The 288,358-nt window shown below is 43.9% G+C and overlaps 2 protein-coding genes across 3 annotated transcripts; one reads left to right on the top strand and one right to left on the bottom strand.

Moving 5' to 3' along the window:
* Nucleotides 1-50,135: 50,135 nt before the first annotated feature.
* Nucleotides 50,136-144,817, top strand: LOC141105617 (C-type lectin domain family 2 member A-like). Of its 2 annotated transcripts, none has more exons than XM_073595570.1 (6): nucleotides 50,136-50,217; nucleotides 104,097-104,156; nucleotides 116,375-116,479; nucleotides 124,753-124,916; nucleotides 139,617-139,723; nucleotides 141,772-144,817. In XM_073595570.1, exons 1-6 carry the CDS (start codon nucleotides 50,166-50,168, stop codon nucleotides 141,944-141,946), a joined length of 663 nt encoding a protein of 220 aa, XP_073451671.1. In that variant the 5' UTR covers nucleotides 50,136-50,165; the 3' UTR covers nucleotides 141,947-144,817. The 2 variants fall into 2 exon arrangements, with proteins under 2 accessions (XP_073451671.1, XP_073451672.1); XM_073595571.1 differs by lacking the exon at nucleotides 50,136-50,217 and adding an exon at nucleotides 96,765-96,835.
* Nucleotides 144,818-162,665: 17,848 nt separating this feature from the next.
* On the bottom strand, nucleotides 162,666-286,373 carry LOC141105218 (C-type lectin domain family 2 member D-like). Its single transcript, XM_073595105.1, has 7 exons — nucleotides 286,239-286,373; nucleotides 216,255-216,356; nucleotides 210,230-210,307; nucleotides 195,598-195,675; nucleotides 191,664-191,815; nucleotides 166,461-166,573; nucleotides 162,666-163,875 (listed from the first exon to the last, which is right to left on the bottom strand). The coding sequence occupies exons 1-7, from the start codon at nucleotides 286,321-286,323 to the stop codon at nucleotides 163,755-163,757; spliced, it is 729 nt and encodes a 242-aa protein (XP_073451206.1). The 5' UTR covers nucleotides 286,324-286,373; the 3' UTR covers nucleotides 162,666-163,754.
* Between the last annotated feature and the right edge of the window lie 1,985 nt (nucleotides 286,374-288,358).

The following is a 288,358-nucleotide window of genomic DNA, read 5'->3' as shown; positions in this document are numbered from 1 at the left end:
CAGCGGTGGCCCGAGTAAGATGTAGCGCATCCGCTACGAATGTAAACAAAAAGACATTGCTTTTTTGTAAAAAAAATATATATATTTTTTTTAATTGGGGGGCACATGGTGGGGCACAGCATAATGTTGGGGGGTCAGGGCCCCCTCTGGCCCCCCTAGGGATGCCATTGGCACTGATTGGTGGCACTTGTGGACAGTGGTGGGCACTGATTGCAGGCACTGGTGGGCAATGGTGGGCACTGATTTGTGATACTGTTGGAGCATATTGTAATCAGGACATTGATGATCAGTGCTCTGATTACATGTGTAGATGTCCCCCTGCAAGGAGATGTGAGGCGAGGAGTGCCGATTACCGACATCCCCGTGTTTACATGTGACCGGCTGTGATTGGACCCAGCCGATCACATTTGGTAAAGAGCCATGGACGCGGCTCTTTACAGAGATCGGGGTCGCGCCGTGTCCTAGCAACACAGCACGGCTGCGATCGGCTGCGGGCGCGTGACAGCAACTGTTCTGGGATGCCATCATATGACGGCGTCCCAGAACAAGAGCCTCACTGCTCCGCCGTCATTTGACGGTGGGCAGGCGGCAACTGGTTAAAAATAAAAAATGAAAAAATCCCATGTACATAAGTATCACAGACTTTGCTCAATACTTTGGTGAAGCACCTTTTGCGCCAATTACAGCCTCAAGTCTTTTTGAGTATGATGCTACAAGCTTGGCACACCGATTTTTGGGCAGTTTCTCCCATTCTTCTTTGCAGGACCTCTCAAGCCCCATCAGGTTGAATGGGGAGCATCGGTGCACAGCCATTTTCAGATCTCTCCAGAGATGTTCAATCGGGTTCAAGTTTGCCCATTGCCTGGGCCACTCAAGGACATTCACAGAGCTGTCCCGTAGCCACTCCGTTGTTATCTTGACTGTGTGCTTAGGGTCGTTGTCTTGTTGGAAGATGAACTTTCGCTCCAGTCTGAGGTCCAGAGCAGATATGTTTTATAGCAGAAAGTACTTTTTTTTTTTCAAAATGTTTGATCTTTTTTGTTTATATAAAAAAAATAAAAAAATAAAAACCACCAAAAGAAAGCTCTATTTGTGTAAAAAAATTACATACATTTCATTTTAGTAGTGTTAAAGTAATGCAGTGCTGAATAGCAAAAAATGGCCTGGTCATGAAGGGGGTAAAACCCTCTGGAGCTGAGGTGGTTAATCATTCTAATGTATTTAATTTTGTGGCATGTAATGCTAGGAATCAGCCCAACATGACTAACTAAAATTCATTGACTATTTATGTAGATACAATATATTAGATGAAAGCAGTTTTTATACTCCTTTGCAATCCTTCAAACAGGTCTTTATTGTTTGTTATGTATGTTGTGATATTCTGGGGAATTTGACTAGTAACATTTTTTATGAGTACATGACAATCAGAACTGTGTTTTTAGGGCTTGACCACCCACTTTTATAAAATGAAATTCCAATATAAAGTAGTTGCCCACGCAGGGGTTTTTCACCACCAAAACAGGAACAAAGCCACCTGGCTTCCCCTATTTAGCAGCGTCGTTGTTTAGCCCTTAAACCTTGGCCTTTGTCTTTTGGCTGGTCTCTTGCACAGTACCTCTATGTTCCTTCGCCTTTGCTGCAGCTTACCCAGCTATCCTGGCTCTCTCAGTCTTTTTATTTTTAGCTCCCTGGTGCCCAGGCCCAAACGCTAGACTCTCAATAGGGAATCTTCTGACACCCTGGGTTCTCTCAGTTGTCTGAGACTTCTAAGTTCCCCTCAGTCCTCTGGACTCACTTAAAGTGGTTCTAAAGGCAGAAGTTTTTTTTTACCTCCATGCCTTCTATGCATGAAGGTAAAAAACCTTCCATGTGCAACCCCCCTCCTATACTTACCTGAGCCCCATCTCAATCCATGATGTGCATGTGAGCAGCAGCTGTCCTGGGTCTCTCTCTCTTCATTGGCTCACACAGTAGCAGGAGCCATTGAGGAGAGAGCAGGGGCGATTCCGAGTCCCGCTCTGTGTGTGAATGGACAAGTCTCAGGAGTGAGCCTGCTCAGGTGCCTCTATAACTAGAGGTTTGCTATTGGGGGCACTCGGCAGGGGTGAGGAAACAAGAGCGTCAACGGGGGACCCAAAAAGAAGAGGATAAGGGCTGCTCTGTGCAATGGTAAGTATAACATTTTTTTTGATTTTTTAAATTACAACCTTTAGAATCACTTTAATTACCTCAATTCTCTCAGTCCTCCAGTCTCGATTAGCCTTCTCAACTTTATCAGCTCTTTGGACAAGGAGCCTCCTGATTCCAGCATGGAGTACTGTCTCCTGAGCAGAGCACACCTGTCTCCTAATGGTAGCCCTGAATTATGCCCAGGTCTGTCATTATAAAGGCTGTGCACATGTCGCACTTACCCCTATCACAGGTGGTCAGACACTATAGCTGGCTTCTGTGTTCTTCACCTATAGCAGCCCCCTTTCCCATAAGGCAAGCAGGCCTAGCGCCACTTGGTTGCCCCCAGCACTTATACACAATGCTATAATGCCAGGCCACCACACCGGGGCAGGTGCAAACTGAGAAAAGCAGGCAGGTACTTGTGGTTGGCAGACAGGCAGGGTGGTTCAATGACAGTCCAGGTACGAGGCAGGCAGAGTTCAGCATAGTCAGGGTCAATCCATAGCCAAAAGGCAGGCAGAGTTCAGAGAATAGTCGATATCTGATCCGAGGTCATCAACGGGGGAATCCAAACAGCAGAGTAGGACAGGCAACCAGAGAGCTTAGAGCATGTGTTACAAACGCAATGTCACAAACATGAGACTGCAGGCTTGGCTGGTCTAAATCAGGTTTGTTCTCCACCCAGAAACTGGCCACATCAATCTCCTTGCAGGTGGACAGACAGAGAGAATGTCACACAACCAAAACCAGTATGCTGGAATGAGGCCAGCAGCTGTCAAAGAACAGGAGAGTTTACAGTAGACGCTCCTGACAGAACACCTGCACACACAGCCTGCTGGTCTCTAGCACGGCCTGGACACTTCTACTCACCCAAAGAACTTTGAAGCCGCCAAACTCTAGAACCCAATCTGGGAATATCAAAAATTGGACTGAGTTAAAAAAAAAGTTTCTCTGCTCAAAATCAATATTTCAGAACCCCACACTCGACATTCATATAAACTCTCTACTTCCCTTTTCACAGTGGCAGGGCCTTGCACTCTCATAATGTTAAAGTGGTGTTCCACCCACAATTTCTTTTTTTTTTTTAAGTCAGCAGCTACAAACACTGTAGCTGCTGACTTTTAATAAGGACACTTACCTGTCCAGGGAGCCCGCGATGTGGCCCCCCCCCGAGGTCGATCTGTCCATTGGATCGGTTGCAGGTGCCGCCATTCTAATTAAGGGAGATGGACAATGCCCGTTTCCTACTGCGCATGTGCAAGTCGTGCAGCATTTTGTGAATGGCCGGCTGTCTTCTGGGACACACACACATGTCCCAGAAGACATGGGGGGGGGGGGGCTCGCTGAAGAAGAGGATATGACTTCCTGCACCGTGGACCAGATGGATCGGAAGAACAGGCTGTACTTCATAAAAAAGGTAAGTTAGGAGAAGACATTTTTTTTTTTAACTAGCCAAAAACGAGAGGTGGAGAGGTGGTCTTTCATTTAAGACCACCTCTTAAAAGTGGGTGGAACTCCACTTTAATGCACATTATGTGTTAATGCATTGTCTCTTAGGCCCCTTTCACACTGAGGCGTTGCAAAACCGCGGTTAAAACGATGAGCGTTATTAGCCTGGTTTGACAGCATTTTTGCCGCGTTAGCGTTAAAAATAGCACTAACGCCCATGTGTTTTAATCTCGTTTTTATAGTGTTTTTTAAGCATTAGCGGCAGCAAACCTGACCATGTGACCATGCGGTCATGTGACCTTCCCCACAGCTTCTGGGCGGTTTTAAAGCGGTATTACCGCGGTTTTGCAGCGGTTTTACAGCGTTTCCCATTCATTTCAATTGGGATAGATGTTTTTACAGCGCTATTTTATGCGCCCAGAAGATGCTCCAAAAAAGCTGTTTGCAGGATTTTTTCCAACGCACAGCCAGCGCAACGCCTAAGTGTGAAAGGTTACACTGAGATACATGGGGGGCCTTTTTCATGCGGTATTTAGGCAGTAATTTTAGCGCTAAAATGCCTGAAAAACGCCTCAGTGTGAAAGGGGCCTTAGAGTTTTATGAAATTTGTTAGCTTCATGAGGGCCTGATTGGAAGGAAGAGTTCTCCAGCAACTAACAAAACTAGGAAGAAGAGGTCCTACTTGGTCTTAGCCACATTTTCCAACCTATGGCCATTCATAGGTACAGGGGGTGAACTGACGGTAATAACTGTGATGTTCTGAGGCCTCAGTGGGAGTTTATGGTCAGCTTACATATTTGATGTTAACACACAGGAAGCTGGCTGGCCTGAAAAATTAGGGCAATGTATATAGAGGTTGTTTCAGTAGGTGGGGATCTCACACATCATTCGTAAGTAAGCAAGACATGAACACTCAGGGTAAGTGGCTAATCTGTATTATTTATGACATTGTATTATTTATTGTGTATTTATTTAATATGTATTTGCAATATACAATGTGTATATATGTATATATATATATATATATATATATATATATATATATATATATATATATATATATATATATATATATATATATGTATGTATGTATGTATGTATATGTGTGTGTGTATATATATATATATATAAATTACAATGAATTAATTAATCATTTTAATAATTAACTAAGTGTTAATTATTTTAATTATGATGATATTTTATGATGTCTTGCAGTCTGAAAATGTTAAAAGCAGATTTTGCCATTTGGCTAGTTTTCTATAGAGTGGGAAAAGGTCCAAGCTGAAGTTTAGTTAATTTTTTGGTATACAACACCAGGGAAATAACTTACTTGAAATGAACTGCTCCCCCTACCCCTGTCCAGTTTGTTTATGCATAGTTTAGAAATTTTCTCCCAACTTAGTGCTGATCTTCAGGCTTTTTTGGTGGTTAACATCGGCATGTGACAACATTGACAACCCTGGACACAGCCGGAAGCACCTTCCTCCTTCTGTTCCAGGCCAACCACAGAAATGTTGCTAAGATGGATTATCCTGTGGCTGCTCGGGCCAGGGACACAATTACTAAAGCTGTAAAGACACATTATTTTAACTGAGGGCAAGATCAGGAGCTTTTGTAACTCAGAGACCGGCCCCTACAAATGAGGACTGTCCCTGGTAACCGAGGACATCTGGACACCTTATCACGCAGGATCAGCATTTCTGCAGAGTTCTGGACACATTTAATCACCCAGGTGGCATGCGGCCATCCCACAGAATGCAACAGACTACACATCCTTGGCCACCCGACTAAATGCGGCCTTGGAGAACTGTTATAGGGACAAGTGTCCCCAATGGAAGATTTTACCTCGCTTTGCCTCTGTAACATTAGTCAACAGGATAAATAAAGACGATGAAACTCCTAAACGAGGGTCACAGACCACAATAATAAAGAAAATACTTGACAAATGTAGTGCTACCCCTGTGGAAGCTGCTGATATGCTCCCCTGCTCTTTCCCACTTTTGTCACACAGCCAGGCACAAGGTAGATTCACACAGCCCGGTGCGCACACTTCCTCTCGCTGTCTTTAATGATCAGTCTAGTGGTTTTGTTTTAGTTGTTTTATTTTTGGAGAACTTGGATAGGGAAAAGGATTCTACCTTTCTTGTAAAACTGTAGTGAAGTCCTTGCAGAAGGCAGATAAAGACTTCTCTTTGGCAGCAGCAAACTATTCACAGAGCTAAGCAGTGTTCCTTAAGTAGTGGGCAATCTTGGACAAAGCTCTTCTGAACACTAGCCAGTGATTTGTTGTTCAGACCCTCAGCTGACTATGCACACCGGAAGGAGTTAAAAGCACAAGTCTATGGATCCTTTAGGTTGTCTGTACTCACAAAATGTCCAGGGACAGCTGGTAGCTTTCCTACAATTTCCAAGTGACACTCTATAGCAGTGATACCAGACCAGATCTGCAATAGACAGCCCCTTCAGCCAGCTCTCTGAAGAACCAGGGTCACTCTTACTAACTTCAGCCCCTTGGGACTCCCACCTAAGGCCACATGCCAGCAATTCAGGCCCTCAGGTCGCCCACCTGAGGTCATATGGCAGCAAGTACCAGGGGAGGCGGCAGCCTCTCCCCTAGCTGGTACAATCCACTCCTGGGAAAAGACCCAGAGCCTGTGTGCTAGAGTATAAATGCAAGCACCCAGCATTCCTAGGGGCACCTACCCTTGTAATTGGCCAGGACTGTATGAATATTCATGCTCCCATCTGCATGGATTCGACCTATTATTCAGGACTTTCCCTGGTTGCTTGGATACAGGGAAACCTATGAGCAGCACTAGAGCACACTGAGCAGGCTACACTAGCCGCTCTCAGCTCTCTGTTAATCAGACAGTCACTAAATGTACCTAGCTTTTCCTCTGTTACGCAGAGAAACCAAAACTATTCTGTACTAATCCTAGCACCTAGAGTTCCCCTGAAGATGAAACATGTAGGGATGCAGCTTACACCACATACGTCAGCATGCTAATCAGCGCTGTCTTTAAGGCAGGACAAAAGAGGCATTGTTGTGGAGCTCAAAGCAGCTGCCTTATACTTGCCAACTATCCCGGTTTAAATTCTCTTGTCCCTAAAAGTTTTAGTCCTGTGTTGTGTTCCGATATCTCAGTGTGAAGTGCTGCTACTAATGCTCCCTGTCTCTGTCCTATTGCCTTGTACAGATGACTCACCTGCAGCCCTGTGTTTACATGTAAATAACTGGCATTGATATGTAAATAAAGGTTGCATCCATATGTGTATCATGCCCCTCTAATGTCATATTCACCATCACCTCTGCTGAATTCTGCCCACAGAGAAGGTGCACGTTTTAAAGTCCTGCCTGCAACTGTGCTCATTAAGCCTACCATCAGCCCATTCTGCAGGGTAAGAAATTTAGAGTGGGGTGTGCAGACGTAGGCAGAGAATGTACACTGTATGTACAATCCTTCCTTAAATTGGTGGTTACTGTGAATGCTCCCATTACATTATTGGTCAGTGTAAATCCCCATTACATTTAGTGGTCAGTGTAAACTCCATTTACATTGGTGGCCATTGTAGAAACTCCTCTTTATTTAGTAGTCAGTGAAAAAATCCTAACTTGCATTCATGCTCATTTTTAAATCCTCCCTTACATTGGTGGTCCATGTAGAAGCCCCCTTTAAATTGGTGGTCAGTGTACATTTTCCAATTCCAATGGAGTGTAAATCCCCCTTACATTGGCGGCCATTGTATAAATCCCCCTTTATTGATTGTTGGTGTAAAGTCCCCCAATACATTGGTTGTCATACATTCTTCATTGCATTGGTGATCAGTGTACATATCCCTTTACATTGGTGGTCAGTGTAAATCCCCCCTAACATTAGTTGTCGGTGTAGAAGCGTCACCTTATATTGGTGGTCACTAAAAATCTCCCTGACAATGGTTGCCAGTTTAAATTCCCCATTACATGGAAGTCATTGTATATTCGGATGGTTGGTGTAAATACTCCTATTACATTGGTGTCAGTGTTAAAAATCCTTCTTTATATTGATGGGTTACGTAAAATCCCCTGTTACATGGTGGTCAATGCAAACCCCCCCTCATATTGGTGGTCAATGTAAATCCCTCCCTCACATTGGTGGTTGTAAAGTCCCCATTACATTGGTGGTCAGTAGAGAATCCCCCACTATTTACTTGCCAAAGATTTCCAGCTTTGCTCTACATGATTCAAAATTTGCAACAGTGTACTGCCTCCTAACTAATCCCCTTCCTTATCCACTGCCACTGATCCCATCAAACCCCCAGTATTGCCACTGATCACATCCTCCCTTCCCCCAGCACTGCTGCTGATCCCAGGAATTCTAGGACCCCTAGGAGATTTCTGTCAATTGATGGGTCCCTCACCTCCGCAGTCCATGGTGTGCAGGCAGTGAGGAGATGATGTGTTGTAACCTCTAGAAACCAATCAGTGAGCAGTAATAATGTGCACTAACCTCTTGCAACCAATCAGTGAGCAGTAATAATGTTCAGTAACCTCTAGCAACCAATTAGTGAGTGGTAAGTAAGGATGTCCAGTAACCTCTAGCAACCAGTGAGTAGTATTGATGTACAGTAATCTCTAGCAACCATCAACAAGCAGAAGCCATGTGCTGTAACTTCTAGCAAATAATCAGTGAGCCGTAATGAGTGCTGTAACCTCTGGCAACCAATCACAATCACTGCCTGATCTGATTCAGCAAACTGATTTTTAGTCTAGATGCTATGTATGTCTCAGAGCAGGTGGAGAGCAAGATTTCATGGAAGGGGGGCCCAAGAAAATGTTTACCCAGGGTCCAGTCAATATTAAAGACGATCCTGACGCTAATACAGCCCTCTCTACATAGTTGCCAGCTGGAATTTGTTTGATACACGCTTTTATGAAAACTGCTTTATGTAAGTGCAAAACTGTTTGATTAAACAGCTTCTGTGACATTTTACACTATGTGCGGAACTTATCTATGTATGGAGTGAGATCCTGAGCTGCTGGTTGAGCCTGTGACTCTGCTGATCAGTGACATTGCTGTTTGAGGCATTCTCATTCATCTCATCATTCTGATCATTTATCATTTTATGGTCATAGCTTTCTAGTAAGCGGCTTCTGATCTCTTTCCTGCACACAAGGTGAAATTACTCAGAGAAGTGTTTTTGGGTTTCCAGCTTGGGAAACACGTCTTACCTCTTCCTTTTTTAGATTGTTATCACTATTACACCTTTCTGAATGTATATATATATATATATATATATATATATATATATATATATATATATATATGAATTATTATCACCTATTAGACTTCATGGACTGTTTATGAATTTCGCTTGTTTTTCATTTTTTTAGACATAGCGCTGTCTATGTCCACCAAGTGTATGAACGATATTTATCATCTGCTGTTGGGGCTTATTCACAAAGTCCCGGACAAGGGACTGGTATAGATTTTGGGGGGGACCCCCACGCCATTTTTTTTTTATTTTGGCGTGGGTTCCCCTTAAATTCCATACCAGAACTGAAGGGCCTGGTATGGATTTTGGGGGACCCCCAAGCATTTTTTAAAAAAATTTTGGTGCGGGGTTCCTCTTAATATTCATACCAGACCCAAAGGGCCTGGTGATGGACTGGGGGAACCCATGCTGTTTTTTTCAATAATTTTTATGTATATTGCCGGGATCCAGCAATACATTACAGCCTTGAGCAGTTTTAAAGTTTTGAATAAAATTTTTTCCTTTACAAATGTCATTTTGCTGCTCTCATCCATAAAACTATGTATGGCTGCCGTGTAAGCAGCCTTACATAGTGTGGGGCATGGACTCAGCCCCCTGAGCCATGATTGGCCAAAGGCACCCTGCCTTTGGCCAATCATGGCTCTCACAGCAGAGCGATCTGTGATTGGCCAAAGCATGCAGGTCAGGTGCATGCTTTGGCCAATCAGCAGCCGTCAATGCACTGCGATCTCGCAGTGCATTGATGGTCTCGCCGTTCATTATGGGGCATATACACTGCTCCTAAACTGCCCCTGCCCATTGAAATCAATGGGCAGCGTTGCCGAAGCCTGCAAAGCGCTTCGGCAGCGACGCTTTTAACCCCTTGTAAACCCCTTCTTTGGAGTTAAAAGCGCCTTGCTCCCGCCCGCACAACGCCGGTGAAGCTCCACTAAAACTGACAGTGCTTTACTGCTAATACAGCCGTGCTACCAGTGTGAAAGGGGTCTAAATAGTTCAGCTCTTTGGACATACTACATAAGACCAAAAATGGAACCCTTAAGCAGAAGCAGCCTTCAGGCTGTGCCCATTTTGTTCAGCCGGTTCCCGGCTTAAAAGTGATCCAGCAGCTGTATAGCCACTGGATCACTTTCACAGAATGGATGGCGCGGTGCCACCATCATGGCTACTGGGTTCTCCATTTTTTTACCGGGAGCCTGGGACAACAACTGCCGACTCCACGATGAAGATCGGAGGGAGACCGAGACATGGATCTGTACTGTCTGTACTGAAAGAAACCGGAAGCAACAATGATTTTGTCACTTCTGATTTCAGATCCTCCATTTCCTGGTCGGTACAACCAGGGGGAACATCTAATCAAGCAGGTCTGTTATTGGTTAGATGGTGTGAAGGGTGGGGGAGACATTGGGGTGTCTATTAGACCCCTAACGTCTCAATAAAGAGTACTTGTCACCTGCCCAGTGCTATCACATGGGGCTTTATTAACCATTTGTGATAGCAATAAAGCAAAAATAAACAAATGAAAAAAGTAAAAAAAAAAAAATTATAATAAAACGTATTAAAAACAATTTAGCCATGATCCCCGTTGCCCTTCACACATCCAGGGTGTGCACGTGTATGTAAACCACAGTTGCACAACACAGGTGATGTATCCCCGCAAACGTCAGAGTGAGAGCAATGATTCCACGACCAGAGCTCCTGGTTATCGCTAAATGGATGGGCTGTAAAGGCTTTTAAACATCACCTATGGGGATTTTTGGGTACTGTTGTTTTTTTTGCGATATCACAGGCACACACAATTTTAAGACTTGACATGTTTGGTATCTATTTACTCAACACAACCTCATCTTTTGTATCTTTCCCCCCAAAATTGGTAAATTATTGTGTGTGTTTGCACTAAAATTAATTTTATGATATTTTTTTCTGAAAATTTGTGTTTGATAAACAGTTGCGCAAACATCATGCAACATAAAAAATTGCAACTATTAGCTTTTTATTCTACAGGGTCTCTGCTTTCAGAAAAATATATATAATGTTCTGGGGGTTCAAGTAATTGTATGGCAAACAAATTAAGATTTGTACCTGTGTTCAAAAAATAATTTAAAAAATTGCTCTAGAGCAAAACTAGTTAAATAACATTCAGTTTACAAATAAGGTGCAGGGTGGTTCTGTTATCATGCAACAACAGCAGATAGTGAAACTGTTTTAAAAACATTAGTGTTTATTTTATAAAGAGCAACATAGTAATCTGGTAGCATTTATCATAGCATTATAAAGCAACAAGTGTTCAGCTCTTTCACGACACCTACTGGTCATTCACACAAACAGCAGTTCCTTCAACTTATTTTTTAAACCCTTTTGCTGTCTGTGCATTTTTTTTATTTTTTTGCGCACATGTTTAAAAAATCATTTTAGGCCTGAAGATTATGTAACCCCCCCCCCCCGACATTATATATTTTCCGAAAGCAGACAATCCAGGGAATAAAATAGCGTCAGTTTCAATTTTTTATACCATGCAATATTAGAGCAACAGTTTACGAAATGCAAAGTTTCAGTAAAAATACACTAAAGTGAATTTTAGAGCACATAAAAGCAATGAGTTATCTGATTTTTTTGGAAAAATATAAAAGATGAGGTTGTGCTGAGGAAATAGATACCCAACATGTCAATTGGCATTAATACAGCGATCAGTGTTATAAAAATGCATTGATTACTGTGTAAATGTCACTGGCAGGGAAGGGGTTAAACACTATGGGGCGATCAATGGGTTAACTGTGTTCCCCCAGCGTGTTCTAACTGTAGGGGGGATGGGCTTACTAGAACATGACAGAGATCACCTGATGACAAGGAGCAGTAGATCCCTGTCATGTTGCTAGGCAGAGGAGCGAAATGCTTTGTTTACCTAGGCATCTCCCCGTTCTGCCTCTCCGTGCCACGATTGCGGGCCACCGGCGGACATCGAGTCGCGGATGATGCAGCAACATACGGGTACATTGTTTTGCGCACCCGTGCCACTTTGTCGACGTATATCAGTGTGAGCCGGTCAGCAAGTGGTTAACGTAACAATAAAGGTAGTTTTTGTTTGTTTTTCATACTGGGGCAGTGCGCTTGCAGGACGGAAAAAAGGTCCTGCAAGAAGCGTCTTAGGTGCGGTGTATACACCGCTCCTAAACTGCCCCTGCCCTTTGAAATCAATGGGAAGCACTGCCGGAGCACCTGCAATGCGCCCGTGCTACCAGTGTGAAAGGGGTCTAACTAGTTCAGCTCTTTGGACAAAGGCCAAAAAATGAAACCCTAAGGCTCGATTCACACCTATGCATGTTGCTTTTGAGCGTTTTTGGAGGGTTTTTTTTCATGCTTGCCACGTTTTTGAGCCGCGTTTTCGCCGCGTTTTTGCCGCGATTTGCGTTTTGCGTTTTTTTTTTTTTTTCATTTTTTTTACAGTCTTAAAAAAAAATTACAAAAAAAAAAAAAAAAAAAAAAAAAACGGCAAAAACGCACCAAAAACGCACCAAAAACGCATCAAAAACGCTGCAAAAACGGTGCACTTGCGTTTTTGATGCTTGTCCATTGAAAACCATTACATGCAAAACGCTGCTTTTTGCATGAAAAAAAGTCCCCGACCCTTTCCAAAAACGCAGAGATACAAAAAAGCATTGATGTGAACATGTTCCATAGGAACCCATGTTAAAAAATTCCCGTGCATTTCTGCAAAATGCAAAATGCCTCAAAAAACGCGCTAGTGTGAATGGGGCCTTAGGCAGAAGCAGCCTTCAGGCTGTGCCCATTTTGTTCAGCCGGTTCCCGGCTTGAAAGTGATCCAACAGCTGTATAGCCACTGGATCACTTTCACAGAGTGGATGGCGTGGTGCCACCATCATGGCTACTGGGTTCTCCATTTTTTTACCGGGAGCCTGGGACAACAACTGCCAACCCCACGATGAAGATCGGAGGGAGACCGAGACATGGATCTGTTCTGTCTGTACTGAAAGAAACAGGAAGCAACAATGATTTTGTGTCTTCTGATTTCAGATCCTCCATTTCCTGGTCGGTACAACCAGGGGGAACATCTAATCAAGCAGGTCTGTGATTGGTTAGATAGTGTGAAGGGTGGGGGGAGACATTGGGGTGTTTATTAGACCCCTAATGTCTCAATAAAGAGTACTTGTCACCTGCCCAGTGCTGTCACATGGGGCTTTATTAACCATTTGTGATAGCAATAAAGCAAAAATAAACAAATGAAAAAAGTAAAAAAAAAAAATTATAATAAAAGGTATTAAAAACAATTTAGGCATGATCCCCGCTGCCCTTCACACACCCAGGGTGTGCATGTGTATGTAAACCACAGTTGCACCACACATGTGATGTATCCCCGCAAACGTCAGAGTGAGAGCAATGATTCCACGACCAGAGCTCCTGGTTACCGCTAAATGAATGGGCTGTAAAGGCTTTTAAACATCACCTATGGGGATTTTTGGGTACTATTGTTTTTTTTTGCAATATCACAGGCACACACAATTTTAAGACTTGACATGTTTGGTATCTATTTACTCAACACAACCTCATCTTTTGTATCTTTCCCCACCAAAATTGGTATAACATTGTGTGTGTTTGCACTAAAATTTATTTTATGATATTTTTTTCAGAAAATTTGTGTTTGATAAACAGTTGCGCAAACATCATGCAACATTAAAAAATTGCAACTATTAGCGTTTTATTCTACAGGGTCTCTGCTTTCAAAAAAAAAATACATATATATATATAATGTTCTGTTTAAGTAATTGCATGGCAAACAAATTAAGATTTTTACCTGTGTTCAAACAATAATTTAAAAAATTGCTCTAAAGCAAAACTAGTTAAATAACATTCAGTTTACAAATAAAGTGCAGGGTGGTTCTGTTATCATGCAACAACAGCAGACAATGAAACTTTTTTAAAAACATTAGTATTTATTTTATAAAGAGCAACATAGTAATCTGGTAACATTTATCATAGCATTATAAAGCAACAAGTGTTCAGCTCTTTCACGACACCTACTGGTCATTCACACATACAGCAGTTCCTTCAACTTATTTTTTTAACCCTTTTGCTGTCTGTGCATTTTTTATTTTTTTGCACACATGTATAAAAAAAACATTTTAGGCCTGAAGATTATGTAACCCCCCCTCCCCCCCGACATTATATATTTTCCGAAAGCAGACACTCCAGGGAATAAAATAGCGTCAGTTTCAATTTTGTATACCATGCAATATTAGAGCAACAGTTTACGAAACGCAAAGTTTCAGTAAAAATACACTATAGTGAATTTTAGAGCACATAAATGCAATGAGTTATCTGATTTTTTTGGAAAAATATAAAAGATGAGGTTGTGCTGAGGAAATAGATACCCAACATGTCAATTGGCATTAATACAGCGATCAGTGCTATAAAAATGCATTGATTACTGTGTAAATGCCACTGGCAGGGAAGGGGTTAAACACTAGGGGGTGATCAAGGGGTTAACTGTGTTCCCTCAGCGTGTTCTAACTGTAGTGGGGATGGGCTTACTAGAACATGACAGAGATCACTGCTCCTGATGACAGGGAGCAGTCCCTGTCATGTTGCTAGGCAGAAGAGGGAAATGCCTTGTTTACCTAGGCATCTCTCTGTTCTGCCTCTCCGTGCCACGATTGCGGGCCTCCGGCAGACATCGAGTCGCGGATGATGCAGCAACATACGGGCACATTGTTTTGCGCACCCGTGCCACTTTGCCGAAGTATATTAGTGTGAGCCAGTCGGCAAGTGGTTAAAGTAACAATAAAGGAAGTTTTTGTTTGTTTTTTGTCTTTTTTTTTTTAAATAAATACATTCTTTAAATAACAAACATGTCATACTTACCTGCCCTGCATAATGGTTTTGCACAGAGCAGCCCCAATCGGGAGGTGGGTCCCCCGCCAGCGCTCCAGCCCCCTCCTTCCTGCCTAGTGCCCTCGTAGCGGGCCCCCGAGCAGGTTTGCTCCCAAGGTGCTGCTCAGTGTGTCCATTCACACACGGAGCGTGGCTTGGCCCCACCCCAACTTTCTCCTCATTGGCTCCCTGGCTGTGATTGACAGTAGCAGGAGCCAATGGTTCAGCCAATGTGGGAGAGACCCGGGAGAGCTGAGGCTCTCCTGCACATTGCTGGATTGAAATGGGACTCAATATCCATACCAGACCCAAAGGGCCTTGTAATGGACTGGAGGGAACCCATGCCGTTTTTTTCAATAATTTTTATGTATATTGCCGGGATCCAGCAATACATTACAGCCGCGAGCAGTTTTAAATGACATTTTTTTCTTTACAAATGTCATTTTGCTGCTCTCATTCATAAAAATATGTATGGCTGCCGTGTAAGCAGCCTTACATAGTGTGGGGCGTGGACTCAGCCCCCTGAGCCATGATTGGCCTAAGGTACCCTGCCTTTGGCCAATCATGGCTCTCACAGCAGAGTGTGCTGTGATTGGCCAAAGCATGCAGGTCAGGTGCATGCTTTGGCCAATCAACAGCACTCAATGTACTGCGATCTCGCAGTGCATTGACGGTCTCGCCGTTCATTATGGGGTGTTCTGCAGGCACTCAAATTTCCTGTGAATGGTTCATAATGAACAGCGAGACTATCAATGCACTGCGAGATCGCAGTGCATTGACAGCTGCTGATTGGCCAAAGCATGTTTGATTCAAACATCGGACTTATCCCTATTTAAGACCCCTTTCACACTAAAGGCACTTTTCAGGCATTTTAGCGCTAAAAATTGCGCCTGTAAAGCGCCTGAAAAGTGCCTGAAAAGTGCCTCTCAAGCCTCCCCGGTGTGAAAGCCCGAGTGCTTTCATACTGGGGCGGTGCGCTTGCAGGATGGAAAAAAGGTCCTGCAAGCAGCGTCTTTGGGGCGGTGCAGGTGCGGTGTATACACCGCTCCTAAACTGCCCCTGCCCTTTGAAATCAATGGGAAGCACTGCCGGAGCACCTGCAAAGCGCTTCAGCAGCTGCTCTTTTAACCTCTTGTAAACCCCTTCTTTGGGGTTAAAAGTGCCCTGCTCCCACCCGCACAACGCTGGTAAAGCGCCGCTCAAACTAGCGGCGCTTTACTGCTAATGCGGCCGCGCTACCAGTGTGAAAGGGGTCTAACTAGTTCAGCTCTTTGGATATACTACCTAAGGCCAAAAAATGAAACCTTTAAGCAGAAGCAGCCTTCAGGCTGTGCCCATTTTGTTCAGCCGGTTCCCGGCTTGAAAGTGATCCAGCAGCTGTATAGCCACTCGATCACTTTTACAGAGTGGATGGCGCGGTGCCACCATCATGGCTACTGGGTTCTCCATTTTTTTCCAGGGAGCCTGGGACAACAACTGCCAACTCCACGATGAAGATCGGAGGGAGACCGAGACATGGATCTGTTCTGTCTGTACTGAAAGAAACCGGAAGCAACAATGATTTTGTGTCTTCTGATTTCAGATCCTCCATTTCCTGGTCGGTACAACCAGGGGGAGCATCTAATCAAGCAGGTCTGTGATTGGTTAGATAGTGTGAAGGGTGGGGGGAGACATTGGGGTGTCTATTAGACCCCTAATGTCTCAATAAAGAGTACTTGTCACCTGCCCAGTGCTGTCACATGGGGCTTTATTAACCATTTGTGATAGCAATAAAGCAAAAATAAGCAAATGAAAAAGTGAAAAAAAAAATTATAATAAAAGGTATTAAAAACAATTTAGGCATGATCCCTGTTGCCCTTCATACACCCAGGGTGTGCATGTGTATGTAAACCACAGTTGCACCACACATGTGATGTATCCCCGCAAACGTCAGAGTGAGAGCAATGATTCCATGACCAGAGTTCCTGGTTAACGCTAAACGAATGGGCTGTAAAGGCTTTTAAACATCACCTATGGGGATTTTTGGGTACTGTTGTTTTTTTTTGCAATATCACAGGCACACACAATTTTAAGACTTGACATGTTTGGTATCTATTTACTCAACACAACCTCATCTTTTGTATCTTTCCCCACCAAAATTGGTATAACATTGTGTGTGTTTGCACTAAAATTTATTTTATGATATTTTTTTCAGAAAATTTGTGTTTGATAAACAGTTGCGCAAACATCATGCAACATTAAAAAATTGCAACTATTAGCGTTTTATTCTACAGGGTCTCTGCTTTAAAAAAAAAAAAAATATATATATATATATATATATAATGTTCTGTTTAAGTAATTGCATGGCAAACAAATTAAGATTTTTACCTGTGTTCAAAAAATAATTTAAAAAATTGCTCTAGAGCAAAACTAGTTAAATAACATTCAGTTTACAAATAAAGTGCAGGGTGGTTCTGTTATCATGCAACAACAGCAGACAATGAAACTTTTTTAAAAACATTAGTATTTATTTTATAAAGAGCAACATAGTAATCTGGTAACATTTATCATAGCATTATAAAGCAACAAGTGTTCAGCTCTTTCAGGACACCTACTGGTCATTCACACAAACAGCAGTTCCTTCAACTCATTTTTTTAAACCTTTTGCTGTATGAGCCGTTTGTGCATTTTTTGTTTTTTTTTGCACACATGTTTAAGAAATAATTTTAGGCCTGAAGATTATGTAAAACCCCCCGACATTATATATTTTCCGAAAGCAACACTCCAGGGAATAAAATAGCGTCAGTTTAAATTTTTTATACCATGCAATATTAGAGCAACGGTTTAAGAAACTCAAAGTTTCAGTAAAAATACATTGAAGTGAATTTTAGATCACATAAAAGCAATGAGTTATCCGATTTTTTGGGGAAAAATATAAAAGATGAGGTTGTGCTGAGGAAAAAGATACCCAACATATCAAGCTTTAAAATTGCATGCACCTGTGAAAAGGTGACAAACTTCAGTACCTTATATTTTCCATACTGGTTACTCTGCAAGAGCAGGCTATATGGATGAACTGATTATCAAAATGACTATTCATAAAAGAATGAGACATCCTAGCCACTTCCCAGCTCATATGACGTCCTGGACTTTGAGTGGAAGTATCTGGATGATGGGTGCATTTGCAGGTATCATCCAGATATTTTTTTTTTCAGCCAGTGATTCCTTTACATGTAAAAGCCATCCTACTGGCTGTTTAGCCGTTTGATTGCTTTTACAAGCGGCCCCCCTCCTCCCTCTGGTGCTTCTCTGTTCTCTCCTGTGAGATCGGAGAGCCGGAGAATAACATAGAGCTGGCCGTGGACCAGATGGTACCCGGCTATCTCTATGACCCTCAGAGGCCAGAAGCAATGCCATAATGTCACTTCCGGCTCTGACAGATGTAAACATTTTTGTAAGTGTAAGCCATTTTTTTTTTTTTGCTAGAATGCTTGAGATTGATTTTTTTTATTTTTTATCTCAGGCTTTCCAGCATAGAGGAGAGATGTGGGGACTTATAGACCCCAGATCACTCCGTAAAGGCGGCCTGTCATGCCCTATTCCTATTACAAGGGATGTTTACATTCCTTGTAATTGGAATAAAAGTGATCAATTTTTTGAAAAAATTGAAGGGAAAGTATAAAAAATAAATAAAAATTAAATAAACAATGAAAAATAAATTAAAAAAATGTAAAGTGCCCCCATCCTCTCGTGCTCACACACAGAAGCAAGTGCATAAGTAGGTCGCATGCTCATATGTAAAGCTGTTCAAACCACACATGTGAGGTATCACCGTGAACGTTCGAGCAACAGCAATAATTCTAGCACAAGACCTCCTCTGTAACATGTACCCTGTAAAAATTTTAAAGCGTAGCCTATGGGGATTTTTAAGTAATGAAGTTTGGCGCCATTCTATGAGTGTGCGCATTTTTTAAAGCGTGACATGTTAGGTATCTATTTACTCAGCGTAATATCATCTTTCGCATTTTATTCCCCAGGGTCTTTGATAAAAACAAAAAATATATATAATGTTTGGGGGTTCTGAGGAATTTTCTAGCAAAAGAATTATGATTTTTACACGTAGGAGAGAAATGCCAGAATTGGCTTGGGCTGGAAGTGGCTAGTCATGTTTTCATAAATCTCTCTAAAAGAGTCACAAATAGCAGTACAAATCCAACACAAGTTCTAATGCTTCCCCATACTGTCAAATTAAAAAAAAAAAGTTTCTGGCTTGACATACAGAACTGGAACATTGCATTGCTACTCAAATTGTGGCATTCAGTTCTCTCATTGGTATGACCAGCTGAAGAAATACATGGGTGACCTCCTTACTCCAACAATGTTACATGAAATGTGCCATCACACCACACTGATATATAATAATTCACATCCATTCTATTATTTATCACTACAGATAATAACATAAGGAACCTCTGGTGGCCTTCCTAGAAAGTGGTCATTATAACCCTCCTTGTGGGATCCAATATCATCCTCATCCGTATCATTGAAGCAATGGGTAAGTAATGGACTTAAAATGGAGTTCCACCCACTTTTACAACTCTTCAGCATCCCTCACTAAACTGTGCACTGTAAACAAATTGGATATTTTTAATTTTTTTTTCTCAGCACCCACTGTATATCTGCTGTATTCATTTTTCACTTCCTCCTCCCTGGCCCCGGCCCATCGCATCATTTCCTGTTTGCAATGCCTTCTGGGAAGGGGCGGCAACTTCCTCTGACAGTGCCGTTGCTATGGAAACCTGACCTGAAACCTATTACACTGCTTGTGCTGCACTGAGCATGTGCGAGATCTGCAAGAATGAGATCCAGGAAGAAATGCAGTCTGGCTTCAGATGCCCACACTTAAGATGGCCACAGCCTGCTGTAAGTTTATAAAATAACAAACTACTGCTATAAACTAACAAAACAGACCTTAGTTTACAGACTAACTTTACTAGAATACATTAAGCTTGTGTATTATAGGGGTATTTTTATTTAAAAAGTATAATTTTGGCCGGAACACCACTTTAAAGCGGATCTGTGGTCAAAATCAGTGGTGGCTGGTGCTCAATATTTTTTTAGGGGGGGGGCAAACCAACAACTACTGCAGTGAGAACTATCCATCAGGAGAAAGAGGCCCCGTAGATGGTTTCCACTTTATGATATCCATAAGAAGTTCACAGTGTGTTCTACTACACTAACCAGGACCCCTCCTGTTCTCTACAAACGCTGTTACCTTACAGCTGTAAGGTGAGAGGCCACCCTGCATTGAGGTGTTTTTGCGCTGAAGAGGAAAAGTCACTTCATTTACTGATTTCATATTTTGCACAGAACTTTAGAGGGAACTCAGCACTTTTATTCACTCCCTTTCCTATTATTATATATCGATCCAGGACAATTGTTTTATTTATCAGTGTACAGTTTGGACTTTGTTATGATTCTTTTGTCACTTTAGGCACTTAGCACTTTATCAACGGTTTACAATATAATACATTTCTTTTTGTTTCTATGATATTATCATCGCCATATTGTATTTGATTATATTATTATTCTTATCACTGTTGTACCTTTCACTAACAGTACAGCACCATTCACTATGTATGTCTTTTCTTGTGGCTAAGGATTGACCATTTCGGTGTTTGCAGCAGTTAGCCATTATATTTTTTCTTCTGGTAGCGTGGGAATATATATATATATATATATATATATATATATATATATATATATCTTTTTACTACCATAGGATACAGGGTGTTTCATTTTTAGAAATGGAGGCGAAGCTGCAAAACATGCAGGGAAACCAGGACGTTGTGGAAAGAGACGGGCAGCAGACAGGCAGAGCTCACAACATGAAAGGAGATTTTTTAGGTAAGTTTATATTGGTTTGTCAAACAGTGGTGGCCCATCCATATGGATCGCACGGGCGCCGCCCACCCTATCCATGCATCCTGCACCCTAATCTATATGCGGGGCGCCGGACGCATGGATTCCAATCAGGGTTTTTTTTTTTTTTAAGCACGTGATTAGAGCCAGAGGCTCTAATTGGCTTCAAAAAAGGGTGGGCTCGGGGCGCAGAGCACTACGCCCTGAGCCCACCCAGTTGTGTGACAATAGCGAATGAGCATTCACTATTGTCACACTGATTCTTCTCCCGGGCCAATCAGGAAGTGGGTCTGAGACCCGTTTCCTGATTGTCCAAAGGGAGAAGCGTTCCAATTGGCTGAGGAGAAGTGAGGAGTAGACGCATGGCAGAAGCCGCCGCCAGTCCCTTTTTTGTGAAGTGCTGCCTGAGCAATTGATGCAGTGAGTGCTGGGCTTGCAACCGACCTCCTGGGTGGGGGTGCGGATGACTGACCAGACCAAGGGGTGTGGGGGTGTTTGTCGCTCCCCCAAAAAATTTACCACCAGCCACCACTGTTGTCAAATATAGCTCCTGGAGACAAATAGGAGGCTGCAGAAGAAGCAAGGTTCTTTTGAAACGCGTTCCTCTTCCAGCTACAGCATTTTCCTACTACATAAGGTGACTTCACATCCTGGGCCCTGTATTCCATCCATGGCTTTGACTCTCCAGTCACAGTGGTTCCCTGCTTCCATTTCATCTCCGCTCCCCTGCCGTTGGCCGGGGCAAGGCATTCTGGTTGTGTGACTGATCTCTGTCCCAGAGGCTACCTGACTGTCGTGCTGAGCTCTATTTTATCTTTGTGAGTGCTTTTTTATATTTTCTATTAAAATGACACTTTACATGCTACATTATGGTTGTCGTGCTTCCCTCCCCCTCCCCGCTTTCTGTCTTCTACAGCCACACAGCACACCCATGCTGGAATGAAGCGGCACTTCCAGAGTAAGGCTGGCCATACATTATACAATATTCTTGTGCAACGTTACTTTAGATTTACAAAAATCATATAATAGGAGGTCAAACCTAAACACTTTCAATTTGTATGCAATCAGGCAGGCCCTTCTACTACATAGATGAAGGTAAATCTAAAGAAAATTGAATAAGAAAATTGTATGGTGTATGGCCAGCTTTAGATTAGTAGTGTGTTGTATAGCACTCTGGGCTACCTGCAGCATCTAGCTTACATAATCTTCATCTGTCATTTTGTTCCATATTGTATCAAAAGGTTTTACATTGTTTTACATTGCTTCACACTGTGAACTTACATCTAGCTCATCAGGGCACTGAATTCTGACCAACGCATCTGTCTATGGGGAAGGTTTCAGTTCAAGGGGTTGATGTGCTGTGATTATTCTGGGTGTTCTCACCTTTGATTTTTTTTCACTTGATTTAAATATAACTATTGTTTGTATTGTTATTACAATGTTGGTCTTATAAATGAAAGTATCTTAGAAATTCTTTAACCACTCGCCACAAGCTTGTGGTACTTTTACTGCCAGAAGGTGGCAACAGGCTTAACGACGCAGCCAGGGTATCATGTGATTACTATGACCAATAATAGAGATCTCACAATTACAATTTAAACAAAACCATCATGAATGGCTTCCCTTTATGACTGCTTGCTTACTATTGTGATGGTGTGATTGGCCCACAGCTATCACATGGTACCTGGCACCCTGTACCATGTGATTAGATGTAGCCAATCATAGATCACAATAGTAAGCAAGCTGTCATAAATGAAAGCCCATATAACTGTGATCATCACTGTTATAAGCAATAACAGTGTTAAAAAAAAAACAAACCTTGATCCCCACCTCCCCTCCCCAGAGTAGTACAGTGTCCCTATGCACCCGGGAAGCAGCTAATCAAACACAGGAAATGACAGTTCTAAAACCAGAAGTGATGAAATCCTTGTTGTGTCCGCCTTCATTCATCACAGGGGAGATCAGGGGATGGATCTTCCTCTATCTCCTCTATAGGAAGCTATCCCATCTGCTTATTGCGGTCCCAGGCTTTCTGAAGAAACGGACAGTGGATTGCCGACTGAAAAGAGCGGTACCAGGGGCCCAAAGCACAGTTAACCACTTAAGGACCGGAAGGCTTTACCCTTTTAATGACAAGGCCATTTTTTGAGATACGGCACTGCGTGGCTTTAACTGACAATTGCGGGGTCATACGACGCTGTACCCAAACAAAATTGGTGTCCTCTTTTCCCCACAAATAGAGCTTTCTTTAGGTGGTATTTGATCACCTCTGCGGTTTTCATTTTTTGCGCTATAAACAAAAAAGTCTGACAATTTTGAATAAAAAAACAATATTTTTTACTTTCTGCTATAATACATATCCTAAAAAAATATAAAAAAACAATTTATTCATCAGTTTAGGCCAATGTGTATTCTTCTACATATTTTTGGTAAAAAAAATCGCAATAAGCGTATATTGATTGGTTTGCGCAAAAGTTATCGTGTCTACAAAATAAGGGATAGATGTATGGACTTTTATTTTTTTTTTGTATTGTTTTTACTGGTAATGGTGGTGACCTGCGATTTTTAGCAAGGTGGAAAAATCTGACCCCAAGTGACACTTTTTGGGGACCAGTGACATTATTACATTGATCAGTGCTAACAAAATGCACTGATCAATGTATAAATGACACTGGCAGGGAAGGGGTTAACACTAGGGGGCAATCAAAGGGTTAACTGTGTTCAGTGGGTGTGTTCTAACTTTCTAACTGTGTGGGGGGTGGGCTCACTGGGACAACACAGAGATCGCTGTTCCTGATCTCTAGGAACAGCAGATCTCCATGTTGTCCCCTGTCAGTACGGGGATCCGCCTTGTCTACATAGGCAGATCCCCGTTCTGGCTCCCTGTACCGCGAGTGGCTGGCGGACATCAAGTAAGGCACACGCTCCCACAGTATCTATTGCACGAAACGATGTAGAGGTATGTCGTTTCGCACAATAAAGCCTACCTGCTGCAGTATATGTGCGGTGGGCGGTCTTAAAGAGGTTAACCAAACAATTAACGAAGATGTATTTTCATATATTCCTTTGTAAAATGTAATTGTTGTATCGGACCGGTTTTATCATCTTTCTTCGGTTCTTTCAGTTTATAAAGGTCAGTCCTTAGAAATTGAGATTGGCCAGATGAAGAAGTTGATGAACAGCACCCAGTCTTCTACAAGTAAGTATATTATTATTTTTAGAAAGGCCCAAGGGGAGTATTAAATACCCCCCCCACCCTCAACTCTCGCTCTTGTTTTGTTTTGCGCCTTTTAAGGTACTTTGTGATATAAGCAAGAAAGCGATTAAACCTCTGTAGTGTATTGATGCGTTTTAACTAAACAAAATGCTGTACATACAAACGATTACAATTACTTAATTAGAAGTCCGCGCTTAGGAAAATGATCAGAAAGGCTGCAGCCTCCCCTTAATTAATTCCTAATAGGAGTTAATTGGAAGTATATAAAGAAGAGATCTGGGGAATTGGCGCTGCCCTATTAACAGTGTATGTTACTTAAAAGTCAAAATAAAAATAACTAAGTGACAAAAAGTGCGTGTAAGAGGAAAGGACTTAATGTATGTCCCTTAGGTGAATATACCCCTACGCATGTGCAGAAATAAATAAAGTGAAGAAAGTTTAAGTATTTGGTGAAAAAATATATATATATATAGTATATGACCCTTTAAAAGTGAACGTGCAATTCCTCTGTGTTGTTTATGTGAATGATACCTCTCATATGTTCCAACAAGTGGGTTGGGTTTACACTTGCCCAACTTCCATTATCAATCTTTGCATTTGCAGCAAACCACTATAAAATTTCTAAAGTAGTGTGTAGCCTCTTTTTGAAATTATTGGGGTCCGTGAAAAAGCACACTATTTGGGGGCTACCAACATCCGTGTAAAATTACCACATATCCACAATTTGTATAGTGACTGAAGTGCACTGTGTGTAAAAAAGAAAAAAGTGCTAAGACTCTATATTACAGTATATTAGACTTCCTCAAAATTCATATATAAAAAAAGGAATCCAAACATCAGTTAAATTATAAACAGCGTATATGAATGCAGCATCTATAAAAAAAAGTCCCTGTAATGGACCCAGGCAAAAGTAAAATGTCTTATTTGCAGAGACAGGAATATTAAGAACACCAGGATCGATTGACATGCAGTTAGAAATGCCCAAGGGGTAATAAGAGGTGACTTCCGTGCATGTAGAAGCTGGTGACTCCAAGTGCCCCCCCCCCCGTGCTCCCCCACTCACCAGAATCCGTCACCCCCTAGGGGGTACTAGGCAGAGGAGTGGGTGTCTTTGGGTAGTTGCCTCTGATAGATGTCCCTCTTAGGCTTCACTGCTCCGTGAGGTTCCTCCGTTGATCCGGTTATAAGGGTATAATGATCCAGGCCTGGGTACCTCCACTGTTATCCACCTCCGTACTGCTAGATCCTCCTCACACAAAGAAATAGACAGGGGGCTTGCGTAGTGAAGTATGTCCAGTTTATTTGACAAGTTAAAAGTTCATAAAAGCATTACAAACACGGCTGTAAGCTAAGGATGGGATCGGAAAGCAAAACCGAACATGCGTCCCACCTTGCGTTCCAGCCGGCTCTTCCGGGTATGACGTGTAAGCGTGACTCCGCCTTACGCGTTTCGTCATCAGACGTTGACAAAGACCGTCTTTGACAACGTCTGATGACGAAACGCGTAAGAGGGAGTCACGCTCACACGGGGGGGAGCACTTGGAGTCACCAGCTTCTACATGCACGGAAGTCACCTCTTATTACCCCTTGGGCATTTCTAACTGCATGTCAATCGATCCTGGTGTTCTTAATATTCCTGTCTCTGCAAATAAGACATTTTACTTTTGCCTGGGTCCATTACAGGGACTTTTTTATAGATGCTGCATTCATATACGCTGTTTATAATTTAACTGATGTTTGGATTCCTTTTTTTATATATGAATTTTGAGGAAGTCTAATATACTGTAATATAGAGTCTTAGCACTTTTTTCTTTTTTACACACAGTGCACTTCAGTCACCATACAAATTGTGGATATGTGGTTATTTTACACGGATGTTGGTAGCCCCCAAATAGTGTGCTTTTTCACGGACCCCAATAATTTCAAAAAGAGGCTACACACTACTTTAGAAATTTTATAGTGGTTAGCTGCAAATGCAAAGATTGATAATGGAAGTTGGGCAAGTGTAAACCCAACCCACTTGTTGGAACATATGAGAGGTATCATTCACATAAACAACACAGAGGAATTATACAAAAAATACAAAAAAAAAAAAAAAATAGTGCAGCGCTAGAATTTAAATCTATAATAAATGTCCGTAAATGAACAATATGTATCAACGGTGGTGCAGAGTGCTTCATGCAAAGCCAAAGTGCTCTTAAATCCGTGCTCCCCCTCTTGTCAGTCAAACCGCTCACCTTGTTAAAGGGACCCCTGAACTAACAAGTAATAAGTATTTTTTGAAATTATACTCTGTCCTTCAAATTTATCCATTTTAATAGTGATATTATGAGATTATGTCTGCTGAATTAGAATAGCTCAGCACAATGGTGCTGATTGCATTAGCGGTTCATGGGTATTGATTTTTCTTCTCCTTTTAGGAGACGCCACCTAGTATCACTATCCCTTCTCTGCTTACACTTCTTTTCAGCTGCAGAGTGAACGGTATCACGTGACATACCTTCACCCTATCCTAGCTCATTTGGTTTCTGTCCCAAACTAATGAAGGAGGTACCCATTGACGCATGTGATCACGTGACCAGAAACCGCATCATTATGATGACGCGATCGCGTCAGTGTGAAGATTCGACCGCGCTGTAGATGCACAGTGTGGGACGTCCCTGTCGTTGGAAGGACATTTTTTCGACGTGGCTAGTCACGTGATCGTACGCCGCGTCATGGGGATGACGCGTTCGCGTCATGTGTTATCTTAACACGCCCCCTCCATGTCCAATAGCCTATAGAAGCAGTTGGATCCCCTTCCTGTATATCCAGGAAGGGGAAGTGGGTACAGAGGGGTAGCTTTGCGGTCCGGCGTCGTGACATCATGACGCCAATCGCTATGGAAACCACTATCAACATTGCACCTTCTTACACTTCCTACTCCTGAGTTGAGCGTTCTGATTGGACGAGCGCCACTCGGGAGTAATTAACAACAGATGATTTAAACAGGGGGCTTGTATATTTAATACTGACTATACCTAAGGATCCATAGACCGCTGAGGAAGTCCTGTCGGACGATACGCGTGCGGATTGGTTTCATCCTGGTTTAGACGCCCCTGCAGCCATCTTATACTGTCATCTGTAATTACTATGCGCTCCTAAGCCTAGCACTGGCCATAGTGCTAATTATGTGAGTACCTGTCTTTTAATAAAGGAATCGTTTTTTAAAAGTTATACAGAGAGCACTATATATTTTCTTTGTTTATCCCATGCATACCGAAAAGAAAAGTATTGATCCCTACTAAGGAAGAGGTTCCTGCCTTTCAGCCAAGACATTACCCTGACCACCATTTGAGTGGTGAACGCCTATCAGACCTTCCTGTTAGTTCAGGGGTCCCTTTAACAAGGTGAGCGGTTTGACTGACAAGAGGGGGAGCACGGATTTAAGAGCACTTTGGCTTTGCATGAAGCACTCTGCACCACCGTTGATACATATTGTTCATTTACGGACATTTATTATAGATTTAAATTCTAGCGCTGCACTATTTTTTTTTTTTGTATTGTACCACGTGAAAGGATTTATATATTTGCCTTTAGTGTTCAGCAGCTTTGCTTTGTCTGAGGGTTTTTGCGCTGACTGTTTGTCTTTTTGAAAACACAGAGGAATTGCACGTTCACTTTTAAAGGGTCATATACTATATATATTTTTTTTTTACCAAATACTTAAACTTTCTTCACTGTTAATAGGGCAGCGCCAATTCCCCAGATCTCTTCTTTATAAACGATTACAATTATAGGCATACAGTACAAGACTGACAGATATTCTAAAATATATATACAATGTTCACATGCACAAGCTATCTTTTCTAGCAAATTAGCATAGGTAATGTATGCAGGAGGGATACACTGAAAGTTACTTGGGTTGTAGATTTAGTGTCATCCCCAGGTAACGCTCCTTATTTTCAGTCTTTTTTTATGATAGAGTCGTCTTCCAGGAGTCAGGAATCTTCCAGAACCTCTTCTCTGAAGTCCTGCAAATCTTTATTTTGCCTCTAGTACAAACAATCAGTACCGTCCCTTTGTTTGAGCACATGGTTTGTTCAAGTCCTTTTCCCCTCCCCCCACTTCCTGTAGCATCATTTCCTGTCCTGAGCTTCACAAACCAATCCAGCAGGTTTGTTAGCATATCAATAGGGGAACCTCAGCTTCTAAACCATACAGGCTCTTTAAGTGGAGTTCCACCCATTTAAAAGTCAGCAGCTACAAAAAGTGTAGCTGCTGACTTTTAATAATCAGACACTCACCTGTCCCACAGCGATGCGGGCGCACGAAGCCCCACTCCACCTCCTCTGCGGGGCGTCGGCATTCTAACAGTGGGCGCCCGACTGTGGCTAAACAGCTGTGCGCGCACTACGCACGCGCGAGCCGCGCTGTGAATGGCCGGCCAATCTTCTGGGACCTGTGACATGTCCCAGAAGATTGCAAGAAGGTAGGAGGAGAGGTGCCAGGGGAGAAAGTGGGAGCTGGTTGCCCGTAAAAACAGGGTACCCGCCCCCCTCCAAAAAAAAAATGACATGCCAAATGTGGCATGTCAGGGGGTCACCATCACTTAAAGCGGAAGTTCTATTTTTGGGGGAACTCTGCTTTAAAATGTTTTTTTCCATATATATATTATAAAAATTGCTACAATAGCCATAGCAACACAACACCATATTGAGGATTTCCTCTTATAGCTCATGTAGTGCTTACCGCTAAAGGAGCCGATGATGTATGGATCCCACTGACTTTAGGTGACAAGGACTGTTCCAGCCACGCCACACCCTCTGACACACTAAGGCTAAATAAAGAGGATTTATTTGGGAATAACCACAACCACAAGACAGCAAAGCAGAACAGCAATAACAATTCTAAACAAATAACAGATATTTAGATTGGCACAACACCACAAAAAACAGGAGGACCAAGCATCTCTGCAACTGAACCCTCAAAATAGGAAGGTCCTAACGAAGGGGTGGTACTGGGAACTAAAAGTCTGTTAGTCTCTCCTAACCCTTTCCACTAGCCAGTGTATTTGTAATTGTTGGGCACCAAAGTTCCATCATTGGAGGGCTCCAATTTGTGTGGCTCCCATTTTACGGCAGCCTCTCATCACCAAGCGATCTACGATTAATGCCTCCTCCCACTCTCTAACATCGAGAACTGGCGACATCTGCGGCAACTCAAGATCCAGCAATGACAATCTTTAATGGAAATGGTGATGCCAGCGGTAGCTCAGGACCTGGAAATGAACCCAGTCTCTCTGGGGAGGGACTACCTTGCCCACAATTATTTGATCCTCCCAGCAGTCTTCAGACAAGGGGGTGTGACCATTCCTCCCCTGGCTGTGAGGGTAGTGGTGACAACCTGGTCCATGGGACTGTAGGCAGGAGGCACCACAGACCTGGGACTACACTGAAGACAATACAGGCCAACCACAATGCAGTTAGTGAAGAAAGAAAGTCCCATTATTCCCTATACCCAAAAGTCCCAGCTATGACATGGGGCTCCTGCAGGCAATTGCATACTTACCAACATATAAGTCCCACTCTTCAGGAGATTATGGCAATTCCAGTAATGACCTAATCACCAAATTAGAATGCTAGCATCACCAGGTCAATTGCAGCAACTAACCAGGTATCCAGTGTCTACAGTGCCTTGAAAAAATTCATACCCTTTGGAATTTTCCACATTTTGTCATGTTACAACCAAAAAGGTAAATGTATTTTATTGGGATTTTATGTGATAGACCAACACAAAGTGGCACATAGTTGTGAAGTGGAAGGAAAATGATAAATGATTTTCAAAATGTTTTACAAATAAATATGTGAAAAGTGTGGGGTACATTTGTATTCAGCCCCCCGGAGTCAATACTTTGTAGAACCACCTTTTGCTGCAATTACAGCTGCAAGTCTTTTTGGGGATGTCTATACCAGCTTTGCACATCTAGAGAGGGACATTTTTGCCCATTCTTCTTTGCAAAATATCTCAAGCTCTGTCAGATTGGATGGAGAGCGTCTGTGAACAGCAATTTTCAAGTCTTGCCACAGATTCTCAATTGTACTGGACTTTGACGGGGCCATTCTAACACATGAATATGCTTTGATCTAAACCATTCCATTGTTGCTTTGGCTGTATGTTTAGGGTAGTTTTCCTGCTGGAAGGTGAGCCTCCGCCCCAGTCTCAAGTCTTCTAACAGGTTTTCTTCTAAGATTGTCCTGTATTTGGCTCCATCCATCTTCCCATCAACTCTGACCAGCTTCCCTGTCCCTGCTGAAGAAAAGCATCCCCACCACATGATGCTGCCACCACCATGTTTCACGGTGGGGATGGTGTGTTCAGGGTGACGTGCAGTGTTAGTTTTCCCGCCACACATAGCGTTTTGCTTTTAGGGCAAAAAGTACAAATTTGACCAGAGCACCTTCTTCCACGTTTGCTGTGTCCCCCACATGGCTTCTCGCAAACTGCAAACGGGACTTCTTATGGCTTTCTTTCAACAATGTCTTTCTTCTTGTCACTCTTCCATAAAGACCAGATTTGTGGAGAACACGACTAATAGTTGTCCTGTGGACAGATTCTTCCGCCTGAGCTGTGGATCTCTGCAGCTCCTCCAGAGTTACCATGGACCTTTTGGTGGCTTCTCTGAATATTGCTCTCCTTGCCTGGCCTGTTAGTTTAGGTGGACGGCCATGGTAGGTTTGTTGAAGAAAAGGGAAAAATTGGTCATGGTGGACACCATGAAAGGAACAGCTTCTGTAGAATGATTTCTTTATTGACAGAGTCTCAAATTACATTACAGGAATATTTGTGGATGTGTTTCACATGGATAATTCGTGCTTGTTCACAACTAAATTATAGCCCCAAACCTGAACTATTTAAATGCTCCACCCGAAAGTTATACAAAAAAAAAAAAAAGGCATTTACAAATATTCCTGTAGTGTCCTTTGACGTTCGGTCAATAAAGAAATCATTCTACATAAGCTGTTCCTTTCATGGTGTCTGACCAATTTTTCCCTTTTCTTCAATTACTATTGACAGTGGTGAGCTGGGGCCAGCACCCATGAGGAATTCTTTGTCCACAGTCTGAACAGTGTTACACTCTTTCTAGGTTTGCAGTTGTGCCATAATCTTTCCATTTTCAGATACTGGATTGAACAGTTACTATATTACAATAGGTACAAACCACCAACCCCGCAGGAGGAAACTAATGAGTTAAATGTGTTTAGGAGCAGCACGTTATAAGAAAAGTAAAAAAGAAAATAATTAACAAATTAATTACAAACTGTGCTCCTTCTGAAGTGCCAGTGCAGATAGTTAACAATCACAAAATTACAAAATTTATGTAAAGATCTCAAAAAAGTGAGAAATAATGACCATAGTGAAAAAACAAAAAACAAAAAAACCCAAAACAACAGTACGCATTTGGCATCTCAACACTGGATTGAACAGAGCTCTGTGAGATGTTCAAAGCTTGGGATATTTTTAAACCCTAACCCTGCTTTAAACTTCTCCACAACTTTATCTCTGACCTGTCTGGTGTGTTCCTTGGCCTCCATGATGCTGTTTGTTCACTCAGGTTCTCTAACAAACCTCCGAGGGCTTCACAGAACAGCTGTATTTATACTGAGATTAAATCACACACAGGTGGACTCTATTTACTAATTAGGTGAGTTCTGAAGGCAATTGGTTCCACTAGATTTTAGTTAGGGGTATCAGAGTAAAGGGGGCTGAATACAAATGCACACCACACTTTTCAGATATTTATTTGTAAAGAATTTCAAAAACCATTTATCATTTTCCTTCCACTTCACAATTATGTGCCACTTTGTGTTGGTCTATCACATAAAATCCCAATAAAATACATTTGTATTTTTGGTTGTAACATGACAAAATGTGGAAAATTTCAAGTGGTATGAATACTTTTTTAAGCCACTGTATCTATATGGCTTTTCCAAGCACAGTAATCACAGCTGGGGATCTTCTCCACATACTCCCTGTTCCTGTTTTCTCATTTCTATGTTTACATATGGACTATCTCTCCTAGTGTCTTTTGGACAATTGTCTTTATATATGTTAGTATTAGATTAGATATTAGATATTAGATTAGATATAACTAGCGCTGCACTATGGTTTAACTGCTTCAAATGAGGATATGGCAGATAAAGTATAGTATATTGGCTTTAAAAAACAGTTGTAGCTACAAAAAGAGGGGTTATACAGATACAATTGACAGGAAACCACGACTAGATCCTTTCTTCATTCCTCCCTAGGCCAACTGTCTTGTGCTACCCCATACTACTCTAGTTGAGTGGCTATCCATCTTTGTTCAGACATCATCCAAAAGAGGATGGCTCAGAAATGACACAACCATGTTCACTAATGTCTGTCACAAATCAGCCCCTGCTTCGGCTTCTCTCCTTATGAACTTATGACTTTTGTACTAGATGCCAGGTATGGATCCTGCGTGGGCAAAAAACTCTTATCTTATTTAAGAGCATAAACTTTTTAACAGCTTAGCTTGTTGCTCAATGATAATTCAAACATAAATAATCACTTTGTACGAGAGAGTGAACCAGTTATCTTGGTAAAGATGCTGTTGTCCCCTAATAACCAGGTTACTAGACCAGTTTTTTAGGGTCAATGGCCAAATATTATTGAATACAATTAAATTATTATTTGAGAGAGACTAAACTTGATGTGATATGCACTGAATGTATAGATCTCTTATGACATTTATTGTGACTAATTTACCTTTTGTACAGTATAGCATAGTCAAGTTTGATCATGAATTTCTCTTATTTTATTATACTTGTCCTTGGCGGATGTCAGCCGTGTAAAGGTTCTACCACTCTATCCAGGTCACAAACTCAAGAAACAAAAGAGTTTTTACAGGGAAACAAAGATATATATTTTCAGACCTGCCTGGTCTCACGATTGTCATTGAACATGACATTGTCTAGGTACCCAATACGAAGGTCCATGTAAAACTGTATTGCACCCTGGAACCTCATAGAAAGGTCACATCTGAAGAAGTTAGGAAAATGCTAGGGCTCCAATTTAGTTGGTAGCAAAGCCCAACAGCACCTGTCTATTCTGCAATGATATTTGAAAACTTAATGAAGTATCTAAGTTTGACTATTATCTAACAGGGACGTACATACGTACAGGGGTGGCATGTAGAGGAACCAATCCCTCCATGTAGCCACTGAATGCCTACTCCTCCTCTCCTCCTCTCTCATTCAGCATTCGCAGGAGAGAAATGGAGGACATTATTTCCTCCACATTCCGATCCCGCTGCTTCCCTATTCCTGTTCTGCTGCCCTGGGCCCCTGTGTGCTTCCCTGCCCCCCCCCCCGCGCAGTGCTTCCAGGTTTCCCCCTCCCATCTCCCGCCGGCTGCTGTGTCAGGATGGAGAGCGAGGAAGGAGACAATAAATCGGTCATTTACCGGCCCCTTTCTTGTCTTAATCAATAGAGTCAGTGATCAGTACTGACCACTAATTGTTTTTTTTTTAACCATTCATAGCTGGGGCATTCATAGGTCTATACAGAGCTATTCCTGTTCATTCATTCTGTGCAGCTGAGGCTGCAGAGAAAGGGACTGATGAATCTGTCCTCAGTCCCTTTCCCTGTTAAAAAAAGGAAGCATCTGTCAGTGGAATCACTAGGGTTGGTGTCTCACCTGGTGCGGTAAAACATGGTGTCACCCCCCCCAATAATTTTGATTTGATTTTGGACTTGACCTGCAGACACAGTGTCTTGCTTGCTGGACGGGATCTGATGGCCGCAGGAAAGATGGCAAGATGCTGTGACCTGCCAACAACAAGTAGTGTTGCTACAAGGCCCTGTAGTCAGCAAGCAGAAGACAGTAGCTGAAAAGAGAAGCACTCTGCAGGGGGCGGGCACACAAGAAGTAATTGGTTGCCAGGATGCTGGCGGTCCTAGCAACCAATGACCGCTCTCAGCAAAGATGTGGCTTGCCTGGATCAAGGAAAATCCGGCACTGCAGATTGGAAGGCTGACGGACCAATGGACTATACAAATATATATAAATCGTGGTTTAAGATAGTAGAGCGGGAGGTTCAGGTCAGTGCGGTGGGAGTATATTGAAATGGAATGGTACCTGGGACGCTTGGCATATATGCTGCCACTTGGATCAGTCCTCCTGCTCTTCCCTGTTTGCCACCCCACATCAGTCTTGGCACCTGCCTATGTCTGCTGCGCTGATGTTATTGATAGCTGTCAGCCTGCTATAAGCTTGCCACTGGTTCCCTCAGCTGGAGTCTGTCCAGTCCTCAGCACTTACTTGCTGAAGGAGGCAGGCAGCGAGAAAGCCAAGTATATCACTCAGCCAGCAGCAGGAACTGTGAGCCAGTGCTAGTGCAGCACTGGTTGTTGTTGTTAAGTCCACCTGTGCTGAACAGGAAAAAAAAAGTCCCTCTATTCTGCTGTCTCCCGGGCCCCTCTAGATGAACTGAATGCCCCCCTCCCCACCCCAGGGAATATGATCTACCACCAAGGGGAATATTATTTGTTCACAGTATGTATGCCCATGTATACTACAGTATGAAGTTTGAAGCTATTGGCCCCCTGACGGGACCGGGCCCCCTACAAGAGGCCGGTGGTACCCCCCATCAGCAGCCCTGGCTGCAGACACCCCACTGGTCTGATAAGGGGGGGTTGTTTCTTCTGCTGGACGCAGCTATTATATATATACACATACACATATATTATATATTACATATATTATATATATACACATACACATACACATACACATACACACACACATATTTTATAGCTGAAAAAACAACCCCCCCTTAGCACTACTCCTTAGCAAAGCAGCTCTGGGTGTGACACATCCCCCCCCCCATTGCAAGAGCTCACCTCAGATCTGGCGGTGGAGGACACCCCCAGCTTAGGGCCAGAGCGGGCGGCTTAGTTACAGCTGGAGAGGACACACACACAGTGTGCAGCTGCGCCGGGGGTCCTAAAAATATGTAAAAAATAATAAAAAAAGGGTTAAAGAACCCGTCGGGTCACCCATGCTACCCATCCCAACCCCTCGCGGGCAGTGTCGGTCGGTCGGTCAGTCATCCAGCCTCGCACTTACCCCATCTAGGTTGCAGAAAGGTGATGAGCGGCAGCTTTCGGCTTCCATCCATTCTTCTCCTCCTCTGGGTGGGCGGCGCCTGTGTGCCCTTAATGGACGGGGCACCCCTGATCACCATGCTGCCCCTTATCAAAGAGTACTGGCAGATAGCTTTGACTAAGAGTTCCAGAGAGAAAACTGCAATCTCCACTCTGGCAGGCCAGTTCCAGTACAAGAAAGTGCCACAGGTGAAGCTATTCTGAAAAAAAATGATAGTCTCTGTATATTGTGATATGTCAGTAATGTATTTATACAGGTTTGGAAAATTGCTGATGTGTCCATTTTAAATTGAATCTTCATGGACTCTCTCTTTTTTTAGTTTCTAAAGACCTTCACATGTTTTAATAAAGATGGAAAGGATTAAACAGCAGCTGCGTATAAAATCCAAATCAGGTAAGAACAGTACTTTGTGGACATCTGACTCAAGTCTGGTTTGTGTTCCCCTTTAACATCTCAAGTTTGATGTGGCTTTCTAGTCAGGGAAGATTTGTTAGTCTGTCTTTACCTGTCACTTATCTCTTAAAGTTTGTCTTTAAAGGCCACTTGTTTTAGGCCAGTCATGTGACTTTAGGCAGGGGCCAGCACAGAGGCGGGTGGAGACAAAGAGGTGCTGGCACTAGCAAAGAGTAGATGGGTGACAGTCAGGAGGGGTAGAGGGGGAAGTGCCAGGGAGGCGGATCCAGGACTGGAGCATCCCAATAAGTACGCTACTTTGAGTGACATTGGTGAAACCAGTCAGGGACCAGCACTGCTGGAGATGAGGGACTCTCCTAGCTGCCAGGGGAAGAACTCCTCCAGTGAGAGTGGGGGGGGCAGCAAAGGGAAAGGAAAGACAGATTCTGGTGGTAGGGGACTCAATTCTTAGAAGGACAGAGAGGGCAATCTGTAACCAAGACCTGAAGCGCCGAACAGTATGTTGTCTACCGGGCGCTTGATTCGGCACATCACGGATCTTGTGGACAGATTACTGGGAGGGGCTGGGGAAGACCCAGCTGTCATGGTGCACGTTGGCACCAATGACAAAGTCAGAGGCAGACGGAGTGTCCTAAAGAACGATTTTAGGGACTTAGGAGCTAAATTGAGGAAAAGGACCTCCAAGGTAGAATTCTCAGGAATACTACCGGTACATCGAGCCACACCAGAAAGGCAGAGGGAGATTAGGGAAGTAAACAAGTGGCTGAAGAGCTGGTGTAGTAAGGAGGGGTTTGGGTTCCTGGAGGACTGGGCCGACTTCTCAGTCGGTAACCGGTACTATAGAAGGGACGGACTGCACCTAAATGAGGAGGGTGCAGATCTGCTGGGAATGAAGATGGCCAAAAAGTTAGAGGGGTTTTTAAACTAGGCGATGGGGGGGAGGGTCTAGAGGCAGAGATAGCCAGCGCGGAAGATATTCCAGAGGGTAGTATTGGGGGCATTAGTGGTAGTTTAACCAAAGCACAAAAACACAAGGTGAGTATAGTAGCAAGTCCTAGTTGCAATCTCGAAACACCCAATACGAGGACAATATGCGACCGGTCTAAACTATGTGGCATGTTCACCAATGCCAGGAGCATGGCGGAAAACATGGGTGAACTAGAGATACTGTTGTACGAGGAGGATTTGGATTTTGTGGGAATTTCAGAGACCTGGTTCAACATCTCTCATGATTGGCTGGCAAACATTCAAGGGTATACCCTATACCGCAAGGATAGAGAGGGTAAAAAAGGGGGAGGAGTATGCCTATATATCAAGAATAATGTACAAGTGAATGTGAGAGATGACATCACTGAGGGAGCTAGAGAGGAGGTGGAATCCTTATGGGTAGAGCTCCAAAGGAATGAAGCTAAGGGGAAAATAATACTGGGAGTATGCTATAGGACCCCTAACCTGAGGGAGGAAGTGGAGACTGATCTCCTATCACAAATTGGATTAGCAGCAAGGATGGGAAGTGTTATCATAATGGGGGATTTTAATTATCCAGACTTATGCCCCGTACACACGGTCGGATTTTCCGATGGAAAATGTCCGATCGGAGCGTGTTGTCGGAAATTCCGACCGTGTGTGGGCTCCATCGGACATTTTCCATCGGATTTTCCGACACACAAAGTTGGAGAGCAGGAGATAAAATTTTCCGACAACAAAATCCGTTGTCGGAAATTCCGATCGTGTGTACACAAATCCAACGGACAAAGTGCCACGCATGCTCAGAATAAATAAAGAGATGAAAGCTATTGGCCACTGCCCCGTTTATAGTCCCGACGTACGTGTTTTACGTCACCGCGTTTAGAACGATCAGATTTTCCGACAACTTTGTGTGACTGTGTATATGCAAGACAAGTTTGAGCCAACATCCGTCGGAAAAAATCCTAGGATTTTGTTGTCGCAATGTCCGAACAAAGTCCGACCGTGTGTACGGGGCAATAGACTGGGCGGAGGGAACCGTGCATTCATTTAAAGCTCGCCAGTTCCTTAGTGTCTTGCAGGACAATTTTATGGGTCAGATGGTAGACGCACCAACTAAAAATAAAACATTACTGGATCTACTGATTACCAACAATACAGACCTGATCACGAATGTGGAAATACGGGGCAATTTAGGTAACAGCGATCACAGGTCAATTAGTTTCAGTATAAATCACACAAATAGGAAACATAAAGGGAATACAAAGACACTGAATTTCAAAGGAGCCAACTTCCCTAAACTGCAAACCTTGTTAAAAGGCATAAATTGGGATAAAATATTAGGAACAAAAAATACGGAGGAGAGATGGGTTTGCTTTAAGAGCATATTAAATAAGGGCATTAGCCAATGTATCCCATTGGGTAATAAATTTAAAAGAGCGAACAAAAGTCCTGGATGGCTTAACTCCAATGTAAAAATGCATATAAAAGCAAAGGAGAAGGCCTTCAAAAAATACAAGGTTGAGGGATCATCCTCAGCATTCAGACTTTATAAAGAATGCAACAAGAAATGTAAGGGTGCAATTAGGACAGCTAAGATAGAACATGAAAGACACATAGCGGAGGAGAGCAAAAAAAAATCCCAAGAAATTCTTTAAGTATGTAAACAGTAAAAAAGGGAGGACAGACCATATTGGCCCCATAAAGAATGAGGAAGGACATCTGGTTACAAAGGATGGGGAGATGGCAAAGGTATTGAATTTATTCTTCTCAGTCTTCACGTGTGAATCGGGGGGCTTCAGTAACCAAAACTGCAGTGTTTATCCTCATGACACAACACAGGAAGCACCTCCATGGTTAACAGAGGACGGAATTAAAATTAGACTTGAGAAACTTAACATTATTAAATCACAGGGACCAGATGGCTTGCATCCGAGGGTACTTAGGGAACTCAGTCAAGTGATTGCCAGACCGTTGTTCCTAATTTTTACAGATAGTCTACTGACTGGAATGGTACCAGCTGATTGGAGAAAAGCCAATGTAGCACCAATATTTAAAAAGGGCCCAAAATACATCCCTGGGAATTACAGACCAGTTAGCCTAACATCAATAGTATGTAAACTCTTGGAGGGGATGATAAGGGACTATATACAAGATTTTAGTAATAAGAACGGTATCATTAGCAGTAATCAGCATGGATTCATGAAGAATCGTTTGTGCCAAACCAATCTATTAACCTTCTATGAGGAGGTGAGTTGCCATCTAGATAAAGGAAGGTCCGTAGACGTGGTGTATCTGGATTTTGCAAAAGCATTTGACACAGTTCCCCATAAACGTTTACTGTACAAGATAAGGTCCGTTGGCATGGACCATAGGGTGAGTACATGGATTGAAAACTGGCTACAAGGGCGAGTTCAGAGGGTGGTGATAAATGGGGAGTACTCGGAATGGTCAGGGGTGGGTAGTGGGGTTCCCCAGGGTTCTGTGCTGGGACCAATCCTATTTAATTTGTTCATAAACGATCTGGAGGATGGGATAAACAGTTCAATCTCTGTATTTGCAGACGATACTAAGCTAAGCAGGGCAATAACTTCTCCGCAGGATGTGGAAACCTTGCAAAAAGACCCGAACAAATTAATGGGGTGGGCGACTACATGGCAAATGAGGTTCAATGTAGAAAAATGTAAAATAATGCATTTGGGTTTCAAAAATATAAATGCAATCTATACACTGGGGGGAGAACCTCTGGGGGAATATAGGATGGAAAAGGACCTGGGGGTCCTAGTAGATGATAGGCTCAGCAATGGCATGCAATGCCAAGCTGCTGCTAACAAAGCAAACAGAATATTGGCATGCATTAAAAGGGGGATCAACTCCAGAGATAAAACAATAATTCTCCCGCTCTACAAGACTCTGGTCCGGCTGCACCTAGAGTATGCGGTCCAGTTCTGGGCACCAGTCCTCAGGAAGGATGTACTGGAAATGGAGCGAGTACAAAGAAGGGCAACAAAGCTAATAAAGGGTCTGGAGGATCTTAGTTATGAGGAAAGGTTGCAAGCACTGAACTTATTCTCTCTGGAGAAGAGACGCTTGAGAGGGGATATGATTTCAATTTACAAATACCGGATTGATGACCCCACAATAGGGATAAAACTTTTTCGCAGAAGAGAGTTTAACAAGACTCGTGGCCACTCATTAAAATTAGAAGAAAAGAGGTTTAACCTTAAACTACGTAGAGGGTTCTTTACTGTAAGAGCGGCAAGGATGTGGAATTCCCTTCCACAGGCGGTGGTCTCAGCAGGGAGCATTGATAGCTTCAAGAAACTATTAGATAAGCACCAGAATGACCACAACATACAGGGATATACAATGCAATACTGACACATAATCACACACATAGGTTGCACTTGATGGACTTGTGTCTTTTTTCAACCTCACCTACTATGTAACTATGTGACTTGCAAGGTGTTCTTCCTCTGTGGAGTGACTATGTCACCCCTGCTCCTTTTTTTGCCAGAAGTACCCCTCAAAATCAATACCATAACCTAGTCTTTGGTAGCGGTCTGGTATGGATTTTAAGGTTTTTTTTTTTGTTTTTAATTGAACATGAATGAGTCCAGTTGTGTGTGTGTGTGTATATATATATATATATATATATATATATATATATATATATATATATATATATACACCACATCCCAAATTCAAGTAAAACTTGTATTTTTAAGGTATTGAGTCCTTCTGTCAGAATGATTCACCGACACTCTTGCACTCTTGCATTCTTAAAAATATATGTCTTTATTACAAAACTCACTACAAACTCATTAAAATAATCTATGGGGTATCAATCCCCTAAAAGCATAAAGAGGCAACTCCCCTAAATACATACATACACCATGATATTAAATACGAATATGATAACATGCATTCCATAAGGAAAGAAAGGGGAAGAATGCCTCGTCCCCACACGTTTCACACTGAAGGCTTCCTCAGAGGTTCAGTGAGTGCAGTTAGAGTATGGTTGCTGGAGAAAGCAAAATATATGTAGTGCACTACCCCCGTAGGAGCTGCTGAGTGCAGGAGACGCGCAGGCTACGCGCAGGCTACGCTGATCCTGGACAGCTGAAATGGGCAACAGCCCCTAGAAGCAGGGTTGGTTGGGTTGCTATGGGAGATGGCCAGTAGTTAAGTGTATGGCAAATATCTCGGTGGGACCTCCATGTAGCGCACTACCCCCGTAGGAGCTGCTGATTTATTTGTAATATCTGCCATTCACCCCTACTGTCATACACACCACAACCCATGAGATAGAAAGAGTCCATGTTAGGATTTTTTTACTTGGTCTTTATTTGTGAGATTAACTTGAAGAGATCTAGAGATGTATGAGATGCCCATGAATGTTTCAGAAGAATAGGTTATCATCCACGGCCTTGGCCTTTTCAGTGGATTTCCCCTGTCCAGTCCTTACTGCAAACTATTGATTCCAGATAACAAGACAAAATGATTTCCCCTGTATTGGTTCTCACTGCGGACTATTGCTTCTTCTGTTATCAATCTGGCTGAAGATTTACTACTCTGAATAGTTCCTCTGCCCGACTGATTATGCTTCCTTTGGGGTAACAATTCTTTAAGGTCAAATACCTGCACAGTCTTCTTCATGACCCGCATACCAACACTCTTTTTGGGGTATCAATTCTTTAAGGTCTAAGATCTGCACCGCCTTCTCCATGACCCGCATATTAACACCCTTCAGTCTCTAAAAGTGCTTGATACTGTATTCCTTGAATGCACAGTATAAGAATCCTTCCGTTAGCTCCTCTGGGTTTGCACTCCCTTTGCTCTCTCCCAATCAACAGTCCATGTTCTACTCACAGAAAGTCGATCACCCAGTTCTTCTTCCTCCGCTTTGCTCCTACTTTCTCCTTCTCCGACCAGCACATTCCCGCCTGGGAACGTCCGGTATCTTCTCAGTGACTATATGTGACTTCTTCTCCAGGGCCTAGGCACTTGGCCCCCCTGGATTCTCCTCTGGCACCAGGGCACCAGGATCACTGAACTTCCGGGCCACTGGTTCCTCCAACTCCACCCAGAGCATGTGACCCTCCCCTTTTATGAGAGACCTCCCATTGACCATGGAAATTAACCATTAGTCAATCGTCTCACATGGGTTTCCTGCCACTCAGGTATCAGTCCATCCTCTCTTTTTTCAGCAGAATCCACTGTTAAGCAGAGAAGGTCTCCCTGAGCCCAAGTGTAGGCGGCCACACCCCCTTCTACTCTGATACTTCCAACCCTGAATTAACATCCAAGCCCAATAAAGAACACAGGCCTGGCTAAATTTACCTGTCACTATATTCTACACTATCAAAATATACAATTAAGCACCTACCTAAAGGTAGAGGGCGCTACATACAATAATACAGGATCAAATACATAATACAATGAAACTGCAGAAGTCTATATAACTTACAAAAAACACTGAAAAACGATGACCAACAATAAGGGATACAGTCAAGGACGATAATGGTCTCTCAAAATGTGGTTTGGGAGCGTAAATAGTCCAGAATGAAAACAGTGTAGGAACGGTGATATAGGCAATAGCCTCCAGGGGGTTTTTACTTAGGGATGTGGGCTGGTATAATTCAAAATTGGGGGGCTGCACACTCGTGTCCCCCTTTTCTAGCCATCCTGTCTACATGCCTGGATAATGGTCTGGTATGAATTTTGAGGGAAACCCCATGACAAAAAACAACAAACAAAATGGTGTAGGGTCTTCTGAAAATTCCATACCAGACTTTTATCTGGGCATGCAGCCTGGTTGGCCAGAAAATGGGGGGCAGTTAGTGTGTACCCCCTCCCCCAAACTATACCAGGCAACATGTCCTTAAAGTGGATGTAAACCCAAATTTTTTTTTATGTCATAATATAGAGCAGGGGTCTCAAACTGGCAGCCCTCCAGCTGTTGTAAAACTACAAGTCCCATGAGGCATTGCAAGGCAACAAGTATGATTCCCGCAGGCAGAGGCATGATGGGACTTGTAGTTCCGCAACAGCTGGAGGGCCACTAGTTTGAGACCCCTGATGTAGAGTATACGATTTCCTATCATTTGAATCCAGTCTTGCCACAAAGAGTTAATCCAGCTCTTTTATTGTTCAGTGAGATAAAACTTGACAAACAGAGAAAAACTTTGTCAAATCCTCCCTCTTGCTGTGAGTGACAGGTGATTTACATCTCATGCACTAGCCTAAGACATGCATTATTTTTTAATTCCCACCCCCACTCCTTTCTTCAGCAGCTCTGCAAAGATTGGCTGTTCCACACCTCAGCATGATTTGACATGCTGAAGTCATGTGGTTACTTTCCTGTCTTTTCACTGGATGTTAGAGATCATAGCAGAAGTTCAGTGTAAGAAATACACAGGAGAAAATTATATTAATTTATAATATTGAGAAGGGGAGTGTAGAGGTGGGCGGGGAATCTACTGACATCGCGACTCCACCCACCAAGCTCCAGACAACAAACCCACCCACAGAATCAGCAGTTTTTCGGGTCTCATAACAGACAGAGGGGAGACATTTGACAGGTAAAGATACATGCAGGAGGCTCATGTATATCCTTATAGATACCCCCTATGGAAGTAGTTTAGAAAGTATGACATTGGGTTTACATTCACTTTAACACTGGAGAGTACCACTGACTAGGCTCCTTGCCCTCATGTTGATGAGAACATCAGCATTTACATAGAATGTTTTTTTCTTCGAGATACAAAAATGGAATAATAAAATATCTTTGACAGATTGCATGGTGTGTCCAGCCGGATGGTTGTGGCACAGAACTGACTGTTATCACTATTCATCTGTAAAGAAACAGAGGACATGGAGGAAGAGCCAAAATTGGTGTGCTATGATGGGAGCTCATCTGCTGGTTTTACAGGACAAGAAAGTGCCGGTATGACATAGCAACTAAAATACCAACTTGCAACCAGAACTGTTATTTTCCTTGAGATGGCATTACTTGATTGATTCACTTTGATGGCTTTGTACAGGTGATACTCGAAAAATTGGAACATTGTGCAAAAGTTCATATATTTCAATAATGCAACTTAAAAGGTGAAACTAATATCTGAGATAGACTCATTACATGCAAAGCGAGATAGTTCAAGCCGTGATTTGTCATAATTGTGATGATTACGGCTTATAGCTCATGAAAACCCCAAATCTACAATCTCAGAAAATTAGAATATTACATGCAATCAATAAAACAAGGATTGTACATAGAACAATATCGGACCTCTGAAAAGTATAAGCATGCATATGTACACAGTACTTGGTTTGGGCCCCTTCTGCAGCAATTACTGCCTCAATGCGGCGTGGCATGGACGTTATCATCCTGTGGCACTGCTGAGGTGTTAAAGAAGACCAGTATATACACATATATGCCAGCGCACAGGACCAATGATAATGCAATGTAAAATACAGTAAATGATACAGTAGGCTATGGATAAAATAACGAGTAGGACTATAATTACTGGGATTTATAAAATGTCCATAACTATTAGCCACTGTGGTTAAAAACTATGGTGGAAGAACCAAAAAATGTCTTTATGTAAGAACCAGCGCTGAGGGCAAGCTTTCCAGGTGAGCGAAGTCAGCTCTCTAGGTAAACATGAGAAGAAAACAAGAGGAAGCGCCTCTGAGTGCAGGTATTGATTTGTAGCAATAAACAAGTAATCCACACTTACCTCCCTGTAAGTGTGGATTACTTGTTTATTGCTACAAATAAATACCTGCACTCAGAGGTGCTTTCTCTTGTTTTCTTCTCATGTTAAGGAAGACCAGGATGCTTCAATAGCGGCCTTCAGCTCTTCTGCATTGTTTGGTCTCATGTCTCTCACCTTTCTCTTGGCAATGCCCCATAGATTCTCTATGGGGTTCAGGTCAGGCGAGTTTGCTGGCCAATCAAGCACAGTAATCCCACGGTCATTGAACCAGGTTTTGGTGCTTTTGGAAGTGTGGGCAGGAGCTGGAAAATGAAGTCAGCATCCCCATAGAGCTCGTCTGCAGAATGAAGCATGAAATGTTCCAAAATCTCCTGGTTAGATGGCTGCGTTGACCCTGGACTTACCGTATTTATCGGCGTATAACACGCACTTTTGTCCCCTTAAAATCAGGGGAAAGTCGCAGGTGCGTGTTATACGCCGATCCCCTGCAATCCCGAGCTGTCAAAACTTTAAAATCGCTGACCGCGATTTGAAAATGGCGCCGCCGGCGCCGAAATACACAGAGCCGGTCCTCGGCTCTTTCCGGCGGCTCTCGTTTACTTTCGGCTCCACTCGTAGTCCCGAGCGGAGCTATCCGAACCTACTCGGATAGCTCCGCTCGGGACTACGAGTGGAGCCAAAAGTGAACGAGAGCCGCCGGAAAGAGCCGAGGACCGGCTCTGTGTATTTCGGCGCCGGCGGCGCCATTTTCAAATCGCGGTCGGCGATTTTGAAGCCCAGGAAGCAGGGACAGGGGATCGAAGGCTGCACTGGGGCAAGGCTGCACTGGGGAAGGCTGCACTGACAAGGCTGCACTGGGGAAGGCTGCACTGACAAGGCTGCACTGGGGAAGGCTGCACTGGGGAAGGCTGCACTGGGGCAAGGCTGCACTGACAAGGCTGCACTGGGGAAGGCTGCACTGGGGAAGGCTGCACTGACAAGGCTGCACTGACATGGCTGCACTGGGGAAGGCTGCACTGGGGAAGGCTGCACTGACAAGGCTGCACTGACATGGCTGCACTGACATGGCTGCACTGAGAAGGCTGCACTGACATGGCTGCACTGGGGAAGGCTGCACTGGGGAAGGCTGCACTGACAAGGCTGCACTGACATGGCTGCACTGACATGGCTGCACTGAGAAGGCTGCACTGACATGGCTGCACTGGGGAAGGCTGCACTGGGGAAGGCTGCACTGACAAGGCTGCACTGACATGGCTGCACTGACATGGCTGCACTGAGAAGGCTGCACTGACATGGCTGCACTGGGGAAGGCTGCACTGGGGAAGGCTGCACTGACAAGGCTGCACTGACATGGCTGCACTGACATGGCTGCACTGAGAAGGCTGCACTGACATGGCTGCACTGGGGAAGGCTGCACTGGGGAAGGCTGCACTGACAAGGCTGCACTGACATGGCTGCACTGACATGGCTGCACTGAGAAGGCTGCACTGACATGGCTGCACTGAGAAGGCTGCACTGACATGGCTGCACTGACAAGTCTGCACTGACATGGCTGCACTGACAAGGCTGCACTGACATGGCTGCACTGACAAGGCTGCACTGGGGAAGGCTACACTGACAAGGCTGCACTGGGGAAGGCTGCACTGACAAGGCTGCACTGACATGGCTGCACTGGGGCAAGGCTGCACTGAGAAGGCTGCAATGATGGGCATTTAAATGTAAGTTTTTTTCCCTTCAACTTCCCTCCTAAAAGTTTTTTTTTCCTTAAAATTCCTTCCTAAATTGGGGTGCGTGTTATACGCCGGTGCGTGTTATACGCCGATAAATACGGTAATTAAGCCCAGTGGACCAACACCAGCAGATGACATGGCTCCCCAAATCAACACAGACTGTGGAAACTTCACACTGGACATGACATGCAAAATTTGCTCTCATCAGAAAAGAGGACTTTGGACCACTGAGCAACAGACCAGCTCTATTTTTATTTAGCCCAGGTAAGACGCTTCTGATGTTGTTTATTGTTCAGGAGTGGCTTGACAAGAGGAATATGACATTTGAAGCCCATGTCCAGGATCCGTCTGTGTGTGCAGACAGCAGCCCCCCATCCCCCCTGGACAGTGACAGCATGGCGGGAGCACACATGAGTCAGACTGGTATGTTAATTGTAACACCGTGTCATGTCCCTGAGCCTGCTTTGCCCTTTTGTTTCTGAGCCATATACCAATCAGTGGGAGGGGGAAAGAGGACCTGTCATGGGGGGAGGGGATTAAGAGACTGGTAACCCCACCCCCCTGTCACTGAACCCACTCTCTTTTATATCCCTGAGCCTAATACAAATCAGTGGGAGGGGTAAAGAGGACCTGTCATGGGGGAGGGGATTAGAGACTGGTAACCACGCCCCCCTGTCACTGAGCCTCATCCACCCTTCTGTACCTGAACCTTTCACTGGCCGGTAGGAGGGGTAAAGAGGACCCTGTCGTTGGAGAAGGGATTAGAGATTGGTAACCCCATCACTGAGCCGGCCCTGCCTTCCTGTTCTTGAGCCATACACCAGTCAGTGGGAGGGGGCAGAGGACCTGTCATGGGGGAATGGGATCAAGAGAAGGCCAAACTACAAGTCCCAGAAGAGGGGGGAGGGGCAGAGGAGCCCATGAGGGTCAACAAAGTATTAATTACACCCGACCACCTACTATGACTGACTTAGGTCCTGCTGCCCCTAGATAAAATAACACAAACAAAAATTACTGGCACTACTGGCAGAACTACCAGGGTAGGAAAGGTCACCCTTGCGACTGGGCCCTGGCGTTCTCCCACCGTGGGGCCGCCCCAAGACAGCAGGAAGGGGGCCCACTGCAGAACATGTGAAAGGGTCCTGCTATGGGACCGTAATAACCCTCCTGCAACAGGAGAAAAGGGTCACGGACCCAGAGGGAAGGGCCCCAGCCAGGGGTCAGGGGAGTCCTTCATGGTTTTATGCCCCGGGGCCCTGAAAGTTCTAGTTATGCCTCTGGGAGCAGGTATAGGGTAAGAGCAGGCTCAGACAGGAAACAGGCACAGGCTCAATTAGCATGCAGTATCTGGCTAGCAGGGAAAACATTGAAGCATGAGGTAATAGTAAAGGAGGAACTAAATACCCTCTCAGCAGCCAGCATCAGGTTGAGACTTATTGCTGGAAACTGCTGGCTGTTGGGAGACACTTGCTGGTGGACACTGCAAATACAACCTTCCGCTCTGGGAACCACAGTGGCACAAGTAGGTAGTCCAGATCCTGACAAGGGTGGAGGGGGGGGGGGGGGGGTTGAGGAGCATACTGCTATGGGACAGGAAGTGAAGAGAAATCTCCCCAATGGGACACAGATGGCAAAAATAAACCTTACAGGGGTTATAACTCTCCCTTACTCTATCCAAAATGAGAAAAAGGTTTGCCTATAGTTCTACTTTAAGTGCCGGTTCACACATATGCGATGCGGGAACCAGCTCGATTCCTGCACGGCTTCCCCCATCGCATATTATTTGCAGGCAGTTCACACACTTTGAACCGCTGTGGGTGTCAATAGAAAGTTAATGACACCCCCAGATCGGTTCGCAGATGGCAGCGCAAACTGTCAAATGGTGCAGGAATCGGATCGCATAGGTGTGGACCCAAAAAAAGGGTCCTGTACCATTTTGGTGTGAATGTGATGCTGTGCAAATCACATGCAATGTCTGTGAGCGCACAAGTGTGAACCGAGGCTAAAGTGGGTGGACAGAACCAGCAGGTAAAAACAGGGATCTATGCATGTAACCAGGTGGATCCCCAAAGATACCACTATAATAGATATATTAATATCCTCTAAATAACGGAAAAAAAACTGTTTGCCGTGAATTAAAATGAGGTCCCCTGAGTTGTAGACCCTGAATACAAGTGGGGTCACTTTACAGTAATTTGTGGTGGTATTTCATTGTGCAATGAACTTCAAATATTTTCTGAGGAAAAAAACAACAGTGGATAGCGGCACAGGTCAGAGTAAGGTAATAAACAAGTACAAGTTCATAAAAAAGTCCTTTGAGCAAATACAGCTCTTTGTGTAGTGTGACAGGAGGGCCCGTGGAACTCAGAATCTCTTGTTAAGTAGGGGGTGCCCTTGTTTCAGCTCCCCATACACCTCTTATGTCTAAGTCACCCTGTGCTATACTGGCACAGGGTGAGTGAGAAAATATATCTTGGACTACTTAAAATGGGACAGTAATATTTGTCCACAATATCTCCCAGGATGTATGTAGAGACTATTCTTGGTTTGATAGATTCTGAACTCAACATGTTAATTGAGTGAGCTGATCACATTGTCCTCTATACAATGTAGGAGACTGGCCGACACCTATTGGAGCTTCTGCTATTGTGAGAAAATGTCCTGTGGTTGTACTTATGATAATTAACTCTGTTACTGTGTGAAGCTTGGTGCCCACAAGTCTGTGTCCTACAGGTCATGTCTCTGAGTCATCTGGTCTGGGTAAATGATTTAGTAAACTAGCTCATGTTAATTAGGTTAATTAGGTTACATTTGTATTGTTAGAGTAATATGAGCAAGAGGTTGGAACCTCATCTTCTCCTGTATATAAGACTGTATTCTGGTTCTAATAAAAAGTTAGTCCATGTTAGCATCTAAGCAAGTGTTGCCTTGTTTTGTGCTCAGAGCGGTTGGAATATCTGATATCTGTATCCAGACTACAAGGAAGTAGTATACTGACGGAAGCACTCAAGCGGAGTGTGGGACGTGACATGTAGTTTTACAGTCTTTTTGGTAGGGCAGCCTTGTGTGGGGAGTTGAAGCCACTCCAGATATGGAAGACAGAAAAACAAAGCAACAGGCTCCTCTTAGTAAGACTGTATAGATTTAATGACAAATTGCATTAAAACACTCACATATAGGAAACTGTTGTCAGGTGCAGGAGAATCCAGTAGAGGCACATTCCATCTCAGCAGTACGGATAGAATGGAGCCTTGTGTCTCCCTATGCAGCCGGCGTCCTGGTCCACAGGTTACTTCTGGGATTAGGTGGTACCATGTGCTGACAGGTCGGACGGCCTTGGAGACAGAACAGTGGGCCGTGAGTGTATGATACATGCTCAAGAAATGATGTCCTGGTGGAACAAGCTGATTCTACTTTAGCTCCAATACCGGATTCAGACACAATAAAGCAGCCAGAAGAAAATGACTGGCCAGTGACTACTATACATCCTCTATCTGGCCTCGCTGTGGATCCTAATCCCGGAAGTAACCTGTGGACCAGGACGCTGCCTGCATAGGGAGACACAAGGCTCCATTCTATCCGGACTGCTGAGATGGCATGTGCCTCTACTGGATTCTCCTGCACCTGACAACAGTTTCCTATATGTGTGTGTTTTAATGCAATTTGTCATTAAATCTATACAGTCTTACTAAGAGGCAAATATTTTCTGAGGGCTGGAGAAGCTCCAGTCAACTACTTTTGACCCTTGAAGCAACCTTCATTAGTTATTTTATTTTTTTACAGGAAAAAAAAAATCTATATATATATATATATATATATATATATAGATTTTTTTTTACTGTAAATAAAAAATGTTAGCAATAGAACACAAATAATGGTCAAATAATCAAATACACACACACACATGCAAAGAACACTAAAATGAAATAAACGAAACAACCCTAATTACATACTCACCCTCAAATAAAGGAAAAAGAGATATTACATTTTTTGTTTTCATACTTTGAATTCAATTTGGAGAATCGGTAAAACCTGGGTAAAGCATTTCACCAAAGCATAAACTGTCAATATCCTTCACAGAGCTGTAAAATTTGCTTAACAATAATAAAAACTCTAATTTTTCCTACTTCTTCATTTTTTTCTTCGCTCGTTTTTCTTCCCACACCCTGCAGTGTTTGCAAGGAAATGTCTTCACCTCTATCTCTACAGGGCGGAGTTCTTGAAGCTTAGTCTAATCTCCACTGTACGGTGTTTAGTCGGTATACTTCGAGGACATACACCCAGCACAAGATGTGTACTAGAAAACACCAACAAGAGCCCAAGGAAAAGGCAGTAGAAGAGGGTAAGAGTCTCCTTTTCCTCACACTCAGACCAGTAGTAGTCACAGCTCCTCTAAGATACATCACCATTACACAAGACAAAGCTGAAACTGTTTCTACTGAGTTATGTTTCAAATGAAACCAAACAATTTAGGACTGCAAGCTTTTAACTGGATTATCAGTGTTCTTTTATGCATTTATTTTTTTATTTAGCGTTTTTTTTTTATTTGTTTTCTTATTTACTTTGTATTTGATTATTATTTGTATCTGTGGCTATCATTTTATTTTAAAAAAAAGGACATGTAAGAGTAACAGAAGAGTAAAGGAGTAAAAATAAGGTACACGCTGCATAATATACAGAGCAAGGTACTGTAAAATGAGATTTGCATAGATGGGGCACTATTCCTCCCACTGATACCAATGATGGGGCACTATTCCTCCCACTGATACCAATGATGGGGCACTATTCCCCTCCACTGATACCAATGATGGGGCAGAATTCCTCCCACTGATACCAATGATGGGGCACCACTCCACTCTTGGACACCAATGATGGGGCACCATTCCACTCTTGGACACCAATGATGGGGCACTATTCCTCCCACTGACACCAATGATGAGGCACTATTCCCCCCACTGATACCAATGATGGGGCACAATTCCTCCCTCTGACACCCATGATGGGGCACAATTCCTCCCTCTGACATCAATGATGGGGCACCATTCCACTCTTGGACACCAATGATGGGGCACTATTCCTCTCTTGGACACCAATGATGGGGAACTATTCCTCCCACTGATACCAGTGATGGGGCCATATTCATCCCATTGATATCAATGATGAGGCAATATTCCTTCCACTGGCCCCAATGATGGGGCCCCATTCCTCCCACTGATACCAATGATGGGGCCCCATTCCTCCCACTGATACCAATGATGGGGCCCCATTCCTCCCACTGATACCAATGATGTGGAACTATTCCTCCTATTGGCACTAATGATGGAGAACTATTTCTCTCATGGACAAATATGAGGGGGCACTATTTATTTCATTGACACCAACATCAGGACATTTTCTACCCAAACTGGCCACAGTGTGGCCCCTCTAAATTCTGAGGAATTGTAAACTGGCCCTTTGTTTAGAAAGTTTGGAGACCCCTGAGCCAGAGCTTAGTAAATGATGGAATACTCTTCTGACTTCCATCATTCAATCATGTGTAAGCAAAAATGTATATATTTTTTTTCCTTTCATGTGATTGGGTATTCTTTGCAAAGTGAAGCTTCACCTCATAACTAAGCTCTGGAGAAGTGCACTGTCTTTTTGCCTTTAGTAAATTCACCTCATTGCTGTCAATATCCATTTCCAGACCTGTGATGTACCCGTACCTCGCTAGACTTCGGATGGTTATACCGGGATGGTGCCTTCAGCTGCAGACATCACCCCCGGGGCTGTTTTTTTAGAGCAGGTGGTTGGCTCTCTTGTAAAAGCAATGCTAGTGGCACACTAGCCGATGGATTGCTTGTGGATTGCTTTTACAAGCAGCGGGAGGGGAAGTCTCCCGTCGCTTTCTTGGGCTACCCCGTCCCATTGGGAGACCCCAATGCCCAGCTGGTGCATCTACTGGCTGGTTGGTGAGCCGAACAAATCCCACATTAGCTTTGACTAGCTCTCGGCTATTGTAACTCAGAAGCGATGACCTGACATCACTTCTGGTTTACCCCAACCATTTAAATAAAATCAAAAGCATTTGACGAAAACTTTAGTCCTGCTTGCACACTTATGCCCTGTACACGCGGTCGGATTTTCCGACGGAAAAAGTGCGATCGGATTGTGTTGTCAGAAATTCCGATCGTGTGTGAGCTCCATCGGACTTTTTCCGTCGGAATTTCTGACACACAAAGTTTGAGAGCAGGATATAAAATTTTCTGACAACAAAATCCGATCGTTTAAATTCCGATCGTGTGTAGACCAATCTGACGCACAAAGTGCCACGCATGCTCAGAATAAATTAAGAGACGAAAGCTATTGCCCCGTTTATAGTCCCAACGTACGTGTTTTACGTCACCGCGTTCAGAATGATCGGATTTTCCGACAACTTTGTGCGACCATGTGTATGCAAGACAAGTTTGAGCCAACAGCCTTCGGAAAAAATCTGATGGATTTTGTTGTCGGAATGTCTGGTCAATGTCCGACCGTGTGTACGGGGCAAAACAGCGATCATCCCACACATGTGAGGCATCACTGCAAACATCAGATCATGGACAGTAATTCTAGCACCAGACCTCCTCTGTATATCTATAGTTGTAACTTGAAAAGGCTATTAAAGCGTCGATCTATGGATAGTAACATTTACATTTGTTTGTCGCAGTTGCACGGGCGTGCACAATTTTAAACTGTGACATGTTTGGTATCCATTTACTTGGTATAACATCATCTTTTCTATTTTACAAAACATTTGGGTTATGTTTTGCATTAAAATTTAAAAAAAAGTGTATTTTTTCCAAATAATGTGTTTGAAAACCACTGCGCAAATACAGCGTGACATAAAAAATGTCGACACCCACTAATTTATTCTCTAGGCCTCTGCGTTGAAAAAATATATAATGTTTGTGGGGGGTTCTAAGTAATTTTTTAGCAAAAAATATTAATTGTTACATATAAACAAAAAGTGCCAGAAAAGGCCTGGACTGGAAGTGTATATATATATATATACATGTACAGACTAAAATAATAAAACCACTTCCGGATCGCCTCACGCCGATATACGACGGCACTTTGAAGAGGGATATCTTTGTTATGGTAGCAGCTAGCTACCATAACCCCGGTATACTCTTCTTCAGTGAGCGGTCCGCTTTCAGATAAAAGTGGTCTCTGTGGCGGATTCGCCGCAAGATCACTTTTATTGGGGGTGGGAGGGGGGCTCCCGCCACTCCCCAGGTGCCCTCCACTGCTTACCAGAGCCGTCGGTAGCAGCGAAGGCGATCGGATCCTTCTTCCTGCTTGGTATGGAGATGAGTGAGGGGAAGATGGCCTCCACCCGTCTCCATACCATTACAGGGTGGAAGCGACATCAAAACATCACTTCTGCCCATAGCTCTTAAAGGGCCAGTTTTCAATTATTTTTAAATTTCATTTAATTAATTTTTTTTATTTTATTGCATTTTAGTGTAAATATGAGATGTGAGGTCTTTTTTGACCCCAGATCTCATATTAAAGAGGTCCTGTCATGCTTTTTTTCTATTACAAGGGATGTTTACATTTCCTTGTAATAGGAATAAAAGTGACACAATTTTTTTTAAACAGTGGTAAAAATAAAAAATAAAAAAAATCCGTCTCGACAAGCTCGTGTGCAAAAGTGAACACATACGTGAGTAGCGCCCGCATATGAAAATGGTGTTCAAACCACACATGTGAGGTATCGCCTATCGCCGCGATCGGTAGAGCGAGAGCAATAATTCCAGCCATAGACCTCCTCTTTAACTGAAAACATGCAACCTGTAGAATTTACGTCGCCTATGGAGATTTTTAAAGGTAAAAAAAAGTTTGTCGTCATTCAGGAGCGGGCGCAATTTTGAAGCGTGAACATGTTGGGTATCAATTTACTCAGCGTAACATTATATTTCACAATATAAAAAAAAAATTAGGCTAAGTTTAATGTTGTCTTATTTGTTAGTTCAAAAATGTGTATTTTTTCCAAAAAGTGTACTTGTAAGACCGTTGGAGCTAATACCGTGTGACAGAAAGTATTGCAACGACCGCCATTTTATTCTCCAGGGTGTTAGAAAAAAATATATATAATGTTTGGGGGGTCTAAGAAATTTTCTAGCAAAAAAAAATTGTTTTTAACTTATGAACACCAAATCTCAGAAAGAGGCTCCGGTCCTTAAGTGCTTAAGTGTGGAAAAAAACAAGCATACATACTAGGGGTGCAACGGATCGTCATCGACCCGTGATCCGATCCGCGGAGGTTGATCCGTACGGGACACCCGCGATCCTCAGCCATAGGAAAGGCCGCAGCTTCGGCCTAAGCTCCGGAGCGGCGGTCATCTTGGTACACCCGACGGCCGTTTAGCACGTGATCGCTAAATGACAGAGCGATCACTTGTAACAAACCGGCATCATGTCCATGACGCCGGTCCTCTCTCCCCTCTGTGTACTGATCTGTACAGTGGGAGGGGAGAGATCGGATGGCAGCAGTGCCAATACTCTGCAATGCCCTGCCAATACTCTGCAATGCCCTGCCAATACTCTGCAATGCTCTTGCTGCAATGCCCTGCCAATACTCTGCAATGCCCTGCCAATACTCTGCAATGCCCTGCCAATACTCTGCAACGCCCTGCTGCAATGCCCTGACAATACTCTGCAATGCCCTGCCAATACTCTGCAATGCTCTGCAATGCCCTGCCAATACTCTGCAATGCCCTGCTGCAATGCCCTGCCAATACTCTGCAATGCCCTGCTGCAATGCCCTGACAATACTCTGCAATGCCCTGCCAATACTCTGCAATGCCCTGCCAATACTCTGCAATGCCCTGCTGCAATGCCCTGACAATACTCTGCAATGCCCTGCCAATACTCTGCAATGCTCTGCAATGCCCTGCCAATACTCTGCAATGCCCTGCTGCAATGCCCTGCCAATACTCTGCAATGCCCCGCTGCAATGCCCTGCCAATACTCTGCAATGCCCTGCCAATACTCTGCAATGCTCTGCAATGCCCCTGCCAATACTCTGCAATGCCCTGCTGCAATGCCCTGCCAATACTCTGCAATGCCCTGCCAATACTCTGCAATGCCCTGCCATACCCTGCCAATAGTCTGCCATACCCTGCCAATACTCTGCAATACTCTGCCACACCACGCCCAATAGGGAGATTGAGGATATTACAGTGGGGAGATTTTTTTTGTTGATCCGAAAATGATCCAAACCGTGACTCCTGATCCGAGGAACGATCCGAAACCGTGAGTTTTTTGATCCGTTTGCACCCCTAATACATACTCACCTCCATGTTGCAATATCAATGCAATGCCACAGCAGTCCCACATCGGCTCTAAGCACATGAAAGCTCATCGCTCTGTTCTTGGTCTGCTTATAGCAGAGAGTGGTGACTGCCAGCATTCACTGGAACTTCAGGCTGGGTAGATCCCAACAATATTGTCGGGATCCTTCCAGAGCTTGGAGCGGTTCATCCTTGTCAGCTAAAAGCAGGCTTTAGCCCACTGTTGGCTGGTTTAGGGTCACAGGAGTGCAGAAGTAAGTGCACTCATGTGACCCACAAGAGAAGTATGAATAAAGAAGCCTTGGCCATACTTATCATTGACCAAAGGATGCTTCTCGGGTCTTATTGCCTTACATTAGGAGCCAATAAGGCTTTGTGGAATGCACATGTGGTGCAGGCAGGGAGGTGGCTCAATTCAGGAATATATTTCAACTCTGCATTTCTCTGTTTGGATTGAGATGTGAAAATGTGAGAACAGACATGAAATATGAACAAAGCATTTCCCTCTGTAGTGTGTACTTGTTTCAATCCAGAGCACTAAGTGTAATTTCTGTCTGCTGCCTCCTTCCTCTGCTACCAGCATGAGTCACTTCTGACACCAAGAGGCAAAAAGGTGACAGGGGGAGGGACCTCCAGCTGATTGACAGCCTCGGCTCTGTTCCTGTGTGCTGTGTAAAGTGGGGTGTGTCCTTTCCCTCCAATCAGCTCACAATCAATCTCTTCACTGATGTAGCTCTCCGCCCCCTGCTTTTTAGAGCTGAGAGATCCTGTGTATATTCTGCACTTTGAGTAGATAAACAGGTGCAACTTATGGAGGAGGATTTGTTTAATCTCTGCGTATCACCTCAGGCCAGTCACTTCACTGGGTATATGGAAAGGGTTACAAGCACTAGTGTTGCACATATGCTGAAAGTATGGTCAATAATTCCAATGTGCGAAGGGAGTAGAGCTGCACGATTCTGGCTAAAATGAGAATCACGATTTTTTTACTTAGAAGATAGATCACGATTCTCTCACGATTCTCGCGGCGTAACATCATCTTTCACATCAAAAAAAAAAAAAAAATTGTGCTAACTTCACTATTTCGTTTTTTTTTTTTTATTTATTGAAGTGTATTTTTCCCAAAAAATTGCATTTGAAAGACCGCTGGGCAAATACAGTGTGACATAAAATATTGCAGCAATTGACATTTTATTCCCTAGGGTAGGGTCTCTGCTAATATATATATATAATGTTTGGGGGTTCCAAGTAATTTTTTTAGCAAAAAATATTGATTTTAACTTAAGAAAGAAGTGTCAGAAAAAGATTTAGACTTTAAGTGGTTAAACTTCCTTCATTTACATGTTGTTTAAAACTTGGCAGACTGCCCAGTTATTTGTTTACACAGAAGTTCTATCCCTTTGATCTAAGAAGGAAGTTAGATACAATGTTTCAAGTTCTAAACTTGGCAGACTGCCCGGATGTTTTCTTTTGACAGCTGAGTGAGCAGATAATCTCTCCACTTGTTTATATGAAAGAATCTTCAAACTCAGCAGGACAGATCGTCAGAGGGGGTGAATCGAGATCACGATTTTTTAACGATTAATTGTGCAGCTCTAGAAGGGAGCGGGCCGGGTGAAACCAGAAGTGTTTTTATTGAAAAGTTTCTGCAATTACACAAACACATGACCTTCAGACTGATAGACAGGATAGCAACTGCTATTCCGTTCATACATAATAATACACATCTATATCTGTAATAATAACATTCTCACACACAGGAATAACATCCTTAATAGAAAATAATAAACAATTGTACATGTGTCGATATGTTATTTAATCACACCGCAGCAACCGCAGCCTTTACTGATCACAGGGATGTAAACTAACCGCTTGCCGACCGCCGCATGTACTTATACGTCAGCAGAATGGCACGGCTGCGCAAATGGGCGTACTTGTACGTCCCCTTGAATTTGCCGCCGTGCCATCATGCGCGTGCCACCAGCGGCACACGCGCGCTCCCGCCGCGAGCTCCGTGAGTAGGATCGCGGGTCCCGCGGACTCGATGTCCGCTGGGATACCCGCAATCGTCTCACGAAGAGGAAGAGCGGGGAGATGTAAACAAGCATCTCCCCGTTCTGCCTAGTGACACTGTCACTGGTCATAGATCCCTGTGATTGGGAGCGGTGATCAGTGACGTGTCACTCGTAGCCACACCCCTAACAGTTACAATCACTCTCTAGGACACAACTAACCCCTCCCTAGCACCCTAGTGTTAACCCCTTCACTGCCAGTGTCATTTACACAGTAATCAGTGCAATTTTATAGCACTGATCGCTGTAAAAATGACAAGGGTCACAAAAATGTGTCAAAATTGTCCGATCTGTCCGCCATAATGTCGCAGCCACGGTAAAAATCGCAGATCGCCGCCATTACTAGTAAAAAAAAATTAATAATAAAAATGCCATAAAACTATCCCCTATTTTGTAGACGCTATAACTTTTGTGCAAACCAATCAATAAACGCTTATTGCGATTTTTTTTTACCAAAAATATGTAGGAGAATACGTATCGGCCTAAACTGAGGGAAAAAAATGTTTTTTTTATATATTTTTGGGGAATATTTATTATAGCAAAAAGTAAAAAATATTGTGTTCTTTTCAAAATTGTCGCTCTATTTTTGTTTATAGCGCAAAAAATAAAACCCGCAGAGGCGATCAAATACCACCAAAAGAAAACTCTATTTGTGGGGAAAAAAAGGACATGAATTTTGTTTGGGAGCCACGTCGCACGACCGCGCAATTGTCAGTTAAAGCGAGGCAGTGGCGAATCGCAAAAAGTGCTCTGGTCTTTGGGCAGCAAAATGGTCCGGGGCTGAAGTGGTTAAATCAATTTCACCCTGTTTATAATCTTAAATATGCCCCCTCTTACCTGCAATGACACAAACAAATGACCTTCAGACTGACAGACTGGGTAGCAACTGCTATTCCGTTCCCACCAAAAACAAAGGTCAGACTTTTGGTTCCCCCTGCTATTAGCAGTAATGGTTCCACTCTATGCTGCCATCAACTGGTGATTTAATAGAAATGCCATGAGTTTTACTTTCTCCATTAGCAGAACTATAATCCTTTTATGTGGGGTACCTGATTTTGACATCCCTTACACTCCCCCCCACAAAATTTTATGTCGTCCCCGACATACACATGTAGCGCAGGGGTTTGCTACCAAAGTTATCATGCTAAGTAATGTATTGTTTCTTAAGCAAGGGTTTGGCTCCCTCTAGTGACCACTGAAACATGAATACACAGTCTTTATATCCATACTAATTGTTATCAACTGTCATTTATTGTTTGCAATTAATCACACTGTGTATTGTGTTTAATATCCACTTTAGTAGACGTTCTGAGTGGTTAATTATTATTCTGTGTGAGTCTCTATTACTACTACAGCTGGTGAAGTGACGGGATCCAGGGCTATGGTAAACATATTTTGTGGTTCATTATTACTGTTTCTCTCTATTGCTGGGTCCCACATTAATATTATGAAGCAGATGTGCCAGAGGGGTTGAGACCATTCTTGGGGTTGAGAGGCAGGGTGCAGAACCAAATGTTCATTAGCAGCTCCTGCGGGGGGTAGAGCTACACACAGATTTTAGTATAAGAACCAATCCTTTCCCCATCTTACAATAACCATAGGGAGCCAAGGTTAGGTAGTAATCCACTTACTTGACAAACCGTCCTCCCTGTGACATCTATAGCCAACTAATTAGTAAACCTCTACAACACAGGTTTGTCTGGATTATTGAGAAGGTTTGATGGGGAAATTAAGGGACACCTTATTACTTTTGTACTTTTATTACTTCCTATTACACCTTATTACTTCTACACCTTATTACTTTTTTATTACTTCTGGCAATACAGCCAGCCAGGGGCGTTGCTAGGTCTACAAAAAATCTGGGGCTAGAGCCCATAGCAGCGTAGTAAAGAAAGTCATACGCTTGGGCGGGCATACACATGTATATACAGTAATATACATGTGTGTATATATATCCCCAGAGAGCCCCCCACTTACATCAGGGTCCCCAGACAGCCCCCTTACATCAGGGTCCCCAGAGAGCCCCCCCTTACATCAGAGTCCTCAGAGAGCCTCCCCTTTCATCAGGGTACCCAGAGAGCCCCCCTTACATTAGGGTCCCCAAAAAGCCTCCCCCTTAAATTTGGGTCCCTAGAGAGCCTCTGCCTTAAAATCAGGGGCCCCAGAGAGCTTCTCCCTTGCATCAGGGTCCCCAGAGAGGCCCCCACTTATATAAGGGTCCCCAGAGAGCCTCCCCTCCCCTTGGGGACCCCTGCAGAGACTCAGGGCTATTGGCCCCAGATTCGGGGCTAAAGCCTCAAAAGCCACCCCCTAGCAACGCCCCTGCAGCCAGCCCTCCTGTACTGGGCTTGGGCCCCATCAATTCATAAGGGGGACCCAAGCACCTGCTGAGCAGGACTGTACTGTCTTACTGCAGACACCAATGTCTTCCTCTGCAGCTCTGCCAGCTTCTCATCTTTCTCCCTCCAGCTGCACTGCAAGGGGGATTGGTCCTAGCACATGTGCCCCTTCCACCTGCTGTCTGGGCCCCTTTTCCCCACAGCACTTCCAGGTTCCCTCCTCTCTTCTCCCACCGGAAACTCTTATGGGCACACAGGGGGGTGATTCAGGATGGAGGGCGGGAGAATGGGCCGGTAAATATGTAATTTACTGGCCCCTTCTTTTTCCAAATGAATACAGTGAGCAATCGATACCAATCACTCCTGTTTCTATTCATTACTGAAACATAGTAAACTGAGGCTGCAGAGAAATGAACTAATAAATCTATGTCCTCAGTCACTTTTAACTGGGGGGGCCTGTCCTATCAAGTAGGCTGTACGGGGCCCTATCAATTCTAACAGCTAACAGCTATCTAACACCCATCTAGGATGGTGCTACACACATTCAATACATTTTTTTTTTTTAAAAACAGCATTTTTGCTTGCACATGATTGATGATGGAGTAAAGGATAATGATGGGTAGTGTTCCTTGGTCTGTGAAGTCAGCTGGCCCACATCCCTAAAATTACAGAATGAATCACTCAAGAGTTTGTTTCCTCTACCTTGACTATTGCATTGTTGTTTGCACATCCTGTAAATTAGATGAGATTAGATTAGAAAATATTTAAATTTTTTTAAAAATAAATTTTATTTATATAATTTTTTTATCTTTACTACTCGATTTGGGGTGAAGCAGCAACTCTGGAAACAAACTCTTGAGTGATTCATGATTGATGATGGAAGTCAACTAGGGTTGTCCCGATACCGACACTAGTATCGGGACCGATACAGAGCATTCGGGTGAGTTCTTGTACTCGCACAAATGCTCCTGATGCCTTATCCGATACCTGGGAGATGCAGTGTTTCAGATTAGGCAACCCAGCACAACCGGAAGTCAGCGGGTGGAACAACGGAAGTGACGCCACCCTGACGCCCATCTTGGTACACCCTGGACTCGGCCGCAGTAAGCCATCAGCGGACATCTTGTTACACCCAACCCATATAGCCGCATAAAAGCCGGTGCTGCTTTTATGCGGCCGAGTGCAAGGAGTACCAAGTTGGGCGCTTGGCAGGCAGCCTTTCCTCTCATGGCATTTCAGTAGCTGCCCATTAGTACCAATAATTGCCACCTATCAGTGCCCAATGCCTATAAGTGCCGCCTATCAGTGCCAGCCACCTGTCAGTGCCATCTATCAGTGCCAGCAACCTGCCAGTGCCACCTATCAGTGCCCAATGCCCATAAGTGCCGCCTATCAGTGCCAGCCACCTGTCAGTGCCATCTATCAGTGCCAGCCACCTGCCAGTGCCACCTATCAGTGCCAGCCACCTGTCAGTGCCATCTGTTAGTGCCATCTAACCATCAGTGCCAGCCTTCCATGCCATCTATCTGTCAGTGCCAACCATCTGTCAGTGCCCATCAGTCAGTGCCAGCCATCAGTCAGTGCTCATCAGTGCTGCATATCAATTTCACCTAATCCTATCAGTGCTCATCAGTACTGCATATCAGTGCCACCTAATCTTTATTGTGCTTTGAAAATTGTCACGTGACATAAAAAAAAAGTATTGGTAATCAGTATCGGCGAGTACTTGAAAAAAGTATTGTTACTTGTACTCGGTCTTACAAAAGTGGTATCGGGACAACCCTAAAGTCAACAGATCTGCCCTTATTTACTAAGCTCTGAAACAAGCATACAGAGTGCACAGTCTATTTGCCTTTGGTAAATCAACCCCATTGAGAACAAGCTTATCTAAATTGTAATGTTAAACCATAACGGAAAGCACATCTGCACTCTATTACAGATAAGCAGCCACAGTTCGAGGAACTGAGAAACTGTGCATTAAGATTACTGTGAGCTTTAAGCATTGTGCAATGCTGTGCATAGTATCTGGCCCCGTTCATATCTGCACGCAGCAGAAACTCACGTTCTTGCTCATTTTTAAAATTTTTTTCTTACACGTTGCCACTTGTTACTGATCATCGCAAATCAAGTGAATGAACCGCCCTACACACAACAAAAGTGCCAAAGAAGCTCCAAGACCTTTTTTTGGAGTGGAGTGTGGTGCATTTTTCGATGGCACATTTTGGTGTATTTGTGGCACATTTACCGTGCAACAAAATGCGCAGCAAAATGCACATCTGTTACCCGCTCTTGGGGTGCGATTAACAACTAACGAAACCTACAAGCATGACACGCATTTGCAGTACGTTTCTGAAACGCGTAAAAACACGCATTTCCAGTGCGCTTTGTCACATGTTTATATTTTTTTATATTTAAGATATGTGGGCATGTGCTAGGAGTATGTATGTGTGGTTTTGTTGAGAAATGTTTTATTGCTGCTGTAAAGAGTACCCGGAAAAATGTTGTTGTATGTATACAATGACAATAAAGTATATCTATCTATCTATGACGTGCAGGTGTAAATGCAGCCTCTGAGACAATAACATAAAGACAGAAGTCAGTTATTTATACCAGCAGTAATTAAGGTGACCCTGTCCCTAAAAACCAAAAACAATAAGAAGAGTAACACTGATCTTCACTCCTTTGAAGAACTGCACCTTCTCAAAAGGTTTTGGCTTTCAAATCTCGTCAACGTTTTGGCTATCTGCTGCTCCGCACTGTGGGTCCATCTGCCTATCCCTGGCATCATTACTGTGTCCCTACAGAGCTGTAGTGAAGTATTTGCCGTTGGTTGGATCCATAGTGCACAAAGGGAGCCACAGGGGCTGACACACCAGGAAGAGTCAGATGCTGATGATTCTTCACCTGGTGTAGCTCTGCAGGAAAACGAAAATTGGAGTCACAGACGGTGTGACTGGGCGGGGGGGGGGGTTATTATTATTCTCATTCACATGCTGGAAGTCTTATTAAGGCCGAGTTCCACTCAAAAGTTGAACCTGTTAGAGATTTTGTGTTTATTACTATTTTAAGTGATAAAAGTTTCTGAAATATTTATAAAACACATGAATGTTATAATGTAATAGTAATGTTAGTTTCTGAAGGTTACTGACAGAGGGCAGTGAAGAGTCATTTGCTGTGTATGTATTTCTATTTTGAGTTGCTATGTCAGTATACGATGGGTGGAGTTTTATAACTTAACTATAGACTAAATCTATATAAGCATATATGCAAGAATGGGTGTTACTCTCGTGAAGTGCTGACAGTGCTGATCCTGACCTCCCTGGGGCCCTAAGAAAAATTCTGCTAAGGGGCCCTCTACCTGGCCCGTGATGCCGTGAGCTATGTAAGCCATTTGCCATTGCCACACAGTCACACCTGACACTTCAGTGCTCCCAATGCAATCCTCCATCCTTTAAACAAAACTGTCAAAGAATAAGTACAACAATATAGAACAGAATGAGGTTCAAACAAACAAGAGAGGCCCCCCTTCCCTTTACACCAGGGTCCGAAGAGAGCCTCCCCTCACACCATGATCCTCAGAGAGCCCCCCCTTACATTAGTGTCCCCAGAGAGCCCCCTTTTACATTAGTGTCCCCAGAGACCCCTCTCTTACATTAGTGTCCCAGAGATCCCCCCTTACACAGGATCCCCAGAGAGCCCCCCCTTACATTAGTGTCCACAGAGAGCCCCCCCTTACATTAGTGACCTCACAGAGACCCCTCTTACATTAGTGTCCCCAGAGAGCCCCCTTACATTAGTGTTCCCAGAGAGCCCCCCCTTACATTAGTGACCTCACAGAGACCCCTCTTACATTAGTGTCCCCAGAGAGCCCCCTTACATTAGTGTTCCCAGAGAGCCCCCCCCTTACACAGGATCCCCAGAGAGCCCCCCTTACATTAGTGTCCCCAGAGAGCCTTCCCTCTTACATTAGTGTCCCCAGAGAGCCTACACTCTTACATTAGTGTCCCCAGAGAGCCTTCTCTCTTACATCAGTGTCCCCAGAGAGCATCCCCTTACATTAGTGTCCCCAGAGAGCCCCTCCTTACACAGGGTCCCCAGAGAGCCCCTCCTTACATCAGTGTCCCCAGAGGGCCCCTTCTTACATCAATGTCCCCAGAGGGTCCCGTCCTTACATTAATGTCCCTAGAGAGCCCCCACCCTTACATTATAGTGTCCCCAGAGGGCCCCCTCTTATATTAGTGTCCCCAGAGAGCCCCCTCTTACATCAGTGTCCCCAGAGAGCCCCCTCTTACATTAGTGTCCCCATAGAGCCCCCTCTTACATCAGTGTCCCCAGAGAGCCCCCTCTTACATTAGTGTCCCCAGAGAGCCCCCTCTTACATTAGTGTCCCCAGAGAGCCCCCTCTTACATTAGTGTCCCCAGACAGCCCCCCCTTACACAGGATCCCCAAAGAGCCCCCCCTTACATTAGTGTCCCCAGAAAGCCCCCCCTTACATTAGTGTCCCCAGAGAGCCTTCCCTCTTACATTAGTGTCCCCAGAAAGCCCCTCCTTACATCAGTGTCCCCAGAGAGCCCCCCCTTACACCAGGATCCCCAGAGAGCCCCCCTTACATTAGTGTCCCCAGAGAGCCCTCCTTACACCAGGGTCCCAAGAGAGCCTCCCCTTACACCAGGATCCCCAGAGAGCCCCCCCCCCCTTACATTAGTGTCCCCAGAGAGCCTTCCCTCTTACATTAGTGTCCCCCAGAGAGCCCATCCTTACATCAGTGTCCCCAGAGGGTCCCGTCCTTACATTAGTGTCTCAAGAGATAATAACATAAAGACAGAAATCAGTTATTTATACCAGCAGTAATTAAGGTGACCCTGTCCCTAAAAACAATAAGAAGAGTAACACTGATCTTCACTCTTTTGAAGAACTGCACCTTCTCAAAAGGTTTTGGCTTTCAAATCTCGTCAACGTTTTGGCTATCTGCTGCTCCGCACTGTGGTTCCATCTGCCTACCCCTGGCATCATTACTGTGTCCCTACAGAGCTGTAGTGATGTATTTGCCGTTGGTTGGATCCATAGTGCACAAAGGGAGCCACAGGGGCTGACACACCAGGAAGAGTCAGATGCTGATGATTCTTCACCTGGTGTAGCTCTGCAGGAAAACGAAAGTTGGAGTCACAGACGGTGTGACTGGGGGGGGGGTTATTATTATTCTCATTCACATGCTGGGAGTCTTATTAAAGCCGAGTTCTACCCAAATGTTGAACTTGTTAGAGATTTTGTGTTTATTACTATTTTAAGTGATAAAAGTTTCTGAAATATTTATAAAACACATGAATGTTATAACGTAATAGTAATGTTAGTTTCTGAAGGTTACTGACAGAGGGCAGTGAAGAGTCATTTGCTGTGTATGTATTTCTATTTTGAGTTACTATGTCAGTATACGATGGGTGGAGTTTTATAGCTTAACTATAGACTAAATCTATATAAGCATATATGCAAGAATGGATGTTACTCTTGTGAAGTGCTGACAGTGCTGATCCTGACCTCCCTGGGGCCCTAAGAAAAATTCTGCTAAGGGGCCCTCTACCTGGCCCGTGATGCTGTGAGCTATGTAAGCCATTTGCCATTGCCACACAGTCACACTTGACACTTCAGTGCTCCCAATGCAATCCTCCCTCCTTTAAACAAAACTGTCAAAGAATAAGTACAACAATATAGAACAGAATGAGGTTCAAACAAACAAGAGAGCCCCCCCTTCCCCTTACACCAGGGTCCCAAGAGGGCCTTCCCTTTACACCATGATCCTCAGAGAGCCCCCCCCTTACATTAGTGTCCCCAGAAAGCCCCCTCTTACATTAGTGTCCCCAGAGAGCCCTCTCTTACATTAGTGTCCCCAGAAAGCCCCCTCTTACATTAGTGTCCCCAGAGATCCCCCCTTACACTGGATCCCCAGAGAGCCCCCCCTTACATTAGTGTCCCAAGAGAGCCCCCCTTACATTAGTGACCCCACAGAGACCCCTCTTACATTAGTGTCCGCAGAGAGCCCCCCCTTACATTAGTGTCCCCAGAGAGCCTTCCCTCTTACATTAGTGTCCCCAAAGAGCCCCTCCTTACATCAGTGTCCCCAGAGAGCCCCCCCCTTACACCAGGGTCCCAAGGGAGCCTACTCTTACATCAGTGTCCCCAGAGGGCCCCCCCTTACATTAGTGTTCCCAGAGAGCCTCTCCTTACATCAGTGTCCCCAGAGGGCCCCGTCCTTACATTAATGTCCCCCCTCTTACATCAGTGTCCCCAGTGTCCCCTGCCGGGTTCCCCTTACAGGCAATGGCGGTGGCAGCACCAATTGCGGTGCCTACATCGCTGGACTCCAGAACAGGTAAGTGTCCTAATATTAACCACTTTAGCCCCGGACCATTTGGCTGGCCAAAGACCAGAGCACTTTTTGCGATTCGGCACTGCGTTGCTTTAACTGACAATTGCGCAGTTGTGGCTCCCAAACAAAATCGACGTCCTTTTTTCCCCACAAATAGAGCTTTCTTTTCGTGGTATTTGATCACCTCTGCGGTTTTTATTTTTTGCGCTATAAACAAAAATAGCGACAATTTTGAAAAAAAGCAATATATTTTACATCTTGCTACAATAAATATCCCCAAAAAATATATAAAAAAACATTTTTTTTCCTCAGTATAGGCTGATACATATTCTTCTACATATTTTTGGTAAAACAAATCGCAATAAGTGTATATTGATTGGTTTGCGCAAACGTTATAGTGTCTACAAAATAGGGGATAGTTTTATGGCATTTTTATTAATATTTTTTTTTTACTAGTAATGGCTACATTATGGCGGACACGTCGGACAATTTTGAAACATTTTTGGAACAATTGGCATTAATACAACAATCAGTGCGATTAAAAATGCATTGATTACTGTAAAAATGTCACTGGCAGTGAAGGGGTTAATGTGTGTCCTAGTTTGTATGCTAACTAAAGGGGGATGTGGACTGTGCAGGGAAGCTAACAGATCGCTGTTCATACTCTGTACTCTGTATGAACAGACGATCTGTCAGTTCTCCCCTCAGAAAACCGGAAAACTGTGTGTTTACACACACAGTTGCGGGTTCTCTGTGTGCCTTGAGCATCAGCAATGCGCCTCCTAGTGGCCACAGGGTGAAGCGAAGTTACATAACGTTGTTTCGCCCAGCCGTGCCATTCTGCCGCAATACAACTGCGGCGGCTGGTCGGCATGTGGCTTTTAACCACATGCCGACCAGCCGCCGCAGTTGTATTGCGGCAGAATGGCACGGCTGGGCGAAACAACGTTATGTAACTTCGCTTTCATTTACGGAGGTAAGGGTGGAACTCTGCTTTAATATTCTTATTTTGTTTCTTGCGAAATAGACACCTAAATATTTTTATTTCTCATCAATACATAACCAGGAATTCTGCTTTAAAGTGATTGTAAAAGTTAAATTTTTTTTTTTAAATAACAAACATGTTATACTTACCTGCTCTGTGCAATGGTTTTGCACAGAGCCAACCTTGATCCTCTTCTTCTGGGGCCCTGCCGGCGCTCCAGGCCCCTCCTCTTCATTGTATGCCCCCAGGGAAAGCCGATTTCCATGGGGGGCACCCGTGCATGCTCGCTCTTGAGTCCCGCTGCTGCATCAATTGTTCTGCCCCGACCCCTGCTCGGGTGCCACAGCTTTTTGATTGACAGCAGTGGGAGCCAATGGCTCCTGCTACTATCAATCGGTCCAATGAGAGAGACAACGGCTGGAGCCGCTGGGCTCCTGCACATCGCTCGATCAGATTTGGCTCAGGTAAGAAAATGGGGGGGTAGGGGGGAGCTGCAGCACAGAAGGTTTTTCCCCTTAATGCATAGAATGCAAAGAAAAACCTTAAGGCTTTACAACCACTTTAAATATTACTCATTGGCCTGACCCCTTTTTTAGCATCACGATTCATGATTCTACCTAAATCTATAATTTGCTACTACATAATTATATCATTGGATTGGCCGGTCCTTATTCATCAAAATTAAATAGTAGTTAAAAGTGTACGTCCTGTTATTTTTCTTTTGAGTATTAATAGGGAAGGCTTAGGAACCCCTGTCAGGTTTTTACCGCTATTCTCTTTTCTGGATAGGACGCGAGGGGAACTCTTCAACAGGAACATAAAAATAAAAATGAATTTCTTTAGTAGACTGGAAAAGGACTAGAACCCCTGTTAGATTTTTTTATTATTATTATTATTTTTATGCCCCTGTTGCAGTTTTTCCCTCCTGTTGTCACCAGCACAGGAAGTGAGGAGAAATCCCTTTAATGTCCCGTACACACGAGCGGAATTTCCGTCGGAAAAATCTTGGATGGTTTTTCCGACGGAATTCCTCTCAAGCTTGCCTTGCATACGCACGGTGACACAAAAGTCCTCTGAACTTTCGACCGTCAAGAACGCGGTGACGTACAACACTACGACGAGCCCAGAAAATGAAGTTCGATGCTTCTGAGCATGCGTCGAATTGTTTCCGAGCATGCGTGATTTTTTGCGCGTCGGAATTGCCTACTGACGAACACATTTTCGAACCGAAAAATAGAGAACCTGCTCTCAATCTTTTGCTGGCTGGAATTCCGCCAGCAAAAGTCTGATGGAGCATACACACGGTCGCATTTTCCGACCAAAAGCTCTCATCATCGGAGTTTTGCTGGCGCCATTTCCGTGTGTACTGAAAGCAGGAAAAACCCAGCAAGAGTTCTTATCCTTCTCCACTCTACTCAAAACTAGGGAAAAAAAGTCATGACATACCTTTTAACCCTTTACCACACAATTTTTAATTTTTTTCCACACATTATAATATACGCCGGTTATTGGCTTGGAATTTTAAAATTAGTTTACCAAACTATAAATGTTATAAAAGAAAAGGACCTATAGAATAAAATATGGTAGTTTGGAAAATCTGGATGTTTGTGAAAATTTTTATTACATCTCATGTTTGTTTAGGTATATTTATTCCGAGGGTGTGTGGCTGTAAATAAAAGGCATGTTCTCATTACCTTTGCTCAGAACTAATAGAAGTTGGACGCAGATGTTGTTGGTATTAGCAGGTTATTGAATCATGCGCTTGGATACATGTGGTATGCATAGAATACTTTATTTTCATGGAGGATGTCTTTATCATGGAACAACGTTAGGAAAATGACACAGGAACAAGGAGGATTCAAGTACATACACTGAACATAGACAGAACACCCTGTTATTACTTTGTACCATATAATACACACTATTATTCTGCAGTGTCACCTGCTGGATAGAAAGGTATAATGCATATAATAATAGTTCACATTATAGAAAGCTACTTTACATTACATGTTGTTGTTCTTCCCACACCCCATCTCAACAGCATGTGCTTTGTCAAATTACATTCAGCTTCTTCTGGAAATACCGTATTTATCGGTGTATAACACGCGCCAGCGTATAACACGCACCCCAAGTTTAGGAGGGAATTTTAAGGAAAAAACTTTTAGGAGGGAAGTTTAAGGGAAAAAAACTTACATTTAAATGCCCATCAATGCAGCCTTGTCAGTGTCATTGAAGCCTTCTCAGTGCAGCCTTGTCAGTGCAGCCTTGCAGCCATGTCAGTGCAGCCTTGTTAGTGCAGCCTTCCCCAGTGTCCATTGCAGCCTTGTCCCAGTGCAGCCTTGCAGCCATGTCAGTGCAGCCATGTCAGTGCAGCCTTGTTAGTGCAGCCTTCCCCAGTGTCCATTGCAGCCTTGTCCCAGTGCAGCCTTGCAATCCCCGCCGATCTCCGCTGATTTTTTGCGATCGCGCCGACATACACATCCGAGTGTACAGATTCAAATATGGCACCGGAGGACTCGGCAGAGCAGAGCGAGCGCCGCAGAGATCAGAGGGACTGGGCGGAGCCGAGATACACATAGCCGAATGTACTCGGCTCTTTTCGGCTCCGCTCACAGTCCCGCCCAGTCCCGCCCTGGGCGGGACTGTGAGCGGAGCCGAAAAGAGCCGAGTACACTCGGGTATGTGTATCTCGGCTCCGCCCAGTCCCTCCGATCTCTGCGGCGCTCGCTCTGCTCTGCCGAGTCCGCCGGCGCCATATTTGAATCTGTACACTCGGATGTGTATGTCGGCGCGATCACAAAAAATCAGCGGAGATCGGCGTATAACACGCACCCACGATTTTCCCCTGATTTTAAGGGGAAAAAAGTGTGTGTTATACGCCGATAAATACGGTAATTATGATGTTCCTTCGACAAAGGCTTGGTGAGTGCATCAGCATTCATCTCCTCTAATGGGCAATATTGAATCCTGAAGGGAATCAAATGGTATTTCCATATGCCTGACAAGACCAGCTAGGTATAATCACAGCAATTACCACACTCACAAGACCCTCTCAGTACTGAGGAGATAGCTTCTTAGTGAACACAAAAAGAGATGATGCAGAGTCTAAATGTTCAAAGCTATCTGATTTAATTCTGGGCGGGTATACAACCTATATACGTTATCATTAACCAATCATTATATGGAAGTTGGGAGTGGTTAATACACATCATTACATATTACATATCATTAATTATGCCATCTGCTTTCATGACTCATAGTCATGGGTCCTGCTTCCATGTTTTCATGTCTCATTACATAGGAAAGGTGTCCCAGACATATTGAGCCACAATTCTTTATTTAGACGGTACAAAATAAAACAGCTTAACCCGTTATAAACTAGTTGACTTGACTTGAGTCTGATACAAGTTAAGATATACGAATCCATATGACTTTATGGCCGCACAAAATGGAGTCACTTCTGTTCAGTCATATTACTACAATCTCCTCTTTCAGACACGAAGGTCACGAAGGTGATCTTGCTCTTGATTGTCCCTCAGTAGGTGATACTTGACATCGATGTGTTTGGTTCTAGGATTGACCCTTTCTGATTGCACAAGCTTTATACAACCCTGGTTGTCTTCAAAAATGGGAATTGGTTTTGACATGTTTATCCGAATGTCCACAAAAAGTTGACAAATCCATATTGCTTCTTGACATGCGTGTGCTGCTGCAATGTACGCGGCTTCAGTTGAAGATAGAGCGACAGTTGCATGCTTTCAACTAGACTAACTTACCCCCCCATACTGGAAGATGAATCCGCTTGTGGATTTGCGGTCTGTGCAGTCTCCGGCCCTATCAGAATCCACATACCCGACCTGTTTTGGATTTGATGTTTATTGTAACCATAACCTCATCTGAATTGTTCCTTTGAGGTATTTGAGGTACTTGTGTGATGGAAAAATCTGGACAGCCGCACTCCGGATTGGAAAAGTGAAAAATAAAATCCTCTTTATTGAAAAAGTAATAACATGATTAAAATCCGTACATGGCTTTGTTGGGATAATGCAGCATAACCGCTAACGCGTTTCACGCTCCCATAGAGCTATGAGTAAGAGCTCTATGGGAGCGTGAAACGCGTTAGCGGTTATGCTGCATTATCCCAACAAAGCCATGTACGGATTTTAATCATGTTATTACTTTTTCAATAAAGAGGATTTTATTTTTCACTTTTCCAATCCGGAGTGCGGCTGTCCAGATTTTTCCATCACACACATACCATTGGAATAGCAATTGCTGGCACCTGGGGCTCTCACAATTATCCACACAGCGGAGGACGGGAAGCTTGAACCCGGTCACCTAGAGCGGTGGTAACTATCTTGTATTTGAGGTATTGTATCACTCTTTTATTGAGTTCCAGTCACGCTGACAGGGAGATGAAACCTTCCTACATAGTATGCCCACTGCTGCAGCTATGTCTGGTCTTGTCACAGTGGCAACATAAAGCAGCACACTGATTGCTCTGCTATACATGTCATTGTTGTGTAGCAGGCTTTCTGTTTCATTGCTCTTTTGATAGCCTGGTTCCATAGGAGTTTTCACTTCCTTTGCATCTTGCATATGGAATTGTTCCAGGATTTTGGAGATTTTCTGGGATTGGTGGAGAAGATCACTTCTTCTTCTCTCTCTCTGTTTGGATTCCCAGATATTAGCTAATGTTCTCTTCCTCTTTGATTTAAAAATTTTCTTTCAGCTTGTGAACTAATTGACTGTAATCCCTTTCTTGTTCAAAACAGGTTATAATGTCATTAACATAGATAAAGATGTATATCCATCTGTCTTCTTGATTTTTGGAGTAGAGACTGGGGCAGTGGTGTATTTAGGTTTTGTGCTGCCCTAGGCCTGACTAAATGCGTGCACCCCCAATTTAAATGTGACCAACCCCCTAGCATCCAGGGACACAGAGGGTTAATTGCCAGAAAGTACCTATTTCAGGTAACAGAGAAAGTTGGAAGTACAGATAAGCAGTATGATGTTTGCTAATGGAGACAGTGAGGAGGATCGGTATCTTACTCTCACCCCCTCCAGGATTTATACAATTTAACTAGATCCCCTGCTGAAGTTACAATCTGACCTGTCCTGATGTGGAGAAACTGACCAGCTCTCTCTCTGCTCTCCTGTCTGTGCAGATGAGAGGGGTGGGGGGGAGTGAACTGTCACACACTCTATGCTCCATGAGAGAGACGCTCTCCGAATGCTGCAGCCAGCAACCCCGACAGTAAATGGGCTGACTCGGGAGGAGGGATGGGGGGTTTTGTGCGGGGGGGGGCTTATTTGCCACCCCCCTCAAAAAGTGCCGCCCTGGGCCTGGGCCTTGTCGGCCTAGGCCAAAACACAGCACTGGACAGGGGTCTGCTTTACCTCTTGAGAATCCCTCTCTAATAAGTACTTCGTTCACCTTCTTTTTCCACATCTTTGCAGATTACTTAAGAGCGTAGATGCTCTTCTGAAGTTTACACACAAGGTTGTCTCCTTGCTCAAACCTGGTGGTTGCTCCATGTAGAGATCTTCCTTAATGTCTCCATATAGGAAAGCAGCTTTAATGTCTAGGTGTTTCACTTGCATGCCCTTCCCGGCTGCAACATTAAGAAGCGCTCTGATGGTGGAGTGTTTCACGACGGGAGCGAATGTTTCATCGTAATCTTCACCAAATTTTTGGGAGTAATCCTTGGCAACTAGTCTGGCTTTGTATTTGTGGATATTCCCTTCTGTGTCTGATTTTACTTTGAAAGTCCACTTATTTACTATATTTTTGCAGTTATGAGGAAGCTCTATGAGTGTCCAGGTTTTATTTTCTTGAAGTGACTTTATTTCTTCTTCTGCTGCCTTTCTCCATTTATGGGCTTTATGTTTTGGCAGTTTTTCAATGTCTTCCCAGGATGTTGGTTCAAGTATGCTGTGTGTTTGACTGTGTATGACAGCTTGCGGGGTGGTATCCCCTGTAGTCTGAGCAGATCTTTTGAAATCAGGCAGTTCAGCAGGATCTGGTGGGGATCTTGATTTAGGCGATGTGAGTTCCAACTCTTGTTCTGACTCCTGCACAGGTTCGCTTCGGTTGACATTTTCTCCTGGTTTGTTGGGCATTTTAACTTCACAGCTTTCAGGGATCAGTGTTTCTGATGATGGGCTCTCATCAAAATAAACACTACGGCTTTTTGTCACTTTGTCAGTCTTTGGGTGTAGGATTCTGTAACCCTTAGTTTGCTCGCTGTAGCCTACTAGAATGCCCTCTAGGGCTCTGTTCTCCAGCTTGCATCGCTTTTCACTTGAAATATAGGCATATGAATGAATGAATAACTTATATAGCGCTACATATGCAAACTAAATCGCCTCAAGGCGCTTTTGCCGCCAGTGTCCATCTGGGTCTTCAGAAGATATGGGTCTTGAGCTTCTTCCTGAAGGCCAGATGGTTTTCTTCTGAGCAGATGTCTGCTGGTAGAGCGTTCCATAGCTGTTGTCCTTGGACTGCGAACCTTTAGTCAGCCTTTTAATTTATAACGGGTCTTGGGGATGTGGAGGAGGTTCTGGTTAGTTGACCAGAGGGGGCTACCTGGGGTGTAGTGATTTATTTTGTCGCAGAGGAATTGCAGAGATTTTCCTTGTGTACATTGGTGAGTGAGGCAGAGGGTCTTAAATGTAACCCGGTCCTTCATGGCTAGCCAATGGAGGGTCCTCAGGGACAGGGTGATTAAATTCCCAAGGTTTTTTTCCAGTTACCAGTCTGGCTGCTGTGTTCTGGACGATTTGTAGACGTGAAATTTGGTATTTGGGAAGTCCTAGGTAGAGGGAATTTGTGTAGTCGAGTCGGGAATTGATGATTGTTTCAACTACTGCTGCTGTATCTCCTTCCGGGATGAAGGGGATGAGTCTACGCAATAGACGAAGAAGGTAGTGGGATCTGCTGACTACTGATCCTATTTGTGCATCCAATTTCATGTCTGAGTCAAATATGACTCCGAGGCTTTTGGCTTTAGTGCTGGGGGTGATGGGTTGTCCGAGGATGGTGAGTGCTGTGGACATCGTGCCAGAGTTTTTGTTTTGGTTTGCCTGGAGGAAGAGGAGTTCTGTTTTGGATCCGTTGAGTTTAAGGGAGCTCTCCGTCATCCAATCTTCGATCAATGAGAGACAGTTTTCCAGTGCCTGGTATTGGTCTTTTTTGTAGGTGATGTGTAAGTAGAGTTGGATGTCATCAGCGTAGGAGTGATAAAGCAGGTTCTGGTTGCTGATGTTTTGAAGAGTGGGCGGAGATAGATGTTAAAGAGGTGATCCTTGAGGGACTCCGCATGTAATTTTACATGCTTCCAAAGTGAAAGCTCCTAGTTTCACTTTCTGGGATCGGTTCTCTAGGAAGGATGCGAACCAGGGTAAGTCTGAGTCTGCAACTCCAGCTACTTCTGTGAGACGAGTGAGCAGGGTTTTGTGGTCTACTGTTTCAAAAGCTGCACTGAGGTCCAGCAGCACCAGGAGACACAATTCTCCTTCATCTGCTGCTTCGAGGGTGTCATACAAGATTTTGAGGAGAGCAGTTTGTGTCCCGTGGCCAGGGCAGAAGCCAGAATGTAGTGGGTCCAAGAGTTTATGGGTGTCCAGATGGAGTTGTAGCTGTTGTAGCTGTAGTGACCCTGCCGCGACATCATGTTGGAATACTGCCCTGCGGCCCAGTCTCCGAAGGGAGGGGATCACGCTCTGCTTCAGTATGTCACAGTACATGTTGGCATTCATGGTTCCCTCAATGAAATGTAGCTCCCCAGTGCCGGCAGCACTTATGCAGCCCCAGACCATGACACTCCCACCACCATGCTTGACTGTAGGCAAGACACACTTGTCTTTGTACTCCTCACCTGGTTTCCGCCACACACACTTGACACCACCTGAACCAAATAAGTTTATTTTGGTCTCATTAGACCACAGGACATGGTCCCAGTAATCCATGCCCTTAGTCTGCTTGTCTTCAGCAAACTGTTTGCGGGCTTTCTTGTGCACCATCTTTAAAATAGGCTTCCTTCTGGGACGACAGCCATGCAGACCAATTTGATGCAGTGTGCAGCGTATGGTCTGAGCACTGACAGGCTGACCCCCCACCCCTTCAACCTCTGCAGCAATGCTGGCAGCATTCATACATCTATTTCCCAAACACAACCTCTGGATATGATGCTAAGCATGTGCACTCAACTTCTTTGGTCGACCATGGTGAGGCCTGTTCTGAGTGGAACCTGTCCTGTTAAACTGCTGTATGGTCTTGGCCACCGTGCTGCAGCTCAGTTTCAGGGTCTTGGCAATGTTCTTATAGCCTAGGCCATCTTTATGTAGAGCAACAATTCTTTTTTTTCAGATCCTCAGAGTTCTTTGCCATGAGGTGCTGAACTACCAGTGACCAGTATGAGAGAGTGAGAGCAATAACACCAAATTTAACACACCTGCCCCCCATTCACACCTGAGACCTTGTAACACTAATGAGTCACATGACACCAGGGAGGGAAAATGGCTAATTGGGCCCGATTTGGACATTTTCACTTAGGGGGTGTACTCACTTTTGTTGCCAGCGGTTTAGACATTAATGGCTGTGTGTTGAGTTATTTTGAGGGGACAGCAAATTTACACTGTTATACAAGCTGTACACTCACTACTTTACATTGTAGCAAAGTGTCATTTCTTCAGTGTTGTCAAATGAAAAGATAGAATAAAATATTTATAAAAATGTGAGGGGTGTACTCACTTTTGTGAGATACTGTATATATCCCTCCCTCGTAGATTGTAAGCTCTAATTTGCAGGGCCCTCTGATTCCTCCTGAATGGAATTGTATTGTAACTGTACTCTCTGTCCTCATGTTTTAAAGCGCTGCGCAAACTGTTCGCGCTATATAAATCCTGTATAATAATGATAATAATAATATAGTTCACATTATAGAAAGCTACTTTACATTACATGTTGTTGTTCTTCCAACAGTGGGGATAATAAATGGTTACGCAAGTTGCACCTGAGGCAGTACAATGGATTGTTCTGAATAAAAATCATAGGGGTTGACTTACTAAAGGCAAATAGACTGTACACTTTGCAAAGTGCAGTTTATCCAGAGCTTAGTAAATGAGATAAAGCTTCACTTTGCAAAAAATACCCAATCACATGAAAGGAAAATGAAAAAAAAAATAGCATTTTTGCTTACACGATTGGATGATGGAAGTCAGCAGAGCTTCTGCTCAGTGAAAAAATATAAAAGAAAACACTGCCTGCCCTTACTATGTTCTTTATATATATTTTCTACAAGTAGTTAGCACTATATTTGAAGAATTAGTTCTCTTTTAACCACTTCAGGTCCAGACTGCTTAACTCCTTTGCCACCTAGACCAGTTTTCAGCTTTCAGCACTGTCACATTTAGAGTGACAATTACTCAGTCATGCAACACTTTACCCATATGAAATTTTTATCATTTTTTAGACAGTTTGAGCTTTCTTTTGGTGGTATTTAATCATCACTGGATTTGTTATTTTTTGCTATATACAGCAAAACATTTTTTTGAAAAAAACTAAATTTTCTTAGTTTCTGTTATAACATTTTTTGCAAATAAATAATCTTTCTTCATAAATTTAAGCCAACATGTATTCTGCTGCATTTCTTTGTTAAAAACAACACAAAAACAACAAATCATTGTATATTACTTAGTCTGTGAAAATTATAGCGTCTACAGACTATGGTATATATCTGTAAATTGATCAGACCTGATATAGTGATGATCACCTATCTCATTTATTGGGGCCAAAAAATGCCAGGACAGTACAAATCCCCCCCAAATTATCCCTTTTTGGAAAGTAGACAGTCCAAGGTATTAAGAGGCATGGTAAATTATTTGAAGTTGAATTTTTTCGTCAAAATTCTTTGGAAAATGATGAAAGTAAATATATTTTTCACAAAGTTGTATTTTTAACAAATTAAATCTCACACACAGTATAGGTATACTTAAAATTATACCCAAAAACACACCCTGCTTCTCCACCAAGCATCGTAATACCACATGTGAGCCAGTTCCACAGCCTGGCCACATAGAGGGGCCCAAAATCCAAGGAGCACCTTCAGCACCTTATAGAGACATAAATCATACATATATTAAGCATCTTATTTCCTGACTACCTATCACATTTTTAGATGTCCTGAAATACCAGGACAGTGGAAACGCCCACAAAATGACTACAATTTGAAAACAAAACACCCCAAGGTATTTTCTAACATACAAAGTGAGTCATTTGAAAATGTACATTTTTTGCCACAAGTTTTTGGAAATGCAAGAAAGAAAATGAAGTTGTATTTTTTTTAAAGAATGTTGTCCATTAAGTAGAAATTCCTAACACACATAATTGGCATACATATAATTATACCTCTAAACACATTCTACTATTCCTCCTGGTGAGATATTTCCACAGTCTAGTTACATGGATGGGACCCACATCCAAGGAACACCTTGATGCGTTCTAGCGGCATAAAATACACATATAATTTCCTGACTAGCCATCATATTTTGGAGGCCCTGGAGCACCAGAACTATGGAAACACATTTACAAGATAACATTTTAGAAAGCAAACACCCCAACATATTTTCTAAAAGGCCTCTTAGCGTGATTTTCCATTTGTTTCAAAAATTCAACTTTATGTTCTGTAGGACCCCGCCTGGGTGCCCACAAAGGGGTTGCTCTCCCTAGAGGTGACAGGTACATCAGACCATAGCCCAGCTTGCTCTCTTTCCCATGTGCCCCAGCCGGCCAGCAATACTTGGGCAGAACGCTCTTCCCCTTTTTTATCAACACAGGGTAGAGGGCACTGCCAAAAAAAGACCAGGAAAACACAGAGCCTATAAACACAAAGCCTATGTTAACCCTTTACTAACCCCATGACAGCCTTCTAGCTAAAGCACAGTATACATAACTCAAGTAATCATGACTTAGCAATAAACAGTGGTCTGTAACAATTACAAAACTTAAATTTGGTCCCACACTGTAAGCATAGCTCCCAACTGTCCCTGATTTGGAGCAATGTCCCTCTGTCCCTCTTTCCTCATTTGTCCCTCATTTTGGTCTGATCTATATACTTGTATAAAAAAAATGCACTTTTTATCTATCAAAAAGTGTTTTCCAGTGCTAAACCTTTCATCTGATTTCTAAATTGCTGCATTTCTAAATTCCAAAAGCCAATATAAAGGAATAGTAGTGGTAAAAAAGCACTTGTGGGTTTAACCAATCTTGTTTTTTTTGTACAATTCTCCTTTAAGGGGACGTTGCAAGGGTTGTGTCCTATGTCTTACTTTTGCTGATAGGTGTCCCTCATTCCCATCTCAAAAAGTTGGGAGGTGTGTGTAAGCAGCAGCCTTCAACCTGCTTGCAGGCCGTATATGTACATTGGCTGGTGGGAAAGCTGTTAAAGTGGAACTTTAGTCTGAAAATTAGATAGATGATAGATCACTTCAAGATGGCTCTTTTTGCTGGTATAGCTATTTAAAGCATTAAAAATAAGTGCCTATACTGTTTAAAATCTCATCCTGCACTGCACATGCTCAGTTGCTCTCTAGTCTCAGCACTGTGCCTAAAGGCATGTACCGTCAGGCATGTACCGCCAAACGATGGGTGTAAATCCGGTCCACATCGGTGGGAGATGCCAACTGGAAGGAGGGCCTGGAACTCTGCTCCCCAAGAGGAATGGACTGTGCCTGAATGCACAGCTGTATTCGTGCCGTCTTAACCCAGAGCATGGAGGACTTTTATCCACAATCCTCTCAGTGAAAAATGGTGCTCAAGATGGAAAAGAAAAAAGAGAGAGAGAGCCTCCACATAGTGTAAATCCGGTATACGGATAATCGGTTTATTCACCGCTGGTAAGAGTGCCTCATCTTTCTCCATCATTTGATGTGTTTAATAGGAAGGCACCAACTAAAATACTCACTTCACTTTGAAATCGTGTGGAGCACATAGCGATTTTGGATATTAATACTATCATATGTTCATCTTATGAACTCTGTATTTCAATAGGGACTTTATTTTTCTAGACATTATGTCTGTATGATTTTTAAGATCAGCCTCTGCCTCCCTAACACTTACCTGAGCCCCATCTCTGTCCAGTGAGGTCAACGAGTGTCTCAGCCATCCGAGATTCTCCTTCCTGATTGGCTGAGACACAGCAGCGGCGCCATTGGCTTCCGCTGCTGTCAATCAAAGTCAGCTAGGCAATCAGGAGAGAGAGGGGGCGGGGCTGGGTCGGGTCTCCATGTCTGAATGGACACACGGAGCTGTGACTCGGCTCAGGCGCCCTCATAGCAAGCTGCTTGCTGTGGGGGCACTGAACAGGAGGGAGGGGCCAGGAGAGATGAAGAGGGACCCGAGAAGAGGAGGATCCGGGCCGCTCTGTGCAAATCCAGTGCAACAGAGCAGGTAAGTATAACATGTTTGTTATTTTTATAGGAAAAAAACAAGACATTACAATCACTTTAAACTCAATTCACAGAAGGAAATAAAGAATTAAATGCATGAGGGAATTAAAGGGGTTGTAAAGGTAAAAATTTTTTCACCTTAATGCATTCTATGCATTAAGGTGAAAAAACTTCTGACAGAACCGCCGCCCCCAGGCCCCCCGTTTTACTTACCTGACGCCTCGAAAGTCAGCTTCGCGTTCCCGACATCTGTTCCTCCGCTCACCCTGGCCGCTGATTGGCTGCAGTGGATGGATTGAAAGCAGCGCAGCCATTGGCTCGCGCTGCTGTCAATCACATCCGATGACGCGGCGCGCCGGGAGGCGGGGCCGAGTGATACAGCGAGCGGCTATAGCCGCCGGCTGTATCACGGGAGCGCGCCCGCAAGCACTCACCACCGTGCGAGGGAGCTCGCATTAAGGTGGTGAATGCTTGCGGGGAGGAGCTGAAACAGCCGCCGAGGGACCCCAGAAGACCAGGTTCGGGGCCACTCTGTGCAGAACGAGCTGCACAGTGAAGGTAAGTATAACATGTTTGTTATTTTTAAAAAAAAAAAAAAAACACCTTTACAAACGCTTTAAGTCATGGTCCATTTAAGGAATGTAAAAATAAAATCGCCAATTTGGAGTAGTCTGCCTTTTTTGGATCAGTTCTATCAACAGTAATGCATAGAAACCTAAATATGTAAATATGAAAATCATTGGGGCTAATTTACTTAAAGTATAACTAAAGGAAAATGGATAGAGGAGAGGTAGATTAGAACACCCGGCAGGTTTTTGTTGTTGTCTGTGTCCTCCGGAAGGCCTGGTTCACATCTATGCATTTTTAATGCATTTTGCTTTTTGCAGAAACGCACTACAGTCCATTTAACATGGTTTCAATATGGGTCACATGCTCATTTATGCTTTTTTCAGCCAGTGCGTTTTTGGAAAAGGCCAGTGACTATTTTAAACACAACACGTTGCATTTTCGGTTCAATAAGCTTCAATGGACACACTGTGGAAACGCGTTGTAGTGCGTTTTTCATGCAGTTTGTATTTTTAATCTGCCTAACAACAAAACATCTCAACAAAAATCTCAAAAACATCTCAACAAAATACGATCACTGTACTGGCCTGCTGCCAGTATCATGTGATCGCTGTGACCAATCACAGCAGGTCAATTGACAATTGTAAACAATGGATGGCTTGCTTTCATGCCATTCCTTGTGTACAATTGTGTTGCTAACAGTGATTGGTCACAGTGATCCCATGGTACAGACAGGGACAATCACAGCCTATCTATTCCATGTGGTTAGCTTTGGCTAATCACAGCTAATCACAGCAAAAGACACTGAATGAATCTGTTTCATCCAAGAAAAATGGTTGCCTATACCAATAAAATTAACTGCTACAAACAATCATAATGTGTTAAAAAAATAAGAAAAGTCCGGATCACATTCCCAGAATAGTACAGTGTTACTATGGTAACACTGAATTGCTCTGGTCACAGTGTGTTAAAAAAAAATAATTGTAAAAAAAAAGAAAAATAATGTAAAAATAAATGGAAACATTTTTTAAAAAGTTATTACAAATTATTTGTTTATTTATTTTACATACTGTCACCAGTCAGTGTCCCTGATCCCTGCACTGGTGACCGTATGTAAAAAAAAAATTGTGAACCTTTTTTTTTATTATTTATTTCCTAATTTTCCTAAAAATTGTGACAAAAAAAATTAAACTTCAAAAGACTCACAATGCCTCTTACTAAATACCTAATGCCGCGTACACACTGTCGGACTTTCCGGCATACTTGGTCCGACGTTCTTCCCGCCGGACTGTCCGGCGGACTACCGCCGGACTTTCTGAACGGACGGACTTGCCTACATACGACCGGACTTTCCAGCAGGCTAGGTCCGCCCGTCTTTTACGGCGGACTTTCAGAATGAACGGACTTGCCCACACACGGACAAGTCCGTTCATTTTGAACGTCACTCGGGTACGACGGGACTAGAAAAGGAAGTCATTCTCGCCGCTTTTAACGGCGAGATTGACACCTTGCGAGCCCCATCGTGGGGCATACCAGGCCCTTAGGTCTGGCATGGATTTTAAGGGAAACCCCCTACGCTGAAAAATCGTCGTGGGGTCCCCCCCAAAATCCATGCCAGACCCCGATCCGAGCACGCAACCCGGCCGGTCAGGAAAGGGGGTGGGGACGAGCGAGCGCCCCCCCCCTCCTGAACCGTACCAGGCTGCATGCCCTCAACATGGGGGGGTGGGTGCTTTGGGGGAGGGGGGGCGCCCTGTGGGGCCCTCCCACCCCAAAGCACCTTGTCCCCATGTTGATGAGGACAAGGGCCTCTTCCCGACAACCAACGGCCAGGGTTGTCGGGAAGAGGCCCTTGTCCTCATCAACATGGGGACAAGGTGCTTTGGGGTGGGAGGGCCCCGCAGGGCGCACCCTCCCCCAAAGCACCCACCCCCCCATGTTGGAGGCATGCAGCCTGGTACGGTTCAGGAGGGGGGGGGCGCTTGCTCGTCCCCACCCCATTTCCTGACCGGCCAGGCTGCGTGCCCGGATCGGGGTCTGGTATGGATTTTAGGGGGGGTCCACGTCGTTTTTTCGGCGTAGGGGGTTCCCCTTAAAATCCATACCAGAACTAAGGGCCTGGGATGCCCCGCACTCGCCGCAATAGGAAAATTTGTTTTTCCTATTGCAGTGAGCGCGAGATGCAGTACTCTGCCCTTGCGTCGTATCTGGTCCGTCGGACCAGCATACAGACGCATACAGGCGAACGGACTTTCCGTCAGGAACTGAGTCCGGCAGACTAAGATTTGAAGCATGCTTTAAATCTAGGTATGGCGGACTTTTGGGGAAAAAAAGTCAGACGGAGCCTACACACGGTCGGATTGTGAGGCGGACCAAGTATGCCAGAAAGTCCGACCGTGTGTACGCGGCATTAGACTCTCCACTTTCCAAAAAGAGGACATTTGAGGGATATTTGTACTGTCCTGGCATTTTTGGGCCTCAAGAAATGAGATTGGCCGTCTGTACATGAGGATTGATCAATTTTCAGATACAGTATATACCATAGTTTGGGAACTCTATAACTTTCCTATAGACTTAATAAAATAAACTGATTTGGGTTATTTTCACCAAACAAATGTAGCAGAATACATTTTGAACTATATTTAAGAAAAAATATTACTTTTTTGCTAAATTTTTTAACAGAAACAATAAAAGCACATTTTTTCCCCCAAAATATTTGGTCTTTTTGGTTTTATTTAGCAAAAATAAAAAACAACCTAGTGGCGATTAAACACCACCAAAAGAAAGCTCTATTTGTTTTTAAAAAATGATAAAAATGTCATACGGGTACAACTTAGCATAACCGTGTAATTCTCATTCAAAGTGTAATAGCACTGAAAACTGGTCTGGGCAGGAAGGGGGTGAAAGTGCCCTGTATTGAAGTGGTTAATATATATGCTGCAGGGAGCGCACTGACTTAGTGAGTTGGCATGTTTCTACAGTTTAAACCTCCTGGTGGTAATCCCAAGTGTGGCTCGGGGTTAAATTTCAGTACCATTAGCGGTAACCCCCGAGCCACACTCGGGATTTCATTGCAGAATCCTGGTCCAGGTTACTTACCTTGTCCCCAGGATCCAGCGATGTCTCCCCGCTGTGTCCCCCGCCGGATCATCCACCAGATGTACTGTGTTCCAGGCTCCGTTCCCTACGAGAGTTGCGACAGATGAGGGCGGAGCCCGGTGGCAAATTCAAAAAGTACAAAATAAATAACACATACAGTGCTCTGTAATCTTACAGATTACATTACTGTATCAAATCATTTCACCTCCTCGTTGTCCCCAGTGCTTTGTCCAGTGCCCTGCAGGCAGTTTTATATGAAATATACTGTTCTTTCTGCCTGAAAACTGGAGATTGTCCATAGCAACCAAAAAGTGTCCCTTTACGTCAAAAGTGGTTTTAGACCAGCTAGAAAACAGTGATAATAAATTAGAACGCTTGCAGAATTGAGCGCTAGTGACTCGTGGGGAAATTAATTTTATTATTATTATTATTATTATATTATTATTTTTTATAATTATTTATATTTATTATTATATTATAATTTATGATTTTGTGTTTCAAACTTTATCATACCCGGGATATCTACTAGACTCTTGGTGGACAGATATAAGTGTGTTATTGTAATTGTACCGCTTTGAGACGCAAAAATCTGAAAGTGTCCCTTTACGTCAAAAGTGGTTTTAGACCAGCTAGAAAACAGCGATAATAAATTAGAACACTTGCAGAATTGAGCGATAGTGAATTGTGGGGAAATTCATTTTTTTATTATTTATTAAATTATTTTTTATAATTATTTATATTTATTTATTATATTATAATTTATGATTTTGTGTTTCAGACTTTATCATACCCGGGATATCTACTAGACTCTTGTTTGGACAGATATAAGTGTGTTATTGCTAAGAATTACAGGCCTACAATATAAAACACCAAATTTCTATGCAAAATAATTGTACCCCTTTGAGACGCAAAAATTTGACATAATCAAACCGCCAGGGAGGCTACGCCATCCAGGACTTTTGTTCGGTCTTTTAAATGTATTTCCCAATGGGATGCACTGGATAATACCTTTATTTAATATGCTCTTAAAAGCAAACCCATCTCACCTCCGTGTTCTTTGTTTCTAAGATTTTATCCCAATTTATATCTTCTAGCAAGGTTCATAGTTTAGGGAAGTTGGCTCTTTCTAAATTCAGTGTCTTTGTTTTCTCCTTATGTTTCCTATTTATGTGATTTGTTCTGAAGCCAATTGACCTGTGATCGCTGTTTCCTAAATTGCCCCGTATTACCACATCCGTGATCAGGTCTGTATTGTTGGTAATCAGTATATCTAGTAACGCCTTGTTTCTAGTTGGCACGTCTACCATCTGACCCATAAAATTGTCCTGCAAGACATTTAGGAATTGGCGAGCCTTAGACGAATGCGTGGGTCCCTCTGCCCAGTCTATGTCTGTTTTATTTTATTTATTATTACATTATTATTTTTTATAACTATTTATAGTTATTTATTATATTATAATTTATGATTTCATGTTTCAAAATTTATCATACCCGGGATTTCTACTAGACTCTTGTTTGGACAGATTTAAGTGTCTTATTACTAAGAATTACAGGCCTACAACATAAAACGCCAAATTTCTATGCAAAACAATGTACCGCTTTGAGATTCAAAAAATCTGACATAATCATACCGCCAGGGAGGCTAAACCAATTTACTTCTTTATTAGCAATAAAAACTGACAGGGGTTCTAACTCTTCTCCACTGTATCCATCCCACTAGATATCTCGTGAGATAAATACTACATGCGGTATTTTAGAAGCGTCTTTTAGTGAATGCCAAATTAGTTTTTTGAAAAATGCTATGCTGTATCTTACCACATTTAAAGTGGGGTTCCACCCAAAAAAACAAAAATACCTCAAAAATTCTAAAAAAAAACCAAAAAAACATTTGGATATTTTTTTTTTTCACTTACCTCTAAATGCCTGTTGCTAGGGGGTCCCTCATAGTCTGCCCCTTCCAGTGCCTGGGCTGGTGACATCACTTCCCCCTCGGCACAGGAAGGGCTCAGCTCTGCTCCCTCCCTCCTGTCAATCATCTGGGACCCATTACAGGTCCCAGGTGATTGAGCGGCCAATCACGGCCCGGCACCCACAGTTGAAATGCCGGCGCCGACGAGCGGAGGGGGGGGGACGAGCGGGGCATCGATCCCCCGCATCGCTGGACCCAGGGACAGGTAAGTGTCCAATTAAAAGTCAGCAGCTGCAGTATTTGTAGCTGCTGACTTTTAATTTTTTTTTTTTTTTTGATGGCCCCCCTGGGTGGAACTCCTCTTTAAGGAGGTAGATGCTGCTGTGAATGGAGCCCACTGTTGCCAATGGAGGAGTTAGCAACAGGAATGACAGAGACAAGGGAGATAGAAAAGAAAAGCAAGAGAGATGACAGGACAAACTCTGCTGCCAGGGAAACACAAGAGAGTTAAACTTATATGGATAGTGTTTTATCTGATCTTTTCTCTATCATTGACAGATAGGTCACTTGATGACCTCCAATGGCTTCCGGTTCCATCTCTATGCCGATGACACCCAAATCTATCGCTTTTCTCCTCACCTCACTCCTTCAGTCTCCTCTCTCATTACTAACATACTGACATATCAGCATGGATGTCGCACCACTTCCTTAAACTAAATCTCTCTCATACTGAGTTTGTAATATTCCCCCCCCCCCACATACCCTCCTCCATGACTTTTCCATCAAGATCAATAATACAACTATCAGTCTCTCCAAGGGTACTTAGTGTAATTCTAGACTCTGACTTGTCTTTTCAGCCTCAAATCCAATCCTTGTTAAAGGCTTGTAGACTTCACCTCTGTAACATCTCTAAAATTCGCCCCTTTTTAACAAATGAAGCCACCAAGCTCCTCATTCATTGTTGCTTTTATTAGCGAATCAAACTTGGATGAGGAAAAGAGACATGAGATGCCCAAAGGATAAATCTTGCTTAATGGAAATAAAGTTGGTTGAAATCTAAATTGACAGTCTCTTCTGCTTCACATCTCCTCCAGCACACTACTTGAGATCACTTGCTTTCCTCCACTGTCCAATTCTAGATTTACGGTCACCGTAAGCACATGGCTAGGCCTCACTCTGAATAAGTCCTAACATTTTACTAGTAGCCTTTTGCAGGCGGGGGTCTGCAGTCCCCTTAGTTGTAGTAACCATTCTAGATGAAAAGAATAATTGTACTAACTTATACTTGTTGGACTACTGCTCTCAGAAAGTCCATTGCAAATCCTGCCAAACCTCCTGGCTGCAGCAACTTGACTTCAACACACCACAGTCTCTTCTGCTTCACATCCAATCCTGGCATGTCTCTCCCAGAGCTTCTCACTGTGCTTTTCACTCGCTGACCCCGGCATGGATCCCTCCTGAATGACTTGGCCAGCAGTGCTCCCAACTGTCCTCCTCCTGCTATATAGGAGGCCTGCCCCCTGCCAATCCTATTTGGGGATTGGTCAGGGCTCCCAGATATGCTCCATGCCACTCTCATCCTCTGCTCTGCCTCCTTTTCAGAATCTTCTCACTGGAAACAAAGGAGGCACCAGAGAGCTGAAGCACATGTCAGTTACCTGCTGCTATACTAAACCACTCCCCTGCCCCCAGATCAAAAACAAACAGGCCTAGCTCACAGCTAGGTCTGCCTAAATTTACCTGCACTGGCAGTATACACAAAGCACTACTCTAGTACCTGCTTACCTAAGGTAGAGGGTGCTACACAGGATTTACAGTATATAGCACCAACAGTGTATGCAGCGCTTTACAATATAAAGGAAGACAATACAGTTACAACACAATAAAAGACAAGAGGATTGGGAGGGCCCTGCTTAATTGTTCATACAGTGAGGAAAAAAAGTATTTGATCTCCTGCTGATTTTGTGCGTTTGCCCACTGACAAAGAAATGATCAGTCTATCATTTTAATGGCAGGTTTATTTTAACAGTGAGAGACAGAAAAACAACAAAAATATCCAGAAAAACACATTTCAAAAAACGTATAAATTGATTTACATTTTAATGAGTGAAATAAGTATTTGACCCCTTCGCAAAACATGACTTAGTACTTGGTGTCAAAACCCTTGTTGGCAATCACAGAGGTCAGACGTTTCTTGTATGCCCACTCACTGTAAGAGTCTACAATCTAATAGGGTGGGGCAAGTGGTGCGAAAGGTTATAACTGTGAGGGATGAGCTGATGGAAGAGATAAAAGTTCAGTTAGTTGGAGGCGTGATAGGCTTTCCTGAAGAGAAGTGTTTTCAGGGATCGCCTAAAGGCAGCCATAGTAGGAGATAACCGGAAAGATTGGGGTAGTGAGTTCGAGAGGATTGGAGAGGCTCTGGAGAAGTCTTGAAAGGAGGTGACAAGAGAGCTAGAAAGGAGGAGGTCTTAAGAGGAGTGGCCTGCAAAAGGCTACTAGTAAAATGTTAGGACTTATTCAGAGTGAGGCCTAGCCATGTGCTTACGGTGACCGTAAATCTAGAATTGGACAGTGGAGGAAAGCAAGTGATCTCAAGTAGTGTGCTGGAGGAGATGTGAAGCAGAAGAGACTGTCAATTTAGATTTCAACCAACTTTATTTCCATTAAGCAAGATTTATCCTTTGGGCATCTCATGTCTCTTTTCCTCATCCAAGTTTGATTCGCTAATAAAAGCAACAAAAACAAGCAAGAGACTGGAGAAAGTGTCTAAAATGGATGTCAGACCAGCAGGGTGATGTGTGGATGCTGAAACATGCAACGACCCCACGGGGGCACCACTACACCTGTATAATAATAATAATGGTACAAAAAGAGAGAGAATGGCCCATTCCTACAGAGACTAGGTTGCGAGTACCTGTGTATTGTCTTGTTGAGTACCTGTGTATTGTATTGTTGAGTATTAGTGTCAGGAAGCTAGTTGTTAGGTAATTTGGACAGGGTATAATCCCCAATCCTCATTAAATTAATAGGTATGATGCCCGGTGGGTGTGGAGATGTGACTCGGTGTACATCTTGCGACATGTATGCGTTCCTTGATCATCTGATCGACGGAGAATACTGCTGTGCAAAATGTAGGCACATTGTTTCCCTGGAAGCCCAGGTTCTGAATCTAGGGAAGCAACTGTCAGCACTGAGAAGACCCTCCATACTAAAGGAAGCCGGGAACGCAGGGGCCAGCACAGAGGTGGGTGGAGACAAAGAGGTGCAGGCACTAGAAACGAGTAGATGGGTGACAGTCAGGAAGGATAGAGGGGGAGGTGCCAGGGAGGCCGATCCAGGGCTGGAGCATCCCAATAAGTACGCTCCATTGAGTAACATCGATGAAACCGGTCAGGGACCAGCACTGCTGGAGCTAAGGGACTCTCCTAGCTGCCAGGGGAAAAACTCCTCCAGTGAGAGTGGGGTGGGGGAAGCGAAGGGAAAGGATAGACAGATTATGGTGGTAGGGGACTCAATATTTAGAAGGACAGAGAGGGCAATCTGTGACAAAGACCCGAAGCGCCGAACTGTATGCTGTCTACCGGGCACATCACGGATCTGGTGGACAGCTTACTGGGAGGGGCTGGGGAAGACCCGGCTGTCATGATGCACGTTGGCACCAATGACAAAGTCAGGGGCAGATGGAGTGTCCTAAAGAACGATTTTAGGGACTTGGGAGCTAAATTGAGGAAAAGGACCTCCAAGGTAGTATTCTCAGGAATACTACCGGTACATCGAGCCACACCAGAAAGGCAGAGGGAGATTAGGGAAGTAAACAAGTGACTGAGGAGCTGGTTTAGTAAGGAGGGGTTTCTGGAGAACTGGGCGGACTTCTCAGTCAGTCACCAGTTCTGTAGAAGGGACGGACTGCACCTAAATGAGAAGGGTGCAGATGTGCTGGGAGTGAAGATGGCTGAAAAGTTAGAAGGGTTTTTAAACTAGGCGAAGGGGGGAGGGTCCAGAGGTAGAGATAGTCAGCAAAGAACATATTCCAGAGGGTAGTATTGGGGGCATTAGTGGTAGGTTGACTAAAGCACATAAACCCGAGGTAAGTATAATAACAAATCCTATTTGTGATCTCGGAACACCAAATAAGAGGACAGTATTCGACTGGTCTAGACTACGTGGCATGTTCACCAATGCCAGGAGCTTGGCGGACACGATGGGTGAACTAGATATACTGTTGAACGAGGAGGATTTAAATTTTGTGGGAATTTCAGAGACCCGGTTCAGCAGCTCTCATGATTGGCTAGCAACCATTCAAGGGTATTCCCTTCATCGCAGGGATAGAGGGTAAAAAAGGGGGAGGGATATGCCTATATATCAAGAATAATTTACAAGTGAATGTGAGAGATTACATCAATAAGGGAGCTAGGGAGGAGGTGGAATCCTGATGGGTATAGCTCCAAAGGGATGAAGCTAAGGGGAAAAATACTGGGAGTATGCTATAGGCCACCTAACCTAAGAGAGGAGGGGGAGACGGACCACCTATCACAATTTGGATTAGTAGCAAGGGTGGGAAGTGTTATCATAATGTTGGATTTTAATTATCCAGACATAGACTGGGCGGAGGGACCCACGCATTCGTCTAAGGTTCGCCAATTCCTAAATGTCTTGCAGGACAATTTTATGGGTCAGATGGTAGATGTGCCAACTAGAAACAAGGCGTTACTAGATATACTGATTACCAACAATACAGACCTGATCACGGATGTGGTAATTTAGGAAACAGCGATCACAGGTCAATTGGCTTCAGTACAAATCACACAAATAGGAAACATAAGGGGAACACAAAGACACTGAATTTCAAAAGAGCCAACTTCCCTAAGCAAAGAACCTTGCTAGAATATATAAATGGGGATAAAATCTTAGAAACAAAGAACACGGAGGTGAGATGGGTTTGCTTTTAAGAGCATATTAAATAAAGGTATTAGCCAGTGCATCCCATTGGGAAATACATTTAAAAGACTGAACAAAAGTCCTGGATGGCGTAGCCTCCCTTGCGGTATGATTATGTCAAATTTTTGCGTCTCAAAGCGGTACAATTATTTTGCATAGAAATTTGGTGTTTTATATTGTAGGCCTGTAATTCTTAGCAATAACACACTTATATCTGTTCAAACAAGAGTCTAGAAGATATGCCGGGTATGATAAAGTCTGAAACACAAAATCATAAATTATAATGTAATAAATAAATATAAATAATTATAAAAAAATAATAATATAATAAATAATAATAAAATTAATTTCCCCACGATTCACTATAGCTCAATTCTGCAAATGTTCTAATTTATTATCGCTGTTTTCTAGCTGGTCTAAAACCACTTTTGACGTAAAGGGACACTTTTTGGTTGCTATGGACAATCTCCAGTTTCCAGGCAGAAAGAACAGTATATATAATGAAAACTGCATGGACAAACCACTAGAGACAAAAGGGATGTGAAATAATTTCATACAGTACTATAATCTGTAATCTGTACTGTGTACTGTGTGTGTTATGATTTTTAATTTTTTTGAATTTGCCGCTGGACTCCACCCCCGTGCATTACGACGCTCGCAGGGAATGGAGCCCGGCACACAGAGGCTTCGGGTGGAGGACACAGCCCGCAGACACAGCGGAGGGACATCTCAGGATCCTGGGGACAAGGTAAGTATACCGCACCAGGATCCTGCAATGCAATCCCGAGTGTGGCTCAGGGTTACCGCTAATGGTACTGAAATTTAACCAATGTAAGAATGCATATAAAAGCAAAGGAGAAGACCTTTTACAAAGAATGCAACAAGATATGTAAGGGTGCAATTAGGGCAGCTAAGATAGACACATAGCGGAGGAGAGCAAAAAGAATCCGAAGAAATTCTTTAAGTAGACAGAATTAGAAATAGACTAGGGAAACATAATAATATGGACAAAGGTAGCTGTGTCATAATCCAGATACACCACGTCTACGGGCCTTCCTTTATCTAGATGGCAACTCACCTCCTCATAGAAGGTTAATAGATTGGTTTGGCAAGAACGATTCTTCATGAATCCATGCTGATTACTGCTAATGATACCGTTCTTATTACTAAAATCTTGTATATAGTCCCTTATCATCCCCTCCAAGAGTTTACATACTATTGATGTTAGGCTAACTGGTCTGTAATTCCCAGGGATGTATTTTGGGCCCTTTTTAAATATTGGTGCTACATTGGCTTTTCTCCAATCAGCTGGTACCATTCCAGTCAGTAGACTGTCTGTAAAAATTAGGAACAACGGTCTGGCAATCACTTGACTGAGTTCCCTAAGTACCCTCGGATGCAAGCCATCTGGTCCCGGTGATTTATTAATGTTAAGTTTCTCAAGTCTAATTTAAATTCTGTCCTCTGTTAACCATGGAGGTGCTTCCTGTGTTGTGTCATGAGGATAAACACTGCAGTTTTGGTTACTGAAGCCCCCCAATTCACTTGTGAAGACTGAGGAGAAGAATAAATTCAATACCTTCACCATCTCCCCATCCTTTGTAACCAGATGTCCTTCCTCATTCTTTATGGGGCCAATATGGTCTGTCCTCCCTTTTTTACTGTTTACATAAAAAATTTCTTGGGATTTTTTTGCTCTCCTCCGCTATGCGTCTTTCATGTTCTATCTTAGCTGACCTAATTGCACCCTTACATTTCTTGTTGCATTCTTTATAAAGTCTGAATGCTGAGGATGATCCCTCAACCTTTTATTTTTTGAAGGCCTTCTCCTTTGCTTTTATATGCATTTTTACATTGGAGTTAAGCCATCCAGGACTTTTGTTCGCTCTTTTAAATTTATTACCCAATGGGATACATTGGCGAATGCCCTTATTTAATATGCTCTTAAAGCAAACCCATCTCTCCTCCGTATTCTTTGTTCCTAATATTTTATCCCAATTTATGCCTTTTAGCAAGGTTTGTAGTTTAGGGAAGTTGGCTCTTTTGAAATTCAGTGTCTTTGTATTCCCTTTATGTTTCCTGTTTGTGTGATTTATACTTAAACTAATTGACCCGTGATCGCTGTTACCTAAATTGCCCCGTATTTCCACATCCGTGATCAGGTCTGTATTGTTGGTAATCAGTAGATCCAGTAATGTTTTGTTTCTTGTTGGTGCGTCTACCATCTGACCCATAAAATTGACCTGCAAGACATTAAGGAACTGGCAAGCCTTAAATGAATGCGCGGTTCCCTCCGCCTAGTTTCTGTCTGGATAATTAAAATCCCCCATTATAATAACACTTCCCATCCTTGCTGCTAATCCAAATTGTGATAGGAGATCCGTCTCCACTTCCTCCCTCAGGTTAGGGGGCCTATAGCATACTCCCAGTATTATTTTCCCCTTAGCTTCATCCCTTTGGAGCTCTACCTATAAGGATTCCACCTCCTCCCTAGCTCCCTCAGTGATGTCATCTCTCACATTCACTTGTACATTATTCTTGATATATAGGCATACCCCCCCCCCTTTTTTTTACCCTCTCTATCCTTGCGGTATAGGGTATACCCTTGAATGTTTGCCAGCCAATCATGAGAGCTGTTGAACTAGGTCTCTGAAATTCCCACAAAATCCAAATCCTCCTCGTACAACAGTATCTCTAGTTCACCCATCTTGTCCGCCATGCTCCTGGCATTGGTGAACATGCCACATAGTTTAGACTGGTCGCATATTGTCCTCGTATTGGGTGTTTCGAGATTGCAACTAGGACTTGCTACTATACTCACCTTGTGTTTTTGTGCTTTGGTTAACCTACCACTAATGCCCCCAATACTACCCTCTGGAATATCTTCCACGCTGGCTATCTCTGCCTCTGAACCCTCCCCCCCATTGCCTAGTTTAAAAAGCCCTCTAACTTTTTGGCCATCTTCATTCCCAGCAGATCTGCACCCTCCTCATTTAGGTGCAGTCCGTTCCTTCTATAGTACCGGTTACCGACTGAGAATTTGGCCCAGTCCTCCAGGAACCCAAACCTCTCCTTACTACACCAGCTCTTCAGCCACTTGTTTACTTCCCTAATCTCCCTCTGCCTTTCTGGTGTGGCTCGATGTACCGGTAGTATTCATGAGAATACTACCTTGGAGGTCCTTTTCGTCAATTTAGCTCCTAAGTCCCTAAAATCGTTCTTTATGACACTCCCATCTGCCTCTGACTTTGTCATTGGTACCAACGTGCACCAATGTATTTTTTTAACCTCAAGGAGGTTGTTTGGTGTTGGTGTCCCTTGTTAATTTGACATTGTATTTTTGAAATGTACCTGCCTACTCACAAACTGTCCTTTTTGAAGTAAAACACATAGGTGAAAAAAAAAGCCATTTATTATGGGTTATAACCAAATAAAGAGGAAGGCAACACTGGATAAACTGGTGATATTGGCGAAGCCTTTGTACCACAGGGCACACATCAACTATTTTACAGCCAAAATTGGTAGCATGAGGAGTCCATATAATAGTGAGCACAACCCGGTCCAGGACTCTGAGAGATCAGGAACAGCAGCAGATGACATATATGTCCCCAGGCTGTGGTCTTACAACAGCCTGCATCTTTGTCAGACCAGACTGAACCCAGGCCATCACTTTCCTTCCTTCCACGCTTTCCAAGGTTCCTTCCACGCTACCTTCCAGGCTTGCTTCCAGGTTGTGGCTCTGGTGTTGGAGCTGTGGCAGGAGGTGGAGGAGGAGGACGATGGTCAAACTCACAAACCTGGCTTTGGCTTGTGAGTTCGCCCCTCAACCCCTTATTTAGATAACTTCCTCACAGAAGAGGCATTGGCCCTCCTCCATTTCCTGCATTTTGCAGGCTGCCACTCAGGCATAGTCCTCTTGGAGACTGGGGGGGTTCTGAGGGCTGCAGTAGTCTGCCGAAATAGCCCAAGTGCTGCCTCCTCCAGGTTCCTCCCCTTCCTGGGCCTTTTTTTTTTAAGGCGGTGGGGAGGGACCTGGGATTCGGTCAGGCTACTGGGCCCGGCCACCTCCTGGCTGCCACTTACCCACGTCACCTCCTGGCTGCCACTTTCCACAGCCTCCTCCTGGCTGAGGCTTTCCTGTGTATGAAAATGGGACATAGTTTTAGTTTTTGGTTCATCAATCACACACAATTTTCAGCTCATGACTGTTGCAAATTGAATGTTAATAAATAGAAAAGACTATCATTCTGACCCCAGCATTTTTCATTCATGTCCCAATCATTTGTGGCCACTATTGTCTATTGATATGTAAAACACTTTGTTAAATCAGAAATTAGAGATCAATAATAACATCTAGTTAACATCATTCATTTTTTGACAAGAAATATGTTGAACAATGCTATACCTGGCTCAAGCTGGGCTCCTCCACATCTTCCTGGCTGGAAGGCCCAGGTTGGACGTTGGAAGCCTCAGCTGGAGTGGAAGGAAGCGTTGAAGGAAGACTGGAGAGTGCTGGCCTGGGTTCCCTCTGGTCTGACAGAAAATGCAGTCTGTCATAGTACCACAGCCTGGGTACATAAATGTCATCTGCTGCAGCTCCTTCTTGCGCTCCCTATTATAAGTGCTTCTCATGCTACCAATTGTGGCCTTCAAATAGTTGATGGTTGCCGTGGGGATCTGCGGCTTCACTAATTCCAACAATTGATCCAGCGCTGCCCGCCTCTTTCTTTTATTGGTATAAAAGATGTGGTTTACCTGCAACAGACAGGGCAGCTCCCTGTACATATCAATGAATATGGGGATAAAGTCCTGATCATTCAATAGATCCATTTTCTCTGCAAGACACAACACAAAACAAAAACTATAATGTCAGGCTAAACTCTCCTAATATTGTCCCAATATAGGCCTCAATCTACAAGCAGTATAGGCCCAAGTTAAAATTGTACCTTCGTTATCACGATCGATGCTTCCGCTACTGCTTCTACTGCTGCTACTGCTCACAGATCGTACGTACAATGCATGCGTGTTACGCTTTATATACACTGCGCATGCGTGAAACTCCACCCACCCCTGACCTTCTATCTAGTATTTTCCTTTTGTAAATAACACCCATAGTGCTTTATAATTTGCAACAATCAAGCCATTTTCGTCCCTCCCAAAAATTAATTCATGGTTTCAGTTTAAAATACAAATTTATTTAAAAAATGTTTCTTAAACATTTTCTGGCATATCAATGGCCCCCCTACCCGCAAATTACTCCATATATTTTAGATGGTTGCTTTGGGGGGGGCAAGCCAGGATGGCCAGCTTCAAGTGCCGTCAGGGTTTAGTCTTGATATCCGGCCTCAGGCTCAACTGAGGCCACATAGTACAAAGAATTTCTCCTTAAAAAGTTGTGGAGAATGCAGCATGCAAGGATTATATGGTTAAGTTTACATTCTGCCATGTTGATTGGCGTAAGGAATAGGCAGAAACGGCTGGCCATTATCCCGAAAGCATTCTCCATCACTCTTCTGGCTCTGGCCAGCCGGTAGTTAAAAACCCTCTAGTCTGGGGTGAAGGTCCTCATCGGGAGCAGCTGCATCAGGTGATCACCCAGCCCAAATGCTTCATCAGCGACAAAGACGAACGGCAGACCAGTCACGTTGTCTTCCGGAGGTGGCAATCCCAAGCCACCACTCTGGAGCCGTCCATATAACTCGGTCTGGGCTATGACTTCACCATCCGACATCCGGCCATTCTTCCTCACGTCCACATAGAGAAACTCATATGTTGCCGACACCACCGCCAACATCACAATACTATTGAACCCCTTGTAGTTGTAATAGTATGACCCCGAGTTGGGGGGTGGGACGATGTGGACGTGTTTCCCATCAATTGCCCCTCCGCAGTTGGGAAAGTCCCACCGCTGGGCAAATTAGGAAGCCACAGTCTGCCATTCCTGTGGTGTTGAAGGAAACTGTGGAGTGAAACAAAAAAAAAATTGTACTTTTGCACATAACATTGCAAGCAGATTAGACATAAACATTCTTGGCCAACATCAGTATAACATTTATTTGAATGAGTATTTAAAGAAAAATAGCGTAGTGTAAAATGGCGGGGGGAGATGTTTTGGACAGGTAACCGTCTCCACTTCCTTGAGAGCTGAATGTATACATAATAATGTGTGTTACTTTGGCCAGCCCCTCCTTACTCACACTATTGACAGCCCACTGGACAGATAAGAAGTGTCATAATACAAAAATATGAATACACACTGTACAAATTGAAGCACATTTTTACATTCTGCAATTACCTATCAAGATAATAGGAGAACAAAACTTTAAACAGTACCATTTGAAAGTATTCAGGCAGGCCCTTGCACTATATGCTTTGGGGGATTTGTAAGAGGTAGGTATAGTGTGTATGGGTTTGGCAAAGTCAGCAGAGGATTGGTATCGGTTGACTTAGCGGCTGGGGGGGAGGGAGGGTTACGAGAAATACAAACTCACAAGCACAAACCGAAGAGCAGTAACGATCTGAAAAACACGAGGCTGAAAAGCACGAATAGTCTCTCACCAAACTTCTACTAACACGAGATTAGCAGATGGAGCCCAAAGGGTGGCGCACTGGCTATTGAACTTCCTCTTCCGCTTATCAGGATGCTGGAGAGAGGAGGAGAGAACATGAAGAGATGACTCTTTTTCGCCAGCACCCAAATCCTGCCCTCCCCATTATCAGGATGCTGGAGAGAGGAGAAAACAAGAGATTACATTTTTACTTTCACTTTGACCAGAGCTCTCTGCTCTGCTATTGGCTGCTGCAGGATTTGCAAGGACTGTGATTGGGCAGGACAGGGACAGGGGGAGTGGCGAGCTCGTCAACAGTGCACAAGAACACAGACACCAATAACAGATCAGAGAGTGCAGCATGAAGGGTAAGTCGCAAATATTTATTGTGTGCTGCTGACTGTGCCCCCTGTGCTGCCTGTACATTTTAGTGGGACTTTATTTATCTCCTTCTTCTTGGATGGGACACCCTTAGGCTGGCTAGCTGTCTATAATTGATTTGCATTGTGAAAATGGATGACTCTGTGGGTGCAAATGGGTTACATTTTGGAGAGCCCGCTGCCCGCCTCTTCACTATGTAACTCTCATCCTCATCCATTTTCACAATGCAACTCAATCATCTTCATCCACACCCAGCATCTACTCCATCCCTCCAGTCTCCACAACACACTCATTCCCACCCACGCCGAGCACCATCCATCTCAGTCCTGCTAGCAGCATCTTTGGAGCGCTGAAGGAGCGGGGTGTATACCGCTCCTCCACTGCTCCTGCCCATTGAAATGAATGGGGCAGCGCGGCTATACCGCCGCTGGCATAGCGCTGCTGCAGCAGCGCTTTGCGATGGATTTAACCCTTTCTCGGACGCTAGCTGGGGGGGTAAAAGCTGCCCGCTAGCGGCCGAGTAGCGCCGTGAATTTGATGGTAAAGCGCCGACCATAGGCGTGCGCAGGCTATTGCATTAGCGTGTGCACCCCGAAGCTCAAACAGACAAAAGTATTGGGACGCCTGCCTTTACACACACATGAACTATAATGACATCCCAGTCTTAGTCCGTAGGGTTCAATATTGAGTTGGCTCCGCCCTTTGCAGCTATAACAGCTTCAACTCTTCTAGGAAGGCCGTCAACAAGGTTTAGGAGTGTGTCTATGGGAATGTTTGACCATTCTTCCAGAAGAGCATTTGTGAGGTCAGGTACTGATGTTGGATGAGAAGGCCTGGCTCGCAGTCTGCGCTCTAATTCACCCCAAAGGTGTTCTATCGGGTTGAGGTCAGGACTCTGTGCAGGCCAGTCAAGTTCCTCCACCCCAAACTCGCTCATCCATGTCTTTATGGACCTTGCTCTGTGCACTGGTCCAAATCATTTGGTGGAGGGGGGATTATGGTGTGGGGTTGTTTTTCAGGTGTTGGGCTTGGCCCCTTAGTTCCAATGAAGGGAACTCTTAAGGTATGAGCATACCAAGACATTTTGGACAATTTTATGCTCCCAACTTTGTGGGAACAGTTTGGAGACGGCCCCTTCCTGTTCCAACATGACTGCCCACCAGTGCACAAAGCAAGGTCCATAAAGACATGGACTTAGCAAGGGTGTTGGAAAATTACCTTCAAGTGCAAAAATTCACATTACAATAGTAACTAAAATATCTAAAATTAAGTGTAGTGATCTAAAAAATAAAAATTCAAAAGTGCTATAATGGTGGGAACCTCCCAACTAAAAAATTTTTCACTTGAGATTAATCTGTATGGTAAATATCTATAGGAGGGGTTTCCACCATCCTTGCTAAGTTTATTTTTATACAGTATGTCTTATTCTCAGTGTGATGTGTATTATATAGTATGTGAAGTTGCGTATCACAGAGATCGGTATTGTGATAATATTGAAGTTTATTGAGATTTCCATACATTAGAGGATTTCACCATTATTGTTAAGTTATTGATCAGTAAGTTAGCGCTGCACTTTTCTTTTTTTTTTTTTTGTGGTGTGGGAACACATAACAGCGCTTAGTGGCCGGCCTTTCAATTACACTTTTTTTATTTTACCTCCAGTAGTTTATTGTAAATAGTAGTGTGGTGATTACCTATTATACTAAAATCAGCATGTGGCATTAATAAACATCAACAGATTTCATTTGTGCCCCACCAGGCGGCACGCCCTTGGACAGTGTGCCTGGCTGCTGAGTTCATCACCCCCATCCCTGCACTCAGTGCACTGATGGGCACTGATTAACAGCACTGATAAGCGGCACTGATTGGCACTGACAGGTGGTACTCATTTGCACTGGTGTGTAACTGACTGGCACTGACAGGTGGCACTGATTGGCACTGACAGGTGGCATTGGCACTGATTGGCACTGACAGGCAGCACTGACACTGACAGGTAACACTGATTGGAAGTACTGATTGGCACTAACAGGTGGCACTGATTGGAAGCACTAATTGGCACTGACAGTCGGCACTGGCACTGATTGGCACTACCAGGTGGCACTGATTGACACTGACAGGCAGCACTGATACTGATTGGCACCGAAAGGTGGCACTGATTGGAAGCACTGATTGGCACTGACATTGATTGGCACTGACAGGTGGCACTGATTGGAAGCACTGATAGGTGGCACTCATTGACACTGACAGGTGGCACTGATTGAAAGCACTTGGCACTCATTGGCACTAACAGGTGGCACTGATTGGAAGCACTAATTGGCACTGACAGGCGGTACTGGCTGGCACTGACAGGTGGCACTGATTGGAAGCACTGACTGGCACTGATTGGCACTGACAGGTGGCACTGATTGGAAGTACTAATTGGCACTGACAGGCGGCGCTGGCACTGTTTGACACTGACAGGTGGCACTGACAGGCGGCGCTGGCACTGTTTGGCACTGACAGGTGGCACTGACAGGCGGCGCTGGCACTGTTTGGCACTGACAGTTGGCACTGGCACTCATTGGCACTAACAGGTGGCACTGATTGGAGCACTAATTGGCACTCACAAACTGACAGGCGGCACTGACTGGCATAGACAGGTGGCATTAGTTGGAAGCACTGACAGAGGAGAGGGGGGGTTTCCAGGGGCGTACCTAGAGCATTTGGCACCTGGGCAGATCATATATCTGGCACCCCCCACATTAAAATGTAAAAACACCCCACTGTGCTCCACTGGACCCCTTTACATTATTCAGCCCCCCTCAGCACAGACCCCCCCTTCAGCACAGACGGACCTCCCCCTTCAGCATAGACCCCTCCCATTCAGACATACCCCACTTCAGCACAGATGGACCACCCTTCAGCACATACCCCCCCATTCAGCACAGACCCCCCCTTAGCACAGACAGACCCCCCTTCAGCACAGACAGACCCCTCCCTTCAGCACAGATGGAGCCCCCCATTCAGCACAAACCCCCCCTTTAGCACAGATGGACCCCCTATTAAGCACACCCCTCCTTCAGCACAAATGGAGCCCCCCATTCAGCATAAACCCCCCTTCAGCACAGACAGACCCCCCTCCCCCCATCCCATTCAGTACCTCTGATCAGCGTGGCACAGGCACAGCAGGTCCCCTCCCCCTGTGTACACATAAACACTGGAGGGGGAGGCAGCTTCACTCTGCTCGCTGTTCCTGTGTGACATCCGAGCAGGACCGAGCAGCTTAAGAAAGGGGGCGGGGCTACATACACGTAGCGGCCCCACCAGTGTCATCCCATTGGCTGGTATTCGGTACCTGCTCGGTCCCGCCCACCCCGACATCATACATGAATTCTGACAGGTCCTCTCTCTCTCTGCATGCAGTTATTATACAGGAGGACAGTGTCACACTAAGCGATCGGCAATGTTATACTGCCTCACAGGTTGTGCGGGGTACACATTGCACATCAGCCCAGGCAGATCTCAGGGTACAGAGGGCATGCAACTAAACACTGCTCAGGGGATTAGGGTGTGCCCAGGCACACCCGGCACACCCCATGGGCACGCCTATGGCGCCGACGCACCCACCATCCCAGTGTGAAAGAGGCCTTACTGTTAAATATTGAAAGCACTGATGACTTTTAATCCACTTTTCATATATTAGACCCCTTTCACACTGGAGCGTTTTGCAGGAGCTATAGCGTTAAAAATAGCGCCTGCAAACTGCCCTAAAACAGCTGCTCCATTCACTCCAGTGTGAAAGCCCTGAGTGCTTTCCTTGTCAAAAGAAGTTTATTGAGTATACAATGTTATAAAGATACATAAAGTAAGTTTACAAGGATCTATAAAGTAAGCTCCTTGTTTTACAGTAGGGTTTATATAGGTAAATATCATGAAATTTCAAATATTAAACATTGGGTTCACGTAAACCTAAATTAAAGATATATATCATTTCCTTAGTTACTTTTGTAGGTATTTAAATGATTTATACCTACTATACATATTGTTTACAAGTAGAGTGTATATAGGTCAAATAAATTCTGATAATGAGCTTTAATCATAAGGTGGAAAAAAGGAAAGAGAAAGAAGAAAAAGGGTTGAAAGGTAGAGGTATGGTCCACAAGGTTGTCCCGCTCGTCAGTTTATTATTCTTTTTAGTTCTCTTTGAAGCCTTAGAATGGGTGTCTCTGTAAGTCATTTAATCTGTTACCATGGCAACAGGACAGAGTCATTGAAGTTTGACAGGAACTGTTGTTTTCTCCAAGGATGCCAAAGTTTTTCAAATTTTGGAATTTGATTTTGATCGATGGCTACCATCTTAGCATGGGACATTGTATTATTCATTCTGTGAATTGTTTCTGCTAGTACCAATGTAGGAGATTTCCATGCCTTGGCCACTGTTTGTTTTGCAGCCGTTATTAGTTGGATCATAAGTTTGAATTGAGAGAGTGTTAACCATTCCGGTTTTAGATTAAGTAAAGTTAAATATGGATCTGGTTGTATTATTTTTTTAAATATTTTAGATGCAATCACGAAGACTTCCTTCCAGAAGGTTTGGATTACTGGGCACGTCCACCATATGTGTAAATATGTGCCTATTTCTGGGCATCCTCGAAAACAAAGAGCTGAGGTATTAGGTGAATATTTTGCCACTCTAGCGGGTACAAGGTACCAGCGAGTTAGGACTTTATAATTTGTCTCCAGTGCTAAGATGTTGGGTGAAGATGACTTAGATGTGAGCCATATGTTAGACCAGTCCGTGTCTTCTAAAGTTCGTCCCAGGTCCTCCTCCCAACTCTGAACGTAAGAGGGTCTATTAAGATTTGCTACTCCATATAATTGATTATAAAGTGATGAAATTGTACCTCTAACAAATGGATCTTTTGTACAGATTGATTCAAAAATGGATAATTGGGATAATGGTGTATCCCCCTTTAGGAATGGTGTATAGAAATTTTTGATTTGGAGATATCTAAATATCTCAGAGTTTGGTAGATCATATTTTTCTCTAAGCGATGGGAATGAAAGGAATGATTTAGATGCTATGAAGTCATTTAGTGTCTGAATGCCTGATGTTGTCCAAGCTTTAAAAGAATTTGGGTAGATCCATGCCGGATAAAAGGCCGGATTTCTTATAAAAGAAAGGAGAGGATTGTGTGGAGATTGTAACTGATATTTGGTTTTTAGTTTATCCCAGAGAGATAAGAAGTGTTTAGTTATGGGATTATGAATTTTAAAGCGGTCTTTAGGATCAAGCCATAATAAATTTGATATTAATAGAGGGTCATTTTCTGAAGCCTCTATAAATACCCATAATGGCATTTCCTGTTTTGCATGGTATTTGGACAGACTGGCCAAATGTGCTGCTCTGTAGTAGTTAGTAAAATTAGGGTATCCCAGGCCTCCTTTATTTTTGGGAAGATGTAGTGTGTGTATAGGTATACGTGGTTTAGAAGAGCCCCATATAAACGAAGTTGCTCTTTTTTGTACTATTCTCAAAAAATAGGAAGGAATTGGAATAGGGAGGACTCTGAATAGATAAAGCAATTTGGGTAGAATAGTCATTTTGATTGCATTAATCTTCCCTATCCAGGATAAAGGAAGTTGCGACCATTGTTTTATTAGATTTGTGATCTGTCTTAATACAGGAGGATAATTGGTTGAGAATAAGTCAGAATGAGATGCTGTTAAATGAATTCCAAGATATGGGATTGATTTTTCTGCCCATGTGAATGGGAGTGCAGCCCTAGCCGGGATCAATTCCATGTTTGTGAGTGAAATATTAAGCACTAGGCATTTCTTAGGATTAATCATAAGGCCGGATAGGGCTGCAAATCCATCAAGAGCTGGTATTAAGTTAGCCCCGAGTGCTTTCACGCCGGAGCGGTGCACTGGCAGGGCGTCAGAAAAAGTCCTGCTAGCAGCTTCATTGGAGCGGTGAAGGAGCGGTGAGCTCAAAGCTCCTCCAACGCTCCTCCCCATTGAAATCAATGGGGCAGCGCTGTGATACCGGCGGCGTTTTGCAGGCGGACTCAACCCCTATTCAGCAGTTAGCGGGGGTGGTTAAAACTGCCCCCGCTAGCGCCGCTAAAACGACGGTAAAGCCGCGCTAAAAATAGCACCGCTTTACAGCTGACGCCCGGGCACCAGCAGTGTGAAAGGGGTCTTAACGTGTAATGCCCTGTACACACGATCGGACATTGATCGGACATTCCGACAACAAAATCTATCGGATTTTTTCCGTCGGATTTTGTGCCAAACTTGTCTTGCATACGCACGGTCGCACAAAGTTGTCGGAAAATCCAATCGTTCTGAGGGCGGTGACGTAAAACATGTACGTCTGGGCTGTAAACGGGGCAGTAGCCAATAGCTTTTGTCTCTTAATTTATTCTGAGCATGCGTGGCACTTTGTGCGTCGGATTTGTGTACAAATGATCGGAATTTAAACGATCGGATTTTGTTGTCGGAAAATTTTATAGCCTGCTCTCAAACTTTGTGTGTCGGAAATTCCGACGGAAAAAGTCCGATGGAGCCCACACACGGTCGGAATTTCCGACAACACAATCCGATCGCACATTTTCCGTTGGAAAGTCCGACCGCGTGTACAGGACATAAGAGTGTTAAAAAAAAGTGGGTGCACCGAAGAACTCGGTGGGATGGCCAGTGGGATGATTTGGTGGGACGACCAGTGGGCGGGCCCTGGGGAATGTTGGGGGTCGGGCCCCTGGGGGGGCAGGCCTATAGCTGTGTAAGGGGCCCAAAAGTTTCTGAAGGCTGCCCTGACGGGGAGCATCGATAGTTTAAAAAACGATTAGATAAGCACCTAAACGACTGCAACATACAGGGATATACAATGTAATACTGACATATAATCACACACATAGGTTGGACTTGTGTCTTTTTTCATTTTTCAACCTCACCTACTATGTAACTATGTAACCATGAACTTTTATTTTTTGATGAATATTATTTTTTGATGAATAATTTTCTGATGAATTTGGTTTCACATTATGTTATTATGTTCGTTTAATCACATGGTGGTTATTTTTGTATTTGTTCACAATACTTCACTTTATTGATTCACATGAGACAGTGCATATCTTTTATATTTTGAGCACCGCATAGCATAGTTGTGTGCTTTATTTGCTGCTGCTCCTATATTGTTCTATGATACGTTGTCCTAAGAGTAGATGTAAAAAAAAGCTACATTGTTTTTTTCTCTCTCTACAGGAAGTTTAAACCACCTCACAGACAAATACTATAAAAAACCTGCATATCACAATACACAAGGTATGTAAGAAGTGTATGTATGTAGAAAGATTGTGTACTGGACTGAGCTGTATTGCTTTTCCTTTGCTGGATGTTTTACAGCTTGGTTTGGCTTTGTTTGACCTTGCCCAGGTATTTCCATTGAGCAAGCTATACAGAATGGCAACCACCAGGGCTGGACTGGGACAAAAATTTGGCCCTGGACTTCCTCATGACCGGCCCACTTTAATTTTGAGTGTCCCCAACAGCGTCCCCCTTACATCAGAGAGTCCCCAACAGCGTCCCCCTTACATCAGAGAGTGCCAATCAGCAGCCCCCCCTACATCAGTGTGTCCCCATCAGAAGCCCCCTTCACATCAGAGAGTCCCCATCAGAAGCCGCTTCACATCAGAGTCCCCATCAGAGAGTCCCCATCAGAAGACCCCTTCACATCAGTATGTCCCCATCAGAAGCCGCTTCACATCAGAGTCCCCACCAGCAGCCCCCTTCACATCAGAGTCCCCACCAGCAGCCCCCTTCACATCAGAGTCCCCACCAGCAGCCCCCTTCACATCAGAGTCCCCACCAGCAGCCCCCTTCACATCAGAGTCCCCACCAGCAGCTCCCTTCACATCAGTGTGTCCCCATCAGAAGCCCCCTTCACATCAGAGAGTCCCCATCAGAAGCCCCTTCACATTAGAGTCCCCATCAACAGCCTCCTTCACATCAGAGTCCCCACCAGCAGCCCACTTCACATCAGAGTCCCCACCAGCAGCCCCCTTCACATCAGAGTCCCCACCAGCAGCCCCCTTCACATCAGAGTCCCCACCAGCAGCCCCCTTCACATCAGAGTCCCCACCAGCAGCTCCCTTCACATCAGTGTGTCCCCATCAGAAGCCCTCACATCAGAGAGTCCCCATCAGAAGCCCCTTCACATTAGAGTCCCCATCAGCAGCCTCCTTCACTGCAGAGTCGCCACCAGCAGCCCCCTTCACATCAGAGTCCCCATCAGAGAGTCCCCACCAGCAGCCCCCTTCACATCAGAGTCCCCACCAGCAGCCCCCTTCACATCAGAGTCCCCACCAGCAGCCCCCTTCACATCAGAGTCCCCACCAGCAGCCCCCTTCACATCAGAGTCCCCACCAGCAGCCCCCTTCACATCAGAGTCCCCACCAGCAGCCCCCTTCACATCAGAGTCCCCACCAGCAGCCCCCTTCACATCAGAGTCCCCACCAGCAGCCCCCTTCACATCAGAGTCCCCACCAGCAGCTCCCTTCACATCAGTGTGTCCCCATCAGAAGCCCTCACATCAGAGAGTCCCCATCAGAAGCCCCTTCACATTAGAGTCCCCATCAGCAGCCTCCTTCACTGCAGAGTCGCCACCAGCAGCCCCCTTCACATCAGAGTCCCCATCAGAGAGTCCCCACCAGCAGCCCCCTTCACATCAGAGTCCCCACCAGCAGCCCCCTTCACATCAGAGTCCCCACCAGCAGCCCCCTTCACATCAGAGTCTCCACCAGCAGCCCCCTTCACATCAGAGTCCCCACCAGCAGCCCCCTTCACATCAGAGTCCCCACCAGCAGCCCCCTTCACATCAGAGTCCCCACCAGCAGCCCCCTTCACATCAGAGTCCCCACCAGCAGCCCCCTTCACATCAGAGTCCCCACCAGCAGCCCCCTTCACATCAGAGTCCCCACCAGCAGCTCCCTTCACATCAGTGTGCCCCCATCAGAAGCCCTTCACATCAGAGAGTCCCCATCAGAAGCCGCTTCACATCAGAGTCCCCACCAGCAGCCCCCTTCACATCAGAGTCCCCATCAGAGAGTCCCCATCAGAAGACCCCTTCACATCAGTGTGTCCCCATCAGAAGCCGCTTCACATCAGAGTCCCCACCAGCAGCCCCCTTCACATCAAAGTCCCCACAAGCAGCCTATTTCACATCAGAGTCCCCACCAGCAGCCCCCTTCACATCAGAGTCCCCACCAGCAGCCCCCTTCACATCAGAGTCCCCACCAGCAGCCCACTTCACATCAGAGTCCCCACCAGCAGCCCACTTCACATCAGAGTCCCCACCAGCAGCCCCCTTCACATCAGAGTCCCCACCAGCAGCCCCCTTCACATCAGAGTCCCCACCAGCAGCTCCCTTCACATCAGTGTGTCCCCATCAGAAGCCCTTCACATCAGAGAGTCCCCATCAGAAGCCCCTTCACATTAGAGTCCCCATCAGCAGCCTCCTTCACTGCAGAGTCGCCACCAGCAGCCCCCTCCACATCAGAGTCCCCATCAGAGAGTCCCCACCAGCAGCCCCCTTCACATCAGAGTCCCCACCAGCAGCCCACTTCACATCAGAGTCCCCACCAGCAGCCCCCTTCACATCAGAGTCCCCACCAGCAGCCCCCTTCACATCAGAGTCCCCACCAGCAGCCCCCTTCACATCAGAGTCCCCACCAGCAGCCCCCTTCACATCAGAGTCCCCACCAGCAGCCCCCTTCACATCAGTGTGTCCCCATCAGAAGCCCTTCACATCAGAGAGTCCCCATCAGAAGCCCCTTCACATTAGAGTCCCCATCAGAAGCCCCTTCACATTAGAGTCCCCATCAGAAGCCCCTTCACATTAGAGTCCCCATCAGCAGCCCCCTTCACATCAGAGTCCCCACCAGCAGCCCCCTTCACATCAGAGTCCCCACCAGCAGCCCACTTCACATCAGAGTCCCCACCAGCAGCCCCCTTCACATCAGAGTCCCCATCAGCAGCCCCCTTCACATCAGAGTCCCCACCAGCAGCCCCCTTCACATCAGAGTCCCCACCAGCAGCCCCCTTCACATCAGAGTCTCCACCAGCAGCCCCCTTCACATCACAGTCCCCACCAGCAGCTCCCTTCACATCAGTGTGTCCCCATCAGAAGCCCTTCACATCAGAGAGTCCCCATCAGAAGCCCCTTCACATCAGTGTGTCCCCATTAGAAGCCTCCTTTACATCAGAGAGTCCCCATCAGAAGCCCCTTCACATTAGAGTCCCCATCAGCAGCCTCCTTCACTGCAGAGTCACCACCAGCAGCCCCCTTCACATCAGAGTCCCCACCAGCAGCCCCCTTCACATCAGAGTCCCCACCAGCAGCCCTTGTAGGGGGGGTTACAGGTTTTGGGGGGGATCAGTGGGTGACCCTGTGACAGACTCACCCGGGACAGAGGCTTTTGGAGGGGACGGAATGCTAGCCTCTTGCCCACCGATTATAGGCCCTGGCATTTGGGGGAACGGTGCTCTTTGTGAGCTGTATGCCTGGGGACCCTGGAGGTGGTTTTACTTTGGATTCAGGTCCATGTCCCCCCAAGACACACAGACTCTGAGAGCCCTTTATATGCCATATTAGAATAGTGACTTATTCATACTGTTGGGACTCATACTGTTAGATGCTAATGTCATCAACTCCAGCTATCTGTCTGTTGTCTTCTATAATGTGCTTATTGTAAATAAGTCTAGTGTGGGCTCTAAAAGTCTTTTCACCCATCGGTTGTGTTAATTAACTCTGCTACTGTGTGAAGCTTGGTGACCACAAGTCTGCCCTAAAGGTCATGTCTCTTAGTCACCTAGGCTGTCTAAAGGATTAGATAATTAGCTCATGTTAATTATGTTTCTGGATACAGTTTGTATTGTCATCCTGCTGTATATATTTGTGTGAGATCTCAAATAAAAGGCCATTTCTGATTTTCCTCCAAGACTGGTGTTGTCTGGTTCTTGGGGGTAACTATAGCCGGATCCATTTGACTCGTGTTCCAGGACTTAGGAAGCGGTATACTGATGGAAGCACTCAAGCGGAGTGTGGGACGTTCCGTCACAGCCCCCATTCTCAAGGCCCCATAGCAGCTGTGTGTGTTGATCTTCTCCAAGATACATACAAGCAGTGTCCACTGGCCTCCATTCACTCTGAGCTCTTCTACAAGAACCATATGATGTCTTCATCTGTTAATCTTCTGTCAGGGGCACGTCAGCAGTCGTCGGGTGAATCTGCGTGCACGTAGGTCCACAAGGAGTGTTTCTAGACTAATTCAGCCAAGATCCCCACCAGGGGGCGCCGGCGCGCTCCCGCGGGTGCCCGTACGCGTGTTCGCGCGTTCGCGGGTGCGCGCGCGCGCCCGTTCGCGCTAGCGCCGTTTGGCGCCAAGGGGCCTTTAAAAGAGTGACAGGTGCTCATGTTAGCTGCTGTTCGTCTGCAGCTCTGCACCTGAAAGTTCCTGTATCTGCCTGCTTGTTATTTGCTTTGACCCGGCTACGTCTGACCATTCTCCAGTCTCCTATCCGACCCGGCTTGTCTGACCTTGTTTACTCTGCTACCCGTTGCCGAACTCCTGCCTGTCTGACTACCCTTGGATCATCCCTCCTGTTTATACCCTGCCTGATCTCCTGCCAAATACGGACTGTCTGACCTTGCTTACCTGTGTCCTGTAACGCTGCTTCCAGCCTGCCTGTTTGCATCCAGCTGCTGTCTTCGCATCTGTCTGCCAGCCTACCTACCGGCCTGCACCAGTTACCTGCATCCACAGCTCAGCCATCCCTGAGGGACATCCTTCCAGTTCCGGTGTCTGCTTCTGCTGGAACCTGCATCAGGCCCTCCTACCCACTGTGCTCAGGAGACCACTGTTCCCACTTCCAGCGTCTCCTGAACCAGCGCTTAAGAGAGGTCTCCTTCTACCAGTCAGGCTCAACTACCAGGTACCTCACAGTACGAACAGCCATGACTGAGCCTGCAGGAGAGACCTCTCCCATTCAGGAGATCTGTACACACTTGGCAGCCCTCACCCAAGCAGTAAAAACTTTACAAGACAGTTATAACAGACTGGAGGGGCAAGTGTTAAACCTCAGTGGTTCCGGTGGTGTGGCTGCTGCACCCGCAGCTGCTCCAGTACAGGCTGCTGCACCACCCTCAGTGGTCATGCTTCCACCAGAACCAAGAGTCCCTGTTCCTGACAAGTTTTCCGGTGGCCGAACTAAGTTTGTGGCTTTCCGCAGCGCTTGTCAACTTTACTTCGGATTACAGCCACGGACTTTTTCTTTGGAAGCCAGCAAAGTGGGGTTTGTTATATCCCTCCTCCAAGGGGAACCCCAGACCTGGGCCCATCATTTGCTTGAATCCAACGCCATACAGATCCAGACCCTACCTACCTTTTTTGAAGCCATGGCCCAGCTTTATGAGGACCCCCAGCGGGCTGCCACCGCTGAGGCAGCTTTGATCGCGCTCCAGCAAGGCCGTAGGCCGGCCGAGGACTATGTCATGGACTTTCGACGCTGGAGCGCGGATACCCAATGGAATAACGCAGCCCTACGCCACCAGTTCCGCATGGGGTTATCTGAGGGTCTTAAGGATGAGCTTGCCCGGGTAGGAATGCCTGACACCTTAGAAGAGCTCATTGCCATCACTATCCAAATTGACCGACGCCTTCGTGAGCGCCGGTCTGAACGATCTTCCCAACAAACTCGGCCTATGTGGATGACTGCCAGAGCCCCGCTGCCTGCCTCCCAGTATCTACCTTCTGCCGGGCCAAGTCCAGTCAACCAAATAACTGATGCCTCAGAACCCATGCAACTAGGACTTATGCGTACTACTCTGACCCCTGAAGAACGGGCACGCAGGCGCCAACTGAACCTTTGTCTCTATTGTGGCGGAACGGGCCACTATGTGAACAACTGCCCAGTGAAGATCCGTAAGTGTTTTTCTTCAGCTCCAACCAGTTTGTCCGCTTTAACAGCCAATGCCACTCAACTTGTTCTCCCTCTCTCATTACAGCTCCAGGGAAGAACAATTCAAGTCAACGCCATTGTTGATTCCGGGGCATGTAGCTGTTTCGTTGACTCCGCTTTTGCTACCCAGCAAGATCTTCCTTTAAAAGACAAAACACATAGACTTTCAATTTTTCTGGCCGATGGGTCCCATATAAAATCTGGGCAGGTCTCTCAAGAAACCCTTCCTCTGTCTGCTACCTGTTCATCTCAGCATCGAGAGATCTTAATCCTGGACGTTATCTCATCACCTCTTTTTCCAATCATTTTGGGTATGCCCTGGCTTCAAGCCCACAATCCTCTTGTCAATTGGGCCACGGGCGAGATCAAGGTTGTCAAAGACATTGCCTACCTGAACCTGTTAATCCTGCTACTACCCTGCTATGTATGGACATTGACCCAGATCTGCTTCAAAATGTACCAGAAGTCTATCAGGACTTTGCAGATGTATTCAGCAAGAAGGGAGCAGATTCTCTGCCACCCCATCGCCCCTATGACTGTCCAATTGAATTGCTTCCTGGAGCTGAGATCCCTTTTGGGCGCATCTTTTCGCTTTCCGAGAAGGAACAAGAGGCGCTTAAGGTTTACATCAATGAAAATCTAGAAAAAGGCTTCATTCGACAGTCCACTTCACCAGCTGGGGCGGGAATATTTTTTGTCTCTAAGAAAGATCTTACGCTCCGCCCTTGTGTGGACTATCGGGAACTAAACAAAGTTACGGTCAAAAACCGTTATCCGTTGCCCCTAATACCGGAACTGTTTCAAAAATTACGGACCGCCATCATATTTACTAAATTAGATCTGAGAGGGGCCTACAATCTGGTCCGCATTCGGGCCGGGGATGAATGGAAGACGGCTTTCCGGACCCGTTTCGGGCACTACGAATATTTGGTCATGCCCTTCGGCCTTTGCAATGCTCCTGCCACATTTCAGCATCTGGTCAATGATGTGTTTAAAGATTTCCTGGACATCTTTTTAATTGTCTACTTGGACGATATCCTTATCTTCTCCAGTTCACTTGAACAACACAGGGAACATGTCCGTAAAGTCTTAGCTCGACTCCGCCTGCACAGATTGTATGTCAAAGCGGAGAAGTGCGAATTTGAACAAAAAGAGATTCAGTTCCTGGGGTTAGTCATCTCCCCAACCGGCATTAAAATGGATCCTCAGAAAGTGTCTGCTGTGTTAGAATGGCCAGCACCCATGGACAAGAAAGGCGTACAACGCTTCATTGGATTTGCGAACTTTTACAGGAAGTTTATCAGGGGGTTCTCTGCCATCATCTCCCCCATTACACAGCTAACCAAGCAGAATCTTCGTTTCCACTGGAACCAGGAAGCCCAGGAGGCCTTTGAAGAGTTAAAAAGGTGTTTCACGTCAGCTCCGATTCTTAGCCATCCGGACCCATCTTTGCCCTTTATTCTAGAGGTTGATGCCTCCGAAGTAGCTGTGGGTGCTATTATTTCCCAACGTCAGGGCAACAAAGACCTGATGCATCCTGTAGGGTTCTTCTCTAGGAAACTTTCGCCGGCTGAGCGGAACTACGATATGGGGGATCGGGAGTTACTTGCCATCAAGACAGCCTTGGAGGAATGGAGATACTTGCTTGAAGGTGCAGTCCATCCAGTACTGATTTATACAGATCACAAAAATCTGGAGTATCTAAGATCTGCTAAAAGACTGAAACCCAGACAGGCCCGTTGGGCTCTATTCTTTATACGGTTTTGCTTCCACATCACCTACCGGCCGGGATCCAAGAATATAAAACCAGACGCACTGTCACGCATGTTTGATAATCCTAAAGACTCTTCTGTCCCTGACACTATTTTGCCGGCAAATAGTTTTCTTCTCCTTCAGACAGATTTGCTATCCATGATCAGAGAAGCATCCCCAGAACCTTCAAGTCTTCAGGGGTCTTCCCTAACACCTCGAGATGGACTATTATGGAGGGGAAGTCAAATCTTCGTACCAGAAAACGTCAGAGTCAAGGTGCTGACACTTTTGCATGACCACCCACTTGCAGGACATTTTGGGGTCCATAAGACCCTTGAGCTGGTGCAGCGCACTTTTTGGTGGCCTAACTTAAAGGAATTTTGCAAGAAATATGTCAACTCCTGCTCTGTCTGCATCCAGAATAAAACCCCCAGGAACAGAGCGTGGGGACTACTAAGACCATTGCCTATACCGGATAGGCCCTGGAGGATGATAGCAATGGACTTTATAGTCGAACTGCCATATTCTGAGGGGTGTTCGGCGATCTTTGTGGTCGTCGACCGGCTATCCAAAATGGCCCACTTTGTGCCTCTAAAAGGAACACCTTCTGCTGTAGAGACGGCTCGTGTGTTCATTAGGGAAATTGTCAGGTTACACGGGATTCCCGCAAATATAGTGTCTGATAGGGGGGTGCAGTTTACTTCACGCTTTTGGAGAGCCCTTTGTGAAAATTTGAAGATTGAATTAGCTCTGTCCTCAGCATACCATCCCCAAACTAATGGGCAAACTGAAAGGACAAATCAGACTCTGGAGCAATACATTAGGTGTTTTACATCTTTTGTGCAAGATGATTGGGTGTCCTTGCTGCCACTAGCAGAATTCACGTACAATAATGCCAGTCACTCTGCCACGGGTCAATCTCCTTTCTTTGCTAATTATGGGTTTCATGCATCTTTTTTACCAGATTTTCTTTCAGAATCTCCAGTTCCAGCGGTCCAGGACACAGTGCAGTTTCTCAGTCAAAATAACCGGATCTTGCAGGAGGCGGTATCCAAAGCGCAAGCTGACAATAAGAGGTTCTTTGATGAGAAAAGAAGGGGAGATCTAAACCTTCAGCTTGGCGACAAGGTATGGCTGTCTACTAATAATATCAGATTGACATGTCCTTCCAAGAAGCTTGCCCCAAAATTTATTGGACCTTTCCCTGTGAAAAGGAAAATTAACGAAGTATTGTATGAATTATGCTTACCTGACTCACTTAAGATACACCCTGTATTTCACGTGTCACTCTTAAAGCCTGCTGTAGATGATCCTTTCCCTGATAGGGGCACCAGGGTCCCTGAACCAGTTCTGGTGGACGGCAATGAAGAGTACGAAGTGGAATCCATCCTTGACTGCAGAAAGAGGTCTGGGCAAGTACAGTTTTTAATTAAGTGGAAAGGGTATGGTCCGGAAGACAACTCATGGGAACCTGACTGTAATATTCATGCCAAACGTTTAATTCATGCATACTTCTCTGCCCATCCTGAAAAAAAGGCTTATCTGGGCATCCGGAGGCTGCCCGTTGGGGGGGGCAATGTCAGGGGCACGTCAGCAGTCGTCGGGTGAATCTGCGTGCACGTAGGTCCACAAGGAGTGTTTCTAGACGAATTCAGCCAAGATCCCCACCAGGGGGCGCCGGCGCGCTCCCGCGGGTGCCCGTACGCGCGTTCGCGCCCGTGCGCGCGCCCGTTCGCGCTAGCGCCGTTTAGCGCCAAGGGGCCTTTAAAAGAGTGACAGGTGCTCATGTTAGCTGCTGTTCGTCTGCAGCTCTGCACCTGAAAGTTCCTGTATCTGCCTGCTTGTTATTTGCTTTGACCCGGCTACGTCTGACCATTCTCCAGTCTCCTATCCGACCCGGCTTGTCTGACCTTGTTTACTCTGCTACCCGTTGCCGAACTCCTGCCTGTCTGACTACCCTTGGATCATCCCTCCTGTTTATACCCTGCCTGATCTCCTGCCAAATACGGACTGTCTGACCTTGCTTACCTGTGTCCTGTAACGCTGCTTCCAGCCTGCCTGTTTGCATCCAGCTGCTGTCTTCGCATCTGTCTGCCAGCCTACCTACCGGCCTGCACCAGTTACCTGCATCCACAGCTCAGCCATCCCTGAGGGACATCCTTCCAGTTCCGGTGTCTGCTTCTGCTGGAACCTACATCAGGCCCTCCTACCCACTGTGCTCAGGAGACCACTGTTCCCACTTCCAGCGGCTCCTGAACCAGCGCTTAAGAGAGGTCTCCTTCTACCAGTCAGGCTCAACTACCAGGTACCTCACATCTTCATTATGTTCTGTCTCTCTGATTTCTACACCAATAATGATAAATATCAGACTTTATGTGATAAGAAACAATAGTGAGGGGGCGCTAATGATACAATAGTGTTAGGACAATTTTAATGACAGTAACATAAATTAATAGTAAAAACTGTTATACTTCATACATTATATACATCAAAATGCAACGTGCTAAATGTTAATGTGAATATAAATTAATAATAAAAAGGTCCTTTTATAAAGTCCATAAAATCTTCTGTGATAACAAGTTAGCAATGTCACATGAAGTGTAACACCATCACCATTTGGTAGTAAATCCACAAGAACATACCCAATGTGCTTAGTTAGGATTTCCTGTTCACCAGACAGATATGACCTCTTTACTTAAAGTGGTTGTATACCCTGTACACCCTGTACAACCACTTTTACCTACAGGTAAGCCTAGATTAAGGCTTACCTGTAGGTGCAGGAAATATCCCCTAAACCTCCACGGTTTAGGAGATATTTACAAAAGAGACGAGCGCCGATATCTATGGCGCATGCGCCGTAGACAACGGCAAAGCATAGTAGCCCATTATGCTTTTCCTTTGCAGGGAAATAAAGAGGAAGTAAAACCCATCAGGGTTTACTTCCTCTTTAACTACTTCCCACCTGGCCACTGTACATAAACGGCTGGGTGGGTGCTCTCTCCTTCTGAGTGGACGCTCAGGAACGTCCCTCAGAAGGAGAGGGATCGCGCGTGCCCGCGCAGCAGCGTGATCTCGATGCGCTCGTGTCACCCAGACACGGCGCATCTCCGATCGCCAGGAGGGCTCTGTGATTGGTCCTCCTGATCACATGACGGCCGTGTCCAATCACAGCCATCATGTGATGTAAATACAGAGCCGGTTGCTAGACAATCGGCTCTCCTCTCCTCACACAGAAGTTGTCGGTGAGGAGAGGAGAGCGGATCTCTGCAGCTGGCTGGTGATCAGTGAGTATGAGCTGTTTTTTACAGCTTTTTACTCACTGATCACCAGTCTAGTGTCCCCACACAATGTAGTGTCTAGTGTCCTCAAAACACATGTCCCCAAAGCACATGTCCCCAAAACACATGTCCCCAAACACATGTCCCTACATAGTAAAAACACCTGTCCTCCACATATGTAACAGTAAAATCACATGTCCCAATGATTATCTGCACACATATGTCCGTGATCACCTGCGCACATCTGTACATGATCATTTGCGTACATCTGTCCGTGATCACAAGAACCAATTATTATACACTTAACGGGATTTTTTTTACCAAAAACACGTAGCAGAATACATTTTGGCTTACATTTATGACAAAATTCGATTTTATTGTATTTCTTTTAAAACAGAAAGAAGAAAATATTGTGTTTTTTTCCAAATTTCCGCTCTTTTTTCACTTATATCGCAAAAAATAAAAAACAGAGTCGTGAATAAATACCACCAAAAGAAAGCTCTGTTTGTGTGAACAGAAAGATAAAACTTTCATTTGGGTACAGCGTAGCATGACCGCGCAATTGTCATTGAAAGTGTGAGAGCGCTGAAAGCTGAAAATTGGTCTGGGAAGGAAGGGGGTGAAAGTGCCCGGTATTGATGTGGTTAAAAAGAAGGTCAAATAGTACTTGGTAGGTATAATCCTTAGACTTGCTTGAATGTCATTGGAGATATGACAGGAGGCTTATGTTTTTATCCTCCTCTCCACCATGGAGACCCATTGAAAATAAGAGAAGGAAGGAACCAATACCCTAATATTTTTTTTAATAAAAGGATTAAAAACAAATGACAGAGTGCCTGCTTACATTTGTGTGTGCCCGGCACTGGGGATAGCCCGTATAAGTCACTAGGATGGAACCATACACGCCCGGCTCGCACTGGTGGGTCGCTGTGCGTTCAACTGCTGTGTAGAGAAAAAAGTCAGGGACCCGGTTGTGACGTGACCGGAAATCCTATGTAAGCACATTGGGTATAATCTTGTGGATTTACTACCTAATGGTGATGGTGTTACACTTTATGTTACATTGGTAATTTATCACTGAAGAGTTTATGGACTTTATAATTATTATTAATTTATATTCACATTAACATTTAGCACGTTGCACTTTGATGTATATAATGTATGAAGTATAACAGTTTTTACTATTAATTTATGTTACTGTCGTTAAAATTGTGTTAACACTATTGTATCATTAATGCCCCCTCACTATTTTTTTTTCTCACTTAGGGTAGTATATCTACACTTATAGGGAGAGGCTATTTTAGGTACTTTATTCTCTTACACATTTACTTTTGGCGCAAGGTTCTTTTTTCACAATTCAGTTTTTTTTATATATATATATATATATATATATATATATATATATATTTTTTTTTTTTTTTTTTAATTACTTTTTTCACAATTCCAATCAGACTTTATGTACCTCTAATGTCTGACCTCTGTATTGTTTTTCAGAAATGTGGCAGAAACCTTGGTCAACCAGAAGGTGTGTCCTCCTTGTGTACTGGTTTTGGATTGTAGTATCATTTGTTTTGGTATTGGTTGTTGTGTTTCCAAAAGGTAAGTTCTAAGTTGCTATGAACTTTACAGAATTTTTACCAAAGAAAACAAGGCAGAATCTGATAAAATAAAATGTTTCAAATAAAAGCTTCAGTCCTTACAAAATTGCTACTGCTAATGAAGTCACGCAAACTCTGCAGCACGTCCGCACCCCCACAGACCCCTTGGGGCCAGCTGTGGAGCATTTTTCTTTATCTAATTTCCCTTCCCCCTCTCTTCCATATGAGAGGGATGAGGGTACGTAGGTTTACTTCTCCCCCCCCCCCCCATGCCCCACCAATCTTCTGTATATAGTGTATTTCTTTGCAGTCATTCCTTACTTATAGGGGAAAGAGGAGATAGAAGAGGGGCCACACATGTATTTTGTGGGTCTGCTTGGCTCAAGACTACAGAAATAAGATAAAAGCCACGTCTCGGTACATTAATATCACTTATGGGGATGCTCTGCATATCCCCTTTGGTTTAACAAATTTCTTTCCCTTATACTCACAGTCCCACTAAAACTTCCACCCTCCCCAAAACACGAGAAAAAAAAAAGTTGTGGATCTTAACTACTTCCCGACCGGCTCCTGTACGTATATGGCGGCAGGATGGCTCTCCTGCGCGAATCGCTGTATATGTACGGTGGCTCCTTTAAGAGCCATAGCAGGCACGCATCCGCTGCACGATGGGGGGGACCCGATGCGCGTGGCCGGTGGGCGCGACCATGTCAATGGTCCCAAAAAAGTGTCAAAAGTGTCCGATCTATCCACCGTAATGTTGCAGTCCCGATAAAAATTGCTGATCGCCACCATTACTAGTGACAAAAAAAAAAAATAATAAAAACTCCATAAATCGATCCCCTATTTTGTAGACACTATAACTTTTATAAAACCAAAAATCTGTAGAAGAATACATATTGGCCTAAACTGATGAAGATTTTTTTTTTTCTTTTATTGGGATATTTATTATAGCAAAAAAGTAAAAAAATTGTGTTTTTTTTCAAAATTGTCACTCTTATTTTGTATATAGCGCAAAAAAGAAAAACCGCAGAGGTGATCAAATACCCCCAAAATAAAGCTCTCACTCGCAGAATTAAGCGATAGTGATTTGTGGGGAGATCCGTCATCAAACACTGAAAGTAATGACAGCGACAATTCTCAAAAGTCACTCTGACCTGTTAATAGTCTCCTAATGACAAGTGCCCCTGTGTGTGTGATTTAAAAAAATAAAGCAGTATATACAAGATTTCTGAGCGCCGATCAGCGCTAATGTGACCGGCCGGCTCTCTCCTCTCCCCGTCTGACAGATGCAGCATGCAGGGCCAAGATTCCTCCGCTGACATCAGTCAGGAGGGGAGGAGGAGAGAGCCAGCCGGTCACATGAGCGCTGATTGGTGCTCAGAAATCTTGTATATACTGCTTTATTTTTATAGATCACACACAGGGGCACTTGTCAGTAGGAGACAGGGCTGATACTATTAACAGGTCAGAATTATTTCAGCAGCAGGAGAAGGGGCGGGCGGGCGGGGGGAGGAGGGGCAGGGACTGTCACTAGCTGACAGGCAGGGAGGGGGGACAGAGGACAGAGGAGGACATAGGAGAGCTGCAGATAGCGACGGATGATGGAGGCATGTAAGCTGACCACACTGTCTGGGCTCAGCAGCCATGATATACCGTGGTAAACTTACATAGGGGAGGGGAGAAACTGGCAGGTCAGCCAAGTACTTCAGGTGATACAGGGGGCCAAATGACACAGCACAAGCACTGTGCTGTATAACATGCTTTAAAGGGACAGGATCCTTTTTTTTTATTCTTAGGTTAACAAGCGCTTCAAAGCTTATTTAAACCCAAAACCAAAAAACAGTATTTGGATGTGATAGCTACATTAGTTTTTTTTTTCACTTAGTGATCCTTCAAATAACACACTTCCTGTCCCTTCATGTCTACCCTAATTTCTCTATGGCATCTACAAACAATATACTGTATTTTTCGCTCCATAAGACGCACCTGACCATAAGACGCACCTAGGTTTTAGAGGAGGAAAACAAGAAAAAAAATATTATGAACCAAATGGTGTACTAAAATATTTAACAGTGCCTATGAAATGCAGCCTTACCAGTGCCAATGCAATGCAGCCTTACCTGTGCCTATAAAATGGAGTCTGATCAGTGCCCATGAAATGCAGCCTTACCTGTGCCACCTCCACCTCGCACAAACTGACATTCCTGTATGCTCCGCCTGTCACTCGGATAGAAGGCAGAGCAGCCACCGCACTCTATTCGGCTGCTCGGGCTGCTCTGCCTTCTGTCTGTCGCTGAGTGACAGACCCAGTCGGGAGATCGCCCAGCGCTCACGGACCACAATAAGGGGTCCTGTGCATAAATTATCGCATGTGGTAAGTTAAGTGGTAAGTTAAGTACAATTCACAAAAAAAATAAAATAACGATTTTGCGGTAAACAACGAAAAAAAAAATATTTTTTTAACTAAACGTTTACAAAAGTGCAATAGTGGAGTATGTCAGCCATGACAATTACTCCAGCTAGAAATGACCTCTTGAAGTGGCCACTGTAATACTTTTGGTTATATACACCATTACAACAAACTAAAACTTAGATAGGAACATGAAAAAGAAATAAAAATGTTTACAAAAAAATGTAAAAAAAATACAGACCACTTTTCTTTAGTTTCCACAATATGAATATAGGCAGCAGCACAGAATTAGGACAAAAACATAAAAAAGGGCACTTTCAACAACTGTAGTAGGCCATACATTTACAAAAAAACACATTTTTATGAATGGATGGCATAAAGGATTTAGTAAAAGAGCTTGGAATAACAAACATCAGGAAACATAAATTTGAGAAGGTAAATATTGTAAATTGCTGGAGGTTGGATAGTCAAAGGGGTACCACATCCCTATGAATACATATATTGTCAGAAGAAAGGGAATGGGATTTTTAGGGTGCCCATGAAAAAGTACTAGTCAAATATATAAAAATATATTTCATTTATTAATACAAAATATATTAAAAAACATCACAGTATCATCATACAGTAACCATAATATGAGGAACCAGCAGTAGCTTCTTGCTCTACATGTTTCGCCATGCAATGGATTCCTCAGGAGACTTCCAGTAAGCACTGCATAACATGGTAACTATAGGTTAAAGACAATATATTAGAAAATCAATATTCACTAATCAGAACAAATTGAAACATTTTAAAACAAAATGTAATTTTCTCGCAAATGCATTAGACCCGAGCGTGCCCCCTTCTATCCCCACCTGAACTGTGGAACGTGTCCTATCTATGGAGGTCACGACCCTGATGTCTGAAGGACATTGAAAGATGCAGATAAATTTGGTGTATCACAGAGAAGGACATACAGGCGCCAAAAAGGAGAGTGCTATCTGAAAAGGGATACATTGTAAGCTCAAAAATCAGCAAAAAATGACCAAGGGAGAATAAACATATTCTAACCTCAGAATAAATTTGAGAAGGTAGTTCAAATATCAATGCTTACAAATAGAGAGTACTGTAAAAAATGTTACATTAAAAAATTGTAAAAAGTAAAATACAGGTGATACTCGAAAAATTTGAATATCGCGCAAAAGTTCATTTATTTCACTAATGCAACTTCAAAGGTGAAACTAATATATGAGATGGACTCATTACATGCAAAGCGAGATAGTTCAAGCCGTGATTTGTCATAATTGTGATGATTATGGCTTACAGCTCATGAAAACCCCAAATCCACAATCTCAGAAAATGAGAATATTACATGCAATCAATAAAACAAGGATTGTACATAGAACAATATCGGACCTCTGAATAGTATAAGCATGCATATGTACTCAGTACTTGGTTTGGGCCCCTTTTGCAGCAATTACTGCCATTACTTCAATAGCCTTCAGCTCTTCTGCATTGTTCGGTCTCATGTCTCTCACCTTTCTCTTGTCAATGCCCCATAGATTCTCTATGGGGTTTAGGTCAGGTGAGCTTGCTGGCCAATCAAGCACAGTAATCCCACAGTCATTGAACCAGGTTTTGGTGCTTTTGGCAATGTGGGCAGGTGCCAAGTGCTGCTGGAAAATGAAGTCAGCATCCTGCGGAAGGAAGCATGAAGTGCTCCAAAATCTCCTGGTAGTGATCAGCCAATGACAGCTGATCACTTGATGTAAACTGAAGATCGATAATCTGTATTTTTTTCCCCCTGCTGTCAGTGTGAGGGGATAAAAAGAGAAAACAGGAAAACACTGTGCTTTTAAAGAAACCCCTTAAAAAGCAGCAGTTCAACTGTGCAATATACACAACAATACAGGAAAACAAAGAAAAAACTGTGCTATACCATGAATGATAATAAGTGCATAAAAATCAATTAATGCAAAATAAAAATATGCAAAAACATCAAAATTCATCAAAACATAAGTGTACAAAATGATATTATATAGCAAAGTCAATACGTCAGAAATCCAGAAAATCTTCTAGGGAGATAGAGAGAATCCTCTAATAGCTCTTCATAAGGGCCAATGTGGAAAGGTAGGAAATGGAAACACCCCTCACAGTGATCATCCACCGCCTAAAATGCACGCTTACCAGATTGCAAGCACAACAGGCACGTAGATAGACCAAAATCCGGGTATGCAGTTAGCAGTGAAGCATCCCTCTATACAGCACGACGGATAGCAAGCAAACCGTGCACATAAGTGAACTCAGATCCGGATGTCCAGCCAGCAATGAGGCATCCCTCTATGCAGCGTGGCTGCGGGCATGTGGATGGATGGTACCGCAACCCAAATCACGGACATAAGGGCAAAGAGAAGGTGGCCATAATGTAAATCCAATAAAAAAATTTATAAAAATAGAGGTAGAAAACTTACAAGATACCAGTGTAAAAAAATCGATTCGCCGGCTGGCTGGCGAGCGCCCGTTCGAGACAAGATGCGATGACGTCAGAGCGTCAACCTCCCGACGTACGTTTCATCTGTAACTGACGTCGGGAGGTTGACGCACTGTGGAGCAGAAACCTATTCAATCCTCGGCTCCACGCTCCCTTCCCTCCCTCAGCACCATCCAGGCTGGACATTCATATCCAGAGCTACACTGACACTGCACTCTGGGTTAGGCGCCTACCCTCAGCTGCCCCCCAGCACTTCAGAGGCCTCCTTTTCCTTGCACCTTCCGGTTCAAGGCCATCTAAGTATACACAAGGACCCCCTATACACCGGGTCGTACCTCGGTCCAGGCTCTGGGACGTCTGGGTTCCTGCAACCCCTACAGATGGCCTAGCTGCCTCCGTTGGGCAGAATCCCTCGGCCCAGCACGGGGACACCTTCTCAGGGTTTGGAGTCTCACCCTAGGACCCACCACATACCGTTTGGTGTCTCAGCGCCCCCTGTTTTGGAACATCCCCTGTGGTCCTGCTGGGTCTGGCAAACATGGCATGCCCGGTTCGGACCAGGAGCGAGCACAGGATTAGTGGCCACTGTCCCCCACAGCCCTTCCTCCAAGTTGCTTTTAAGTGGATGCAGTAATCCATGATACCCCCCAGCAATACTATATGACATACCCTTGTTGTGCTGTTTCCAATCAGATACCCCTGAAGAAGAGTATAACTTGAAATGCGTTGGGTACTCCCCGTATGTGTGTTCCATATGTTACGGAGTCTGATGATTGTGAAATCCATACACTGTATTGCAAGTTTGTTGTATTACGCAGCCTGTATTTCCATGTATACCCACTTATGTGCAATGTAGATGTGTCATATCTACACACTTTTTCATAATAAAATTACACTCGCAATTACTCCAGAGTAGTCTTTTCCCTCCAAATTCCCATAAGAGGAACAAATTTCCATTTTTGCTTGTACTTCAGGGATGTGGGTTAACCCTACTCTATAGACCAACTTAGCACCACCCTCACTCTTCTCTGGAGTGAGGCAAGTAAACATTATAGAAATATGTGTTTTGTTCAGATTTTATGTCTGAGGTTTACAACCACTTTCATTAAATGAGTTTTGCCATTTTCCAGCAGCCAGAAAGTGCAGTTATCAACTTTAAGCTATGTCAGGAGACAGGTCAGCCCCTATGGGGGTCCTTACAGCCTGACCTTTCTTATCTGGCAGGGAGAGAATAACAGTACACAACATACACACCCATCACTGAATTCAGGCTACTATTATCACTAGGAATGGAGATTCAGGTACTTACATTATTTGCCAATTCTTCACGTTTTTTTTATTTTTAAGTGTATGTATACTGCTCAAAAAAATTAAAGTAATACTTTGAAAAAACATCAGATCTCAATGGAGAAAAATATTATGCTGGATATCTATACTGATATGGACTGTGTAATGTGTTAGGAAGGAAAGGATGCCACATCGTTTGATGGAATTGACAATTATCAACCTACAGAGGGCTGAATTTTCTGAAATTTCATTGCAGCATCTCAAAATGGGCCTCGGTAGTTTGTACCAAAACCCCCCCACCCACCCGTGCTTGTATGCATGCCCCGGGCATGCTCCTAATGAGACGACGGATGGTGTCCTGGAGTATTTCCTCCCAGATCTGGACCAGGGCATCAATGAGCTCCTGAACAGACCGAGGTGCAACCTGGCGGAGTTAGATGGACCGAAACATAATGTCCCAGAGGTGTTCTATTGGATTTAGGTTGTGTGAGTGTGGGCCCATTCAAAGGTATCAATTCCTTCATCCTCCAGGAACTGGCTGCATAGTCTCACCACATGAGGCTGGATATTGTCATGCACCAGGAGGAACCCATGACCCACTGCACCAGCGTAGGGTCTGACAATAGGTCCAAGGATTTCATCCCAATACCTAATGGCAGTCAGGGTGCCATTGTCTAGCCTGTAGAAGTCTGAGCATCCATCCAAGGATTTGCTTCCCCACCACCAAACCGGTCATGCTGAATGATGTTACAGGCAGCATAACGTTCTCCACCGCTTCTTCAGACCCTTTCACGTCTGTCAAAGTGTTAACCTGCTCTCATTTGTGAAATGCACAGGGTGCTAGTGGCGGACCTGCCAATTCTGGTGTTCAATGCCAATCGAGCTCCACGGTGCCGGGCAGTGAGCACAGGGCCCACTAGAGGACATCAGGCCCTCAGGCCACCCTCATGAAGTCTGTTTCTGATTGTTTGGTCAGAGATATTCATACCTGTGGCCTGCTGGAGGTCATTTTGAAGGGCTCTGGCAGTGTTCATACTGTTCCTTATTGCACAATGGAACAGATACCCGTCCTGTTGATGGGTTAAGGATCTTCTACGGTTCTGTCTAGCTCTCCTAGAGTAACCGACTGTCTCCTGGAATCTCCTCCATGCTCTTAAGACTGTGCTGGGAGACACAGCAAACCTTCTCACAATGACACGTATTTATGTGCCATCCTGGAGGAGTTGGACTGCTTGTGCAACCTCTATAGGGTCCACGTATAGCCTCATGCTACCAGTAGTACGGTAACACTGACCCTAGCCAAATACAAAACTAGTGAAAAACAGTCAGAAAAGATGAGTAGGGGAAAAAAATGTCAGTGGCCTCCACCTGTAAAACCATTTTTGTTTTGGAGGACATCTCAATAGCCCATCTAGTGCACCTGTTGTTAATTTCATTAACACCAAAGCAGCTGAAACAGATTAACAACCCCATCTGCTGACCAGATGAATACCCCAGGAGTTGAATTGACTTGATGCTATACTCTGTTTCAAAAGTGTTCCTTTAATTTTTTTAGCAGTGTATATCCATGTTTTTTCTTTTCAGTGTTATGGTAGGAAAGAGCTGAAACCCAAAATGAAATGAGAAGATATCTCTCTGAAGTTTGGGGAATTACAAGGTAGACAGAACAAGCATTCTCTTTGTAAGATTTCCCCACATCTACTGCTCTGGTGACAACTCAACAATTATGCATTTCCCAAAGTGTTCTCTCCCAGAAACAAGAAATGCCATCAGGACAAATAGAGAGGGTGACTTGTCCCACCAGGGACATAGACAGCAATAAAAACTTGGCAAATGTTCGAACCCCTTGCCACTCTACCCACAATTTAAAAAAAAATTCTTGTGAGATAAAAAATATACTTAACTTTTACTGGAGGTGACACTCTATACACTAAACAAGCCCAATTTTGTTAACATTTTATTATACAATGATTATTTGTTATTTGATATTTCTGTTTGTATTTTTATATAATCCTTTTTTCTTTTAAATAGCAATTTCTATACATATTTGTCTACTAGTTAATAAATATACAAATTGCTAAAATAAATTCTCATCTATTTGTAGAAAAGGCACCTGAAAGAATAAATGTTCAGTGTATGGATGACTGGGTCTTATACAGGGGAAAATGTTATTATTTCTCAGACAAGCTTGATACATGGATGAACAGCCAGAACTTCTGCAAATCACACAATTCATCCCTGGCAATTATTGATAATGAGAAAGAAATGGTGAGTAATCATAGACCCATTTCCACCCATGACCTGATGCTCAACATGATCGAAGTACAATTCTGTTGGGGGTGTGCCCTGGCTATGGAAGATAGCAGACGCAGTTTAGCTTAGCTCTGTGCAGCCTGCATTGAGTCCCTGCCTTTTGCCAGATTTTTACTGAGGTTTCTGGCCTATGTCAACACAGGGAATATACAGAGACCCCACTGGACCCCTTATTCAACTAGACCTGAGGGAATACCTATTGTTTCCTTGCCCCATGGACCCACCATGCTCTCTGCTAATATGGCACTAGCTAAGATAGTCACCAAATCACTGCAGCATAAAGAAGCTGCCTCTTCGGGTAGCAGGGGCTTCACTGTTCTTCACAGCCTCCTTCCCCGATCCCCTCTCCTGCCAGGCAGTCACAGCCATCTCCACCTCGCTCTGAGGAGACACAGTCCAGAGTGGTCTCTGCAGCGGTACAATCTTAGCTTCTCTCCCTGCTCTACTCTCTTTATACCAAAACTGATCCCATCATGTGGGTTACAGAAGTCTGATGTGAATGCCCTAAAACAAGTATCCTGTATTTCTGCCAGAGTAGAAGATTTAGATGCCTGCTCACAACAATTAAGTGCTTTTATGGATGCATAAGAGAGAGCCCATACCCAACAGCCACATGCCCTCTTCTCCCTGTGCCTGAGAATGTGGAAAACCACTCTCAGTGAAACTAGGGGGATACCCGAGGCTACCTCTAGTGCTGACTTAATAAGGATAGCTACTGACCCCATTAAGCTTGATAGTCCATAGACTTGAAGATCCCTGCAATGGCTCTCAGTCTCGCCCTCCTGACCTCCTGTGCAGGGTGCTGTTCTTCTCCTTCAAAGAAGAAATTATGCAGTGTGCATGGAGACTCAGGTCCTTCAAGTTTGAAGGGGCCCAAATCACCTTCTTGCCTGACCTTTCCAGAGCAACTCTTGCAATGCACAGGACCGGGAAGCCTCTGCTCATCATGATCTGGGATTATGGGGCACTATAAAAATGGGGCCATCCTTTCAATGTCAAGATCTGTGATCAACTTCTAGCCATCTTCAGGTTTTTGGGTGCCAAGCAAGTGGTGGTAGAGAACCTGTTTGATTTACCTGAAGGGAAAGGCGCCCATCCTTCTTCCTCAGCCCTTCATAAATTACGTTGGTGTTCTAGAGCTAACCCTCCTTGTGCACCGTTGCCTGTGGAGAATAAAGTCTAATGCTGCTGATCAAACCTGTAGATTGTCACTTCTTCTCACCTATGCCCTGGGAGGTAACAGTGAACTCCTGCATCTCGATTTCAGGGGTAGCTACCCTCTATGACTTTTCCTCCTCCACCTACTATAGATGTTGTTTGCTTTTTCATTGAATATCCCTGCTACAAGCCCGAGGAGATTACTCTTTGTCCTGGTGCTCCTATACCCGAGTGTGGGCACTTTCACAAAGGAACTGCCCCATTGCAGTTTTCATCTCGTCTTTATGGCTCTGCACTCAGTCAAATAGTCCTTGGACTGTGTTGTCTTGCTTGATGGCCTGCTGGTCCCCTTACTTGGTCTGCTCTGTTGTTTATAGGACATTATTGTTAGTATAGGATGTAGTTGGCAGTATTACCTGCCAAAACACCTGCCCACTATTGGTCTTTCTGCAGAAATTTATGTTGATCTTGTCTATGGTCTACACATTACTGGTATCTGTATACAGTATAGTTTACAGTATTACCTGTCAATATCCATGCCCTCTACTGGTCTCTCTGCAGGAGCTTACAGTTGACCTTATCTATGGCCCACATCCTAATATTTGTATAAGCTGCCAGTATTTATATAAGATATAGTTCACAGAATTACCTATAAGATGCATATGTACCCTGCCCCATATAAGTAGCTATTGGCTCTGAGAGTCTTTCCTCTTATCTTCCAGTATCCACAGCAGAGCCCTAGCTAAGGCCATGGAGACACCTTGCAATTAAGAGTTAGGGGAAAAGCTGTGATACGAGATGGGGAAGCAAAAATGTCCTAGTTTAGGGGCATTAGAGGAGGAAAAATGCATTTCCTGTAAAAATACAGCACTGGCATATATTCACCAACATTCACAGACAATTTACGTTCTTTTTTTGGGTCCTTTGACATGAGGGAGACAAGTTTTATTGAGCCCATTTATACGCAGGTGTGTTACAGGATGGGGGAAAGGGGTAGAGGAAATAAAAATACGAGGGGGAAGGAAGAAAGGCATACTGCTTTTAGGGGGTGACTTCAATGTCGCCTTAGACCCCCTACTCAACTACTTTTGAGGGCCTGCCACTTCTCTCTCCCCTATTTATGATGCTTCAAGCAATGTCTTCACGAGTCCGGTCTTCGGAGACTCCAGCACCATAATACCAGTGATTATACCTTTTTCTCGCCGTTCAATAAACCTATTCTGGAATCAATTACTTTTTTATGCCTCCTACTCTTCTTGACTCAGTCCAAGAGATTACCATTAAACCTACCTTAATCTCTGACCATGCCCTGATCATGTTGTCCATTTCTCTCTCGCCTCACCCTGCTCAGCGTACACAAAAGTGTCTCAATGAGAGCCTTCTGCAGAAGGACCATCTATTGCCCCAGCTATGAGCAGACCTAACCTCCTTTGCTATAAATGACACTCTTGAGATAAGACCTCTCTCTGCCTGGGAAGCCCATAAATCCTATCTTAGGGGCTCCCAAGTTAAATTAGGATCCACACAGAAGAAAGAGCATCTTGAGAACCTCTCCTCCCTGATTGCCGAAATTCAATCCCTGGATGCCCAGCATAAAAAAACTGTGAGCCCTCAGACTGGCGACCGAATTGCATGCCCTTTATAAAGGGGTTAACTCACTGCTTCTGTCTAAGGTTAAAGTGGAAGTTTAGGCAAAAACTAACTAATTCTAATCCTACTCTATGCCACATTCTAAGACCTCGTACACACAATCGGATTTTCCACGGACAAAGCGTAGGACTTTTGTTTGAAGGGCGTTGGCCGTGAACTTGTCTTGCATACAAACGGCACACAATTGTTGGCCAACAAACATGAAACTATGTGGTTTTTCAGCTCTTGAGCGCCACCCTTTGGGCACCTTCTGCTAATGTCGTGTTTGGTGAGCATTGATCCTGAGCATGCGTGTTTGTACTTTGGACTTTTGTCCGACGGACTAGTGTACATACGCTTGGAAAATCCGACAACAGACAATTGTTCACGGAAAATTTTAAAGCATGCCATCCAACATTTGTCCGCGGAAAATTCGACAACAATTGTCCAATGGAATTGTCGGTCGGATTTTCCGCCAACAGCCTGTCATCACACAATTCCTAAAAAATTTATATAAATGTGTCTGCGCTAAATTACAAAAAATGACAATATTGTTTTACACAAATGACTACAAAAAGTGCAACGTGCAAAAATAATTTCAGAATCGAAATCAAATGCGTCTGTGCTGAAATAATAAATCAGACATGCCAATTGATACTTTGCACACATAACCCCAAAAAAGTGCAACGTGCAAAATTAATTGATACAAAATTATTTCAAAATCTAAGTGCCAAACCAGGAATGAAAATGCAACCATTCCTTAAATAAAATAAAAAAGTCCTTATAGTTCATAAAAATATAAAGTGCTCAAAAAATGTGTCCATAATCAGTGAAGTCCATCCATCCTGTTTATCCAACAAGTGTATCACCATAAAGCATGCCTTAGTGTTCTCCAGTGAACCCCAAAAGCACATGCGCTCACCTTGAAGTGTGTGACACAGTAATTAAACTCTGTCAAAACACGCTTTGGAGCCACTCCTAGGCTCTATGGGATCAACTGTGTAGGTCTCCAATGCTCTCAAATAACGTCATAATATCATATGTAAAAGAAAAGAGACTCCATATCGCAACATTGCAACATAATAAAGGATTTATTTAAAACAAACTCTCCCCTCTTAGAGGTACTCACATGGTGTGGGTGCGTGAGTGCACCATCCTATTCAGGTACCAACATATAAAAAGCCGATCGTATGGTATAGCGTGCGGTGCGGTGTATTCATCCAGCTCTCTCTCCTTGCTGACAGCTCCGTTATGGCCCCTCCTCTACGCGTGTTCGGCACAGGGATCACGTGCCTTCATCAGGGATATTTGATTGGACGGACGCTCTATGCTCAAGTTATAGTAACGGCGGCCATTTTCCCTTAGACCGCAGACAAATCTAGCAAAAGGCTACAGCCATACCTATCCCTTATTAGCAATTTAACCCCTATGATCAACAATCCGATTCTTATTTGACCACCCAAGGATCAAAGATACACAGCTAAAAAGCTGAATGGTTAGCGTATTAATACTTTTGAAAGGACATACCATATATGCTATATTACCCCCCAGAGCGGAGCTGCCATTTGGGGGAGTAACAACAGTAAAAATAAAAAATATAAAATAATAAAAAAATAATAAAAAGACCCTTATACTGTAATTGGAAAGTGCAATAGAAGAATGCCTGGGGGCATATGAACAATATTAATGGGGCCCCTATATAATGCATATCCACCTTATCTTAGTATAAATATACCTAGCTAAATACGTATCGAAGTGGAAACAGACATTACCAAAATCAATATGAGCAAGAACGCTTGAATGGAACTCTCTGGTGAATTAAAAGATATTAAAAATTACTAAGAAAGCATTTTAAATCAAATTCTCTATTTAGTCCACCAGGCACCAAAGAGCCAAGCTGGTGTATCCACCAGGATTCTCGTTTGCTAATTTCTCTAACGAAATTAGAACCCCTCCAGTGGCGTTTAGGTGCTTCAATTCCCCAAAATTTCATACCAGCTGTACTTTGGTTATGCATTTTTTTAAAATGCACATATAGATTAAGTTTATCTGAACCCTTACGTATGTTTCTCACGTGTTCCTCTAAATGGTCCTTCAGAGCCCTAATAGTACACCCTACACAAATTGCATGGGCATTTTAACGCATAAACAACCCCAATCGTATCGCAGGATATAAAATCCCTAATGGTATAAGATGGATTCGAAAAATCTTTTACCCTTTTATTATTGTCCGGAACCCTAATACAGCTGTAGCATCTGCCGCAGCCATAGAAACCTTTAAGATCCCAAAACATTTTTGGTTTTGGGGGGGGGGTGGTTCCACTACGTTATGTACTAGCTTACCTCGTAAATTAGGTGCTCTTTTAAAAACAATTTTGGGTTTTCCTGGAAGTACATCTTTAAGATGAATATCTTGCTTGAGTACGTTCCAATATCTACATATAATCCTTCTTACTTCATTACTCTGTACGGAATAATCCAGAACGACGCTGATGCCCTCATTACCATCACTTCCCATAGTCATGATCTTTTCCTTTAACCACTTGACAACTGGGCACTTAAACCCCCTTAATAACCAGACCAATTTTCAGCTTTTGGTGCTCTCACATTTTGAATGACAATTACTCAGCCATGCAACACTGTATCTATATGAAATTTTTGTCCTTTTTTTCACACAAATGGAGCTTTCTTTTGGTGGTATTTAATCACCGCTGGGTTCTTTATTTTTTGCGCCGTAAAAGAAAAAAGACCGAAAAATCTGTAAAAAAATGCATTTTTCTTCATTTCTGTTATAATATTTTGCAAATTAGTAATTTTTCTTCATATATTTTGGCCAAAATTTATACCGCTACATATCTTTGGTAAAATTAACCCAAATCGGTGGATATTATTTGGTCTTTGTGAAAGTTATAGAGTCCAAAAGCTATGGTGCGAATATCTGAAAATTGATCACACCTGAAGTACTGACGGCCTATCTAATTTCTTGAGACCCTAACATTCCAGAAAAGTACAAATACCCCCCAAATGACCCCTTTTTGGAAAGAAGACATTCCAAGGTATTTAGAAAGATGCATGGTGAGATTTTTGAAGTTGTCATTTTTTCCCACAATTCTTTGCAAAATCAAGGTTTTTTTTTTACTTTTTTTTTTTCCCACAAAATTGTCATATTAGCAGGTTATTTCTCACATATGCATACCACAAATTACACCCCAAAACACATTCTGCTATTACTCCCGAGTATGGCGATACCACATGTGTGAGACTTTTACACAGCGTGGTCACATACAGAGGCTCAACATGCACGGAGCACCTTCAGGCGTTCTGTAGTTCCCAGGCCAATTCTGACATTTCTCTCCTACATGTAAAAATCATCATTTATTTGCTAGAAAATTACATAGAACCCCAAAACATTATATATGTTTTTTTTAGCAAAGACCCTAGAGAATACAATGGCGGTCGTTGCAACTTTTTATCTCGCACGGTATTTGCGCAGCAATTTTTTTAACGCGTTTTTTTGGGGAAAAAAACTGTTTTGTGCTTTACAAAAACCAAAACAGTAAAGTTAGCCTAATGTTTTTGCATAATGTGAAAGATGAAGTTATACTGAGTAAATAGATACCCAACATGTCACCTTTCAAAATTGCACGCGCTTGTGGAATGGCGCCAAACTTTGCTACTCAAAAATCCCCATAGGCGACGCTTTAAAATTTTTTACTGGTTACATGTTTTGAGTTACAGAGGAGGTCTAGGGCCAAAATTATTACTCTCGCTCTACCGATCGCAGCGATACCTCACATGTGTGGTTTGAACACGGTTTTCATATGTGGGCGGGACTTACGTATGCGTTCGCTTCTGCATGCGAGCACACAGGGACAGGGGCGCTTTAAAATTTTTTTTTTTTTTTTTATTGTTCATTTTACTTTATTTATTTTAGTTTGATGCTTTTTTCCAAAAAAAAACGTTTTTGACCACTTTTATTCCTATTACAAGGAATATAAACATCCTTGTAATAGGAATATGGCATGACAGGTCCTCTTTACAGTGAGATATGGGGTCAATAAGACTCCACATCTCACCTCTAGGCTGGGAAGCCTGAAATAAAAAAAAAAAAAAAAAAAACGATCCTGGCTTCGATCGTAGCGGTCAGTCGGTAGAAGCGCGGGAGGGGGGGACACCCCCTCTCGCCTCCCGTAAGAACGATCAAGCAGTGGAACAGCTGCTATGATCATTCTCATGGTGTAGGGAATCGCCGGCTGAAAAAGCCGATATCTGAATGATGCCTGTAGCTGCAACCATCATTCAGATATCTCCGCACAAAGTCAAGGACGTTGTATGACGGCCGGTGGGCGGGAAGTGGTTAAAACGCATTTTTTTTTAACACAAAGTTGTCCATTTATACAATATTTCTACCACATAACATGTACATACCAAAAATGACACCCCAAAATAGATTCTCCTACTCCTCCTGAGTACGGCGATACCACATGTGTGAGACTTCCTCAGCCTGGCCACATACAGAGGCCGAGTACAGCTGAGCATGGCTCGGTATGGCGGGGTATTGCGGAGTATGGCGGGGTATGGCGGGGTATTGCGGGGTATTGCGGAGTATGGCGGGGTATTGCGGAGTATGGCGGGGTATTGCAGAGCATGGCAGAGTATGGCGGAGTATGGCGGGGTATTGCGGAGTATGGCGGGGTATTGCAGAGCATGGCAGAGTATGGCGGAGTATGGCGGGGTATTGCGGAGTATGGCGGGGTATTGCAGAGCATGGCAGAGTATGGCGGAGTATGGCGGGGTATTGCGGAGTATGGCGGGGTATTGCAGAGCATGGCAGAGTATGGCGGAGTATGGCGGGGTATTGCGGAGTATGGCGGGGTATTGCAGGGTATGGCAGAGTATGGCAGAGTATGGCGGGGTATGGCGGAGTATGGCGGGGTATGGCGGGGCATGGCAGAGTATGGCGGGGGCATGGCAGAGTATGGCGGGGGCATGGCAGGGTATGGCGGGGGCATTGCAGAGTATGGCGGGGGCATTGCAGAGTATGGCGGGGGCATTGCAGAGTATTGTGGGGGCATTGCAGAGTATGGCGGGGGCATTGCAGAGTATTGTGGGGGTATTGCAGAGTACTGCACAGCATTGTGGGGGTATTGCAGAGTATTGCACAGCATTGCAGAGTATTGTGGGGGTGTTGCAGAGTATTGTGGGGGTGTTGCAGAGTATTGTGGGGGTGTTGCAGAGTATTGCACAGCATTGCAGAGTATTGTGGGGGTATTGCAGAGTATTGTGGGGGTGTTGCAGAGTATTGCTCAGCATTGCAGTGTAGTGGGGATGGCTGAGCATGGATGGATGGATGTCTCTGTGCAGCGCTGTGGGCACTACACATACAGCCCACAGCGCTGCAGACATCCATCCATCCCCCTCCCCGCTCACTGTGTACCGATCGGTACACAGGCGGGGAGGAGAGGGGGAGGAGAGGGACCGGCGTCATCAGATGACGCCGGTCTGTTTACATGTGATCGCGCCGTCATTTGACGGCGCGATCACATGGTAAACGGCCGCGATCAGCGGCCATTTACCGGGATCCGTGATGCGCCGGGTCCTCCGGACCCGGCGGTCACGGATGTGTTCGGGTGCGCGCCCCAGGGGGCGCGCGAGAGGGGAATTCTGGGAGGACGTCATAGTACGCCCTCCCAGAGTTATCCAACCGCCCTGCAGCCGTCATTCGGCTATGGGCCGGTTGGTAAGTGGTTAATAAGTCATCCCTTTTCAGACATCCAACTTCAATCTTTTCTCTCTCCAGAAATTCCTTTTGGTACCCCCTATCCAAAAACATATTGCTTAGCCTATCGGATTGCAGCTCATAGTCCTCAGCTCTCGTGCAATTTCTCTGCATCCTTGTAAATTGTCCTCTAGGGATGTTGTTCAGCCAAGGTCTGTAATGACAACTAGTGGTCGGAATATAAGAATTGCGGTCCGTGGTCTTAAAAAAGGATTTGGTAATGATGCCCTCATTCGTATTAAAAATTTCCAGATCTAAAAAGTGTATGCATTCTCTATTGACATCCCAAGTAAGAGAGATATTACGATCATTCACATTCATGGAGTCCAATAACTCCATCAGTGTTTCCATATTACCTTTCCAAATAACCAAAAGGTCATCAATAAACCTCTTGTATAATAGAATGCTACCACAATCATTACTCAAAATCCCCTCCTCTTCCCATTTGGCCATGTAAAGGTTCGCCACACTCGAGGCGAATTTAGCGCCCCATAGTGACACCTTTACTTTGCAGGTAAATTTTATTATCATACCAAAAGAAATTGTGCCGCAAACAAAAATCTAGACATTTCAAAATAAATATAATAAAAACCTCATCCGCTGAATTTTCCTTCTTCAAGGCCCATTCTACAGCATTCAAGGCACCCTCGTGGTCAATATTGGTGTACAATGAGGCTACATCCCCTGTAGCCATAATCATATCCTCATGTGCAGTACACTCATTCAAAAGCTGCAAAGTGTGCTTAGTGTCCTTGAGATAGGCTCTAGTCTTCTTCACTAAGGGCTGCAGATGGATGTCTATATACTCTCCCAATCTAGATGTCAAAGATTCAATACCACTCACTATCGGTCTACCCGGAGGATTAGTGCTATCCTTGTGGATCTTGGGTAAGTAGTATATCACAGGTATCCTGCTAACCATGGGAACTAAATATTTTGCTTCCTGTTTATTCAAAAATCCTTTATCAATACCATATTTAATAATGCATTCCAATGTGTTCTTAAAGGGTTTGGAGGGATTGCTATCAAGCAACTAATATGTATCCGTGTCGCTCAATATTCTCTCCATTTCATCCTTATATTGTTGTAATGAAAGTATAACAATCCCCCCCCCCCCCCCTTTGTCTGCTGGCCTGACCACTATGTCCGTTCTTTTTTCCAATAAATCCATTCCCCTCTTCAGGTCCTTGTGTTCGTAAACCTTCTTAACTGGTAGTTGCTCCAATTCTGTGGTAACCAGTTTTTTGAATAAATCTACATACTTATTGTTGGATATATAGGGGTTGAATACAGAATTGTTTCTTAAGCTGGTAAACCTGTTATTGGTAATGGTCCTTTCTACAGGATTCAGGGCATAATATTTCTTAATATTAAGTTTTCTTATAAACTTTTGTACACCAACGTATGTTTCAAATTTATTGAGTCCTTTTTTCGGGGCAAATTTAATACCCTTATCTAACACCAATAGTTCTTCCCTTGATAGTGTAATTCCACTTAAATTGTAGATTCCTTCCCCTAATCTTCCCACTTTCTTTTTCTGCTGTATTCTTCGTCCAGCTCTCCCTCCTCTCTTCCTGGGTTTCTTGTCTCGCGGGTGGACCCTCCCCTGGTCCCCCCTAAAAAAGATTCATCCAGAAAGTGCTCATTATCCTCCAAAGGTTGAAAACTGTTATAAACAGGTACCCTGTATTGATCCTGTGGAGGTTTCTCATATCTAACTCTTTGTGGTTTAGGTGAGTAGTAAGTTCCATCCCTTCGTGCATCTTCTCTCGGATAGGGAGGATAACCCCTATATGGAGGTTGATAAGGTGGGGGACCCCTGTGTGATTGATGGTTCCCTCTATAGGGTGTGCCTTGTTGGTACCCATAATTCCTTTGTTGCCGGTATGAGGTACTGTGTTGGTACCCATATTGCCTGTGATAGCCATAAGTATTCTGCTGTCCACCTCTGTGCTGAGGGGGGGGGGGGTTAGATTGATAACCCCTACCGTATTGATTTCCTTCATATTGGGCTCTATTCCCATTACCTTGATCGATTGGTGCCCCATAACCCCAATTACCTTGATTGGGTGGTGGGCCATTTCTAGGGTACGGATTTCCCTCATTGCTTGGCCGTCCTTGTTGATTATAATAAGGCCTCTTAGGTGGCTGACGGTAAGGTGTGTGGGGTTGTGTATCCTCCTGTCGATACAGAGGATACCCCCTAATAGGTTGTTTGATATTCTGCTGTTGTAGATGTTGTTGCCCCTGTGGTTGCGGTGCTCTCATATCCCCATTCATGGCTGCCCCTATTTGTGGCTGTTGATTAGCCACAGTGTTATGCCCCGTACACACGGTTGGCACTTTGTCCGTCGGATTTGTGTACACACGATCGGAATTTCCGACAACGGATTTTGTTGTCGGAAAATGTTATATCCTGCTCTCAAACTTTGTGTGTCGGAAAATCCGACAAAAAATGTCTGATGGAGCCCACACACGGTTGGAATTTCCGACAACACGCTCCGATCTGACATTTTCCATCGGAAAATCCGACCGTGTGTATGGGGCATTAGACGCTACCGTGGATTGCCAACGAAAAACTTGTTTATTTTGGTAGTTCTCAAAATCTCTCAAATATTTCTTCCTTTTTACATTCTTATTCTCAATGTCTTTTTTCTGCACAATTCACACAATTCCTGTTGGAAAATCCGATCGTGTGTACGAGGCTTAAGACTAATCTATCAAGCCCTGTAAAGCAAAAATCGCTGTACTTACCTGTTCTGCAGCTGCTTTGGTCGGGTCCCGTGCTGAACTGTCAGCAAGGGCTTCAGTGTGTAGGCCCGTAGTAACTCTATGGGTGACATCACTTCCCAGGCATTTTCCAGCCGTTGTCGGTTCTCTCCTGCACACAGCATTCGCCGCTGGAGACAGGGCTAGATGTTTTAGTCTTATGCCCCGTACACACGGTCGGAATTTCCTGCCGGAAAATGTGTGATAGGACCTTGTTGTTGGAAATTCCGACCGTGTGTAGGCTCCATCACACATTTTCCATCGGATTTTCCGACACACAAAGTTTGAGAGCAGGATATAAAATTCCGATCGTGTGTACACAAATCCGACGGACAAAGTGCCACGCATGCTCAGAATAAATAAAGAGATGAAAGATATTGGCCACTGCCCAGTTCATAGTCCCGACGTACGTGTTTTACGTCACCGCGTTCAGAATGATCGGATTTTCCGACAACTTTGTGTGACCGTGTGTATGCAAGACAAGTTTGAGCCAACATCCGTCGGAAAAAATCCTAGGATTTTGTTGTCGGAATGTCCGAACAAAGTCCGACCGTGTGTACGGGGCATTAGAATGTGGCATAGAGTAGGATTAGAGTTAGTTAGTTTTTGCCTAAACTCCCACTTTAAAGTTAAAATGCTTTACAGCAGACGCCTCTGATATGAATGCGGAAATAAATCTGGAAGACTGTTAGCAAGTTCTTTACGTGATCCCAAAGCACAGGATTTTTCCCTCGAATAGGTATTCCCTCAGGTCAAAAACTGACCAAACCCTCAGATATTACTGATGGCCTTAGGGATTTTTATTCATCCCTTTATAACCTCCTAGACTCCCTAGCCACTTACTCTCTGGAAGACAGGGACTCCCTTATCCATCAATTTCCCTATATTTCCCATTTAAATGGACAACTAAGAAACTTAAATATTTCAGCGTCTTCCTCACTCCGCCATTGACGTCCACATTCTGGGAAAATTCCCCCCTATTTCTCTTTTCCCTCGGAAAAGATCTTCGGAGGTGGCATCTCTACTCACATACCTGGTTCAGCAGGAACAATATACTAAGAATAAATATCCTCCCTCGCCTTCTTTATCTCTTTCAGACTCTCCCAACCTCCATTCCCCCAAACTTTTTGTGCCAGATCAAGAGGGAATTCTTGTAGTTTTTAATGGGCGAAGTGCCCACCAAGAATAAAATCGGACAACTTGATCTGACCAGGCATTCAGGGGGCATGGGGTTTCTGATCCTCATCCGTTAGCACCAGGCTACCCATCTCTGTAGAGTCCTTGACTGGTGCAAGCACACAAACTCAAAAAGCTGGCTGTTCATTAATTAGGTCTTCTCCCCAATCTCCTGCCTACAGGGCTCATGCCCAGCCAGTATTAGAGACCACACAATTTTGGGTGCTATCCTCAGGGCCGGCCCTTAAAGCTATAGTTACCACTCCTGTTTTGTCAATGTACCCTGTTATAGGGAACCCTGAATTTTCCCTGGGGCTCCATGAAATGAGTTTTCACCCATTTATATCAGCAAATAAGTTTAGGGTTCAGGATTTTTGGGATATCGAAGGCTGGAAAATGGTGGCCGCTATTCAATCATTCAATATGTGACTGACTCCACTCTGGCACTATTGCAAGCATACCAGATGAGACACTTTGTCCTCTCATTACCCACATTTCAGAGTAGCTATTAAGACCCTACTTCTTTCAAACTTGCATGTTCAACACCAGCGCCTATTCAACATGGCCTCTTTGTTGCTTATGCTGCGCTTATTGCCCCCATGACTGAGGACCCTTTCTTCCTCAAGGACTGGGAAATAAACCTGGCTCAACAATTCTCCAGCGAACAATGCTAATTTATTCTCCATTTTATGCTTAGGCCTTATATCTCCTCTAGACTGCAGGAGTCTGGGTACAAGCTATTAACCCAATGGTACCAAGTTTCCACGAACTTATAGTACATCCCATGTACCTATAGACCATTACTGCTGGAGGTAATTGGACAACAAATACATTCCCTCAGTTCCCCTTCCTTCCAGTATCTCCATGCAATTATATATATTTTTTTAAATCAAAATCTTCTTTTTGTTAAAAACATTACATTGTGTGACATCAGAGACTGTGGTCTGGGTCTTGCCTGTTTCCCTTTTCTCCTCAAGCGTGTGTCATGTGGGAGGGGCTAGAAAGACTACTCATGCCACCACAGCCATTCATTGGTCTGGCTCTTGGTGTGTCCATGCAAAATGGGGGGGGGGTTTAAGGGCAGGCTTCTGTGTGGTTGCACAAGCCTAAACTCAAACAGCGTGATGACAAAGGTCAACTGATTGATCAAATTCTGTCAAATGGGCAAGTTGGAAAACGTTTGTCGATCAGCACCTGCAGCTGCTGATCAGTATGTTCTGACAACAGCAAGTTTCACTGTCAGAATACAATGTCTCCCTGGGGGGATTCCTCCATCCACCTTGTTTATGTGGATGGTGGAATCTTCTGGGTTTGGCCAAAAAATCTACCAGTCTATGACCAGCTTTAGGTTGGAGTTCAGCTTTAAAGTGGATGTAAACCCAAATTTTTTTTTTATGTCATATTGTAGAGTATAAGATTTCCTATCATTTTAGCCCAGTCTTGCCACAAAGAGTTAATCCATCTCTGAGCAATCCTCTTTTATTGTTCAGTGAGATAAAACTTGACAAACAGAGAAAAACTTTGTCAAATCCTCCCCCTTGCTGTGAGTGACAGGTGATTTACATATCTAGTGCACTAGCCTAAGACATGCATTATTTTTTAATTCCCTCCCCCACTGCTTTCTTCAGCAGCTCTGCAAGGATTGGCTGTTCCACACCTCAGCATGATTTGGCATGCTGAAGTCATGTGGTTACTTTCCTGTCTTTTCACTGGATGTTAGAGATCATAGCAGAAGTTCAGTGTAAGAAATACACAGGAGAAAATGCATATTGACAAGGGGAATGTAGAGGTGGGCGGGGAGTTTACTGACATCACGACTCCACCCACCGAGCTCCAGACAACAGACCCCGCCCACAGAATCTGCAGTTTTTCTGGTCTCATAACAGACAGAGGGGAGACATTTGACAGGTAAAGATACATGCAGGAGACGTGTATATCCTTATAGATAACCACTATGGCAATAGTTTAGAAAGGATGACATTGGGTTTACATCCACTTTAAAGTTTAATGGATACCCATAATGTATAAATAACCCCTATATGTAAATCACCACAAGAGTTGATTCCAGTTAAGTACTATTTTTAGGCAGCTTTTTATTGAAAAAAATGTTTGTTATTTCAATAGATTTTATTTCTGTCTTGCAGAAATTTTTAAATCTCCTGAGCACTAACAAATACTGGATTGGACTGAGCAGGGCAAAAAATGACTCAGGTTGGGTTGGAACCGATGGAACATTCTACTCAAAAACAATGTAAGTCCCACACCTAAAATGTAAAGGTCAGCTTCACCTAAAACCGATGATTCCTTTTATTTCATAAAGACCCCAGTAAAAAAAAATGGTTTGTAGTAGTTTGGAGTGCCAAGTCTTTACTTAGCCCATCCAGTGCATTACTAAGTGAGTAGTGGATCAAGATACAAAGGGGGTTATTTACGAAAGGCAAATCCACTTTGCACTGCAAGTGCACTTGGAAGTGCAGTCACTCTAAATCTAAGGGGAAGATCTGAAATGAGTGGAAGCTCTGCTGATTTTATCATCCAATCATGTGCAAGCTAAAATGCTGTTTTTTTTTTTTTTCCTTGCATGTCCCCCTCAGATCTACAGCGACTTTACTTCCAAGTGCACTTGCAGTGCAAAGTGGATTTTACTTTAGTAAATAACCCCCAAAATCATTATTATTAGACCTACTGGTCCCAGTCTGGCACTCATGGGGAACTCATCATCTCCTCTGCTAAGGAGGCTTTGTATGCCAAAGCACTACTATTAACCACTTCCATTCCGAGCCAATTCTGGCATTACTCCCCTACATGTAAAAATTATTATGTTTTTTGCTAGAAAACGACTTAGAACCTTAAACATTTATATATTTTAAGCAGAGGATCTAGAGAATAAAATGGTGGGCGTTGCATTTTTTTATGTCAAATGGTATTTGCTTAGCGTTTTTTCAAACCCAATTTTTTGGAAAAATACACTTTAATGAATTTTAATGCAAGAAAACACAATATAATATCCAATTTTTATTAAAATATAAAAGATGATGTTACTCCAAGTGCATAGATGCCAAACATGTCACGCTTTAGAATTGCATACGCCTGTGGAACGGCACCAAACTATGGTACCTAAAAATCTCTATAGGCGATGCTTTAATAGTCTTTACAGGTTACAGTTTAGAGTGACACAGGAGTTCTAACACTTTAATTATTGCTTTTGCTCTGATGTTCGTGGCGATACCTCACATGTGTGGTGCAACCACCGTTTACATATACGTGCGGGACTTACATATGCGTGCGGGACTTACATATGTGTCTGCCTTTACACACAAGCATGGTCGGACGGGGGTGCTTTTTTCATTTTATTATGTATTTTATTTGATTTTTTTTTACACTGTAACTTAATTTTTTTTTATCATTTTTATTGCTATTACAAGGAATGTAAACATCTCTTGTGATAAACAATAAAGTATGACTGGTCCTCTTTTTGGAGAGACCTGGGGTCTATTATACGTCATAGATCTTCTTTGGCCTCCAAAGCGTCAGATCACACCAAGATCGGTGTGATCTGATGCTTGTTGAAGCCGGTAATGGCTGTGACGAAAACCAAATTGCTTCCGGTTTCTGATGTCACACAGTGGGAAAACACCAGACATATCCTTACCAAGCTCCCTGATTGCACAGGAGAGTCAGTTAAAAAGCCCCTTCCACTTCCTGTCAAAGTAATCCAGTGACTCTTTAGATGTTCGGATTAGTTTTACAAGAGGCAGAATTGCCGGCTGAAGAAAGTATCTTGGTCATCGCTGCAGTTGCAGAGATATTACCCTTCCCACCCTAGAACATTGAGGTACGTCCTATGGATGGGAAGTGGTGAAGATTGTTCAGAGATCATACAATCAAGACTGCAGGTTTATTATCCAGAATTTGATGTTGTCATGAGCATATATTAGATCTGCATTATCAGAGTTAGATCTATATTTTTTGTTAGAAATCTGAGCTCTGTAAACAGACTTCTTTTGACAAAGCAGATATGGATGCACTGGTAAATGTGTAAAAAAGGGAACACAGCTCCATCTGCTGGTTTCATGTGAGCATTTAAATAATTTATATGCAATATGTCATATTCACCTGACAGAAAAGAAAATATTTTTTAAATTGTATTTTTTAGTCCTGACCATAAAAGACATTAAAAGAAAATATATGCAAAACCACCATATGATTTGTGATTATTATGTAATAAAAAAAACATACATTATAATATTAACAGCAAACTTTTTACATAATGTTATATTCTGTTCTTTTTTTTTCCAGATCTGTTATTACTAGAAATATACCAGACCCCGGTGAATCAGAGCATGTTTATCTGAATGGTGAAGGTTTTAAAAGTGGAAGTGGAAAATATCCAAAGAAATGGATTTGCAGCAAGAGATTAATGCTGGACATACACTATATGAAACATCAGGCAAAACCCAATTTCCAAAAATGAACATTCGGCCGTGAGAGCAAACAATGGCACCATCATGTAATGACTGATAAATTATAGGTGCTTATATAGTACCATCAATTTACACAGCACTTTACATATATTGCACATTCACATCACTCCCCAGCATTAAGAAGCTTACAATCTAAGGTCCCTAACTCACATTCTTTCACATACTATGATCAATTAACCTGCCAGCACTTCTTTGGGGTGTGGGTGGAAACCCACAAAGGCAGAACATGCAAACCCCAGACAGGTAGCGCCGTGGTTGGTATTCAAACTGACGACCACTGTGCTGCCTGTAAGTTAGGAGCTGATTGTCTACCATGCACTGCTGCACCAGATTCTCAGTGCTCCAGTTTTAGTAAAATCTCCTCCTTAGTTAATTCTAAGTTACATAATCAAAACATCTCAACTGAAAACCCCCAGCTCCTCAATGATGTTCTTTTTACCTTTTTTTGTGAAAGAATAGTCACATATGGTATAGCTAGTAGCAGTCAGTCAGATTCTGCTGGAATGTTCTGTAATGTTTAAGATGTTTTGTAGCTTCTCCAAGCCACTTCTTCTGTTACTAAGATTGATGAAACATACCACAGAATTTATAACCATTGTTGTATACAGTGCCTTGAAAAAGTATTCATACCTCTTGAAATTTTCCACATTTTGTCATGTTACAACCAAAGACGTAAATGTATTTTATTGGGATTTTATGTGATAGACCCACACAAAGTGGCACATAATTGTGAAGTGGAAGGAAAATGATAAATGGTTTTCAATTTTTTTTACAAATAAATCTGTGAAAAGTGTGGGGGGCATTTGTATGGCGCCCCCTGATGTGGAAATGTGAGACCTACAGGCATGTACTGGCTATCGGGACTACCGGGAGATTCAGGTGCAGTCCTGGAGCAGCTCCTCTCTGACAGTGAGTGATCGCAATTTCACTCCTGTCAGGAGGAGCAGCTTCCTTCATATGCTGGAGAGAGCATTAGGCTTTCTGCTCCCTCCAGCCTGCAGGGGGAGATAGACCAACGGTAGACTTTCCTTCCTCTCTCCCCTTATCACTTGTTATCACATGACTGGAGAGAGGAACGAGAAGTTGCCTTCAAAACTGTGAGTACATGTGGGAGGGGGAGGAGAGGGAGGACACACTGATGTGAAGGGGGCTGCTGATGAGGGCTTTCTGATGTGAAGGGCTTCTGATGGGGACACACTGATGTGAAGGGAGCTGCTGGTGGGGACTCTGATGTGAAGGGGGCTGCTGGTGGGGACTCTGATGTGAAGGGGGCTGCTGGTGGGGACTCTGATGTGAAGGGGGCTGCTGGTGAGGACTCTGATGTGAAGGGGTCTTCTGATGGGGACTCTCTGATGGGGACTCTGATGTGAAGGGGCTGCTGGTGGGGACTCTGATGTGAAGGAGGCTGCTGATGGGGACTCTAATGTGAAGGGGCTTCTGATGAGGACTCCCTGATGTGAAGGGCTTCTGATGGGGACACACTGATGTGAAGGGAACTGCTGGTGGGGACTCTGATGTGAAGTGGGCTGCTGGTGGGGACTGTGATGTGAAGTGGGCTGCTGGTGTGGACTGTGATGTGAAGTGGGCTGCTGGTGAGGACTCTGATGTGAAGTGGGCTGCTGGTGGGGACTCTGATGTGAAGTGGGCTGCTGGTGTGGACTGTGATGTGAAGTGGGCTGCTGGTGAGGACTCTGATGTGAAGTGGGCTGCTGGTGGGGACTCTGATGTGAAGGGGGCTGCTGGTGAGGACTCTGATGTGAAGCGGGCTGCTGGTGGGGACTCTGATGTGAAGCGGCTTGTGATGGGGACACACTGATGTGAAGGGGTCTTCTGATGGGGACTCTCTGATGGGGACTCTGATGTGAAGGGGGCTGCTGGTGGGGACTCTGATGTGAAGGGGGCTTCTGATGGGGACACACTGATGTGAAGTGGGCTGCTGGTGGCGACTCTGATATGAAGGAGGCTGCTGATGGGGACTCTAATGTGAAGGGGCTTCTGATGGGGACTCTCTGATGTGAAGGGGGCTTCTGATGGGGACTCTCTCTGATATGGGACACACTGATGTGAGGGGGGCTGCTGATTGGGACTCTCTGATGTAAGGGGGATGCTGTTGGAGACACTCTGATGTAAGGGGGACGCTGTTGGGGACACTCAAAATTAAAGTGGGCCGGTCATGAGGAAGTCCAGGGCCAAATTTTTGTCCCAGTCCAGCCCTGGAGACCTATGATTTTTAATTTCAGTGATAATCAACATTTATAAATGGACATGCAATATGACTTAAAACAGTGTGTCAGGAAATTGCCTGGACATTCTGAGAACAGCTGACATCATAAAACAGCTCTGGTTTAAGCTCTGTTTATAGCGTCAGTTCTACCACCTGGTTTATAGATGTACTGTCCCTTGCCTGAAGGGAATCACTTGGGGGTTGTGAGGCTGACTGGGAGCAGTAGTGTTACCAAACTTGTTTTACTTAAATAGGGTTGGGCAGAGAGGGGTTTATGACATGTAAAGACCTCCATTTGGCCAAGTGTTATGTGCAACCCCCCACCCTTGAAAGAATGTGGCAATGCCTTTGCATATGGAAGGAGGGGGGGGTTACAAATGTGTATATATTGCAACACAGATCACTGCCCATTCTATTGTGCTGACGGTCTAGATGAAGGATGGTTACATAAGACTTCTCTATACAATGTATCTCTATTATCTTCTGTCTCTTTTCTGTAACCTTTTCTACTGTAGGATTTTGCCTTAGTATAATATTAATCTCTAGCTAGCATGTGTATTACCATTATAGCAATATTTTGTATCATTGGTCTCTGTTTTATGGTTGTATTCTCCACGTTGTATTTGGTAATCTCTAATGTTCCTTTTCTGTATAAATAAATGTAAATGTTTATCTTTTCGCACTGTTATCGTTCGTTTTTAATACTTATATAGGAAAAGGTTTAATCACTCCATATAAGTGAGGTAGGTATAAAAATCTCCTTATCAGATGGTGCCTCCTTGTGTGAGGAAGTTTAATGTTGGGGTGAATGCAATTTGTATGGAAGACAGAGCTGGTGTTGTGTTTACCTGTCTCCCATCTGAATCCCCAGACTAAAAAAACTTCTCAGAACTTTCCTTTTTTTTACCTTTTGTCTATGTGAATATTTTGATGAGACTAAATGAAATTGTAAGTGCGAATGATGGGAGGAAAAGGATATGTGCTCTCTGCCAAAAAACAATTTCAGTTGACCCTTTGAATGAGATTAGGCCAATCATTGTGATTGAAGCGCACAGTGGACATAGAGCTACGTTTCCACTAATGCAGCTCTAAGGTCGCATGATTGAGTGTGACTGAGGTGCGACTTTAATGCGACTGTGGTGTGGCTTTGAATGCAACTTTGATCCAGAGTCGCATCAGAATGGTGCAAGTACCCTTTCAGAGTTGCTGCAGCATTGAGTAGCATAGATTGGAACAGGTACTATTGAAATCAATGGGCTGTGACTTGTAACGCGACTTTGTGTCCAAAGTCGCATTGGAAAAAAAAAAATTGCGTCAGTGGAGACGGAGACTAAATCACACTGAATGATCTTAGGCATGAATCTTTCTTCTTTACAATTACTAACGGGGGATTGTAAGGTTTGTAAGTAAACCTGGGAACAGTGGCTATAATGTAACATATACAAATCATATTGCAATTAGGGGTGCATCAGTTAACTGCCTCCTGTACTACAAGCACGCATAGGGTCCTGATTATCCAAGTTCGTGCTAATAATTCTTGACATAACAGAAGTAAAAGCCTTTCGTTAAGCATTTCTATTAGAGTACTTCAGAAAAGTCCACGGGGGGATTAAACTATTATTTAGTTTGGGAAATCTCCAGGCTAATTTTTTGAAGGACTATAGCCAGGACAGGTAATTGGTCTGGCAAGTAGTGAAAAAAAATCGGCAAGGGTGACAGGGGCGGTACCTGTCAACCCAATTCTTGGCCAGAGAGTAGCTACCTCTGGAGTAAAGGCAACCTATAGAAAGTTTGGGGGAATCAGTTCAAGGTCCGGAGTCCGTAAAGGATGGGTAATCAAATCGCTTTAAAGAGGGCGTCTAACCGTGGGGAACCCTACCACTTGACCCCGAGGGAAGAGATGATAGATAAATATGGGCCTTGGGTTGTAAAATATATTCAAGATTGGGATCGCTGGACTGGGAAAAAGTATTCTAAAAGAGGTACTTTTAAGCCGAAAGCTTGGGAAGCCCTGTGGTACAATCACCGCGGGAAGATGACACGAACAAATGAAAGAGATGCGTGGAGCGCATGGATGGTAGATTCCATGAATAGAACTGATGATGTGAATATTTTTAATGTGGGAGTTAAGGAGAAAACGCATCACATGATGCTGCGGAGTAGTGACCAGCAGGGACAGCCACTAGAGTCACATCCCCAAAGTAGTGACAGTGATGAACAGGGGGATGATGAGGAATGGCCAGGATTGGGGCCTTATACAATCGCCCGGTCCTTGTTGGCCAGATACTCAGAAAGTGATAGGTGTTGTCATCCATCAACAGATGAAAAGAAGAGGAAGCTACAACTTGCTGCCACGTTTAACACCCCAGTTAAAACCCCCAATGAATCACAGAAAAACTCTTCCTGTGAAGCATTGAAACCACAGGAAAGAGATAGCACAGCAAACCAGGGGGAGGGAATGCTGGAATCAGGGGAGAAAAGACTCCCCAGTTCCAGAGACCAGATACCATCAAAAGGGAAACTTTCTTCCCCTCTGACGGAAGAACCTCCCAAATATAGTAATCCCCCATTTACAGGCTGTGAGCCAGCATTCTCCCCTAAACGGCAGTTAACTGGCAATCCTGCTGCTGTAAGCAATACTGGCAGTTCTGCTACAGAGTACACAGCCTATGTACCTTTATACCCTCAAGTAACTAGCACCCCACAGCAAGGACCTGTGTGGTGTCACTCTAAGGGTGAAAGGATATCACCCAATGTGGGCACACCGGTGTATCATGGGACTGTTAATGCCACCCTTCAGGGCACTTTGCAATTGGATAAAGTGCCCCCACCTGGCAGCAACAATCTTCCACAGTCTTATTGGGATTCTGTGACAGAATCCCAAAAGACCAATCCATAACTGATATCTTTTTCAGATGACGTATCTGTCTATCCTGTATAAGAACAGGTTGTTTATGACAGCAGTGGGAGATCCACGGGAAAGATGACACATCACGTGCCGTGGACTCCCTCTGAGATGAAAGGATTTCTGAGTGTTATCCCCCATCCAAGGACAGATCCCATTAAATTTGCCAAAGAGCTGCTAGACATCCAGGCAAGCTACAATGCAAACTGGGGTGATATGCTTCAAATAATGAAAAGGGTTTGTGGAGATGGGGAATTGGATGAAATCCTCAGTAAAGCATATTCCACGGACCCTGTATGTTGACTCCAGCCATCTAGGAGATATACTCACTAAGCAATTGGCATAGTTGATTAAAACAGTCTACCCTCCCCAGTCTTGGACCAAGGTGTCAGGAGTGATCCAAGGTTCACAGGAAGATTGTATGACATACTACAATCACTTTAAACAAGCCGTGGAAACCAGTGGCGTCTCCAGCTTTCAAATTTAGGGGGGGCACATGGGGGGACAGGGACAAAAGTAGGGGGGCAACTATAAAATGCATATATATATATATATATATATATATATATATATATATATATATATATATATATATATATATATATATATCCTGGGGCCCTTTACTACGACTCCCACAACGGGCCCTTTCACATGTTCTGTAGTGAGCTCCCTTCCTACTGTATTGGGGTCCCCCAGGGTGGCAGAAAACAAGAGATATATGTCACCAGCATATCAAGAAAATATAAGGATCCAAAGCAGTGGGAGAACTATCAGGGTTGCAAAGGTTGTCTTGCCTCCGGGCCCTGGTGTTCTGCCACTGTGGGGTTCCCCAGCCTCCTCTTGCTGTCCTGCCCCTGCTATTGACAGCTCTGGTCTGGCATCTCTTGGAATTTACAGGCTGGTCCTCCTGTCCTAAGGACGGGAGAAATCAGTCTGTTTTTTCAGTAACTGAAAGTCCTGGTGGAGTCCTTCCTGCAACTCGCTGGCTCGAGCAGATCAGGCGGCCGTGGTTGTGTGAACGCTCGCATTATGCAGTGTCAGTGAGCAGGGGAGGGGGGAGGAATCACCTGCAGGAGCTGACTGGGGACTCTCTCCCTCTTAGACATTGATTTTTTGTAAAAAAAAAAAAAAAAAATTTTTTTTTTGGGGGGGGGGCACATGGTGGGGCACAGCATAATGTTGGGGGGGTCAGGGCCCCCTCTGGCCCCCCCCTAGGGTCGCCATTGGTGGAAACGGCTGGGGAGGACATTACGAACAGTGCCCTATCACTGGTATTGATACATAGCTTCATGACCGGGTTGAGAGGAAACATCAGAGAAAAATTGATGACTGCAAATCCAGACTGGAGAGATAAGCCCCTCTCCTCTTTGTTGTCACTTGCAACTGCTATTGAAAGGAATATAGCAGATTGGGAGTCACAGAAACCTCAAAGGATCTGCATTGTCACTGATCAGTTAAACAGTGCAGATCTCGGCCAAAAACCAAAAGGGAAACCATTTTGCTTCCACTGCCACAGACCCGGACACTTCAAGAAGGAGTGTACAGCTCCAAGACACAGTAGGCCATCATGACATGGAGAGGAAATGGCCATGCTGGCATTAAGGGAGGAAAGTCTCCAGTCAGAAGGGACACTTTCTGTCCCGCTGACGGGAAAGGATGTGGAATTAAATTTCACTGAAAGAAGCTGTAGTAAGCGCACGGGAAAACCGCCGCTAATCTTTGCAGCCAGGTGGTTAGCGAAACAGTATGAACATTTGAAAGTGCAAAACACATCCCTAAAAGAAGCGCTAGAAATAACCAAAAGTAACATCCGTACTTTAGAAGCTTCTATGTCAAATTCTGAGGCTATCCACCAGCAATTGGTACTAGAAAACCAAAGATTACAGGAAGACGTTCATCAGTTGGGAAAGAGACTGAAGGATGCAGAAGGTGGGGTGAAACCATTACCTGTCAGCTGCCAGGAGCCGTTGTATCAGTTTTCAGATAACAGGGTAACTGATTTGGGTAGGTCTGAATTCAGGGGGACGTCCTCCACACCTAAGGTATGTACCAACAAGAATAAATCCCAGGAAGGTAAGAGCTCTTTAAAAATTGCCCCTATATTTTGTAAGCCGCAGGTAAAAACTACTAATCCAGAAGAGGCCATCCCATAGTCTCAGTCATCTAAAACAAATCCTTTTGTTAAGAGATGTTGTACCACTTTAAATAAGATAAAATGTCACTTATGTGGTTTATTTGGCCACATCAAGAGATTCTGTCTATCCAGTTCCAGTCAAAAAGTCGGTAAGCATAATCCATATAGGACCACAAGACGTGATTTTGAAGTGTACTCTGCATGCTTCGCCACATGGCCTAGGTGTAGGAAGTATGGACCACCTGGGTCAGGGGTCCCATTCCAAACTCCTGAGAATGCGTCCATACAGGCTGAGAAGGGGCTAACGAAATGGGATGGATCTCTAAAAGAATTTCAACCTTACCGAACAGATGTTATGGGTTTAAGAAGAAGCGCAGGGTATTATAGAAAACATGCTGATATGTGTGATGTCTAGAGGTCATCTTTAACCTAGCTAATTGTGTGAGTGTGTGTGTGGAGTATGCAATATATGTCGTGTTGTGTGACGTTTGTTCTCAGCCGCTGACAGCCCACCCAAATGACCCCCCTTCTTTCTCACCAGGTCTGTGAAAAGGTACAGTGAACTGAATTGACATGCAAATGACCTGAGCCAAGATAATTATCTGTACTAGTGAATTGAAAGATACATGTACTAAAATGGGTTTGTTTTTCAGGAAAACAGTACTAGAGAGGTTCTTTGTGGTGAGGTATTATGATCTGTTGATAAATGGTACTGCTAAAAGGTTTATTACGGATTGCTAATTTTTTTTTCAACCATGGTGAATAAATTTTTTTGGGGGGAATTATTGGTATACCATAAAACAAAAAATCCACGTGGTGTTAATGTGTATTAACCACTTTGCTACCCGGCCATAGTAATATGACTTCCACAGATGGGATCTCCCATCCTGGGTGGATGTCATATGACGGCATGGGCTTCCCGGCCGCCTAGGGGGCGCGCGCCGCGTTGCTCGGGACCCGGTGCGTGTGCCCGGCGGCCGCGATGTCCGCCGGGCACCTGCGATTGCACGTTAACCGGTCCGGACCGTAGATCTGTGTGTGTAAACACACAGATCCACGTCCTGTCAGTTGAGAGGAGAGCGATCTGTGTTCCCAGTACAGAGGAACACAGATCGGTCTCCTTTCCTTGTACGTCCCCGCCCCCTACAGTTAGAATCACTCCCTAGGAAACATATTTAACCCCTTGCGTCCCCCTAGTGGTTAACCCCTTCACTGCCTGTCACATTTACACAGTAATCAATGCAATTTTATAGCATTGATCGCTGTATAAATGTGAATGGTCCCAAAAATGTGTAAAAAGTGTCTGATGTGTCCGCCATAATGTCGCAGTCACGAAAAAAAATCGCGATCGCCACTATTACTAGTAAAAAAAAAAAAAAAAAATATTTTATTTTTAAAAATGCCATAAACATATCCCGTATTTTGTAGACGCTATAACTTTTGCGCAAACCAATCAATATACGCTTATTGCAATTTTTTTTACCAAAAATATGTAGAAGAATACATATCAGCCTAAACTGAGGAAAAAATGTGTTTTTTTTTTTAAAAATTGGGATATTTATTATAGCAAAAAGTAAAAAATATTGTGTTTTTTTCAAAATTGTCGCTCTTCTTTTGTTTATAGCGCAAAAAATAAAAACCGCAGAGGTGATCAAATACCACCAAAAGAAAGCTCTATTTGTTGGGAAAAAAGGACATCAATTTTTTTGGGGTACAATGTTGCAGGACCGTGCAATTGTCATTTAAAGTGTGACAGCACTGAAAACTAAAAATTGGCCTGGGAAGGAAGGGGGTGAAAATGCCCTGTATTGAACCGGTTAAGTAAAACATATTAATGATAAGTTGAGCTCAACAATTTTTTGGTATCTTAAAAAAAAGTGCACTGTTTATGTAATGTAATGTGTATTTGTGTTTCATATGCTAATGTCTTGTTACAAGTATATAACCCTTGATTCGTTGTTTCTAGGCGAAAAAAATGGAATGTTTATTACTAAATTTTATTGGTGTTTTTTCCCTCAGATTCGATAATTGGGTTTCATGGCTTTCAGAACAAAGAATATCACAGCCTCCATAGACCATTTTTATTTTTCCTGGTTTAAGCACCACTATCTAGTTGATGCTTCTATTTGTCATCCCATTCGGCTGTGTTTTTGACTACCTAAGTGTTGTATGTTCTGATCCAATTCTAGAAAATCAGTGGCTATGCTGACTTGTGTAGATTTGTTTAAGACTGCTTAACCCCTCTGCGGTTCAGTGATCCTGGCGCCTCCGTGCTGTAAGGGATTTTTTTTCTTTGTGTTTGTTAGCAGCGGTTCCTCGAGCTGGATACACATTATGCAATTTTTGTTTTCCAATTTCCTTTAGATGTACCTACAGAGTTTTGGGTGAGTCTGGAGAAGAGTTGCGCAGGAAAATTGTGTGGGGTGTTACCAGCTCATGGCTGTTCTTCACCACATGGCGCTACAAAATCTCACAGTGGTTGATAAAAACCTATTACCCTATATGTGCTGAGTATACACTGAATCAAGTGCGGTCAGTATATCAGTGACTTACTCCCAGAGATGTGCAGACATCGAATGAGGTTCATGCAGGACGATTATTTCTGAGAAGTAGCCCGGAAGAGGAGGGATGTATTCAGCACTATATCGGGGGGGGGGAATAGGAGCTGGGAGGGGTGTTGTTAATGGAGTGGACATCGGCCTCCTGAGGAACAAACTCGCAGCCATAGCTTCAGACAGTAAGCGGGGCTTTGTTACTCAGAGAGATTGGTGGCATCCTCGATAACATTCAACAAAGTCACATAAATACCCAGGGTAAAGTGGCTCCGGATTTTCTCAGCCCTGTTGAAAAGTTGGTAGAGAGTGTGATGGAATAGGACAGAAACCATCATTAAGCTGATTGTACAGTCTCTGTATGAGGGGCAGTGGCCTGATGAGTTAGCATCACCTCTCAGTAAGACTTTGCCAAAACACGTCGCTAACACTAATCCAAAGTGGTGGTCAAATGCCTGGATGGGCTGTACTAGTTTGGATTGTGAAAGGTGTCATGCTGTATGATCCCATATACAGAAGTGCAGACTCGGTCTGTATATTTGGTGGCATTAATGGGCTTACTGACTGAGGATTCTATCTTGTTGCATTCGGGGCTAAATTACCCACATGGGATCAGAGAAGATGGAAGCTGGAGGCAGGTTGATACTTCCCTCTGCCGAAAGCATGACCATGATGTCCTTTATAGGCCAGGTCAATACATGGTGGTGAGCGAAAAATGTTGGGAAGACATTGCACTCTGTGTTCTGGATAGAGAGGTCATTGCTGGGAAGGAAGCACCTGGGTATTATTTGAGACATAGACGAGTTTGTTTCTGTGTCCTAAAGAATACCGATATAACGTTAGTCATGGAACTAGAGGGTTCCTTGAACCTAACCATAGGTAGAGGTGTATTGTATACCCTGGGCATGGTCTCTGGAATCCAGGCACAGGGATGAAGTTGTGTGGGCATGCTGTATTCTCCTCAGTTAATACCCATAGGTGTCCTTCCTGTCCTAGACTCCTTGCGCACCTTAACTAGTGGTCTGTGTCCTGCATGACAGGAAGACCAGTGCCCCATAAGGTGTGCAGCCTCTATAAAGAAACTAGTGTACCTGGTGGCAGGTGGTTTTCAATCCGGGTATTCTGACTATTTCCCATCCTTAGAAAAGAGAGGCTTAATGGAGACTGTCTTTGGAGCTGGAGGTGGGGCACTGGGTACCTTAAAACACTATGGAGCTGGAGATACTCAGGATCACATGGGGGGGGGGGGTCTTGTGCTACATATCAGGGAAGGGTTTAGGAAAGCCAAATTGCTCTGTCCAGCATCACTTTGCAAGGACAGGCAGGTGGGGTTAGTATCCAGGTTGCCTATGTGTCGTAATAGATGGGTGGATGACTCAGTTCCAGGATCATCAAAAATCTAACTTGCACTGTTCTCATCCCTAATGGCAGGGATGGAACATTGTGCAGATATCACGGTCAATCTGGGTACTATCCTATCAGACTCTACTGGATTACACCCTGGAGTCCATCTTGTTCTGATGGTTTGAGTATGGACAGCCTCAGATGACTGGTACTGATGAGTGCTGGAGAAAGGTAGGTGTTGTGCTATGGGAAAAGGCAACAATGCTGGCACGGGGGGGGGTCATGTCTAATGGATGCTGGGGTAGTGTCCCAACTGGTCCTAAACAAAGTTAAAACTACGTGAGACTGGAGACCAGGGTACTGGTGCTGGTATCACATGTCTAATGATGCACTGTTTTCAGCATCAGGTTAAATGGTACTCAGCAGGGTACACTACCTCAGGGAGTCTATGGTACACCTCCTCTGGCCCGTGGCATGGATATAGCAGGAACACCAGGTGGTACCCCGATCACCCCTGAAGAAAGGTTTTATAGCAAACCTGACATTCCCTTACACCTACAGAAACTTCCTCTGGGATTTGGGGCTGAGTTAAAAGCTTGGCTGCTGGATTTCGGACAACAGGATGTAATATTAAATGTACTAAGAGATGCTGAAAAACAAGCCACCATACGACTCACCCATGATCAAAATAGATTGATCCAAGTATCCCACGCTTTAGACGCAGACGCTAAGATTTCCTGGTAGGAAAGTTTATTTGGGTATAGTCCGAACGCTACAGCTTTCCTAAACATTTTGCTCCACCCTGTTGTTGTCCTAATCTGTGCAGCCTTGTTGCTTTTCCTGATGCAGGTAATAATGTGCATTACTATCAGGAGAATGAACGCCAAAGCTATGAGAATGTGCACCTCAATGAGGTATCTTCTCTCAAGGAACAGGAAGGCCACTAACTCAGAAACAAATCTCTGTGGAAGCCAGATCCAATCCAGATCAGTACAAAGAAGTTGCGCATTTAAGAGAGGACCCTAGAACTATATTGTTCTAGGGATAAGCCTCTTTAATTTTTAGTAATAAAGTGCAGTCAGGTTTACCTAAATTCTAAAAGTTTTAATCATTTTTTATTATTTTTTTTATTTATTTTTTTCTCCCTTTTGTTGTTAATATCTGTGTACCTGACCTGCAAAAATACTGTTAATGGGAGAGGAGTTTTTTTTTTTTTAAGAAAAACATTTGTTTTTGTTTTTTGTCTTTTATTTTTTTTTTATTATTTTTTTTCAACCGATGTATTCGTTTTTTTTATATACAGATTCAAGGCTCTTTAACAGTCTTGGTTGGAGCAGCGTTCAATCTGTAGTTTATTTTTCGTTTTTTATTCTTTTTTTTCATTATTATTCCCACTATTTTTCCTGTTCATTTTCATTACTCACCTCTCTTCCGTTCCTTTTTCTTCTTTAATATTATGCTCTCTAAGTTTTTCCTTTGGTTTCTATCATCTATCTTCTCAAGATAATGTAACTAAGACATCAGTCATATTATTTTTGTTTAAAAAAGACTTTGCTTGCCCGCAAGTACCATATTTTAACTAAAGTATCTCTGGACATCCAGTTTTTATGTCTTAATGTAATTCTACCTCCCCTAGTCTACCTACTACTTTAATCTGATCCCCGTGAGCAGGTGTGGTGAACCCAGGGACCTGGCAATAACAGGCAGTGTTGAATATCCCTACCATCAAGGGCCATGGATGATACTGGCTGTTGCTCAGACGCTGTCCCCTGTGGGGAACCCACTCTACTCGTCCACATTACATCCTTTATGAGTATTTAGTCTTAATGGCCAACACTCTGCTCCTGTTCGGCATTCCTCCGATTTCTGTACACTAACGTTCTCCTCTCTCTTTTTGTATTCATGCACTACTGTCTGGAGACCCGCCCGATCACCACCTGAAGAAGCAACGACAACCAAGTTATTTCTTGAGACAAATGTATCACGAATAAGACTTTCCTGAAATTTCCTTCACCATGCTGAAAAGTGCTGTCTCGCGGTCCGATCCAATCAGTACACGGTCTTACCAAGTTACAGGACTAGATATGCCAGGATCCCGCCATCAATGTTGGAGTTCCGTTCTTCCAAGGCAGAGGGGTGATGAAACATTGCAGTACAGACACTCATGGTTTAGATGTGAAGTCTCAAAGGCACCAGGATTTCTTTGCTGTCTTAAGCCTACCTTGAGGAGTTCCGACGTGTTCAAGAAAGGAAGAGGAGGCCGCAGTGGTGGTGGGGAAGGGTCGGGGCTTCTGGGCTGTTGTGGGTGGGTGCAAGATCATTGAAGGAGGACATAGGTTCAAGAATGAACTTCAGGGGGAACTGATGTGGAAATGTGAGACCTATGATTTTTACCTTCAATCATAATCAACATTTATAAATGGACATGCAATATGACTTAAAGCAGTGTGTCAGGAAATTGCCTGGACATTCTGAGAACAGCTGACATCATAAAACAGCTCTGGTTTAAGCTCTGTTTATAGTGTCAGTTTACCACCTGGTTTATAGATGTACTGTCCCTTGCCTGAAGGGAATCACTTGGGGGTTGTGAGGCTGACTGGGAGCAGTAGTGTTACTAAACTTGTTTTACTTAAATAGGGTTGGGCAGAGAGGGGTTTATGACATGTAAAGACCTCCAGTTGGCCAAGTGTTATGTGCAACCCCCCACCCTTGAAAGAATGTGGCAATGCCTTAGCATATGGAAGGAGGGGGGGGATTTACAAATGTGTATAAATTGCAACACAGATCACTGCCCATTCTCTTGTGCTGACCGTCTAGATGAAGGATGGTTACGTAAGACTTCTCTATACAATGTATCTCTATTATCTTCTGTCTCTTTTCTTTTCTGTAACCTTTTCTACTGTAGGATTTTGCCTTAGTATATTATTAATCTCTAGCTAGCATGTGTATGGCCATTATAGCAATATTTTGTATCATTGGTCTCTGTTTTATGGTTGTATTCTCCACGTTGTATTTGGTAATCTCTAACGTTCCTTTTCTGTATAAATAAATGTAAATGTTTATCTTTTCGCACTGTTATGGTTCGTTTTTAATTCTTATATAGGAAAAGGTTTAATCACTCCATATAAGTGAGGTAGGTATAAAAATCTCTGAATCACCCCCTGAGTCAATACTTTGTAGAACCTCCTTTCTCTGCAATTACAGCTGCAAGTCTTTTTGGGGATGTCTCTACCAGCTTTGTACATCTAGAGAGGGACATTTCCACCAATTATTCTTTGCAAAATATTTCAAGCTCTGTCAGATTGGATGGAGATCGTCTGTGAACAGCAATTTTTAAGTCTTGCCACAGATTCTCAATTGGATTTAGGTCTGGACTTTGACTGGGCCATTCTAACACATGAATATGCTTTGATCTAAACCATTCCATTGTAGCTCTGGCTGTATTTTTAGGGTTGTTTTCCTTCTGGAAGGTGAACCTCCGCCCCAGGCTCAAGTCTTTTGCAGACTCTAACAGGTTTTCTTCTAAGATTGCCCTGTATTTGGCTCCATCCATCTTCCCATCAACCTTGACCAGCTTCCCTGTCCCTGCTGAAGAAAAGCATCCCCACAACATGATGCTGCCACCACCATGTTTCACGGTGGGGATGGTGTGTTCTGGGTGATGTACAGTGTTAGTTTTCTGCCACACATAGCGTTTTGCTTTTAGGCCAGAAAGTTAAATTTTGGTCTCATCTGACCAGAGCACCTTCTTCCAAATGTTTGCTGTGTCCCCCACATGGCTTCTTTAAAACTACAAACGGGACTTCTTAGGACTTTCTTTCACCAATGTCTTTCTTCTTTCCACTCTTCCATAAAGGTCAGATTTGTGGAGAACACGACTCCTGTGGACAGATTCTCCCACCTGAGCTGTGGATCTCTGCAGCTCCTCAAGAGTTACCATGGGCCTCTTGGCTGCTTCTCTGATGAATGCTCTCCTTGCCCGGCCGGTCAGTTTAGGTGGACGGCCATGTCTTGGTAGGTTTGCAGTTGTTCCATACTCTTTCCATTTTCAGATGATGGATTGAACAGAGCTCCATGAGATGTTCAAAACTTGGGATATTTTGCAATATAATACTGCTAAGAGGAGATGAAAAATAATGATTTAAAATAATCTGGAAATGACATTTAGACAATCCTGAAGTGGTAAAAGCAAATCATATAAATCAAATGTGAAACACACTTAAAGAAATGAAGAAAACAAAGGGCTCTAAATGTCTGTAAGGGATTTTTTTAATAAAATAAATATTTCTTTATTAAAACACATAACAATAAATCACTGGGTGAAGCAGTATGGATTACAGCAGTGCTTTCTAGAGGTTCAGCACTGGCTGTGGAAAGGAGATATATAATGTGGAGAACAGCAGCACTCATCTGAGTGCAGTATATTAAAATGATTAATGATGAATTTATTAAGATAAAAAATTAAAATAAGAATTAACTTACAGGGTAAGGGTTAAAAAGGCTAGTCACAAGGGGCGGTTTGCTGTGTAGTCTTGATACAGATAGCCTCCTGTGTGGGGCGCTCCTGCTGTCTCGCTAGCTGCAGGGGTTTTAAAGCTCCGAGTCAAGCTGGCAGTCGTCTCCCTGTCGGCTGTGACGTCACATGCTGGACGAAGGGGTCCTGCGTGACTCTGAAACGTTGTACTCTCCTTGTGTTGTGATCATGCAATAAATTACCCGCTTGGACGCTATTTATGTCGTTCCATGGTGTGCTGGCAAATATCTTCACTGTCACTGGATGTGGGACACAGGGCCAAGAGGCGCGCGTTCGGAGCATGCATTCTCCTTCTTCAGGCTGTGTTTTATCATAATCACCTTTACCTATAGTTTTGTTTCCCACCCATCTGTCTCTCTCCAAGCGCCACTATACTCCCCCCCCCCCCCTCTCTTCGCTGTGGAAAGGAGGCCTGCCACTAATACAGCCAGACTCTGCACAGCCACCGGTGCAGTTTTGGGTAGGAAGGTAAAAGTTCTATATGGGTAGAGGAGAGGCACCCCTGTTTGGATAATAGATATCTGTATCTATATAGGGAAAAGTCAGTTCGTATTTGAGGCTGAATCTTCTGCTAGCAAAGGTTGGAGCCCTTTAACACTTGAAGTATAGGTGCTGGTGATTAAGTCAGATCTCCATACAGTGAAGGTAAGGTAGCAAGATGTCCGCAAAACATATATAAACCAAACGTTTCCTATTCCTGAAATATATCTACAGCATACCTCCCAACTTTCTGAGATGAGAACGAGGGACACCTATTAGCAAAAGTATTTAGGAATAGGACACATCCCTCGGCTGCACCCCCTTAGAGGAGAATTATGCAAAAAAAAAAATGATTAGTTAAATCCGCAAGGGCTTTTTGTTTTTTACCTCTACAATTCCTTTATATTGGCTTTTAAAACTATTGGTACCACCCCCTTCTCTACACTGACACCAGCAGCCTTGTGTGTCCCGCAGTGAATACTGGCTTCCCTGCTGCCTCCTCTTTCCAACACGCATGAGAACGCTTTACAGCTGCTGGACGGCTCTACACGGCTCTCTACCACCATGCTGAGGATGGACACATCCCAAAAATGAGGACTCCTGATTTTATCATGTCTTTTAACACTCAACAATCTTGTAAGTGCTTTTAACCCTTTGTGCACTTTATTAAATTTTGCATACTGCACTTCAAGGCGCCTTTCTTTTCCTTTTTTTATACTCTCAGAATGAATGTACATGTAAAAATACACCAAGCAGTCGCACATCGTGTAAAATCATTTCCAACAAATTTATTATAAAGTGCAAACAACCTACATGGACAGAAGAAATACAGCGTTTGTTAAAATGATGCAATGGCCTCAGTTAATGGCTGGACCCTGACGCGTTTCCTTACAATTGACATCCTCTTAGGGCTAGCCTATGATAGGTACACCTATATACATTTTATATGATGTGACCTATAAATTGGTCACGTTATCAGTTGTGACTATTCATTGGTACACATTTAACGCAGCACTTTGATACAGTCAATTTCTAGACTATCCCAGAATCCCCTATTGTTTCAGATCACTGGGATTTGTAGTTCCAAAGTGGCTTCAAGACTCAGTAAAGCACTTTATGAACACTGAATCTCACAAATACAAATACACTGTTTATTGGATATATGTACCTCACACAGACTGGTGTTGCTGACTTTTGCTCAGAAGTTATATTGTTTACAATATTTATGTACTTTATTGCACATTGATTGTTAGGCCTCATGTCCACGGCGTTTTTACAGCCGCGTTTAGGAGCTTTTTTTGCAGCTTAAAAACGCCTCTCCATGTTATTCAATGGCCTCATGCACACACACGCATTTTTGAGCTGTAAGTGGCATAGGCGTTTTTAAGCTCCAAAATAAAAACGCAGGACCAGCTTGTTCTGAGGCTCCAGCGCTAGAGCTGTAAAAACACCAGACGCTGGTAAAAGCTGTTAAACGCGGTTTAGCGCTTTATACAGAGCGTTAAATCTCGTCAGGCATTTCTCTGCCTCTATTCAAAATCAATGGTTCCCTATGGGAGAAATCGGATCATGTCGACCCGACTTGCGGTGCGACTTGTGTGCTGAGAATCTGGAAGGGGAACCCCCCCCACCAAAATGAAAACAAAATTGGCATGGGGTCCCCCCCCCCAGGACAATACCAGACCCTTCGGTCAGATATGGATTTTAAGGGGAACCCCCACGCCAAAAAAAATGGCGTGGGGTCCCCCCCAAAATGCATACCAGACCCTTATCCGAGCACGCAGCCTGGCAGGTCAGAAAGGGGGGGAGGCCTGGTATGGTCCAGAAGGGGGGCGCTGGCCTTTCCGGAAGGCATGCACTTTTTGAACGCAGCACGCATCACCGCGCCATACGCCTGTGTTCCAGAGCTAACCAGAGCCAAGCCTCGGTTTCAGCCCCAAAAGACTGAATCAGGATATCCTGCTGGACGGGACCCCATTCTCTCCTATGGAAGGATCATTCCCTACAGGCTGACAACGCTGGGTAGACGCCACTATCTGAGGAATATTTGTGCTGAACTCGTCTTAACCACATGTAAATGGACAAATATATCTCTATATCTAATAAATTGAACTGATCCTGATCCGGAGGCGCTTTTTTCTGTCTGTTTTTTAGAATGAGGCACAGATGGGACAGGGGTGAGTGCTACTGCAGTCTCCCTCCTCTCCTTGCACGCTGTAACGATCGGTGTGTATAGCGTGCGAAGAGAGGAGAGGGATGAACCGGATATGCGCCGGTTTGTTGTCAAGTAATCACTCCGTCATTGGACAGAGCGATCACGTGGTAAAGGGCTGCTATCATTGGCCCTTTACCCCGATCCGCGATGCGCTGGGTCCGGAGGACGGGTCTGGGAGGACGTCATTGTATGCTCTCCCAGAATAAGCCGGCCGCGCTGTAGCCATCATTCGGCTATGGCCCGGTCGGAAAGTGGTTAAACAATTTAGAGACCAAGAACTGTATAAGACAGCTTAGTCACTGTGCTGGAAATGCACACTGAGCACGCTCTCGGCATAGAGAGTAAGGCCACCCATGGACACATACACTATATTACCAAAAGTATTGAAACTTTAAGGGCATCCCAGTCTAATGCCCTGTACACACGGTCGGACATTGATCGGACATTCCGACAACAAAATCCATGGATTTTTTCCGATGGATGTTGGCTCAAACTTGTCTTGCATACACACGGTCACACAAAGTTGACGGAAAATCCGATCGTTCTGAACAAGGTGACGTAAAACACAAACGTCGGTACTCTAAACGGGGCAGGAGCCAATAGCTTTCGTCTCTTAATTTATTCTGAGCATGCGTGGCACTTTGTGCGTCGGATTTGGGTACACACGATGGGAATTTAAAGGATCGGATTTTGTTGTCGGAAAATTTTATAGCCTGCTCTCAAACTTTGTGTGTCGGAAATTCCGATGGAAAAAGTCCGATGGAGCCCACACACGATCGGAATTTCCGACAACAAGGTCCGATCGCACATATTCCGTCGGAAAGTCCAACCGTGTGTACGGGGCATTAGTCCGTAGAGTTCAATATTGAGTTGGCCCGCCCTTTGCAGCTATAACAACTTCAAAACTTCTGAGAAGGCTGTCCAGAAGTCTGTCTATGGGAATGTTTGACCATTCTTCCAGAAGCGCATTTGTGAGCTCAGGCACTGATGTGGATGAGAAGGCCTGGCTTGCAGTCTACTCTCAAATTCATCATAAAGATGTTCTATCGGGTTGAGATCAGGATTTTGTGCAGGTCAGTCAAGTTCCTCCACCCCAAACTTGCTCATCCATGTCTTTATGGACCTTGCTTTGTGCACTGGTGGGCAGTCATGTTGGAACAGGAAGGGGCCATCCCCAAAATGTTCCCACAAAGTTGGGAGCATGAAGTTGTCCAAAATGTCTTGGTATGCTGACGCTTTAAGAGTTCCCTTCACTGGAACTAAGGGGCGAAGCCCAACCCCTGAAGAACAACCCCACACCATAATCCCCCCTCCACCAAATGATTTGGACCAGTGCACAAAGCAAGGTCCATAATGACATGAATGAGTGAGTTTGGGGTGGAGAAACTTGACTGGCATGCACAGAGTCCTGACCTCTACCCCACAGAACACCTTTGGGATGAATTAGAGGGAAGACTGCAAGCCAGGCCTTCTCATCCAACATCAGTGCCTGACCTCACAAATGCGCTTCTGGAAGAATGGTCAAACATTCCCATAGACACACTCCTAAACCTTGTGGACAGCCTTCCCAGAAGAGTTGAAGCTGTTATAGCTGCAAAGGGTGGGCCAACTCAATATTGAACCCTACGGACTAAGACTGGGATGCCATTAAAGTTCATGTGCATGTAAAGGCTCTTATAGTGTATGTGCTGCCAGAAATTTTGGGGCCCCTTACACAGCTTTAGGCCTGGGCCCCCCTGAGCCTGACCACCAACATTCTCAAGGGCTTGTCCACTGGCTGTTTCACTGAATTTGCCTACAAAGAGACATCCCCAAATAGCAAAGAGATAGGCAGACTGAAACCTGGAGACATTTTTCAAAGCCTGGACTGTCTGGTTGAATCTCGGACAGGTGGCAACACTAGGTGTCACACCACCCTTTTAAATCCAGTGGCCCCCATAGAGACCCCCATTAGATTAGAGTCTTCCCCTTATGGGGCTCTCTAAGGGTGGTGGTGTTGATATAAGGGGACTTTGATCTAATGGAGGGGTCTCTAATGGGGGTTCTAATATTAAGGGACTCTGATCTAATGGGGGGCCTCTGAAGAAGAGGTGCTGACTGATCTGATGGTTGGTCTCCAACCATTAGATCAGCAGTCAGTACCGCCTTAGAGACCCCCCATTAGCTCAGAGTCACCTTATATCAACGCCCCCCCTTACAGAACCAATTAAATCAAAGGCCCTTTATATTAGCACTGCCCACCCCCAAAAGAGCTCCATTAGAACCCCTTACTGAACCAATTAGGTCAGAGTCCCCTCATATGAGTGACCCCTTCCCCTAAGACCCAAATTAGCTTGCCTTACCAGCGGGAGCCCCTGCGGCCTGGAAAGTGTGGCAACTTGAGTTTGGGGACGGTGCTGGGAGGTGGAGCGGGTCTACTGTAGCAATATTTTCCTCCCACTGGGCGATGGGAGAGGCGAGGGAGGCGGGACGAATGCATAGAGAGTACAGACAGGCGCTGCTGTGCTGGCTCGACACATGATTGGAATCCTCACCGGTGCTGCAATGCGCTGAGAGCAGAGCACCCGACACTTGCTTTGGGACATGACGGTTGGACATGAGATATCTGTGTCCATATTTCAGGCAGACTGAAACCCAGACTGTCCGGGTCAAAACTGGACAGGTGGCAACCCTGGTGGCTGGCCCCTCAGGACACCTGTGCCCCGTACCTGTGTATGGGCTGTCCCCCACTTATGGCGGCCCTGTGTGCTATGTGTAGATATTAAATTGCACCCTATTTGCTGCCGAACATATGCATTACGTGGGTGGCAAGAGGTTACTGATCAATAAGAACATTGAACAAGAAATATGACAACATATGTGTGGCCGCGGGTTTGTGTTTGGGGTCCGGTGCGTGTCTGTTCACCAGTTCAGGTCCGAATTTCTGCCTGAATTTGCACCTGAACCAGACCCAAAGACGCAAAGGACCCTACGGCAATCCAGACCATGGCTGCCCTGGACCTGTGTGAACCCGCTCCATTGAGAGACGGTCACACTCGCCTGTCATGCACATTGGATGCAGGGAAACATGCATCCAATTGCATATACAGTATGTGAACCTGGCCTGACACCATTGATCTTTTTAGCTATCTGTAAGAGAGTAACTCTTCCCAATGACCACAAGTGTAAGGAGCGTTCTTCCCACTGACCATCACACTAATGTATTCTGAGCTGTAGATATAGTAATCTTTATCAGAAGTTTCCTGAGACTGGAAAGTTATTTCAAGGGTTCCTCCGTGTTGAAAAAGTTTGAGAAAGGCTGCTCTAGAATGGTGATGATATGTGATATTGAGATGTAATCTTCCTGTATTACTCTGTATTGTGGGTGATCTGTTTTCTTAACAGTGTGTCAGTTTGCTGTGATGTAACTGTCAGATCTTCAGAGATCTCTTCTGACAAATCCAGTTGTGTTTGGATTGACAGCGATCTCTATTATATCCAGAATCTGCTTCCATCCATACACAGTCTCCTGAAGATCCTGATAGGTGGAATCTGGGTAATAAATAACAATGAGGAGTTATGAGGATCTATTGTTTTCTGGATGAACAACATTCATATTCTCGTGTATAAAGGTTGGGGTAGACGTGGAGTCACAAGTACTCCTGCAGAGGCACCATCCCCTAAGAGTATACAACTATATATATATAACATACTGAAATTTATAGAAAATTATACAAACTTTATTCATCTGCCAAATGGCAAAATCTTCTAAGAATGAACAGGTTAAAAATGAGATACAATTTTGGAATCTTGAAGTCAGGGTGTGCTAGTTCCAAACACAGTAAAGCAGATATGGCCTACGCGTTTTGCGGACAGTTCCGCTTCGTCAGGGCCTTAAGGGTAGCAGCATAGTATATATCATAAAAAATTCTAGAGATATCAATGAACAATATTTAAGTAACTTGATTTAGCATGAGGAATATATATATATATATATATACAATATATTAAATAAAATATAAGCTGCATTAACAAATGTTATATATGATATGATATCTATGTACATCTATGTATTACTGTATCCCTTTTTTCTCTCTTTTTTATTTTTCATTCCTCATGCTAAATCAAGTTACTTATACAGTATCTCACAAAAGTGAGTACACCCCTCACATTTTTGTAAATATTTTATTCTATCTTTTCATGTGACGACACTGAAGAAATTACACTTTGCTACAATGTAAAGTAGTGAGTGTACAGCTTGTATAAATTTGCTGTCCCCTCAAAATAACTCAACACACAGCCATTAAAATTTAAACCACTGGCAACAAAAGTGAGTACACCCCTAAGTGAAAATGTCCAAATTGGGCCCAATTAGCCATTTTCCTCCCCGATGTCATGTGACTCGTTAGTGTTACAAGGTCTCAGGTGTGAATGGGGAGCAGGTGTGTTAAATTTGGTGTTATCGCTCTCACTCTCTCATACTGGTCACTGGAAGTCCAACATGGAACCTCATGGCAAAGAACTCTCTGAGGATCTGAAAAAAAAGAATTGTTGCTCTACATAAAGATGGCCTAGGCTATAAGAAGATTGCCAAGACCCTGAAACTGAGCTGCAGCACAGTGGCCAAGACCATACAGCGGTATAACAGGACAGGTTCCACACAGAACAGGCCTCACCATGGTCCACCAAAGAAGTTGAGTGCACAGGCTCAGTGTCATGTCCAGAGGTTGTCTTTGGAAAATAGACGTATGAGTGCTGCCAGCATTGCTGCAGAGGTTGAAGGGGTGGGGGGGGGGTCAGCCTGTCAGTGCTCAGACCATACGCTGCACACTGCATCAAATTGGTCTGCATGGCTGTCGTCCCAGAAGGAAGTCTCTTCTAAAGATGATGCACAAGAAAGCCCGCAAACAGTTTGCTGAAGACAAGCAGACTAAGGACATGGATTACTGGAACCATGTCCTGTGGTCTGAGGAGACCAAGATAAACCTATTTGGCTCAGATGGTGTCAACCATATGTGGAGGCAACCAGGTGAGAAATACAAAGACAAGTGTGTCTTGCCTAAATTCAAGCATGGTGGTGGGAGTGTCATGGTCTGGGGCTGCATGAGTGCTGCCGGCACTAGGGAGTTACAGTTCATTGAGGGAACCATGAATGCCAACATGTACTGTGACATACTGAAGCAGAGCATGATCCCCTCCCTCCGGAGACTGGGCCGCAAGGCAGTATTCCAACATGATAACGACCCCAAACACACCTCCAAGATGACCACTGCTTTGCTAAAGAAGCTGAGGGTAAAGGTGATGGACTGGCCAAGCATGTCCCCAGACCTAAACCCTATTGAGCATCTGTGGGACATCCTCAAACGGAAGGTGGAGGAGCGCAAGGTCTCTAACATCCACCAGCTCTGTGATGTCGTCATGGAGAAGGGGAAGAGGACTCCAGTGACAACCTGTGAAGCTCTGGTGACCTCCATACCCAAGAGGGTTAAGGCAGTGCTGGAAAATAATGGCGGGCACACAAAATATGGACACTTTGGGCCCGATTTGGACATTTTCACTTAGGGGTGTACTCACTTTTGTTGCCAGCGGTTTAGACATTAATGGCTGTGTGTTGAGTTATTTTGAGGGGACAGCAAATTTACACTGTTATACAAGCTGTACACTCACTACTTTACATTGTAGCCAAGTGTCATTTCTTCAGTGTTGTCACATGAAAAGATAGAAGAAAATATTTACAAAAATGTGAGGGGTGTACTCACTTTTGTGAGATACTGTATATTGTTCATTGATATCTCTAGAATTTATATGATATCTACTGTGCTGCTACCCTCAAGGCCCTGACGAAGTGGAACTGTCTGCAAAACATGTAGGCCATATCTGCTTTACTGTGTTTGGGACTAGCACACCCTGACTTCAAGATTCCAAAATTGTATCTCATTTTTAACCTGTTCATTCTTAGAAGATTTTGCAGTTTGGCAGATGAATAGTTTGTATAATTTTCTATAAATTTCAGTATGTGTATATTTTTTATTATACTCCTCTGAGGCACAATTAAAGTCCCAGCCTGTTGTAAATCCCTTTTTTTTTTAAACATAGTCGAACATTCATATTCTCAGTGTAGATGAAGAGTCACTTACTGGCTGGTATTATAGAGCCGACCGTCCACCCATCTCCATCCATCTCCATCTCTGTACAGACCAATCCAGAACACTTGATATGATGGTCCTTTGATGGATCTGTGTATAAACTCCTGGGAGAAGAGAACATCATCTGTCACAATCCAACCACAGACATCGGACACACACATTGGATAGAAGATTGAAGATCTGTCTATTCCATCATTTCTACAAAATCTCTATTGTGGACAACAGTCACTAAAAAAAATGAAAAAAATATTTGTCAGTTTCCTGATGTTCCATTGGTAGCACGATCATTGTACATGGCTAATCTTCTATATTAAACCAATCAAAGAACACAAAACCATACAAAGAAAACATCACCTAATAATACCCAGCACTGTCACATGTGTAATAAATTATCTCTTTGGTAGATAAACTTGTCACTCTTTATGGAAATTTCCTGTGTCCAGTCTTATGACCTTTGCAATGTTTCTCAACTCCAGTCCTCAAGGCGCCCCAATAGGTCATGTTTTCAGGCTCTCCATTATTTTGCACAGGTAATTTGATCAGTTTCACTGCCTTAGTAATTACCACAGCCGTTTCACCTGAGGGAAATCTTGAAAACATGACCTGTTGGGGCGCCTTGAGGACTGGAGTTGAGAAAAACACTGGTCTACAGTATGCGTAACCTGAACATAGCAGAAAATCCTACTTCATAAAAGAGAACAATCAATCATCCAATTCAAATGTGATAATACATAGATAGGAGGAGACCCTGATCCCTCTATAGACACAACAAAAGAAATGGATGGACCTATGGCATAATGCTGGACAACTATTATAGAAATAAAATCAGGAGATCACAACGCGAAAGAGAAATAGGTTCTCCTGATATAAGAGTTCTGTTCTTCCAAATTTAAAGCTCACCATACATTTTACAGTCTGACTATACAATCCTTGTACAATCAACTTTAGATTTACCAAAACTATGTAATATAACCAGTATATCTCTCGTACCTTTTATACCTCTTTTGAACTGGATCAATTTTTATCTCTCCACCATAGGCCTGTTTATTCATCAATAAATTTGTCATTAGTGAAGATAACAAAGTGATACATACATTTTTTGTGGGGTGGGGGGGACAAACCATACTTTCTTTTGGCAATATTGCTTTGCAAAAATGGTGAAAAAAAAATGTAATATATAGATTTAAAAAAAAAAGTGTAAACAAAAGGAAAAAATGTTATTCTATTTTGGCTATTTTTTTAATTCCTAAAAAGTGTTTTAACCACTTGCCAACCAGCCGCCGCAGTTTTAGGTTGGCTCGGCTGGGCAATTCGACGTTACCTTACATCGCTTCCCATTGTGGCCACTAGGGGCACATGCGAGGCTCGCTGCCGATGCGAGTGCCCGGCGGGCGCGATGACCCGCCGGACACCTGCGAACGCTCGTGACAGAGCAAGAACCGGATTTGTGTGTGTAAACGGTTCTTTCAGGGGAGAAATGACTGATCGTGTGTTCATACAAAGTAGAACACAGAGAGGGAACACAATTAAATCCTTGATCGCCCCCTAGTGTTAACCCCTTCCCTGCCAGTGACATTTTTACAGTAATCAATCCCCTTTATAGCACTGATCGCTGTAAAATTGTCAATGGTCCCAAAAATATGTCAAAAGCGTCTGATCTGTCCACCATAATGTCGCAGTCCTGATAAAAATCGCAGATTGCCACCATTACTAGTAAAAAAATAAATAATAAAAATGCCATAAATCTTTCCCATAGTTTGTAGACGCTATAACTTTTGCGCAAACCAATCAATATACGCTTATTGCGATTTTGTTTACCAAAAATATGTAGAAGAATATATATTTGCCTAAACTGAGGAAGAAATGAAACATTTTTTGGGGATATTTATTATAGCAAAATGTAAAAAATATTGTTTATTTTTCAAAATTGTCGCACTTTTGTGTTTATAGAGCAAAAAATAAAAAAAGCAGAGGTGATCAAATACCACCAAAAGAAAGCTCAATTTTGGGGAAAAAAGGACATCAATTTTGTTAGGGTACAGCGTCACACGACCTAGAGATGAAACATGTTTCAAATTTTTCCAACGGACTCGAGTCTGGTCGAAAAGTCCGCTCGTCTGTATGCTAGTCCGACGGACAAAAACCGACGCTAGGGCAGCTATTGGCTACTGGCTATGAACTTCCTTGTTTTAGTCCGGTCTTATGTCATCACGTATGAATCCGTCGGACTCTGGTTGATCGTGTGTAGGCAAGCCCGTTCATTCGAAAAGTCAGTCGGAAAGTCCGTTGAAAAGTCCGCGGGACCAAGTATGCCGTAAAGTCCGGTCGTGTGTACGCGGCATAACACAATCTTGCTGTTTGTGTAAAACTTCACTGTATGGATCTCAATGTCTAGTTCAGCAACGATCAAGTCTGCCATTTCCACTGCTAAGACAGCAGCACAAAGCTCTAAGCGTGGAACAGTGTGAGCTGGATGTGAGGCTAGTTTGGACTTTCCCATGGTAAACCCAACATAACTTTGTCATTCATAGTCCACTACTCTAAGGTAGGCTACAGCTGCTATAGCCATAGTGGAAGATCTGAGAATATGCACAATTCTCTTTGCTTCGTGGTAGACAAAGAAACAGGGACATATCACCTTAGAATGATGAGTTGTTCAAGCTCTATCAATGAGTCTCTCCACAACTTCCACTGCATTTCTTTCTCTTTAGGTAGAGGTGGGTCCCATTCACTTTGTTCATGTTCAATGGCAATTTCTCTCATAAGAGCTTTACCTTGCATGGTGTTGGGGGGTACGAACCCCAGGGAGTCATAAAGGCTGTTGACTGTGGACAAGACACCTCTTCTCATGAACAGCTTCTCTTCTCTGGATACTCTAAATGGGAAACTTTCGGTTTTCAGATCCCAACTGAGACCTAAACTTCTTTGAAGGGATAGTGAATCTGTTCCTAGATCCAGGTCCTTGAGGTCTTTTGCACGGTTCTCTAAGTGAAACACTTCAATGACTTTGCTGCTATTGGAAGCTATCTTGTGCAACCTCATGTTAGATTCTGCTAACATCTCTCTTGTTCTTTTCAGAATGTCAATAGCCTCTTCGTTGCTGGAGAAAGAAGCGAGTCCATCATCCACATAAAAATTTCTCATGGCAAACTGTTGGGCATCTGTGCCATGCTCTTCTTTACCTTCCTGAGCTGCTCGTCTGAGGTTGTAGATAGCTACAGCTGGTAAGGGGCTGTTTCTGAACACATCCACCTTCATCCTGCATTCTGTGACATCTCTGTCTTACTTCAAGTATTTTGTCACATCTGTGGCTCCTGCTGCCTCGGGTGAGTATTTTCTGGTAACAAACACAGGGCATGTTTGTGGCTGATAAGACAGCGGGGGTGCAATCCACTCTGGTCGTGTGGTTGTGCTCCCTTGCTGCAAGTCTTTCTGCTATAGGCCAGATTTATGTTTTCCTGAGCAGGGATTACGTCACCATTTGTTTGGTTTCCTGAAGGATCAACAGATTGGTCTCTGAGTATGTAACCGCTTGGCTTGTCATAGTACAGTTCTGGTTCAGTCTTGTAGCATCGAGTAATATCAAAGTTGTCTGCTGCTAGTGGGACTTTTGACGATTTTGATGCATCATTAGACTGCTCATCGGGAGTTTGTGGTCGCGTGCAATTGTACATACTCACAGGTGCGTTGGATTGCACTGAGATGTGTCATCTGGGTTTCTATGGCAGAGCGTTCTCTGTACTGTTCTTCGGCAGCTCTCATGAGAACTTCAGCTTCAGCTAAGGCTGCTGCAGCAGTTTTTTCTTGCTAGAGAATATGTAAAGATGCTTTCACCTCTGATTTTCTTCTAAGCGCTTCGGCTTTACTTTTAAGTGCTTCAGCTTTACTTTTATGCACTTCAGCTTCACTTTTATGATGTTCTTCATCTATGCGGCCCTGTTCTCTTATCATTTAAGCTTCACATGTTGCATAGGAAGCCAGTGCATGTGTGGCTTCTGCTTTTTCATAGGCCCTGGTTAAAATTATACTAGAAAGTTTTTGGTACAAACATGGCAAAGTTATTTGCAAATGAAAATAAGGCATTTATTACATTTCGACCATTTTCTTTGATGCTTTTGTTTAATCCAACACTAAAAAAAGTTAAAAATAAGCTAATAAAAAATGAAAAAATATATAAATGGTAATTAAATGAGATAAAAAAAAAACACAGAGCTGATTATTATTTACTAATGGATAATAACGGGTTGTATAGTAATATATTTATTAAGAAAACAAACGTATTAACATTAAAAGGTTTCTTTAATTGGTGTCATATGCAGGTCAAAGGCCACACCTTTGATCTACATATTGATAAAATAGTAAATACAATGAAAAAATACATAGTTATATTGTATTTACTCAATAATACAAGTGAAGGTGCAGAGAACTAGAGCAACCAATCCCATAGTGTGATGTGGCATGAACATTAGTTCAACACAACAATCAGGGCCAAAGGATAAATCAAATATACAGTAATCCAAGGTCATTAAAAGTATTAATAGTCCAATGTTCATAAGGGGAGATGGTGAGAGATCCAACACGCAGGGCTGCCGTCACAAAGGAACAGAGAACCGTGTTCCAATAACACTGAAAAGACAAGGAGAGAGGCACTTCTAGGTGCTTTTGTATAACACATTTTTAATATACACTTGATACAAGCAACTCACATTTGTGAAGTTAAATTCAGGCATGTAAAAATCCCAACAAGGGTAGGTGGCATCAGTTGACAGTCCAGTCCGGCAGGAGGAGAAGCGCTGGGCTCACTGGGGTACCGCTGTTCTTGAGGGAGGACGGCCGCGGTGGAGTCCCAACACTCAATATGGCCACCAGCACAGCCTGATGAAGGAGCACGCATGCTCCGAACGCGAACCACCGCCCGCCTCGCATCGTTCCCGGAAGTGTACACGCAGGACAGCACAGCGCTCCACGGAAGATCCAGGAACAACACCCTAGCCGCCCGAAGGATCCAAACACCAACGACACCACCGGAACAGCCACCAGGACCCAGGTCACAGGATTCACATCCCAGGATCTCCTCCACTGGCCCGTGACACCCACATCCCCCGGGAACACGTGGATGACATTACTCTATATGCTGGGTTTTTAACTACTTAAATGTGAGTGTTTTTTATCCATTGAAATAAATACTTTTATCATACATGCTGCACTTAGAGGGCGCCGTCCTTCTCTCTTTTGTAAAGAATTATTCGGTCATCCTTCACAGTTGTTTTCCGTGGTCTTCCGGGTCTTTTGGTGTTGCTGAGCTCACCGGTGCGTTCTTTCTTTTTAAGGATGTTCCAAACAGTTGATTTGGCCACCCCTAATGTTTTTGCTATCTCTCTGATGGATTTGTTTTTTTTTTAGCCTAATGATGGCTTGCTTCGCTGATAGTGACAGCTCTTTGGATCTCATATTGAGAGTTGACAGCAACAGATTCCAAATGCAAATAGCACACTTGAAATGAACTCTTGACCTTGTATCTGCTCCTTGTAAATGGGATAATGAGGGAATAACACACACCTGGCCATGGAACAGCTGAGCAGCCAATTGTCCCATTATTTTTGGTCTCTTAATAAGGATTAAGAGACCAAATTCTTAATAAGGAATAAGGATAAATATAAAAATAGGTTATAATGTAAATATAAACAAACACACTTTCACTATGTCTGTATTAGACATACTGTATATATGCAATATGTATATCACGGTAAGCTGTCCAAGGATTCTGGGTAGTATCATATTTATCATGAATTGAGTAACCAGGTATTAACAGATATCTAAAGTGAGTAAGGTAATTTATAATTAAAAAGGGGAGGGGGGATTAGGGGCAAGAAAGGAGAAGGGGAAGGGGTCTGGGATAGAGAGTGACCATATTTACGAGTACCCACCACCCCCAAAAAAAGAAGAAGGAATGAAGACCAACCTAAGAGAGTATAGATATAAGGTTATTACGCCATAGCTTATAGGTACAACTATAGGTAACACATATCTAGGCCTACATTAATTCATTAAAATCCAATACTCAAAAATAAAATTAGGATAGAATTATATATAGAGCTGAAAATAGGGAACTAAAGGATGGTAGCTATCTTAATCCCTTTGTTTATACCACCTGGTGATTGATCATCTAGATAGTATATCCAGTAAGTTTCTCTAGCACATAGCTGTTTAAATCTCTCAGCTGGAGAGAGAGATCTGGGGATCTGCTCTATAACCCATACTTTTAGTCCAGTAGTGGATTTGCAATGGACCTCTGCGAAGTGTCTCGGAACACTATGTGGGTCTTCGCCTCCCTCAATGAACTGCCTATGTTCGCCGAACCTCTGCCCTAAGGCTCTGAACGTTCAACCAACATAGATAAGGCCACAGGAACACGTGAGGCCATACACTACAATGTCTGAGGAACAATTATAAAATTATTTGAGTTGGTAAGTTTTTCCTTTTGTACAGAAGGATTTTTGACCATGCTATACAAATCTACATGTTTTACACAATGCTTTGCGACATTGGTACATGCCTACCAATGGTATCAGTACAGGCACGGTTGGTGGAACTACGGTGGATTTGAATTTGCTAGGAGCAATTTTATTTTTAAGGTTTGGGGCCCTATGGTATGTGGCCCTAGGGTGTGTAGGAAGAATAGTTTTCAGATGTGGATCTTGTTGTAAAATATCCCAATGATTGGATAATATGTTCTCCATCTTTTTTTATTGTGAATGGAATGTGGTAACAAACCTAGTGGAATGTTCTGTCAAAGTTTTTTAGGCTTTGGGTGGTTTTCCTTGAAGATAAAGTTTATAAGCTTGATCTACTAGGTCCTCAGTGTACTGTTTATCAAGGAATTTTCTTTTAAAGTTGGCACTGAGTTCGATATAGTCAGTATCCTTAGTACAATTTTGTCGTAATTGACAAAATTGGCCTTTAGGGATGTTGTTAATCCATTTGGGATAATAGCAGCTCCTGAAATGCAAATAGGAGTTGCCAGCGGTTGGTTTCACATGGTTTTGGGACAAATTGTCTGGCCATCATGACCCAACTCTAAGTCTAAAAAGGCCAATGTAGTGGGATCTGAAGTAAATGTGAATGACAGCCCATATGGGCTGTCATTACAGTGTTGGACAAATGAATGAATGAGGTCGGGGGTACCATCCCAGATGACAATGATATCATCTATATATCTACCAAAGAAAACGATATTGGCTGAGAATGGGTTATTTTTGTGAACCTTTTTGAGCCCAAATGCTCTAACTGAAAAAAATAAGTTGGTTTTGTGTTGTAAATTGCCAACACGGCAATTCATGAGAGAGGGGTGCTGAGCAAAAGAGAGGGGGTGTGTGAGAGAGATGGGGGTGTGTGTAAAAGAAAGAGAGAGTGTGGGTTGTGAGAGAGAGAGGTTGTGTGTGTGAGAGAGAGGGGGGTTGTAAGAGAGAGAGAGGGGGGCAGAGAGAGGAGTGTGAGAGAGATGCTGAGAGAGAGGGAGGGGACAGAGAGAAAGAGAGGGTACACAGAGAGAGAGAAGGGACAGAGAGAGAGAAAGGGGACAGAGAGAGGGGGGATACACAGAGAGGGAGAAGGGACAGAGAAAGAGGGGACAGAGAGAGAGAGGAGGACACAGAGAGAGAGGGGAAAGAGAGAGAGAGAGAAGGGACAGAGAGAAAGAGGACAGAGAGAGAGAGAGAGAGAGAGAGAGAGGACAGAGAGAGAGGGGGGCAGAGAAAGAGGGGGGACAGAGAGAGAGAGGGGGACAGAGAGAAAGAGAGAGGGGGACAGAGAGAGAGAGGGGTGTTAGAGAGATGCTGAGAGGGAGGGGGCAGAGAGAGAGGGGACAGAGAGAGAAAGAGGGGGCAGAGAGAGAGGGGGGACAGAGAGAGAGAGGGGGGCACAGAGAGAGAGAGAGGGGACACAGAGAGAGGGAGAGGGAACATAGAGAGGAAGAGAGGGGGGACATACAGAGAAAGAGAGAGGGGACAGAGAGAGAGAGGGGACACACAGAGAGAAAGGGGACACAGAGAGAGAGAGAGAGGGGACAGAGAAAGAGGACAGAGAGAGAGGGGACAGAGAGAGAGGGGGGACACAGAGAGAGAGGGGACAGAGAGAGAGAGGGGACAGAGAGAGAGTGAATATAGAGAGAGGGGACACGGAGAGAGAGGGGGACACAGAGAGAGAGGGGGGCAGAGAGAGAGAGAGGGGACAGAGAGAGAGAGGGGGGACACAGAGAGAGAGAGAGGGGTGTGAGAGAGATGCTGAGAGGGAGGGGACACACAGAAAGAGGGGGGGACAGAGAGAGAGAGGAGAGGGGGGGGACAGAGAGAGAGAGAGGGGACACAGAGAGAGAGGGGTGTGAGAGAGATGCTGAGAGGGAGGGGGGGCAGAGATAGGGAGGGGGGACAGGGAGAGACGGGGGACAGGGAGAGAGAGGGGACAGAGAGAGAGAGGGGGAACACAGAGACAGAGAGAGAAGACAGAGAGAGAGAGGGGACAGAGAGAGAGAGAGAGGACAGAGAGATTGAGAGAGGGGACAGAGAGAGAGAGGGGGGGCAGAGAGAGGGGGGGCAGAGAGAGTGAGGGGTGTGAGAGAGATGCTGAGAGGGAGGGGACACAAAGAGCGAGGAAGGGGACAGAGAGAGAGAGAGGGGACAGAGAGGGGGAGCAGAAAGAGGGGGACACAGAGGGGGGGACTGAAAAAAGAGGGGAGCTGAGAGAAAGGGAGACCTCTAGCTCTGTCCCTATCTGCAATCTCTGCTCTGCCTCCCTGCCCCAGTCTTTGTCTGCAGATATTCAGTGTATAATTGTGCCTAATACCTGTCTCCATCCTTGATCCGGGAGAGCCCTCAGCTCTGTTCCATCCAGCAGCTCCCTCACAGCCTTTTCCTCTCGCCTGTCCTCGTCTTCCCGTCAGTCTGTTCTCCGGGCCTCACTGTTGAAGGAGGCTTGAGGAGTCCAGGCTCCGGAGGGCACCAGGGATGCTGCGCCCCTCTTCGGCCATAAAATTAAGCGGTGAAGCTCTTCTCTCCCTCCCGCGCTGTCAGGCCTGTAGCTTACCACGCGAAGGATGCTGGGCTGCCCACTCACTCGTGCAGTTTCCTGCACCTCGCCGCTTCTTGTTTCTCTCCCTCCCGTGCTCTCAGGTCTGTAGCCTTCCGCGCGGAGGCTGCAGAGCCGCCCACTCACTTGTGCAGATAATTTCCTGCACCTCGCTGCTTGCTGCCGTGTTCTCCCCACCGTGAACCTGGACCCTCTCACGTGCCCACAGAGATGGCTCTGCATGCCAGCTGTGGCACGCGTGCCATAGGTTCGCCATCACTGCCCTAGGGTCACATACCGTAGGGCCCCAAACCTTAAAAACAAAATGGCTCCTAGCGAATTCAAATCCACCGTAGTTCCACCAACCGTGCCTGTACTGATACCATTGGTAGGCATGTACCAATGTCGCAAAGCATTGTGTAAAACATGTAGATTTGTATAGCATGGTCAAAAATCATTCTGTCCAAAAGGGAAAACTTACCAACTCAAAGAATTTTATAATTGTTCATCAGACTTTGTAGTGTATGGCCTCACGTGTCCCTGTGGCCTTACATATGTTAGTCGAACGATTCGAGCCTTAAGGCAGAGGTTCGGCGAACATAGGCGGTTTATCGAGGGAGGCGAAGACCCACATTGTTTTCCGAGACACTTCGCAGAGGTCCATCGCAAATCCACTACTGGACTAAAAGTATGGGTTATAGAGCAGATCCCCAGATATCTCTCTCCAGCTGAGAGATTTAACCACTTCAGCCCCGGAACCATTTGGCTGCCCAAGGACCAGAGCACTTTTTGCGATTCGGCACTGTGTCGCTTTAACTGACAATTGCGCGGTCGTGCGATGTTGCTCCCAAACAAAATTGACGTCCTTTTTTCCCCACAAATAGAGCTTTCTTTTGGTGGTATTTGATCACCTCTGTGGTTTTTATTTTTTGGGCTATAAACAAAAAAAGAGCGACAATTTAAAAAAAAAAGCAATATTTTTTACTTTTTGCTATAATAAATATCCCCCAAAAATATATAAAAAAAATAATTTTTTCCTCAGTTTAGGCCGATATGTATTCTTCTACATATTTTTGGTAAAAAAAAATCGCAATGAGCGATTATTGATTGGATTGCACAAAACTTATAGCGTCTACAAAATAGGGGATAGTTTTATGACATTTTTATTAATCATTTTTTCTTTTCACTAGTAATGGCGGCGATCAGCGATTTTTATCATGACTGCGACATTATGGAGGACACATCGGACATTTTCGGTGCTATTTTGGGACCATTGACATTTATACAGCGATCAGTGCTATAAGAATGCACTGATTACTGTGTAATTGTGACTGGCAGTGAAGGGGTTAACCACTAGGGGGCTAGAAAGGGGTTAAGTGTGTCCTAGAGATGTGTTCTAACTCTGTGGGGGCAGGGCTTACTGTGGCACGACACTGATCGCTGCTCCCGATGAGAGGGAGCAGACGATCAGTGTCCTGTCACTAGGCAGAACAAGGAGATGCTTGTTTACACAGGCGGCAAATTTAAAGGAACGTATATATACACCCATTTGCCTGTCTGTGCCATTCTGCCGACGTAAATGTTCGTGCGGCGGTCAGCAAGTGGTTAAACAGCTGTGTGCTAGAGAAATTTACTGGATATTCAATTTATTTGAATATCAGCTTGATATAAAATTCTATCCTAATTTTATTTTTTAAAATTGGGTATTAATGAATTAATGTAAGCCTAGATACTGTATGTGTTAACTATAGTTGTACCTATAAGCTATGTCGTAATAACCTTATATCTATACTCTTTTAGGTTGGTCTTCATTCCTTCTTCTTTTCTTGGGGGGAGGAGGGTACTCATAAGTATGGTCACTCTCTATCCCAGACCCCTTCCCCTTTCTTCCCCCTAACCCCCCCTTCCTAATTATAAATTACCTGACTCACTTTAGATATCTGTTAATACCTGATTACTCGATTCATGATAAATATGACACTACACAGAATCCTTGGACAGCTGGCCGTGATGTACATATTGCATATATAGAGCAAGTTACACCTAATCAATATTTGTTCTATATGGACCAGTCTAATATAGACTAGTGAAAGAGTGATTGTTTACATTTACATTATAACCTCATCTCTATAATTTATCCCTATTCCCATTTTTATAATATTATATTTCGTCCAATTTTTACAACCCCCCCCTTCCACACATGTGTGTGTGTGTGTGTGTATATATGTGTATGTATACATTTATATGTATATCATTTTCATTTTTTTTATGCATATCACTACTATTAAAATTGACCCTATTGTCTATCTACATTAACTGATTACAGTAAATTGATAAAAGAACAAAGGATTCCCCTTGGGTGGGATTTTTAGGGCATTACCATAAATGATACAATGTAAGTATAAAAATAATTTTATTCCAAAGGTCAAAAAAGTGACAAAAAATACAACATATACAAATCGAACACAAAAAAAAAAAAAAATGTACAAACAAATGCATCAAGGGCAACATGTATGAAATGAAGGATGCCACAACATGGCAATTGAACAGACCAACTGTATGGAATGTAGAAAGTCTCACTAAACTGACGCGCTTCGGAAAGTCCTTCATCAAGGTTTAACAAGTGAGAGTTACCATCTATAACATTACAAAAGTAGAAGACAAAAAAAGGAATAATTAACAACACACACAGATATAAGATGATATACCCCCCACACCCAGTGAAGGTCTGTGTGAGAATCATACTCACTTTCAAAATGCAAATGTTATAAAGGCATCCAAGACATAAAATCAGCTTCACTACGGTCTCCCAGGCCATGTGCACATAACGAAAATTCAATTGTTGGTAATATGAGGTACTATAGATGATTCATATATAGAGTGCAATTCCAATAGGTGCTGAAGAAAGCCACGTCCAGAAGTTTGGCGCGGCGCCTGTGCGCGGGCTGGGGTCCAAAAGAATCTTCAGACCTAAGACCAAGCACACAACCCCATGAGAGAGGGCAGTTTAATAAAGGTGGACACTAATATGAACTGGGATCCGAAAGTTACCGGATCCCAAGGAGTGTACAAGTTATATGCACATATATGGGAACCGCGCGCACAGGCGCCGCGCCAAACTTCTGGACGTGGCTTTCTTCAGCAACTATTGGAATTGCACTCTATATATGAGTCATCTATAGTACCTCACATTACCAACAATTGAATTTTCGTTATGTGCACATGGCCTGGGAGACCGTAGTGAAGCTGATTTTATGTCTTGGATGCCTTTATAACATTTGCATTTTGAAAGTGAGTATGATTCTCACACAGACCTTCACTGGGTGTGGGGGGTATATCATCTTATATCTGTGTGTGTTGTTAATTATTCCTTTTTTTGTCTTCTACTTTTGTAATGTTATAGATGGTAACTCTCACTTGTTAAACCTTGATGAAGGACTTTCCGAAACGCGTCGGTTTAGTGAGACTTTCTACATTCCATACCGTTGGTCTGTTCAATTGCCATGTTGTGGTATCCTTCATTTCATACATGTTGCCCTTGATGCATTTGTTTGTACATATTTTTTTTGTGTTCGATTTGTATATGTTGTATTTTTTGTCACTTTTTTGATCTTTGGAATAAAATTATTTTTATACTTACATTGTATCATTTATGGTAATGCCCTAAAAATCCCACCCAAGGGGAATCCTTTGTTCTTTTTCCAAATTATGGGATGTGGCATACCTTTCTCTTTACTACTTCCTGTCAGAGCCTCTTTTTTACAGTAAATTGATAAAACAATACAAAATCATTTATTGTTTTTCACCTCCCCCAATCCAATAATTAATTTTAACTTTAAATTGATCGACCAATTGATCACTTATTTAATAATTTATTAATTGTTATTAATTTTTACTAATCTTAATTAATTTTATCCACGATTCCTAATTAAATGTACTGTTTTTAACACTTTTTTTTTTCTTGTTAAATATATTTATTGAGTTTTCACAGAAGAAGAAATAAAATGATACAATACATGGATACATATCAATCATCAGAAGATCTTTGCAGTATGATAAAAAAGATAAATAAATAAGTTAATAAAATAAAGTTATTTTAGAGATATCTTACAACCATATTTACTATACACTAGTTGGGATTCTAGATGTAAGATTAGAGAAATAAATCAAGTTATTAGACTAAGTATCCATAGGAATATTTTAGGAAATAATAAAAGAAAAGGAGAGGGAGGAGAGATAAAGATGGAAAGAAGGAAAGAAGAGAAAAAAAAAAAAAAAAGAGAGTTTCCCGGGATGATGATCCAGCTCTCATTAGGTATACAAATATAATATATATTTCAGTAATAATATGATATATATCTTAGTGTGGTAACAACAGAGATTGGTCAAAATCTATAGGGAGGTAGTTTTTAACCCATGGTTGCCAAATTTTGCTAAATTTATTTATTTTATTTTCTTCAATAGCTGTCAACTTGGCGTATAAAAATGCTCTGTTCATTCTGTGTTTAGCTTCAGCAAGAATTAGATTTTGGGACTTCCACGCCTTGGCAATCGTTTGTTTAGCTGCAGTGCTAAATTGGATAAACAATTGGAATTGAGTATGGGTGAGTATTGTGGGTTTAAGGTTTAGGAGTGCCGTTGCAGGATCTGGAGGAATCGTGATTTCCAGGGCTTTAGAAGCCATAAGAAATATATTCTTCCAGAATTCTTTAACTATGGGGCATTGCCACCATATGTGAAAATGTGTTCCTGCTGTGTCACATCCTCTAAAGCAATTAGGTGAATATGTGGGGACAAATTTAGCTATTCTAGCTGGTACAAGGTACCAGCGTGCTAGAACCTTGTAATTAGTTTCTACAGCAAAACAATTTGGAGAGGAAGTTTTGGTGGCTGACCATATATTCGACCAATCTTGTTTATTAAACACTCGATTCATATCTTGTGCCCATTTAGTTGTGTATGAGGGTAGAAACTAGATATCATATTAAGTTGGAAATATATTGAGTCCTCTAATGTGTGGATCACTTATACAAATCCGCTCAAATTGAGTCATTTGATTAAGAGTTGAGCCTGTACTCAGAAGTGGTTCATAAAAATTTTTAATTTGTAAATATCGAAATATTTCAGTTTTAGGTAACCCAAAGGTTTCACATAGTACAGGAAATGTATAAATAGCTTTAGTCGAGGAAAGATTGTATAAACGAGTCAGGTTCGTAGAGGTCCATGCAGAGAATGATTTTGGGAATTTCCAGGCAGGATAAAAGGCTGGATTATTAAGAAATGAAAGCAAGGGATTATGTGTTGATTGAAGATTATGTGCAAATTTACATTTATCCCATACTGCTAGGGTCTGTTTCGTGATAGGATTAGAAAGATGTATTCTATCAGCAGGACAGAGCCAAAACATATTTGCCACTGAGATAGGGTCACTTTCCACTGATTCAATAGCTACCCATAGGGGAGCTTCTACAGAAGTATGATACTTGGGTATAAGTGCTAGCTGTGCAGCGTAGAAATAGGAGGAAAAGTTGGGCAATCCCAAACCACCACTCAATTTATTAAGGTAAAGCGTAGATTTAGGTATACGAGGTTTGGTGGTACCCCAAATGAAGGACATAACTCTACGTTGAGTAAGTCTAAGAAAGTAAGATGGTAAAGAAATAGGGAGTACCCTAAATAAATATAAGAATTTCGGCAGGATTGACATCTTTACCGCATTAATCCTTCCCAACCATGACAATGATAGAAGAGCCCATTGTTTCAGGAAGCCGGAAGTTTGTTTAAGGAGGGGTAAGTAATTTGCCGCAAAAAGGTCTTTAAGAGAGATTGTGAGTTTTATTCCTAGGTATGGAAGCTGCTTTGGAACCCAAGTAAAGGGTAAGGAAGTTTGTGCCTGCTGAAGTTCTAATTGAGATAAGGAAATATTTAATGCATTTGATTTTGTTGGATTAACATGTAGTCCTGATATTTGGGCAAAATTATCTAGTGTTTTTAGTAGATTAGGGGTGGATATATGGGGATGAGACAAAAATATGAGAATGTCATCCGCAAAGAGACATAGTTTATGGTGATAACCACCTAGTTCGATACCTTTAATGTCAGGATTGGCTCTAATAAGGTGTGCCAGGGGTTCTATTATTAGGGCAAAAAGTAGAGGGGAAAGAGGGCATCCTTGTCTAGTGCCTCTTTTGATATCAATCATTGTTGACTTATATCCTGCATATTTGATATATGCTCTAGGATTATTGTATAAGGATGAGACCCAGGTTAAAAAATTGTTTCCAAATCCCCATTTACCAAGGACATATTCCATATAATGCCACGTAACCGAATCAAATGCTTTCCTTATGTCTAAGGATACAAGGCAAGCTGGGATTCGTCTAGTTTTAGCCGCATTAATAAGTAAGAGTGCTCTCCTGATATTATCTCCAGCTTGGCGTTTAGGCATAAAGCCTGTTTGGTCTTTATGGATTAGTAGGCCAATAATATTATTCAGTCTAGTGGCCAAAATTTTAGCAATTAATTTTATATCGAGATTTAGGAGGGATCTAGGACGATAAGTAGTCCAGGAGGTGGAGTAAGAATGTGGTTTGGGGATCATTGCTATTATAGAGGTGAGAGTCTCTGTTCTAAATGAGTTACCTTTAAGGATCGAATTGAAAGCTTTAGTTAAGACAGGTGTTAAGATTGATGCAAATTGTCTATAATATGTTGCCGAAAATCCATCTGGGCCTGGTCTTTTACGTAATTTTAAATAATTTATTGCGTTAAGGACTTCAGTATCTGTAATTGGACATTCAAGAAGATCTTTCTGTTGTTGATCAAGGTTAGGAAGCGTGATATTGGAGAACAGTGTGTCTGCTTTAGTTTTATCAAAATTTGAGGCAGAAGAATATAGTTTAGATAACTTAGAGCGAAAAATTTCAAGTATTTTCACTGGGTTACTAGTGTAAGATTCCCGGGATACTTTCAATCTGATAGGCGTATGTATATGTTGTGAATTTTTTAAAATTCTGGCCATAGGTGTATCAGGTTTATTTGCCCTGCGATATTGAACATGCTGGCGTTTACTTATAAGTTTATCTGCGGTATCAGTAAGAAAAAGATCTAGATCCAGGCGGGCTTTTTCTAGTTTGGTACTGTTGGTAGCATTCGGGGAGGTTTGAAAAGTTTGATGACAGTCATTAAAGGTAGATTCAAGTTTTGCAAACAATAGTTTGCGTTCTCTTTTAAGGTTAGTTGCTTGTTGTATCAGTCTACCCCTAATGACTACCTTGTGCGCCTCCCATAATGTAATAGCAGAGACATCGTCTGTATCATTGGATTTTAGGTAATCAGAAAGTGCTTTTTCAATCTCAACACGATGAGAAGGGTGGGTCAGAATTGAATCGTTTATACATCAAGTGGTATCGTGTGATCTAGGAATTGTGGAAGCAATGGTAATGAATACTGCGCAGTGGTCTGTCCATGGAAAAGGAATGATTTTGGATGATATGATTTCTGGTAGCATACTTGACGGGATTAGAATATGATCTATTCGTGAAAAAGAGTTATGCGGATAAGAATAATGAGTGAAGCGCCTACTAATAGGGTTCATCTCTCGCCAAGTATCTACCAGGCTATGAGTGGTGAGTAGATGTTGAAAAGTTAGGTTTATTGAGTTTGTGGTAGGTCCAGGGGGAGATTTATCTAAGAACGGGAAAATAGTAGCATTAGAATCCCCACAAATAACAACAGTACCAAACTTATGTACTTCTATAAGTTGAAAAAGGTGGGATAAGAAAGCAGTTGGGCGTTTGTTAGGGGCATAATAAGACACAATAGTAATAGGATTATCAGAAATAAATCCTGTTAGGAGAACATATCGTCCTTCAGGGTCTGTTATTTTGGATACAAGGTTAAACGGAGTGGAACAGTGAAAACCAATGAGAGTTCCGTGCTGTTTAACCGTAGCTGAAGCAGTATAGAATTGTGGATATGATGATGAAAGAAATTTGGGATAAACTTTGTCAGTAAAATGCGTTTCCTGCAAACATATAATATTAGCTTTTTTCATAGCAAAAGAGCGTAAAGCCTTGGTTCGCTTATGTGGAGTATTAAACCCCTGTACATTTAATGACAAGATATTTATAGGAGCCATAAAACAACGAATGCGAATATTATAGCATAACAAGCAGAGTACTCACCGAGAGCCAGGATCACCAACCCGAGAGTCAGGAGGGAATAGCAAAGATTAAAGAAAGAAGCAATAGAATAGAAAAAGAAAAAGGAGAGGAGAATCGAACAAACCCAATATGAAGACAATTTAGCAGTATATAAAGGCTAAATAATAGGGTGTAGGAGTATCTCAGGAGAGTTTTTAGAACTCTCTGAGAGGGTCCGGGACCACCAATAGAGACCCCCATAACAATGGTAGGAGTCCTTAGGTGGAATAAAGGGCAACAAGAAATTCCTAAGGGATGTATAACATCGGAGGACCACAGGAACTATTCCATTACTATCATGGAAACATTTCGCTTAAATTGTTACAAAAAAAGAAAAAATAAAGTTCAAAAACTTGAGAGGAAAAAAAAACAGAAAAAAGTTAATATAAAAAAAAAAAATATATATATATTTTTGTAACATAACAGTAGTATGTAGCCATAACTCATTTTAGTCATGAATATGGCCAGTTAATTAACTCTGTCAGCATACTGTTCTGGAAAAAAGTAGCAAGGACAAATAACTAGTCTGGCTTAGATTGTCAGTCCATTGAATCCTCATTGTTTGGTGGTGAATGTTCATATCAACCTCGCTTGTTAAGATTTTGATGGGAAAAAGTGGAATAGCTGGGTTTTGGGTCTTTGTTTTGCTGTGTAGAACGAAAAGCTGAGCGCCTATGAGACTGGTCATTTGGTAAGATTGCTTCGGCTAGGCCCATATCAAATAGGGCTGACTTCAAGTCCTCTGAAGAGCGACAAACATATTTTGTTTCCAAATGAGTAATCTGAGACAAAAAGGAAATCCCCATTGATAGGAAATTTGATTTCTCTGGAGTACCTGGAGTTGAAGTTTAAGTGCACGTCTTTTTGCAACCGTTAGTGGGGACAAATTCGTGAAGAGTTGATAGGTATTGCCCTGGAAGCTAAGAGATTCTCTCCCTCTGGCAGCTGTTAGTATCTGTTCTTTGGTTCTGTAAAAGTGCAATTTAGCTATAATATCCCTCGGGGGACTATTTATTTTGCGTGGGGCTAACGCTCTATGCACTCTATCCATTTCGAACCTGTCAAAAGGGGTTCCAGGTAATAATTCTTGAAAGAGCGCCGTGATATTAGCCTGCAGGTCTAGAACAGATTCAGGGATTCCCCTGATTCGCAGATTCGATCGACGATCTCTGTTCTCTTGGTCCTCTAAATGATTTTGTAATGTAAGGTTTTCCTCTTTTAGTACCTTCATCTCAGACATGTAGTTCTGTGTAAAATTATCAATTTCATCAACCCTCAGTTCTAAGTCAGCTGTTCTCTGACCTAGTTCTCTAATTTCTTTAGTCAGTTTGTCAGTTATATGATCAGAAGTCTGTTTGAGGGCTTTCTGAAGCATACATTCAAATTTTTTGAAGATGTCAGACTGTGTAGCAGCTTGTAATTCACAGTATTCATATTCAGACTCAGACTCACCGTTAGCAGCCTGTGTCTTCTGACTGTGAGGTAAAGATTTTCCAGTGTATTCACCGCTGTGCTGACTGTGAGGTAAAGATTTTTTAGTGTATTCACCGCTGTGCTGACTGTGAGGTAAAGATTTTTCAGTGTATTCACCGCTGTGCTGACTGTGAGGTAAAGATTTTCCAGTGTATTCACCACTGTGCTGACTGTGAGGTAAAGATTTTCCAGTGTATTCACCGCTGTGCTGACTGTGAGGTAAAGATTTTTTAGTGTATTCACCGCTGTGCTGTGGGGGAGAGGATGCCGTCGCCATTCCAGCTGCCAGCCTGTGTGCCGTTTCCTTCGTTTTTCCTGCTTTAATTTTCATTTTAGGAGCTCTCAAGACCATTGTCAGTGAAGCTGACAGTATTAGGTAGGATTTTCTGCAGTTTTGGGATACTTGCTGGTTCACTGGGACCTGTAGTCCTCTGATGAAAACTCCCGAGGAGCGGAGCTCTAAGGTAACATTACCTTCACCTCAGGCTGCCGCGCATGTGCCAACAGCTTCTATTTTAATATATTTTTTTAACACTTTTTTTAACACATTTTGTTTTAATTCATTTATTTGATGTTAACCATTTGTCATGTTCTGGATTTGTTTTCACATGTTACTCATATTAATGCTGCTATATGTCATAAGTTTTGTGTATGTATATTATGCTCCCCCCCCCTCTTCTTCTGCTCATAATGTAAAAATGGTCCTTATTTAGCTAGTAATTCCCCTTTGTTTTTTGCCCGGTTCTTATTGCCATCATCAAATGACATCTAATCTCTTTTATATAGTGCCAGCCATTGAGCGACTTACTGCTGTGCTTGTTGAGATATACCGGCCCCTCCTCTCAGTTTCCCACCCCTCCTTCACTCTTTATATTGCAGCTCCTCCGTCCTACTAGCTAGCTTGAAAAAGGAGCGTGACTGCCGTGTCATTCGCAGCGCAAACGCTCAAGAAACGCATCGCCTTTCCAGTGACATCATCCATCCACGCCTGTTGCCAACTGCGCTCCAAGCCTCGCTCTGAAGTGTCTTCAACGTGGCGGGCCACTCTCATGAACAGCGGTACCCCAGCGAGCCCAGTGCTTCTCCTCCTACCGGACTGGACTGTCAACTGATGCCACCTCCCCTTCTTGGGATTTTTACATGCCTGAATTTAACTTTACATATGTGAGTTGCTTGTATCAAGTGTATATTAAAAATGTGCTATATACAGTCAGGTCTATAAATATTGGGACACTGACACAATTCTAATCTTTTTGGCTCTATACACCACCACAATGGATATGAAATGAAACGAACAAGATTTGCTATAACTGCAGACTTTCAGCTTTAATTTGAGGATATTTACATCCAAATCAGGTGAACGGTGTAGGAATTACAACAGTTTGTATATGTGCCTCCCACTTTTTAAGGGATAAAAGTAATGAGACAGATTAACAATCATCCATCAAACTTTCACTTTTTAACACTCGTTTGCAAATCCTTTGCAGTCAATTACAGCCTGAAGTCTGGAACGCATAAACATCACCAGATGCTGGGTTTTATCCCTGGTGATGCTCTACCAGGCCTCTACTGCAACTGTCTTCAGTATCTACTTGTTCTTGGGGCATTTTCCCTTCAGCAAGTGAAAAGCATGCTCAATCGGATTCAGGTCAGGTGATTGACTTGGCCATTGCATAACATTCCACTTCTTTCCCTTAAAAAACTCTTTGGTTGCTTTTGCAGTATGCTTCGGGTCATTGTCCATCTGCACTGTGAAGTGCCATCCAATGAGTTCTGAAGCATTTTGCTGAATATGAGCAGATAATATTGCCCGAAACACTTCAAAAATCATCCTGCTGCTTCTGTCAGCAGTCACATCATCGATAAATACAAGAGAACCAGTTCCATTGGCAGCCATACATGCCCACGCCATGACACTACCACCACCATGCTTCACTGATGAGGTGGTATGCTTTGGATCATGAGCAGTTTCTTTCCTTTCCTCCATACTCTTCTCTTCCCATCACTCTGGTACAAGTTGATCTTGGTCTCATCTGTCCATAGGATGTTGTTCCAGAACTGTGAAGGCTTTTTTAGATGTTGTTTGGCAAACTCTAATCTGGTCTTCCTGTTTTTGAGGCTCACCAATGGTTTACATCTTGTGGTGAACCCTCTGTATTCACTCTGGTGAAGTCTTCTCTTGATTGTTGACTTTGACACACATACACCTACCTCCTGGAGAGTGTTCTTGATCTGGCCAACTGTTGTGAAGGGTGTTTTCTTCACCAGGGAAAGAATTCTTCGGTCATCCACCACAGTTGTTTTCCGTGGTCTTCCGGGTCTTTTGGTGTTGCTGAGCTCACCGGTGCGTTCTTTCTTTTTGAGGATGTTCCAAACAGTTGATTTGGCCACACCTAATGTTTTTGCTATATCTCTGATGGGTTTGTTTTGTTTTTTCAGCCTAATGATGGCTTGCTTCACTGATAGTGACAGCTCTTTGGATCTCATATTGAGGGTTGACAGCAACAGATTCCAAATGCAAATAGCACACTTGAAATGAACTCTGGACCTTTTATCTGCTCCTTTAAATGGGATAATGAAGGAATAACACACACCTGGCCATGGAACAGCTGAGCAGCCAATTGTCCCATTACTTTTGGTCCCTTAAAAAGTGGGAGGCACATATACAAACTGTTGTAATTCCTACACCGTTCACCTGATTTGGATGTAAATACCCTTGAATTAAAGCTGAAAGTCTGCAGTTAAAGCACATCTTGTTTGTTTCATTTCAAATCCATTGTGGTGGTTTATAGAGTCAAAAAGAGTAGAATTGTGTCGATGTCCCAATATTTATGGACCTGACTGTATATGTACCTAGAGGCGCCTCTCTCCTTGTCTTTTCAGTATTTACTCAATGGCACATTGTTATTGTGAAAAAATAAATATATTTTCATAATTTCAATATGGATGTTTAAGACTGCATGGATCCCAGAGACAAAGGTCAGCTTCAGGACACGAGTCACCTAGGTTTTCAACCTGAGACATCCTGTGTTTTTCTCACTCTGTTGGAGGTCTGTAAACAAGCAGTTTGCTGAACCAGGTATATAACAATGAGTATGTACCTTCTTGCTCACTTAAAAGCCAAGGATAAATCTATTTTATGGTTACTAAATAGAATTTATTTAAGGATCCTTGGACTAGTGATAAAACCCTGAAAAACAGCAAACATCAACTTGCCAAGGCTTCCAAGGCTAGAATACATCATATTCAAACAGTGTATAAAGAAGAAGCCTTGGGTGATGTTAACTAGACTGGACGACCTCTGATATATCTCTGTACACAAGTGGTTCTCAACCTTCTAGTGCCGTGACCCCTAGATAAAATTTCCCAAGTTGTGGTGACCCCTAACAGTAAAATTATTTTCGTAGCGTGGGTTGTCAGTACCCAAGGCAAGACAAGAAATTTGCACCCCTAATCCACAGACATTTAATGCTCCCTGAGTCCCTTCCACTCGTACAGTATTAAAACCCCTATGGTACATTTTAGGATGTACCACTCTTTCTCTTTGTTCTCCTTTCTTTCCCTTTTATCTCCCTATCCTAATTTCTTGGTTTTTTTTTTCCCCCATCCCTCTCTCTAGCCATCTTTCTTGTTCTTTCTCTTATAGGGCGTATACACGGTCGGACTTTGTTCGGACATTCCGACAACAAAATCCTAGGATTTTTTCCGACGGATGTTGGCTCAAACTTGTTTTGTCTACACACGGTCGCACAAAGTTGTCGGAAAATCCGATCGTTCTAAACGCGGTGACGTAAAACACGTACGTCGGGACTATAAACGGGGCAGTGACCAATAGCTTTCATCTCTTTATTTATTCTGAGCATGCGTGGCACTTTGTCCGTCGGATTTGTGTACACACGATCGGAATTTCCGACAACGGATTTTGTTGTCGGAAAATTTTATCTCCTGCTCTCCAACTTTGTGTGTCGGAAAATCCGATAGAAAATGTCCGATGGAGCCCACACACGGTCGGAATTTCCGACAACGCGCTCCGATCGGACATTTTCCATTGGAAAATCCGACCGTGTGTACGGGGCATTATTCTTTCTCTCCATTTTTCTTTGTTCCTCCCCCTCTTTTCCTCTCCCTTCCATGTTTTCTCTATTTTGATGAGTGGCAGTGCTGGTGGGGAGTTGGGATGAGTGGCAATGCTAGGGGAGTTCTGATCAGCCAACTTAGGTGCTCTTGATCAAGGTCATCTGCTGATCTGAGAACTATAGTGGGGACTTTTAATGGCAACTATAATCACAGGTAGTGTTACTCACTGTGTCTCCGACTGACCTTTAGTTTCTGCCCCCAGCCATGCTGTGAACTGAATAGGCGGCTGCGAAGAGGCTGAATGGGCGGCCACAGGCTCCAGGGACAGCCCTGCTGGGCGGCCGCAAAAAGGCTGGGAGAGCGGTGTGGACTTCAGGTACAGCCCAGAATTCGTTGACCCCTGGCAAGTTGTCATTCAACCCCCGAGAGGGTCCCTACCCCCAGGCAGAGAACCACTGCTGTACACAAACTCAGGCTAGTAGTAAAACCTGAATTTCCACCTAAAATTTCCCACCACTGGAAGAGACATACAGCTCAGACACCATTTAAAATATGTGGACACTATACAACAAAGAGCCCACTAGGAATATTAACATACATATTGATGCACAACCTCCATGATCCATAATATGCTAAGAGGGAATTATACAGTTTTTGTTTATGTATTTATGATTATATTCTATTAAGAACCGCACCATAAACCGCATATATATATATAAGAGTGTATGATTATAAGACTAAAACCTCTTATACCATGAAATGGATTGAAGTCATGATTTTATTGTCTGCTGGCATATTAATAACCTCGTTATGTAATATGTATTTCATCTGATTAGAAATATCCTATATGTAGAAATAGTTTAAATATACAAATTATTGTGTTTATATATATATATCCATATAGTTATATAGTTTTTTTCCTTTACCCAGCTGTATAATTAATCATAAGATATACCGTATGTGGGTAAAACATCTCTTCCTGATCAAAATAATTATGTTTGAAATATTGCTGCATTTGAAATGTATACTCATCTGATGGCGTTACCTGATATCCCAAACATTACAGATATATATTAAAAATATCTTAAGGCCACACCTGTACCATGAGAAAATGGACATTCTGATAACAAATTATTTATAATAATAATTTAGAACAAATAGATCCCTTATCCTAGAATGACACTTGGTGGCTAAGAGAGGAAATGCCTAAGTTCCACCTTCTGGGCTAGGTTTATTAAAATTTTTATGAGCTTATTGTCCAGAATGATATATAGGACCAGGAGAGGAAGTCATTAGGATGGACACACACACTTAATTCACGGGACAGACTTCACTTCATATACACTCTTCATACACTCATCATTACGCCTCATAATCTGACACTTTGAGGACGCCAAGACGCAGCTCCTCCTTAATGAAACACCATTTTGGGAAAGGCAGCCATCTTAGAAGACTCTAGTAATGACCATTGTAAGCCAGGAGCCATTTTGGAAGTGTAATTATGTTACATTGATCTTTTCCTGATTCATACCTATTTTTGGTTTCTTGTGATATTTAGATTGTTCTTCCACTGATATAATAACCATTTTAGAGTTTTCTTTAACTTTATTTTTGTTTTTCCAATTTTAATCATCTTTTTCTTGGTGCTATACTAGCGTACCATTTTTACATAGTTTAACACCTGCTTCATCTGCAGGGGGGTAACTGCTGGCTTTGTAAAACGCAGACTATTGTTTGATAGTTAATTTTTCATACTTGGTTATTTTGTCCACGTGGAGGAAAAAAATCCTTTTGTTCCATTCATATTGCACAGCAAAAACCCATTAGCGAGTGTTGCATAATAACTTTGTATTTTGTTTAAGGTTTTATTTATGTCCATACAAAAATCGAACTATTAATACATGTTTAGTGAATAAATATTTAATATTTAGTCTGTATTCATATAGTTTGATCTGTGTTTTTTAAAAATAAATTCAATTGGTGAAAACTACTCAATATAATTATAGTTCAGGCAAATCCTGACGTCAAGCGCATAACAACATGCAATCTGCAAGTGTCATGATACACAGGAGTGGCTGCATTTTGATAGCTTCTTCTGATAGAACTATAGTGGTTGGGAGAACAGCAGTAGGGGGAAAGGAGCTTGATGCAAGAGATGGTCTTTAATGTGCAATTGTTATTCATTTTAGTTTAATCACTCAGAATGATCGATTTATGAATCAAATCAACCCATATAGCCACCGTTAGGTGACATTTCATAGTGTGAGCTTATCTGTTCTGATTCCGGTATAATAAACATTTAGATGATGGAACAATGGAGTCTAAATCCTCTGTATCTGTCCATCCATCTCCCATCTATTGCCATGTTATACCATACCTTCTGTTCCTGGTCCTCTATGATCAATAGATCGGCTCCCATCCCTTCACACACTTCCCGACTCTCATTCCAAGTTCTGCGATCTCCTCCAGATGAAAAGTAATAACAGTTCTCTCTGTACCTCAACCAACCATCGGGACACACCACACACCCTATAAGAAAATGTTTTCATTGTTTTCCACGTAATCCATGTACATAAACTTTGTCCTTCTTGGCTTTTATGCTAGTGTAGTATCTAGCATGTTACACATGCATTGCCTGTTTACCTTTAAATAAATGTGTCCCTACCACAGTCTGTAACTAGAGGATGTTCTATGTAGATAGTCCCACCCTTCCTCTTCATGCTTTAGCCTCCATTCACCACATGTACTGTATCTAGCTGGAGCTAGACACAGTATACATTTTTGATCTCATGTTCATCTGTTATGATCTTCACAAGTTTTTTTTATCCGCTTCACCCCCAGAAGAATTTACCCCCTTCCTGACCAGAGCACTTTTTGCGATTCGGCACTGCGTCGCTTTAACTGACAATTGCGCGGTCGTGCGATGTGGCTCTCAAACAAAATTGACGTCCTTTCTTTCCCACAAATAGAGCTTTCTTTTGGTGGTATTTGATCACCTCTGCAATTTTTATTTTTTGCGCTATAAACAAAATAAGAGCGACAATTTTGAAAAAAACGCATTATTTTTTACTTTTTGCTATAATAAATATCCCCCAAAAATATATAAAAAAACATTTTTTTTCCTCAGTTTAGGCCGATACGTATTCTTCTACATATTTTTGGTAAAAAAAAACGCAATAAGCGTTTATTGATTGGTTTGCGCAAAAGTTATAGCGTGTACAAAATAGGGGATAGATTTATGGCATTTTTATTAATAATTTTTTTTTACTAGTTTTGGTGGCGATCAGCGATTTTTATTGTGACTGCGACATTATGGCGGACACATCGGACATTTTTGACAGATTTTTGAGACCATTGTCATTTATACAGCAATCAGTGCTATAAAAATGCTTTGATTCCTGTGTAAATGACACTGGCAGTGAAGGGGTTAACCATTAGGGGGCGGGGAGGGGTTAAGTCAGTACTAGGGAGTGTTTTCTAACTGTAGGGGGGTTGGGCTGTGTGCGTCAGTATACTGATCTCTGCTCCGATGACAGGGAGCAGAGATCCAGTGACACTGTCACTAGGCAGAATGGGGAGATGCTGTTTACATCAGCATCTCCCCGTTCCTGCTCTCCGTGAGACGATCGCGGGTATCCCCGTGGCGATCGAGTCCGCGGGACCCGCGACCCGACTCACGGAGCCCCCGACCCGCGCGCGCGCGCTGCCGACGGCGCGCACGCAATGACACGGCGGGAAATTCAAATGGACGTACCTGTACGCCCATTTGCCCAGCCGTGCCATTCTGCCGACGTACATAGTCGTGCGCCGGTCGGGAAGCGGTTAATTAAAGGTTTCTATGATCCGCAAAATGTCACTTGGATTGGGTCACTGTCTACCAAGCTACTGGACTGTAAGTTTGGCTATCTCACCACAACTAGACCATTTAAAGAGATCACACTTTCAGTGCATAGGTTTCAGAAGCAGAACGGTTTCTGTTTTTATTAGAATCCAGTAGGAGTGCTTAGCCATCATGCTGGCCTTCTGACTGGGATGGCTGGCTGTATAGTATCACTGCTGGTATGATGGGGTCCTGAGGGATCTTCCCCATGGGAAAGAAACCTAATTAAGGGTACACCCAGTAAGGTGGATGTCAGGAGTATTTCCCTGGTGTGGAGGGTTCAGAGGTGCCCAATGCTTCCTGATTTGACTATGCTACTTTTTCTGGTCAGTGGCTGTAAATGCAGAGATGTCAAGCGGTGCTTCGGAGTGTCATATCAGGGTGCTGGAGTTGCCCTATGGGCTTAGGACCCCACTGTATAAAAGTGCACTAGCCCCTACCCCCCTTAGGCACCTATGCTTCTTTCTGTACTATGCCTCATGACCTAGGCCTTTTGGCCGAGATTGGGGTAATTTTTGTTACCAAGCTGCAAGGCCTAGCCATTGTCTTGCATATTCACACTTTTTATTTACTTTTATCTCCATGTCTCCACTTTCACTTTTTTGTATGTCACCTTTCACTCAAAAAGTGTAGGGTGTGGGTTTTTGGGCCTACCTCGAAATCTAGGGGGAGGATTTGTGGCCATAAGGTTCCAGCCTACTTTTCCTTTGGGGGTGTCTCTCTTTAGGAGATCCTCCCACCTAGTACTCATTGGTCAGCTTAAGCTAATCTTGAGGAGCAGAGGTCCACCAGGCCTTTTAGCTAAGTGGACCTGAGAGTGCCTTACCCCCATCAGGAGCCTTGTGCCATAAAGGGCCAGGGAAGCGTCCTTCCTCTGCGGTAGGGGACCAATACACACCACAGTACACTTTTTTGTTAGTTCACGTCTACTTTTTTTGGTTCAATTTGGTGTTTTCCTTTTGTGTATTGTGGGTTCAATTAAAAAAAATATTGTCCTTCAAAACTCAGTCTTAGCCAAATAATGGAAGCTTACATATTTCTCTCACTGTAACTGTATTTTAACCAGTTCAGCACTCACACACATTTTCACTATGGGCCTATTGATTCAATGTAACATACAAGCCCATTGTATTTTGATGACAGTTTTTAGAGCGTGTGTGGTATGTGGTAAGCCTTTAACTGGTTATTCACAGAACAGAACCAAGCTTGGTGCCCAAGCTGTATTGCTTAACTACAATAGAGAGAAGTCAAGTCACTGGGCTGGCGGACAGAAAAGTGACCACCCTGGGAGCCACCTACCAAGTCTTTGTTTAGGTTTGTGGATTGTAAAGGAAATTTGTAAGTTCTGCATATATATGTATTCTATTTTGTATGTATTGCACACTGCAGTCACTATGTACTTGGCATCGATAATGTTTTCATTACATGTTTGCATTCTTTCAAATCCTGATTAGAATTAGCCTGCCTATGTTACGCTCCTTGTTACCATAAAACTACAATTGTAATATTAATGTGATACCTATGTAATCATGTGTATAAAAAAACTTCAATTGCGTCATAATAAAGCAGAACAGTTATTTGGAAAGATGCGGAGCGTATCTTTTGTGTCTGTTCCCTACTGCAGTAGTTATTATTAATTTGGAACCACCAATCAATATGTGGATAGGAGTTGCCTATCTATAAAATTTCCAGAACAAGATATAAGAGATATGGGAAAGCACAAAAGTGTGAGCCGGACCGAACATTTGGCATTCCAATAGTTTTCTTTTACATGTATCTGTTTTTAAAATGGAGAGAGGGTGCTACAAGACTTTTAAAATACCTTCCTGGCCATGGCTGCAAACCCTATGATGTACATCACCAAGCCATCATGAGCTGACCACCAAACACTTTTTGGGGACCAGTGACACTAATAGAGTGATTAGTGTGAAAGAAATATGCACTGTCACAGTTCTAATAACACTGGGTGGCATGGGGTTAACAGCAGGGTCAATCAAAGGGTTAATTGAATGCCTAGCCTGTGCTTTATCACTGTGGGGGAGGTGCATTGACTAGGGGAGGGCATTGATCTCATGCTCCTGCTTTACAGGAACCATACCTTCCCTTCTGACAGAACAGTAATCTGCCTTGTTTACATACTTAGATTGCCATTCCGTCTGTGTCCTGTCTAATCGGTGGGTGCCGGGGGACATCAAGTCCGCGGTACCTGCCACTGGCATTCCACTGCCACAGACCGAGAAGTGTCAGATCATGTACTGGGTACGTATTCTGGCACAGAGCGGCCGCCCTGCCGCAGTATATGTACGGTGGGCGTTCCGCAAGCGGTTAAGGGCCTGTTTCCTCTTTGTGTAGGTTTAAGGTTTGCATTTGTGCACCACTCCAGTTATTCTCTACTTGATAAGATCACCAGGCCAGTATCTACAGGGCTTACCAGCAGGTTTCTTACTGGTGGCCACACACAGCTGCTTCTTTATTTCCATCATCCTGATTTCCAAATCACAGAGCTGATCTATAAAGAAGGAAAACAATGGATAAATAACAACTCTTTTTTGTAGAAACCATTTAATATTTATATTCATTTAATTTGTGTAAAATAGGCTTGCCATTTCTGTCTTGTAACCCTGCCAATACAACCAAATCTCTGACCTCACTTTTCTTCAATGCAGTTAAAGATATACATCTTGGTGAAGGACCTCCATAGCATGTGATTGGACATTGAAGAAGTCACAACTCACTGGATAAGGTCATCCCTGTGCTCCCTCCTTCTTTCTCCCTGTGTCAGATTGACATAACTGTACATGAGATGAAGGCCTCACAGTTTTGCCTTGAGGAGGGAAGCTACAAACAGATAATATAAACACAGCTAATATGGCTATGTAGCCACCCTGTCCTAAACAGGGGTGACTAGTTAAAATTAAGCCTTGCTGGGTGGTAGGGTGCTGCTTGATTGATCCATATTGCTAGGTCTATAACCCGTGAGGGGCGTAGCACATGCTCAGTGCTGGGCAATAAGCCATAAGTGCCTCCAGAGGTCAGGGGTGCTACACTGACTACTCACACTTACTGCCAAATTAGGCATAATGGTCCCTCTGTGTTCTCTCTCTGTTTATCACCTACTAGTTCCCCCTTGTTCTTCTTCTGTTAAAATTCCTATTTACGCTATGCTGTAGGATTACACAACTCAATGTTCTTGACGCACACTTGTTGGCAAGTGTAGTGCCTCTTTATTTGTTGCCCCTTCTTTGGTTATGTAGTGGGTGGAGTCTGCCTTTTTAGTGCCAGCTGTGGTTGGGGTTGGGCAGTTTTGTTATGGGAAAAAAGTAATCCCTGATCAATGCCATGTAGATCTGTGGTCTGTACACGAGCGAGAGAGGACCCTCTGCAGGGCTGAACTGCCAGGAGGACTGGTTTGGATACCCTAGGGAGAAGTTGGAAAAACCCTGCTACCTCTGACTTTTCTTTAGCAAGTCTGTGGCTTGATTCAGGACAGCCTCAGGGCCTGGGATTGAGGAACGCCCTCATATTTGAAACCATCTTTGGGGGACTTATTGGAAAGAGCTGGTAAGATGGCGGGTAGGGATGGTACTGCACATTGATAACAAGTGTTCTGCACTGTAACTTTATACTTAGAAGAAGATGCAATGTTGAATGTGCCTGAGTTACTATAGTAATGCGTTAAAAAGCTTTTAGACTGGACATTCTTTATTTTGGGTAACAGGCCTGTGGATAGGAATATGTGTGCATGTGGACCTCAGGCCAGGAGAATGAGTGACACAAGATGGCGGAGTATCTCCAAAAGGAGGTATGTGAATATTTATTTAGTTTATGTTTATCCATGTTCTGGGCCTCATTACATATTGGAATTTTTCTTATAGGTCCCCCTTTTCCTGTTCTTGGCCGTTGTTTTACAAGGTGTTATCACCACTTCTCTTCTATTTGGATGCCTCTATTGGATTACAATATCCTGGGGTTCTTCGGTATGTTGAAAGGCCAATACAAGCTTTGTGGACGATTGATGGTATATAGGAATTCTTTGCTCAAATCACTGCTTTTTGACATGTGAGTTTTTTTGTATATTCTGACAGGGGTTTTTTATATATCCTGTCAGTTATATGTTATACGGTACATTTTTGTATTCTATGCATTTATACTGTATTTTACATTTCAGAAATGGCAAATTGTCCCTGATGAAGATTATATTTACATATTTAGAAACGCGTTAGACTCTCACTCATGGATGATGTTCATTTATGTAGTGGGATTTCTTTGCCACCACTGTTAATTACTGTATATAATATTTTTGCTATCTATGTGATTATCTTTGTTAAAAGTCTGTTTTTTAAACTTTTGCATTAATAAAAATTTAATATTTTATATAGTTTTTTATCTATTCAATAATTGAAGTTCTTTCTGTCTTTAAATGTTGAGGGATGATGGCAAATTACACATCAGTCTCTGGGAGCCTATTTATTGTGACTATCCTATCTGGAGAAGAAGCGGGAGAGGTCCTGGGACTGTTAGGCAGGAACCATCGACCTACCCTGGACCCATACACGCTTGACGGCATCTTCTAACATTGCATGTCTATTTGTTTTATACCCTGTAACTTGTGATTTGCTTATTATCTTTCTATACCTGCAGTGATACTACCTATTGTTTACATCCATGATACTGTAGCGCCCTCTACCACAGGTAGGTGTTAGAGGTGAGGTTTTTGTGTGATAGCTGCCAGGCAGGTAAATTTAGGCAGGCCTATGCTTCATGCTAGGCCTGCTTGTTTTGATCTGTGGGGCAGGGAGTGGTTAGTGTAGCAGTGGGTGTGACCACCTGTGCTTCAGTTCTTGGGCGCCTCCCCTGCTTCCAGGGAGAATGTTCTGGAAGAGGGGCAGGGCTGGGAATTGGATTGACAGGGAGCTCATGTGAGAAGCCCTGACCAATCCCCAATTGGAATTGGCAGGGGGCAGGCCTCCTACTTAAACTCAGGTCCAGCCCAATGGAGGGGAGTTGTCGGCTGGGTGAAGTGAAGAATTGAGTGTTAGACTGCTGCAGGAGTCCCACCCCATCGGGGGGGGGGGGTGCGCGCCTCAGCAGAGGAGCTCGGGAGCTGGGAGGAAGCCTCTCTCCTTACACGGTCATGGAGGAGGTGTTCTGGAACAGAGGAGCTGGAGAAGCGGTCGGTACTCATGTCCGGGTAAATCCTTTACCAAGGACTCAGGGCTGTAGAAGGTCGGTGAGTGAGGCACAGTGGATATCTGGAGGAGGCATGACAGGGGAGCTGTGTGCAAGGCCAGACGAGAGACGGTTTGGTTTTGTGTCAAATCAATGTGGCCTGCGGGCCCAGGATTTGCAAGTCAGGCTAGCTGGAATCAGTAGCCCAGCAACTTTATAATGCTGCTAACATCTAGGCTGTCAAGAAGGGGCAGGCCCCAGGCCTATTAAAACTCAGCAAAGTTCAGCAAACCACCTGGGATTATTCAGAGTGATCCCTGGTGCAGTGTAAAGATGATGGGGCGGAGAGACTAACATTTGACAGTGAAGTTTTGTGCAGGAGGAGAAGAGTCCTGGGAGCAATAGTCTGCAGGAGTTCGTGCAGAGGAGGAGTAACGGTCTGCAGGAGTTGGTGCAGAGGAGGAGTAACGGTCTGCAGGAGTTGGTGCAGAGGAGGAGTAACGGTCTGCAGGAGTTGGTGCAGAGGAGGAGTAACGGTCTGCAGGAGTTGCTGCAGAGGAGAGACTGTAAATGTTAGAGTCCATAATTTTTTCCAAGCTCAATTCTGTAATAATGATGGCAAAGTAATCTGTTCTGTGGTCATCCCATACCCCTTCCCCAACCAAGTTATATTCCCCATATAAACAAAAACAAAACAAAGCAAAGCAAATGACTGTTCATTCCTCTGAGAGTGATGTATGAAGGTCTGGCAGCAGGGTGAACATGGTGGATGTTAGTAATTAGTAGCAACCATCCGCTACAATACCTTTTTGTTGAATCTAATAAAGACAAGTGATCTATAAACACATTATGAAAAAAACATTTACTATATAAATAAATAAAAGTAAATAGTGGCGCTAATAACTGAAATAACAAACACCCAGTGACAAGTGTTGATGACTACCAAACAAGTAATAAATAAATGAATATGATCATAATCCGTGACTAAACAGTCCATATATACATCATGATGTTTCAAACAATAATGTGATCTTGAATTCTTCCACCACACCACGCTCACTTGGTGATTCCACTCCCATCTGGATAAGCAGTCGCCAGATAAAGATGCCTTGCACTCTCATGCTTGGCAAATCAGCATCAGCCCTCACAAGGTTAAATATCCACCGATATCCAATCGTGACACCAGATGTCATAGACTCTCCGCATATAATAAACAAAGTGCTCCAAAAGTGCAGTAATGTGGTGGTAAATTTATTGCATTAAAAAAGCTTCAAATTTTGCACTCACATGAAAACAGGTAGTAAAGTAAAGCACTTGTAGCATCAAGAACTGCCATAATATGATCACAATGGACCGAGCGTGTGTGATCAGTAGCTTGGTATCTAACTCAGATGAAATTGTGCACCTCGGAACGTCACCTCCGGTATTGTGTCAAACGTCATAACTGGTTGCCGTACATCGACGTCCCGACGTGTTGCCGAGCAAGGCATCTTTATCTGTTGAGTGCTTATCCAGAGGAGAGAGGAATCACCAAGTGCACGTGGTGTAGTGGAAGGATTCAAGATCACATTATTGTTTGAAACATCATGATATATATATGGACTGTTTAGTCATAGATTATGATCATATTCATTTATTTATTACTTGTTTGGTAGTCATCAGCATTCATCACTAGGTGTTTGTTATTTCACTAGCGCCACCATTTACCTTTATTTATTTATATAGTAAATGTTTTTCCATAATTTGCTCATTTTAAAGTGGCAGCTTTTTATATTGAGTGTGTCCTTGGTGCAGTGGTGGGACCTCAAGTGTTGGTGTACGAATCTTGGGGACCATCTGATCTATAAACACAGCTAAGAAAATGAGGGTCCCCTGCGACCCAATACCTTTGCTACTTGGTATCTGTGATACATTAGAGGCCCCCCAATCTAAAAAAATATTTGTATTTTACACAGCTTTTTATGCTAGGAAAGCAATCTTTCTACAATGGAATAAGCCCCTTCCCCCTATGGTCCACCAATGGCAAATCCTGATAGACTTGTCACTGCCCCTGTACAAGCTGACATATATGGGATGAAACTGCCCCAAAAAGTTTGGTAAACTCTGGGCGGCCTGGGTCTGTGAGCGGCGGCTGCCTCTGAAGTAGAGTTTGGAATGAGGCATTATTGATGGTCTACTATATGTATAAATACACAATTCGCTCAGGCAATGTTACTCCCAATACTGTAGAAGTGGACTATTCTTTCTTTCCTCTCTGTGGGAGGATCAGCCAGCGCTCTCTTCTTCCTGGGCCTTGCTGAGTGCACACCTCTCTGTGGCTGAGAGAGGAGGCTGCAGCCTACCACTCAGCGATCGAGTGATATCAACCTGGCTCTGGAGGGTCTAACAATGCTGGCTGTTCATCAGACATCTGATGGACACTATGACTATCTGCTTCCAGCAGCTGTGAATGATCGCTGGTCGCTTTCCTGAAGGATGTCTCTCCCAGGATCGCTATCTGCCAGGCATGTGTCCTATCCGGTCATTGGTGAGAGGGCAATCGCCCACCATTTGCAATCCTTCCCTGGTTACTTTATTTGAACACTGTGTACAGACACCTTATCCTTGGGAACACTTTACTGCATTTCTATAAGACACTGTACATAGACATCTTTACCGAAAACCACTTTAAAGGAGTACCACTAGCCTGCTTAAGCCATTCTGTGTGCCATCACATCACTGTGCTTTATTGGATATAATCTAATGAGCTCCAACTGCCGGTGAAGACTATCAGGCCTGCATCTTGGACATTGCTGTTGTTACTATTTGTGAGTAACTAATGTGACCAGAAATGTGTGGACTGCCACAGAGAATGTCAGGCACAACTAGTGTAAAATAATATAATTTATTTAAAAGATAAGTGAATAACAAAGATATAAACGCACCTCCAACATACCAAACGGTGTAAAACAAACCAAATAGTGACACACAATGTACAACTGCCTAAACTAAGTATATACAGCAGATAGGGGATGCAAAATTGTAATCGTAGCTGAGCCAGGGTCATACACAGGAGATCAAGCAGAGGGAGCTGGGAGCAAGACAGGACAGGAAAAGGGTACCAGGAGATAGAGAGAGCAGGTGGGACGGGATCAGGCTGCAGGGCAGGAGTCCAGGAACAGATAGATGCAAGATGCATGATAGCAGGCCAGGGGCACATGAAGATCAAAACACCAAGGCAACCAGAGCAGGACAGACAGGATTTAAATATACTTTCTGCAATGAGCATCAGGTGATGACTAATGAGCTTCTGGCTGCTGGGAGACACCCGCTGGTGGACACTGGAACTGCAGCCATTGAATCTGGGAGCACACAGTGTCATCTGCAGGTGAGCCCTTTCCTGACAGTACCCCCCTCTAAGGAGTGGCCTCAGGATGTTCCAATTAGCAGAAAAAGTCCATAAAAAACATTCCTCCATTACACATGTCCAAAGAAATAGTTCCTCGTAGGCTGAAGAAGTGCCGGGTTCCAAGCAAGATGCCCTACTGCCAAGATCCATCAATAGTCAAAGTGTTCCCCAACCCAGGTCAGGTAACTGGCAAAGTATCCAACTGTTGAAGTCAAGACACTGGCTGGGTGACCTGCTGGCCAGATTCCCTGAGATGTACAGCATTTGACACTCCAAGTCCCTCAAAACAGCAGATAACCCAATTCTGGGGTCCCACGGGTTATTTACAAACTTAGCCCTGGGGTCATGTGACAATAACAGAATCCAGACACCAAAGTGTCTCATCATAACCGAGTAGCTTGCCTGGTTTCTAGGACTTTATCTGCACATTAAAAGCCACGTAGGTCTCTCTGAGGCACTGGTTACCCAACCTGGGTCCCCTAGTACAGCCAGAGCTGTGGCACTCGCTTTCGGATCATGACAAGGCACCGATCGTACTCTGCCATTCACCCGGAAGCTTAGCATGACCAGGGCCATGAAGGCAAACGCAGCTTCTAGTTACCCCGGGTATGTCCGGACCACCAGACTTGGGCCCCATAGGAGCAACATACTGCCAGAGGGACTCGACCGAGGCAACCATAAAATGAGTCTTAGGCCAAGCAGGTAACCCATATAAGGCACGTGAGGATTTAGAGCTTTCAGATTCATTAGCAGGTGGAAACTTAGCCTTTGCACAACAATCCGACTAAGTAGCTGGCATAGTCAGTAGAACCCGGCTGTGTGGTAGGGAGAAGATAAACACGATCAAAGGTAGACTTGTCATTGGGCAGTGGACCATTAGAGGCAGGCAGGTTGTTGGGTACAGAACTTCCAGATGCAGGCTGGGCATCAGGGACCGGATCATCAGGCTGGGCAGCAGGAAAAGGCACATCAGGCTGGGCAGTGGGCAGAGGCACATCAGGCTGGGCAGCGGGCAGAGGCACATCAGGCTGGGCAGCAGGCAGAGGCACATCAGGCTGAGCAGCGGGCAGAAGGACATCAAGCTGGGAAGCGGCACATCAAGCTGGGCAGGGGGCAGAGGCACAGCAGGCTGGGCAATGGGTACTAGAAAATCAGACTTGGTGACTGGCACAGGATCATCAGTCTGGACGGCGGGAACTGGGACATCAGGTTGGGCATCAGGAACCGGATCATCAGGAACTGGATCATCAGGCTGGGTATCAGGAACTGGATCATTAAGCTGGGAATTGGGCATCGGATCATCAAGCTGGGCATCGGGCACCGGAACAGCAGGCAGAGCAGCGGGCACTGGAATAGGCTGCTCAGCGGGCCCCGGAACAGGCTGGACAGCGGGCACCAGAGCAGCAGGCTGGACAGTGGGCACTGGAACAACAGGCTGGACAGCGTATGGAAACAAACAGAAGAACTCCTGCGCTGCTGGCGGACTCCTATACTACCAAGGGGACACTGCTGCAACACCTATAAGACTGCTCCAAACAGACAAATACAAGCATGAATACTAGGGGGGTGGTGGTTGCGCTGTGATGGGAAGGGGGATAGGGAAAGGGAGAGACTACACTAAAGTGCATGTGACAAACATGTCAAGTGACCTACAGAAAACCATAAAACAAAAATAAACAACACACTGATAAGTGTATATAGTGAGCGACTGAAAAGGCACACTGACTAGTGCATATATTAAACAAATGAAAAATACCACTAAAAAGTGTTGGCATGAAGGGAGAGTGGAATTAAATCACATGGAAGTGAGTAATGCACATGGTGAAAGGGGCAATCAGGCTAATGAGATATTAAAAATAATAATAATAATAATAATAATAATAATAATAAACAATAAGTGCATGCGACACTAAGTGCACAAATGGACAAATAAATGATGGATAACAAATGGTCTTATACATAAATCAGAGGCACTCGACCAGTGAAACCATGAAAATGGAGTATAACATAAAACATAAAAAATCAATAATTGATGGCAGAAAAAAAATTGCATACATATGAAAAACCGAATAAAAATTGTGTTGAATATAAGAAAAACACAGTCCCGCCACCAGGTGTGATAATTCTGAGTCGTAGTCCAAAGAACCCAAAATATAACAGGGGAAGAGGGGTGGTCTTCGATGGGGGCACCTCAGTGTACACAGGCCCCTTACCTTACAGCTGTAAGGTATACAGCATATGTATTAGACGCCCAGTAAGTGATGAAGTCCAGACAATGGCAGCAGATGGTATGGCTCACAAATGCAGTGGTATCGTATGCGAAAAAAAAGATGAACAGCATATGGTGTGATACCGTTTGAAAATAGCAATAGGGAGATGAGGGGGGGGGGGTGGTTGCACTCACTTGTGACAGATGAGCGCAAGCCTCAAACCACGAGTGCCGAACTCGTATAGTCCACACCACTGGCCAAAGGACCCTCCAACGTCTCCTGTAGCTCACCACCCGTCATACGTCATATAAGTGGTGTAATATCAAGACAAGAAAACCGCATATAGCGTAATCCCGTATATAAAACACACTTTATTGTATAAGTAAAATCACTATAAACTTACAAAAGTTGTCGGCTGGGGGGTAAAACACTCCGCGAGCGCCGTGCTCGTAACATCAGCTGTTGTGTGGCAGCGTCCCGTGCTCCTAACGCGTGTCGTCACGTCACGTGACTTCTTCAGAGGGTCCTCTGAAGAAGTCACGTGACGTGACGACACGCGTTAGGAGCACGGGACGCTGCCACACAACAGCTGATGTTACGAGCACGGCGCTCGCGGAGTGTTTTACCCCCCAGCCGACAACTTTTGTAAGTTTATAGTGATTTTACTTATACAATAAAGTGTGTTTTATATACGGGATTACGCTATATGCGGTTTTCTTGTCTTGATATTACACCACTTATATGACGTATGATGGGTGGTGAGCTACAGGAGACGTTGGAGGGTCCTTTGGCCAGTGGTGTGGACTATACGAGTTCGGCACTCGTGGTTTGAGGCTTGCGCTCATCTGTCACAAGTGAGTGCAACCCCCCCCCTCCCTCATCTCCCTATTGCTATTTTCAAACGGTATCACACCATATGCTGTTCATCTTTTTTTCGCATACGATACCACTGCATTTGTGAGCCATACCATCTGCTGCCATTGTCTGGATTTCATCACTTACTGGGCGTCTAATACATATGCTGTATACCTTACAGCTGTAAGGTAAGGGGCCTGTGTACACTGAGGTGCCCCCATCGAAGACCACCCCTCTTCCCCTGTTATATTTTGGGTTATTTGGACTACGACTCAGAATTATCACACCTGGTGGCGGGACTGTGTTTTTCTTATATTCAACACAATTTTTATTCGGTTTTTCATATGTATGCAATTTTTTTTCTGCCATCAATTATTGATTTTTTATGTTTTATGTTATACTCCATTTTCATGGTTTCACTGGTCGAGTGCCTCTGATTTATGTATAAGACCATTTGTTATCCATCATTTATTTGTCCATTTGTGCACTTAGTGTCACATGCACTGATTGTTTATTATTATTATTATTATTATTTTTAATATCTCATTAGCCTGATTGCCCCTTTCACCATGTGCATTACTCACTTCCATGTGATTTAATTCCACTCTCCCTTCATGCCAACACTTTTTAGTGGTATTTTTCATTTGTTTAATATATGCACTAGTCAGTGTGCCTTTTCAGTCGCTCACTATATACACTTATCAGTGTGTTGTTTATTTTTGTTTTATGGTTTTCTTTAGGTCACTTGACATGTTTGTCACATGCACTTTAGTGTAGTCTCTCCCTTTCCCTATCCCCCTTCCCATCACAGCGCAACCACCACCCCCCTAGTATTCAGGCTGGACAGCGGGCACCAGAACAGGCTGGACAGTAGGCACTGGAGCAGGCTGGACAAGGGGCACTGGGACATAAGGTTTGGCATCAGGAACCGGATCATCAGGAACTGGATCATCATGCTGGGTTTTAGGAACTGGATCATCAAGCTGGGCATCGGGCAATGCATCAGCAAGTTGGACAGTGGGCACTGGAACATTGGGCTGGACAGCGGGCACCGGAACATCAGGCTGGACAGCAGACTGAAGCAGATCGGCTGGCTTGGAGGCAGGCTGCAGCAGATCTGCTGGTTTGGAGGCAGGCTGAAGCAGATATACGCTGGCTTGGAGGCAGGCTGGAGCAGATCGGCTGGCTTGGAGACAGGCTGGAGCAGATCGGCTGACTTGGAGGCAGGCTGGAGCAGATCGGCTGGCTTGGAGGCAGGCTGGAGCAGATTGGCTGGCTTGGAGGCAGCCTGGAGCAGATCGGCTGGCTTGGAGGCAGACTGAAGCAGATCGGCTGGCTTGGAGGCAGACTGGAACAGATCAGCTGCCTTGGAGGCAGAATGGAGCAGATCGAATGGCTTGGAGGCAGGCTGGAGCAGATCGGCAGGCTTGGAGGCAGGCTGGAGCAGATTGGCTGGCGTGGAGGCAGGTTGGAGCAGATCAGTTGGCATGGAGGCAGGCTGGAACAGATCTGCAGGCGTGGAGGCAGACTGGAACAGACCGGCTGGTATGGAGGCAGACTGGAACAGATCGGCTGGTGTGGAAGCAGGATTAGATAGTGGCAGGATTGTGTGGGTTGGGAAAAACTTTGGTTTCTTTTTAGGTTTAGCAACTGAAGTTCTGTATGTGAATGCAGGGCTGTGAGTAGAGGATGCAGCTGATGAAAGACAAGAGTCGGAGGATGGTAAAAAAGAGGGAGTAGTTGCTAAGGAAGATTTCTGTGGGGTTGCCCAAGGCAGCAGAGAAGAAGTAATCTTCAATGGGTTAAAGGCAGGGTAGGTGCAGTAAGTGGAAACAGGGTACTGACACATAGTTGGTAGCAGGGTATATTGGGCTGCAACTGTGGCTGTTGTGAATGACGGAGAGAGAGATACTTGAGAAGGCAAGTGTCTAACAGCAGGAATGGGTTGGTGCAAGTTCTCTGGGGCTGAATGCAATATATCTGACCATGCTTATAGTAATGGCTGAACAAAATTCAGTTTACACTCTACCTGTCTGACAAGAGACTGTACTGCTTTAAGACACTCCACTAGCACCTGTTGGGAACATGCTGAGTAGTGCTCAAAGAAATATGCAGAGTCATCCTCCAAAAGCCACACTAAGGATTCTACCTGAGCCATACTGAATTGGGGAGAAAAGTCATTACCGCCTTTAGGAGTACTGGACAAAGCCAACTCTGCACAGACTTGAATTAAAGGGGTTGTAAACCCTCGTGTTTTTTCACCTTAATGCATCCTATGCATTAAGGTGAAAAAACTTCTGACACTGACCAGCTCCCCAGTTTTACTCACCTGAGCCCATTCGTTCCCACAGTGGCGATGCGCTCTATCTTTCTGCCTATTGTCTCGACTCTTGATTAGATAGATTGATAGCAGCGCAGCCATTGGTTCCTGTTGCTGTCAACCAAATCCAATGACGCGGGCGGGGCCAAGTCTTGCTTTCTGTGTGAATACACGCAGAAGCAGGACTCAGGAGCGCACCCGCACGGGTGTCCCCCAAGGAGAGCGCTTCTCTAATGTGGACACCCGATGTGGGGAGGAGCCGCAAACGCGACCGGGGGACCCCAGAAGAGGTGGATCAGGGCCACTCTGTGGAAAACAAACTGCACAGTGGAGGTAAGTATGACATGTAAGGTAAGGGATGGAGGGACAGCAGGCCCAGATCCTACACCACAATAGAAATATGTGTATTGCAGAAAGTTTAACAATCAGTTATCAGGTATAAAGATACTCCAAACATCTGGTGTTAGCGCTTCAATAATCCCGGCACCATGGTTGTTATGTTGTCAGGATAATTGAAGTGCAATATTTCTATTATTACATTGTAATATAAAATGAAATAGTTCAACTCATCATAATTTGTGTCACTTGCCACGTCGCCTGCCACCAGATGCCATCAGGTGTCCCCAGCTGAGTCCCTCCTTACATCAGGCATCCCCAGAGGAGTGCCTCCTTAAATCAGGCATCCCCAGCAGAGTGCATCCTTAGATCAGGCATCCCCAGCAGAGTGCCTCCTTAGATCAGGTGTCCCCAGCGGAATCCCTCCTTACAGCAGGCGTCCCCAGCAGAGTGCTCCCTTACATCAGGCATTCCCAGCAGAGTGCTTCCTTAAATCAGGCATCCCCAGTGGAGTACCTCCTTACATCGGGTGTCTCCCTGAGGAGTCCCTCCTTACATCAAGTGTCCTCAGCGGAGTCCCTCCTTACATCAAGCATTCCCAGCAGAGTGCCTCCTTAGATCAGGCATCCCCAGCGGAGTGCCTCCTTACATCAGGCATCCCCAGCGATGTCCCTCCTTACATCAGGCATCCCCAGCAGAGTCCCTCCTTACATCAGGTGTCCCTAGTGGAGTCCCTCCTTACATCAGGTGTCCCCAGCGGAGTCCCTCCTTACATCAGGCCTCCCCAGCGGGCGCGCACGGGGGCGGTAGACAGCTGAATAACATTGCGAGGGAGAGCGGGAGGAGCTGAAGTGCAGAGGGCTGGAGGGGCGGAGTTCCGATCTTAGCCGAGAGCCAGGGGAAACAGGAACGAGATCTCGCAGCGGTCATATTTTTGGAGCCAGAAGCAACTCCGGTGCCAAAAACAGTCTTGATTTCCCGGGACAAAAGCAAAATCCCGGGATTTTAATCGGGACGGCCTCCGATTGGGACGAGGGTCCCAAAATCGGGATTGTCCCGGGAAAATCGGGACTGTTGACAATTATGCAGTACAGACAGGATTTAAATGTATAAAATATATTTAAATATATTTAATATATATAAAATATATAAAATATGGCTGCTGGGAGGCACCCGCTGGTGGACACTGGATTTGCAGCCTTTAAATCTGGGAGCACACAGTGCCACCTGCAGGTCCTTTCCTGACACTATTTAAAGGGCCCATGTTCTATCCTTATTCTTTCTGATCTCTTATTAGAATATAAAGGTTGAAATGGGATTCCCCTTTAGTGTGGTGACAATCTGCATTGAATAGTTAATCCTTTATTCTTACAAGTCATTCTCCAGATGGTATTTCATTGCACATATATGTATATTGTGCTCTTGTACTGTTGAACTGTTTCTAATCTTTCTTGTTTGGGGAATTCCTCTCGTGGGTTTGGGCTGGTATCCAGAACTCGTTGGGCAATTACCCCTTTTTGTATATAAATACCCCTCTGCTTACTCCAGTAAAAGCTGAGATAATATAAACATATTTGACTCGTCTGAAGTGTCATTTAAAGGTGCTTGCAAAAGATGTCGGAACCCAGAGTGCCAGGTGGGTTGGAATGTTCACAGGGTCAGGGCGATGCAGACAAACAGGTAGATCCAAGCAGCCCTCAAGGGGGCCGTGCTACACCAGTTTCAGAGATAAATACAGAACAGGGCCTACCCACCAAGACAAAATACAAAACACTTTTAGTTTTTATAATATCAGAAAGATTAAGACAATTGATAAAAAAAAACTGTATGCCATTTTGTTTCACTTATGATATTACAATCAAAGCAAAGGAAGTTGAAGAAAGAACTTTCCAGATGTAATGTGTTTTTGTTGTGTCTTTGTCTCTTTTATTTACAATTTTCTTGGCCACTATGTCTCAATTCAATTTTTATTTTAGAATGTGTTCCATTTTAAATAAATGTTGACCTTTTGTTCAAATGTTTATAAGATGCACAGAAAAAGCCTGACAAAATGAAGTGGTAAAATAGCGAGATACAGAGCAAAGTGAGTAGCTGTTAATTTACCTACAGATTAAGATAGCTGATAAGATAAAAGAGAATGTGTAATAGTTGCAGGTTGATTTTATTTTAATGTTTTATACTGTATATACACAATATGTACATTTTTCAAATAAACATATAATACATGAGAAGGGATTCCCAGAGCACTATGGCTTAGCTAAAGCCAGCAATGCAGAAGAAGCCCACTTTCTAGCATGCTTTCTCTTATTGAAACCTCAGACCAGGTATTGTGATAATGGAGTCAGTGCTCTGATTCATTCACATGGTTGTGGATATTTCAGCTTAAGCAATTAGGTACTGTAAGCTACATATATTTTACAGCACGTGGTACGGAGACAGGAGCAAATATGTGAAATTGAGCCTGAAGCTTCACCTTCTGGCTGGATTTTAAAAAAGAACACACATTTTTGTATGCAATATTTTTTATTTTCCTGGCAAAAATGTACAAATGATGTTTAAAACTCATAAACATTCCCATTCAAATGATTTTGGTACTTTTGGTACCTTATTCTACTATTACATTATAGATATTTTTGTGTAGTGCATGTTAAGTGCATTATACATCACATATTGTCGCTCAATAGTTCTAGTTCTGATCCTAGATGATGTTTAATTCTAGAAAATAATCTTCCATATGGAGGGTGTGATAATCACCTAAGTTCTATTTAGTAAAGAGAACACATACCATTAGATGACTGGGAGCAGTTCTTCCATAGCTGCATCCATTGGCTGATCTCATTTTTCATTGACTGACCTTCATAAACTGGAAGACACAACGACAGGTGACATAATAGGTGAATGTAACTTTTACATGTTAGAAGGATCATCATTTATCACAGTGCAAATCAGAGAAAAGAATTATTTCTGATGGTCTTTAACCACTTCCAGCCCAAGGATGTCATATGACGTCCTTGACTTTCACTGGTGATATCTGAATGATGGGTGCAGCTGCAGGCATCATTCAGATATCTTATTTTTTAGCTGGCTATTCCCTTCACCGTAAGAATGATCATAGCGGCAGTTCAGGCGCTTGATCGTTCTTACAGGTGACAGGAGGGGACCCCCCCTCCTGCCACCCTCCGGTGCTTATCCGGGCTCTCCCGTGCCATCATGAACCCGGAGAAAGAATCCGCCGCCGGATGAAAAGCATAGAGATTTCCAGTGACCAGATGGTCACCAGTCATCTCTATGACCCTCGGAGGCCCGGGCGCGACGTTGTGACATCACGTCCGGGCCGTGGATGTAAACAAAACTGAGATCTCGGCTGGATAGCATCGGATCGTTCATTTTTTTTTAATCTGATGCTTTCCAGCCTGGAGGAGAGATGTGGGGGGGGGGGGGTCTTAGACCCCACATCTCTCCATAAAGAGGACCTGTCATGCCATATTCCTATTACAAGGAATGCTACATTCCTTGTAATAGGAAAAAAGTTATCAAAAAAAAAAATAATTTAAAGAAAAAGTGTAAAAAAAAGAAAAATAAACAATAATAAAAAAATAATAACTTAAGCGCCCCCATCCCCGTGTGCTCGCGCACAGAAGCGAACGCACACGTAAATCCCGCCCACATATGCAAACGCCGTTCAAACCACATATGTGAGATATCACCATGTACGTTAGAACGGGAGCAACAATTCAAGCACTAGACTTTCTCTGTAACTCTAAACATATAACCTGTAAAAAAAATTAAAGCGTTGCCTATGGAGATTTTTAAGTACCAAAGTTTTTCACCATTCCACGAGTGCGTGCAATTTTTTTTTTTCTTTTTTTTTTTTTTGCCACATTAGCGAGAAGGTAGACCATGGAAGTAGCTTTTTCAAATTAAAATTCAAAAAAATACCTCCCTTTTTTCATCACATCATTATGGCTTTTAATCTATTTCATTGATTGGGATATTTCTTAACACAAAGATACAGGAGTAACACCCCCCCACACTATTTCCAGAATAAACCATTAATTACTTACTCCCTACCCTCCGCCACCACCCCCCTTTCCCCACCCTTCCCGAGACCGTACTCCCTCACGTCTCCTATTTTTTCTTTTTTTTTTTTTCTTTTTTTCTTCTTTTTTTTCCTTTTTTTTTTTTCTTTTTTCCCTTCCTTTTGTGGATTTCCCCTTGCTCCCCCTAACTCAGGGTCTGCCCCCTTCGCTGTTCAAGTTGACCATATCTCAGCTGCTCTTATAGATTTTTTAAATCTCTCCCACTCTCCCCACTTTATCCTATATGCCTCCATTTTCATCCCTTCACTGAACCTTAGATACTCCAAGTCCTGTATCTCATTTATTTTATTAATCCAATCCCTCATGGTTGGCCTTTCTTTTCTATTCCAGTTTTTGGGGATTAGGCTCTTAGCTGCATCTATAAGGTGGGGAAGGAATGTTCTGAGGTAGGCCTTGGTGGGCATCTCGCTCAGGTGAAACAGAAGAGCCCTGGGATCCCTTGGCACATCATATTTTGTAATCTCTTTAATATATTTTCTGATATCGTCCCAGAAGATCCCTATCTCAGGACACGACCACCACACATGGGCCATCGTCCCTATTTCACCACATCCCTTCCAACATAGCCGAGATTTGTCCTTATCGATTTTATGCATCTTATCCGGGGTCATGTACATTCTTGTTAAACACTTGTAGTTTAACTCTAAAAGTTTATAATTAACTGACGTGGTCGAAAGACGCTTTAATATCAGTTCTACTTCTGTCTCTGCCAATGTTAAACCTAACTCCTTCTCCCATTTACTTATAAAAGCCAAGGTATCTACCCTCTTCAGCTCTACCAGTATTTTATATATTCTAGAAAAACCACTTTTTTCGTCTGATTCTATACATATTTTTTCCAGTGGGAGTAGATTTTTCGTTGTTATAATTGGTTGCGGCAAAGATTCTACAAAATGTTTTAATTGAGCGTAGCGCCATGGATTGATATTTATCTTATCTCCTCTTTTCTTAAGCTCCTGGATTGAACATATTTTCCCCCTGTCGGTTACATCCTTTAATTGCAAATTCTCGTCTAGGAGCCATTTCCCGAACCACTCTTCCTTCCCCGGTGGAAAATATTCTACTTCCTTCAATGACATTAGCGGTGAATTATATTCCCAGTGTTCCCTTTTATGGATCCAATCCCATACTCTAAGTGCGTGACTAGTGATTTCGTGCATTTTTATACCTTGTTTTCTTAATTTTGGTGGGCATCATATTATTTTGTGAAGTTTTAACTTACTAACATTGTTTTCGATTTCTACCCATTGTTTACCTTTGTTTTTAACCCAATCTACTACCCTCCCCAGTGCGATGGCTTCATAATATTTGCTGATGTCAGGTGCTCCCCATCCCCCTTTGCTTTTAGTGTTTATTAATTGATTATATTTTATCCGTGGTGTTTTCCCTTTCCATATAAACTTTAATATCATTGAATGCAGCCTTTTAAGATAACCAGGTGGAAGAGTAACTGGGAGCATGTGCAATTTGTATGTTATTTTTGGTAATAAAACCATTTTGAATATACTAATTCTTCCCGACCACGACAGTTGCCCCTGCTGTATTCTAATTAGTTCTAATTTAACCTCGTTTATAAGCGGGATGAAATTCGCCTGGTATAGTTCTTCTACAGACGTTGTAATTTTAATTCCTAGATAGTTTAGAGCTTCCTTCTCCCACCTAAAAGGAAAATGTTTTTGGTAAGCGAAATCTCTTGTCTTATTTGGGTTGATATCTAGTACTTCTGACTTGGTAGTGTTTACTTTAAAATTAGACAATTTCCCGTACTCTTCTAGTGTAGCCAAGACATTCGGAAGGGAAATTCTTGGGTTTGTTATGTAGAGGAGAATATCATCCGCAAAGGCGGCGAGCTTGTACTCAATTCCCCCTATATTAACTCCTCCAATATCTGGATTCTGTCTTATCTTAATAAGAAGGGGTTCCAATACTATCAGGAAGAGCATTGGGGAGATTGGGCACCCCTGTCTTGTTCCGTTATACATACTAAAAGGCTCGGACAAAGTCCCGTTTATTTTAACTCTCGCTGATGGTTTTGTATAGAGCGCCCTTATCCAACTGCAAATCCTCTCCCCATAGCCCACTTCTTTGAGTGTTTCTATCATGAAGTCCCAGTCTACTCTATCAAATGCTTTTTCAGCATCTATTCATAGCAGTAGTCCTGGGACCCCACTCTTTTTAATTTCCTGGGCTATCAGGAGCGTTTTAATACTATTGTCCCTTCCTTGTCTACCTGGTATGAACCCCACTTGATCAGGGTGGATGATATTTTTAATCGTTTGCTTTACTCTACCCGCAATAACTTTTGCGAAGATTTTTGTGTCGTTGTTTAAGAGGGAAATGGGCCTAAAACTAGAGCACAGTGTGTTATCCTTTCCCTCCTTGTGAATGATCGCTATAGTAGCTGCCAATGCGTCTCTACTCATTTCCCCTCTCTCTCCTATCTCATTCATGTAGGTACATAATTTTGGCACTAAACGCTCTTGGTATTTCTTATAGTATAATACCGTCAGTCCATCTGGACCCGGGCTCTTTCCTGTCTGGATCTCCTTATTAGCTTTCCTTACCTCGGCCTCTGTAATGGGGACTTCTAACACAAGACTCTCCTCTTTTGTTATCTTAATCATCCCAGTATCTTTTAGATAGTTTTTAATTTTTTCTCGTTTTTGCTCTCTCACTTTGTCGTTATCCTTTGTATTTATTGAGTAGAGTTCCCCATAGATTTCCTGGAAGGTTTTTGCTATGTCCTTATCCTTATATTTAAATTCTCCTGATTTCGTCTTTATCTTGTCGATGTAATTATTGCTTTTCTTTTTGCATAGTGCCCTAGCCAGGAGTCGACCCAGTTTATTACCAGAAATATATCTTTCTTTTTTGACTAAGTTGTATTTTTTACGATTTTCTGCCTCTATCTGCTGTCTCAAGGCCTCTCTAGCCCCATATAATTTTCCCAAAATCCCTCTTTCCCCCGTTTCCTTATGCTGCCTTTCTAATTTTTTAACTTCTTCCTGGAGTGCACACAAGACTTTGTTCTGCCTTCTTTCTTTCTCCGCTCCCGCCTTTATTATTATCCCCCTGATATATGCCTTGTGGGCCTCCCAGACTATTGCTTCTGATATTTCTTCAGAGGAATTGGTTCTAAAATAAAATTCCAGTTCTTCATTTATTAATTTGTCAATTTCCTTATCATGAAGGAGATCTTCGTCTAGTCTCCAATTATAAAACGGGGGTGTTTGATTGTTTTGTTTTATTCGTAATGTCACCGGGGCGTGGTCCGAGAATGTTATAGAACCTATATTTGTATTTTCAACCTCTTCTAAAAACCTATGATCTACAAAAAAATAGTCAAGTCTTGAATACGTCGCGTGCACGGGGGAGTAGTAAGTGTAATCCATTATTTTTTGATGTTGCATCCTCCAAACATCAACTAGTTGAAACTGGTGCAATTTTTTTTTAAGTTTATTCAACCATACCCCTCCGGTCCCCCGAGCACGCGACGCATTATCTCTGCCTGGCTCTAGGCATAGATTCAGGTCTCCTGCTAGAATAATCCTCCCTCTCCTGAAACCCTCTAACTTTAATAAAACTCCAATTAGATATTTACTTGGATTGTTATTAGGGCAGTAGATGTTAGCTAATGTATATTCCTCACCGTTTAGTTTTCCCCTCAGAAACAAAAATCTGCCCTCAGGGTCAGTCATTCTCTCCTCTATCTGGAAACGAGTTTCCCTAGCAAAACCAATCGCCACCCCTTTTGCTCCCCTTATTGGGGAGTCGCTATAAAACCAAAACGGGTAGTCCCTTGACAAAATCCTCTGATTTCTCCCCAGGTATAGATGTGTCTCCTGGAGGAAGACCACCTCGGCTTTATTGGATCTCAGCTCGCCCATCACGTTCGCACACTTTATTATAAGTTACCAAGTTAATTCCAACCATTTATTCCTCTTTTCAAGACCCAACCGCAACCACCACAGGAGACAATGAGGTTTGTACTGGTCTCGCCCCTCCCTTACCCCCCTCCCCCCCCCTCCCCTACTCCCCCCCCGCTCTCCCTCCCCCCCTGCTCTTGGAGGCATCAGACCTCCCCATGGCCCTACTAGCCGTAGCCTCACCTTCTCCACCCGGCCCTACGGTTGGCCCCTCGAGGGTTGATCTCAGTGCGGGAGCCTTGCATCGCCCATCCCGCCCCAGGAGCTATTAGACCACCCCCTCCCCTCCATTCCCCCATCACCCTTCCTCCCCCGGAGCACACCCCCCTGCGTGCAATTTTAAAGCGTGACATGTTAGGTATCTATTTACTCTGCGTAACATAATCTTTCACATTATACAAAAAAATTTGGCTAACTTTACTGTTAATTCCAAAAAAACGCGTTTGAAAAATTGTTGCGCAAATACCGTGTGACATAAAAAGTTGCAATGTCCGCCATTTTTATCCCTAGGGTGTCTACTAAGACAATATATATAATGCTTGGGGGTTTTGAGTAATTTTCTAGCAAAAAAATTATGATTTTTACTTGTAGGAGAGGAGTGCCAGAATAGGCCCGGTATGAAGGTAGTTAAGCAGAGGCGTAACTTGAACCCTGATCTGGGATCCCCATTACAGTGTCTTTAAGGCACCTTCAATAACCAACTAGATTCTACATTTCATTTGATAAAACAAGTCAAGAGACTCTTCCTTCTCATGGATTGTGTCCAGCATACTGTATAACTTACCCAGCGCTCCGATGATGCGGATGAGGATGATATTGGATCCCACAAGCAGGGTTATAGTGACCCCTTTCCAGGAAGGTCGCCAGAGTTTCTTCCCACTTTTATCTGTAGAAATTATCAATGAATCATTTATTAATCACAGTAGGACAAAACTCTTCCTACGTTATATTTCCAGAGCCCAGTAGAGTACAGGAATGAAGTTCAGTGGCAGGCTTCCTAGCATGTGAAGAGATGGGAACCAATCCTATCCTACGCCATGGAGGAGGAAGTGATGTCACTATGAGGTAACTTCCTTCTCTCCAGAATTACACATCCTGGAAGAAAAATGAAGCTGTGGAACTCCCTGGCCACAAGCCAAACATACAGTAAGTAACAAGTCTGACATTTGCAATAAAGTGTAGCTAAACCCAAAATGTGATATATTGCAGCTCACCAGTCCCTAGATGTGGTGAATCCATTTGTTTTCATTTTCAGTCTAAGACAATTTTCAGCAAGTACAGAAAATACCTGTTAATCTTGCCAGAAATGCTGTGCCCTTGTCACTTCCTCCTTTGAGCTGAAAAGACAATACATACAATGTTATCTTTCTTTTGTAACTTACTAGTCCCATCAATTCACCATGTAATGGAGATGAGGCAAACATGTTTGAAGGCCAGTCTGTGTGATAGTTTTGTTTATATATATTTTTGTTCAAAGTTGTATTTTTTTTAATACTTTGAACAACGTATTTATTTATTTGTTTTATTTTATTTTTTTTATTTTAACCACTTCAGCCCCTGACCATTTGGCTGCCCAAAGACCAGAGCACTTTTTGCGATTCAGCACTGCATCGCTTTAACTGACAATTGCGCGGTCGTGCGACGTGGCTTCCAAACAAAATTGACGTCCTAGTTTTCCCACAAATAGAGCTTTGTTTTGGTGGTATTTTATCACCTCTGCGGTTTTTATTTTTTGCGCTATAAACAAAAAAAATGACAATTTTGAAAAAAAGCAATATTTTTTACTTTTTGCTATAATAAATATCCCCAAATATATCTATAGAAGGGCACCAGGATTATAGAAGGGCGCAGAATTGCGCCCAACGTTCCTGATCCTCCCAAAGTTCTGTCTACCTTCCTAGACAGGGAGGATTTTTATTATTGCACCAGGTGTAAAGCATGCAGAACTTCAAAAAGAACAAAAAGAAAAATTGAAAGTTTCCAATCAGTAGTAACCAAACATAATTTTGAAATTAAATCCTTAATTACCTGTGACTCAGACAATGTTACCTATGTTTTGGAATGCCCGTGCCCAAAACAGTAGGTAGGTAGAACGACACGGAAATTACGCGTTAGAATCAACGAACATATAGCAAACATTGCTAACGGCTTTCCAAAACATAGTGTATCTAATCACTTCAGACGATTCCATAACCAAGATCCTACAATATTAACATTCTATGGTATCGATAAAGTAAAAAAACATTGGAGAGGGACCAGTTTTAAAAAAATTAGTATCACAAAATGAAACAAAATGGCTGTATAATTTGGACACTTTACTGCCGGCAGGCCTCAATATAGATGTCGATTTAAATTGTTTTTTAACTAATAATTAATTAGGTGCCATTATTCTTATTTGATTGGTATTGATATCAGTATCATTAGTAATGGACCGATCAAAGCATTTTTTGGGTTTGGTCATATATAGCTTGTTAAAATAACACAGTGTAAGAAGTTGTTCCTTTCTTATAGGAAAGGCCTATTTTTATATTTATTTTTATTTAATTTTGTTTGCTATTTATATAAGTGAAGTTATTCATTTATAACCCGCCTAATAGTAATTAAATTGTGAATAGTGATAGATATTGTGGTGGCCAAAGGAAGCGCTGTTTCTGTCATTAGCCACAAGATGGCATCACTAATGGGATGCAATCTAATCATTACTAACGTTCTTAATTTAATTTCCATTAAGTTAATGGAATTGGTACAAGATTTACCTTTTAATTGTATCTGACATTCAATTATTCAATCTATGTTTATTGTCATACAAGAGTTGTCATCAATTTCCAGTATACTTCTAATGTATTTTTATTAATGCTGTATCCAGGTGAAGTGTGAACTGCAATGCTTGCTCTTGCTTGAGGCGTTAAGAACAGTTTTTATTATCCACTAGATGGCATTAGCCCTCTAATTTCTATTTTGATTGATCTCAGCCTAGTATTTGTCCACTAGATGTCATTAGGTTTCCAAATTTGATTTCAACACATTCATTTAGTGACCGGGACGCTGTCTGACAACATCATTATGACGAAACGTACGTCGAGGCATAACCCGATCACACAATCTTTTCTGGCCATTTCTGGTTTCGGCTGATCAGGAGGTGGAATGCACGCTGCTCGCTACAAGCGGGACGGCTGGTTCATACTTTACCTGGCATTGCTGAGCCTGTCACCTTCAGTGCCGAAGAAAGGCACTTACAAAGTAAGCGGCCTCTTGGCCTGTTGTTTTTAAATGATTTTTAATAAACAGAATCACACTATAGTATTGCCTTTTCCACCTTTTTTCTAAAATACTATTCTGGCGGAGCTGTTCCTGGATTATCCACCTGATACCATTAAAGACCACAGACCACGGTCATATAAAGTCCCACCTGACCTATCTTTTTAATTAAAGAGGTCATGGTGGTCCGGTAAGTAGGATACTTACCTCTATTCACCGGGTGTTGTCTTATCCAAAATCGCCAAATTGGCAGCGATGATGGTGTGAAAGATTAAATTACCTCACTTAATTTATGGACGTTGTCCTGGCACATTTTCTGCCTGTTCATTGATGCACATTGCACTTTTGAATTGTTTGTGTCCAGTGTTCATTTATGCTCAAAAATGATGCATATGATGGTTTAGCAGTCCAGATAACCTCACACAATCTGTGCACATTATAGTCCTAATTATTTTGTACTTTTTTCCATGAATTTATGATCACATTTTGTACGGTATTGTTCACATTGACTATGAAATACTGAGCACAAGCACTTTATTGTTATACCTATATATTATTAGTGCCCCCTTATTACTATACATCCCCCACAAAAGTTATTGTGTCTACAAAATAGGGGATACTTTTATGGCATTTTTATTAATAATTTTTTTTTTACTAGTAATGGCGGCGATCAGTGATTTTTATCATGACTGCGACATTATGGCGGACACATCGGACACTTTTGACGCCATTTTGGGACTATTGTCATTTATACAGTGATCAGTGCTATAAAAATGCACTGATTACTGTAAAAATGACACTGGCAGTGAATGGGGTTGACCAGTAGGGGGCACTGAAGAGTAGGCTAGGGATGTGTTCTAACTGTGGGGGAGGGGCTACGTGTGACATGAAACTGATCACCGCTCCTGATCACAGGGAGCTGTGAACAGTGTCCTATCACTAGGAAGAATGGGGAAAAGCTTGTTTACATCAGCATTTCCCCGTTCTTCCTCTCCGTGAGACGACCACGGGACTCCCGGCGGACATCGGGTCCACGGGACCCGCGGTCACACTTACGGAGGTTGCGGCGGGTGTGCACAAGCGCCGCCGTTGGCGTGGGCGCCCTTCAATACACAAGCAGCATGTGGATATTGTGTAAACATGCACCATAAAAATAGTGTCTGTCCAGCAAGGGGGCAGATATGCAATAAATGCAAGAAAATAGGACATTTTGCCAGGGTGCGTAAACTGTCTTCACAAACCCGAAGGTCAAAAACACGTTCTGTACACACTAAACATGATGACAGTGATGACAATGCAGACTCAGACTGCACCCCAATATATCTTCCAGCAGTACAAAAAACACATCCGTCTGCAGGTGAAGCAACTGTAACATTACAGATAGGGGCTAACAAAACTCCAATCACATTTAAAATAGATACAGGAGCACAAGTAAATTGTGTGCCAAGCCACATATACGTGGAACAGCTTAGTAATGAATCACCCTTAGAGACTCAGGACCTACCAAAACGAATGGAATATGATGGTGAAAAGCTGAAAGTAATGGGTCTCTGTCATGAAAAATGTTCATACCAGAGATCTGAAAAGGTCTTACAATTGTTTGTGATAGAAACACAAGCCCCAGCTGTGCTAGGTCTCAGAACAAGTAAAGAGATTGGACTTGTGAAGATCATAATGACTGTGGATGGTGGGCAGAGGTCTGACAGAGGCTGACATTAAACGTGAGTACTGTGATCTATTCAAGGGCCTGGGGTGCCTCCCGGGTGTAAACCGCATATATGTATAAAAGAGGGTGCACAGCCTGTCATTCACGCCCCAAGGAAAATACCTTTAACTCTTGTGGATAAAGTTAGACAAGAACTCACTAGGCTGGAGATGCTGGGAGTAGTAAAAAGGTCACAGAACCATCGGAATGGGTCAGTTCTATGGTTGTGGTGGAGAAGAAGAGCACTGGTGCAATTCGTATATGCATTGACCCACGTGATTTGAACAAAGTCATAATGAGAGAACACTACAAACTCCTCACCATAGAGGATATATCGCACAAGCTAGTAGTAGCAACAGTATTTAGTGTACTAGACGCCCATTCTGGTTACTGGCAATTGCGTCTTGATGAAGCCAGCAGTTACTTGACGACTTTCAACTCCCCTTTGGGTCGATGGCGCTTCAAAAGGGTACCTTTCGGCATAGCATCTGCACAGGAAATATTTAAAAAGAAATCACACTAATTGATCGCTGGTCTACAGGGTGTTGAAGTTGACCGTTTGCTGGTTTATGGAAAGGATCAAATGGAACATGACAAAAACCTTACTGCTTTGTTCAATCAGTGTTGTGAAAAGAATCCTACACTCAATCCAAACAAAATGCAAATTGGGGTAGAAGATGTTACATATTTTGGACACCTACTAACCAAAGAGGGCTTGACGCCTGATTCAAAGAAGATTACAGCAATTCTCAACATGAAGGCCCCAACCTCCAGAAAAGAGCTGGAGACATCACTAGGCATTTTCAACTATCTATCCAAATTCTCTCAGGGCCTTGCTCAACAGATGGCAAAGCTACGTACACTGCTACAGAAGGATGCTGTTTGGTGTTGGGATGCAAAAATGGAAAAGACTTTCCGACAAAGTGAAAAAACTGATCACTAAATATTCAGGGCCAATACTGAAATATTTTGACGTAAACTGTGACATTGTACTTTAAGTGGATGCATCCCAGTTTGGGTTAGGTGTTGTACTGACTCAACAAGGACATCCTGTGGCATATGCTTCACGAGCACTGACCACAATGCAAGCCAATTATGCCCAAATTGAGAAAGAGATGCTGGCTTTTGTGAATGGATGTGAGAAATTTCACCAGTACATATATGGTCACCCGGTAGTTGTGGAAACAGACCACAAGCCATCGGAGTACATCCTACAGAAATCGCTTGCTTCTACACCTCCACGTCTGCAGCGGATGCTTATGAAATTACAGCAGTATGATCTCACAGTAAAGTATAAGCCTGGAAAGGAAATTCAAATGGGAGATACCCTGTCTAGGGTGTTTCTAGAAAGACATGAAGCACGGGATGAACTTGAGTTAGAAGAACAGGTACATACAGTGCTAGCGAACATTCCAATATCGTATGTACAGCTGGAGAAGATAAGGCAAGACACCAAACAGGATAAAGTCCTAGAAAAACTAACTTGTGTCATGTGCAATAGCTAGCCAGAAAAACAAAAGAAGCTGTGTCCTGAACTACAGGGATTCTGTCCTGTGAAAGATGAGCTATACATTCATTCGGATATCATATTTTTGGGTAAATGTATTCTCATTCCTAAGACACAGCAGGCAGAAGTACTGAAACAAATCCACCAGGGGCATTTGGGCATCACTCTGTGTAAGCGCAGAGTGCGGGAGTTGGTCTACTGGCCTAATTTGGACTTTGATATTGAGACACTTGTGAAGAAGTGTGAAACCTGCCAGGCATTTCAAAAACACAATGCAAAAGAACCTCTTATGCCATGTACACACGGCCGGACTTTCCGGCAGAAAAGGTATGATGGAATCATTCCGTCGGACATTCCGATCGTGTGTGGGCTTCATCGGACCTTTTCTGTCGAAAATTCTGACGGACCTAGAAATAGAACATGTTTCAAATGTTTCTGACGGACTCAATTCCTATTGAAAAACCCGTTCGTCTGTATGTTAATCCGACGGACCAAAAACGACGCAAGGGCAGCTATTGGCTACTGGCTATTGAACTTCCTTTTTCTAGTCCCGTCGTAAGTCATCGCATTCTAAACAGTCGGACTTTGGTGTGATCGTGTGTAGGCAAGTCCGTTTCAGCGGAACTCCGTCGGAACTCCGTCGAAATGTCCTTCGGAGTTCATTCCGACTGAAAGACCAGTCGTGTGTAAACAGCATTACACTTTGGAATGCTCCTTCACGGGCATGGCAGAGACTGGCTACAGATATTGTTCATTTTGTGGACAACCATTACCTGATAGTAGTAGATTACTACAGCAAATACTTTAAGCCAGTGCAGCTGAGAAATTTAAAAGCATCAACAGTCATGTGGGCTTTCAAAACAATACTTTCCAGACATGGAGTGTGTGAAGAACTTGTGTCTGATAATGGGTCACAATTCTCATGTTCTGAGTTCCAGTGCTTTTTGTGTGAATGGGGAATCAGGCACAAACCCGCAAGCCCCTATCACCCACATGCCAATGGTCTAGCAGAGAAGTATGTTGGCATAGCCAAATCCATTATACTGAAAGTGAAATCATCAGGGCAGGATGTGTACCTAGGATTGTTAAACTATCGTGCAACACCTATTGAAGGTTTATGCTCACCTGCACAGCTGCTAATGGGTAGAACACTGAGGACCACAGTGCCTATTGCACCACAGAAATTGCAGCCTCAGTCTATTCCACAGGATCGAATAACAGCTCAGAGGATCATAAATATGAAAAGGCAAATACCGTATTTTGATAAATCCACAAAATTCCTTCATTCACTCTCTTCTGGGCAAGCTGTGCGACACAGAGTCATTGGGAATACATGGGAACCTGCTTGAATTATCAAAGAAGCCAATTCACCAAAATCATATATATAATCGAGACCAAGTGTGGACATAAACTGAGACTGCACAGGCGTCATCTTCGGATACATCATTAGAGGAACAGGATGACAATGGAGATAAAGAACAAGCCCATGATGGCACAGAAGTCCTAAACATGGATATTGAGTCTGAGGATACAGAGGACAGCATAAACGTATCAGCATATGATAATGCTGGGAGTGACTCTCAACTGCACACCAATCCTACGGATGATGAGCCAGCGGTTACTTTCTCTCGCTATGGTCGAGCTATTAAACCAAATATATGGAGGGACTTTGTCTCTTATTAAATGTTTCATACTTGAGAGGGAAGATGTAATGATGTGTATGTTTTATTTTATATTTCAAGTTCAATTCTTATGCCTAGTTCCTTATGCATGTTAGGAAACAGTTAACAGTTTTGGTTATGTGATCTGGGGGCGGGGAGCTGTGTGAGTTTTAAGATGGATGCTACTGAATAAACACCAGGCTCATGTTAAAGCTCTTGCAGTCTGCCTATTCTTGGTGTTAAAATATCACAGCGACTAGCACAGCTTAATAACTGATGAGTCTCTGTTCTCTCTGTCATAGACTGTCAGGTTATACTACATACGATCGTTGTTGTAGTCTAAAAAGTTGCGTTGTGAGAATCAAGAAAATAAGAAAGTGAAAGTATGTAGGGGGTTAGAGGGAGTGGCTAGGAATATTTTAGGGATGGGTGGGGGGGGGCTATCTGAGATCTCGTATCATGAGGGTGGGGAAAAGGGGGAGTGTAGGTCGAGAATTTAACCCTCCTCTCCCGCCGCAGCTCTTTGAGGGTGTGTCAGTTCATGAGTTGCTTGTATTCGTCAGTTGTGATGAAGTGTAGCCAGCAAGACCATACTTTCCCAAATTTGGAGGGGGTGCCTCCATTTTTGCAATTTTTTTTATCTGCTTGAACCAGTCAACTATAGTTGGTGGTTCTGGAGAGCGCCATTTTGCTGGTATGCACATCTTTGCTGCATTTACTGTATATATGGCAAGTGAGCAAAGGTAAGCAGTTTTTGGAATCGAAGAATGGTGTAACAAAAGCTGTGCTAGTGAAAATTCGAGAGAGTAAATGGTAATTTGGTTTGTGATTCTGAGAACCTCTTTCCAGAAAGGTTGGAGTTTGGGACAGGTTCACCAGATGTGTAGAAGTGATCCCAGCTCCCCCTCACGTCTCCAGCATTGTGCGGAGACTGATGGGAATATTGCATGTAATCTATGGGGGGTCTTGTACCATTTTGAAAATATTTTGAAAGCGTTCTCTTGGGCATACACATTTACAGATCCCTTGTGGATACATGTATAGATATTCTCCCACTCTTGATCTGATAGATCAATGGAGAGTTCTTGCTCCCATTTGCGACTGGCCAGGTTAGATTTGGGGTCGATCTCAACAAATAATAGGGCATATTGTCAAAAATTAGGTGATTTTGGGGTTCTGTTTTCAGGCACAGTGATTCAAAAGGGGTCTTCTGTCTGGACCAGTCGGGTCGAGGGTTAGGATTTTCGAGGAAGTTTCGAATCTGTACATATGTCCAGAATGGGAATGCATGATTTGTCCTCTGGGAGGCTAGTTGAGATTGTGTGAGAAGGCTGCCTTTCTCGTAGAATTGTTCTGCTCAGATGGTAGAGTAGGGCCACGAGTCTGTGAGAAAGGAAGTGGAGGCTCCTGGAGGAAAATCTGGGTTTTGTCAGAGTGGGGTCATAGGGCCTGAGGTTGAAGATAGTTTGTGCTTATGGCAGGCTTCCTGGAAGGTGGTTAATGTTGGGTGAATTAATGGGTGGGCTTTGCAAGTCGAAGGGGTATGTCTGGATGCTATCCAGGGGAGTTGAGATAATGGAAAAGGGGACATTGCGTGTTCTAGCTGAACCCATGCCTTTACCTTGGAGTGGATGTTCCAGTCGATTATCCTGGCCAAGTGGCATGCTTTATGTTATTTCTGGAGGTCTGGGAGACCTATGCTGCTTTTGAGTTTGGGAATTGTCAGTCTAAAGTAACTCAGTCTTGGCCATGCGTCGCCCCATTTGAAGTCCGTACAGGCCTTCTGTTACGGTGAGAAAAAGGTAGGAGGAAGTTTTATGGTAATGGTTTGTAGGAAGTATAATATTCTAGGTAGACTGTTCATTTTCATAATTGCAGCCCTGCCAAACCAAGAGAAGAGACCAGTGGACCATGACTTCAAATCGGGCTTTATAGTTTTCAGTAGTGGTAGGTAGTTTTTGGAGTAAAGGTCTGCGAGGGAGGAGGGTAGCTGGATGCCAAGGTACGTAATCATGTGTTTTGTCCATTTAAACGGGAAAATAGATTGGCATTGTTGACATGTATTCATAGGTAGTGTGACATTCAGGGCATGGGATTTCGTAAAATTGATTTGTAGGTTGGATAAAAAATTTAAAGTTTGGAAGTCTTTGAGTAATTTCGGGAACGTTGTAAGTGGTTAAGTGAGAAAGAGAAGGATATCATCTGCAAATGCGGCTAGTTTGTAAGTGTGGTGAGTTATTTCAACTCCTTTGATATCAGGGTTGTCGAGTCGTCGGAGTAGTGGTTCAAGGGTAAGGACAAAGATCAAAGGGGATAGAGGGTTCCATACGATATTGAGAAGGCATTCGACAAGTGGTCGTCTACACAAACTTTTGCTGTGGGATTGGAAGAGAGTGTGAGTATAAGGTTTAGCATACGATGAGGGAGATCAATGGCCTTTAAAGCATTCGTCGTGTAGTCCCAGGCCACTCTATCAAATGCCTTCCCTGCGTCGAGGATAAGGAAAAACCCTGGGTGGTGGTTTGTTGTGAACCAATGATGAATGTTGATCGCTTTGAGTGTGTTATCCCTTGCCTCTCTGCCTGGTACAAAGGTCTGCTCTGCCACTAGGTCAAGAGAGATGAGCTGAGGAAGCAAGGGGAGTAATCGGTTGGCTAACATTTTGGCAAACCATTTCAGATCCACCTTTAATAATGAGATTGGTTTATAGTTGGTGACCAAGGAGGGGTCCTTCCCTGGTTTTGGGATAACTGTGATATGTGCTGTTAATAAATCTCAAGGGGGTGCTGATTGAGATGCAAAGGAGTTAAAGGCAGAGAGAAATGAGGGGATAAGGAGTTCTGTGTAGGTTTTGTAATATCCCACTGTTATGCCCTGTACACATGATAGGATTTTCCGATAACAAAATCTATGTTTTTTTTCCGACGGATGTTGGCTCAAACTTGTTTTGCATACACACGGTCACACAAATCTTGTCGGAAATTCCGAACGTCAAGAACGCGGTGACATACAACACGTACGACGAGCCGAGGAAAATTAAGTTCAATAGCCAGTGCAGCTCTTCTGCTTGATTCCGAGCATGCGTGGCACTTTGTGCGTCGGAATTGTGTACACACGATCGGAAATTACGACAACGGATTTTGTTGTCGGAAAATTGGAGAACCAGCTCTCAAATTTTGTGTGACGGAAATTCCGATGGAAAATGTCTGATGGAGCCTACACAAGGTCGGAATTTCCGACAACAAGCTCCCATAGAACATTTTCCATCTGAAAATCCTATCGTGTGTACGGGGCATTAGTCTGTCCGGTCCCAGACTCTTGCCCGGTTTCATCTGTTTGATTGCTAGTTTGGCTTCTTTTTCATATAATGGGCATTCTAAATCCCTTGCCATGGTATTTGAGATTGGGGAGGGGCTGTATTGGTTCTGGAAGTCAGTGATGAATTGTTTCCTTGATATGTTGGCTGTGGATGCGCAGGTTGTACAGTTGCGTATAGTACTCGACAAAGTACTTAGCAATGTCAGGGTTGGCATTCAGTTTACATCCTGAGGAGTCTGCCATGGAATGTATAGTCGAGGCAGCTCTCTTGGCTTGAAGGGCCCTGGCTAGTATATTTCCTGCTTTGTTACTGTATTCGTAGAACGATTTCTGAGACAGGATATATTTACGTTTTTTTTTGCCTAGTATTTCTAGAAGTTCATTTCTGGTCTGTAAAAGTATTTGGAAGGTGTCTTATGCTTGCATCCGTTTAAGGTTCCACTCCAGCTGCTGAATTCAGGTAGTTAGGTCTGAGAGCTGTCTTTGTCTTTCACGTTTACGTTTGGCTGCAATGAGAATGCCTCTAATTATGCATTTATGGGCTTCCCATATGATTACAGGGGAAGTCTCTGCAGGGTTGTTTTCTGCAAAGTTTTGTTTAATGCGCAATTTAACCTCAGCTGCGATTGAGGGATCAGTGAAGTCGGAGGGTGTGTGTGAACTTCTGGGAACGATATGGCTATTGAGATTGGGTGATGGTCTGAAAGTAACATGGGGTCAATGGATGTTTTATGGAGAAGGGGTAAGTCTTTCTGGGAGTTAAATAGATATTCGATTCTCGAATATCATTGGTGTGAGTTTGAGAAAAAAGTAAAGTCTCTACCTTTGGGGTTTAATGCCAGCCAGGAGTCGTGAAGTAGGAGATTGCGTAGCTGTGATTTAATGGAGCGCAGGGCTTTGTAAGGGAGGGAGGATGCACCATTAGAGGTGTCTTGGAGGGATTTTAGAGGGGCAATAAAGTCACCCCCTTGGAATGCCTTCTTGGAATGGGGTAAGTGCTTTGGTTAGTTCGCCGAAGAAGGACACCAGGGCGTATATGTTCTCTAGGGTGAACTGTTTGCCGTGACAGGTCCCTTTCAAAAAGAGGAACCTACCTTCCTCATCAGAGTGTATGTCAGTGAGTTGGAAAGGGCAATGAGTATGGAGACCCCTTTTAATTTGGACGTTCGGTTGGTTGCGTGGTACACAGTAGAATAATATCGGTTCGTTAGTCTAGGTGTAGCATCCATGCAGAAGTGCGTTTCCTGCAGAAATATTATCTGCTTTATTCTGTTGCATGCAGAGGAGGAGCTGGGAGTGCTTTTCTGGAATATTGAGTCTTTTTGTATTAAGCGAGATGATTTTGATAAGAGGTTTATGGCTGCTGGGCGGGGTGGGGGCCATGGTTTAGGGTATTTTCCATATACAGCGCCAAGGAGTATTACCGAGACCCCAAAAAGCATGATAAGTTAGGCTGTAAGAGTTGCGACAGGAGAGGAGGAGAGGTCCGAGCTAGGGATAGAGTCTGGGAGGTTGGAGGATTGGGGGAGGGGGGTGTAGAGGGAACAAGTTTGAGGGGAGGGTAAAGGAGGATAGGGGATGGTAATATAGAAGGGGTGCTTTAGATGGGGGTGGTCCGGCGACAGGTGGAAGCTCGCTCACCTGTCCAGGTATGGGATATACCGTAAAGTCGGTATTGCCTGAAGAGTTCAGTGGTATTATGTGATGGTGAAAGCCTAGATATCATGTCTAAATGGGTTACCACTGTTTGGGAAGTGTTTTTTCAAGGGAGAAGGAGTAATTAAATTTCCCTGTCAGACATTATGCCACATTAGGCTTGTTTGCTTGCGGAGGAGGTGGTTGTGTTAAAGGGTGTGCTTAGGCAAAATAGACATTTTTTGCGATTGTAGAATCGAGTGATAGGGGATATAGGGGATAGGAAATATAGGAGCACTGTGAGTGGGTGTATTCTCTATAGGATCATTCAGTGGATCCGGGATTGGCTGGTGATAGATAAAACCTCCTATACCAGAATACACGCCGTATGTCTGCCCCATAACATCTGTGTTTGAGTGTTTGAACTTGAACCTTTAAACAAGAGAACATACATATGTAATAACTGATAGCTGCGTGTAAACCTATGAGATAAGTTAAAAGGTGGAGTATGGAAGAAAAAAGATAAGAGATAAACGATACCCTGATGGATTGTGTTGTAAAAGTTTATTGCATTTTAAGAATACTGCCGAGCAAGAATTCAGATGTTGTACAACCGCCTTCTGGGAAGCTGGTTTATGGAAATTATATGATAATTTTTGGAGAAATTATTGTGTTTATGATCATTCCAGGAAGGAGTGTTTAGTGGATAGCCGCGGTACGGTGGATTAGACATGTGGTGTACACGTGTATAGTAGGTTGCCCACTTGGGGATAGGCCACAAGCAATTACATATTGTTATGCTAATTGACCCTTATAGTGATTTTCTCTCATGTGGTGTATCTTCTGAAATGAGGTTACAGCTGGCCAGTGTTCTGAATATGCGATTTGATCAGGTTGGATGTCCTCGGGTTTTCCGAGAGTTAACTTGGTCCACGTGACAAAAAGGTACATTACATATCTATTAACTCGTCATCAAATGCTGGTTAGAAAAAACATGTACAGTGCCTTGCAAAAGTATTCACCCCCCCCCCCCTTGGCTTTTTACCTATTTTTTCACATTACAGCCTTTATTTCAATGTTTTTCTAATCTGAATTATATGTGATGGATCAGAACACAATAGTCTAAGTTGGTGAAATAAAATTGGAAAAATATATACAAAAAATTATATTTCAGAAATAAAAAAATGATAATTGGCATGTGTATTCACCCCCTTTGTTATGAAGCCCATAAAAAGCTCTGGTGCAACCAATTACCTTCAGAAGTCACATAATTAGTGAAATGATGTCCACCTGTGTGCTATCTAAGTGTCACATGATCTGTCATTACATATACACACCTTTCTGAAAGGCCCCAGAGGCTGCAACACCTAAGTGGGAGGCACCACTAACCGAACACTGCCATGAAGACCAAGGAACTCTCCAAACAAGTAAGGGACAATGTTGCTGAGAAGTACAAGTCAGGGTTAGGTTATAAAAAAATATCCAAATCTTTGATGATCCCTAGGAGCACCATCAAATCTATCATAACCAAAATGGAAAGAACATGGCACAACAGCAAACCTGCCAAGAGACGGCCGCACACCAAAACTCACAGACCGGGCAAGGAGGGCATTAATCAGAGAGGCAGCACAGAGACCTAAGGTAACCCTGGAGGAGCTGCAGAGTTCCACAGCAGAGACTGGAGTATCTGTACATAGGACGACAATAAGCCGCAGGCTCCATAGAGTTGGGCTTTATGGCAGAGTGGCCAGAAGAAAGCCATTACTTTCAGCAAAACACAAAATGGCACATTCTGAGTTTGTAAAAAAAGGCCTGTGAGAGACTCCCAAAATGTATGGAGGAAGGTGCTCTGGCGGCCTTTGAAAACGTGGATGACGAAACGTGTAAATGGGGGCTACGCACTTACGTCACTTCTGTTACGGAGACAGGGAGCTTGGAACTCAGCTGGACCGCACGCTGCGAGACAGCTCTTCCTGGTTACCTATTGCCCATAGCTCTAGTGTTTTTTAGCTTTTATAAGACGTTCCTTTGGTTCTTCTTATGTTTTTTAATAAAAATTTTTTACTATAATACTACACTATGGGAGTCTTATCTTCCAATGAGGCTTTATCCCTGAAGAAAAACCACCGCCCCTTCTTTGGAGATGGTGGTAGAGGCTGTGCTGTGTGACTGACTGATCCGGACGTCCCGCTTTAGTGGAAACACAGACCATTGGCAGAGGGACCACAGGAGACCGTCCACGAAGACCAACTTTGATGTTCCTTAATGCCTGTCACCCCCCCGTAGGGGTATGAGGAGCTGGTGAGTGGGGAACCATAGGGGGAGCACAGAAGTCACCGGTCAATTTGAGCACAAGAGTCACCAGCAATTTGAACTGTTTTATAGTAAACCTTTTTTGCAACACTTTTTCTTTTTGCAACACCGTTTTATAACATTTCAGTGTTTATCATTTTTTGGATCATTTTTTGGATTTTTTTGGTGTTTAATTTATATTATATATATTTATGCTTACTACACTGGACTTGATATGATGCACATCTGGTACAGATTGATACACTATTGTTCATATGTCTAACATTATAATTGAGTGGTATCACTGAGTTCTATATAGGGATGAGCTGAACACCCCCCTGTTCGGTTCGCACCAGAACATGCGAACAGGCAAAAAATTTGTTCGAACACGCGAACACCGTTAAAGTCTATGGGACACGAACATGAATAATCAAAAGTGCTAATTTTAAAGGCTTATATGCAAGATATTGTCATAAAAAAGTGTTTGGGGACCTGGGTCCTGCCCCAGGGGACATGGATCAATGCAAAAAAAAAGTTTTAAAAACGGCCGTTTTTTCGGGAGCAGTGATTTTAATAATGCTTAAAGTGAAACAATAAAAGTGTAATATTCCTTTAAATTTCGTACCTGGGGGGTGTCTATAGTATGCCTGTAAAGGGGCGCATGTTTCCCGTGTTTAGAACAGTCTGACAGCAAAATAACATTTCAAAGGAAAAAAGTCATTTAAAACTACTCACGGCTATTAATGAATTGCCGGTCCGACAATACACATAAAAGTTAATTGATAAAAATGGCATGGGAACCCCGAAGCAAAATAAAAAAAAAAAATGATGTGGGGGTCCCCCTAAATTCCATACCAGGCCCTTCAGGTCTGGTATGGATATTAAGGGGAACCCCGGCCAAAATTTTAAAAAAATGGCGTGGGGTCCTCCCCAAAATCTATACCAGACCCTTCAGGTCTGGTATGGATTTTAAGGGGAACCCCACGCCAAAGTTAAAAAAAAAATGGTGTGGGGTCCCCCCGAAAATCCATACCAGTCCCTTATCCGAGCAGGCAACCTGGCAGGCTGCAGGAAAAGAGGGGGGGATGAAAAAGTGGCCCCGCCCTCCTGAACCATACCAGGCCACATGCCCTCAACATTGGGAGGGTGCTTTGGGGTAGCCCCCCAAAGCACCTTATCCCCATGTTGATGGGGACAAGGGCCTCATCCCCACAACCCTTGCCCGGTGGTTGTTGTGGGGGTCTGAGGGCAGGGGGCTTATCGGATCCCGGCCCTCCCCCCTCTGTGAAATGGTAAGGGCCTACCATTTCACAAAAAAAGTGTCAAAAATGTTAAAAATGACAAGGGAGAGTTTTTGACAATTCCTTTATTTAAATCCACCATGATGGGAGGTTGTGTGTCCCGCTGTGTGATGCTTCTCATCTTCTGACGGTTCTTAAATAATGGAGGGAGGGCCACCCGGTCCCCCCGCCCCCCTCTGACATCACAGGGAATGCCACAGGGAAGTCCCTGTCAGGTCCCCGTGCGTCAGAGGGGGCGGGGTCACCGAGTATTTAAGAACCGTCAGAAGACGAGAAGCGTCACACAACGGGAGCCTCCCATCATGGTGGATGCGGAGCGGCCCGAGAAGAAGAAGGGAAGAAGACGCCGCAGAGGAAGATGCCAGATGAGAACACCGGAGGAAGAACCAGAAGAACCAGAAAAAACAGAAGAAGAAGATAAAGGAGGAAGAAACTGAAGGAAGATAGCATTTAAATAAAGGAGTTGTCAAAAACTGTCTCTTGTCATTTTTAACATTTTTGACACTTTGTTTGTGAAATGGTAGGGGTACTTTTGTACCCCCTTACCATTTCACACGGGGGGGGGCGGGATCTGGGGCTTTCAGATTCTGATAAGCCCCCCGCCCGCAGACCCCCACAACCACGGGGCAAGGATTGTGGGGATGAGGCCCTTGTCCCCATCAACATGGGGACAAGGTGCTTTGGGGGACTACCCTAAAGCACCCTCCCAATTTTGAGGGCATGTGGCCTGGTATGGTTCAGGAGGGGGGGCGCTCTCTTGTCCCCCCCTCTTTTCCTGCGGCCTGCCAGGTTGCGTGCTCAGATAAGGGTCTGGTATGGATTTTGAGGTGGACCCCACGACATTTTTGTTTTTAAATTTTGGCTGGGGTTCCCCTTAATATCCATACCAGACCTGAAGGGCCTGGTATGGAATTTAGGGGGACCCCCACGTAATTTAAAAAAAAATTTTGGTTCGGGGTTCCCCTGTGGGGAATTTCCATGCCGTTTTTATCAATGAACTTTTATGTGTATTGTCGGACCGGCAATTCATTAATAGCCACGAGTAGTTTTAAATTACTTTTTTTCCTTTGAAATGTCATTTTGCTGTCAGACTGTTCTAAAAACGGGAAACATGTGCTCCTTTACAGGCATACTATAGACACCCCCCAGGTACGAAATTTAAAGGAATATTACACTTTTATTGTTTCACTTTAAGCATTATTAACCACCTCAATACTGAACAATTTCACCCCCTTCCTGCCCAAGCCATTTTTCAGTTTTCAGCGCTGTCGCACTTTGAATGACAATTGCGCAGTCATGTTACACTGCGCCCTAATAAAATTTATATCATTTTTTCCCCACAAATAGAGCTTTCTTTTGGTGGTATTTGATCACATCTGTGTTTTTTATTTATTGCGCTATAAACAAAAGAAGAGGGACAATTTTGAAAAAACACAATATTTTTTACTTTTTTCTATAATAAATATCCAATTTTTTTTTTTTAAAACAAATTTTTTCCTCAGTTTAGGCCGATACGTATTCTTCTACATATTTTTGGTAAAAAAAAATTGCGATAAGCGTATATTGATTGGTTTGCGCAAAAGTTATAGCGTCTACAAAATAGGGGATAGATTTATAGCATTCTTATTTATTTATTTATTACTAGTAATGGCGGCGATCTGCGATTTTTATTGTGACTGCGATATTGCAGCGGACATATCGGACACTTTTGACACATTTTTGGGACCATTCACATTTATACAGCGATCCGTGCTATAAAAATTCATTGATTACTGTGTAAATATGACTGGCAGGGAAGGGGTTAACACTAGGGGGCGATCGAGGGGTTAATGTGTGTCCTAGGGAGATGATTCTAACTGTGGGGGAAGGGGACTGACTGGAGGAGGTGACCGATCGGTGTCCCTATGTACAAGGGACACACCATCGGTCTCCTCTCCTCTCTGACAGATCGTGGATCTGTGTTTACATACACAGATCCACGGTCCTGCTCTGTTACCTAGCCATCGCGGGTGCCCAGCGGACACCGCGGCTGCCGGGCACGCGCACCGGGTCCCGAGCGACACAGCGTGCCCCCTAGTGGCTCAGGAGGGCGATCACATCATATGACGTCCGCCCAGAACAAGAGCTGCCTCGTCCCGCCGTCATATGATGGTGGGCGGTAGCTTAGTGGTTAAAATCACTGCTCCCGAAAAAACTGACATTTTTAAAACTTTTTTTTGCATTGATCCATGTCCCCTGGGGCAGGACCTGGGTCCCCAAACACTTTTTATGACAATACCATGCATATAAGCCTTTAAAATTAGCACTTTTGATTTCTCCCATAGACTTTTAAAGGGTGTTCCGCAGCTTTCGAATTTGCCGCGAACACCCCAAATTGTTCGCTGTTCGGCAAACTGGTGAATAGCCGATGTTCGAGGCGAACATGAGTTCAACTCAAACTCGAAGCTCATCCCTAGTTCTATATGATATGTTTTAGTATTATAATTTTTATTTGTAAAGGGGTAACACTTATAGTGCATCACAGTGGATGTTTTGCACTTTTTGTTACACATTTGGATGTAGCTTGCTCGCATTTGGCCGACCTTCACAATGTTATCATAAGATTTTGTATTTATTGGAGCAAGCAAGGGTGAAAACAGGACCACTGTGTAGGTGTATTAAAGTGACTGATTAAACTACAATCATGGGGTGAGCATTTTAGGGGCTGTTGTAACACAAATGCAGAGCAATACATCCAGCTATTGGCAATAAAGAAATAAAACATTAAAGGAAAAGGAACATCCATTAGTTGGAAACCGAGGATGCTTAGATCTTTAATAACCCAGGAGTCTAGGTAACATGTTGGACTTTAGGTCGTGGCATTCATTTGTCAGTGTATTTTACTTACTTAGGGCTGTCCGGCTGACCCGCAGGTCCGTGAGATTATGTTGTCTGGGGGATGGGGCTAAATGGGTTATGTTTGCCAAATGTCGATATCAAAGCCTCATGGGTCTATGACCAACATGGGGCAATAGACAATTAACGTAAGGTGTGAGAATAGTGGACTTACCCCCCTTTGGACAGATTTTTTATCATAAACCCTTCATCTACCTTAACAATTGGCTTTAAAGACCCGCAAATCAGCCCGGCAGCCACTGACCTGCGACTGTCTTTGTTTGGGGCTATCTGGGTTAGAGGCGGTAATTCTAGGAAGACCCCCATGTGGGAGATCGCATCCAAGTCTTGTCCAGTTAAATTCACGTGCTCTTACAGTTCGTGGCCTGTATAACTCTGGAAGGGTGTCAGGATCGGAGTGAGTTGGGTATCAATTTGTATGGACACCCGGATCATACACGCGGGGGTATGCAGTTTTAAGAGAGGAGGTGGTAGTCTGGATCAGGGAGTCAAGAGTCCGGAGCAAGAGTCTTGTGCAGCCCTCTCGTATATGAAGGATAGTATGAAATAACCGTGGTACTGCTAAGTTTGTTTTCCGGGGACGTACCATTTAAGGCCAAGGAGAAGTTAAACTGGTGGTGGGCTTGGGGAATCTAGAGCATCATTAGTGCAGATTTGGCACTGCTAGGTGTGTAGTGGCTTATGAAAGAGTGGCCATGGTGGAGCTAGTAACAGTGCGGCAACAAGCATCGCAGCTCCTTGTCTCATCAGGGTAATATCTTGAAAGAAAAGTCACAGTTAATAATCGTAATGTAACCAGTTGTCACGGTGTGCCCTGCGAGGAAGGGGAGCTTTTGTAGGGCTTGTGTACTGGTGTTGAGCCATCAGTGCAGGGATGGGTCTTGTATCAGACGGCGAGCTGTGTCTCCGGTATCGCATATCTTGGGCTTCCATTGGTTCTTCTCAGGCTGCGGAGTGCTTCAAGCCGGGGGGGTAGAAATCGGCGTACCAATTTGGAATCTTAACTCTCGTTATGTCGCAGAATGTGTCTAGTTCTTCCAGGACCTTCAGTAGAGCGGTGCAGCCCTGGTGGGTGGCTCAGAGGCTGAAGGGGAACTTCCATCTGTAATAGATTCCCCTGGTCCAGGAGAGGGCGTAAATCTTTGCAGTGTTTGAGGGTGATGGCTGAGAGGTCCTGGAAGATGTGTATGGCATTACCTTCATGGGACAGTTGTGTTCTGTTGTGGACCTTCCTGAAAATCTCTTCTTTGATTTTGAAGTCAGTCAGGCAGCACACTACAGTATATCTCGCTGTGGGTCTGTGTCCCTGCCTCGTGACCTCAGGGCTCTGAGTATGCGTTCCATGTTGATGGGGGTAGATGGGGGTTTATCCAGGAGGTGATTGAACAAGCTTGTTATCGTGGGACATATTTGCTCAGGCTCAACTGATTTGGGGAGACCTCTTACCCTAAAGTTGTGTCTTCTCCCACGATTGTCCAAATCATCTACATGCCGCTGGAGGTCTTGCATCTGCAGGGTGTGTGTGTGTCCACAGTGTGGTGGATCCTCCTGTTGGCTGAGTGCTGATGAACGGCGGTGCGCTCCACCTCGTGTACTCTGCCTGCCAGTGTCTGTATGTCGTGGCGGAGGTCAGTAATAGCAGCAGACAGCGTGTCTTTGATGTCTGCTGCTATGGTGTGGAGATCGCTGAGGCTCGGTTGCTGTAGCCCCGACAGATGCCCCTCTGTGAGGGGGGGAGAAGGACCTGCTGGAGTCAGGCTGGCGGTGGTGTGGCTCGGAGCGGAGGCGGGAGTTGGTGAGGACACCGCCATGTTGGTCGCCTGTGTCCTGAATATCTCCAGGATATTCTGGCTTATGTGCCCGCTGGTGTCTCAGGGAGAGCGGGATCTGTTGGCTGAGTTCCCACGGGATGAGGCCCCCATGTTTCTTGCCTGTATCGCTGTGTGGAACCTCCGATAAGGGTTGATTGTGGCTGGAGTGCGACAGGGCTCTAGAGCTAAGCAGCCATCTTCCTCAAAGGAAGATGACTGCCCCCCCCCCCTTTGGTTTATTTTTTTGCTTTATGAGTGGCATAATGCTAATAATTGTTGGACCCCCCTCTGCTCTCTCTTTGACCCTTACCGAGCCGAGAATATATATACAGGACCTCTCAGCCATCACCCTCAAACACTGTTCTCTGTGTAGCACTACCCCCATGGGAGCTACTAGTAAATGGTTACCCTATTCCTGCATTGCCAGGTAACTAGCATTTTTTACTTGCATCCAGACACAAGAAAGTTTTTTGAGCTTGGTTTTGTTGTTTTATTAGGGGTAATAGCTTGGAAGGGGTAAAGGGGTTATGGGATGTCTTAATGGGGGAATTAAGACATAAAAATAACTTGGAAGAGGTAAAAGGGTTATGGGATTGACTAAAACGATGAATAGGGACAACTTCCTTCCTATGTACAAAATCCTGGACTATTATCCCTCCTGGCCTCCTATAGTCTTTAGTGATCAAAAGCAAAAGTCCCTTAAGCACTAGGAACTCTGAGCCCCTTGGAAAATAGCACAAAATGTTGTGAGCTGCATACAGGAGTATCTCATTTCCTATGCCGAACTTCTCCCAGCTCTACTGCCTGCAGGAACTACCAGCCCTCCTGGCTGCTTGTCCACCAGCCCACCTGGCTGCTCCAAAGATCTCCCATGGCAGGGGATAGGAAGGGTTAGGTGTCCTCCTGAAAGTTTGGTACATGTGGCAGACTCTCCCTTTATGAATCCCCCGGTGCGCTGATGTACTCATTCTGTCCTCTTTGCTCCCTGCTGCTCCACAGGGGGATTCCTTTCCAAACTGTAATGCTGTTAGGATCTTCCCAAGCCAGCCTGAGCCCAGCCTGGAGGCAGAGCCCCCCCCCCCCCCCAAGACCCAGGGGTCTCTCCTAGGCCACCGACAGACTCCTTAGCACTCCATCATTCCACCCGATTCCCCTGCTGGTATGGCTGTCCCATATTTAAGTGCTGACCTAGCCACCCACCCAGGACATTCTGCCTGGGGATTGGCCAAGTTCCCTCAAGTATGCAGACCGAATTTCTGACTCACAAACTAAACATGAGACATAACATAAATTTGCCTACTTTAACACTAGTAGCACACTGGAGGGTACTACATGTATGTGTGTAAATATATATTTACCCTCTTTTTATATATTTTAATTTTTATTAATAAGGTCCATTGGATTGTAACATAGTTACATAGTAGGTGAGGTTGAAAAAAGACACAGGTCCATCAAGTCCAACCTATGTGTGTGATTATATTTCATATGTTGTTCAGGTGCTTAGCTAATAGTTTTTTTAAACTATCAATGCCCCTCGCTGAAACCACCACCTGTGGAAGGGAATTCCACATCCTTGCCGCTCTTACAGTAAAGAACCCTCTACGCAGTTTAAGTTTAAACCTCTTTTCTTCTAATTTTAATGAGTGGCCACGTGTCTTATTGAACTCCTTCGACGAAAATGTTTTATCCCTATTGTGGGGTCACCAGTACGGTATTTGTAAATTGAAATCATATCACCTCTCAAGCATCTCTTCTCCAGAGAGAATAAGTTCAGTGCTCACAACCCTTCCTCTAGACCCTTTATTAGCTTTGTTGCCCTTCTTTGTACTCGCTCCATTTCCAGTACATCCTTCCTGAGGACTGGTGCCCAGAACTGGACAGCATACTCCAGGTGAGGCCAGACAAGAATCTTGTAGAGCGGGAGAATTATTGCTTTATCCCTGGAGTTGATCCCCTTATTAATAAATGCCAATATTCTATTTGGTTTGTTAGCAGCAGCTTGGCTTGCATGCCATTGCTGAGCCTATCATCTACTAGGACCCCAAGGTCCTTTTCCATCCTAGATTCCCCCAGAGGTTCTCCCCCCAGTGTATAGATTGCATTCATATTTTTGCCACCCAAATGCATTATTTTACATTTTTCTACATTAAACCTCATTTGCCATGAAGTTGCCCACCCTATTCATTTGTTCAGATCTACTTGCAAGGTTTCCACATACTGCATAGAAGTTATTGCCCTGCTTAGCTTAGTGTTGTCTGCAAATACAGAGATTGAACTGTTTACCCCATCTTCCAAGTAATTTATGAACAAATTAAGCAGGATTGGTCCCAGCACAGAACCCTGGGGGACCCCACTTCCCACCTCTGAGTATTCCCCATTTATCACCACTCTCTAAACTCACTCTTGTAGCCTGTTTTCAATCCATGTACTCACCCTATGGTCCATGCCAACGGATCTTATTTTGTACAGTAAACATTTATGGGGAACTGTGTCAAATACTTTTGCAAAATCCAGATACACCACATCTACGGGCCTTCCTTTATCTAGATGGCAGCTCACCTCCTCATAGAAGGTTAATAGATTGATTTGGCAAGAACGATTCTTCATGAATCCATGCTAATTACTGCTAATGATACCGTTTTCATTACTAAAATCCTGTATATAGTCCCTTATCATCCCCTCCAAAAGCTTGCATACTATTGATGTTAGGCTAACTGGTCTGTAATTCCCAGGGATGTATTTTGACCCCTTTTTAAATATTGGTGCTACATTGGCTTTTCTCCAATCAGCTGGTACCATTACAGTCAGTAGACTGTCAGTAAAAATTAGGAACAATGGTCTGGCAATTACTTGACTGAGTTCCCTAAGTACCCTCGGGTGCAAGCCATCTGGTCCCGGTGATTTATTAATGTTAAGTTTCCCAAGTCTATTTCTAATTCTGTCCTCTGTTAGCCATGAGGGTGCTTCCTGTGATGTGTCATGAGGACAAACTCTGCAGTTTTGGTTACTGAAGCCCCCCAATTCCCTCGTGAAGACAGGTGAAGAATAAATTCAATACCTTCGCCATCTCCCCATCCTTTGTAACCAGATGTACTTCCTCATTCTTTATGGGGCCAATATGGTCTGTCCTCCGTTTTTAATGTTTATATACTTAACCAGTTGCCGACCGCCGCACGACTATATACGTCGACAGAGCGGCACGGGCAGGCAAAAGGACTTACAGGTACGTCCTTGCCTGCCCGCGGGTGGGGGGTCCGATCGGACCCCCCCCCGGTGCCAGCGGCGGTCGGATCGAGGTCAGGGTTGATCAAAGGTGAGGGGGAGGCCACTCATTCGTGGCCCCCCCCTCGCGATCGCTCCTGGCCAATGACAAGCTTCCTCGGCTTCTGTGAATGTAAACAGAAGCAGAGGAAGTGATGTAATCTCTCCTCTAGTCGGTCTTTTCGTCCGGCGCCGAGGAGAGAAGACATCCAAGTAAGTGCACCAACACTACACATACAGTAGAACACGCAGGCACACTTGTCACCCCCCTGTCACCCCCCGATCACCCCCTGATCACCCCCCTGTACCCCCTGTCACTCTGACACCAATAGCAGGTTTTTTTTTTTTCTGATTTATTGCATTGGTGTCAGTTTGTGTCAGTTACAAGTGTTAGGGCAGTTAGGTTAGCCCCCTTTAGGTCTAGGGTACCCCCCTTTAGGTCCAGGGTACCCCCCTAACCCCCCTAATAAAGTTTTAACCCCGTGATCACCCCCCGTCGCCAGTGTCACTAAGCGATCGTTTTTCTGATCGCTGTATTAGTGACACAGGTGACGCTAGTTAGGGAGGTAAGTATATAGGTTCGCTGTCAGTGTTTTATAGCGACAGGGACCCCCATATACTACCTACTAAAGGTTTTAACCCCTTGATTGCCCCCTAGTTAACCCTTTCACCAGCGATCACCATATAATTGTTACAGGTGACGCTGGTTAGTTGGTTTGTTTTTTGTAGTTTATTGTAGTTTATTACAGTTTTAGGGCACCCGCCGTTTATTACCCTATAAAGGTTTAACCCCCTAATTGCCCGGCGGTGATAGAAGTTAAGTTTTTAGGGTCAGATAAGGTCTGCGTCGCCCCAGGCAGCGTCAGGTTAGCGCCAGTACCGCTAAAACCCACGCACGCAGCATACACCTCCCTTAGTGCTATAGTATCTGAACGGATCGATATCTGATCCGATCAGATCTATACTCCCCAGCAGTTTAGGGTCCCCCAAAAAAACGCAGTGTTAGCGGGATCAGCCCAGATACCTGCTAGCACCTGCGTTTTGCTCCTCGGCCCAGCCCAGCCCAGCCCACCCAAGTGCAGTATCGATCGATAACTGTCACAAAACACTAAGCACACATAACTGTAGCGTTCGCAGAGTCAGGCCTGATCCCTGCGATCGCTAACAGTTTTTTGGTAGCGGTTTGAATCAGTCGCTGACAGTCAGGAGCTTTTTTGCCTGTGAGTCTCACTAGTGTACCCCTAAATTTAGAGGCCAAAATGGCAAATCGAAGGTACACTAGTGAAGAGGCCTACACGTTTCTGAGTATGACAGATAGTGAAGAGGAAGTCACTCATCTGTCAAGTTCAGGCTCAGAATACGAACCTGTAGAGGACAGCGGCTCCATGACAGATAGCTCTGACGACGGAGTTGTGGTCCCTGCTAGAGTCAGGCGTACCAGACCCCGATCTTCTTCTTCTGTCCTTGAAGTGCAAGAACCGCAGGGCTCTCGTAGGGAGCAGAGAGGTACTAGTGCCGCTACTCCTTCTGGTGAACTGGCAAGCACCAGCGGCCTAGTACACCCTGGTCGTACATCCAGCACTGCAGTATCACGTGGTGACGTGGCGAGTCCCATAAGTGCAGTTCAAGCTGGCGAGGTGGCAAGCACAACTAGTGTCCCGCTGCCACCAATAAGACAAAGACAGGCCCGTCGTGCCCATAGTGCCCTTCCTGCTGCATTCGCCAATCCGAATTGGGTACCCACCACTTCTGCAGCACCCGTACTTCCCCCTTTCACTGGCCAACCCGGAATTCAGGTGGAAACAGTTGACTTTATGCCACTGGATTTTTATTCACTGTTTTTCACCGAAGATCTCTATAGATCTATTGTGGACCAAAGCAATTTGTACGCTGGTCAACACATCGCCGCTAATCCCCAGTCCTCCCTTGCCAGAGATTGGAGACCAATTACGGTCTCCGAATTTAAGATCTTTCTGGGCCTTTCCCTCAACATGGGCATAACCAAAAAGAGTGAGTTGCGGTCATATTGGTCCACTGACCCAATTCACCATATGCCCGTGTTCTCTGCCTCCATGACCAGGGCACGATACGAGCAGATTTTGCGGTTCATGCACTTCAACGACAATGAACTCTGTCGTCCTCGTGGAGACCCTGCATACGATCGGCTCTACAAAATTCGGCCCCTCGTAAACCACTTCAACCAACGTTTTGCAGACTTGTTTACCCCCCATCAAGTTGTCTGCGTTGATGAGTCCCTGATTAAGTTTTCTGGCCGCTTGTCCTTCAAACAGTACCTTCCCAGCAAGCGTGCCAGATACGGGGTCAAGATGTATAAGCTCTGTGACAGGGCCACAGGCTATACATGTAGATTTATGGTTTACGAGGGCAAAGATAGTCACGTAGAGCCGATCAACTGCCCTGACTACATAGGAAGCGCTGGCAAGATAGTGTGGGACTTGGTGTCACCCTTATTCGGAAAGGGGTACCACTTGTACGTGGACAATTATTATACGAGCGTGCCACTTTTTAGTCACTTGTTTGATCAGCAGATTGGAGCATGTGGCACCGTGCGACCTAATCGCCGGGGCTTTCCCCAGCGGCTTGTAGAGTCCCGTCTTAGGCTGGGGGAGAGAGCCTGCTTGAAGTATAATAATTTGCTCGCTATGAAGTGGAGGGATAAGAAGAATGTTTTCGTTCTCACCTCCCTTCATGCAGACACGACGACCCAAATTACTACGGCGACTGGTGTTGTGGAGAAACCCCTCTGTGTCCACGAATACAACCTTAATATGGGAGGGGTGGACCTCAACGACCAGTTGTTGGCGCCGTACCTAATTGCCCGTAAGGCCAGACGCTGGTACAAAAAAGTGTCTGTTTATTTATTTCAATTGGCTTTGCTGAACGCTCATGTGCTATACAGAGCTTCAGGACGGACTGGATCCTTCCTTAAATTCCAGGAAGAGATCGTCAGAGCCCTTCTGTTTCCAGACGGTGCTCCACCTCACCTTCCCAATCCAAATGCAGTAGGCCGGCTGCATGAGAGGCATTTTCCTTATGTCCTCGAGAGTACCCCTACCCAACGAGCCCCCCAAAGAAAATGTCGTGTCTGCAGAAAGCGCGGATTTAGGCGTGACACCCGGTATTATTGTCCCTCCTGTCCTGGCAATCCTGGTCTTTGCATTGGTGAATGTTTTGAACGCTACCATACACTAGTTGAGTATTAGCGTAGGGTACAGCACTGCACAGACTAGGACACACTTCCACAGGGTCTCCCAAGATGCCATCGCATTTTGAGAGACCCAAACCTGGAACCGTTACAGTTTTAAAAGTTACAGTTATAAAAAAAAAAAAAAGTAAAAAAAAAAAAATACACAAAAAAAATATAAAATAAAAAAACCAAAAATAGTTGTCGTTTTATTGTTCTCTCTCTCTCTCTATTTTCTCTCTATTGTTCTGCTCTTTTTTACTGTATTCTATTCTGCATTGTTTTATTGTTATGTTTTATCATGTTTGCTTTTCAGGTATGTAATTTTTTTATACTTTGTTTTTTTTTATTGTTAACCACCTTTGTGTTTTCAGGTACGCCATTCAGCTGCAGCGCGGATTTATTTATCTTGACAGCAACAGTGTTTGCTCCCACGATACATAAAGCCGTGACTCCAGCGCTGTCGGAGGTGATTTCACCACCACAGTTACATACTTCAGCATATATGCCGAAGCGTGGGGGCAGAAGTGGGTGGAGGAGCGATTTGCTCCTGCCTTTTGCGGGAGGATGCCCCCATGCTTCGGCATATATATATTTTAGGTAGGCACAGGTTGCGTTAAATGTTTTATTTTTTACTATGGTTTTTTTTTGTATTTGCTTTGCAGGTATGGTAAGTATTACTGTTATACTGTAATGTTACTTTGTTTTTTGTTAACCATCATTTGCTTAGCAGGTACGCCATTCAGTTGCAGCGCGGATTTATTTATCTTGACAGCAACAGCGTTTGCTCCCACGATACATAAAGCCGTGACTCCAGCGCTGTCGGAGGTGATTTCACCACCACAGTTACATACTTCAGCATATATGCCGAAGCGTGGGGGCAGTGGGTGGAGGAGCAATTTGCTCCTGCCTTTTGCGGGAGGATGCCCCCATGCTTCGGCATATATAAATGGTGCATGTATGCCCATCATTAGAAGTGGGTGGATGAAGGGAGGTATTCTAATGGTGGGCATACCCACCGATCAATATCTTTTTTTCGTTCAGCCCACAGGCTGCATGAAAAAAAAGTTTACAATATATGCCCAACAAGGACCAGCAACGTACTGGTATGTTGCTGGACTTTGAGTGGTTATACCAGAATGATGCCTGCAGGTTTAGGTATCATCTTGGTATCATTCTTTTCAGCCAGCGGTCGGCTTTCATGTAAAAGCAATCCTAGTGGCTAATTAGCCTCTAGACTGCTTTTACAAGCAGTGGGAGGAAATGCCCCCCCCCCCCACCGTCTTCCATGTTTTTCTCTGGCTCTCCTGTCCCAACAGGGAACCTGAGAATGCAGCCAGTGATTCGGCCAGCTGACCATAGAGCTGATCAGAGACCAGAATGGCTCCAAACATCTCTATGGCCTAAGAATCCGGAAGCTACGAGCATTTCATGACTTAGATTTCGCCAGATGTAAACAGCGCCATTGGGAAATTGGGAAAGCATTTTATCACACCGATCTTGGTGTGGTCAGATGCTTTGAGGGCAGAGGAGAGATCTAGGGTCTAATAGACCCCAATTTTTTCAAAAAAGAGTACCTGTCACTACCTATTGCTATCATAGGGGATATTTACATTCCCTGAGATAACAATAAAAATGATTTAAAAAAAATAAAAATGAAAGGAACAGTTTAAAAATAAGATAAAAAATCAAAAAATTAATTAAAAAAAAAAAAAAAAAAAAAAAAGCACCCCTGTCCCCCCCTGCTCTCGCGCAAAGGCGAACGCAAGCGTTGGTCTGGCGTCAAATGTAAACAGCAATTGCACCATGCATGTGAGGTATCACCGCGAAGGCCAGATCGAGGGCAGTAATTTTAGCAGTAGACCTCCTCTGTAAATCTAAAGTGGTAACCTGTAAAGGCTTTTAAAGGCTTTTAAAAATGTATTTAGTTTGTCGCCACTGCACGTTTGTGCGCAATTTTAAAACATGTCATGTTTGGTATCCATGTACTCGGCCTAAGATCATCTTTTTTATTTCATCAAACATTTGGGCAATATAGTGTGTTTTAGTGCATTAAAATTTAAAAAAGTGTGTTTTTTCCCCAAAAAATGCGTTTGAAAAATCGCTGCGCAAATACTGTGTGAAAAAAAAAAATGAAACACCCACCATTTTAATCTGTAGGGCATTTGCTTTAAAAAAATATATAATGTTTGGGGGTTCAAAGTAATTTTCTTGCAAAAAAAAATAATTTTTTCATGTAAACAAAAAGTGTCAGAAAGGGCTTTGTCTTCCAGTGGTTAGAAGAGTGGGTGATGTGTGACATAAGCTTCTAAATGTTGTGCATAAAATGCCAGGACAGTTCAAAACCCCCCCAAATGACCCCATTTTGGAAAGTAGACACCCCAAGCTATTTGCTGAGAGGCATGTTGAGTCCATGGAATATTTTATATTGTGACACAAGTTGCGGGAAAAAGACAAATTATTATTATTTTTTTTTTTTTTTGCACAAAGTTGTCACTAAATGATATATTGCTCAAACATGCCATGGGAATATGTGAAATTACACCCCAAAATACATTCTGTTGCCTCTCCTGAGTACGGGGATACCACATGTGTGAGACTTTTTGGGAGCCTAGCCGCGTACAGCACCCCGAAAACCAAGCACCGCCTTCAGGCTTTCTAAGGGCGTAAATTTTTGATTTCACTCTTCACTGCCTATCACAGTTTCGGAGGCCATGTAATGCCCAGATGGCACAAACCCCCCCCAAATGACCCCATTTTGGAAAATAGACACCCAAAGCTATTTGCTGAGAGGTATAGTGAGTATTTTGCAGACCTCACTTTTTGTCACAAACTTTTGAAAATTGAAAAAAGAAAAAAAAAATACGTTTTTCTTGTCTTTCTTCATTTTCAAAAACAAATGAGAGCTGCAAAATACTCACCATGCCTCTCAGCAAATAGCTTGGGGTGTCTACTTTCCAAAATGGGGTCATTTTGGGGCGGTTTTGTGCTATCTTGGCATTTTATGGCCTTCAAAACTGTGATGGGTAGTAAGGAGTGAAATCAAAAATTAACGCTCTTAGAAATCCTGAAGGCGGTGATTGGATTTCGGGGCCCCGTATGAAGCTAGGCTCCCAAAAAGTGCCACTCATGTGGTATCCCCGTACTCAGGAGAAGCAGCAGAATGTATTTTGGGGTGTAATTCCACATATGCCCATGGCATGTTTGAGCAATATATCATTTAGTGACAACTTTGTGCAAAAAAAAAAAAAAAAAAAAAAAAAATTGTCACTTTCCCGCAACTTGTGTCAAAATATAAAATATTCCATGTACTCATCATGCCTCTCAGCAAATAGCTTGGGGTGTCTTCTTTCCAAAATGGGGTCATTTGGGGGGGTTTTGTGCCATCTGGGCATTTTATGGCCTTCAAAAATGTGATAGGTAGTGATGAGTGAAATCACAACTTTACGCCCTTAGAAATCCTGAAGGCGGTGCTGGGTTTTCGGGGCCCCGTACGCGGCTAGGCTCCCAAAAAGTCCCACACATGTGGTATCCCCATACTCAGGAGAATCAGCAGAATGTATTTTGGGGTGCAATTCCACATAAGCCCATAGCCTGTGTGAGCAATATATCATTTAGTGACAACTTTGTGCAAAAAAAAAAAAAAATTGTCACTTTCCCGCAACTTGTGTCAAAAAATAAAATATTCCATGGACTCAACATGCCTCTCAGCAAATAGCTTGGGGTGTCTACTTTCCAAAATGGGGTCATTTGGGGGGGGTTTGTGCCATCTTGGCATTTTATGGCCTTCAAAACTGTGATAGGTAGTGAGGAGTAAAATCAAAAATTTATGCCCTTAGAAATCCTGAAGGCGGTGCTTGGGTTTTGGGGCCCCGTACGCGGCTAGGCTCCCAAAAAGTCCCACACATGTGGTATCCCCGTACTCAGGAGAAGCAGCAGAATGTATTTTGGGGTGTAATTCCACATATGCCCATGGCATGTTTGAGCAGTATATCATTTAGTGACAACTTTGTGCAAAAAAAAAAAAAAAAAAAAAAAAAATTGTCACTTTCCTGCAACTTGTGTCCAAATATAAAATATTCCATGGACTCAACATGCCTCTCAGCAAATAGCTTGGGGTGTCTACTTTCCAAAATGGGGTCATTTGGGGGGGGTTTGTGCCATCTTGGCATTTTATGGCCTTCAAAACTGTGATAGGTAGTGGGGAGTAAAATCAAAAATGTATGCCCTTTGAAATCCTGAAGGCGGTGCTTGGTTTTCGGGGCCCCGTACGCGGCTAGGCTCCCAAAAAGTCCCACACATGTGGTATCCCCGTACTCAGGAGAAGCAGCAGAATGTATTTTGGGGTGTAATTCCACATATGCCCATGGCATGTTTGAGCAATATATCATTTAGTGACAACTTTGTGAAAAAAAAAAAAAAAAAATTGTCACTTTCCCGCAACTTGTGTCCAAATATAAAATATTCCATGGACTTAACATGCCTCTCAGCAAATAGCTTGGGGTGTCTACTTTCCAAAATGGGGTCATTTGGGGGGGGGGTTTGTGCCATCCTGGCATTTTATGGCCTTCAAAACTGTGATAGGTAGTGAGGAGTAAAATCAAAAATGTATGCCCTTTGAAATCCTGAAGGCGGTGCTTGGTTTTCGGGACCCCGTACGCGGCTGGGCTCCCAAAAAGTCCCACACATTTGGTATCCCCGTACTCAGGAGAAGCAGCTGAATGTATTTTGGGGTGCAATTCCACATATGCCCATGGCCTGTGTGAGCAATATATCATTTAGTGACAACTTTTTGTAATTTTTTTTTTTTTTTTTTTTTTTTTGTCATTATTCAATCACTTGGGACAAAAAAAAAAAATATTCAATGGGTTCAACATGCCTCTCAGCAATTTCCTTGGGGTGTTTACTTTCCAAAATGGGGTCATTTGGGGGGGTTTTGTACTGCCCTGCCATTTTAGCACCTCATGAAATGACATAGACAGTCATAAACTAAAAGCTGTGTAAATTCCAGAAAATGTACCCTAGTTTGTAGGCGCTATAACTTTTGCGCAAACCAATAAATATACGCTTATTGACATTTTTTTTACCAAAGACATGTGGCCGAATACATTTTGGCCTAAATGTATGACTAAAATTGATTTTAATGGATTTTTTTTATAACAAAAAGTAGAAAATATCATTTTTTTTCAAAATTTTCGGTCTTTTTCCGTTTATAGCGCAAAAAATAAAAGCGGCAGAGGTGATCAAATACCATCAAAATAAAGCTCTATTTGTGGGAAGAAAAGGATGCAAATTTCGTTTGGGTACAGCATTGCATGACCGCGCAATTAGCAGTTAAAGCGACGCAGTGCCAAATTGTAAAAAGTGCTCTGGTCAGGAAGGGGGTAAATCCTTCCGGGGCTGAAGTGGTTAAAGAATTTCTTGGGATTTTTTTTGCCCTCCTCCGCTATGTGTCTTTCGTGTTCTGTCTTAGCCGCCCTAATTGCACCCTTACATATCTTGTTGCATTATTTGTAATGCATTATTTGTAAAGTCTGAATGCTGGCGATGATCCCTCAGCCTTGTATGGTGCAACTGAAGGTTGCTTCCTCTAGGCCCATAGTAGCACCATGGCAACCAGTGTCTTTAAAGGTTCCCCCCAGAAGGAGAGATCCTTGTAGCATTCCAGATCTTTATGCCCAAAGACCCGGGACCGAGATAGGTGGTACACTTGCATTATCACAAGGCAAATGGCAAAGAAGGAAGACCATCGGCCTCAGATATTTAATATCTCTCCCAAGGTACAAGGAATCCTAAAAGACAGAAACACAATACATCCTACACTTAGACCTAACTATACATTTTACTTTATTTGCCAACAGAAATACAAAACCAACACAATTTCAATATGCACACGCTTTTCTCTCTGTCTTGTTCTGTCAGGAGGGGGTTATAACCTGCTAACAGAATAAGGAAAAACATATATACATAATGAACAATTCTCTTTGGCAGTTCCCAGTGGGAGGGGCCCTTCCCCAGGAAAACAAGCTCCTTAAAACAGTCAATGCAAGAACACACCTCACCCAAATGTCCTTGCAACAGAAAAGTTTCTTCTATCAGGCACAGGGTGGCAGACTGGTCCATTCCAGGAAAACAAGGAAAAAAAAGAAAGGAACACATGCTGCAACTTCCCAGCAGTCTATGTGGCTCACTCCATGCACACTGTGGCTCCTCACAGTCCTATATAGAAACGAGGGTCCGGCAACCCTTTCCGGCTCTCTACTTCTTCCTCCTTGGAGACTGAGTAGCTCTGTGTGGGCCGACCGACCCTAGCAACAAGCACCCGGTCTCTAAAGTTGGATCTGCCAAGCCGCCATTCTTGCTGAATGTCCTTGAAACAGGCTCCGACCTCACTTTCTGGTACCCATAAAGGCTTGGGGACGTGTAGATAGTCACAGATTAGGTCATCCTCCACTTTCCCCGGGAGTTCTCCACAAGGTACTCCACAAGGTCATACACCATCTATATTCACAGATGACTTTGGCTACAAACCATGCATCTATACGACGTTTGTTCGGTGTGGTTCCCCTTTCCAGTCACATCTCACCCCCCAGGATTCCCCGTTGCTGTGCCATGGATCTTTGCCGCCTCAGTTCCCTCAGTGTTGCCTCAGTGTGAGAGGAGTATCCGCGGCTTTGCCCAAGTACTCACCGCCACATTCCACATTCCATTGTCTGCGTGTAAGTATCACTCCCCCTCCCCCTACTTTTTGGTCAGTTTACCTACTGTTCACTTTCATACCTTTTAGATATTCCCTTCGCATCTGCTCCTGACAGTAATGCCCCTTACACACGGTCGGATTTTCTGACGGAAAATGTGTGATAGGACCTTGTTGTCGGAAATTCCGACCGTGTGTAGGCTCCATCACACATTTTCCATCGGATTTTCCGACACACAAAGTTTGAGAGCAGGCTATAAAATTTTCCGACAACAAAATCCGTTGTCGGAATTTCCGATCGTGTGTACACAAATCCGAGTGTACGGGGCATTAGTCACGAAACGCATCGACCTCCAGATGCTACAATCATGAGTTCACATTCAGTTGTTTGAGCTACAACTGCCATTATCATGTGTTTACATCTAGAGGTTATCGCTCCACATACGTGTGGTATGTGTACAAAGATGTGTATAAATTATACCAATTTTTTACTACTCAATACTATTATATGCAGTTCAAAAAAAGATGGGTTGCAGGTTACAATGTATTACTGTGCCAATTGATGTATTTTAATGTATGTTATATTTACGGAATAAATTCATTTTTACAACTAGTGTTTATTTGCGCTCCAGCTGCATGCTTCACTCAAAGTCCCAATTCCCGGCTCCTTTTTGTCAAGGTCATATCCTAGGAAGGGACATATGAAAAGTCCAGGGCCACCATCCTCTGCACTTCTCTCTGGAAGTGGGAGAATCTAGGCAGCTCCCTAGGATTTTCTCTTCCTGGTAGGACGCAGGCATCCTGGGCCCTCATGACCCACTGACAATAGGTGGGCGCTCTGGTCTGGGTGGTGGAAGGTCTGTTCAGAAAGAGCTGCCTGCTACTTATCAGGGTTCCTGCAGCTTGCTCATTCCACTGCTGGCTCTGGTCCATCTCCACTGTCAAGGACTTTGGATTCCCAGTCCTCACACTCCTCTTCAGAGTCTTCACTAGGGTATGACCACTCTGTCAACCTCTCCAGAGACCCAAACTGGGCCTGCACTCTGGGGGAACCACAATCTATGACCCGGCCCTCGCTTTCTCTATCGAGCTCATCTGAAGGCGCACCTTCCTCTGGCAATGGCTTCCTCCGGACTGGGATGGCAAGGGACTTGGAATTGGCTGGCTCTTCAGGGGTTGCTTCTGGTTCCTGCATGGCAATATTTACAGTCTCCAGGACACAGGTCATGGCAGTCTCTTCTCTGCTGATGTCCTCACGGAGAAGTCGCCAGGCCGAAACTCTACTCTGCCTTTTGGGTGTGATCCTAGGCCCTCTCGGGCCTTCCGGTTCTTCCACGGTTGCAGACTACAAAGTCCTGAAAGCAGGTCTACAGTAATATTTCGGCTCCTGCTGGGTGGGCCCCATTCAGGTAAGGGGCTCCCCACAATGTCTGCACTGGGCCCAAGCAGTGACCACTGCGTCAAAACTCAGCATTCTGGACAGAGCAGGCACAGTCACTTCGCTCCATCGATCACCCCGAGGGCGAATGCCCCGCAATTCTCCAGTTGGACACTGGTGTCCACCAGTGTTCTCTCCTGTGTATCAGGCAACCACTGTAGGGTGGGTAGCAGCCAACTACCCTCTGCCATCTTGCTCCTCCGTCTCGTGTCTGCTGCTATCAGGGAACACTGGGTCTTCTCCAGGACGTGGCACCACCCCCTTGCTTCCAGATTACTTGGCGCCAGTGGCACTGATAGACAGACTATTCCCTGGGCATGCTGCTGTAACCCGTTGAACACACTGAAGTTTGCAGGCATGTTGACTCTTGCAGGACTTGTCCAGGCATGTCGCTCAGCACAGGCCGTGCCCAAGCAACTGGGGAAGATGACAGCTGACTTTCCCGGTGGTTGCCGGTAACAACAATAAAGTTTACAGCCATTTTCCTACAGAAAGCAACAACTTTAGCACAGTCCCACCTGCAGGCACCATCAGGCCAACCCCAGCAACAGTAGACACTCTCAGGTTTGCTTTACTGTTTGTAGCAGGAGTTTGGAGCAACAGTTCAAGATGTCAACCATTAGTAGAATGCTGCACATATTTGTAATCCACATTGAGACATCCAGTAATAGCAGTACACTGGACATATTTGTAATCCATAGGCACGGTTACCTGGCGTAAATGCCACAGGTGACAGCACATAGTGAACTGAATTGCAGGATTGGTACAAGTGTCCGTCGCAGCACTGATTAGGGCAACTGGATAAGCAGGAACAATAGGTAGCGACAGTCCTTGCTGGTTGCTATAGTAGCTGGGTTCAATCCTCAATAGTGGCAGAACAAAGCACAGTTCCCTGGCTCAGTCAACCTTGGTTGCTAGGGACAACAACTGGCAGGTTACCCATGAACAGGTGGTCCCGGAAAGAGCCCCCAAATGTAGCGGTACCCCCGTAGGGGCTGCTGAGTGTTGTGGCCCACCTGTCACCCTGGCATTCACTTCCAAACACTCCAAGACAATGAACAGTCCATTAACTTTGTTTTGTGTTTTTATTGAGGGATTAGAACTTGGATGGGGTTAAGGAATTCATGAGATGCCCAGAAAGATTTGCATAGTTTGGGACAAAGTATATACACTCCTCTTCACCTCCAGCACAACTCTTTGGGCACAGTTAGCATGCGGTTAGGCCTGACTCTGGCTGTCATGGATGCCATATGCTAGGCTGACCAGACAACCCTGGTTTCCGGGGACAGTCACCGGATTGGGGACGCTGTCCCCGGAGCACGTCTGTCCCCGGATCTGTCATCTCAGCAGGGGGAGCCCGGTAGGATTGCCACCTTTTTTCAAGCCAAACCCGAACAATTTTGCGCGCATGGCAAATTTTTTTGTAGTACACGCTATAGGATTGTAAAATACCTGGGACACCTTTTGGGTTACCCAAAGAGAGTAGTAATGAGGTGTGCTACGGTGAACAGTGGCTGTGGCCAAATTGCATTAACAGTAGGGGGGGGGGGGACTTTAAGGGGCATGGTTAAATAAAACAAAAGCATTCGTGTACCCATAAAATATGATTTAATTAATAAAATAAATGTTATTTAAAATATGAAACTAGCCTAACTTAAAAGTGGACACTGTCAGCCAGCAGAGCAGTGGACGGCGCCAGTAGATTAGATGTCGGCATCAGTAGAGCAGAGGACGGCATCAGTAGAGCGGAGTCTGTAATACCATGCTTTCTCCTGCAAAAGTGTCCCTGGTTGCTAGGATACCAGTCCAGTGGCCCTCCATTCACAGTCTCTGGTGGCCTAGGCTCTGGTGGCTGGATGGGAGAGAGAGCGCACAGACAGACAGTGCAGTGTGACCCGGCTGCAGGACATTAGCCCCGCTGGAGCGGGGGAAGAAGGGGGAATGCGTGCTGTTTGGAGGTAGCTGACAGAGGGGAGGGGGTAGCTGACAGAGGAAGGGGGTAGCTGACAGAGGGGAGGGGGGTAGCTGACAGAGGAGGGGAGGTAGCTGACAGAGGGGAGGGGGGTAGCTGACAGAGGGGAGTGGGTAGCTTACAGAGGGGGTGTAGCTGACAGAGGGGAGAAGGGTATCTGACAGAGGGGGGTAGCTGACAGAGGGGGGGTAGCTGACAGAGAGGAGGGGGTAGCTGACAGAGGGGGGTGGGTAGCTGACAAAGGGGGGCTTTGTAGCTGAGAGGGGGGTGGGTAGCTGACAGAGGGGAGGGGGTAGCTGACAGATAGGGGGGTAGCTAGGAGGGGGGTGGGTAGCTGACAGAGGGGAGGGAGTAGCTGACAGAGGGGAGGGAGTAGCTGACAGAGGGATGGGGGTAGCTGACAGAGGGGCAGCTGACAGAGGGGTGGGGGTAGCTGACAACGGGGGTAGATGACAGAGGGTGGGCCTCCTCCCTCTTAGGTGAATAGTGTGTTGTGACCGAGTGAAGACATCCAGAGAGCCGTACACAGCAGTGCAGAGGGGGAGGGGGTGACTCACAGTAGCAGAGAACGGCAGGCACGCATCCCGTGGGGGAGAAATCCATAGGAGGAAGACTGTTGGAACTGGAGGTAACCGTGCCTGGGTTAGAGGAGTACAGAAACCCGGGCACAGGTGTCAAAAACCGGACTATCCGGGTCATTCCCGTACAGGTGGCAAACCTAGGGCCCGGAGGTAGAGCGGACAGTGACTCCCACATACTGTCCACCAATAAGCTAATCCCCTGCGGTGCAGCTATTTACAAAACAAGCATCTCCGGGCCCCCTGTGCTCAATGGGGGCCAGGGGAACAGTAAGCGGACTATTTCTTCATTTTTGGGTTTAGGCGGATTAATCTGCTGCAGCGCACTACACAGTTAAAGCACCAGCCTCTTCAACCTCTTCGCCTAAACCCAAAAATGAAGAAATAGTCTGCATAACCACTTCCAGCCCAAGGCTGTCATATGACGTCCTTGACTTTCAGTGGGGATATCTGAATGATGGGTGCAGCTGCAGGCATCATTCTGATATCATTCTTTTCTGCTGGCGATTCTGTGCACCATAAGAATAATCATAGCGGCAGTTCCACAGCTTGATCGTTCTTACAGGCGACGGGAGGGGACAACCCCCCTTCCGCCGCCATCCGGTGCTTCTCTGGGCTCTCCTGTGCCATCGGGGACCTGGAGAAAGAATCGGCCTGCGCCGGATGACGACCATAGAGATGACTGGTGACCAGTCATCTCTATGACCGTCGGAGGCCGGGGTGCGATGTTATGATGTCACGTCCGGGCCACGGATGTAAAACAAAGCATGAGATCAGTGAATTTTTTTTTACAATCTCATGTTTTCCAGCCCTTTAGGAGAGATGTGGGGTCTTATTGATTATTATTATTATTATTATAATAAAAAATAAAATAATAAAAAAAAATGTAAAAGAAAGTGTAAAAAGAAAGTAACCCGTTACCATTTCAAACAGGGGGGGCCGGGATCTGGGGGTCCCCTTGTTAAACAGGACTTCCAGATTACGATAAGCCCCCCGCCCGCAGACCCCCACAACCACCGGGCAAGGGTTGTGGGGATGAGGCCCTTCTCCCCATCAACATGAGGACAAGGTGCTTTGGTGGGGCTACCCCAAAGCACCCTCCCAATGTTGAGGGCATGTGGCCTGGTACATTTCAGGGCTCTCTCGCCCCCCTCTTTTCCTGCGGCCTGCCAGGTTGCGTGCTCGGATAAGGGTCTAGTATGGATTTTTGGGGAGACCCCACCCCATTTTTTTTAAATGTTGGTGCGGGGTTCCCCTTAAAATCCATACCAGATCTGAAGGGGCTGGTATGGTATGTATGGGGACCCCCACGCATTTTTTCTTTAAATTTTGGTTCAGGGTTCCCCTGTGGGGAAATCCCATGCCATTTTTATCAATGAGCTTTTATGTGTATTGCCGGACCGACAATTCATTATAGCCGCGAGTAGTTTTAAATGACTTTTTTTCCTTTAGAAATGTCATTTTGCTGTCAGACTGTTCTAAACACGGGAAACATGTGCCCCTTTACAGGCATACTAAAGACACCCCCCAGGTACGAAATTTAAAGGAATATTACACTTTTATTGTTTCACTTTAAGCATTATTAAAATCACTGCTCCCGAAAAAACGGCCGTTTTTAACTTTTTTTTGCATTGATACATGTCCCCAGGTCCCCAAACACTTTTTAAGACAATACCATGCATATAAGCTTTTAAAATTAGCACTTTTGATTTTTCATGTTCGTGTCCCATAGACTTTAATGGTGTTCTCGTGTTCGAACAAATTTTTTGCCTGTTCGAATGTTCTGGTATGAACCAAACGGGGAGGGGGGGTGTTCGGCCCATCCCTACTCTTCAGCCTAGAGTCCTTTAACCCACTGGGCGGCATGCCACCCGAGATCAGCAGGCTGGATAACGGGCACCAGATCAGCAGGCTGGATAACGGGCACCAGATCAGCAGGCTGGATAACGGGCACCAGGTCAGCAGGCTGGGCAGCGAGCAGAGGCACATCAAGTTGGGCAGCGAGCAGAGGCACATCAAGCTGGGCAGCGAGCAGAGGCACATCAAGCTGGACAGCGAGCAGAAGCACATCAAGCTGGGCAGCGAGCAGAGGCACATCAAGCTGAGGAGCGAGTAGAGGCACATCAAGCTGAGCATCAGGAACGGAACCACCAGGCAGAGGATCAGCAACGGAACCACCAGGCAGAGCATCAGTACCAGAACCACCAGGCAGAGCATCAGCAATGGAACCACCAGGCAGAGCATCAGGAACGGAACCACCGGGCAGAGCATGAGGAACGGAGCCACCAGGCAGAGCATCAGGAATGGAACCACCAGGCAGAGCATCAGGAACAGAACCACCAGGCAGAGCATCAGGAACGGGACCATCAGACAGGGTATCAGGAATGGGACCACCAGACAGGGTATCAGGAACAGGAGAAAAGGGCGCACCAGCCATGTGCATTATCTTTTGTAAAACATTTATTGAATAAAATGATAAAGGAAATTACTCACAAGCAGTAGTAAAATCATGTGCCGTAAACCTTGAACATCAACTAACAGCAAGTGGTTAAAATGATCAACTAAGCCTTCCAAAGGTCTTTAGAGGAATATATAGCACTGCCCGCTAACGCGTTTCGAAGGGCTATATATATTATTGTTGACAACTTTATATATGCTATATAATATAGTATAATACAAGTTATATACCATCTATTAGTTATTTATTGGTTTAACTTCTTCTTAGGTGCGCATTCAGCACTATATGATAGATAGTGGTTATATATGTGTTTTTTGAAAAATATAAGGGATATATATGTATATTCACTAATTGTCAGTATGCAGTGGCCCCTTTGATTCTACGTGCTACAACCTGTTGATTTATGTATTGCATCTTTGGCACTGTGGCTGGCGCAGCTATTGTCTGCAGGGCAGACCCGTGATCTATGTTGTGCCGGCCGCGTCCCCTTGAGGGTCTGCCTCGAGCAATATGGCGCCACGCTATTCCCCACCCCTTTTGTCATCGGTAAGCGGTATTGGGCCCAGAGGAAGTGACGCGCACCGCCCCTTCCTCCTGCCTGGAACGCAAATGTATTGGCGTGCGTTCCAGCACTGACTGTACATCCGGACAGGATCGGCGGGCCGCTCACATGTTCAAGGTTTACGGCACATGATTTTACTACTGCTTGTGAGTAATTTCCTTTATCATTTTATTCAATAAATGTTTTACAAAAGATAATGCACATGGCTGGTGCACCCTTTTCTCTTTTTATTTCTTTGTCTTCTAGGATTCCCCATCCTTGAGGGCAGCAAGGCCTGTGTCTTCCTTTCATCTATTTGGTCGACCACTTGTGCACAGGAGTCATTTTCTGTTTCTGTATCGGTATCAGGAACAGGATCGGTGAGGTCAATTTGATTAGCAAGAAAAGAGTCCATAAGGCCAAACTGGATGGTGGACAGAGAACCAGTACTGTCAGGTGGGATAGCGACAGGCAGGTCTGAAGCAGAAGGTCCAGTTATCATAGACTGAGCCAAGGTGTGGTAGCAGGCCTGGCTGGAGCAATTGGAACCATGGCCGGCTGGGCTGTAATGTCTGGCGTAGAGGCAGACTGGAACAGATTGGCTGGTGTGGAGGCAGGAATGGATAATGGCAAGATTGTGCGGGTTGGTTAAAACTTAGGTTTCTTCTTAGTTTTAGCCACTGGAGTTCTGTGTGCAGATGCAGGGCTGTAAGTAGTGGGTGCAGCTGATGGGAGGGAAGAGTGGGAGGGGGGGGGGTAAAAAAGAGGAAGCAGTTGCTGAGGGGAATTTTTGCAAGCAGTGGAGAAGAGGTAGAAGGGTTAAAGGCAGGGTAGGTGCAGCAAGTGGAAACAGGGTACTGGTACTGGTTGCAGCCCAATATACCCTGCTAGTAACTGTGGCTGCTTTGGGTGAAGGAGAGAAAGACATTTTAGCGGGCAGGTGTCTAGCCACAGGAATGGGTGGTTGCAAGCTGACAAAGGCTGGGTACAAAATATCTGACCATTCCTGTAGTGATGATTGCACGAAATGTAATTTACATACCGCCTGTCTGACCAGAGATTGTACTGCATTAACACATTCTACTAGCACCTGTAGGGAACATGCTGAGTAGTGTTCAAATAAAAAGGCTGAGTCATTCTTCAATAACCAGACCAAGGATTCCTCCTGAGCCACACTAAAAGGAGCAGAATAGTTATCACCACCACTAGACAAAGCCAACTCTGCACAGATTTGAATGAGTGGCTGAATCTCCTCAAACAAAAACCTGCCTTGGTCAACAAAAGCATGAGCGAGACAGATGAATTCCAACAATTGCTCCTTATGCCGCGTACACACGAGCAGACTTTACTATCGGACTGGTCCGACGGACCGAGTTCGGCGGACAATCCGATCACGTGTGGGCTTCATCGGACCTTCAACTGACTTTTCCAGTCGAAAATCTGACGGACCCAGAAATCCGCTCATCTGTATGCTAGTCCGACGGACAAAAACCGACACTAGGGCAGATATTGGCTATTGGCTATCAACTTCCTTATTTTAGTATGGTCGTACGTCATCACGTACAAATCCGTCGGACTTTGGTGTGATTGTGTGTAGGCAAGTCCGTTCGTAAAAAAGTCAGTCAAAAGTCAGTCGAAAGTCCGTCAAAAGTCCGTCGAAAGTCCGCCGGAAACTCTGTCGGACCAGTCCGGTCGAAAAGTCCGCTCGTGTGTACGCGGCCTTAGTCTGCCCTTTCAAAGTTTGGTAGCAATAATCCCTGTCTTCTGTTGAGAGTAGTGAAAAATACAGAATCTCCTCAAAATGCATCTTGCAACAATTGACCTAATTCCCAAGCTTCAGTATTATGTCATGGATGCCATATGCAGGCATAAAGCAGGGGTGATCAGATCAGTCGGCTGCATCAGGACCAGATGCATGAGTGAAAATGTATATTTATAAAGGATAATGACATACCTGAAAACCAACAACAGCAAACCATAAGCAAGTAAATGAAATGTAATGAACACAGCAAACCCCAAATAACACCTAACTATATACAAGTGAAGGAAACACACATAAGCAAACAAGGCAGGGACAAGAGAAAAGGTCAACAGGAAGCCAGGTACTGGGAGCAGTCAGTAAAGGGAGTCCCGGAGCAAAAGGAAAGAGAATAGGCGCAGGGGACAACATGACAGAGGTGGGACAGTAGGAAAGACAGGGTTAGAAGTTATACAGTTCCCCCTTTAAGAAAAAGGGGGGGTGTCCAGGTCTGGGGAGGGGCCCTGGGGAAGTTTTGAGGGAGGAGGAAGCAACGAGGAGTCAGTCGGGAGCTAGGAGAGAGAAGCTTCCCACCCTCCCTATGTTTTTGGCGGGGGCTACAATTAGGCTGTTAGGACAGCTTGGCAGTGGTGGGTCTTTGGAGGAGGAGAAAAAAGGCTGGAATATATTAAAATAGTTGGTACCCATCTGTGGTATGGGGTTCTCGGGTACCTTCCAGTTAACGAAGGGTTAACCAGGAAGGGGTAAAATGTAGGTCAATGCGGATTATGTGTATCATCTCTGAGTCAGTGTCTTGCGACTGGAGGCCTAAGTTAAAAAGAAGTTTGTCCCAGTGACCAAGTGGTGTGTCGTTGCCCTCGAAGACCACCTAGGTATAAAAAGTTTTGGCTGATGTTATTTAAATTATTATTTATTTTAAGCTTAGTACTTGTTAAATAAAAGGCTTCAAGGCCATTTTACTCCACAAATCTTGTCAGATGGTTTTTGGGGCAAGTGGGAGGATTTGGGTAGGTTGTGGTACATCAGGTGGGGTATTAATTGGAGGTATCTGTCCTTCACATGTCATGGGAGCTGAAAGCAGGTACTAGGGGACAGGTCTCAGGGACAGGATACAGGATACAGGGTACAGGACAAAAGGCAGGAACAGGTTAGGCTCAGACAGGCACAAGGATTGCAGAGGGAATACTGAAGCCCTGAGCCTCAGTGAAGAGCAGGTTTATATACTCTCAGCAGTTCCACATCAGATACAGCTTGATTATTAGAATGTACATCTGCAGGGAGACCCCCACTGGTGACCCCCAGAACTATGCCCTTTGGTGCTAAAAACAACAGTGCCACCAGCAGGTGACCCAAGCAATAACACCGGTCCTGACACTGGCTCCAGCCAGGCCTTAGCAACAACCCTTTGCAGGCAGTGACCAAGGGCCCCTTTGGTGTAGCAAAAATCGGAAAGTTCTGGTGCTAGCTGCCCTGGGTGGACTACTGATCCTACTCAGCCCTCTTCAGGCCCTTCCAGTCCACTGTCCTCTCCTGCTCCAGGAAATTATAAGGGCAACCTGTGGGTCATATATTGGAAACCTAAGACACATCCCAAATATGCAAAAGAAAACAGAGGGGGTGCCCCTGGGACTTTATGGGCAAAGGATATAGACCAGATAAAGTAGTAATAAGCGTATTGTTTTCAGATCTAAATGCCTGCCCTGTTTAAACGCCATGCTGTGACTTCCGGTTCCGGCGCCGCATGGAGTAGCTGCTCTCCACATCAGCTCCCGCAGCTTGAATCCAAAAACGGCATATAAAGCCGGCAAACCCGCCAATCACATCGGCACTTGCCCCACTATTTCCCCGGTCACGAGATGGACCGGTATGTGGAAAAAACTGGCCCGCGCACGTACGCGGCCGCAGCCGCCACAGCCGCAAATCGAGGCCCCGGCTTCGGCCTACACAGCGCCCCTCACAGACACTGAGCCTGCCATGGAGGTAAGCGGTGCTGCGGCCCCCTCCCTACCTGTTGACACATCTAATCAACTCACAGGCACATCCAGAACAGAGATGATAGCACAAGCAGTGGCAGCCCTTCTTTCCCCAATGAGCTCTGTGGAGAAGGCTGTCAGCGCAGGCATGCAGCAGCTCCAGGCCCAGCTAGGGGAACATGCCTCCAGGCTGAACGAAGCTGAGCACCGCATAACTAACATTGAGGAAGAACTATACCACTCTCAAGCCGCAGAGCAGGCCCAAGACAAAACTAACAAATACATCCTTGAAAAATTGGACAATTTAGAAAATAGATCAAGAAGAAGCAATCTGCGATTTGTGGGCATTTCTGAATCGCTGCAGCCTTCAGCTCTCACAGACTTATGCGCCAGACGCATTCCCGAAGCACTAGGCCTACCAGGCCCCTGCACAGTAGAACGTGCACACCTCATGGGAACCTTCAATTCAGATCGCAAATCGCCCCGCCCCATAATCGCCAAGTACCTCAATTACTCGGATAAAGCTTTCATCCTGCAAAAATTCAGGCAATCTAGATCTCTTCAGATCGATGGAATGAAAATCCTGATTTTCGCAGATTACTCTATTGAGGTATCCAAGAAGAGGAAAGCTTTTCAACAGGTTTGCTCGGAGCTCCATCATCAACAAATCAAATTTACTTTGGCGTTCCCAGCTACCCTCCGACTTAAAGCCCCTAATGGTGACCAGCTCCCCTTTCATGACCCAAACGAGGCTGAGGCCTTCCTACGATCACTACGCTCGGGCCCCAACCTCAGCCCCTCTCCTAAAGCGGCTCCTGTCAACCGTGCTCTAGACCAAAGGAGCCCACGCAAAGACTCTCCAAAACGGTTTAGAGCCTCGGCACCGGACCACCATCGCTCCACACCCCGTTGAAGACCACTCTCACAGTCTCAAACTGTTTATCTCACCGCCTCGCCTGTAACGGCCATGGTGGTTCAACTCTCAACAAGATGTCTCTTTCAAGAGAAAAAAGTTAAATTTTTCCCTCAAGCTTGCTCTCTCTTCTTCCCTAGGCAAATCAGCTATTGGTAGGCCAAACAGTATTCTAATGTTATACATATTGTTAACTTGTTAACTTGATTTTGTTATACCTCAGGTATTGATTTTCTCCCCTGGCTCTCCTGTGTAACCTACTCCTCCTTTAATATGCACAGCCCAAGCTGCCAGTACACATTACCCCCTTAACTATGGGTTTAAGTACAGCAGTAACTGGGTCTTGCGATGGGAGCTGGCCTACACGGTGACTCCATGCGGAAAAAAGCGAAGTTTATTGAATATGTTTTATTGTTTCTTTTTTTTTACCCCCCTCCTTCTAGACCCCTCCCTATATTGCGCACCCCCATCTTATCACACATTCGCACCCAGTGATTGTACAAACACTCGTTCAGTCAGACTAAACTCCTCCATAATCCAACCTCTTCTCACATCACACCACCACATATTAACCTATGAAGATCATGAAATATCTGCACATACCCCCCCAGTGACCCCCCCTATATGAAACTGGTCTCCTGGAATGTTAAAGGGCTTCGTTCACCTAATAAGAGAATGAAAATCCTCTGTCACCTTAAATGACTTAAAACCAACATTGCCCACTCCAAGAAACCCACCTTTCAGCCTCTGATTTCAACCGCATGAAAAAACTATGGGTAGGCACGGTTCTAGGCTCAGAATCTAATGGACGCAAAGCAGGAGTCTTGATACTCATACACAAAAACCTCCCATGCGAGGTCCTATTTGTTAAATCAGATTCACAGGGATGCCTTATCTCAGCCCACATTAAATTAGGAACCAAAGATATGATAGTCTCCAACATTTATGCACCCAATAACCCCACAAAGCTTTTTAGCGAACTTTCAACATGGCTACTTAGTGACCCGACTCTCCCACATATAGTCGGCGGAGACTTCAACTCCACAATTCACCTGATAGATGACAGATCCACTCCTAAGCGCCCTTGTCTCCCTCCAGACCACGATTCACAAACTCTTTTAGCCTCCACGATGGAATCTCTCCATTTACAGGACATTTGGCGACTCCGGCACCCTGCTGACAGAGAATTCACTTTTTACTCCAACCCCTACAACGTTTTCACCAGAATTGACTATCTCTTCTGCTCAGATGACCTTCTACCACTGATATCCGACGCGGACATTCACGACATTGCCATATCTGACCACGCACCGATCTTGACTACGATTGACAACCCTGAACTGCACCCGAATCCTAAAATATGGCGCTTCCCATCTTATCTCCACAACAACTCTGACTTCCGACAATATATGGAAAACGCCTGGTCAGAATACACCTCGGCCAATGCTGGACACTCTGACAACCCTAATCTATTTTGGGAAGCAGGCAAAGCCTTTCTCAGAGGCCGCATAATCTCTTATGCTGCATCTTTTAAGAGAAATACACTCAAAAACTACAAACTAGCCAGCTCCCGACTGCACCTAGCCCAACGATCACTATACATAAACAACTCCACTGATAATAGGAAGGCATGGCAGTTAGCAAAACAATCCTTTGACACTTGGGCAGAAACCCTGGAACGAACAAAAAAAGCTTACATGCCACCCTCCACAAATTCGGCAATAAGGCAGGTAAACTCCTGGCCAATTTATGTAGGGGACCCTATCGTCCGACCTATATCACATCTCTCCGTGACTCATTGGGTAACATAAAAAACACTCAAAAAGACATAAATGAAGCCATGCTACAATACTATTCTTCTCTTTACGCACCAGACCCCATACATGCATCAACAGCATACTCTTTTCTTGAAAAGGTAACCCTCTCTCAAGTATCACCTTCACAGTTAGATGCTCTAAACGCACCTATCTCCCTCCATGAAATTTCCACTGCTATCAAAAACCTAGCTCCCTCTAAAGCCCCAGGCCCTGATGGATTCACGGGTGAATTCTACAAGTCCCTACAATCAATCTTAGAGCCCACACTCCACGAAGTCTATCAACACATATGGTCTGGGGGCTCATACCTACCCACGGGTAACCAAGCCATTATCAAACTGCTAGCTAAGAAAGGTAAAGACCCCCAAGAACCAGGCTCATATAGACCTATTTCACTCCTAAACCTGGATGTCAAAATCCTTTCCAAAATTATTGCCACTAGATTAGCCGACATCATACCCTCTTTGATATACCCTGCCCAATCAGGGTTCATGAAAGGCAGAACTGCCACCATGAACATCAGGAAGGTGATGATGGCCCTGGAACATGCCAAATGCAACTCAGAGGGAAATTATGCTATCATCACCCTGGTTAGTTTCGAATGGCTTTCTTTGGTTATGACTAAAATGGGATTCTCCGGTCCTTTCGCTCATCTTATAAACACCATGTACACCGCCCTGGCTGCTAGACTGGTGGCGGCAGGCCTCCTCTCTGAGGAATTCCGCCTCCATAAAGGCACTCGGCAGGGTTGCCCCCTATCACCACTTCTCTTTAACATTGCATTAGAACCATTGTCTAGATATTTATCCCACGTAGCCCCACTACATGGCATTCCCATTAGCAAACATGAGCTTCGCACCTCACTCTTCGCGGATGATGTCCTTATATTCTCAGCAAACCCCTCCTCTGACATGCTCACGAAATCAATTTTTGACCAATTTAGACTTTGCTCGGTCCTCCGCATAAACTATAACAAAAGTGAAATCCTCCCCCTAGGCACCGTGTCCAACCCTTCCTGGACACAGAACTCCATATTCTCTGTAGCACAATCCCACATCACTTACCTAGGCATAAAAATAGGAAAAATACCCTCCTCTACCTATCACCTTAACTACCCCCCATTACTCAAAAAGATCTCTCAAGAACTAGTCAACTGGATGGATCTGCCTCTTTCGCTACTGGGAAGATGCCATCTAGTGAAAATGGTCAGCTTCGCCCGCCTACTCTATCCACTACAAACCATTCCCTTACTCTTGCAGCATAAAGACACAAAAATTCTTAATGATGCCATCTCCAAATTCTTATGGCGAAATAAGCGACCACGAATTGTACTCATTAAGTTATACCTTCCCAGGCGCGAAGGGGGTATTAGTCTCCCTAATGTCAGGATCTACAATTTAGCCTGCCTCTTGAGGATAAGTTTGGATTGGGTAGCTCAAACATCCCGTTACTCCAATTTCTCCCTGGAAACTGAAATGGTTCACCCATACTCTCTGGTAGCTCTCCTTCACTGCAAGTGGAAATCCATTCCTCTGCCCCATCAACATAACCTCCTACTTCGGGACACTGCAATTGCTTGGAGGGAAATCCGGAAAAGCCTCAAACTCTCACCTTTTATATCTAGACACCTTCCAATACAAGGAAACCCGGGTTTTCCCCCAGGCCTGGAACGCCAGCTGTATACCACCTGGCAACAGAAAGGCCTCTCCGACTTTTCCTCGCTTTGTGATTTAGAGTCTGGTCGCCCCATCCCTTTCAAGTCACTAGCTGAGAAGTTCCAACTTCCCCAGTCGCACATCTTCCAATATGGTCAATGCATCAGCTTTCACAAAAATGCCTGCAGAGAGGATCGCAAAAGATTTCAACCGTCCTTCTCAGACTCTCTCCTCTTAAAGTGCTCTTAAAAAATCTCAGACATATACCAGCCTCTCCTCCTGAAAGTCATTCCCTCACTGGAGTCCTCATCAGCAGCCAACTGGGCAAAAGACTTTCCCAATACCGACTTAGTAAACAAACTACTTCAAGGCCTCAACACTATTCACAAACTGGTGCCTAACGAATCTTGGAGGGAAACCCAACTGAAGATCGTTCATCGAGCTCACATACCTTTCCTCTCGAACAAACAAGCACAAACCGCCCACACATGTCCCTTATGTCAACACCCCAGGCCTTCTTTGACCCATCGCTTCTGGTCATGTACGTTCATCTCCGCCTTCTAGGACCAAGTCCTACATTACATATTTGAGGTGACCCTGCTGAAATTACCTAAAGACCCCCTGCTTCTCATTTTGTTCGCCCGACTCTACCCTCTCCTGCAAAGATTGGACCCTGGTATGCCTTCTACTCGCTAGAAGAGCCATCCTGAAAAACTGGATCACCAACGCTTGTCCCAACAAAAGAGATCTCCTACAACTACTCTATTAAGACAGGATCAACATGGACTTAACGCATGAAAGGACCAAGTTACGCTTCCACCATAAATGGGGAGCTTTTATGACCTCTACACTCACCCCTACGGATATAGTGAATCTCGAGACTTTCTCCTTCCTATATCATGACCCTCCCCCTACACCTTAGATGGAGTGCTTCCTCCAAACCAAAGATCTACAACACAAGGATTCCAACTCTTACCAAATACTACAACATAGTACAAGACCTCTTCTCGCTCATCAAACCTCTATCTTCCCCTCACATAGGAAGGGGGTGACCGCATATGCTACAAATGATATTAATGTTATTAATGTTATTACTATAAAAATCATAGTTTTTATCTTTACGTTCTACCCCCAGGCTACAATATTCATCCAAAACATGAACTTGGTGCTCAATTTCCCTACTTCCCCCTCCTACCTAGATCCATCCAGTTTATTTCCTTTCCTCACATAGAAGGTTACCATACTACCCCATTCCCCAGGCCAATTATCTTTATCAGCTGTTTTGTATCTCTACTCCATACCAGGCTGATGTTTTGTTGTTTTTGTACAAAATACAATGATACTTTTATTGATGTTATTCCCTGTATGTTACATCTTTCAATAAAATCTATTTAAAAAAAAAACAAAAAAACGCCATGCTGTCTGCCTACTGTTTATGTATTACTCTTGTATATTAGATGTTGTTTCTGACATTTTGTCATTATATTTCCAGATAATACAGCCCATTCTATAACCATGCCCTGAAGAAGGAATTAAATAACCAAGTATATATTCTGAAACATGCTGGGATTTCTGGTGTAAACGCACAGAATTTGGCCTCCCATGTGTTTTAGAATTTAGCTGTGTTTATTACCATACATCATGACTATCATTTTTTGTTCTTAGAATTCAATTGTGTTTTTCTGTGCTTTCAAGACTGATTTGTATTTAATAAATGTAATTTATTATATGCTAATTACTTCTTTATCTGGTCTATATCCTTTGCCCATAAAGTTTCAGGGGCATCCCCTCTGTTTTCTCTCCTGCTCCTGGCCAGGACACCCCTGTGGTTTGTACGAGGGTCCCTTCCACTCCCGAGCTCCAGGCCCAAGGTCACCCCCACTCCCAGACAGGGGAGCTTCCTCAAAGGCCATGGCAGCTAGCACTTCATCTCCCAGTTCTTCCTCGCGACAACTCCTCCCCAGCTGGGCTGACTCTGGGGAGGGGACTGGGAGAATGGGGATGACACATATTTGAGATGTGACGGTCTTCTTCTTCCATGGACCCCTCATTTGCGGAGTGGAGATTGAGATGGCAAGGTTTGCTTTTGGAATGATCGGAGGATAAATAGTATAAATAGATGACAAAAGAAATTTATTCAGATGTGTTAACATATATATGAATAATAATAGCTTACTTCTACATCGATGTGCTGCAAATCTTGAGACGCTAGCCCCTAACCCCCACTATAGGAAACTTACTAATGTAAGAAAGACTTAAATTAAGTCAGTTAGGTAGCAAGTTGTGTGTGTAAGTGTACATAGAGAATTACAGTGGAACCTCGGTTTGCGAGTAACGCGGTTAACGAGCGTTTCGCAAACCGAGCACTGTATTTCTAAAAATCCTAACTCGGTTTGCGAGTGCTGTCTCGCAAAACGAGCAAGATTCAGGCCAAAAGTGGTGTGCAGTACTGCTTTTGGTCTGAGGTGGGGGGCGCCAGAGCCGAGCAGAGTCGAAACTCGCCGATCAGTGCCGTTCGGAAATGCACGGAAAGGCCCAAAGACAGTTCGGCTGACCTCGGCAAACCTTGGAATGGCTCATGAACAAGGTCTTTCCAAGGTTTGCCGAGGTCAGGCAAAGTGTCCCTTGGGCCTTTTCGGCTGTTTCCCAGGCTCTCCAGCGCCCCCCGCCTCTTGCCGCATGTCAATGCGGAACAAATTATTTTCGTTTCTATTGGGAAAACTCGCTTTGATATGCGAGTACATTGGATTACAAGCATACTCCTGGAACGGATTATGCTCGTAATCCGAGGTTCCACTGTACATTTTTCTTTTTGTTTCCCTCCTCCCTTTTTCTTCTTCCTTAAGGGTTGCTATGGATACGGTAAAAATCTGTTCTTTTAATGCCAGAGACCTTAATTCTCCCTCTAATGCCCCGTACACACGGTCGGATTTTCCGATGGAAAATGTCCGATCGGAGCGTGTTGTCGGAAATTCCGACCGTGTGTGGGCTCCATCGCACATTTTCCATCGGATTTTCCGACACACAAAGTTGGAGAGCAGGAGATAAAATTTTCCGACAACAAAATCTGTTGTCGGAAATTCCGATCGTGTGTACACAAATCCGACGGACAAAGTGCCACGCATGCTCAGAATAAATAAAGAGATGAAAGCTGTTGGCCACTGCCCCATTTATAGTCCCGACGTACGTGTTTTACGTCACCGCGTTCAGAATGATCGGATTTTCCGACAACTTTGTGTGACCGTGTGTATGCAAGACAAGTTTGAGCCAACATCCGTCGGAAAAAATCCTAGGATTTTGTTGTCAGAATGTCCGAACAAAGTCCGACCGTGTGTACGCCCTATAAGAATACAAATATTAAGCTCCTTTCATAAACAGAAGATTGGTATTATACTCTTCCAGGAAACATTTTCGTTCAGACCACATTTCCAATATACGTAATAGACAGTATCCAACATGGATCCGTGATACATTCCCATATTCTAAATCTCGAGGAGTATCCATTGCAATCCATAAAACCCTACCTCATCAAGTTCTACAAATATGGACGATCTTTAATTGTAAAGATCTTATTATATGGAAAGATCTTTACAGTCATTAATCTCTATTTACCAAATTATGATCAGATTAGGACTGGAATACAGGTTTTTAGGAAGGCAATGGAAAAAGCAGAAGGAATGGGAATTATTGGAGGTGATCCTAATTTTGTAATGTATTCATAATTAGATACATCAACTCACCTATAAAAAAATAGCGGCCAACTAAAAGAGTTTAACGGCTTCCGGACCAGCCACTGTAGTTACACTGCGGCAGGTCGGCTCCCCTGCGCGAAACCACATAGCTGTACGTTGGCTCGCGGGGTCCGGATAGCAGGCGTGCGCGCGCCCGCTGCACAGTGGGGGTGCCGATGCTTGTGGCCGAGGGTCGCGATGCCCGCCCGGCCACGAGAGATCATGACCAGGATAGACAGAACAGGGACGAGTGTGTGTAAACACACACTTCCCTGTTCTGTTCTGACAGGAGTGACAGATCGTGTGTTCCTATTAGCTAGGAGCCACGATCCATCACTTCCTCTAGTTAGTCCCCTCCCCCTTCAGTTAGAATCACCTCCCAGGGAACAAGGTTAACAAGGATCAAGGAACAAGGATCTTCACCACCAGTGACATTTTTACAGTAATCAATGCATTTTTAATCGCACCGATCGCTGTATTAATGCCAATGGTTCCAAAAATGTGTCAAAAATGTCCGATGTGTCCACCATAATGTCGCAGTCACAATAAAAATCACAGATCACTGCCATTACTAGTAAAAAAAAAAATTAAAATGCTATAAATATATCCCCTATTTTGTAGACGCTATAACCAATCAATATACGTTCATTGCGATTTTTTTTAAACAAAAATATGTAGAAGAATACATATCGGCCTAAACTGAAAAAAAAATTCGCTTTTAAAAAAAAAAAAAAAATAGGGTATTTATTATAGGCAAAAAGTACAAAATACTGTGTTTTTTTCAAAATTGTTGCTCTTTTTTTGTTTATAGCGAAAAAAATGAAAACCGGAGAAGCGATCAAATACCACCAAAAGAAAGCTCTATTTGTGGGAAAAAAAGTACGTAAATTTTGTTTGGGAGCCACGTCGCACGACCGCACAATTAAAGCGAGTCAGTTAAAGCGACGCAGTGCCGAATCGCAAAAAACATTCTGGTCAGGAAAGGGGTAAATCCTTCCGGGGCTGAAGTGGTTAAACATGTGCTTGAAAAATATCAATTGGTGGACCTATGGAGGGTTCAACATCAGAGAAAAATTATTCTTATTATTCGACAATACACAATACATATCATAGATTACATTATTTTTTTAGTAGACAAATAGGATTGATGATGACACCTTCCTCGGAAATTGGGAGTTTCCTGTGGTCAGATCATGCTCTGATAATTATGCGATTGAGGGTGACTGAATATAGGAAACCGCAAGATTATGTAGGTTAAATGATAACCTGCTTAGGGATAAAATATGTGAAATGGATATCCGAGATGCGATAAAGGAATTCCTGCAGATTCATGAAACAGATAATACGTCAATCCCAATACAAAGGGAAACATTAACCACTTAACATCCATGCTATGCCCAAATGACGGCCACAGCGCAGACCTGAATTCCCGGGAGGCCGTCATATGACAGGCTCCCCTATGCACGCGCCCTGCGCGCGTCCAACAGGGCACGCGCGCGCGCGTCCAACAGGGACACTGGGTCACTGAGACTCGGGTGATCACTGATCCGAGTAAGGGGCCGGTCCCAGCCCCTTACCATGTGATCAGCTGTCAGCCAATGAGAGCTGATCACATGATGTAAACAAAAGATTGGTAATCGTTTTTTTTTTCTACTCACGCTGATAGCATGAGTAGCAAAAAAAAGCCGATCACCGGCTCAGATGCGAGGGACATCGGTCCCGAAGTGGAAGAGGCACATCTGCCTCATCTGTGCCACCTAACAGTGGCACCTAACAGTGCCCACAGTGCCACCTAACAGTGCCAACAAGTGCCACCTAGCAATGCCCACAAGTGCCAGCTATCAATGCCCACCAGTACTGCCAATCAGTGCCACCTAGCAGTGCTGCCTATCAGTGTAACTGATCAGTGCCCATTATTGCCACCCATCAGTGCCCATCACTGCCGCCTATCAGTGCCCATCAGTGCCGCCTCATCAGCGTACATCAATGAAGGAGAAAAATTACCTGTTTTAAATTTTTTATAACAAAATATAAAACATTTATTTATTTATTTTTTTTTTTTAAATCAGTCTTTTTACATTTTTTTAACAAAAAATAAAAACCGCAGAGGTGATCAAATACCACCAAAAGAAAGCTCTATTTGTGGGGAAAAAATTATAAAAATTTCATTTGGGTACAGTGTTGTATGACCGCTCAATTGTCATTCAAACTGTGACAGCGCTGAAAGCTGAAAATTGGTCTGGATAGGAGGGGGGTTTAAGTACCCAGTAAGCAAGTGGGTAAAATGTGTGTTGCGTGGATTGCTCATTAACCACTTGACCACTGGGCACTTAAACCCCCTTAATAACCAGACCAATTTTCAGCTTGCGGTGCTCTCACATTTTGAATGACAATTACTCAGTCATGCAACACTGTATCTATATGAAATTTTTGTCCTTTTTTTCACACAAATAGAGCTTTCTTTTGGTGGTATTTAATCACCTCTGGGTTCTTTATTTTTTGCGCCATAAAAGAAAAAAAGACCGAAAAATCTGTAAAAAAAATGCATTTTTCTTTGTTTCTGTTATAAAATTTTGCAAATTAGTAATTTTTCTTCATATATTTTGGCCAAAATTTATACCGCTACATATCTTTGGTAAAAATAACCCAAATCGGTGGATATTATTTGGTCTTTGTGAAAGTTATAGAGTCCAAAAGCTATGGTGCCAATATCTGAAAATTGATCACACCTGAAGTACTGACGGCCTATCTCATTTCTTGAGACCCTAACATGCCAGAAAAGTAAAAATATCCCCCAAATGACCCCTTTTTGGAAAGAAGACATTCCAGGGTATTTAGAAAGATGCATGGTGAGTTTTTTTAAGTTTTTTTTCCCACAATTCTTTGCAAAATCAAGTTTTTTTTTTCTTTTGTTTTTTTCACAAAATTGTCATATTAGCAGGTTATTTCTCACACACAGCATATGCATACCACAAATTACACACCAAAACACATTCTGCTATTACTTCCGAGTACGGCGATACCACATGTGCGAGATTTTTACACAGCGTGGCCACATACAGAGGCCCAACATTCACGGAAAAAAAACAGTTTTGTGCTTAAAAAAAAAACAAAACAGTAAGATTAGCCCAATGTTTTTGTATAATGTGAAAGATGAAATTACGCCGAGTAAATAGATACCCAACATGTCACCTTTCAAAATTGCACATGCTTGTGGAATGGCGCCAAACTTAAAACTTAAAAATTCCCATAGGCGACGCTTTAAAATTTTTTACTGGTTACATGTTTTGAGTTACAGAGGAGGTCTGGGGCCAAAATTATTTCTCTCGCTCTACCGATCGCAGCGATACCTCACATGTGTGGTTTGAATATCATTTTCATGTGGGCGGGGCTTACGTATGCGTTCGCTTCTGCATGCGAGCACATGGGGACAAGGGCACTTTAAAAAAAAAAAATTATATTGTTCATTTTACTTTATTTATTTTAGTTTGATGCTTTTTTCCAAAAAAAAAAAAATTTCTGATCACTTTTATTCCTATTACAAGGAATGTAAACATCCCTTGTAATAGGAATATTGCATGACAGGTCCTCTTTACAGCGAGATATGGGGTCAATAAGACCCCACATCTCACCTCTAGGCTGGGAAGCCTGAAATAAAAAAAAAAAAAGATCCTGGCTTCGATCGTAGCGGTGAGTCAGTAGAAGCACCGGAGGGCGGTGGTAGGGGGGGATGTCCTCTCTCGCCTCCCGTAAGAACGATCAAGCAGTGGAACAGCCGCTATGATTGTTCTTATGGTGTAGGGAATCGCTGGCTGAAAAAGCTGATATCTGAATGATGTCTGTAGCTGTGGGCATCATTCAGATATCCCCGCACAAAGTCAAGGACGTCGTATGACGGCCAGCGGGCGGGAAGTGGTTAAAACGCTTTTTTTTTTTAACACAAAGTTGTCCATTTATACAATATTTCTAACACATAACATGTACATACCAAAAATGACACCCCAAAATAAATTCTCCTACTCCTCCTGAGTACGACGATACCACATGTGTGAGACTTCCACAGCCTGGCCACATACAGAGGCCGAGTACAGCCGAGTATGGCTGAGCATGGCTGGGTATGGCTGGGTATTGCAGGGTATGGCAGAATATTGCGGGGTATTTCAGAGTATTGTGGGGTATTGCGGAGTATTGCACAGTATTGCAGTGTATTGCAGAGTATTTTGGGGTATTGCAGAGTATTGCGGGATATTGCAGAGTATTGCACAGTATTCTGGGGCATTGCAGAGTAGTGCAGGGTATTGCAGAGCATTGAGGGATGGCTGAGCATGGATGGATGGATGGCAGTTGTCACTGAGCAGCGCTGCTGCCATCCGATCCCTCCCCCTCTCCTCCCACAGTGTACCGATCGGTACACAGAGGGGAGGAGAGGAACCGGTGTCATGAGATTTGACGTCATGAGATGACGGAGCAATCACATGGTAAATGGCCGCGATCAGCGGCCATTTACCAGGATCCGTGATGCGCCAGGTCCTCTGTACCCGGCGGTCACAGATGTTCTCGGGTGCGCTCCCCAGGGGGCGTGAGAGAGTGTAATTCTGAGAGGACATCACTGTACGCCCTCCCAGAGTTAAAAATCCGCCCTGTAGCCGTCATTTGGCTATGGGCCGGTTATTAAGTGGTTAAACATGGAGCTAGATTGAAAGCAGAGAAATCAGCTAAAATATCTCAACTATTAAAGGAGATTTCAATATTAGAAAATTTTCACCAACAAAATCTTACCTCAGAAAATAGAATGCGATTAAATGATAAACGCATTGAATTACAAACCCTGTTGAATGAGCAATCCCTGCGAACAAGGGATAAAAATAGGGCCAGGTTTTATCAACAAGGGAATAAACTGGGGCAATTGTTAGCAAAAACTTTGAAACAATGACAACCCGCGACTTCTATAGTTAAAATAAAAAAAAAAAAAACACGGGGGGAAATAACATATGATCCTGCGGAAATCTAAGACATTTCACACAAACTACTCTAAATTATATAATATACCAACACAAAAGAGAAGCAAGGATGGGTGGGAAAGACAAAAAGAAATACGCCAATATATCAGAGAAACAGCATTAGCTGTTATTCCCAAAGAAATAACCAAGGAATTGGGAAGAGACTTTTCAATAGTAGAAATAAAACAAGCTATATCTGGGCTGTTCCCTGGAAAACGTCTGGGCCCGAATGGATATACTCCTCGATTTTATAAAAAGATGCTTTTTCCTATTCTTAGCAGGACATATAACTCCATATCTTCCCCTCAAATCTTTGCTGCACAGAGTATGGAAGCACACAATCGCACTTATCCCTAAACCTGATAAGGACCATAAGATTTGCGGTAACTACCGACTAATTTCCCTTACAAATATAGACCTGCGTCTGCATTCTTAAATCATCGGATAGGATGACACCAATCTTACCCACGCATATTAGCCTAGATCAAGTGGGCTTTACGATGAGTCGGGAGGCAAGGGACAACCCAATAAAAACCTGCACATTGATGGAATATTCCCGTAGAAACGTCATTCCATCGTGCCTTTTATCGGTTGATGCTGAGAAGGCATTTGATAGGGTGGACTGGTGTTTCCTGGAAGAAGCTCTGAATCAACTCGGGGTTGAGGCCTCGGATGCTACATAGGATTATGGCCTCATATTCCAATCCCAGAGCAAAAATACGAACAAATGGTATACTTTCGGAATATGTGCAAATATCAAATAGCAACCGACAATGCTGTCCCCCGTCTCCCTTGTTATATGTGATAGTAATGGAACATCTTACTAAAGCAATATGCAGTAAAAGCGATATTCAAGGTATTAAGGTCAAAGAAAAAGAATATAAAATGTCAGTATATGTGGATGATTTTATTATATGTCAAAAATCCGATAACGACACTACCTAATCTTATACATGAATTTAAAAGGTTTGGAGAGGTAAGAAACTTCAAAGTTAATTATGATAAGTCAGAGATGTTAAATATATCACTGTGAAAAGAAGATCAGGAACTCCTTCAAAGAAAAAAAAAACTTTTCTTTTAAATGGCAAGAAACAGCAATCAAATATCTAGGGATTTATATCCCAAGAGATATGGCTAAATTACAGGAGCTAAATTACTCGCCATTGATCCGAAAAGTTATAAAATCACTTCAAAGATATGATAAAGTGGTCTATTCATGCATGGGGAGAATTAATGTAGTGAAAATGGATACATTACCAAAATGATTATATGCGTTTCAGGCAATACCTATGGCCCCTTCAATTAATTTAATTATTAATTAGCCATAGGAAGCTTTATCTGGGCTCAACAATTATCAAGGATAAAAAGAGAAATCCTAATTGGAATAAAAGAAAATTGGAGGCCTTGCTCTCCCAGATTTTATAACTTATCTACATGCAGCATCTATAATTAGAATTATTGATTGGTTTGCACAATGAGAAATATACACAATGGGTAACCTTAGAAGAAGATATTATTTCTCTACAACTTAAGTCACTTCCATGGATTAAACCCCAGTTTCGTCCTGGAAAAAAAAAGAACTAACACTTTTTGTGACAGCAACATTAAAGATATGGGACATAGTGATGAAAAGGAAATGTCTCTCCACTCTGGATGGGCCTATGACCCCACTATTCTCTAACCCAGAATTTCTACCGGCATTAGAGGCTATACACTTTATCAAATGGAATAGGTCAGAAAATACAAGGACAGTACAGACCTTAGTAGATAGTAAGCTTCCTCGGTTAGATGAATTAGGACATGAACATAAACAAAAATGGTTGCAATGGTGCCAATTAAATACATATATTGGATCAAATATACAACTTTCCCTGATTGATAGATCATTAACTAACTTTGAGCAAATTTTAACGCAAGAACAGAAACCGACTCATAATCTGTCAATCACATATACATTTCTACATTCCTCTGGGTCTTTGGAGGAAATAACACATGAAAAAATGGGAAACTGAAATAGAGTGACCAATTTCACTACCGGAGTGGAAGAAGGCATTTCAAATAATACACAAATTATTGGTAGCAACTAAACATGAAATGATAAAATTATGATGAGATTGTATTGGGGCCTGGTTGATTTACATAAAATAAATGGAAATAACTCGGAAACATGTTGGAGATGTCTTAACCACTTGCCGACCGGCGCAAGCCGATCTAAGTCGGCAGAATGGCCCGGCTGGGCAGATCAATGTATATATATGTTGCCCTTTAAGACGCGGAATTGTGGGAGCGCGCCCGCCCGCCGCGAGCTCCGTGAGTGTGACTGCGCGCCCACAACGCCGCGTCCTAAAGGGCAACGTATATATACATTGATCTGCCCAGCCGGGAGTCCCGCGATCGCCTCACGGAGAGGAAGAACGGGGAAATGCTGATGTAAACAAGCATCTCCCCATTCTGCCTAGTGATAAGGACACTGATCACCGCTCCCTGTCATCGGGAGCGGTGATCAGTGTCGTGTCACACGTAGCCCCTCCCCCCTATGGTTAGAACACATCCCTAGGACACACGTAACCCCTACAGCGCCCCCTCCTGGTTAACCCCTTCACTGCCAGTCACATTTACAAAGTAAATCACACCAAAATAGTGCCAAAAGTGTCTGATCTGTCCACCATAATGTCCCAGTCACGATAAAAATCGCAGATGGCCGCCATTTATTATTATTAAAATTATTATATAATTATTAATAAAAATGCCATAAAACTATCCCCTATTTTGTAGACGCTATAACTTTTACGCAAACCAATTAATAAACGCTTATTGTGGTTTTTTTAACCAAAAATATGTAGAAGAATACATATCGGCCTAAACTGAGGAAAAAAAATGTTTTTTTTATATATTTTTGGGGGATATTTATCATAGCAAAAAGTAAAAAATATTGTGTTTTTTTCAAAATTGTCGCTCTTTTTTTGTTTATAGCGCAAAAAATAAAAACCGCAGAGGTGATCAAATACCACCAAAAGAAAGCTCTATTTGTGGGGGAAAAATGACGTCCATTTTGTTTGGGAGCCATGTCGCACGACCGCGCAATTGTCAGTTAAAGCGACGCAGTGCCAAATCGCAAAAAGTGCTCTGGTCTTCGGCCAGTCAAATGGTCCGGGGCTTAAGTGGTTAGGGAAAAAGGTACAATGACACATATATGGTACTGTTGTCCATTGGTGAAGGACTTCTAGCTTAGGATATTTAATTAAAATCAGATATCGGGAATTGAGATACAGCCCAGTATTAACATCAATATTATCTATTCTTCCTGGATCAATGAAAGTTATTGGGGCGGATGTCCTTCGCTATATAATAACAGCTGCCAGAATAATAATAGCTCGAAATTGGAGAAAAACAAAAGGTCCCACAAAAGAATGGGTCTGCAAGATGAACGAAATGCAATCAATGGAACAAATGATTAATTTTGAGGACAATTTAAGTAATTTAAATCAAAAAGCATGGCAGCAGTGGGAGAAGTTTAGAGCCTCGGTAAGTATTATACAATATCTATAGATGGGACCGTATCCCCCCCCTTTTTTTCTCCTTTCTCAAGTGGTTATTGTATTGGTTTAAGTGATTAGGAATGAATGGAGTAGAGAGGTGGGAATGAGAATCATAGGTAGAATGATGTAAGAAGTTAAATATATATATATATATATATATATATATATATATATATATATATATATATATATATACACACACACACACACACACACACATACATACATACAGTGGGGCAAAAAAGTATTTAGTCAGCCACCAATTGTGCAAGTTCTCCCACTTAAAAAGATGAGAGAGGCCTGTAATTGTCATCATAGGTATACCTCAACTATGAGAGACAAAATGTGGAAACAAATCCAGACAATCACATTGTCTCATTTTTGGAAGAATTTATTTGCAAATTATGGTGGAAAATAAGTATTTGGTCACCTACAAACAAGCAAGATTTCTGGCTCTCACAGATCTGTATCTTCTTCTTTAAGAGGCTCCTCTGTCCTCCACTCATTACCTGTATTAATGGCACCTGTTTGAACTTGTTATCAGTATAAAAGACACCTGTCCACAACCTCAAACAGTCACACTCCAAACTCCACTATGGTGAAGACCAAAGAGCTGTCGAAGGACACCAGAAACAAAATTGTAGACCTGCACCAGACTAGGAAGACTGAATCTGCAATAGGCAAGCAGCTTGGTGTGAAGAAATCAACTGTGGGAGCAATAATTAGAAAATGGAAGACATACAAGACCACAGATAATCTCCACGCAAGATTTCACCCCGTGGGGTCAAAATGATCACAAGAACGGTGAGCAAAAATCCCAGAACCACAAGGGGGGGGGGGGGACCTAGTGAATGACTTGCAGAGAGCTGGGACCAACGTAGCAAAGGCTACCATCAGTAACACACTACACCACCGGGGACTAAGATCCTGCAGTGCCAGACGTGTCCCCCTGCTTAAGCCAGTACATGTCCGGGCCCGTCTGAGGTTTGCTAGAGAGCTTTTGGATGATCCAGAAGAGGATTGGGAGAATATCATATGGTCAGATGAAACCAAAGTAGAACTGTTTGGTAGAAACACCACTCATCGTGTTTGGAGGAAAGAAAATGCTGAGTTGCAACCAAAGAACACCATACCTACTGTGAAGCATGGGGTGGCAACATTATGCTTTGGGGCTGTTTCTCTGCAAAGGGCACAGGACGACTGATCCGTGTACATGAAAGAATGAATGGGACCATGTATTGTGAGATTTTGAGTGCAAACCTCCTCCTTCTATCAGCAAGGGCATTGAAGATGAAACGTGGCTGGGTCTTTCAGCATGACAATGATCCCAAACACACCGCCCAGGCAATGAAGGAGTGGCTTTGTAAGAAGCATTTCAAGGTCCTGGAGTGGCCTAGCCAGTCTCCAGATCTCAACCCCATAGAAAACCTTTGGAGGGAGTTGAAAGTCCGTATTCCCCAGCGACAGCCCCAAATCATCACTGCTCTAGAGGAGATCTGCATGGAGGAATGGGCCATTGTACCAGCAACAGTGTGTGACAACCTTGTGAAGACTTCCAGAAAACGTTTGACCTCTGTCATTGCCAACAAAGGATATATAGACATACCCCACTTTTAAGTACACGATTGGGTTTATTTACTAAAGCTGAAAAGTGCAAAATCAGGCTCACTGTTGCATAAACCAATGAGCTTCTAACCCCAGCTTGTTCAATTAAGCTTTGGTAATAAAACCTGGAAGCTTATTGGTTTCTATGCAGAATTGAGCCTGATTTTGCACTTTCCAGCTTTAGTAAATAAACCCCATTGAGTACTTAAAGGTGGGGTATGCCTGTATAACAAAGTATTGAGATGAACTTTTGATATTGACCAAATACTTATTTTCCACCATGATTTGCAAATAAATTCTTTCAAAAATCAGACAATGTGATTGTCTGGATTTGTTTCCACATTTGGTCTCTCATAGTTGAGGTATACCTATGATGACAATTACAGGCCTCTCTCATCTTTTTAAGTGGGAGAACTTGCATAATTGGTGACTTAATACTTTTTTGCCCCACTGTACATACACACTTACATACATATACATAGTATCTGTATAATTGGTTTTGTTTTTTTTTAATTATTAAAAGGAGATTGAAGACAGAGGCTCCTGCTCATTCATAAACTGAAACATCGTAAACACAGTACATATTACATATTTACCAGCTCCTTCCTCCGCTCTCCATTCTGACAGCTCTGGGACGAGGGGGGGACCGGAGGAAGACCCTGAGAGCTGGAGGAGCACACAGAGGATATCGGGAGCCGGAGGAGGACACAGGGGACAGTCAAGGGTGATCAGTGCACTGGTGGGGGCAGTTATGGGCACCGATCTCCCTGTATAGCATTATATAAAGCAGGAGGGAGAGAAAGTGAAGCAGCTGCCAGCTGCTTTATTGAAAGCCATACAGGGGGATTGGTGCTTATAACTGGCCCCACCATCACACCGATCTGTGAGGCTGCACGGCCTCCCCTGCTACGCTGAGGATGCCAGGCCTGGTACAACAAGGCCGGCTGTACTGGCCTATCAGCGGCCCTGTCAGGAGATCTCGGATTAAGCATCAGAGCATTTGCATGATACCGATACTAGTATCAGTATCGGTGCAACCCTAGTCTGCAGCCTGGTCACAAGTCCACCTGGCAGAATACTTGACTTGGTAGAAAAAAGCAGAGAAACCTCACAGGAAGTTTTGCTGTGAGTTTGAAAAACTTAGTGACTGAGGAAATGAGAGACTGTTTTTGCTACGTGCTGTGTGAGAAGTGCTTGAAGGATTCGCCCACCATAAAGGAAATTGACGAGGCTGAGTAAAAACCTACTGCATTGATTGTGACCCTTAGTAAAGTAAGAAGGATTTTGTGTTTTGTTTTATCTTAATGTGAATATGTTTAAAGTGGTTGTAAACCCACTTTTTTTAAAAAAAACACCTGCAAGACAAAGGCATAATGAGCTAGTATAACATACTAGCTCATTATGTAATACTCACCTCAGATCGAAGCCCCCCGCAGCCGTCCTCATACAACGCTCCAGCAGCGACATCTCTCCCAGGGGTTACTTCCGGGTAACACGGCTCCAGCGCTGTGATTGGCCGCAGCCACAATGACGTCACTCCTGCGCATGTGCGCGGGAGCTGCCACTCACAGCATGACCTCCTTTAGAAACAGCACGATCGCCGTTTCTAAAGTGCGCCTGCACCGTTGTCTACAGCGCATGCGCCGTAGACGTCAGAGCCTGTCATTGTACGGGCGCCAGGGTTTAGGAGATATTTCAAGCACCTACAGGTAAGCCTAGGTAATCTAGGCTTGCCTGTAGGTAAAAGTGGTTGTAAAGGGATTACAACATCTTTAACCACTTAAGGACCAGCCTCGTTTTGGATTTTAGGTGTTTACATGTTTAAAACATTTTTTTTTGCTAGAAAATTACTTAGAACTCCCAAACATTATATATTTTTTTTTTCTAACACCCTAGAGAATAAAATGGCAGTCAATGCAATACTTTTTTTTGCACCGTATTTGCGCAGCGGACTTATAAGCACACTTTTTTGGAAAAAAAAAAACCTCTTTTGTGAATAAAAAAATAAGACAACAGTAAAGTTAGCCCAATTTTTTTTTATATTGTGAAATATAATGTTACACTGAGTAAATTGATACCCAACATGTCACGCTTCAAAATTGCACCCCCTTGTGGAATGGCGTCAAACTTTTACCCTCAAAAATCTCCATAGGTGACGTTTAAAAAATTCTACAGGTTGCATGTTTTGAGTTACAGAGGAGGTCTAGGGCTAGAATTATTGCTCTTGCTCTACCAGGCGATACCTCACATGTGTGGTTTGACCACCATTTTCATATGCGGGCGCTACTCACGTATGTGTTCGCTTCTGCGCGTAAGCTAGTCGGGACAGGGGTTTTTTTTTAAAAATTTTATTATTATTTATTTTACATGATTTTATTTATTTTTACACAGTTTAAAAAAAAATGGTGTCACTTTTATTCCTATTATAAGGAATGTAAACATCCCTTGTAATACAAAAAAGCATGACAGGTCCTCTTAAATATGAGATCTGGGGGTCAAAAAGACCTCACATCTCATATTTACACTAAAATGCAATAAAAAAAGAAAAAAAAAAGTCATTTAAAAAAATGGCATTGAAAAAAATGTGCCTTTAAGACGTATGGGTGGAAGTGACGTTTTGACTTTGCTTCCGCCCAGCAGTGTCATGGAGATGAGTAGGCGCCATCTTAGCCTCACTCGTCTCCAGGCACAGCATGGAGAAGGACGCGATTGCCTCCGCCGCTACCGACAGCTCCGGTAAGCGACAGAGGGCACTGGATCATGGCATAAAGGCAGTTCTTTATACATTTAGAGGATCACAGACCGAAAACGGTGGCCTAAGGAGTAGTGGGCAGGTTTGCTGGTACCTCTCCTCTCTGGATACTTTAACCTGGCCCCAAAGGTGGCTGCAGATTATGACTGCTTGAAGACTGAGATCCTTGTGTCAGCTCGGTGTGACTATTGTGACACAAGCAGAGCCAACCAATTGAAAAAGTTACCCTGGTCTAAGATGTATGAACTGGCCTTTCTTCTTAACTGGGTTGTGGTCCATGGTTTCCTACACAAAGTAATCATCGGAAGAGACTTCCCTTTGCTTAGTAGAAGGATACTTTCTCTATGTTGCCCTCTGAAACCAAGGGGTCACCAGGTGGAGAATCCACCAAATTGACAGGCGTGTACTGATTTTAGAAAGGTGGGGTTCAGGGCCATTTTAACAGCATCATGGGCCCCAGGGGAAAATGGAAATGCACTGGGGCCCCTACAAGCCTGTCCCAATTTTCGCACTTACTCACAAGAATTTAAGTATAAAAATAGATGATAGACTTATTAGATTTCTTAATAGATTATTATTTTATCAGATTTGTTATCATTACTCGTTTGTTAGATTTGATATCAGATTATTAGTTTATTAGATTAGATAGATCCGTGCTGCAACCGTGTGCAATGCACGTGATTGTGGTGGGGTGATGCAGCATTTTGGGAGTTAAAACAAGTGGTTAGGAGCTGACATCACTTCCTCACTGGCTGACAAATGTCTCTAAAAAGAGACATTTGGATTATTTTTCAGGCTGTATTCACACATAATGCAGAGTTGCCGGAATGATTCACCACACCGGCAGCTCTGCATAGTTGGCTGTGGTGGGGGCAGTGTGGTGGGCGATTCAGCGCATCACATGGCTCCCTTTTTCTTGAATAAACTTTATTTGGAATGTAAAAAATGTGCACTTCATTACATATATAGTTACATAGTAGGTGAGGTTGAAAAAAAACACAAGTCCATCAAGTCCAACCCATGTGTGTGATTATATGTCAGTGCTTATCTAATAGTTTCTTGAAACTATCGATGCTGAGACCACCGCCTGTGGAAGGGAATTCCACATCCTTGCCGCTCTTACAGTAAAGAACCCTCTACAAAGTTTAAGGTTAAACCTCTTTTCTTCTAATTTTAATGAGTGGCCACGAGTCTTGTTAAACTCCCTCCCTTTATCCTTATTGTGGGGTCACCAGTACAGTATTGTATATTGAAATCATATCCCCTCTCAAGCGTCTCTTCTCCAGAGAGAATACCTTCAGTGCTCGCAACCTTTCCTCATAACTATTATCCTCCAGACCCTTTATTAGCTTTGTTGCCCTTCTTTGTACTCACTCCATTTCCATTCACGGTGATGTACAGTTGTGAGACGTTTTGCATTGCTGTGCGATTCTTCTTGTGGTGATTGTTGCTGGACAGAGAGAAAGTGCATGCAGTAGCGATCACTATAACAGGGTCAGCAGCCGCATGTACCCACTGACAGTCGCAGGAGGAACTGCTGCTACAATGCACACCGGTCCTAATCGCTGGTGTTAATGTAGCCCTAGCCCTCAGAGACTCAGAACAGAGGGAAGGCCATCTGCAATTAACAAGGGGAGTGGGGAGGTTTAGACAAACTCACCCAATTCGCCAGCCAGGAGCTACCACTATGTGCCTGCTGCAGCTGTAGTGTGTGTACTCCAATATTGCATCTGTCCTGCACATACACGTCCTTTCACAGTGCTCTGTGTATGTGCATAGCAGGGGGTGGAGTATGGGGGGGGACTGATGGGGCAGGCACAGCAGGGATAGGATGGATGAGGATGGAGGAGGATGCAGGAGGATGCAGGAGGAGGAGCAGAGTCACTGGCCCGTCCAACACACTGTGCTGTGCACTCGTATTTCAGTGCCTCTCCATACCTCACTCATAGGCTTTGCACAAGTGAGATATTGAGTAAATGGATCGGCACAGAACAGTGACAGTGCACCCGCTCCAAGCCACAAACTCCTGGGGTTCCCGGGCCGGGGCGTCAGCTCGTGCTGCCCACACCAGCAGCAATCAGACATGGTGACAACTTAAAGCGGGGGTCCACCTACATCAACCTAAAAAAAAAAATATTAAAAGCCAGCAGCTACAAATACTGCAGCTGCTGACTTTTAATAAATGGCCACTTACCTGTCCCAGGGTCCAGCGATGGCAGGCGACGCCGAGAACCCGATTGGTTCTCGCCAGCTACCGCCGCCATCCTAGGTGAGGGAATCAGGAAGTGAAGCATTGTGACTTCACTTCCCAGTTCCCTACTGCGCATGCGCGAGTCACGCTGCGCATCGTAACTGGTCCCCGCTATCTCCTGGGAGCTGTGTGTTTCCCAGGAGACAGCGCGGAGGGACAGGAAGAAGCATAGACTCCCATGGGAGTCTATGCCGGAAGTGGGTGCAAATACCTGTCTTAGACAGGTATCTGCACCCCCCTCCCCCCTGAAAGGTGCCAAATGTGACACCGGAGGGGGGGAGGGTTCCGAAAAGCGGAAGTTACATTTTTGTGTGGAACTCCGCTTTAAAGACTGCAGGGAGCAGGTGCGCGCCGCTGCTAAGAAAGTTATGCCCTGTACACACGGGCGGACTTTTCAGCAACAAAGGTCCGACAGTCTTTCCGATGGACTTTCGACGGACTTTTGACGGACTTCCGACGGACTTTTGAACGAACGGACTTGCCTACATACGATCACACTAAAGTCCGACGGATTCGTACGTGATGACGTACGACCGGACTAAAATAAGGAAGTTCAGAGCCAGTAGCCAATAGTTGCCCTAGCGTCGGTTTTCGTCCATCGGACTAGCATACAGACGAGCGGATTTTTCGATAGGAACTGGGTCCGGCGGAGATCCGACGTAAAGATTTGAAACATGTTCCAAATCTAAAGTCCGTCAGATTTTCCACAGAAACAGTCCGCTGAAGGTCCGATGAAGCCCATACATGGTCGGATTGTCCGCCGGACCAATCCGGTCGAAAAGTCCGCTTGTGTGTACAGGGCATTACTGTCAGTTAAACTCTGTGTGCAGTGTAGTGTACCATGCCGTCCTAGCACTAGCAGCTTCCCCCTAGATCTGACTGGCCCTGATAGGGCCCCATATGCATTTGGGGCCCCTGGGCCATGCCCAGGTGTGCCCGCTTGATAAGACGGCCCTGGTGAAGTCCCCTAACAGGGTGAACAGCGGCAATGTTGTGTCTGCTATGCTTACACCCAAACCTTTGATACATACAGTACTACAGAAATACAGCCGCTGGGAGAAGCTAAGGAACAATAGCGCACCCCTGATACTACTCACCTGGGGGTTTTGGAGATGTCAAGAGAAAATTGTGTATGACACGGTTAAATTATGTAACCCTACAGAAAGCTTGGGAGAATGCTGAGGAAATAAATGGAGCCCCATGGGCGCTGGACATGTTTACACAAATAGTGGTAATCAACAACATTTTGTACCACCTAGCCAAAATAAACAGAAACATTTGAACAACTTGTGATGTCCTGCCCTTTTAGAAGGGAGGGGCATAGATAAAACCAGGGATAGATAAAGAGGTTAAAGAGTAGAGTGTATCCTGTCCTATTTGCGAAAAGACTGCTCCACTGACCCATTACTATGGTCTCTTAGCAGCCCTGCCCATTATTGAGGTGCCTATTGGGAGGATTGCAATGGATTTGGTCAGGCCATTGGTAAAGTTCACTAGGGACACCAATATATTCGTGGTTTAGATTACTTGGCCCACTATCCTGAAGTGATTCCTTTGAGAAACACCTTGGCAAACATTTTTTCTAAAGAACTATTCCATGTGTTTACCCACGTTAGATTAGGATAGCAAAATAGATTATTGGATCAAGGCACATCCTTAATGTCAAAAGTGATGGAGTTATATACCCTACTGAACATCAAACAGTTAAGAACCCCTGTGTATCACTCACAACAAATGGGTTGGTGGGAAATGAAAAAAAATATATATATATGGTGTGTCAGTAACTAACAAAGGGGTCCAATATGTCATTGGCACACCAACAAGCTTTTTTTTAAAGTGCAAAGCTCTTAATTCTTGTATGAAATATTAGAAAATCAACGTTTCGGGACTATGCATGTGATTTCATCATCGCATGCCTGAGGAAGCATATTCCCTGCATGGTCTTGAAACATTGCTTTTTCGTGTGATCATACAAACAAAAGGCTTTGCACTTTGAAAATAGCTTATTGGTGTGTTGCCGATATACTGTATTTCATTCATGTTGTACACTGTGACCAGTTGGTGAAGTCCTACATCAGGAAAATGAAGCATAAAGTCTGAATTCCCTGAGTCACTAGTGTGACACCAGTGATCCCTCTATCCTAAGTGTAACTGCTCATTGATAACTCAGTGATCACTGTTCCAGAATGAATCCCATATTCCGTCAATCTATCTACAATATTATAATGGAAGATGCTTACCTGTTGTCTCCATGTCTGATAACACAGGTAGAATCCTGAACTGCTGCACTGTGGTGTCTGGTCTAATAGGCTCTATGTATAACATACACTATACATGGATGGTGTGACTGAACTTTCAGCCCCCTGTTCCTGTGTGGTCACCCAGGCTGAGATCTGCCCAGTTTAATCTAACTATGAAGTGTGATGATCATAACATCCTGTATTTCAGAGTATGTATAGTTGTGCTCATAAGTTTACATACCCTGGCAGAGTTTATGATTTCTTGGCCATTTTTCAGAGAATATGAATGATAACACAAAAACTTCTCTTTCACTCATGGTTAGTGTTTGGCTGAAGCCATTTATTATCAACCAACTGTGTTAACCCCTTTTTAAATCATAATCACAGCACAAACTACCCAAATGACCCTGATGAAAAGTTTACATATCCCAGTTCTTAATACCGTGTATTGCCCTCTTTAACATCAATGACAGTTTGAAATGTTTTGTGGTATTTGGGGATGAGGCTCGTTATCTTCTCAGATGGTAAAGCTGCCCATTCCTCTTGGCAAAAAGCCTCCAGTTCCTGTAAATTCTTGGGCTGTCTTGCACGAACTGCACGTTTGAGATCTCCCCAGAGTGGCTCAATGATATTAAGGTCAGGAGACTGATGCCGCGTACACACGATCAGAATTTCCGTCCGAAAAAACTTGGATGGTTTTTCCGACGGAATTCCGCTCAAGCTTGCCTTGCATACACACGGTCACACCAAATTCCGACTGTCAAGAATGAGGTGACTTACACCACGTACGACGGGACTAGAAAATGGAAGTTCAATACCCAGTGCGCCACCCTTTAGGTTCCTTCTGCTAATCTCGTGTTTATCTCGTGTTAGTAGAAGTTTGGTGAGAGACAATTCGCGCTTTTCAGCTTTCATGCTTTTCAGTCCATTACTGCTCTTCAGTTTGTGCTTGTGGGTTTGTATCTGGTTACCAGTGCATGTAGTCAGTTCGTATCTGTTTTTTAGTGCGTTCTTGTCCGTTCGTTACTGATTTTCAGCTCGCTCTTCACAGGACTTGCTGTTCTTCAGTGCGTTCTGTTAGTTCGTTCCGACCAGCCGACTGTTTTGAAGCCATGTTGTGGGTACGTGCTCGTCGTAGAGTTCGTGCTATGCGGGGGGCTTGGTGTTGGGGTTCTTGCTTTGACCCAAGTCCAGTCCATGAACAGGGTGGGGAGGGGTTCATGGACCAAGAATTGGTTACTCCAGCGTGACCATTTCTCTCATATGCCTTTGCTGCGTGAGATCTGTGAGAATAACCCTGATGATTTCAGGAATTTTCTCCAGATGAGAGACCCCCTTTTTCAGCATCTGTTGGCTTTGCTGACCCCTTATATTATGAAGCAGGACACCTGCATTTGGCCAGCCATCACTCCGGAGCAGAGGCTAGTTGCCACGTTGCGGTACTTGGCGACAGGGAGAAGTCTATAGAACCTCAAGTTGTCTACAGGCATCTCCCCCCAGGCTCTGGGGATCATTATTCCAGAGACATGTTCTGCCACAGGTCCTGCAGAAGAACTATATTAGGGTAAGTTTTCTCCTTTAACATCACATTCTATGTATTTTAATGTTTGCTAATGTATTGTATTTCTTTCATCATTCCCTAATTACCATGATTGTAATATGCTGTGAATGTCCTCTTTATCCTCATGCATTTGCCTTCACTAACCTCCCCAGCATGCTATCCTTGGCCCATATACACCTAGCCTAATCACTTAACACCCCTAAAATGTGTACAAATTTTATTGTTGTCCTTAAATTCAGGCAGAGTGCCATAATCTTTTTTTGTGCTCCCAAACTCATTTAGAACCCCACCCTAAAATTTTTACAATGGGCCATCAGAGGGGGGTGAGGAATCTGATAAGTGGACCTTATACTTTTGTCTTTAAATACTCCTTAAAATAAATGTTATACTGATGTTGGCCAAGAATATTTGTGTCTAATCATCTTGTAATGTTATGTGCAAAAGTAATCTTTTTTTTTTTTTTTAATGTTTTGACTCCACAGTTTCCTTCAACGCCACAGGAATGGCAGACTGTGGCCTCTCAGTTTGCCGACCGTTGGGACTTTCCCAACTGTGGAGG

Source organism: Aquarana catesbeiana, linkage group LG08 (genome assembly GCF_042186555.1).
Source record: "Aquarana catesbeiana isolate 2022-GZ linkage group LG08, ASM4218655v1, whole genome shotgun sequence".
Classification (NCBI taxonomy): Eukaryota; Metazoa; Chordata; class Amphibia; order Anura; family Ranidae; genus Aquarana; species Aquarana catesbeiana.
Note: the sequence above shows the minus strand (reverse complement) of the source record. Positions and strands in the feature narration are given on the sequence as shown.

Excerpts from the sequence above, each read along its gene's own strand:
- LOC141105617 (XM_073595570.1), top strand. The coding sequence starts at position 50,166 with ATGTGTACTAGAAAACACCAACAAGAGCCCAAGGAAAAGGCAGTAGAA. Across the intron at positions 116,480-124,752 it reads GGTTGTTGTGTTTCCAAAAG|AAAAGGCACCTGAAAGAATA; the intron begins GTAAGTTCTAAG and ends ATCTATTTGTAG. Across the intron at positions 139,724-141,771 it reads ACATTCTACTCAAAAACAAT|ATCTGTTATTACTAGAAATA; the intron begins GTAAGTCCCACA and ends TTTTTTTTCCAG.
- LOC141105218 (XM_073595105.1), bottom strand. The coding sequence starts at position 286,323 with ATGTTATACATAGAGCCTATTAGACCAGACACCACAGTGCAGCAGTTC. Across the intron at positions 216,357-286,238 it reads ATCAGACATGGAGACAACAG|ATAAAAGTGGGAAGAAACTC; the intron begins GTAAGCATCTTC and ends TAATTTCTACAG. Across the intron at positions 163,876-166,460 it reads CGGCTCTATAATACCAGCCA|ATTCCACCTATCAGGATCTT; the intron begins GTAAGTGACTCT and ends TTTATTACCCAG.